This window comes from Rhododendron vialii, chromosome 12a (assembly GCF_030253575.1).
Source record: "Rhododendron vialii isolate Sample 1 chromosome 12a, ASM3025357v1".
Classification (NCBI taxonomy): domain Eukaryota; kingdom Viridiplantae; phylum Streptophyta; class Magnoliopsida; order Ericales; family Ericaceae; genus Rhododendron; species Rhododendron vialii.
The window spans coordinates 24958733-25239221 of NC_080568.1; the positions used below are offsets into that span (position 1 = coordinate 24958733).

The 280489-nt window shown below is 38.3% G+C and overlaps 28 protein-coding genes and 1 non-coding gene across 47 annotated transcripts in view; 11 read left to right on the plus strand and 18 right to left on the minus strand.

Moving 5' to 3' along the window:
• Positions 1 to 9779: 9779 nt before the first annotated feature.
• LOC131311253 (protein FEZ-like) lies at positions 9780 to 12883 on the plus strand. The gene is made up of 3 exons (XM_058338614.1): positions 9780 to 10195; positions 10842 to 11149; positions 12016 to 12883. Exons 1-3 carry the CDS (start codon positions 10012 to 10014, stop codon positions 12721 to 12723), a joined length of 1200 nt encoding a protein of 399 aa, XP_058194597.1. The 5' UTR covers positions 9780 to 10011; the 3' UTR covers positions 12724 to 12883.
• A 356-nt stretch (positions 12884 to 13239) lies between these two features.
• On the minus strand, positions 13240 to 22406 carry LOC131310890 (amino acid transporter AVT1I-like). Its single transcript, XM_058338147.1, has 4 exons — positions 22190 to 22406; positions 15797 to 16103; positions 14195 to 14802; positions 13240 to 13836 (listed from the first exon to the last, which is right to left on the minus strand). Exons 2-4 carry the CDS (start codon positions 15912 to 15914, stop codon positions 13315 to 13317), a joined length of 1248 nt encoding a protein of 415 aa, XP_058194130.1. The 5' UTR covers positions 15915 to 16103; positions 22190 to 22406; the 3' UTR covers positions 13240 to 13314.
• A 7332-nt stretch (positions 22407 to 29738) lies between these two features.
• LOC131311688 (uncharacterized) lies at positions 29739 to 30730 on the minus strand. Its single transcript, XM_058339230.1, has one exon. The coding sequence runs from the start codon at positions 30614 to 30616 to the stop codon at positions 30005 to 30007; it is 612 nt and encodes a 203-aa protein (XP_058195213.1). The 5' UTR covers positions 30617 to 30730; the 3' UTR covers positions 29739 to 30004.
• Positions 30731 to 34038: 3308 nt separating this feature from the next.
• Positions 34039 to 39655, minus strand: LOC131311607 (phosphate transporter PHO1 homolog 3-like). Its single transcript, XM_058339107.1, has 13 exons — positions 38965 to 39655; positions 38264 to 38612; positions 38121 to 38169; positions 37513 to 37584; positions 37239 to 37368; positions 36978 to 37098; positions 36356 to 36614; positions 36134 to 36238; positions 35849 to 35893; positions 35612 to 35761; positions 35054 to 35332; positions 34503 to 34639; positions 34039 to 34371 (listed from the first exon to the last, which is right to left on the minus strand). The coding sequence occupies exons 1-13, from the start codon at positions 39545 to 39547 to the stop codon at positions 34272 to 34274; spliced, it is 2379 nt and encodes a 792-aa protein (XP_058195090.1). The 5' UTR covers positions 39548 to 39655; the 3' UTR covers positions 34039 to 34271.
• A 14760-nt stretch (positions 39656 to 54415) lies between these two features.
• LOC131309937 (ribulose-1,5 bisphosphate carboxylase/oxygenase large subunit N-methyltransferase, chloroplastic) lies at positions 54416 to 59774 on the plus strand. The gene is made up of 6 exons (XM_058336660.1): positions 54416 to 55667; positions 56143 to 56171; positions 57001 to 57212; positions 57543 to 57665; positions 58241 to 58645; positions 59106 to 59774. The coding sequence occupies exons 1-6, from the start codon at positions 55168 to 55170 to the stop codon at positions 59319 to 59321; spliced, it is 1485 nt and encodes a 494-aa protein (XP_058192643.1). The 5' UTR covers positions 54416 to 55167; the 3' UTR covers positions 59322 to 59774.
• Positions 59775 to 60096: 322 nt separating this feature from the next.
• Positions 60097 to 69441, minus strand: LOC131309936 (rhamnogalacturonan I rhamnosyltransferase 1). Of its 2 annotated transcripts, XM_058336659.1 has the most exons (9): positions 69261 to 69441; positions 68786 to 69181; positions 65142 to 65209; positions 64972 to 65060; positions 64725 to 64887; positions 62723 to 63012; positions 62015 to 62219; positions 60851 to 61008; positions 60097 to 60753 (listed from the first exon to the last, which is right to left on the minus strand). In XM_058336659.1, exons 2-9 carry the CDS (start codon positions 69030 to 69032, stop codon positions 60480 to 60482), a joined length of 1494 nt encoding a protein of 497 aa, XP_058192642.1. In that variant the 5' UTR covers positions 69033 to 69181; positions 69261 to 69441; the 3' UTR covers positions 60097 to 60479. The 2 variants fall into 2 exon arrangements, with proteins under 2 accessions (XP_058192642.1, XP_058192641.1); XM_058336658.1 differs by having other exon boundaries at positions 68786 to 69441.
• Positions 69442 to 72491: 3050 nt separating this feature from the next.
• LOC131310850 (serine/threonine-protein kinase VIK-like) lies at positions 72492 to 87348 on the minus strand. The gene is made up of 11 exons (XM_058338089.1): positions 86901 to 87348; positions 81738 to 81812; positions 81151 to 81267; positions 78919 to 79013; positions 76001 to 76121; positions 75812 to 75891; positions 74273 to 74332; positions 73652 to 73773; positions 73473 to 73558; positions 73276 to 73391; positions 72492 to 73098 (listed from the first exon to the last, which is right to left on the minus strand). The coding sequence occupies exons 1-11, from the start codon at positions 87207 to 87209 to the stop codon at positions 72972 to 72974; spliced, it is 1308 nt and encodes a 435-aa protein (XP_058194072.1). The 5' UTR covers positions 87210 to 87348; the 3' UTR covers positions 72492 to 72971.
• A 6619-nt stretch (positions 87349 to 93967) lies between these two features.
• LOC131311184 (vesicle transport v-SNARE 12) lies at positions 93968 to 98707 on the minus strand. 6 transcript variants are annotated; one of them, XM_058338531.1, is made up of 6 exons: positions 98507 to 98707; positions 97746 to 97866; positions 96676 to 96734; positions 96406 to 96588; positions 94534 to 94704; positions 93968 to 94301 (listed from the first exon to the last, which is right to left on the minus strand). In XM_058338531.1, exons 2-6 carry the CDS (start codon positions 97840 to 97842, stop codon positions 94146 to 94148), a joined length of 666 nt encoding a protein of 221 aa, XP_058194514.1. In that variant the 5' UTR covers positions 97843 to 97866; positions 98507 to 98707; the 3' UTR covers positions 93968 to 94145. The 6 variants fall into 6 exon arrangements, with proteins under 6 accessions (XP_058194514.1, XP_058194511.1, XP_058194516.1 ...); XM_058338528.1 differs by having other exon boundaries at positions 96676 to 96737; XM_058338533.1 differs by having other exon boundaries at positions 98131 to 98508.
• A 4455-nt stretch (positions 98708 to 103162) lies between these two features.
• LOC131311535 (uncharacterized) lies at positions 103163 to 105127 on the minus strand. The gene has a single exon (XM_058339030.1). The coding sequence runs from the start codon at positions 104553 to 104555 to the stop codon at positions 103491 to 103493; it is 1065 nt and encodes a 354-aa protein (XP_058195013.1). The 5' UTR covers positions 104556 to 105127; the 3' UTR covers positions 103163 to 103490.
• A 6954-nt stretch (positions 105128 to 112081) lies between these two features.
• On the minus strand, positions 112082 to 113610 carry LOC131310203 (uncharacterized). Its single transcript, XM_058337109.1, has one exon. The coding sequence runs from the start codon at positions 113343 to 113345 to the stop codon at positions 112353 to 112355; it is 993 nt and encodes a 330-aa protein (XP_058193092.1). The 5' UTR covers positions 113346 to 113610; the 3' UTR covers positions 112082 to 112352.
• Positions 113611 to 120325: 6715 nt separating this feature from the next.
• Positions 120326 to 127887, minus strand: LOC131311264 (probable protein S-acyltransferase 22). The gene is made up of 9 exons (XM_058338627.1): positions 127397 to 127887; positions 126531 to 126644; positions 124010 to 124423; positions 123470 to 123538; positions 123300 to 123371; positions 122682 to 122810; positions 122418 to 122498; positions 122152 to 122334; positions 120326 to 121472 (listed from the first exon to the last, which is right to left on the minus strand). Exons 1-9 carry the CDS (start codon positions 127436 to 127438, stop codon positions 120738 to 120740), a joined length of 1839 nt encoding a protein of 612 aa, XP_058194610.1. The 5' UTR covers positions 127439 to 127887; the 3' UTR covers positions 120326 to 120737.
• Positions 127888 to 127982: 95 nt separating this feature from the next.
• LOC131311271 (uncharacterized) lies at positions 127983 to 209248 on the plus strand. 2 transcript variants are annotated; one of them, XM_058338638.1, is made up of 3 exons: positions 127983 to 128005; positions 206414 to 206511; positions 208111 to 209248. In XM_058338638.1, the coding sequence occupies exon 3, from the start codon at positions 208260 to 208262 to the stop codon at positions 209064 to 209066; it is 807 nt and encodes a 268-aa protein (XP_058194621.1). In that variant the 5' UTR covers positions 127983 to 128005; positions 206414 to 206511; positions 208111 to 208259; the 3' UTR covers positions 209067 to 209248. The 2 variants fall into 2 exon arrangements, with proteins under 2 accessions (XP_058194621.1, XP_058194622.1); XM_058338639.1 differs by lacking the exon at positions 127983 to 128005 and having other exon boundaries at positions 206333 to 206516.
• On the plus strand, positions 136431 to 142857 carry LOC131311269 (isopentenyl phosphate kinase). The gene is made up of 12 exons (XM_058338635.1): positions 136431 to 136579; positions 137515 to 137745; positions 137963 to 138060; positions 139170 to 139212; positions 139431 to 139492; positions 139781 to 139837; positions 140198 to 140233; positions 140316 to 140393; positions 141110 to 141176; positions 141407 to 141469; positions 142293 to 142396; positions 142481 to 142857. The coding sequence occupies exons 1-12, from the start codon at positions 136516 to 136518 to the stop codon at positions 142574 to 142576; spliced, it is 999 nt and encodes a 332-aa protein (XP_058194618.1). The 5' UTR covers positions 136431 to 136515; the 3' UTR covers positions 142577 to 142857.
• Positions 143879 to 159357, minus strand: LOC131311273 (eukaryotic translation initiation factor 5A-4-like). Of its 2 annotated transcripts, XM_058338642.1 has the most exons (14): positions 159065 to 159357; positions 158689 to 158819; positions 158424 to 158506; positions 155447 to 155698; positions 155097 to 155160; positions 152664 to 152744; positions 152475 to 152556; positions 151831 to 151935; positions 151416 to 151453; positions 146713 to 146944; positions 145772 to 145894; positions 145593 to 145649; positions 145435 to 145509; positions 143879 to 144284 (listed from the first exon to the last, which is right to left on the minus strand). In XM_058338642.1, exons 1-14 carry the CDS (start codon positions 159167 to 159169, stop codon positions 144183 to 144185), a joined length of 1530 nt encoding a protein of 509 aa, XP_058194625.1. In that variant the 5' UTR covers positions 159170 to 159357; the 3' UTR covers positions 143879 to 144182. The 2 variants fall into 2 exon arrangements, with proteins under 2 accessions (XP_058194625.1, XP_058194624.1); XM_058338641.1 differs by lacking the exons at positions 151416 to 151453; positions 151831 to 151935; positions 152475 to 152556; ... (4 more) ...; positions 158689 to 158819; positions 159065 to 159357 and having other exon boundaries at positions 146713 to 146869; positions 146902 to 146919.
• Positions 160179 to 166876, plus strand: LOC131311268 (protein RETARDED ROOT GROWTH, mitochondrial). 2 transcript variants are annotated; one of them, XM_058338633.1, is made up of 7 exons: positions 160179 to 160722; positions 162105 to 162216; positions 163235 to 163394; positions 164275 to 164423; positions 165081 to 165232; positions 165885 to 165999; positions 166595 to 166876. In XM_058338633.1, the coding sequence occupies exons 1-7, from the start codon at positions 160412 to 160414 to the stop codon at positions 166733 to 166735; spliced, it is 1140 nt and encodes a 379-aa protein (XP_058194616.1). In that variant the 5' UTR covers positions 160179 to 160411; the 3' UTR covers positions 166736 to 166876. The 2 variants fall into 2 exon arrangements, with proteins under 2 accessions (XP_058194616.1, XP_058194617.1); XM_058338634.1 differs by having other exon boundaries at positions 160581 to 160722; positions 162088 to 162216.
• LOC131312180 (small nucleolar RNA snoR100) lies at positions 164865 to 164972 on the minus strand. The gene has a single exon (XR_009195757.1). It is a non-coding gene; the product is annotated as a small nucleolar RNA snoR100 (small nucleolar RNA).
• LOC131311267 (xylan glycosyltransferase MUCI21-like) lies at positions 166996 to 169655 on the minus strand. Its single transcript, XM_058338632.1, has 2 exons — positions 169012 to 169655; positions 166996 to 168495 (listed from the first exon to the last, which is right to left on the minus strand). Exons 1-2 carry the CDS (start codon positions 169139 to 169141, stop codon positions 167270 to 167272), a joined length of 1356 nt encoding a protein of 451 aa, XP_058194615.1. The 5' UTR covers positions 169142 to 169655; the 3' UTR covers positions 166996 to 167269.
• On the minus strand, positions 173420 to 178130 carry LOC131311266 (xylan glycosyltransferase MUCI21-like). Its single transcript, XM_058338631.1, has 3 exons — positions 178065 to 178130; positions 175776 to 175952; positions 173420 to 174822 (listed from the first exon to the last, which is right to left on the minus strand). The coding sequence occupies exons 2-3, from the start codon at positions 175939 to 175941 to the stop codon at positions 173615 to 173617; spliced, it is 1374 nt and encodes a 457-aa protein (XP_058194614.1). The 5' UTR covers positions 175942 to 175952; positions 178065 to 178130; the 3' UTR covers positions 173420 to 173614.
• LOC131311265 (xylan glycosyltransferase MUCI21-like) lies at positions 178283 to 180155 on the plus strand. Of its 2 annotated transcripts, none has more exons than XM_058338629.1 (2): positions 178283 to 178663; positions 178774 to 180155. In XM_058338629.1, the coding sequence occupies exons 1-2, from the start codon at positions 178318 to 178320 to the stop codon at positions 180027 to 180029; spliced, it is 1602 nt and encodes a 533-aa protein (XP_058194612.1). In that variant the 5' UTR covers positions 178283 to 178317; the 3' UTR covers positions 180030 to 180155. The 2 variants fall into 2 exon arrangements, with proteins under 2 accessions (XP_058194612.1, XP_058194613.1); XM_058338630.1 differs by having other exon boundaries at positions 178777 to 180155.
• LOC131311263 (uncharacterized) lies at positions 187914 to 195726 on the plus strand. Of its 2 annotated transcripts, XM_058338625.1 has the most exons (5): positions 187915 to 188156; positions 189558 to 189691; positions 191293 to 191528; positions 191697 to 192420; positions 193075 to 195726. In XM_058338625.1, the coding sequence occupies exons 3-5, from the start codon at positions 191295 to 191297 to the stop codon at positions 195258 to 195260; spliced, it is 3144 nt and encodes a 1047-aa protein (XP_058194608.1). In that variant the 5' UTR covers positions 187915 to 188156; positions 189558 to 189691; positions 191293 to 191294; the 3' UTR covers positions 195261 to 195726. The 2 variants fall into 2 exon arrangements, with proteins under 2 accessions (XP_058194609.1, XP_058194608.1); XM_058338626.1 differs by lacking the exon at positions 189558 to 189691 and having other exon boundaries at positions 187914 to 188156.
• LOC131311270 (uncharacterized) lies at positions 195983 to 201543 on the minus strand. The gene is made up of 5 exons (XM_058338637.1): positions 201223 to 201543; positions 199352 to 199484; positions 197915 to 198039; positions 197623 to 197769; positions 195983 to 196395 (listed from the first exon to the last, which is right to left on the minus strand). Exons 1-5 carry the CDS (start codon positions 201406 to 201408, stop codon positions 196261 to 196263), a joined length of 726 nt encoding a protein of 241 aa, XP_058194620.1. The 5' UTR covers positions 201409 to 201543; the 3' UTR covers positions 195983 to 196260.
• Positions 203658 to 204966, plus strand: LOC131311272 (uncharacterized). The gene has a single exon (XM_058338640.1). The coding sequence runs from the start codon at positions 204107 to 204109 to the stop codon at positions 204890 to 204892; it is 786 nt and encodes a 261-aa protein (XP_058194623.1). The 5' UTR covers positions 203658 to 204106; the 3' UTR covers positions 204893 to 204966.
• Positions 209249 to 209818: 570 nt separating the features above from the next.
• LOC131310723 (heparanase-like protein 2) lies at positions 209819 to 213436 on the minus strand. The gene is made up of 9 exons (XM_058337899.1): positions 213226 to 213436; positions 212780 to 212816; positions 211801 to 211984; positions 211555 to 211709; positions 211214 to 211450; positions 210843 to 211032; positions 210568 to 210693; positions 210381 to 210480; positions 209819 to 210297 (listed from the first exon to the last, which is right to left on the minus strand). Exons 1-9 carry the CDS (start codon positions 213433 to 213435, stop codon positions 209968 to 209970), a joined length of 1569 nt encoding a protein of 522 aa, XP_058193882.1. The 5' UTR covers position 213436; the 3' UTR covers positions 209819 to 209967.
• A 2694-nt stretch (positions 213437 to 216130) lies between these two features.
• LOC131310722 (pentatricopeptide repeat-containing protein At5g66520-like) lies at positions 216131 to 220312 on the plus strand. 2 transcript variants are annotated; one of them, XM_058337898.1, is made up of 2 exons: positions 216131 to 216752; positions 218470 to 220312. In XM_058337898.1, exon 2 carries the CDS (start codon positions 218490 to 218492, stop codon positions 220083 to 220085), a length of 1596 nt encoding a protein of 531 aa, XP_058193881.1. In that variant the 5' UTR covers positions 216131 to 216752; positions 218470 to 218489; the 3' UTR covers positions 220086 to 220312. The 2 variants fall into 2 exon arrangements, with proteins under 2 accessions (XP_058193881.1, XP_058193880.1); XM_058337897.1 differs by lacking the exon at positions 216131 to 216752 and having other exon boundaries at positions 218439 to 220312.
• A 407-nt stretch (positions 220313 to 220719) lies between these two features.
• LOC131310724 (probable leucine-rich repeat receptor-like protein kinase At1g35710) lies at positions 220720 to 226837 on the minus strand. The gene is made up of 11 exons (XM_058337900.1): positions 226622 to 226837; positions 225510 to 225657; positions 225300 to 225371; positions 224180 to 224251; positions 222780 to 222851; positions 222553 to 222696; positions 222389 to 222469; positions 222152 to 222223; positions 221976 to 222047; positions 221174 to 221245; positions 220720 to 221032 (listed from the first exon to the last, which is right to left on the minus strand). Exons 1-11 carry the CDS (start codon positions 226722 to 226724, stop codon positions 220942 to 220944), a joined length of 999 nt encoding a protein of 332 aa, XP_058193883.1. The 5' UTR covers positions 226725 to 226837; the 3' UTR covers positions 220720 to 220941.
• A 2332-nt stretch (positions 226838 to 229169) lies between these two features.
• Positions 229170 to 236149, plus strand: LOC131309938 (probable inactive purple acid phosphatase 2). The gene is made up of 2 exons (XM_058336661.1): positions 229170 to 229918; positions 234475 to 236149. Exons 1-2 carry the CDS (start codon positions 229211 to 229213, stop codon positions 235735 to 235737), a joined length of 1971 nt encoding a protein of 656 aa, XP_058192644.1. The 5' UTR covers positions 229170 to 229210; the 3' UTR covers positions 235738 to 236149.
• Positions 236150 to 245370: 9221 nt separating this feature from the next.
• On the plus strand, positions 245371 to 256991 carry LOC131311600 (probable WRKY transcription factor 57). Of its 5 annotated transcripts, none has more exons than XR_009195511.1 (5): positions 245372 to 246056; positions 248175 to 248318; positions 253055 to 253493; positions 254606 to 254708; positions 256574 to 256991. XR_009195511.1 is itself a non-coding variant. In XM_058339096.1 (4 exons), the coding sequence occupies exons 1-3, from the start codon at positions 245707 to 245709 to the stop codon at positions 253488 to 253490; spliced, it is 930 nt and encodes a 309-aa protein (XP_058195079.1). In that variant the 5' UTR covers positions 245372 to 245706; the 3' UTR covers positions 253491 to 253493; positions 256574 to 256991. The 5 variants fall into 5 exon arrangements, 2 of the variants coding, with proteins under 2 accessions (XP_058195081.1, XP_058195079.1); XR_009195512.1 differs by lacking the exon at positions 256574 to 256991 and adding an exon at positions 254903 to 255031; XR_009195513.1 differs by lacking the exons at positions 254606 to 254708; positions 256574 to 256991 and adding an exon at positions 254104 to 254239 and having other exon boundaries at positions 245371 to 246056; positions 253055 to 254006.
• A 13289-nt stretch (positions 256992 to 270280) lies between these two features.
• Positions 270281 to 272839, minus strand: LOC131311713 (uncharacterized). The gene has a single exon (XM_058339269.1). It carries the CDS (start codon positions 272338 to 272340, stop codon positions 270727 to 270729), a length of 1614 nt encoding a protein of 537 aa, XP_058195252.1. The 5' UTR covers positions 272341 to 272839; the 3' UTR covers positions 270281 to 270726.
• A 2943-nt stretch (positions 272840 to 275782) lies between these two features.
• LOC131311018 (uncharacterized) overlaps positions 275783 to 280489 on the minus strand; it is a 4944-nt gene continuing 237 nt past the window's right edge. The window contains exons 1-3 of one of the 3 annotated variants that reach the window (XM_058338330.1): positions 280447 to 280489; positions 277646 to 277815; positions 275783 to 277293 (exon numbers count right to left, since the gene is read on the minus strand). The exon at positions 280447 to 280489 is cut by the window's right edge and continues 237 nt beyond it. In XM_058338330.1, the coding sequence (XP_058194313.1) occupies positions 276098 to 277293; positions 277646 to 277802 (1353 nt within the window). In that variant the 5' untranslated portion in view covers positions 277803 to 277815; positions 280447 to 280489 and the 3' untranslated portion in view covers positions 275783 to 276097. The other 2 variants (XM_058338331.1, XM_058338329.1) reach the window with 2 other exon arrangements.

The following is a 280489-nucleotide window of genomic DNA, read 5'->3' on the forward strand; positions in this document are numbered from 1 at the left end:
CAAAAAAATTTGAAAATTTATTTTTCTTTTACATTATTTTTTAATTTGAAAATGTGAAATAAGCTGCTTATTTTTTAAGAAGGTTTCTGGAACGGGGCCTTAGACCCATCCAACAAACGGACTTGGGAGTAATGCTTTCTTCAATCAAATAATTTATGTATCTTATTATGGTCGACCGAAAGGAACTGCAGAAACGAGGATAGACGTAAAGCAAACTTCTGTCGAGCTCATAGTAAAGATGTGTAACAACCCGTATTTTTACAATTAATAATATCGTTAATATATATATATATATATATATATATATATTATTCGTAATAATAAAAAAAAATTCCTTCCTTAATAGATATATACAAATATAATTATCTTATCCTATTTATCTTATTTTTATTTTTCTTTACAAATTGCATGCATGCATGCATACAAACTCCTTCTGTTTCTTCCTCTCTTACTCAGTCTCTACTTCCTCCCTGACCATATATTCGTCATTATCTCGTCTATCTCAAAGCCCAGATAGAAATTTCATTAATTCAATTCTATCACCCTCTTCAAAAATTCTCCTATAAATACCCCATCACTCTGACCCTAGGGCATACCACAATACTCCTCACGCCCCACCAGTCCAGAAGAGAGAGAAAAATCGGAGGAAACCAAGCTCCAATCCATGGAGTTTTAGAGAGAGAAAGTAAGAGAGAGAAAAGTGGGTTTGTGTCCAAAAACCAACCGAAACCCCAAATTAACCGTTCCAAACTTTTCCTCCAACTCCAAGCATCCCTAAACACCATCCAATTCGGACCCAAGGTCTCCCGATCGAAGAAACCGAAGTCACCTTCTTCAAAAATTCAAGTTTCGTTTTCGATCCAATTCGATCCAATCGAGGTATTATAATCCATTCCAACCTCCTTTTTATGTTTATTAAGTGTTTTTAAGCCTAACCAAGGTTCCCCGTAGTCCCATGCATCAAAACCGAAGCAAACGAACAAAAAAAAAAAAACAGTTTCAACCTTGCGGCCGCGAGGTGCGGGCCGCAAGAACCAATCGCCGAGTTGTGGCAGAAGGCTCCACTGCAAGGTCAACCGGTCAAACCTTACGATTTGGACAGTTTTGGTTCGAAATCGTTTTGCGACCTTCCGAACATCATTTTTGACATCCGAACTATTTTTTCTAGACTTTTCACATCTCAAAGATCATAACTTGTTAAGATCATATTTTTTTTATTTAATTACCTATTTATTAAATTATTTATTAGTTATCTTTCAAAATTTACAAACAAAAAATCTTTGCGACCTTCCAAACAACGTTTTAACACCCAAACTATTTTTTTCTAGACTCCTTGTATCTCAAAGATGATATCTTGTTAATTTAATATCTTTTTTATTTAATTTACTATTTATTATTATTTTTATAGTATTTCCAATCAAAATTACCTTATGACCTTATAAACCTTATTATTAATGCCCGAATAATTTTATTTAGACTCCTTACATTCCGAAGATGAAACTCTGTTAATCTCAACATATTTTATTTATTAGATTATTTATTATCTATTTATTTTACTTTCAGCAACTTTCGTTAATATCTTTATTTAAAATAATCTCGCGACCCTCCGAATCCAACTTTTGATACTCAACTGGTTGCATAGAGCCTTTAGGACTTTTATTAAGGTTATGTTAATTATTCTAACATTTTTACCTAATTAATGTATTTAATTAATATTTAATCAATCTAATTGCTTAGAAATTAATAATTAAAGAGAGCCTAGAAAAATATTTTTTTAAAATTCTTTTAAAAAGTTCTTACTTATTATCATCATGGCTATACAAGACTAAGGGCAACGGCCCATTCATAAAAGGTTGTGTGATTGTTTTGCTTGTAGTTTGTTTTAATTATTATTCGTTTTAATTGTATATTGCACCGACACTTGATTCGAAATGCTAGATTGGACCCTAGAGATATGGGGTGGTATGCGAATAGAATTCACCTAGACGATGCTAGGTAATGGATGAATTGGAAAGTTTTATTTTTAGATTGCCTGCATGCGTGATTTTAAGATGTGATGAGATTTGTGATGAGATTGAAACTGGCGGGAGTCCAGTGATGAATTGATAGACTGGCGGGAGTCCAGTGATGATTGTGAAGTAATTTGTGAAATGGTATATAAGATAGGCGAACCCTAGTTGTGATTCAGGCATGATAAGCTTTCCCCTTGTTATAGTTATTGGGGTGCACACTTGGTATATAACTTAGGTATATCTGCGACAGCAAAGGGAAGTGATCTCATGAGACCGAGCATGGCTAGCGGTTGGGGAGAAAAGATCACGCGGATGAGATCTTAGATCACACGATAAGTTAATGGATAGTAATGAACTGGCTTATGTGAAAAATATCTGTTTGACTTCTTCAATTCAATATAATCTTGTTACCTGCTAGTTGTATAGTAGGAGGGGTGATTGGGTTGGATTATTCTACTGTGTGATTTATCATTCACGGATGCGTCTGTATCTTGGCAAATCGTTTGCTTTAGCGATCAATTTGCCAGAGGGCGCTGGATTCAATGGAGAGGATTTAAAGATGGCGCAGTTCGACAAGGAAAGAATATCAGGAATGAAGATCGAGTATGCTTCGGATTTGTATCAAGTCTAAAGTCAGCTGTGAAGTTAATGTATTTTGAATCAGTAAATTTATCTTGTGACTGTAATAGCTAAGCTTTATTTTGAAAAATTATATTTATTTAGCTAAGTTTCTTAAGATTATATTTTATATTGCTTCTGGAAAGTCGGGGTGTTACAAGATGAAAAGAACCTGTCGTAAAAATAGTCGATCGACCTAGTGAGAAAGATCCAATCATAATGGCTATCACAATTTGAAAAGTTGGTCAAAGCCATGATTTCGATGGAAGATACTGTGCATGCTAGCTTGTTTATTCGACAAAGGGGATTTAGTCCAAAAGAAAGAAGGGTTTGTAATGGTAGCAACATTCATTGTGTGGGAATGGGGCAAGAAGTCAAAACAATAACAATAGCAGCATCGACAATCATGGCAGCAGTAATAAAATTGCACCGATGAAGTGAACACAGTCAATGCCCAACCCACTCGCAAACTGCAGTCGCACTTAACGCCACGCCTCATGTCGTAGCTAACCCTATGCCAAACCATGGTAAAGGTTCAACATATGCCAACCACCTTAACAATGATGCCACACCTATCAATCCTAGACTGACATCATTATCAACTAAAACCCCTCATACATTTTCTTGAAAAATGCTATTGTTGTTATTAAATTGTCAAGGGAGACATAAGAGGAGTAGGTGATGAAATGCTGGGAATGGTTTGCCCAAGATTATGAAGCTAGACCTAGCTAGAAGACCTGATCTACTTTGAGAAAAGTGTACTAGAGCCATGTGGCTATTACGTGGTTCGGTCCGAACTTGCCAATTAGGGATGAAGAATGGTCGATCAATGAATTCACGACTGAGAAGAGATGATATCCTTTGGATGGGAATCACTCAACTTGAGAGCAATACTAGTCCAGCCCCATATCAAATACCTCATTGGTTATATATGCTAAAGCCACATCATCATGGTACGACAATTGGCACCCTCTTGCTGATAAATTTGGCCCCAAAATCACTGCCATTCACTGGCATTCCTAATGATGCACTAATGTCTTTTGAGATTCGAAACGGGCTCTTCTAGGCCGGCCCCATTTTGTCATCCATTACCTATCCAAACCCACCTCATGTCAAACCCTACCCACATAAGTCCCATTTTAAGTGAAATATCAAAATACCCCCTCTTTAATACTACATGTTAGAATCTTCCGTTTTTCCTCTCTCTCATCTCTTTCTCTCCACCTTCAAATTTTTTTTGAACGCCGAAAAAGATATATTTCATTAAAATGAAATGAAGTACATCGATAAATAGGGCAAGAAAATGTAGCATCACAATGTGAGAGTAACATCCCAACGAGATTGGCATTGGCACCCTACCCCACAACAATCATATGCTATTGAAGCTCGAGGATTGATAAGAAATCAACCCAACCAGATTACAAGAAGAGTATCCAGTGAGGCTTACAAAGCAATAAGTGGAAGTTGAAAAACTTCCCAGTAAGATCAGATCAAGATGTCAAAGCAAGAATCCTTTGAACCCAACCAATTTGAGATAATCAAATTGGTGGAGTTAGCAGATGAATAGATCCTCAGTTTGCAGCCCTTGCATCAGAATGGATTATCCTAATCAAAATGGTAGTGGCATTAGGCTTCTACTAATTCAAACTAACACAAGAGCAGATCAACAGCATCAGCAAAAAATTATGTCAGAAGCAGTAACACATCAGGAAAGTATTAAATAGAATCTTAGCTCAAAACAGCAGCTCAAGTCTTCTTTTAACCCAACCAGTTGGAGATAACAAAACTGGCTCGTCAGTAGATGAAAGAGTCTATAGAATACAGAATACAGAATACAGCCATTGCATCAAAATGGATTATCTTCATATCAGCAGCAACCTCAAATTATAGCAGAGCAGCATCAACATCAAAAATTGGCAATTGGAAGTTTAAAAAGCAGAAACAATTAGGTGGTGCCTCTTAAAATTATGAAGTTTCTGAAGCCCACTGTTTCCTCCAAACAAAAGACTTGTGGATTCCATATGCATAGAAGTCCCCCAGCTGTGTCAATCGCATCAACTTCCAAAAATTCGCAAATGGCATTCCACCATATTGAATTAATGAATTCCTTAGATACAGACCTTTGTTTGGTTTCTTGAAAGAATACCATATCAACCTTCGAATTGGCCATGGAGTCATGGACAGACTGTCCAAAAGATTGACGACCCACCTCCTCCTCATTGTCTCCGCCTCCTCCGCCGTTACCTCCGCCGCCTCGCCGTTACCACCGCTATTGCCGATCTTCTTTGCTCAGATGAGATTGACTTTTCCGGTGTCCCCTCAAAGACCCCGCCGGCCACGTTCTTTTCCGCCTCCTCCGCCATTCCTCCTGCGTCGGCGGCGTCACCAGCAAGTCTGTCGCCATCATCAAGCAACTCCGACACCGCTTCCAAAATCCACGTCTCACCACCACCCTCACGAGCTCCAATACCGCAGTCTAAAATCTTACTACAAGTGTGGCACGTTATTTAAAACCTAAACTTGTTAAAAACCCTTTAATTACCGTTCTCTTTTCTTCTATTGGGTTTTACTAGGTGTGGATCTGTAAATGTATGGAAGTGTAGGGGGCTTTTTGTATGCACAACACTGGAAAATCTTTGACTCCAAGAATTTTGTAAAAAGGCAAAATAAAATTTTTTCAAAAGGGCAAAATAGTAAAAATATTTTTAAAAAGGGGTTGGACAGGATAGTATGACAAAAAAGGGTTGGCACAGAATCCCACCCAAAAAATGAGACCGGCCTAACATTTCCCAGATTCTCGAAACGATCATTGGGCTTTCACTTCTGCCCAAACTCTGGAACTCATTGAAATAAGGAATTCTATTCCTTCACTTTTATCTCCCAAAAATTGGTCATCCAGATAAATGTGTATGTGCTTCTGTTACTACTATTAATTGGTTGTGTTTGTGTGCCTTCCTTTTCCCCTTGCTAGTTGTTTGTGATCTCTCCTCCCATCTTTAGTTTTAGCAGCTCATGACTCTGTAATAGATTTTGCTTGGGAGTACTTTGCATATCCCTTCTCTTGGAATGGATGGACATAATAATTAGTGGGAGAATCATGTGAGGAGCTGCGGAGGGAGTTGGTGGAGCCTTTTGATCTCTATGTCTAGTACTCCCTCATTCCCGAACTGTCTCTAATTTTGCTTGTAGTTGTGTATGAACTTGCCAATCTATTCTCATATATAGTAAGGGGTTGTCACTTTTGGTGTAATCAATTTTTGAAGCCCCGTCACAAAAGTGACCGACACTATTACCCATTACGAACTTTCTTTTACCGTTTCTTGATTCACGCAAAAATTAACTGCCACGGGAAAAGAGGCAAGAATGTAAATTACTCTTCCCACAACTGTCATACCCGTGTTCACAGTCACAATCAACCCCATCATTGTCCATATGTCCCCCCCTCTCTTCCGTTCCACAATCAGGTGTGAAATTATTTTTGCCAATCAAAAAAGAGTATATAAGCAATTCAATTGGTGTGATGCTTATTTAATTGTTGCTTTTTTGTCACAAAAGGCTAATATGGTCTATTACAAACGATCAAACAATAAGCCGGGAAGCTTTTGTGCATATTATTTTTGTTAAAATTCTACTTACACACGTATCTCGTCTACCCGACCTCTAGTAGCTAACTTAATTTGAATATAGACGATATATAGATGTAAAAGGTGGGCTGATTTTCACATAAAAAGAGGTAAGTATGCTTGGGTTTCAAGAGTTTGACCCCATTTTATTTAAACTTTGGTTGCACGTTTGGGTAGCAAAATCCTAGGTCAAAGGGAATAGACAAGAATGGTACCAAACGAGGGACTCTTGTGGAAGTTTTCACCTAATTTGGACTCCCTACGTTTTGCATTTGACCCAGAAAAACTTCCCCATTTAAGAATGGGTACTCTTGCTATCCACTAACTAGACTAGACATTTTGTTTTATTTTTCTTGTATTTTGCTCTAACCTTTTTTTTTGAAATCCAACTCTATCCTTAATCTAAATCTTTTATATTAGTCGTTTTTTTTTATCAATATACATTAATATTAGAGTTTATCTGAAAATAATGAACTAGACTAGCTAGACAAGGTAAGCGTTCCAAAAAACTACTACTATGTATCTTACATTATGAAGGAAATTCAAACAGAATTTATAAGTCAATGCGGTATCTATTACGTATTACTAGAGCAAGCTCATAACTTTCGGGGGCCAAAAGCGAATTTCTTGAATGAGGCTCACTCTACATTTTTCATACAAAGGTTGGTTGACAAAGAGTTTCATAAATAAATAAAAAAACCCATTACAAACGAATTACCATTACAATATTTGAATTGGGCATATTTTATGTAGAGAAGGCTTAAATTAAATATATTTGGGCTTAATATATATAGGGGTCCTAAGAATTTGGAGGCTCCATTTCAGCTTCTTTTTTTAGGCCCAAAGCTTAGGCTCCTTGATTTCTCCCATAAGCCGGCTTTGATTACACACCTTCATGGCCTGAACCAATTTTTGAGACCGGCTGGCCTTTTTCCTTTCCAAACTACCCATTTATAAAGAAAAAATCTGCCAAGAAGGAAGGGGAGAAAAAACTGCCACCTCAAAATTTTTATTCACTTTTTTTATACTTCCACATGCCACATTTAATTACAGATTAATCAAAATTCAAGATTTTTCTATTTTCATCTTTTTAATAACACAATGCATTGCCTATTCATTGAACGCATTGCGTGTGCCTGGATGTCTAAGTATATAATAAGCTAGTTAGCAACTTGGCATAACTGCTCTGCAGAAAGCAAGAAAAAGTGAGGAAACCCATATCTGATTTGCCAGTAACAGCAACAAAATCAAAGTTGAGTGATGGTTTTGGGTTAAAAAAAGAGAGGGTGATTGATGCTTTTATGGAATGACCAAAATGCCATCTCCCACAGCCACTAACCTTGGCGTTGATTGAGTTCAAAAATGGCATCCACCAACTTGGTGAACGGCAATGTGTTAGCTCCATAAACCCCAAGGCCAGGGGTTGGCTCAACGCCAGGAACTTTGGGCTAGTATCTCCTAAGTTATTTGATTCTAAAACCTTCCACGTGTTATCAACTTCTTTGGAGTAGTCCATACGGACTACTCTTTGCAAGTGATCAGCGGTGAGATTGGACCTCCAAAATTAGTCGGTGTGCGCGTAAGCCGGCCTGGACACCTGAGTTAACAAAAATGTTTTAGCTCCATGTCATCGATCATGTGGTAGCTCGAGGGACCAAATCGTGTTTATGATGATGGTTATGGACTGGCGTAAGACATAAGGCTCTTGCAGTGAAGAACCTTTTTTCCCCATAAAAACAAAAAGTGTTCGCAATTTTGCTACGTTTCTAAGTGTTCATTTACCGACACGAAAAGGGCTTCTACTGAAGTTTGGGGGTTGTGTTTTTCTTTGCCAGTGTGAACTTTTTAGAACAGAAAAGGGCCTGTTTATGTGTCTTAATATTACGGAACACGATGTTCTCGATATAGCTCAATGAAAAACACGGATTCATGTAACTGACCTCAATTGATCGGAACTTAAGGCTCGATTTGGTAAAGTTAATGTCCTAACGAAGGCTATTTGCCTTGAGGAAACTCTACCAAACACATCTCTATTAATGAAGTTCTTGTCCTTGCTTAACACCCTTGATTGTTTTAGCCTCAATGCGGACACAATTCTTCATATTCGTAACGGCTAAGTTAGCCGACGCACATCCCTTCTGCCTCTGCAAATTTGCCATCGCAAAAGTGTTCCTTTGTCGTGCTAAACATTGAGACAGTTATCTGCAACCACAAATTTTTTTTTTCAACTCCCAATAATCATGCCCGTGCAATCGCAGAAGGCTTTTGCAGTCGCAAAATTAATATCCGCGACCGTAATTATTTGCGGACGCAAAATGCCTCTTTCTAAGTAGTGACATGGTCGGTATGGGTGCATGAATTGACAGAATTAGCTCTATGCGAAAACATAAAAAGAGAGTCAACTTGTGCATATGGATTAATTTTTTTTCCAACTGAAATATATAGGTTATGGGGCCGAAAGGATTAATTGGGGTTCAGTGTTTTTAATTAACTTAAGTGGCCCCTTAATGGTTACTAATATAATTAAACTGATCACTGGTTCCTTTTATTAGTCAAACAGTTGACACAAATTTAAATTGATCCAATCTGACAAGTCAGTCGAATAGAAGCTCTGGGGAATGGAATAGAAGAATTAAATGGGATTTTCGGATCCTGTGAAACTAAATCTGAAAAATTTAAAAATAAAACTTTACTCTAGTCACTTTGAATACTAGAATTCCGAGCTTATACGTTGAAAGTGGGTTTGGACCCACAATTCCAAGTGCTGGAGTATTTCAATTTTCAAACCAAAAGGCCATATCATTAAAATTGAAGTTTTCCTTGTCCGTTTTTTAATAATCGGATGCCCGGGTTAGCTTCGCGCACATCGACTAATTCCAAGTTTGTGAAGTTAATGACCAGAAAAACCTCCAGTGACACCAATGTTTGAAATATTTAGCATTCGTGAAATTCAAACTTGGGACCTCTTAGGAAGACAAGTCTTTTAGTTGCTTTCTCATATTCACCGGCGGAAACCTTGTTATGTTTTTCTTGTCCTCACTGATTAGCAAATACTAGTAAAAAATAGTGGCAGAGAGTATCATTATGAGAAACATGAAATTAAACAAGCAACCATGATCCCAAGACACACTGCTGATTTTCTTGTTCCTTGAGATTCCTCAAGGGTAGAAAATCCATACCCTTGACTTAATTTAGGGTTTCTCGGTACCAGTTCTTAAACACCTTCCCTAAGCTTCTCCACAGCTACTTCAAAGTCACCAGAAAAGGCGGCTGATCATTCGGTAGAAGTCCCCTTCTCAGGAACCGTAATTGTTTTTCTTGATAGCGCAAGTATCCGGGCCAGTTTACTAGCTCCCCGTTCATTAGCGGGTTCCTTATTAAGTTCTGCATGGATTAGTTCCAAAGAGTTAATAGCACCTTGGGAACCATATATTTGCTCCAAATCGAGTGAACTCCATCGTGAACTTTGTGGGTTTCGTCGTTAGACACAAGTTATGGGTTTAATTTTTTTGAACGGCAAGGATATGACCGCATCAAATCCCTAAACTAAGCTAAGAACAATCATGTGCCAATCTGAGACCCGAACCGGATTTGGCAAGATGCCAATCAAGTTCTGGGTATAATTCTTTAGTAGAGAAATATTAGAGGGGCTTTTTGTGCTTTTATAAGGGGAGAAAAGCCATAAGCTCCTACCTGGTCTAGGCTTCTTGAAAGGAAAGAAAAAAGCGAAAGAGAAAAAACAGAAAAAAAAAGAGGCTATGGAGGAGAGAAGTGAAACAGAGAAGATCATGGATGAACTGATGCTTCCAGGGTTTAGGTTTCATCCGACGGACGAGGAACTGGTTGGTTTTTATCTGAAGAGGAAGGCTCAGCAGAGACCTCTCTCTATCGAACTCATCAAGCAACTTGATATATACAAATATGATCCATGGGATCTCCCAAGTAAGATACTCCCTTGACAGTTTTCATGTTCTTTTTCCATGCATGGCTTCTATTTGGTTTCTAATGATTTTGCTTCGATCTTTCTTCGTCTGCGAGCCTTGTTGTTATTGAGCAAAGCTACCGACACAACTTTGAAACACGACTCCGTACGTAGCCGTTTGATACACATGGGTTATCATGTAGTGTTTGCACACTTTTGGGTGCAAATTGGGTACCACGTGGTGGTACCAGCACCCATCCAAGCCGTCCAAACGTGTTTTGGACAGCCCAGTTCCGAGCGTACTCTCTCTCCTACTCAGCCAAGCATTCTCTCTCCTCTTTCCCCTCTGCTCAGATTTGGACCGTCCAAAACACATTGGACGGCTCGGTCGAAGGGAAGTAAGATACTAATGCATATCCCATTGCATGCCTAGAAAAAATGTTTCAAGAAACATGACCTATAATGGAATGTGTATCAGATTCATTTTTGGTGTAGCTCAAACAACATCAAAGTTAAGCCTACATTGCAATTTGTTTCTTCATCTTTCTACTTAATCTAAGCACAAACTACTCAGAAGAATACTTAGTCTTTCTTGGTGACTAGTTCTAATCTATAAAATCTTTGACCCGTAATGAAGGACTCATCACATTATATCTGATATAGCAGAGTTGGCAACAACCGGCGAGAAAGAATGGTACTTCTATTGTCGAAGGGATCGCAAGTACAGAAACAGTACCAGGCCGAACCGGGTAACCGGAGCCGGGTTTTGGAAAGCCACGGGTACCGACAGACCCATCTACTCTTCTGAAGGTTCGAAGTGCATCGGGTTGAAGAAGTCTCTGGTTTTCTACAAGGGCAGAGCTGCTAAAGGGATCAAAACTGACTGGATGATGCACGAGTTCCGCTTACCTCCGCTCAACGATGAGTTCTCAATGCCACAGAAGAGATATGTGGAGAAAACCATATCTGAAAATGTAATGCATTTTAAATCTTAATACTAGCTTTTGTCCAAAATATAGAAAGTACGGGTGGGCATAGACTTTTTCTTTTACTGCTCACCCCACCGCACTTAATTTGGCCGGTCCGGATTTTAAAAAATTCTTCTAGAAAAGAGTTAAACTCTTTCTCAGAAAAGTTTGTTTAAAATCCGCATTGATTGCCGAGACGGACTGTGAAATCGCAAGAGTGGTGAAAAAGCGGTGGGTGTAGCACCGCTTATGAGAAAAAGTAACTAGAAAACTCTGTCTGCTTTTGGTTTCATTTTGTAATCAATTTCGAGTGAACCTTGAAGAGACTTACGCACTTTTTTTTTTTTATAGTGAAAATACAAGCACTCTCGATATTACTTATTTTTTGTGCAGAAATGTTATATTCGTAGCCATCATTGTGTTGATTTCGAAATTTGAGTGCTGAAAAAATCATTTCAAAAAAGGAGAGAACATCGTTAAAAATTCAAGGTTTTTATAATATCCTGCAAAGTTAATCCAAGAAAAAAAAAGAAAAGCAATCAAACAGGGAAAGCTTCTAGTATAGATTCTAGTTTTATGAGCTAAAATGTGACGCAAGTACACAAAAATCCGTGCACAGATGTGTTTGGAACAATTTGAGGTGTGTGAGTTCCATGTTTACTTTATGAGACCCACTTGTATCGGACGGTTCCAAACACATCTGTGTCCAAATTTGTGCTCCGATGTCTGTATTTGTCGCACTGCTCTTTTGTGAGATGTGGCCCGTGGGCCGCACATAGGTTAGTAAGATTCAAATATTTGATCTGACTGACTATATTCGCGTTGTTATATGAAGGATATTACTAAGATATTGTCATATTTGGACTTTGCAGGACTCATGGGCAATTTGCAGGATCTTCAAGAAAACCAATTCTGCAGCACTACAAAGAGTCATATCTCATTCTTGGGTATCCCCATTAGTCGAAACGGCCACATCTCAAGAGACACTTTTCCAGGCCGAACACCCGAGTTATCAAAAAAGAGAAACGCTTTCCCAAGGCCCTCACTGTAGTTTCACTTCAGAGGATACGTCGGTGACAGTAAACTCTAGTAGCTCAGCCATCCAATTCAACTCTGAAAGTGATCTTCAACAGTCCTGTCTAACTAGTTCCTCTCCTTCATTTCTACTCACTCACCACACGGCTTCTAAACCATCTCCTCAATTCTCCATTTCCAACGAATCCCTTCCCGCAAGCTACCCGTTTTGGTCGATCGACGGTAACTCATCTAGCATGTTGGGAGATTTTTTTGGCAAAGCATCCGAAAACATAGACTTCAGTAGCTGCTTTCCTCTCGCTTTACCGGAAGAAATGCATGCTATTGGCATTCACGGAGATCAAGAGACAGAGTTGATGCTGAAGGATTCAGACGGGCCAAATTTCGATGACCAGTGGGGAATTACGAGATCGACTATTGGCATTCCTTTTAGCTTTCCGAATGCGGGACGGAAGCCAGATTTGGTTTGGGATTCTTCTCCTTGTCCTAGTGATCAAATGTCCACCAGTTATTCTACTAACAAGTGCTACACTAGAAATTTATAAATCAAGCTGGTAAATTGTCTAGCAAGAACCATTGTGGTTGTTTTGCTTCATCGAGGCTTAGGTTTGTTTTTTGCTAGACGATAGAATGTTAGGGATTAGTTGCTCCCGTTGTAACCATCTAGGCTTATTAGGTTTGTGTGTTAACAAAAAGTTTAACTGTCTAGGGCAGGGCCTAGAATTGTTCTGTACATTGACAAACTGGCAAATCCAAGGACTAAGACAAAGAGATTTGAGTTTTTACTATCTTCCTAGACGACAAACTAATATTCTATTATTCTATAGAAATAGAATATCACTTCTTAGTTATTTATTTATTTATTTATTTACATTTGCCTAGTGAATATTTGTCTTGTCTTCATTTGTGCAACCACAGACAGAAAGAATCCCGAGTTCAGACTTCGATGTATCTCGAAGGCGGATTTGCTGTAACCTGGTGCACACCATTAGGTGGGCGTAAATACTGTTTTTAGGAAAGCGACTCAGTAACGCGCCTCAAAGTGATTTTGTGTTCCAGAGTTTTTCGAAGGAGAAACGACGCCATTTTCCGATTCAAGCAGACCGGTTTTTCTAGCACAGTATATATTCAAAATTTCAAACCCTTGTCATATGCTTTACAATTTCTCTGAGAGAAGTATATGTACCCGTTACGGCCACTACAATTCCCATCAAAACAATTGCCACAATAAGCACCAATTCTAGCCCAAATCTTCGGTACCCTTTGTAGATGTTGAGATAACATAGACACGGGAACAAGATCGAGACACTAACGCTTAAAAACGAGCCGATAAACGCCATCACATAGCCGAAAAACGGAACTGCTAACGCCACAACAGCGGTGCTGATTACCAAACCCGTTCTGATGAGGCAGCTGGTGGATCTGCTGTTGCGGAAAGGAGATGTATCTTCGATAGCTGTAGCGATCGGAGAAAGGATGATCGCGTATTTGGTGATGGGGTTTATTAGCGTCGTGTAAATTGCTATTTTCGAACTCATGTTTTGAGTGGGAAGATTGAGTGTGATCTGGGACATTAAGCTCTGTCCAAATATCAAGTAGCCGAGAACCGCCATCAATCCGTAACTGATTGTGCTTATAACAAAGCAAACCAGTAGAACCTGCAATCAGATACAGACATGAAAAAATGCTTAGATTTTGGTGATGTGATCAATTGTGATAAAAGAATGCTCAGAGTTCATTAGAACTTTTTATTAACAAAAGGCAGGGTCCTGAAATGTTTTCCCCATTCAAAATTCTTGACAATAGATATTTTTTTTTTTTTCCGGGCAAAGAAATTTCGTTCAGCGAAATAATTGGAATGGTGATAGCACATTATTCTCGACGTATTTCTAAAAAACAAACTGATGGGTCCGCGTTGGTTTTCCGAAAAATAAGCCCATGAAACCAATAAGCTTAGCAAATTAAGCATATCTGTTTCTATTTTTTCGGAGAAAATTTCGCGAAAGAGTATCATACCTTAGGAAATTGGTTTCTGTCTTTCATTGAATTGCAGAGTGTTGGAAAAACAGCATGCCCACAGTAACAAAAGGTGTACAAGCTTATAGTTGTAGGCAGTCCACTCCAACTCCACAACATTCCTTTCTCATGAAATCCCAAACCATCGACTCCGCCCGCCCAAAAGACCGAGCCGATCAAGACAAAGGAGGCCAAAACCCCACCAGCAGATACATAAGCCATCAATCCCAGACTCCTCAACCACGTTGTGGGCAGAACAACCAAGGCAGTGAGGATAACAAAGCACTGTTTCCCCCCAACCGTCTGGCCACCGATGTGGAAACTAGTTTGTGGAAACAATTTGTGGAGATTGTCCCCTTCTAGTATCAGAAACTCAACCGCGACCAAGAAGAGCTCGAGATACATGAAAGTGGATACCAAGGCTCTTCCCTTCGTCCCGAAGGCCAGTTGACCAATGTCGGGGTAGGTTTTGATGAGAGGGTCTGCGTCCATACATCGGCGTAGAAGTATCCCTGTGTAGCAACAGAGGGTTGCTACCCCAAACAGGATTATTAAGCTGAGCCATCCCCCTTGAGAAAGCGCATATGGAATCGATATTATCCCGATGCCTGTGAAGCAGACTGATCAATGATCAGTTATATGCACGTTTTTATAAATGCACTCCAATCTTTTAGTGCTTCAAATTACTAACACACAAAAAAAATACCGGAAGACTAAATTTAGAACGCACTCATAAGATAGTGGAGTACAAAAATAGCGGTATCTATGATATTTGCGCCTTTTAGATTTCCATTTTCACTAGACCTCCTACATATAAATGGTAGTTTTCATATGTCCTTAAAATTTACTCTAGTGTCAATGCAAAATCTTTTAACTGTCTCCAGCCAAGTGAAACCAACCGTGCTCGAGCCTCTCTTATATTCTTTCCTCAAAATAGTACAAAAGTAAAGGGGAGTCCATGCAAGAGGTGCCCCTTGTCGAATTTCCGAATTCACTGCTGCTAATAACGGTAAAATATTGAGAACATAAATTCAAAAATCTTACTTATGGGCTGCAGATAAGGTCTGCGACAATGTTTTCTTCTTTTTGGGTGAATGAGAGTACGTGCCAATGTTTAAAATCAGAAAGTCTATACACACGGCAGATCTGTGCACAGATTTCGTTGTGGGACCCACCACGGGTTCCACACAAATCATCCGAGCCGTTCTTTAAATGTAAAACATTTTTCAAATGTCTTAGTCAAAAATAAGCTCAATTCGATATCTATAGGTACTCGATTCAATCATATAACTTTTCATTATCCGAAAATCTGAATGAAAAGTTAAATGATTGGATGAAGGAGCTATAGATATCGGATTGAGCTTATTTTTACGAGGACCCTTGAAAAAATGTTTTACATTTAATGAACGGCTCGGATAATTTGTGTGGGACCCGTGGTGGACCCCACAATGAAATCTGTGCACAATCTGTTGTGTGTGTGGCAGGACTCGTTTAAAATAGACACTCTCGCGCATGCATATATATATATATATATATATATAGAGAGAGAGAGAGAGAGAGAGAGAGAGAGAGAGAGAGAGAGAGAGAGAGAGAGAGCTAGACCTGATAAGGCATTGAGTCCATTGAAGCAGGTCGTGAGGAAGGTGGTACCTTTGGGTGGTTGCAGCTGGTTTTGGCTATCAAATTCTACTACTTTCTGTTCAGTACCCTGAGAGTCCATCCTTGGTGTCCACTGTCCACAATGATGGTTGTTCCTTTCCTTATATACAAGTGGTGATCAAATATTATGCATTAAAGGAAAACAAAACAAAAAAGAGAAATAAAACAAAAGGGGAAAAATAAATGCCTGGCCCTTAGAAAGGAGATAGTGATGTTGAGTAGATTGCCATTACACCTTCCACTTCCTGTACTAAAGGAGAGAAGCAACCACAAATTTTTATAAGTAGTAATGTACAACTCTTGAACATTCTTTTTTCTAGCCCTTTTTTTAAGTGTAGAAAATTACAGAAACATGTTAATCAGAAGAATCAACTATTGTGGGCTCTCCGACTGGTACGCTCGAGAGTCGCCACTCGGATTTTTGAAATGGATGATTCGAGAAACTGAGAGCTTGTTTTGGAAAAATGATAGGCTTTTGGTCTAGCAAAAAAGTTGAGATTTTGGGTTCGGGAGCCACGTTACGAATGGGAAAGGTTTTGTTAAAAAAACATCTCGCTCGCCCGATAAACCGATCACTACTTAGCATTTTAAATGGGGGATTTAATATCATTTGAAAAACTTAACTTTGATTAAAATATGTATGGGAAAAGGACATGGGGTTTAACACATTGGCGTGCTTGTGGTGCAAACTGTATAGTATGAATGGATGAGCAATGTATAGAAAGTAAAATAATAGCATTATAGCAGTCTGCCATCATGTGAAACACCGCACGGCGAATTAGATACATCGCACAGTGTAACTAAAACACCTTGTGGTGAACCTGTCTACGCATTTCAGAATCAGTTCGCTTTTTCATGACAAAACAAATCATAGGTCCGCAAAATAGTTTTTTTATATTTTTCGAATCTCTGAAAAATGATTCACGAGACCCTTTTGTTCATCTTATCATGTAAAGTAATATTAAAAAGCTTTTTGAAATGTTAAAAGATTTAATAGAGTCAAAAAGATGACTTTTAACATGAAATTTGATTCTGGAATGTACCCGCACAATCTTTAAACAACATTATTCGAAGTAGAAAAACAAAAAGAAAATAATAATGAACAATACTAAAATAACACACTGTGCAATACAATGCCGTGCAGTGTTCTAAAACACCGCACGATGTAGCATATTTAGTGCAGAAACTGTTTTTGGTTACTTTATGAATGTAAAACTCGTTTGAGACCAAAACCCACTATAAAATGACTAGGAAGGCCTCAGTGAGCTCCCCTTAAGGCCAAAACGTGGTTTAGCCCAAAGAATTTATTTATACCTTTTGATCGAATCTTGGTGTACTTAAAGATGGTGGAATGTAGGTTGAATTGGACTGAAAACTCCTAAAATCAGTTGGGTTTCTGAGTTTAGGGAGATTTGTGTGAGTTTTGTGAAGATTTGATGAGCTTTTGCAGGGAGAACGGAAAAAAAAATTAGTTTGAGATTGATTTTGTAATGGACCAACTTGTGGGTTGATGTAAAGAGAGAAAGAGAGGTCTATGGTGGTGTGAAATGGCTGAAAATGAGTGTATATATAGTGGTTTTTATAAGTAGAGGTCATTTATAGGGGGGAAGTAGATGGCATGTATATGCTTGGAGTACTACACCCAAAGGTATATGCTTGGAGTGCACCCAAAGGCAAAAAACGTGCATGCTGTGCGCGTCTGACGCACATGTGAATCTTTTAAAATGTTGTGCGTTGTATTGAAGTTTCGTGTGGTAGAGTGATTTTTTGAAATTTTTTTGGAATGCCGCGCGGCGTTTCTGAAATGCCGCGCAGCGTTTTTAAAATGTCGCGCGATATTTCGAGACAACACAACACACTGAACTTCGCGGGGGCGCCCCAGACACTCCTAAACTCAGATTTGAGTACGGTTCGAAGCGTTGAAAACTTATTGAGTCCTCTTTCTAACCCAATTGGTTTCACTCAAAGATGTTTTATACATTGAAATGTGTGCCCATTTTACCCTCAATGTGTCATGAAAAAAGTTATTTTTTAACAAAGCAAACGCATATTTCTCTTTTGCAATTGAATCAGGGGTCACCCTACATGTTTAAATGGGATTTTCTTGAGGTTAGTGAAAGAGTAGCAAAAGAGCAACAATCCAAGTCTTGAAGGTATATTTTTCCTTATTTCATCATCGGAGAACTTAAAGATTATTCGGAGGCCCAGATTGGGGTATCTACAGTAGTCCCTCTTTAACGGAACTTAGGTACCATTGCTTGGTATAAGTGACGTTAAAGATTAGACATCTCAATCTATCGCTCCAAAGTCTTTAAATTAAATGCAAGAATGCAATAAATGTGGTCACGCTCAGGGAAATGTCTATGTACCCCATTGTGTAGTTCAATTGGGACAATGCACGTATGATGAGGCAAGCAAATACGCCATGAACACCTCTAGTAAACATGCAGGCAAGTACAGAAGCAATACATGCGGCTAGTTGGTGCAAACAGGGCGATAACACGTGTTGTCATCAAGTAAACCGTTAGTGTAAAGAGCGGGTAACACGTTTGGTCACGAAGTAGACCGTTAGTGTAAAGTGCAAGTAACACGTTTGGTCGTCAAGTAGACCATTAGTGTAAAGTGTGAATTAATTAATTAAGAGTCACACTACTTAGAGCGAAAAGACGACACGCTTACTGAGAGCGGAGAGACGATACGCTACTTAGGGCAGAGGGATGACACACTACTGTCGAGCACAAAAAAATCCTGAAGGACGGATGCTCGTAGCGCTCGATAAGGGAAAAAGTCCCGAAGGGCGAGAGATGGAGTGCCGTAGGATGAGAGACAAAATGCTCGTAGAGCACAATCGAGTCCAAAGGATGAGAGACAGAGTCCCAAAGGACAAGAGACGAGATGCTCGTAGAGCGTGAGCTCGAAGAGAGCAATAGACAATGAAGTCCCGAGAGACGAGATGCTCATAGAGCACGAGTTCGTAAAGTGCGATAAACAACGGAGTCCCAAGAGACGAGATATTTGTAGAGCGATATGCCCGAAGAGTGCGATAGACGACAAAGTCCCGGGGGACAAGATGCTCATGGGGTTGATTGAGAAGCATTATGTCGGTTAGACCGTAACCCGAGAGACTAAGATGCCTTAGGTTGGTCAGACCGTAACCCGAGAAACTAAGAGACCTTAGGTTGGTAAGACCGTAATCCGAGAAACTAAGAGGCTTTTAGGTCGGTTAAACAGTAGCCCAAGAAACTAAAAGGCTTTAAGTTGGTAATACCGTAACCCGAGAAACGATGAAGACTGCAGAGTGTAAAAGAAAATAAAGTTAAATTTTTCGAACAATTTTAAATCCCCCAAAGAAAATGTCTTTCAAGCTTGGCCCTCTTGATTATTTAATATTATTTATTCTTTTTTTTTAAAGTACAAGTAAAGTATTGAATAAAAGTCCCTAACAGAGTCACCACTGTGAGCTCTCCAACCAGTACGCTCGAGAGTCGCCACCCGAATTTTTGAGATGGATGATCTGAGAAACAGAGAGCTTGTTTTGGAAAAATGATAAGACTTTTGGTCTAGCGAAAATGTTGAGATTTTGGATTCGAGAGCCACGTTATGAACGAGGAAGGTTTTGTTGAAAAAGCATCTCGCTCGCCCTGTAAAATCAATCTCTACTTAGAATTTTAAATGGAGGATTAATATCATTTGAAAAACTTAACTTCGATTAAAACATGTACGGGAAAGGGACATGGGGCTTAACACATTGACATGCTTGTAGTGCAAACTGTACAGTATGAAATGGATGAGCAATGTACAGAAAGTAAAATAACAGCATTATAGCAGTCTGCCAATATCATGTGAAATATCGCACGGCGAACCAGATACATTGCACAGTGTAACTAAAACACCGTGTAGTGTACTTGTCTATGCATTCCATAATCAGTTCACTTTTACATGACAAAACAAATCATAGATCCACAAAATAGTTTTTTTTTATATTTTTCGAATCTCTGAAAAATTATTTACTAGACCCTTTTGGTCATCTTATCATGTAAAGCAATGTTAAAAAGCTTTTTGAAATGTTAAAAAATTTAATAAAGTCAAAAAAATGACTTTTAATATGAAACTTGACTCTGGAATGCACCCACACAATCTTTAAAGAACATTATCCAAAGTAGAAAAATAAAAAGAAAATAATAATGAACAGAACTAAAATAACACACGATGCAATACACTACGCCGTGCGATGTTTTAAAACACCGCACAATGCAGCATATTCAATGCAGAAACTGTTTTAGGTTACTTTATGAATGTAAAACTCGTTTGAGACCAAAATCCAGTGTAGAATGACTAGGAAAGGTCTCAGTGAGCTCCCCTCAAGGCCAAAACGTAGTTTAGCCCAATGTTCTGAATACTGTACCTGCCAGGGTACTGATTTTTCTACTGGTACAGTACGTATCGGTATTGGTCAGATCGGGTACTGTTTCGGATTTACCGCAACTACAATATATATAATAATTATATATAATCATAATTCAAAAAAATCCCTCATACTATGCAATTCATCATAAAATACCTATGTATTTGCATCTTGTCCCACATTGCCTAGTTACAAAAACTCTTTTCCATCTTAAATGACTGCACACTAGTGGACTTGTAAATGAGGACCCAAGGAGAGACCTCATGCGCTCGGGAAAATGAGTTTTGGCCGAAGACAATTTGAAAAAATTGATTCGGAAACCAATTAACCGGGTGCACGTCACGGGTTATTCGCGCGCAAGGGAGGTGCAAATCCAGGATTTGAGCCTCGCGCACATACTATGATTAAGCCCACGTTTTGCTAAAATTCTGAAAAACTTTATATTTTATTTTTTTGGGGGTTAAGATAACCCCAAAAAAAAAAAAACTAAAAAGGTTTTTTTTTTAAGACCAGAAAATGATTAAATGACAGTAAAAAAAAAAAAAAAACGGTCTGCAGGTACCGGCCGGTATTTCCCGAGATGACTGGTACCTGACAGTAACGACCGGTATTTGGCCCGGAACGGTATTGGGGGGGTTAGGGTACCGGTTTCTCTCAAATTCGGTACGTTCCGGCCGGTACGGTACGAGATTGATAACATTAGTTTAGGGGAAAATTTTAAAAAAACCCCTGAACTTTCTGACAACTTGCAAAAAAACACCTGAACTTTCGCTATTAACAAAAAAACACCTAAACTTTGCATTCCGTTAGCAATAAAACCCCTGCCGTCCAATTCCGTCAATTTTTAACGGATGGAGCTAACGAAAGGCGTTAACTTTTTATTTTTTTTTACTTTTTACATTCAAAAATTACTTTTAACTCTTTCTTTTTTTTATTGGTAAATAAATATGCCATAAAGTTTTTTTTTTCTTACTATTTATCAAAAATTACTTTAACTCTATTTTTTACTATTTACAAAAATAACTTTAACCACCATCTTTTTTGTTACTTTCAAATTGTACCTTTCCCTCTCTCTCTCTCTCTCTCTCTCTCTCTCTCTCTCTCCCTCTTTTTTTTTTTAGAACTTTAACCCCACTCCACCAATCAACTACCAAAGCTCTAGCTCTAATTTTAGAAATTCGAAATTACTCTTTTTTTTAGCATTCTTGTTTTTTATATTTTTTACTTCCAAAATTACTTTTAACTCTTTATTTTTAGTAGTAAATAAATATGAAATAAAGTTTTTTTCTTACTATTTATCAAAAATTACTTTAACTCTAATCTTTACTATTTATAATAATAACTTTAACCCATTTTTACTATTTATTGCATATTTATTTATGACTAAAAAAAAGAATGAGTTAAAAATAATTTTTGGAAGTAAAAGTACTAAAAAAAAGAAAAGGTTACAAAGAGGAGGTTAAAAGAACTTTTGAATTTCTGAAATTGTGGCTGAGGCTTTGGCGGTTGGTTGTGGGGTTAATTGGTGGTGTGGAGTTGATTCTAATAAGCAAAAAAAAGGAGGGCGGGGGGGGGGGGGGGGGGGGGGGTAAAATTGAAAAATAAAAAATATGGTTAAAGTAATTTTTGATAAATAGTAAGAAAAAAAAAGAACTTTATTGTATATTTATTTACCAATAAAAAAAAGAAAGAGTTAAAAGTAATTTTTGAATTAAAAAGTAAAAATAAATAAAAAGTTAACGCCTTCCGTTAGCTCCATCCATTAAAAATTGACGGAATTGGACGGCAGGGGTTTAATTGCTAACGGAATGCAAAGTTTAGGTGTTTTTTTGTTAATAGTGAAAGTTCAGGTGTTTTTTTGCAAGTTGTCAGAAAGTTCAGGGGCTTTTTTGAAATTTTCCCTTAGTTTAGCCCAAAGAATTAATTTATACCTTTTTATCGAAACTTGAATGTGCTTGAAGATGGTGGAATAAAGGTTGAATTGGACTGAAAACTCCTAAAATCAGTTGGGTTTCTGAGTTTAGGGAGATTTGTGTGAGTTGTTGAAGATTTGATGAGCTTTTGTAGGGAGAACGAGAAAAAAAAAAATCAGTTTGAGACTGATTTTGTAATGGACCAATTTGTGGGTTGATGTAGAGAGAGAAAAAGAGGTCTATGGTTGTGTGAAATCGCTGAAAATGGGTGTATGTATAGTGATTTTTATGAGTAGGGGTCATTTATAAGGGGAAGTAGAGGGCATGTATATGCTTGGAGTGCACCCAAAGGTATATGCTTGGAGTGCACCCAAAGGCAAAAAACGTGCTCTACTGTGTGCGTCTATTGCGCATGGGAATCTTTTAAAATGTTGTGCGCGCGGTGTTTCGAGACAACACAACATATTAAACTTTACCGGGACGCCTCAGACACTCCCGAACTCGGATTTGAGCGCGGTTCGAAGCATTGGAAACTTATTGAGTCATTTTTCTAACCCAATTAATTTCACTCAAAAATATTTTATACATTGAAATGTGTGCCCATTTTACCATCATTGTGTCCTGAAAAAGTTATTTTTGACAAAGCAAACGTATTTTTTTCTTTTGCAATTGAATCGGGAGCCACCCTCTGCGTTTAAAATGGGATTTTCTTGACGTTAGTGAAGGAGTAGCAAAGGAGCAACAATCCAAGCCTTGAAGGTATATTTTTCCTTATTTCATCATTGGAGAACTTAAAGATTATTCGGAAGCCCAGATTAGGGTGTCTACAACTATGTTTCTCAATCAATCTATGTCGCAAAAACTTTAGAAGAGTACTGGTACGGTACATGACACTCAGTCCATGAAAGAAAGTTCAGATTCACAGTGATTGTGAATCTGGACCATTCATTTTCTTTCGTGACTCACAATCACTGTGAATCTAGACCATTCATTTCTTTTCATAGACCGAGTGTCATGTTTGCCAACATTTTTGAAAATTTTAAACCTACACTCTGCACCTCACTTGCTATGTATTATTGATAATATAGAGAATTTTGAACTCAATAATTACATCACCAAACTTCCACAAGAAAACCACTCACGAGCTTTGCTTTGTTACGGTCAAAGGAAAAAAAAAAAGGGCTTTGGTGTGTAACTGAGAGCTAAGCTAAAATTTAAGGTGCGGCAAGCGGCAACTTTAAGCTTGAAAAAATTATGAATTTTACGGGCCCCTCTTTTATATAAAAGTAAAGCCTTTTCTTTTTTTTGACCTTTAAACCTACACTCTGCACCTGATCACTTGCTATGTCTTGTTGATAGAGAATTTTGAACTTATCACCTAACTTCCGCAAGAAAACCACTCACGAGCTTTGCTTTGTTATGGTCAATGATAAGAAAAAAAAAGAAAAGAAAAAGGGTGGCTTTGGTGTGTAATGAGTTCAAAATTCTCTGTATCAACAAGACATAGCAAGTGATCAGTTGCAGAGTGTAGGTTTAAAGGTCAAAAAAAAGAGAAGGTTATGGTGTGTCTGTGAGAGCTAAGCTAAAATTTAAGGTCCGGCAGTTTTAGGTTCAAAAAAATTACTAATTTTTCGAGCCCCTCTTTTTTGGTACCCTACTAGTCCAACAAAAAGGACATCATCTTTAATTTTCACTTTAGGCTTTCGAAAAATAAAGGTCGGCCGTGAAATAGTTCCGCCCAGGAGAGACGTGTGTCTCTCTACCTTCAAAGCAATGCATTTTCCTCTGAGTTCTCTACGATTATAGGGTAATCTAGTGCATGTTCCTGAAGTATCTGCATCAAGGGAAAAATAGTACGTACGTTCCAAAAATAAAAAGCATTTCCACTGGAAAAAGTGTCACCAACAAAAACAAGCCCAAATATCTTTCCCTTCCTACTTCGGATAAAAAGAGTTCCCCTTTTTCTAGTCTTTTCTGTTTGAATTTCTAACCAACAATTCCCCTGAAGAAGCTCAACATGTTTATACGTTTCAGCAACTGTGTTAATTGTATTTTTAGTTTGGTTCTTGACTTTTTGTTGTGTCCGGTTGGTTTCTGACCGACTGTGTTGTAATTTGCTCAATCTTGGGGCCAAGGTGAGAGATTATTGTTGTAAGTCTTGAATGCCAACTTTGTTGGGGTGCTCGTTTAATTTGCTCAATCTATGCAATCCTGCATTCAAAAGTTATTAAATTCTTTTCTGTTGTTTTTTTTAAAAAAAAAAAGCACGGATGGCCCTACGTACAACCAAAAATGAGTGTGCATGTTAACGCCATGATTTTATTTAACATATTTAATTTTAGTATACTTGTTTTCTTTCAGCAATTATTTGAAGACCCAGCCCAAACCATTATAAACATCTATTAGTTCTGGTGGTTCATAATTGAACACCCAACTGCCCAAAGCAAGCTCTCACTCAAAGTAAATGAAAATTAATGAGAAAAAAGCATATGACAAGGATGTAATACATACAGAGTAATACTACATATAACTGTATCAGAGATCAACAGATGAATGATTGTGACATACACTAAGAAATATATATATATATATATATATATATATATATATATGTGTGTGTGTGTGTGTGTGTGTGTGTGTGCGCGCGCGCGCGCGTGTTTTATATCATTGATGTGAGGCTATTATCCAACAGTTGCGAATTACAAAAACTTGTCCAGCAAAAAAATATGTACTTATGGTGACACTGCTCATGCTAGTATATGAGAGTTCATATTTATAAAATTGGCGAGTAGAGCTAGTAGATTTAAAAAGTGATCCATCGATACATTGCTATAATTTCTTGGAGCCGCAGGTGCGTTTCAGTAATTTACTCTGTTATAGATACATGAATATACTTTATAGTAATTTTATCGGTGACTTGGTGAGAAAATTCACATGTATAAATGACACAATGGCAATGACAAGGACAGTTGGAAAAAAACAGTTACTCCCCACTCAACAGCAACATGCATTATGTGAATTGCTGTCCTACATAGCAAGCTAGCTAGATACTTCCCCTTTTAAAGTGAGAGAGATGTAGATGGCAGAAATAGGAGGGGGGGGGAATCCCTCGAGTATTTTTAGTATTTTTAGCACTTCTAGTATCAATTTGTGAAGGGGAAAAGGCCCCTTGAGTAGAGTATCAATTTGACGAAATTTGTGAAGGGGCTCCTGAAATAGTGACAGAGATTAGCCGCCGGTGATTCTTCAATTGCCATCTTATTCATGAGATCATAATATTCTTTTTTGATAACTTCATGAGAGACCATATTCGAAGCCAACTTCTATGATGCAGACTCAATTGGCTTTATTACCTTCCTAATCTTTAGAAATTTCCAAATAATAAAGTGAGTGTGTGTCTGGTTTTTATTTTTTATTTTTTATGTTGCATCGTTACGTAGCGTAGTTGTATACTTGTATTCTTTCATATTTTGGTTCTTTCTGAACCTTGTTATGCTTGTATGAGCCACACATAGCAAGGTGACCTAACAAGCAACAAATTGACATGGCTACCGCGCTGTTCCCAAATTTAAAGGCTATGATACGATGTTCCCAAGTATAAAGCCTCCCATTTCACCATGCACTACATACTCTAACATGTATGGGCGGAGCTAAGGACGTACCCCTGTTTGAATGCGTAAAGAGGAGAATATCAAAATTCATCACACAATGAAACGGCAGAAAATGCACAGTAACAAAAATATATACATAAATTCCAGTTATGGAATTTGGCACCCTTAAATTCCGGTTTGGAAGAGTTAACTCTTGCATGGAAGAATATTTAAACAAATCTCAACCATTCATTGCAACAATTGATGGTCTATACATGGACTATCTCACCCGGTCCACTAGGAGGATACGGATCCTTCTGCTAAATTTTGAGTTTTGATTCGTTTTTGTCAAAAACACAGGCCATTCCGACAGTAGTTCACCTGAATATACAGGTGTCATGTGCGAAAATGGTCTCAACTGTTCTAAAATTGATGGATCAAACCAGATATTGGATGCAGAGTGTGCACTAGAAAACCATTTAAATTAATAGTACATTAAAAAGTGTTCATTGTGCAAAGCAGAATCACCATCACCAACTTTAAATGGATTCTGATTAGATAAAACAAGAAAAAGGACCATATAAAGTATATCCATAACAGCAATAATTGAAAGCAACTTGAGGAAAGAAAAGCCAAGAGGCCATTGCCCGACGACATCAGAGATGCACTTATGTTCTAGGAGAAAAGAGGTAAATAGATCAATGATCAATCCATCCTCAAAGGTGTTAATCTAACTATTCTAACAATACTGACCTTCGTCGATTTAAAAAAAAAACTTGAGGATATCAAGGAATAGACAAAATCGCTTGCACGTGTCTACTATTTGCGGGTCAAATGATGTCTATACATGCTACTACATTGGTTTAATTGGTGGCAAATGGTTATACTTATGGTCATGGCAATCTTATTATCAACTATCAATCTCCTATTTTGGTAGAGTAACTATCGTGTAAAATTTGAACACGTGAATAGGAGTGTCAATATTGATCCAAAAGCTACAATATAAGGGTGTGTACGGTATGCATGTCCTTTAATCACCTTGAATTCCTAACATTTTGTATAAAAATTCATTACGTTTTCTATGAAACTAGTAACATTTGTATAGAGATTATGACATCTTCATCATTAATGGCAAAGAGAAATTAGGATGGAGAGAAGGCAAGGAGGTCATCAATGGAGAATTGACTATAGTCAATCACAGAGCTCAGGAGGAAAAACAACCGTTATTCATGCTCTACGTGTCGTGGATAACCTTCCTGAAGATGCAAGCCATGATTGGTTAAGAAGAATGTTTACGATTATGGGGTGGTGAAAGAGGTGTTCATTATACTCCTACCAGTTAAAAGGAGCAGAGCTAGTGGTAATAAATTAGGCCTTGTTCGTTATGACTGCCATGTTTCTGCTGATATAGCTATTCTCAGACATGGGCTAAAAAGGAGGGAGATAAGACACTATTTGTTATGGTTGCCAGCTTTGGACAGGAAGAAAAATACAAGAGGCAGCAGAGAAACACAACGAATCAAGTAAAGCGTGCCACATCATTTTTTTAATTTTATAATTCAAGTGTCCGAGCCAGCTTACGCACACCTCGACTAATCTTGGGGACCAATCTCACCGCCCACTTACGGGGATCCCAATCGAAGGCAAAGCAAAACTCTATATGGAGTGGCCCCAAAGGAGTTGATAGCGCCTGAAAGGTTTTGAACCTAAGACCTTAGGAGGAAGCAAACCCCAAATTCCTAGGCCTTAACCACTAGGCCAACCCCTTCGGGCCGGTTAATAAGCATGCCACATCATGAAGGGGCTAGTAAAGATGGAGCTAGAAGTTTTGGAGAGCAGAGAGACAACTCTGGTACGAGGGGCAAATCCTATATGCAGGCATTAACTGAAGGTGTCGATTATCCTCAGGAGAATTGATAGGAATCTGCATACTTCAAAATGCCGACAAATATGATGCCTGGCTATACAAAAGTGCAGTAGCCAAACCACACAATAAGCTTACCATGGAGGAACTTAAAGAAGAGTTGGTATTAGAGGGGTTATCAAACATGGACTTCAGAAGTATTGGGGTGGGGAGGCAGCCATCCTTGAATGCGAAGATGGTTAGAGATTGGAGACAAAACGTAACAATAAAGTCAACTTGGATGCAAAGATGGTTTAGCCAAATAAAACCACGGGATGGGGAGGCAGCCAGCCAGCCTCGAGAGGTTCACTTGGATACAGTGTCTGGAACTTGTCCACTTTCAGAAAATTAGTCAATTTGAGGTCAATTGATTAATGTAGATGAAGATACTCTTAAGCTCTATTGTGTCCGACTCCCAAAAGAATTGAAGAATGAATTCAGACGGAAAGTTCAAAGTAAAAATTGAGGAAATCTTAGAAGCAGGGGTACATCCACAATGCCCAATTATCTCCTCCAAAAACTAGTACATGAGCCTAGGCAACCTCTTCATTCATTGCCAATTGGTTTTGAGTTGGATGCTCTAATAGAATTCATAAACGTAAAGCCTAGATTCCTAGGAAACGATCAAATTAATGAGTATATCCTAGATTCCTATGTAGCACGGATACATAGATGGACACGGCTGGAGCCATGGACACAGTTATAGAACATCATAAATTCCATAATTCTACAAAAACGGGGACACGGGCACGGAAGGGGCGACACGGCAATGTTTTTTATATTTGTTAGTTATGCAAACATAAATTGTAATCACTGAATATTTGGATTATGGTTTCCCCAAGAAAGCTTTTGAAAATCATAAACATCACATGGCACCCGCCAACATGTCCTTGGCTATAATTTAATAGCGTGTCCTATACATGTCCCCGCGTGCCTCCATAGTGTCTAACAAGGATAGGGTGACCTCCAGGAGTGTCGTAGGTGCTTCATAGAGTATATCTATCTAGTGAAGGCCGATAAAAGGTGCAAAGGCACTTTAAAACTTTGTCAGGCTTATTATGCTCAAATTCGTGTAGAGAAAAACAAAATTGTATGAGCACCTAATGCGCAGTCAAATCTTTCAAATTCAGGTTTTATATGCCCAAAACATGTTAGAAGGAATGGAGCTGCATAGACAGTTAGGTTCTTCACTTTTTGATAATGCCTATTTTGCACGAGTAATCAATTTTACATGTTATCCTTTTCCTTCAGTCCTAATTTGTTATTTTCTCACCTAAGAGAAATGCTTCAAATAAAAACAGGTAAACCAGTTTCTTCATCAAACCCTTCTATTTGATGATGGCCAAGCATTCCAAACCTTGGGGCCACTGGAGGTTTGCCCAGTCATTAACTTAAGCGCCCCGGAATTAGTGGAGGTGCGGCAAGCTGGCCCGAACATCTGGTTATAAAAAAAATAGCCATTCTATTTTAGGATACACAAGCGTTCTCTCTATACAATTTGCAAAAATCGATAATATTAGTTTACAATGGCCTAAGTAACCCCAAATTCACTCCAAGTGCTTCTCTATAAGGGTGTCACTGTCAATGCAACCTGCCAAATTATGTAATATAGGGAAAACCAAGACAATCGTCGACGAGCAGCAACCTGGATGATAGTTAGAAGGGGTGCAACGTAGAGTGGTAAGAAAACATGCTAAAGCCCAATCTGGGCCACCAACAATAGATCAGTTCAAATAGTAGAAAATGCAAATTGAATGTAAACCACAGTGCCCCATGAGATTGGTAGAACATTTAGTCAATCTCAAGCTGAATTCCAAACAATAACTGGTCATGAAACAAACAGCATACATATGCAAGATATAAAATCCCACATCCCCAAAACAGTGCAATTGGATCTCTAATTACATATTACTCACGCCCCTAGCACCGGAAACAACATCACACCATGAATATTGGCTAAGATTTCTAGAAAATATGTCATTCGTTTGGTGAGGAACGACAATGATTATTGGAAATTGGAGCGGCCAGAAACGAAGCATCAATTTTTCAAAGCAACAGAAAGAAAAGCAACAAATCCAACAAAATCAGCCCATTCTTTCAACAGTTAGTACCCATGTTTGATACAAAACAAGTTGTCATCACAGACAATTTTTCACCAATGTGAACAGGGCAGGCAATTCAAGTATTGATCATATATTCCATACTCTTATTCCAAATTATCACTAGTTAGTAGTTTCCTTTTAATTACCTCAAAGAAAAGAATCCTTCAATTTTGTAGCACCTTCCAAACAAAAAGCTCCCATATCATTGACTAACCCAAATCAACCAAAATCCCCCCAATTAAGAAGCTTCAATTTTCGCCTCCTCCGACCCTGAAGCAGATTCTTTATCCTTCTCTTTCTCCAATTCCCTAACAGCCTCCTCCGACCCTGAAGCAGATTCTTTATCCTTCTCTTTCTCCAATTCCCTAATAGCCTCCTCCTCGGCGGCCTTCTCAGCCCTGAGGATCGGGGCGTAGTAGTCCGAATGGGCCTCCATACACTTCTTGAGAGCTCCGGTGATGTCGGCGCACTTGTCGATGATGTCCTCGCCGTCCTTCTCAGCCTCCTCGATGCACTTCTCCCAAGAGGTGAAGCTGTCCCTGCACCCGCCGCCCTTCATGAACAGGCAAAACCCACATTCACCTTCTTCTTCTTCTTCCCCTCCCCCTTCCTCTTCGTTGACAGTACTACTATCTTGGTCTTTTTCTGTTGATTTTGACGAGTCGTCTATTGGAGGGGGATCTGAGGCGGCTTCTTCTTCTTGTTGTACGACTGGGTTTTGTGCGTCTTCTAGGGTTTTCAATGATTCGGGGTTTTGTTGGTTTTGGGGTAATTGGTTTGGTGAAGAATCCATGGTTGTGGTGGCTCTGTCGCTAGGGTTTGGTGGAGGTGTGGAAAGAAGGTTTCCCATGGTCGGCTATTGTTAAACCCTTTCTCCTTAAACCCCTCCCTCTCTCTCTCTAAAAAAAATACTTTTTTTTTATCTGAATTTTGCTGCTTTCTTTTTTTGGCCATTTTTCCCCTGGACTGGACTGGGTCAATGTCTCAGACTCTCAATGAACTTGGTGAACACGACTCTCAGACAAAAGCTTTAACTCAAGATTTGATAGACAGGGTGTTTAGACAAATAAGTTAAAGTGGCTTATTTTTTATTTTTATTTAAATTTTTTTCGTATCACTTGGCTTATTTTCATTTTTTTGGAAATTATTACATCCTCATGACGAGAGGAATTTAAAAAGTATAAAATTTTGATCGAAATCCAATACTTTTTTAATAAAGACGAAAAAAGTGGCTTATTGATTTTTTTGTCTTCATGTGGCTTTATTTTGCTCATTTTTGGCGGGAAAGCCAGTGGCTTTTTTAAAAGAACAACCCCTGATTCATCACTTAAAATTCCATGTATTAGTTGAATTTTTTTTTTCAATCCATGTATTAATTGACAAGATGATAAGAAGTTAAGGTGGCATTTTCGCTAAGCGAAAATTATGGGATACTATTTGTAATACTTTGTGTCAAGTTATTTCTGCTAAAGGTAAAAAGTTATAGGAAAATTGAATAAATGCAAAAAGTTGTAGTTTAGTTGAAATAAGTTTGCTAAAAAGCAAGAAATTCTATACAAATAATATAGTGGAAACGCCCCTACATAATGAGTTATTAAATTGGGTGGGATAATCATATTTCATCATACTTCATATTGGTGTGACAGATGAAAGAGTGTACATATGGTGTACATTGATGTGTGGGGCCTACTATGGATTCTACACGAATGATACGATCTGTTGACAAATTTTAAAATATTTTTTTGAGTGCCCTTGCAAAAAATCAGCTCAATTTGAATATGTGTAAGTACTTGATCCAATCTTCTAACTTTTCATTGTATAATTTCTGAATGAAAAATTAGAAGATCGGATCAAGTACTTACACATATTCAATTGAGCTGATTTATTACAAGACCACTAGAAAAATTATTTTAAAATTTATTAACGGACCAGATCATTTGTGTGGGACCTATAGTGGGCCCCACACAATGATGTACACCCTTTCATTAGTACAATAGCAGGACTCATAGTTTTATTGGTGGGTCGTTCAATTCATAAATTTGTTGTAGCATTAGTTAGTGAAATTTGGCGTGACATAAGTTTTATTTGTGTGTCGATAGTGAATTTTAGGGTAGCAATATCAAATAAGAGGTGCTAAGAGCATCCGTATCAGACGCTTTGGTGGGTCATTCAATTCATAAATTTGTTGTGGCATTAGTTAGCGAAATTTGGCGTGACATAAGTTTTATTTGTGTGTCGATAGTGAATTTCAGGGTAGCAATATCAAATAAGAGGTGCTAAGAGCATCCGTATCAGACGCTTTAAATTTCAGATCAAATTACACATTAAAAAGCCACTTTATTACTTTAGATAGTTACTTCTAAAATGTCTACTGCATCAGACTCTCAACTCTATCTTAAAGTCTATTAAGTATATTATTTCTCATTTCTTCTAACATAATATTGAAATGTCAATTTTTCTTATATTATTTTACAAATGTCATAGTTTATAGCGGCTATATTTTTTTAACGGCTATATTTTTTCAATAGTTATATTCCAACGGCTCTATTGTGACTACTATACTCATATTTTTCAATTTAAATGTTATTTTTCAGATTTTTCGATTGTTATTTTTCTAACTGGATCTAGTCGAATGCGTCATATTTGTAATGGCTATACTTCAACAGTCATAACAACTATATTTCAATGGTCATATTTTCGTAACGGCTATATTATAACGGCGTAACGGGTATATTACAATGGTCATATTTGAATAAGGAGATTCATTCTGAAACTACTGAGCTTAAGGAATTCCTTAAACGTCGTCATCGCATCAATGATCGGGGATTTATTCTCAACTCCAATCGAACCTTATTGAGCACTTATGAAAACCATAAATTGTCGCATTCAAAAAAATGGAAATCATTAATTGTAAATTTACGACAAGTGAACTTTTAATAAAAGAATGAGCTCCAGCTTAGCCTTGGAAGTTAAGTTGGAACAGAGAAGCTAGAGGGTTTTGTTCTTTGTTGAAATAATATTACAATACTCATTTTTCTTACCGACGCACTGTAGCAAATACTAAATTGACCGAGCCAATGACCGGGCTGATGCCATGCAATTTTTCACTTTTGGCTCGTTAAAACAGCCAAAAGAGCCACGGTGATACAGATGTTCTCTAAGAGCAACTCCAACTAAATTCTTCAAACTTATTTTCTTGCTTAATATGAAGATTAATATGAAATGTACCTCAAACTCACTCTTCACTCTTCAGTCAACTCTATCAAATTTGAAAACTTCGTCTCACTCTTCAAAAAAGAAAGATTGAGGCCAGTTCCACTAATTCTTTTTTTTTTTTTAACTTTTGGAAAAAGTGTACGTTTTGTCTTTATTCAATTTTTTTTTTTTGGCATTTGTTAATTTTGCGAGTCCACGCCGTTAAAAGCCCAAACCGGGATCCCCAAGAGATGGAAACTGGTGGGTGAAGCAGTGGTGACCGGACAGAGATGAAAACAATGGACGGAAACTGACAGTAGAAGAGGAGACGAAAGGGAAGAGACTCGGATCAAGAAAAGGGGATAAAATAGGAGAGAGGAAGAAGGTAGAGGGGGAGGTTGAGAGAAGCGCCCGGGGGAGGAGGAAGAGGCCGTCTTCCCCCCCCCCACCCAAGCGGAAATCGCCGGTGACTTTTGGAGTTCTAGAGAGAGGTCAGAGCGCGAGAGAGAGAGAGAGCCCGTTCTTGTCGGTTTGTGTATCAGAACCTGACCATGAAAATGAAAAGATAGTATGACACTTTCCAGTGCCAGCATTGTCTTAAACTCAAGACATGAAGCATTTGCAGGTAGCAGACTATATAGTGCTGTATATCCTCTTACGTTTCCCGGTGATTCGGTCGTATATCAGCTCATGTCGGATCATATCGGGCCGATACATGGGTAAATAAAGGTATCGGAGGTTCAAAATCCCGTAACATAATAGCCGACATGATACCGGCATCCGTTGACAAAACAGCCGTAGGAATGCATAAAGATAGGGATCCATAATTCCATATAGATCTTGATTCACTATTTCGGGTTCTTTCTCGATAACGGCCTTCATCTAAAACCATGCTATGCTGTGAACTAGGACTTGATAATGCTTTCTCTCCTGTGTTTTCATCATTTATGCTTTGTCAATGCATCCAACTTAATTGTCGTCCTTTTTCCCCATTGTTTTCGACACTAAAAACTTGAAACAGCATCTAACACAAGAAATTTTGGATCCGTGGTGGGCTTAGAACTTCTAAACTGCTGGTATCACGCAATCAGAACATTAGATACATTTCACAGTTCGTAAATGTACATACAAAGTATATTTGGCAAAGTGCACGGCTTGATAGAGTTTACAAAAATGTTATTCGAAATTTTCTACCCCTTCCGTCATTGTTCCAGACTAAGAATTCCGGAGCACTGATCACTCGAGCAAACAAAAAAAAGAATCTGTTAAAAAAAAGTGAGAGTTAATCTGAAGCTTTCAAAATTCTCATTTCATTCATCTTTGCCTCCATCTTCATCATAGTTAAAAGGTAGCGGTACAGTTTTGAACGCACGGTATTTGCCCACATTATTCAGATGTTCATTCTCCAACCTAATCAATCAGCAAAGAAAAATTGTTGGCTTAGATGCAATATAATACAAGATCAATCACGAAATCTAGTACCCAATTCTTGACTGATTGAAATCACAAAATGCAGATCTTTGATTGCATCATGAACCAACCTGAAGAAATTCCAAATTCCACGACGAATGATCTCTAGAACTGCAACAAGTGCGGTTAGAGTTTGTATATGTAAGAATGGAACGCTGAAGTTTAGCACCGTTTGCATCCAAACTAACCTCAGCAACATGTTCAAAACCTGCATTCAGGAAGTCTTTCAGAAGAATAGTTTTTAGACTATGATTTATGGAACTAGTTTCCCGGAAAATCCAAACATTCTTTTTGATGTTGCGATCACACAAAACACATTAAATTTGGGACTCAGTAGCTAAGTACATGGATGAGCCAAGATCACAAAGAGCATAACCGTGGGTAGGGAATAGATACTACAATGGACTCCAAGGCAACCAACCTCTCGTTTGGAAGAATTGAAACACATCGAAATGATACCAGCCTTGGCAGAAAGGTTCCGAAGCTTGATGTCAAGTTTTTGGGAAACATCAAAAAGATGCTGAGGGTTTTTTTATGGCAAAATTGTTTCCGCTGAGCGTTATACAAAATTAATGCCGAATTTGCCACCAAACAATATGATGCAAGACAAAAGCTTACTCACCATGGCAGCAAAGTATACGCTTTTATGTGGGACAAGAAGCTTGTCTCTCAACCATCGGTTCTTTGAATTCTTTTGGAAAAGCCCCCAGTCTACGACAAGGTCCCAGTAGGTACCGAAGATTACTGCAATAACTGAGGCAATCCAAGCTAACAGGTTCCAGCGACTTCCTCTGTTGAGAGTGTAAGCAGTTCTCATACAAACAGCTACTATTGCTGACAAGTATTTCAGCCCATTGAATCCTTGCCTTGGAACTCTCTCTTTGTATAGGCGTCGGAGGCACTGGGAGAAGAAACCAAGTTTAATTAATGGTGTTTGGTATTGTTTTCATTCTCTGAGTAGTGCAGGAAACTTCTTTGGCGAACTATTTTGGGAACATTTCGAATGGATGTTTTCAAAGTCTTCAATAACTGTTATTGCACTTTAGTGTATTTGGTTTCTGAAAACATGATAATAAATACGAATTGTTGTAATCTTTTCATTGTTTTTGTTTCTGAAAGCACAAGAAACCAACACAATACATGTTTGGAAGAACTACAAGCAAGTACTAAGGGGAGTAACCTGGAGGAGGCGAATCCAGTACGGAACTGCAGCAACAATGAAAAAGAAGGCCTTGTAAACATCATTGTCTTGGCAAGTATTAAGTCTTTTCTTGTAGTCTCCCCATCCATAGTAGCAAATGTAAAACTCTAGACTCCTTAATGCTTGCACCTACAACAACAATATGATCAACTTGTATGTCCCGGACAAAACAGGAACTAATTGAAAACTAAGCATAGCAATAAATTCTCAACTCACCTGGCTTGTTAGTTGATCTGCTAGAAAAAAATCAGGAAGTGTCACCTACAAAAGACAAAATGTTATTCGAATTTCATGAACCTTTTGTTACCAGGTAAATAAGAAGTACGCACATGCCTATTGGTATTTATGTTTTTTATTCCCAAATAAATAGAAACCATATTTTTACATGACACTACATGCACGCAATAAATTCTGTGTTCCACGTGTAACCAATGTGATTGCGTCCTATTTTTAATCAAAATGACTTCGCCCCTCATATCTCACCATCATCCAAGTCTTTACCTTGTAGAGTGGGGCGCATAAACAGTGAAACAAACAACCGAGCAAGAAGAATCGACTTGATCGATAAATGATATTCAACGGGCAAAGCAATATGACAAGAAGTAGCTGCAAAGAAAGAAACCATTATAGATTTTAAGCAGTCTTAATTCAGAAATGAGCAGTCTTAATTCAGAAGTGAGCATAAATAAAGAGGCAGGTTGACTTAGATCATGAAGAACTTACCACTAAAAGCCCCAGAGGTACAAGCTCAGTGATTGCTTTGTAATCCTGAGTTTTAGGGTCCATTTCCATGTCAAGGTTCGCGAGACCAGCTGCTGTTGATAGCACTGCAACACAACAGCTTAGGAGGAGAACTTCTCGGTACCCCAATTCAGTTCCCTCCTTGAAACCGAATATAAATGGGTAATTGACTCTGTACCTCCTCCAGAAGTATATATTTGCCGCGTACATAACCATGTGGAGAGTAATGTATCCAAACAAGCTGCAAAAGAAGTAAACTTTTCATGTCAAACAAGTGGTCCTAACTGCTGAGATTACCTAAGAAAGTGAAATTTCAGGGATATTACACACAAGGCAAAGTTACCTTTTAGTATGTCAAACCTTTTCTTTGGCAAACAAATTGCAATTTTCATGTCTAAAATCCCTAATGCTCTTTTCGAACATCAATTCTTGAAATTATTATGTCTTAGAGTAAAAATTGAAGTCTGTCTAAAATTGCTGTGTTATTCGCTTTTAAGTTGTTGAGTCGGGTTGGAGGAAGTGCAGAAATAGATATACTTAAGGTTAAGAGGGAGAAACAAAAGCACAACTTAATGCAAACCTCATTGGGGGAGTTCAAAATTACCTATAAAGGGGCAACATATTTCTCATGTATTGATCCCGACCTGTGTGATTTAGGAGATCGCGTGCACGCATAATCAGAACAAGGGCAAGTAAGAGGGCCACTGTGCAGCCAAACAAGAAACCTGAAATTTTTACAGTCAAGAGATTTAAGATTTGTTAAGACCAACATATTAAGTGATTCAAATGTTATATGATGAAGTAGTTTTGCTTAATAAACCATGTAACTATAAGCATGTTTAAGGTAGTGTGCTAGATATCTTACCCAAAGAAAATGTTACCCTGTGCCTTTCTTTCTTTACTCTAGGCCTTAAGCTGCTCATCCCTTTTCTGCGGTTTGAGTTTGAAAAATGCTTGATGAATGTGGCTTCAACCCTGTCCATAAGCTTTGTAACCTGAAAAAAATGGTCGAATTTAATCATCAAACTTGGCAGTTGTTTTTCTCGTTTAAGTGATAAGCTGTGACATTTTTAGTTATGATAGCTTGTTAAACCACGAAAGTCAAATAACATTTGTGTCTGTGTTATTCGCGCGATTACCCCATCAGAGCTGTCAAGGAAGGATTTCTCCACCATCTTCAAGTAAGCTTTTGATGCTTTTCTCGAAGTAATCTGAAACAATTAAATACAGAAACATTATAAGCAAAATAACCAAAATATTCTGTCTCACTTCGATTTTCAGTTATAACAATGATCGAAAGAAGGTTATTTTCTTAATTTCTCTAGCTCACTCTTTTATGCTTGATCAACAGGTACTTCGCCTTGATCATGTCAACGTACTGATTTGAAAATTCTTTAGATGAAAAGGTTTGAGGAGTTCGTCTTGAATTCAAACCATATACTATGTTTTTATCTCATCTCATCCACCTGATGCTTTTATGTATACCCGGTTCTATATCTGGCGTTCTTTCATACAAGGGGTATTTGGATGCTCGCTCTTCTTATAAGACTTACGGGTACAAAATCGGATCATGTGTTAAATCCTTTGTAGTGAGATCCCTATACAGATCAACATCCATACGTACAACAGGGTTTTAAGCTAAAACACAAATTCACGCGATCTTATGTGATTACCTTCCATTTTCTATATATTCTGTTTTTTCGGTTCCTTATGATTAGAACTCTTAACAGTTGAGAGAGGAATGTACCTTATCATATTTCTTCATGATTTTTGAGAACGCGAGTATATTCAAGAAGCTGTCCAGTCATACACAAACGGATCAAATACCGCTCTATTAAAAAAACTAATCAGACATTTTTTCTTGACTAAACAGCGAATTCTCTCTGTTACCTGAAATTCTTAAGAAGGAGAAGCTTGTGATAAAACTCAACGAAAGCGCGCTTGAGTTGTTCTTCGACTTTCTTGAGATTATCCCTGTTGAACTTAATTTCTTCCTGCCTGGGAATACTGAGGAATCCTTTTATGGTGGAACGAGGAGTCTCAGCGGTGTTGTTCATTTTCACACGGTTGAGTATTTCCAGTGGAGCCGGTCTGATTGCCCTTATGTTATTCGGTATCTCCTGTTTGGCCATCTGAATCAATGTTTTTGATTCTTTTTCACTTTTATCGTCACTTGAGTCATCCGACGGGCCCTGGCTGCTAGGCCCATCTTCATCTATTGCAACCATGGGAGCTTTTCCTGCACATTATGTATGAATAGGAGATCAAAATTCTTGACCCTCTATCTGTGAATACATTTCTGCAAAATCTCATGCCTTTGAGAATCTGGCGTCGGTCATACAGGATGTTTTTGAAAATTCTTGACCCTCCATCTCCGAATACATTTCTGCAAAATCTCATGCCTTGAGAATTTGGCATCGTTCATACACGATGATTTTTAAGAACACATTATGAAGTTTTCCAAAACCTTACTGAAACACGTATGTATGCGCGAGCCACACCCAAAATGCGTCTAGTTTATATTGAACAAAATTATGGAAAATCTTTCCTCATGTTTCGTTCTTTTATACGAAAACATAGTTTACAAGTACCTCTAGCTCCGCGTGGAGTGGAAGCAGACAATGCAGCAGCAGAAGCAGCAACTCCAGAGGCCAGACTCCTCATCTCGGCCTCGCGATCGAAAAACCACCCCTCCTGATCCGGACGCTCCACCTTCACCCTGAAAGCAATCAAGGCATCCATCTGCTTGTCCAGCACAGCCGCTTCCTCCATCACCTCTCCAACTTTAGACTTGTAGAAATCAAGGACCTTGTTGAACTCGTCATCCAGCCTCTTGAAGTAGACCAGCTCGTACTCTCCCCCCTCGTCCGCCGCCATGAGAAACATGGTCTCGAACCTGCCCCCTTGGCTGCTGCTGGAATTCACCAGAATGACTTGGTTTTCGACGTCGGACGCGCGCGGCGGGCTCAGGGGGGTGTAGCTTCTTCTTGTCAGGCCACTGAAAGCCCTGTACAGCGTTTGCCTTCGGCCCAATCTAGGCGGGACTGTTTGTAGTCCGGTTCTCTGCTTGAATCTTTGGATTTCTTTCAAGAGGGTTTTCAGGTAATCGTAGTCCATGTATGCTTCTTTCCATTCCGGCACCATTTGTGATACAAATTCCTTACCAAACTTCATGTTTTTGGTAAGGAGTTCAGTTCAGTGGTCTAATAACAGTTAGGAGACTAATGTGATTGGTGAGGGAATGGTTTAAGGAATTTATAGAAGAGGCACCTGGTATATATGGAGTAGGTTTTTTTATTGCTTGGGTTTGATACAATGATGAGATATATAAATGCAGAAAGGATATCTTAAAAAAAATAACTCAACTCTGACCATTCATGCGGAAGCAAGCTCGGAAGGCTCACAAATGAAATGACCTATATTTAACACACAAGATAGAGAGGGGGGAGGAGGGTTGTTTTTTTTTTTGAATCATTCTACAACCACAAATTCTTACACAAACATTTGTACAAACACAATTACATTTACATTGGAGTCCACACATATTACGCATCTAGTGTACGTGGGACTCACCAAAATGGGTGAGTGTGTAATAAAATGTTTTGGTGTGTGTTTGTGGTTGTATAGTACTAATTGTTTTTTGTTTGGATATTTGGAGTAAAGATGGAGCCAATGGGCGTCTAGTAGGGGCGGCCGCCACCATAAGAATTTTGGAAAATGCAATTATTATATGTTAAAAAAATTATCCCCAATTTATATAGACTCGGCACCGCTAGATTTTTTTTCCTTATTTTTTGCTATATACTAGTCCTAAATCCTCTTCTTTTTTTCAAGAAAGGAGACTCAAAATAGTATTCTAAACTAAATTAATCTTTTTCGTCCCCTGTGTGCAAATGGCAAACATTATTTATTATAATTTTTATTATGTTATTTTATTTTTTCCTAGAGTCAAAGAATATTCATATTGCAGTTGCATCTTCTTATTTTTTAGTATACATTCAGTCATTGTTAGGATAAAATCTTGGCTTCGTCCCTCATGAACAGATGGCGGCCTTGGTAACATAATCTTTCAAAATGAGAGACATGAACAGATGGCGGGCCTTAGTAAAGAGGGACAAAGATAGATGGCGACTTTCAATCTTTGCACTGGCCTTATGCTTTTAATTCTCGCTCTCAGAAATTTTATTAGTTCGAGACGTGATTTATAAACGCTTACGCTCGAGCTTCCGCTCCCGCACGCGGATTATAAGACAGCGGCGGGCGCGGCTTGTTTTTGATTGAGATACTTTTATTACTCCATGACAAAAGTACTTAAGAGATTTGGGGGCAGGTCATTAAAGCGCAGGGTTTGAAATAATCTATTCCATCCAGGCATGTACAATGATGATACAACTAGCAAAGGACCCTTTCCGAGGGAATGAAAGGCGTCATTGTTTGACATTTCCAGGCCATCCCCAGCCAGCCACATCACGAAGGAAAGAAAAAGTAGTCCATTTGGCTTTTTCTCCAATTTGTGTTCTGGGGGGACCTTTTTCTCCTGTGCATGGAGCTCAACCCAATTGACCAATTTGTCTCTCCTAGAAGAAGTAGTTGAGACTTTTTCCCAAATTCGTCCTTTTCTCCCTTTGTATGAGCTCCATCCAATTGACCATTTAGTCGCCTCTTCCACGGGGTTGATCGATACTCCTCGCAAACTCCCAAGTCCCTTCTATCGTTAGACTGAGTGCTAACCTCCCTTGAGGTACGGTTTTTGAGAAATAGTGTACATCACCACGCTCCCAATTTTTTAGTTTATAACGTCCGCCTCCCTAACAAGCGGCGGTTCCACTAAGATTTTTAGGGGGTTCAAGTGACCCCGAGTATGAAAATTTGTATATTTTTGTCTGTAGTGTTCAAATTTGTACAGAAATTTGTGCAGCCACCTCCGTCCCTAGCTAAACATTAGATTGAAGGACAAATTTGGAGATTGTACAGTTTTTTTTAGTGGATTTTACTCCCCATCGTTTTGTATTATTTTGGAGACTTGTAATCATTTGGAGACATTTTTTTATTATTTTAGAAAACGTGGAAATATGGGTCGTCAAACAAAAAAAAAATGACAATTGAAAACACCCCAAAATTACATGGATTTGGAGTTTAGATTCCAAACCGGTATTTAGTGCCGTAAAAAAACTAGCTAAAAGGTTAATATTTGAACTATTAAAAACAAGTGATCTTCCTAGCTATTCTTTACCCTCTCCCGATTTATTTTTTCTTGGATCATTCTATCGATAGTCCACTAGATTGTCAATAAGCCACGAAAAGGACAAAATAACACAGACTCTAATGCACTTTTGACACTTTTTTGATATACTTTCACGAGGGCTTCCGCAACCCCCCCCCCCCCCCCCCCAGGCCCCACACCCCATTTCCCATATTACCCCCTCCCCTCCCTCCGTTTCTCCTGCTCCTCCCTCCTCCCATTTACTTTTTGTTTTCCTCCCTTCTTCTCCTGCTTTCCCCCTCCCCCCACTTACTTTTCTTTTCTCTTTCTTTTTCCCTCTTTATTTTCTTTTTGTTTCTTTTCGGCTGGATTTTTTTTTTCGTTTTTTTTCTCTTTATTTCCTTTTATTTCCTTCCACTTTGAATCTTTTTTTTTATTTTTCAATTATTTTCTTTATTTGTTTCTTTTTCCATTTACCTCCCTTCTTATTTTTTTTGGGTTAACTCAAATTCTATTTTCAATTAAGATTACAATTAGTGTTCGGGAATTAATTACGAAATGTATTTTGCAAACGATATACTAATCCAAAATACAAATGTTATATTTAGGATTATTTTTTTTTAACTATAGTACAATTTAATAAATTTGTTAACCATTATTTAGCATAAATCCTCTTAACTGATTCAGTAGTATATTGCTTCAAATCACGTCTCTACTCCATAGGATTGCAAATGGCTGGTTTCTATTTTTTTTATAACTAAAACGGAAACGTTTTAGAGGCTTCGTAGGGGCTACTGTGCCAATGAGGGCAGTTGAGCCCTCGGGTCCCCCCTACTTTTTAATTTATTTTTTTATTTAATTACTTATACCTTATTTATTTAATTTCTATAAATACACCATTTGTATATTTAAAAATATAATTCAAGAATTAAGTGCTTTAATTTTCAATTTAGTTAAATCAGAGCAAAGATCGTTTTTTTATTATTTTATTTTAAATGGTCATAATGAAATTTTTGGTTTAAGGCCTTTCAACAAATACCCTAAGACTCATTATTTAGTTTCAAAACTCTCTTAGGATGTCCATTAAAAGTCCTTGGAGCCAAAAATTTATTAGGACCATTTAGGATGAAATGATCAGAAAAATAACAACTTTGCATCGGTTCAAACGGATTGAAAATTGAAACACTTATTTTAGTAACTATATTTTTTAGTCTATAAAGGACAAAAAAATAAAAATAAAACAGTCGGATAAACATGATCAATTGAAACACTTTTTTTTTCTCTCAATTACTTTACAAAGCCTAGAATTAGACTTGAACCTATTATTAAAGAGAAAAAAAAATTCAAACTGAAAAGAAAGAAAAGGAAATAAAATGAAAAAAAAACGAAACTGAAAATAAAATGAAAAAAAAAAACGAAACTGAAACTGAAAAGAAAAGGAAAAAAAAGAAGAAGAACCAAATGGTAAAAAAAGAAAGAAAGAAAAGAGAGAGAGGGGGGGGGGGGGGGGTGTGTGTCATGGGGGATTAACAATTTACTACTTTCACACACTTTTATATGATTTTCACACATTTCAATACACTTTTTAAACCTTAATAACAGTCCAATGGGCTGTTTTTAGCGTTTTCCTTTTTTATTTTCCCACAAACCTCAGTCCCATTTCTCTTTTTCCTTTTAATTGCTTTGGGACGTTCTTTTGCTTCTTTTTTGTAGTGTCGATCTGGCTACGTTCAATATTCGTGACCTTTGTCTTGGTGCATTGATGTGAATATTCTTGAATCCCTCCAACAAAATCTTCAACGTGCTCATTGAATAACACACAGTACGCCACTTTTATGGTTGAAGAAAAGTTCCCATTTACACTATAGCTAGGCACTTTATTTATTTTTGAAGATTCTATGCAGGCTAGGAGGCCCATTTGGCCATTTTCCCTACCCCTTCTGAGGACTAGAATTTCCCATTTGCCGAATTTGCTGAATCTAATTATTTGAATTAGTACAAGGAAATGACCCGGTAAGCGTTTGTTACAAATACTTTACGTGGACACAAACAGGGCAAAGAAGGGATTAGGGTCTTGGGAGATTAGCTAATTCGGGTCCGCTCTTATCCGGTGTTTGGTTCCTCCTTTGCACTCGGACTGCTTGGGCACTTACCACAAAGTTTGCACAATGCTTGTTGGGGATTAATAAAAATATATAATATCCCTTCTGAAATTAAAGCACCAGGACCCATTATTCATTAGTGTTTCTTCTTTCTATAACTTTCCCAGCCATCTCATCCTTTTTCTGTAATCAAGACTGAATAGCCTTGGAAATTCCAAACTGATAGAGAGAACAATATTTCCCCAGCCATGAATCCTTCCAGAAGCTAATTCTCATGCCATTTCCAATTCTAAATCCCAGCTTATTCTCAAACAGATTAAGACATAGTAGTAGTAGTGTTCCTTTGTTCCACCATTAGAATGTCTCCCCAAATTACAGAAAATCCCTCTTTCCAAATTCATCTTTGGCAACCAGCAATTTCCACTCTGTTCATATCTATCACACACATGAGTTTCCTCCTCCATACACGGGGACCACATGGTACCTGATTTGCATCCAAAATTTCTCGCTAACCTCCCCTGCGGTTTTTGAGAAATACATTATGCTCCCCATTTTTGAGTTTATAACATCCGCCTCCTCAACCAGGGGCGGCTCGACTAAGATTTTAAGGGGGTTCAAGTGACCCCGAGTATATATTTTTTTGTATAATTATGCCTATATATAGTATGATATTTCTTTTACATTGTCGACACTAAATCGTTCGTCTAAAGCCAGAGTAAATGAAAACTCACTTAAATTTGTGAGCAAGTAGATCATGTAGCTCAACAAAATAATACTACAAGCTTGGCCCGATAAGTTTTCAATCGAAATAAATGTATTTATTTTGTATAGTGCTCAAATATGTATACCAATTTGTAACCGCTGAGTTAAAATCCTGCAGCCGCCTCCGTCCCTAACTAAACATTAGATTGAATGACAAATCGCTTCAAATGGTTTACAAAGCAACAAAAAAATCATCGGCTCTATCTTTGTAATTTTCTTTGAGTTCTTAACCGAAGGCTTTTGCTACGATGAATCACCATGCATGGCATCGCTCCTTCTACTTTCCTTGCACGATATTGCATCATCTCCGACTTACAGCCATGGTCTTCTTTAGCCCTCTTTACATCGATCTCTTTCTTTCTTGTCCGCAATCCCAGAACACCTAACCATTTTTTTTTGAAAGGCCTAACCATAACACTGAACCATTAGTACTTCTCCCACTTGAGGTGAAGGATTTGGACTTTCATTCATCAAGTCTTATCAGAGTATAGTAGGGCATATTACCCATTAACTTCATAGACTTTGTCCACAGCATTGGGTTTTCATGCCCATGAATGCAAGTCTTGTGTAATAAATTTTGAAAATGAAGTGTATCTTGAAAAATTCCAGGGATTTGAATGTAATTTATCATAGAGGGCTGCTTCCCCCACCCCCACCCCCCCACGACACCCCAGCCCCCCGGCCCCACACCCCATTTCCCATATTACCCCCTCCCCTCCCCCCGTTCTCCTGCTGCTCCTCCCTTCTTCTATTTATGTTTTTTTTTCCTCCCTTCTTCTTCTGCTTCCCCCCTCCGCCCATTTACTTTTCTTTTTCTTTTTCCCTCTTTATTTTCTTTTTGTTTCTTTTGGGCTGGATTTTTTTTTTTCGTTTTTTTTCTCTTTATTTCCTTCCACTTTGAATCTTTTTTTTTATTTTTCAATTATTTTCTTTATTTGTTTCTTTTCCCATTTACCTCCCTTCTTATTTTTTTTTGGGTAACTCAAATTCTATTTTCAATTAAAATTACAATTAGTGTTCGGGAACTAATTACAAAATATATTTTGCAAACGACATACTAATCCAAAATACAAATGTTATGTTTAGGATTACTTTTTTTTAATTATAGTACAATTTAATAAATTTGTTAACCATTATTTAGCATAAATTCTCTTAACTGATTCAGTAGTATGTTGCTTCAAATCACGTCTCTACTCCATAGGATTGCAAATGGCTAGTTTCTATTTTTTTTATAACTAAAACAGAAACGTTTTAGGGGCTTCGTATGGACTACTGTACTAATGAGGGCAGTTGAGCCTCCGGGTCCTCCTACTTTTTAATTAATTTTTTTATTTAATTACTTATACCTTATTTATTTAATTTCTATAAATACACCATTTGTATATTTAAAAATATAATTCAAGAATTAAGTGCTTTAATTTTCAATTCAATTAAATCAGAGCAAATATCTTTTTTTATTTTATTTTATTTTAAATGGTCATAATGAATTTTTTGGTTTAAGGCCTTTCAACAAATACCCTAAGACTCATTATTTAGTTTCAAAACTCTCTTAGGGTGTCCATTGAAAGGCTTTGGAGCCAAAAATTTATTAGGACCATTTAGGATGAAATGATCAGAAAAATAACAACTTTGCACCGGTTCAAACGGATTGAAAATTGAAACACTTATTTTAGTAACTATATTTTTTAATCTATAAAGGACAAAAAAATAAAAATAAAACAGTCGGATAAACATGATAATTGAAACACTTTTTTTTTCTCTCAATTACTTTACAAAGCCTAGAATTAGACTTGAACCTATTATTAAAGAGAAAAAAAAATTCAAACTGGAAAGAAAGAAAAGGAAATAAAATGAAAAAAAAACGAAACTGAAAATAAAATGAAAAAAAAAAAACGAAACTGAAACTGAAAAGAAAGGAAAGGGAGAGAGAGAGAGAGGGGGGGGGGGGGGGGGGGGGGGGGGGGGGTAGAATGGGAAAAGGGAGGGTGTGTGTGTGTGTGTGTGTTAAGGGGGGATTAGCAATTTACTTTATCATATATGTATCATTAAATGAAAGCAGGTGAATTACATGTGTTACGATATGGTAATGAAACATGAGTATCACATTGTGATGGCACGTTATACAACATTAATCACATCGTTTGGTGAGTGCACACCATATGCTACCTTCGAAATAACAGTAGTATTATTGATCAGATGTGGTCACCTTCATATTCGTAGTTATTTATTGTGTCTTAGGAGACTAAAATTGTGTTTCAAAATAATAGACTATATTTTAATTAGTACTGTTCGTTGTAACAAATATGTGTACCAATTATCTCTAGTGACAGTATACAATATGTTTTTCCACCTCCGGAGTATTTTTCTCATCATCGTAAATTTGTGCTCTTCATTTGATCCCATACTATCTTTGGATTACGTGAAGTTTTCTTGGAAACAAGAAATTGTTATTATTATTCATTGACCATGATATTTGTGAATTAATGAAATGTCATGGAATGAATTGGTACATGAACGAATAAGCACGGCCTAACAGTCCCCCGAAATATACCAAATAGACAATGGTTGAGGGGGTCATGATGTTCGGTCACTGTTCATGTACCAAGGAAAGCCGAGCACGAGGTCTTGTATGAGAAATCAAGCTAGCCATGTCGTTTTCCACATTAAATTCACTGACTTTGAGCTACTACATATTTTGTGTGTGTATACTCCCACGTAATTAATATGACAAGTTCAAGGCAGCCAAGTTAAAGCATTATGATTTACTTTATTTGGAGATTGCAAAGTTTTTTTCGTGGATTTTACTGCCCATCATTGCATATTGTTTTGGAGACTTGTAAATTGTAATCATTTGGAGGCATTTTTTTATTTTTTAGACAACGTAGAAATACGGGTCGTCACAAAAAAGAATTGACAATTGAAAACACACCAAAATTACATGGATTTGGAGATTCGATTCCGAACCGGTATTAGTACCATAAAAAACTAGCTAACAGGTAAATATTCGAACTATTAGAAAACAAGTGATCTTCCTAGCTATTCTTTACCCCTCCTGACTTCTTTTTTTTCTTCTGATCCTTCCATCGACAGTAGTCCACTAGGTTGTCAATAGGCTAAGAAAAAGACAAAATAACACAGACTCTAATGTATTTTTTACACTTTTTTGATCTTTCTTTTTTGATAAACTTCCACACACTTTTATACGATTTTCACACATTTCAATACACTTTTTAAACCTTAATGACAGTCCAATGGACTGCTTTTAGCGTGTTCCTTTCTTATACTCACAAAACCTCTGCCCCATTTCTCTTTGCCCTTTAAATTGCTTTGGGACGTTCTTTTACTTCATTTTTGTAGTGTCTGGCTGCGTTCAATATTCGTGACCTTTGTCTTGGTGCATTGTACGTTATGAATATTCTTGAATCACTCCAACAAAATCTTCAACGTGCTCATTGAATAACACACAATAACCCACTTTTTATTTTTGAACAGAACAGTAACCCACTTTTAGTTGAAGAAAAGTTCCCATTTACACTATAGCTAGGCACTTTATTTATTTTTGAAGATTCTATGCAGGCTAGGAGGCCCATTTGGCCATTTTCCCCACCCCTTCTGAGGACTAGAATTTCCCATTTGCCGAATTTGCTGAATCTAATTATTTGAATTAGTACAAGGGAATGACCCGGTAAGCGTTTGTTACAAATATTTTATGCGGATACAAACAGAGCAAAGAAGGGGTTAGGGTCTTGGGAGATTAGCTAATTCGGGTCCACTCTTACCCGGTGTTTGGTTCCCCCTTTGCGCACGGACTTCTTGGGGATTAATAGTAATATGTAATACCCCTTCTGAAATTAAAGCACCAGGCAGGACCCATTAGTATTTCTTCTTGCTATAAATTCCCCAGCCATGAATCATCCTTCCAGAAGCTAATTCTCATGCCATTGCCAATTCTAAGCCCCAGCTTATTCTCAAACAGATTAAAACATAGTAGTAGTAGTAGTGTTCCTTTGTTCCACAATTAGAATGTCTCGCGGCCCCAAATTGCCGAAAATCCCTCTTTCCAAATCCATCTTCGGCAACCAGCAATTTCCATTCTGTTCATATCTATCACACATACATACTGTATGAGTTTCCTCCTCCATACAGCGTTCCTCTCAGTTGCAAACCTCCACCACCATTTATAGGCGAAGAATCATTCATTTCATTCCCTAATATTCTCTCTACTCCCAAACCACCTTTCTCCTTTACTGGTATCCTAAAAATGGACATGTGGTTAATTGGCGAGTTAGCCATTACTGATTTTATCAATGCTAGTCTACCCGACTACCCGCAACTTGGAATCTACTTCCCATCCTGTCATCGTGATCCTATCCAATTCCTTAGCAACCTTTATTGGTTCCGGCAGACTGAGAGCACGAGCATATAGCGAAGATTGAGAGCGGGAGTGAAACAAAAGGATTATCTGACTAAGGTCTACCCACAAATAGGAGATCTACATGTGGCTATCATGTGCATTTGGGGCCCAAAGTAATTTCTTGGTCAGCCAAAAAACAAACAACTGTTGTTAAGTTATCCACTGAAGCTGAACACAAATCTTTGGTATGTTGCCGTTGAGGTAGTGTGGCTTCAACAAATTGGTCAGGAACTCTGTTTCTTATTTCGTGTTCATTCCGACCTATGTAGCACGGACATGGGATACGAACACGACACGACACCGACACCTCGACACACAAATTTTCAAAAAATAGGAGACACGATACGTTGGGGACACGTTATATATATAAAATTAAAAATATTCAAATACAATAAAAGTCTAATAATATTATAACAAGATAGCCCTAAATCTGATCACAGAGAGAGAAAGAAAGAATGCATTCAAACAAAGAGAGTGTCTCTAAAGTATACACTTTGATCCATTTTAAAAGTCTTTATAATTGCATTTTTGCCCCTGAAGTGTCCCTAAAGTGTACACTTTGATCCATTTCAAAAGTCTTTATAATTGCAATTTTATCCCCAAAGTATCCATAAAGTATTCTGAAAGTGTCCGTAAAGTGTCGGAAGAGTGTCGAACCATAAATATTGGGAAAAAAAATAGGACTCACCGGGAGAAGTGTCGGACACGTGTCCGGAGAGTGTCGGTGTCCGAGAAGTGTCCGACACTAGTACGCGAGAGAAAGAAAGAGAGAACACATTCAAACAAAGAGAGTGTCCCTAAAGTGTCCCCCAAAGTGTCCCTAAAGTGTACACTTTGATCCATTTTAAAAGTTTTTATAATTGCATTTTTACCTCCGAAGTGTCCCTAAAGTGTACACTTTGATCCATTTTAAAAGTCTTAATTTATAATTGCATTTTTACCTCCAAAGTGTCCGTAAAGTGTCGGACCCCAAATATTGGAAAAAAAAAATAGAACACTCCTGGAGAAGTGTCGGACACGTGTCCGAAGAGTGTCGGTGCCCAATAAATGCCCGACTACGTGATCTCTGATGAAGTATCCGTGCTACATAGATTCCGACCCTATGGTGTGATCATGTTTCTGCTCTAGCCCTTGCCTCTAATCCAATTTTTTTCATGCAAGGACTAACAAACAGATTGCTCTGAAGCATATTCCAATCCTTGGAGCAGATTGCCGACTTACTTACAAAACCATCAAACACCGGCTAGATTCTCAGACCTTAAAGCCAAACTGATCGATGCTTACAGAGGTTCCACCATCAGTTTGTAAAGGGGGTCAAGTGTTGTAGCTGATGTATCAGCTTTAGAAAACAGTCCAACTGCAGCAGAGGTAGTGAACTGAGCAAATCATCCATTAATCGCACAAGTTAGTTAGTGCGGTTGGTAAGTGAGCTCTTAAGCTCGCTGGAGCTAAGTTGGTAGTGGCTTAGTTTGAAGCAGCATTTGGATAGATTACCTTAGAGCTGAGAGATGGGTTTCGAACATGAATCGTAATCGTTTGGAACCCGGCCCCACTCATGTCCCTCACCGCACACACACACCAGGGTTCTGCAACTTTGAACTGAACCAGGTTATGGTCGAGCTGGGCCTGGACTCTGAACGTAAATTGCCATCCCACCCCCCCACGGCCACACCCCCACTTTTTAATTTTTGTTTTTATTTAATTAATTTTATCTTATTTAATTTCTACAATTACACCCTTTCTATATTAAAAAATATAATTCAAGAATTAAGTGTTTTAATTTTCAATTCAGTTGAATCGGGACGAAAATCGTATTTTTTTGATCATTTTATTTTAAATGACCATAATGAATTTTTTGCTCTAAGACCTTTCAATAAACACCTTAAAACTCATTATTTAGTTTCAAGACTCTCTTAGGGTGTTCATTGAAAGGCTTTTTCAAGTTAGGATTTCTTTTATTTCCTGCTTAATAATGAGTGAGTAGTTGTACAGGTAGGGTTGCAGGGTGATTAGCACACCGTGGCTAGGTCGAACATGTCTTGCTCCTATTTTGAAATAAAAATGAAAAAGCAATTTTAGGTTATTAAAGAACATTCGTTAGACGAATCTGGGCATCGTCGGAGCTCATGTGAACGGGAGAACAGGGGTCCAAAACCCATTCTTCGCAGTGCATGAGTAAACGGCGACCATAGGATTTTGCATCTTGCGAGATATCTTTCTCAATCTAAAATTAATTGTTTTTAAGAACTCCAAACAGGGCAGGTTAATCCGAACTGGTTACGAATGCTATGAAACCTACGACTGTACCTTTCTTTTAATTATCTGAAAAGTTCAATTATTTCGTAAGTTTAGTTAATCTCAATCAAAACTACAAGGGGTGGCTACCTAAGAGCCCGATAAATTAGTTAAACCTGAGTTTTTAAGTCAGCACACATCACCGTCTCTGTGGATTCGACTCCGGACTTATCGGATATTGTGCTACGACGGTCTCCGCCCTACGTTTGGGGCAACCCATTAATTTAGGATTAGGAAATCTTCAAGCAATAACAGAAGGTTACGGTGGCTTACGGAAGGTGAATGTGGCTATCGAACGAAGTGACTTCTTACGGTAAGCTTACGGTAGCTTCGAAAGAGAAAAGAAAAGACTTTCTTTTTCTCTCGAAAATAAATATTAACTAAATTACTAAACTTTTTGGATTAAGAGGCTGGTCGGGTGGTGGTTTGGTAGCGGCTTTGGGTTGAGTTTTTTGAAAAACTCAAGAAGAAACTCAATAATACCAAGAACAAAGAACAAACACAAGGTTTCTAGAGAGAAAAGTTGAAGAGATTCAAGGTGTGAATTGAATAGCTTCACAAAAGTTTCTATTTATAGAAAAATGAGGACCTCTCTCCCCACCACATACGCCCCCCCCCCCCCCCCCATATATTTGCTCCATGGTTCAAGTCTAATAAAAATATAGTTACTAAAATATATGTTTCAATTTTCAATCCGTTTGAACAGGTGAAAAGATGTTATTTTTTTGATCATTTCATCCTAAATGATCATAATAAATTTTTGCCTCATGCTTCTATAACTCGATACGGAAAATAAACAAAAGATCCAAACCAAACAAAAACAAACGTACAACTTTTATTAAGAACAAAAATTAAAACAAATTACCTCAGTACGAATAATTGAACAAAATTTGAAAACTAAACAATACTTTAATGATGGCAGCCCCATTCTTCGTCCGTAAACTGTGATTGACGCCCCGTCCTTTTTTTCTTTCTTTTCCACGGCTGGTAGCCTCCTCGGTCGCGTGATCCCAAAAAGAATCACGGCAACCCCCGTTCTTTCTTTTTTTCTGTGGGAATTAATCCCCTTTTTTCCAAGCTGCCGTAGTCAAAACCTTTTTCCAAAAGCTGCTCAGTAGGTTAAGATTAGTTTTATAGGGATTGAAAGTATAAATTACATAGTGGCCCTTGGGCTTTGTCCACTTCGCACTTTGATCGAAAACTTTTGCTAACTTTCATCTTTACCCAAAATCTTGAAAATCGAGCTCGAGCAACCTGTAAACATAAAAACGCAAAATAAATACCAATTAAAAAATAAAAAAAGACTATTAAATATAGATTGGAGGGCCAAAATATGTATATTTTGGCACTTATCAGTTATATTTTATTTTTGTGTTTAAAAATTCATATTAAGTTAAAATACTAAAAATAGCTAGTAAACTTATTCTACTAAAATTATTGGTCTAAAGCATAAGTGGTATACCTTCTTTCTCAGAAGCATCCACTTTAGGATCAAGGACTGCAACATTGCGAGTGAGAGGGAGAGGGAGACGTGGGAGGGATTCGGGGGTTCGCAACACTCAATTTATAGTTCCACCCATCGCTGATTGCTACATTCAGCGATTACCTCAGGCTTATCAGCGTTATATTTTTCACACTGTTGACGTGCTTGGTGATGGTCATTGTGGATTCAGGGCGATAGCTGCACTAATCGGGTATAGTGAAAATGATTGGAGTCGAGTACGAGAGGAGCTTATTGAAGAGATTCAACAAAATTATTATCTATACAGTGTGATCTATACAGTAAATGATTGGGCAAAGCATCTACTAATTTTACTGAATTGGTTCGAGCCTACGGCACCAAAGGATCATTGGATGGAGGCTATGACTTTGGAAGTTGTCATCGCAACAAGGTACAATCTTGTACTGCATACATTTGATGAGAATGTTTATAGTTGTTTTACTCATTTGCCATTGAGGTCCCCTCCAGTTCCAGTCGAATACAATACCGCCGGGAAATTACTATTGCCCGTGTTAACAACAATCACTTCGTGCAAGTTTTCTTACAATTTCATTACCCTGTACCACCCATCCCAATATGGTGGGAGGAGCATGCATCGGACGAAGCTAAAGGACGGACTGCCAGTTATGGAACACGTTTGCAATTATGGAAAGAAGTAATGGGTATAAGCACGCCGGGAGCAACATTTGGAGGAGATATTGATTAAAATTTATGTTTTTATGTATTTTAATGTTTTGACAATATGTACTCAATTATAATAAAATGAAATTTTATTTCAATTTATTATTGTTCATTAAAAGTTATTTTTATTATTCATTGTTAAGACTAATTAATTAACTAATTAAAATAATATAAATTTATTAAGTATAAAGTCAATTTTAATTGAAAATAGAATTTGAGTTAACAAAAAAAAAAGATGAAGGAGGCATATGGGAAAATAAACAAATAAAGAAAATAATTGAAATTTTAAAAAAAAAAGATTCAAAGTGGAAAGAAAGAAAAGGAAATAAAAAGAAAATAAACGGAAAAAAAAAATTCTAACAGAAAGGAAACAAAAGGAAATAAAGAGGAAAAAAAGAGAAAAAAAAATTAAATGGGGGGGGGGGGGGGGGGGGAAAGCAGCCCTCCTGAAGTTGCAAGCATCTAATCCTGATTTTCAAATACATATTATTAAAAAAGAAAAGAAAATCAAACGCGAATCATCATCGTCAAGCCGAACTGATTTCCAGTCCATCCAGTCCCTTCTAGTTTTCAATTTTTCAGGAATTTTATTCTTTGTTCTCCTTGAACTTAAAAAAAAAATTTCAAAAAATTCCCCCTAGCTGATATCAAAAATTTCAAAAAATTTCAATTTTATTCTTTGTTCCAATCAGGTACTTAATGATATCCAATTAAGCTAATTTTTTGCATAGTTGTTCTACTCGATGAGCTCTACAAAATGAACAATTCAGATTATCGGAACGAGACCGGGATGGACCCCAAAATGGGGTGCAGCAGCCCCCTCCAGCCTAAAATAAAATACTAGACTGTGAATAAGGGACGGAATGAATAGTAACTAGACATGACAGGGGCCGTTCCAGATTCCCTTCTGTTTTCAAAAGTTCTTTTTGTGGTCATAAACAGTACAAGAACAGAGGGTCCGTTCCACTTTCCCTTGAAAACTTCTTCTTTTTTAAAAAGATTATTATTGTAATGACCATATTGCCCCTTGGACTTATTCCACTTTCCCAGACACCCTGGCTTTCTCCCCTCCCCTTCTTCCACGCACAGACCAGAGCAGAACCCCCCCTCTCTCTCTCTTCAATCTTCATCAGTTACATAAAGAAGCACAATAAGCATATATATAGATAAAGCTATAATCCTTTCAGTTTTCTAAATCCTCCTTCCTGACCATTTCTTCTCTCTCTCTCTCTCTCAATGGTTAAACAAACACGAAAAAACCATTGGAAAAACAGACTACATTCCGAAGGGAAACGATGACGCCCAGAGCGATTCCATCATCACAGCAACAATGGCGGCGGCTCGTTCAAATCGATCGCCAACCCACGTCTTAAAACCCCAAAATAACCCGCCTGAACCTCACTAACCGGCGCCCGAACCCTGCCGTACTCATTGTTTACCGGCGACTTTTGTAAAGGGGAAAGGGGATGGCTGCGGAGATGAGATGAAGAAGTGTTGTGCCGTACAATGGAAGCCCTAGGGGATAACTGGACAAGAATGGGGCAAGGGCAGTATTGTTATTTCACCTGGAAGGCTGTGGGGTACAGAGACCAAAACGACATCGTTTCGGCTAACTTTTTTGAAAACAAGAAAGGTTCAGATATCTGGAACCAGACTTCCTTTTGAACCAAAAAAAAAGAATTTTAAGAAAAAGGGGAACGACCCTGTACTGTCCCCTCGAGCCGGCCCAGAAACAAAGAGAGAAGAAAAGATTCGAAACCCAATCCTCAAGCACAAGCTATAAATAAACGGCCATTCTCTCTTGGTTGGTTGGTTGGTTTTAGTGATAAGCCAAGAATGGCCACTCTCTTCTCTCTCTCTCCATCTCCTCCATTTTCTTCTTTCCTTTCACCTGTTGTAAAGACCCCATCATTCCAAAAAAGACCCCAAAAAACCCTCCACTGCACTGCAAGACCCCTCTCCGTAACCTCCAATATCCTCTCACCTGAACCCGACCCACTGCCGCCGGCCGTCCAAACCTTCTGGAAATGGGTCTCCGGCGAAGGCCTCATATCCTCCAAAAAGTGTCCGGTGAAGCCGGCTATCGTGCCGGAAGGCCTGGGACTGGTGGCTCAGAGGGACATTGGGAGAAACGAGGTCGTTTTGGAGGTGCCCAAGAAGTTCTGGATAAACCCGGATACGGTATCGGCTTCAGAAGTTGGGAGTGTGTGTGGTGGGTTGAAGCCTTGGATTTCTGTCGCCCTGTTTCTCATCAGAGAGAAGAAATTGAGGGAGGAGTCTATGTGGCGGTATTACCTTGATATTCTTCCCCAGTTCACTGATTCTACTATATATTGGTGGGTTTGGCTTTTCTTGGTTATTGATTTTGTTTTTGTTTTTGTTTTTTTAAGCTTATAAGAGCATCTCCGGCCTTTTTACACAAATTTGAGTAAAAATTTGAGCAAAAGCTTCATTTTGTATGGAGTATACTCCAGTGGACAAAACCACATGCAAGCGCAAATTTGAGTAAAAAGCTTTGTTGTAATGGCATAGTTGTATATTGTGAAGGGCAAAACAAGCCTTGAAAATTTGAGCCTCGATTGATTTGGTGAAAAATGGGGGTGAAACTTAATCTGGTATGAGTTCGAGTCAAGGACTGGAGGGAGTTTTGAGGGGTTTTGCTCAGAATTTGTTTCTGAGTCAGTTAGAAGAGTAAGGACAGGAGATGCTTTTAGTCTCTCACCTTTCTATGGGTTGGTTTCGGGTTCAAGTTGTTTCTTGATGGGTTGAAATTCTGGAGTTGATAAGTGTTGCTTGATGTATCCAGTGCAGGTCAGAAGAGGAGCTCTCTGAAATTCAAGGTTAGTGTACTATTTCCCATACCGGTGCAATTCAAAAGTTGCTTAGTTTTTTGAGTGTTTCGAATTATTCTTATTGATTGAATTCGTAGTAAATCTTATTTGTGTTCGATTCACTAGAACGATTTGGTACCGGAAAAGAATGGAATGGCCTTTCACGTAACTTGGTGAACCTAGATTCCATGTGCGAAATGCATTCTGTCAGTTTTCAATGAACCAAACGTCGGAATGAGTATTCTTCTATTCCATTCCAGCTTCATTCATGTGAAATAAACACAAGCTTAGAATAGGAAGATGATGATAGTTCTTTAGGGTCCTGTCAAATTTTTACACTTGATTGGCATCATGGGGAAAACATTCCTATTTATGGCTTTGCTGCTGATGATGATGAACATTTTGAAGCAAATTCCTGTGGTTGGCCATCAATCTTCTATCCGCAGCGGTGAAGTAAAATGCTTAGTTGCTAACCCTGTTGACCATATCATTGTTGAGACAATGCATCAAAAAAGGGATTTTCTCTCAAATTACCTTGTATTCAAGTATCAATCCTCATAGTTTGATAGATGTGATTGTATGTTTTGATAGCAAGTAATGTTGTAAGCACCAACGGCCAGTGTTTTCGTGCAGTAAAAAAACATCAATAGAACATGTAAATCATTTTCTGAAACAGAATCATAAGAAATAAGTCTTTATCAGAATATTTGCACTGATCCCACTAAAAACTACTAAATGTTGAGAGGAAAACAGTCTGCAGCTTATATCTTTAGCACACCAATGGTCTATCATCCTTGTCATATATTGTTGGAATCTTGATGGAACTTAAGTTTTGCAGGAACTCAGTTATTAAGCACGACAATTGGTGTGAAAGAATATGTGCAGAGTGAATTTGAAAAGGTGGAAGAAGAAGTCATACTTCCTCACAAGAAGCTTTTCCCCTTCCCTATAACATGTGATGATTTTCTGTGGGCATTTGGGATTCTCAGGTCAAGAGCATTTTCTCGCCTTCGTGGACAAAATCTTGTTTTGATCCCTATCGCAGACTTGGTATGTTCTCTCTCATCAAATAATCTCATGCCTGCACTTTCTCTAAATAGGATTTTTGAAGTTATACGAACTTGAAAAAAAAAAAAAATTCCCCAATTTACCGTACGTTCTCAAACCCCTTACTCAAACTTTCAGTTATTATGGAAGTAAAACTGAAAGTATTAGTCTTCATATCTAGACTATTTTTTGTAAGCACAAAAGTATTAGTCTTCATGTCTAGGCCATTTTTTGTATCATATAATGAATTCCAAGCCAGTTCTATTGAATTCTATGTCCCTATGACGTCTTTTCTACCTACTTAACATTTTATACCCTTCACTTTTGGAACAGATAAACCACAACCCCAGCATAACAACAGAGGAATATGCATGGGAAATCAAAGGAGGTGGACTTTTCTCTAGGGACGTTCTATTTTCTTTACGGTCCCCAGTATCAGTGAAGGCTGGTGAGCAGGTGAATTTTACCTGCTTGTGATATATTAATAGTGCCTCAAAACTATGTATGCATCTACATAAATATTTCAAGCACAATCCCCCAACCCAACAAACATAAATACCAGAAGCATATTGAACTTGGATACTAACAGCCCATTTGCATTTTGAGAAAGAGTGAAAAAAGAAAAGGGTGGAGTTTCTCACCACTTTGGTGAAAAATGTTGAGGAAAAATCCACCATTTATCGTTTTTCTCACATCTTTTATTCATACAGATAAATGAAGGATTCCTATATCTCGTCATTTTTCACCAGCCAAATTACTCTTGTAAAAACCAAGATTTTTCGGGAACTGTTAAGAAAGTGTAGAATAAATTGTTTTATGGTGGATAATATTTAAGTTCTATTGTATCCAATAAATTTCTTGATAGGGCTTGCAAAGTACTTAAACTTTTGAGCAATTAGCTGCAGCAAATTTCATCATGAGTACCACCAATCCTGTCGCATTATAGTTTTCTTAATTCAAGTGAATGAGTTAACTGTTATGAACCTATAAAACATAGCTTTATGTGGTAATTTGGACGGATCATTTGACAGGTAATGATACAATACGATCTCGACAAGAGCAATGCTGAGTTGGCTCTGGATTACGGATTCATAGAATCAAGGCCAGAGCGCAATGCATATACCTTAACACTACAAATATCTGAATCAGACGAGTTTTTTGGGGACAAGCTGGACATCGCTGAATCAAATGATCTAGGTGAAACTGCTTACTTTGACATCACTTTAGGCCAGTCTCTTCCACCCAAGATGATTCCATATCTACGGCTGGTAGCACTTAGGGGAACGGATGCTTTTCTCCTAGAATCGATATTCAGAAATGCTGTTTGGGGCCACCTTGAATTGCCCATAAGTCATGCCAATGAAGAGCTCATATGCCAAGTTGTCCGAGCTGCTTGCAGCTCTGCTCTCTCTGGCTATCATACCACCATTGAAGAGGTAACTCATATTTCATTTGCATTACTTTTTCAATATCCTCGTATTTCATTGTAATAATTCCATATGCTACATTCAAATAGATATGCTTTTGGATCTCAAAGTTATGAAAGGAGAATGACAGAATTAGCATGATTACTTCATTATCCTCTTAGCTCCTTAATTTGTTACTTTCCCTTCATAATCCCACACAAATTGTCATCCAAGACGACCTAAATTACACTCAGGTAGATTATTGGAATTTAAATAGGCCAATATGACGACAACTTGAGAGGTGTTTGTCAGCATAGACATCGTGCTGGAAGCAGACTTAGTTGAATTTAGTCACACTGTTAGGCCTTTTTTGATTACTGTAATTGCATGGTATATGGATCTCTCTTCCAGTTTTGGGAGTTATACATGATCCCGACACTAAACTGCTGTAAGCTTGAAATAATCAATCAGGTGGTTTATCTGATTGCAGGATGAGAAATTGATGGAAGGTTGGAATCTTGACCGAAGGCTTCAGATAGCAGTTGGGAATCGAGCAGGAGAGAAGAAGGTGCTGCAACAAATAGATGGAATATTCAAGGAGAGGGAATTAGAACTGAATGAGTTGGAATATTACCAAGAAAGGAGGCTCAAGGATCTTGGCCTAGTTGGGGAGCAAGGTGATATAATATTCTGGGAGCCGAAGTAGGATATCTTTCGACGTTTCAGACCTGTTCCTGGTTAAAAAGGGAGTGATTAAAACTCAGAATGCAACTCTTTAAGGTAGAAAGTGGATCTTTCAAGGCCTGGAGAAAAAGTAACAGCTGATGAACATCCCAATCAGATTATCTCCAAGGTTCAGATGTGGCTCCGGCTTAGTTACATTTTTGGAAAGCGGCAATTTCACTCGTGCTTTGAGCGTAAACTGGGGATGTCCTTTTGCGTTTCAGCGGTAAAGAAACGAAGGACAAGGAACTTATAAGCACGTATGTGACTCAAAGCATTTGGATTTTCCTTTATTTCTGTACCAGCTTTGCATTTTACAAAATCTGTCAGATTGCCATGTTTAGATTCTTGCAAGGGTATCACGGATCAAGATGCCCTCGTGTGATTCAAGCTGTTCATTTTTTGATAATCCAAGCTACAACTGTTAGGGTTCAAATGGGCAAAAGATTTACAAAAAAAATTGAGTTAATCTGACATCAATAGTACATCTACTACACGTATCATCATATTTGACTTGAGAGAAATAGACTATTAGCAGGCGATAATTATGCTGCATGCAGTCTTTCTCTTTCAAAAAGAATACGAACCGAACAGAAAATTCCCTTTATTTTATCAGTATCTGATAAACCTGACTTCACATTTTAACTTACAAAATGTATTGCTCGTGACAACAATATAGAACCGTTTTAGGCTCCATTTTGAATCAGTGTCCCGTTCTGTAATATCAGTTGGTGCAAGAAAGTTGAAAAATCTGAGGATTCATTCAACAATAATGACACATTTTACTATATTTCAATTGAGCTTTCGAAACTAAACAAAATGCTGCAAATTTCTGATACCAATCGACCAGGAGGAAGACAAATAACTATAGACAAAGGAATGAATACATCTCTATGTGCCCAGAAGGGAAACTTTCAAAACCCTTCGTTGCCACATGTTACAAAGCTCATCAACAATTAACACCACCGCACCTCTAGGTAGCACACTTTTTTGGATCTAAACTTTTACTTCCGTGTAAAAGCTCTAGGCACCGGACTTTCTTTATGTCATTTACCGTAAATTCCATTAGGCGGGGAGTATCCTTCATTTCCATTCTTCTAATCAAAGCTTTTACTTCCGTGTAAAGCAAAATCAATGCCTCTCATTGGATTGTGGAAATATTACCAGAACCTAACAAGTCATCGCAACTTGTTCCACCACAAAGACACTCTTGTGGGTTCGAATAGAAATAATCCTCTTCCTTGGGCTTGTCTACCATAACTAAACGACGAGTTGGCTGTCCCATCCTTTTTCCATGTGCAATTCTGACACTAAATGAGAACTCATCCCAATCCAAAGTCCCATTGTGATGCAAATCCACCAATTCTATGAGTTTTCTCCGGTCAAGTTTGATGGTTTTCTTGAACCCCAGATACCTGTGAGAGATCAAATCAGAAAATTCTTTAAGATGTATAGCTTAGCTGTCATCTTCTTAAGAAAATAGATACTCCCTACTTGGGTGTACATAAGTACCTGCGATGACCCTCCACAAGTCTTGCCATGTTCCCATCGTAAGTAGGTATGAAGACATTACTGGCAACTGAAACCATAAAATCAAGGGCTGCCATTTGAGAAGAATGGTTTTGGAACTGTTGGAGTTCTTCTGGTTCCAACAGCATTTCCTTCTTCGCCTGAATATAAAACATCGTGAGTTTATCCTACACCTTACACGACATATAATCCCAAGAAAGAATAACCAATTAAAACCAATAAGTGTACTGTTACAAGAGAGAAGACCATCTTATTATTAGCCTTGTAATGAAAATTTTATTCCTTCTCCCACAAATGGGAGGTAGAAACCAAATTCCCCCCAAAATGTCTTTTCGTCTCAAGTACTATATATCTTACTAAAACAGCACATAATGTATCATAGTTAGAGCCCATGTTTCTGAAAATAAGTTGGCAGCTAGTAGCGCCAACATAGACACACGCCACAACACCAACACCTAAGTTCCAAAAAATAGAGGACACAACATGCTGGTGACACATTCTACAAAATACTTATTATTCAACTAGATGAATACAAAAGGCCCTAATTCTATATTATGTAACACCATATATGCCTTATCTTATTTCTCATCATAACATTCACAGATAAATCGAACAAAAAGTGTTTCATCATATATGCATCTTTATTACTATTAAACCAACAAATGTCCCACAAAAAAGAAACACTTTTCTAATCTTTAACAAGAGTCTACTATATCGTTTAACACCACCGACATGTATTGTGAGTGTCGGAAGCATTTTTTATAGTCCCTGGAGTGCAAAACAAAAACCTTGAGAAAAAATAGGACACATCGGATTTGAGTGTCAGACAAGTGTCCAGAGAGTGTTCCTAGCATGTTGGTGTCTGACAAATGTCCAACACCAAGTATCTGGCCTCCGACGAAGTGTCCATGCTAGACAGGTTGGCAGATTAAGATCCACCAGTATTATTATTCGTTCTTCCAACATCCATGTTATAAGAACGCAGTAGTTTGGAGGGGCATCATCATGAACTGATTAATAATCCTCAGTACAATGACTGTCGGGTTATGGCCCAAAACTGAATGTCCCACAAGCATTCAGCACAGTTACAAAGCTCAGGAGCTCCAATTTGCATGATCAAAAAGGACGAAGGGTGAAGCAACTCACAAATCGTGGAAATGCAGTTCTTAATGCAGCAAGTCTCCTTTGACTGCCATAAATCTCCCCAGATGCAATATATATTTGCATATCTTTATCAAAACCCAATGCTTGCAGAACTAATGTCGCCTCTTCTGGGGTAAGGGGACACAGACCTTGTAATCTCTTCTCTTCAGACACTATCTCTTTCTCTCTCCACCAAGGAAAAGCATACCTGGACCAGCAGTCCCAGAGACAAAACATTTCTATGTTGTCAGGCGTCATTTATAAAGTAATAAGACAAATCCTAGAGAATGAATCTAAGATATGTATATCTTTAAGGCATCATCAAATTCTCAAAGTAGGTAAGATACACGAAAGTTCTGCCCATGCCAACATCTAAAAACTGTTTCATGAATACATAATTAAGTAAAAACGTCACCGCCATCCACCAGAACTAGATATATTTCAACTGAGTAAAAGCTGATGTCTAACAGTAAAAACATTTTCACACACTAGGTATCATTATATGTAGCCTATGATGTGTTACAAGACAGTAAAGGTTTATCCATATAGGTTTGACTGATCACATTTAAATTTGTTTGCCATACAACTGCTTAAAGGAGACACTGCCTATAATAAAGCTACCACAACAGAGGAATTCCAAGAAAGAGGAAAGATAGGAGCATCATCATGAGTCCATGACAAAATGCTTCTGAAGTACAATGCATTTTTTACCTCAAACGTTTCAGCTCCTCTGCTTCCTCCTGAGTGCAGCCATGTGTACAACCTGAGAAAGCCAACATGTCCATCTCGTACCTCAGATGCAATGCTACAAAGGGTCCCTTTGATTGAAGAATCTGTACCAATTTGTATCCCAATGCCTCAATCTCAGGAGTAAATTTTAGTGCCTGGAAATTGACACGACACCTGAGTTTCTGAAGATCGAGAGAAATCCCGTTGTTTGCCAAACGTGTGTCTGTTCTATTGAAGTGCATCACCTTATACTTACTGAAGAGGGGTAGAACCTGCGTAATAAAAGCAAATGCATTGTTATGACAAATACAACAACAAACCAACAAACAATGACACAAAGATTTACGTAGTTCCGCCTAAGTATAAGCTTAAACCTACTCCACGGGCGACGAGCGAGGGAGAATTCACTATGAACGAGTAGGGGTTATGACGAGCCGGCTGTGTATGAAACTCTCAGAGGCACCCAATATTAGGGACCAAACTCTGAAGGAAACCAAAAGGGGGACAAAACCCAAGTGGAATGCAAAGAGAAACTCAAAACCCCAATAATAACTCAAGGAATTTACAACTCCATGATGATACCCAAAGGAAACTCTCCACAATGGTATCCAAAGGAGCCTATTCATAATGGACCTCAAAGGTCTCTATTAGAGTATTAGAAGAAACCATGAAAAAACAAACTGAAGTAACAGGGTTTTAAAAAACTGCCAATACGTAACGGGCTTTCGAGAGGCCGTTTCGGTTACCGTTAACAATAACAGCGGTACGAAAAATCACCTACGTGCCTGCCAATACACCCGTCACGTATTGCGTATCGGACCAATCGGTCCGTATGGCCTATACAAAGTGTTACAGAATCGCTCTAGTACTGTTATGTCAATAATGTCCTGAGAATGTATAAGTAATTGTGTATGCATGTGTAATTGTGTACTGTGGTGCTATTGTTAATTTGTTGTTGATATTCACTCTATCACCTCACTGTAGCAATATATAACGATATATTACTCTTCTTTCTTATTGTATAAATTATCTATTCTAGTACCAATCCTAGTTTGTTGGGGAGTTAGATTCTCATCCCCTATGCAAAATTCAAAATATTCATATTAATAGCCTTGAAACTCAACATTTGATTCAATCTTACTCACAAAACTACTCGTAAAAGTCAAATTCTAGTTTATAATCTCTCAAAGCATTTAATTTCTAAGGTTAGAACATGGGTATATATGGATTTTTTAGCATTTGCTAGCACTTGGAAAAAATTGACAAGTGCGGTGTTTGATTCCCGGTACACATAATTGATACTCCCGATATCCGTCACTCGAGACTGTTACGCCAACTGATACCACCATTTAGAACCCTGAGCCAAACCAACTTAAACGTGTTTGTTCCACGTCCACCCATCCGGACAGACTTAAGCCCCGTCCGCATGGAAAATACAGAGGGTCTGCGCTATTCCTATACTACAGTGTCCGAACAGACGGGACTCCCGTCAAGATGCACATCTGCAAATTCAAGGCAAATTTCCAACTAGCATCAAATCAGGATGCTCTGAAAAGGTGAGGCTAGTTCACTGCAAGTAAAGCTCAAACTGTCTCAAGATTGATCCGAAGTCTACGAAACCAAACTTGAGTATACTGAATACTGGGATGAATTGCTTTGTATGCCTACTCATAAACAAAAGGAGCGAGTACAAATGAGAAATTAGGAGAGGTCGGAGATAAAGGTCACAACTTCAAATATCTAATCTAAACAATTTACATTTTTGCAAACTATCAGAACGTCTGTTTATTTTACTCCGTAGTTTTTTTTCTGCGTATGTGTTTTTTGTTTTCTGAATTGATTATCTATAAGCATTCAGACAAGTATAAGTGAACCAAAGAAACACCTTTTTCAGCCAATAACAATCGCACAAGCCTTAGATATCATGCCAAATGTTTACACAAAAATATGGAATATATAAACAAATGTATATACAGAAACAAACCTTTTGCAAGTAATACTCTTCATTTGACCAGCTTACAGGAGGCATCTGTAGTGGTTGGTATCCATATTTCCTGTTAAACCTTTTTGGCAACCTTCTGACAATCCTAACCTCGTCTCTTAGTGAGTCAATGAAGTGTTTCACATCAAAGATGTCATCAAAATTACTGCATTAAGTACCACAAGTCAATATTTTTGTTCGGGCTAACAGACAAAAATGAAGTCACAACTTTTCAAAACTTCAAAACTACCTAGGATCAGCCCAGAATGACGTCTTATCAAGCTCTGGAACAACCAAAGTCAGATTCAGAAGACGAGCAACTGCCACCATATCGCAAATCTGCAATGCCAGACTAGCTATATAAGAAAATATAAATATAAGCAAGCCAAATCAAGAAAAAAGAAAAATATGAACACCAACCGCAGCACGCATTTGATTCAACCCTCCATTGCAAGAGACTTTTAGAAAACCATTGCTTATGTAGTTCCCTGCAAATAAAAGAAAGTAAGTCCTATTTTGCAAGAAATAAAAGCACCTAAATAGGAAATCATGGATTGCTGGAAAAGGATATCAACTTCATATTTAAGAGCTATCAGCAATGATAGCAAAGGGAACAAGGGAAGAGATCCGCTGCATCTTAACTAGTCATAAAACACAAAAGTTGATTATACGTTTCCATGTGTGGCATGCTCTAATTGAAAACTTTGCATGTGCACAGGGCAGGAAATATGACTAGAGCACCACATTCCACGTAACTTATAAATGTGAAATCTTTAGTTTCAGAACCAGAATAAGAGATTACAGCTCAAACATTTAAGAAGACCCACAAAAATAAGAGGGAAAAGATGCATCAAATGTCACACGGAGGAAGTTTCTGAAATTGCTTTATTCAATAACCAAAATAAGGGTGTGGTTAATGCCACGAACGTTTACGTAATCTGCCGTTTTTACCCTTCAGATCAAACCAACGGTGAGAGACAATTAACCCATTTCTTTCTCCTCCAACATGCTTTCTCCTTTCTGTTACCTTCTCTCACTACAAAACTCTTATAATCTCCACACATCCGACAAACCCCTCCCTCCTGGGCGACGACCTTAAGAGAACAACTATTTCCTCTTGGATTTATCCTTCTAAACCTTGCTCATTGAAGGCCACAGGAAAGAATGGTAAGAAATACTCTGATTTCATATTGAGCTTGTAATTAGGTGGGTATCTGGCTTTTGTTTCCTCAGATGGGAGAGATCCTGGCCTTGATTATACATGAATAAGATTACTTTGACTGTTTCAAGATAATAAATCTAGAAATCATGTGAGGAGAATTAGGTAGGTTTCGTTCCCCTTCAAGAAAAGGATATTCAATTCCTTTATCTCAACTAATGAAGAAATTGAAATCGTTTCAGCAAGAATGAATGATTGATAAGGTTTGGATGCAAATTTATTAACTTATCAAAAAAAAAAAAAAGTTTGGATGCAAATGTGTTCAGTTGAGCTTGACTAAGTAGCCTGTCACCATTGTGAACTGTCACATTTTGAAGTAGATTGGGTTTCAATTGGCGTGCAGGCAAGAGAAGCAGAGAATCATACATGATAATTGATAAATGTGAAGGGTTAAAAATGTCAGAAAGTAATACTATTACCTGTTGTAGCACCAAACAAACTACTCGTGCATTAACACCACCCCAAAATAAAGCCAATCCCTTTCTTGGTGCAAATCTTACTACATCATGTATCAGGCATGTTTTCCAATAAGCTTTTCATTCTGGCATGTTATACAATCAAGGTTTCATGTTTAATTAGTGATAAAATTCACATCTACAACTCATGTTTCACATGTAAAGCCATAAATTGTATACCCGCTAAATGATGGAGTTGAATGTCTGGGTAAGCGTGTCTAAATCCCTTACGTAGTGTCCTGTGTCATCATCATGCTAGACATTAGGAAATCAAGTATTCTACTACTGTGAATTTGGACCTTCCATGGACAGTTTCATGGACCGTTCTTCATGTATCCTAACATTTTTGTTCGACAATACACCCCTTCCTGGGTCCTGACATGTTGCTGAGGTCCCGAGGATAACTTATGTTTTGCCTCTGACATGTTGCTGAGGTCCCAAGGATAACTTATGTTTTGCCTCTGACATGTTGCTGAGGTCCCGAGGATAACTTATGTTTTGCCTCTGCCTTAAGGATAACATAAGTTGTGCCTTAGCCTTGAGCCCCTACCTAAGGAGCAGCCAACCATCATTGCAACTGTTAAGACATCTTATTGTCTCAACGCCACTACCCGTTATGGCTGCCACCTCAAGTATTAGGTCCAAAAGGCACGCCACTATCCACATATCTCCATCCAAGCACATGACAATGTCAGGACCAACACTCCTCTAAATGGGAGCTCTCCACCCCACGCATGGATGACAGGGTTCTCATCATCCAATGGGACTAGAAGTGATTCACCATGACACCACCGACACACTTCTCTCCATCTAATATTGTGTCAGACTCTCAGCTATAACCTCTCTCACATCAGGAGGTCATCTTCCAATTGAGTGCCCATCATACTACGGGGAGGGGTTCACAAATGGCCTACTCGCCCTTCAAAATCTAAGTATGCATATGAAAATTAAGGATATGCTCAGAAAACTTGTATATGGAGCAAAGTGACCAATGCAGTGCCTACATTGCCAATGAAAGCAAGAACTGGTGATGATTTGTGCATGAATACACAGTAAGGAGAAAAAAGAACATAACCAGCCCAACAACTGCAAAAGGGACATGTTGAACATGTAATCTGTAATCGGGAATCTTTGTATTTACAAAGTGCTTCGTGTTTTAGTTTTTGTAGAAGCTTACACTCGAAAGTTGCTGCTTTCAAAACTAGTTCTTACTCTCCTAGAATTTGGCATGGTATCTGTGAGCTAAACTGATGGGCTATGGTAGCCCTGAGGGTGATCCGAGGAAACCAACTAGATAGTGAGGGCTCAGGTTGCCAAAGGCGGAGGAGGGGAGAGCCCAAGGCAAATCCTGGAGAGAGAGTGGCAGTAATCAAGGAGAGACCAAGAGATCCGTATTAAGAGCTAAGGGAAAGGTAGGTGAGATGTGAACAACCACATATGGTAAGACAAGTGCCCTTATATAGGAGAGAAACGTCTCTGAAGGTCGCCTGGTCGAGGGACACATGGCTACCTCCCAATGGCCCCTGGACTGAGGGCCACCGTCAGAGGTCAAAGGGACCAGGCCTATAATGACTACATATCATATGTCAAAGGCGGTTGGAGACTGAAGCCTGCTAACAAGAGCCACGTGGAAGGCCCTTAGTGGTTAGACAGAAGGAAGGTAGCAGCCATATATAATCCCTTCGCTCTATGTTCGATGTGATTACTTATCTTAAGGTACTTTCGTATATCCGTCCGATAATAGTTTTATGGTCAAGTGCGAAAACTAGCAGTGAAGTATCAATTCATATAATCGATCACTAGCACTTTTATAGCCAGAAGTGTCCAAGTCATACAAAACCATGAATAGAATCACCCAAACATTCACAATTTCAAGGTAGTGCATAATCCAAGCACAACAAATAAACCAAAATTTCACCCAGTTTCAAGCCCATAACAACGAAACTGTCATTATCAAATTTGCAACACACATTCAAAGACTTTTTAAAATAGCTATATCAAAAAGTCTTTGAATTATATATCTCCGTCAGATTGTCTAGTGGATCAGCCAATAATAAAAGGAAATTCAGACATCCCACACACACCCATGTGCAAATAACCCTACAATTGCATAAAATGCTTCAAATCGAATAGAAATGGTAGAAATTTCAACCAACCAGGGGTCAAATCTTGCCTTCAAATTGATTATTAGTTCTCCTGTATACGAGTGTTCATTGTTTATTTATTTCTTCCCCGTATGGGTCTATTTCTTGGATTCTTTTCTATTGGGCCTCACATGATTGCTTTAATATTCACCATTGTAATTCCTCGAATGTAATTCTCCTACCGCTTGACATCAACCCAAAAACACCAAAAAAAAAAAAGGTTGAAATTTCAAAGTAGGGACTCACTCGCTACGACAAGAGGCCGCGCCGGTTCACGGATCAAGACGTTCGTGAGGTTCGACACACGACGCGGCTGCTCCCACAGCTCGCCCACGGCCATGAGCTGGACCAAACACGTCCATATCAGAATGCTGGAACAAACCCTGATGAACCACACCTGCAATCGGGTCCTCGGTATAACCTGCGCCGGAGGAACCTTATTATCGCACTTAACCTGCACACAACCACCACCACCCTCGGATCTAATCTCCATTTCTCCCCTCCACACCTCCTCATCGCCGCCGCTTCTTCATTCCACCAAAAAAAACAAGGTCAGCCGCGACTTTTATGACAACAAAGAATTGAAATAAATTCCCTGAAATTATTCTATCGAATTTCTCCGAGAATCCGTGAATGAAAACCCTAGAGAGAGAGAGAGAGAGGGGTGAGATTTCACGGGGGAAAAGAAGAGGAATTTAATTAAAAAGGTTCTTCGCCTCACCAAACACCACCGTCAAATGTGATACAAAACTCGGAAAAGTTAGTATTTTTTCCCGTGATTTGGAAGTGGAAGAAGTAGGGGGAATGGAGAGTGTGTTTGGTTGTGGAGAGAGAGAGAGAGAGAGAGAAGAACCACAGGAGAAGGGCGGTTGTTCCTGTGATTTGGGTCCCTGGTTCCGATTCGATACGGGGTAGTTTTAAGATTACTTTTTTTAATTTTTAGTAGTATTTTTTGAGCGGCAGAGAATTGATTTTTTTTTTTTTAAATTTAAAGTCAAGTGTTTTTGTCGACTAGTGTTTATTGGAGTAATTTAAATTAAAGTCGGGTGTTTCTCTCCACGGGAATAATTTTATTCAACATCCTTTCAAGAGATTGGGAGATACTATCAAGCGAGAGTACTCGACAGCGGTGCCGAGCAGTTGATTATTTAGGCGATAGATGGCTTGGATCTTGATAAAATAATGAACGGTTCAAATCTGTATGCGCTTAGATTCAATCCGAACAGTCCATGCAGAGATGAATGGCCGGATGTAGCTCAGCACCCCCCGCTTGGTACGAGTGCTTGACAGTATTTCCAGCTAAGGTAAATATTACCCTTCTTATGATTTAAGAAAATTATGTAGGTCTCATCACAAACCAACTTATTATTATAAATAAAAAATATTGATGCCGTCGACTCTACACAATTTTCACCGTCATAAGGAAAATTAACGTTCGCCACTCCTTAAAGGTGGGTGAACAAAAATAGGAGTATTCTTTTTTCTGTAGACTAGTGCTGTTTTTAGAATTGATTTGGAATGTTGTTTAATGCGTGGGAGAATTGGGGGAAAGTAGGCATGTGACGTGTCTGACTCTTTTAAGCTAATTTTTAATTACTCCACCTGTGTGTTTCTATACACATGCCTGCAATAATACTACTTGGTATTCTTGAGATTGCCGATCAAAAAGATGCGACGATATTCTTGAGATTGGTTATTTCCTAGGGCAGCTGAACCAACTAAAGCGTTCGAGCTCGAGCTCGATTCGATCTTTGTTTTGTTTAAACTCGTTTTAAAATAAGAAAAATTTTAAAATCAGACTAATGGGCTGACAATAATAAGCGTGTGATTGTGTATTAAAGAGCGTAAAAAAATACACAAAAATATGTATTTTTTTTATCTTCTAGAGTGCTTATCGTCAACCCAATGGGCTAACAATAGCAAAACCGTTAAAATAATAGTAGTTCCTTCGTCTCATTTAGTTTGTTTATTTTTTATGTTTGTGTAATTTTTTAATTGTTTATATTTTTAATTTATAATATTTTTTTATAATTTTGAACACTTTGTATTGTAGAACTATCAAGAACTTTAAAAAAAGGGATCTATGTTGCATATGTTTGGAGATACATATTGAAAGATATTAACGATTAGAAACTAGCACGAATATCAAAAATAGACAAACAACTTTGGGACGGATGGAGGTGGAGTATTGCCAAATTCAATCACTTTAAATTGTTTGTTTATAAATCCAAATCAAGCCCGGGCATATTAGTGTTTGACTCGACAAACTCGTAAACATTAATTTCGTTCTTTAGAACTTAACTTAAATCTGAGAATTTTGTCCTTATTTGAATTTTTTTCGTATTTTATGGTTTTGCTCCAGACTTTTGTCGGCTATTGAGTCGTCTCGACAAGAGAAATCGGAAAAGTAAAATTCCTTTACTTTTACCCAAGTATTTTGAGAAATAACCACTTTTTAGCGCAAAAAGATTTTGACTCGATTCGGCTTGTTTGACTCGATTAGCACCCCTAGTTATTTCCTGTACATATTTTGGTCAAATATCGTAACCCAAGATAGCTTATCCTGCTTTCCGATCACCTCCCAATGCCAAAGCTTCCCTTTGCTTCCCTTTCAAGACAAGTTTAGTCCACCCCTGTTTCCTACAGTCTCATCGAACACAATTAACGGGGCATATATCATTATATACTATCAGTCAATGAACTCTGGTCCCCTTGTTACTCGAAGGAAAAGTTGCAATTTGGTGGCATCTTCTACTCCAAAGAATATACAGAAGCATGGTACCAAGTATTTAAAGAGTTATAGAGATTCAGGATGGAATCAAGGGAGACAAGTGCATTTAAAGAGTTATAGAGATTCAGGATGGAATCAAGGGAGACAAGTGCGTTACGCACGTCATCCTCAAATAGCCCTTTCGGGTTTTCCCATCCGACCAAGTATCTCACCTGTGCAGAGATTCGAGGCAAAAGCAAGAATTAAAAGACCCTACGAATTGTGACTCTCAGGATACTACGCCGAACATTTCCACCACAGTTGAGGTAGCAAATGTGTCTGTTTGCGAGCATGTTCCTGTGCTTGTTGGTTTACAAACTCCGCCTCAATATTCCAATATTGTGAAGTCTCTGACTAGTACAGAAGCTCATCTTGTGCATCAGGGTTCAAGTGTAACAAACCTCAAGTCCAAGCGAACCACGGCTTTTTGGGAAAATAATTCTGAGCATGCCCTCTCCCGAGATATTGTGCCAAACACTTCCACCACAACTCAGAGTTCAAGTGTGATCGAGGAATCTCAAGTCTAAGCGTATCCCGGCCTTTAGAGACAATGATTATGAGGATGAAGGTCATCATATGGCTCGCTCAACCAATCGCATGATGAGATATCTCAGGTCTATACGGACCATGGCCCTTCAGGGATATCATTTTTAAGAATGGAGGTTGTCATATGGCTGGTCCAAGCAAGCATAGGGCTCGTAGGTACAAATCAAAGGTCAAGGAAAGTTTTCAGGTCTTCAATATATATGCAAGGCCTAAGCGCAAACGATCGCATACCATTGAGGATAGTAGATCATTTGCTTCTCCTATTTAACCGGCAATACAAAAAAGCCTTACCCCGCCTCTAGCAGCTATAAGGAATGAAGAGGTTTGATTTCAGCTAATTAAGCTCCACTGGACGTCAATGTAGGACTGCTGCACTCAAGCTTCCTGTACGAATAATAAGGGGAAACTGAAACACATCCTGCCATAAGAATTCACTAGCAACACCAAAGCAGATCAGTAGAAGGCTTACCATGCAGTGAAGTCTCCAGATTATTGTGTGAGCAAAAGATTAAAAGAAAGAAAGAAACTAAACCAAACAATGCGCTCGAGATCAGCTATCAGTGCGATTATTCTAAAGATACTTTCACAACAGTTATTTTAGAACTTACAGAAATAAGCAACAGTAACAGCGCCACAAAATCCTGAAATCCCTCAGAATTTAGTATATTATGGAACCACCAGTTTCAGCTTTTATAAGAGGTAGAACAAAAAAAAAAGACAATCAAAGGCCCTTAAATGATGTTCTCGCTATCTATACTGCAGAGAAAATTGCAGAGAAACAACAAAATAGGGAACAGTCAAAACATTGCTTATCAAGTTCATAAGCAATCACTCCGAATCATTACCACTTACAAGAAAAATGAGGAAATCTAGTTAATTGTAATTCGGACTACAGCCCTTGACAAGGCATCGGAAATATTACAGTAAATCCCAATCGACTATAGATTAGGACGGGCCTGTATAGTAAGAATAAGCCAAAAATACAAGCGTGGCGGCTACACTCTTGCGTACCCACCCAGTTGAATCTATTCACAACCCCACCTGGCCAATCAGAAATGGGGAGATTGGAATCTCAAACTTTCATACCAGTCTTGGGCCATGTTTGGCTTTACTCTGTCATGTGGTAAAGATGTGCCAATGGTGGTCTGATGATATAGATTCTTTAATTTTCTCAAGCCTCTTGAGAATTTCCAAGAAAGAGGGTCTCAGGTTCATGTCTGCAGCCCAGCACTCTTCCGTTAACCTAAAAAGTCAAACACAGAGTAGAAATCAGCATCCCAAAATTCAAGCTCATCTAACTTGTGTCATTAGCAAAAAAACTGTTAGGAGAATGTGATTAATCCTTGATAGGTATCTGCCACCATGCGTAAAGCATGGTGCCAATACTGAAGTCCTGGTAAGAGAATAACAATCAACTTACTCTTTCAATTGAGGAGTGTAACCCTTGGCTCTGAATATAGGCCTGTGTCCTTCTGCCACATATTTGGCTGCTTCATAAGGTTCATAGTGAGACATCGGTGGATCACCTTCAAGCATCTGCACCATTTAAGTCCAGTATAATCTTTATCTTGTTCCATCAGTTCACATCTTCATAACTATAAGAGGAACGAAAATCACCTCATATAGTATCATTGCGAAAGAGAAAACATCAACCTTCTTATCATACTTCCGGTGCTTGAAAACTTCAGGAGCCATATACCGATCTTTTGTTTTAAACCATCAGAAGATCAGAAACTATTGGACACAAGATTTCCTCAAATGTTAAATGTCCAAATTAGTATTATACAAACACTCACAGCTTCCAGTCTCTCCTGTCATTTTGTAAACATCATGAGAATTTTGAACCCTGATGAGCTTGCTTAGACCAAAGTCCCCAACTTTTAAATGGTCTGCGCTGGAGTTGACTAAAAGGACATTCCTGTAAATAATCACCCTATTCAGGCTGCTCATAATGCAAAAAACCACCCAGCTTCGTACAAATTAGCTGGCAGGTTCTGTATATTATATGTGGAAGGCCAGAAATGAAAGCATTTTTGGCAATAAGCACCCCAACCTTGAAGGTGCTATAGAGCAGATTGTTCGGAGAAAAGTAGGAAGTAGCAATGTAAATCGGGATTTGTGTGGGGCCTGGAATATTTCTGTGAAAATTTTGGTTTAATTTGTTGTATAGTGTAAGGCTTGTCTTAGTTTTGGATTTGTTTTGTTTCACTTGTATTCAGGGGTATGCCCCTTTGTTTCCCTTGTAGTCTTGCTCTTTTTGGTAATAAAATCTTCTTTACCAAAAAAAAAAAAAAGAACACCCCAAAACCGAGCTTGAAAGTGAAACAGATATTGTAATCTCCGCATCCCAAATGATCAAGCATGAAAGTAAGCTAAATCTTATATCTCCACACAGGTCTGGCAAAAGATTAACTCACCTTGGCTTTAGGTCTCTGTGTATTACAACATTTGGCTCATTGTGAAGATAAGCCATGCCTCTGGGCAAGATTTGCAAAATTCATATTAGTACTGCATCCAAATTCTATAGAGCTTCAATCGGCAATTCGGAAAAAACTACTAAGAAATGATCGACATATCCCACTCATGTTCCATATAGCAAATATCTCAAAAGAAAAGAACTTTTCTCTCACTGGAAAAATTCAAGAATTCTAGTCCCACTGAAAGTGACTAGGGGGAGTGATCTGGCAAGCTTGTCTGGGTCCACTTTAAATTTTTCAAGCACATAGTAAAACATTTTCAAAGGAAAAAAGGGAGCCCATTCCTAACACGATAAGGCCCCGTTTGATTGCCCAGATCAGAACATATGATTGGACTACAAATTCAAGGGGAATATGTTTCCTGCACTGGTTTGGATCTTTTGCTACCAGGATTAAATACCCTTCTGATATGAAATCCCATAAATGGACGATATAGAATAACTGGGGCAGCGAGGTACTGAAAATTCCCACAGTACTAGTCCAGTGAGATTACTAAACCTAGGGATAATGTAAACTCTCATTACTAGCCCAGTCAAACAAACAGGGCCCAAAGAATTTGATTATTTGATCATGAAAAAGTACGACATTGTTGAATCCAGCTGAAATCTAGATTAACAAGCACTACCAAGGTTTTCTTCTACAAGCACGCCTAAGTTTATTCCTTCTTCTTTTTTTGATAAGTAAATAAATATATTAGAAATAAGGCATTAAGGGAATGCCGCCCGTATACAAGAAGGCCAAAGACAAAAAGGCCCTATACACCACTATGTGAGATAAACAATTCGAACCAACCTAGAAATTGATCAAGGGAAGGATTGCATTCTCCCTTGTCCCAACTATACAAACTATTAACCACAAAACTTTAGATTTTAAATAAAGGCTTTTCTACTCCTTCAAAGCATCTCGCATTTCTCTCACGCCAAACTTTTGATTTTAAATAAAGGCTTCTCACGCCTAAGTTTATTCCTTAAAGTCAAATAGAACCTTCATGTACTAGTTTTTGTATTCACTCTCGACGTTATTTTTTCATCTATTTTGACAATGCTCACACCAGAATTTCGGAAAAGCTTCAACTTATATAAGTTCAATAAAACAGAAGAGCACAAGATATGCTGACATATGACCAAACTTATTCCAAAGCCTAAGTACACATAACACCATCAGTTGAAACTTAGTGGACTGATAAAAGACAAAAGTAGAATGAGCCACATAATGATTCCCAAAGGACTGAATTAATGCAAACCTAGCATTCTAAACTGTGCAGCTACATATTCAAAAACTTATTCGCTTTTTTCCAAAAGAAAAGAATGACTACGTTCATTTTCTGGTTTCCCCAATTTTTCTAATTTCCTTCAGATAACTAGTACAACTCCCTATGTTTCTAATATTCATATTACCGGGCGATGGACCTGATGGTAAAAAAATCTTCCTATAACATACATTTTCTAACAGAAAATTCACAAAAATGCCATTAATTACCTGGCAATGTCTAAAGCAAAGTTGATCGCAGTTGATGGACTAAGAGCACCCTTTTCCTTCAGACACTGGTGAAGGTCACCCTACAACAGATATTAAAGAATGCAATCATTTTGGCATGGGAAAACTACATTTCATGTGGTGAAAAAAAAATACAGCTTTGGAACACAGTAAACAATATCATGCATTTACCCCGCGCAAGTACTCAGTAATTAACATTAGGGGCTTCCTTTCTGTTACAGCTCCTAGGAATTGGACTATATTTGGGTGGCGAAGCTTCACAAGCAAATTCACCTCATGCCTGAAGTCCTGACTGCGCCAGCCCAGAGGTATATAAGTAATTGTTACGTGCTTCGACATCACATAATGTTAGGACAACAGCAATCAATATGATTTATTGTTAAGGGGGAAACGAAATCTAACATATCCAAGTAAAATCATTTTGTAAACTTCCTGGCAGGTATAATCTATTCGAAACAATTTATTCAGCCAAATCTCTTCATATACATGCTTTCCTATCTTCAAATGCATTTATTCCATATATCTTTTCAAACAGATTATGCTCCCAAGATGTCAGGTCTAACATTTTAGCTTTCGCTAAGGTCCCATTTTCTACCAAGTGTAGCAAGTTTCAAGCACCAAAGAAATCATTCTTCAAGCTGGAAGAACTACTTTCAATGATGTCAACCATGAACCCAGATCCTGTAGCTCATGCATTTGTGGAAACATTTTTCGGAAACATAAGGAGTGTGTTCGGTGTCCAAATCTAGTGGATGTTCACTAATTTTTAAAAATCTCCATCTAATGCTCACGAGGTTATATCTACTAAATCGTCACTAGTTTTTGGAAAAGCTTTACGACAACACTAGTACAAAGCATACAGAGAAACAATATTGTTTCAAACCAACCTATACAACGTTCATTGAACATTCATGAGGTTCAAGATTGGCATTTTGCTACTACAGCATACCAATGGTATTTGTTATGTTATTGATTAAAATTAGTATATTTTTCAAGCAAAATAAAGTATATGTTTTACATGTAAAAAGTGTAGAATACTGAATAAAAAAAAAATCATGTAATAGAGAGAGGTAAAGAGAGCTTCATTTTTTTTTTTTTTAAAAAAGCGAGTAAAGGCAATATTATTCATGAGGTTCAATTAAAAAAAGATAGTAAATTTTATTCACGAGGTTCAATTATGGCAGATAGATATATAGAGATACAAAAAAGAAAGAAAAATTGGGTGGCATGGAATTGGGTTCCTCTTTTCGTTGAGAGAGTAAAGGCAGTAAAGAAGAGAGAGAAGTGAGAGGTTTTGTCCGACTCTTTCCCGCATAATGGTGATTTCGATTGAGTTTGCAGTGACATGCTTTGCACTCGTGGTGACACCCCGATTTTTTTAAGACGTTAAAAGAATGCATTTTTCCAAAATGATCTCATTTATTTAGTACTAAAGAATCAAATTTTTAGGTTTAGTTCTTACAACCATAAAAATAAAAAAAAAATCCAGAGTGGAAGTCAAGTTTTGATATCTGAATTTCAATACTCCCTCCTCTTCTCAAGAAAAAAAATCATGTGAATCTAACAAAAATTCAAAAAAAACAAACAAAAACGAAAAAGTTAATTAAGTGAAAAAGAACCAAGCCTTATTAACCTCTGTTTTGTTTGTTTAATCAAAAATGGGATTTCATCTTACCAGCAATTTGGGATCACAGTCATTGTTCTAGGCTTTGTAGTGCTTTTGATTGTGTTGATTATTTATTGTGCAGTGACATGCTTTGCACTTGTGGTGACAAGCCACCTAGTTTTATGTGAGGGTAAAGCTTTGGTCCCTCTAGCAGCGCAGGAGTTGCTAGATTGTATGTGCTGGGTAAAAGGAAAAGGAGGATCGATAATCCTAGCTTTTGATTATGTATGTACGAGTGGATTAGCGAATGAGAGACTACCCCTTTACGGGTGGACAAAATACATATAAAAGATACTTGAAGGTAATATGTATTGAATTTGTACTAGCAATTTTTAAATTATTTTTCTTTCTATTTAACTTTTTTCTTCATTTACAATTTTTTATTTTATTTTTAACTTGGTGCTTTCATTACTAGATGATATATGGATTTGAAATGATAGAGGGATGTTGTACTCTTCCTCTAAACGATGAGAACCAAAAGCAAAGCAATTCATCCCGAGGAAGGGTACAAAATCCCTATCATTTCAAATCCATATATCTCATCTAGTAATGAAAAAATACAATAAAAAGCTGTAAATGAAGAAAAAAGTTAAATAGGAAGAAAAATAATTCAAAAATTGCTATTCCAAATTCAATACATACTACTTTCACATAGCTTTTACATGTATCTTGTCCACCCGTAAAGGGATAGTCTCTCTCATATGCTAATTCACGCGTACATACATAATCAAAAATTAGGATTACCGATCCTCCTTTTCGTTTTACCCAGTACATACAATCTAGCAACTCATGCACTGCTAGAGGGACCAACGCTTTACCTGTCACCACATCACTCACCACAAGTGCAAAACATGTCACTGCACAATGAATAATCAACACAGTCACAAGCACTACAAATCTACAAAGCCTACAACAATGACAGCAACATGATTATGATCCCAAACTGCTGGTAAAGATGAAATCCCATTTTAGATTAAACAAACAAAACAAAGGTTAATAAGGCTTGGTTCTCTTTCATTTAATTAATTTTTTCGTTTTTGTGTATTTTTATTTTTATTTTTTAGATTCACGTGATTTTTTTTTATTATTTATCCGTCTCAACGAGAGGAGGGAGTATTTTTTTTTTTTGATCCGCAGAGGAGGGAGTATTGAAATTGGCACAAATATCAAAACTTGACATTCAATTTGGGACAGAGGGAGTGTTATTTTTTTTTATGGTTGTAAGAACTAAACCTAAGAATTCGATTCTTTAGTATTAAATAAATGAGATCATTTTGGAAAAATGCATTCTTTAACGTCTTCGAAAAATCGTGGTGTTACAAGGAAAAACTGGAATAAGTTCCAGACTTGTAAGCTTAAAAGAACGCAACCAAAACAATTCAAGTCAATGATAAGTAATTCAGACAAAGATAGTTGATTTTACATCACCAATCTATCATCTGAAAGATTTGGTAGAATGCGCTTGACAGCCACAGGTGTTCCACGCCAGCATGCTTTTAAAATCTCACCAAAGGATCCCTGCCAGAATCAGCACCCATCCAGTAAGAATAGACCAGATAAATCAAAATTAAGTACAGTAATAGCTTTAAATCTGAGAGCCAAAGTACAACATACAGTATAGAGTCAAATGACAACTCAGTTAGCCATATAAAGCTTGACAATATCGGTTTGTAAGCTTTCCTAGAGTGATTCTATTCGAACACACTGAATTTTTCTCTAGCCCCAGTTTCTCCCACACCCAATACAGAATTTGTTTTCACCCTAAAATGCCCTCATCTTCAACAAACTTTAAACCTGATTTTTTTGCACACTCATCGCAACCACCAGAATCAACTAACGCTCATCTCTCCACCTCCATAACCACCAACTTTTGTTCGAGCACAAGAATCTTTTGTCAAGTTAATCATTGTACAAATTATTCAAGTTACTCATAGTAAATCCTACGCTATGATTAGGATGAGAACATAATCGAATCTGAAAAGTGTTGTGACCTAATTATTCATAATCCAATCAGGTAAGTCATGCAATTTAGTCAATCCAGAGTTCGAATTTCCAAACAAATAATCGTTCAGGATTACAAAGTAGGTGGTGACAACGTGACGTAAGAGTGGCAAATCCAATCAAAAGCTTAACTTCCCATGTGACTCTACAATCAACTGCAAATAGCTTATCCAGTGTCCTCGGCCTTGTCATCTTCAACCTGTATAGATTCTGGTGCGGCTATGGTGGAGATGGTGCAGAGACGGCTGAGGTGATGGCTTATCGCGGTAGCCAATGAGTTTGTGTTGAACAAAATTAGGAGCATAGCTTGTTGATGATGAGGCTTTTCAGACTTGTATTACTCCCTCCATTCCTAAATGATAGTCCACCATGTTTTTATGTGCAATTTTCGAACCAAAAATATAAGGTACTTTTGTGCATAATTTTTAAAATTTCTTGACACCAAATTAGAGGTCTCATTGAGATCTCTAATTTGGTGTCAAGAAATTTTTAAAATTATGCACGAAAGTACCTTATATTTTGGTTCAAAAAATTGCACGTAAAAACATGGTGGACAACCATTTAAGAACAGAGGAGTAATTTTTAAATGAGCGTGCAGAGTAAAATAGGGGCTAGAGAGAAGTCTTTCGGGTACAAATAGAATCAGTCCCTTTCTTACCATAAAAAAATGCTGTAACATAGAAAGTAAATACAACTTCAGGGGTACTCTGGTCGCTTCAAGTTGAAGGGCATAGCATGTCACCAACAAGGGAAACCCCAACATGTATAAAGCATGAAGTTATTTCACAAGTGCATGACCATATATCTCACATTGACCATTAACATACCACAGCATTCCATCCCTGAAGTTTGGGACAAACTAGGTTGATGTTTAGATTTTCACTACAACAAAGCTTTAAAAGATTGTTAGCTCATGTGGAAAATTTGACCGTGTATAAGCCTCTATATCTACTGAAATATTGGAGTACAAGGTTTACCATAGGAAAGACGACAAACATCCAGTAACCAGTTTAGGATATCATATCTAGTCCATATTGGGACCTGAAAAATTGAAATACCAATTCTGATGTCTAGAATGACAAAACTCCACCATCAAAACTTATACCACATTATCATGCAAGTGAACTTTTGAAGTCAGAGTTTGACAGCATAACTAACCAGTTTAGGGTATCATATCCAGTCATATATTCACAAGTGGACTCCAAAAAACTAGATATCTACATGAAGTCTATATTGGGACCTGAAAAATTAAAATACCAATTCCGATGTCTAGAATGACAAAACTCCAACATCAAAATTTATACGACATTATCATGCAAGTGAACTTTTGAAGTCAGAGTTCGACAGCATAACAACTTCTACCTGTAACTTTATTACTGCTAGCGATGAGAACCTAACCTAGATTTGCTTATAAGTATTATATTGAGAAGCACCCCATAGGTTTGCTTATAGGATATCCTTATTAAGGATTAAACACCACTGATCCCGAAAAATGGTGGCAACATGGATCCTTGCCAAATTGCCATCCTAAATCAAATACACTTCCTGGTACAGTGGACCCTTAACCCAGGCTTATACTCCCAGGCCAGCTACCAGGAAAAAAGTTCAATTCAACCAGTGTATTGACAACAATTGGGCAAACAAAAAAAAATACCTTTCCGATAATATTCGAAGTTGAGAAGTCCAGCTCAGAAGGATCAATCTCCCAATCACACTTATTGGGTAGAGGAGGTGGAACAGGCTTCGGTTCAAAATGGCTGCCATTTTGGCCCTGCAGCATAATCTAGAACATGAGGGAGCACCCAAAACAAATGTTGCAAAATCAAGAAGGCACGTCAGCTTATTCATGAAGAAATCCAGTACTACGTGGTTGTTGTATTAGTATATCATCAAAGCCAGAAAAAATGGAGACCCCATCTAACAAATGCATTTTCATGTTCCAGCTACCATCTAACAAATGCATTTTCATGTTCCAGCTACATGAATAATTCAAGCTGTCACAGAATTTAGAGTATAAATGATTCTGTATGAATATAGTCTCATAAACAGATGAAGGATAAACAAATTCTGGAGATGCATTGTATATTTGCAATTTGTGAAAAGAGAAAAAAAAATTCTAGAAACACAACTAAGCATGATAATAAAAAAATTTAAAAATGCTGCAAAGGTTAACATTTTCAAAAGTAAAATTAAGATGCACAATTGAACATTAAATAAAACAATGGAGAGCATTGAACTTACATAGGACAGACCACCATATGACTTTAACAACTCAATCATGGCATGCTTTTTAGCTCCTTCCGCGTCAGCTAGAGGCTGTCATGAGCGATATGAAGTTCAGAAAGCAAAATTGCCAGTTTAATTCTGGCTATTATAGCTACACGAAGACTTTGAAAGGAATCTGAACAGGATTGCCACTACTAAAAACTAGGTAGATTTTAAAGTTTTGTCAAAGAATATGAAAGCCTCTATTTGCCATCTTAAAAAGATCAAAAACTACATGAATACCATATAAACCAAAATTTTGCAACTCGATCTCTGCAAAAAGCAAGTGTGGCTCAATAACGGACACAACAGCCAGTTCTCAAACCATGATATCACATGTTTCAGAGAGAAAGCAGTCATGTTTGCTTTTGACAGTCATCACATACCTGGTCTAGATTTTCTCAATGGCGAGACAAGGTTAAAAAGAATACTGTTACAGCCGTCTCATATACACACCATCAAGATGAAGGTATTGTTTTCTATGTCGAAGTCATGAATCGCCTCTTTGCACAGTTTTCTTCTCCCAATCAACCTATTATGTGTTCCTTGTTATATATTTTCATGTGAAAGGAGAATGTTGGTAGTAGATCCACACTCCCTATCAACCCTTAAACCAACCAAAATGGTGAAGGCTCTTTCCGAAAAAGGAGGATGGGATTCCCGGCTGTCATCTATCCCGATGATAGAAATCACTCTTTCGCAGGTAATAGCCATTACGACCAACCAAGATCAGATATAGCTGGTTTTCCGCGAAATTTATTTCAGTAGAGCATATGTATGTGAACACGAGTCTTGATTCAGCCTAATACGGAGAGGGCTATTATCCCAGGTTAGTCTGCTAAGTCTGCTTGCCAAATATTTTTTCTCACACAAAGCTTGAATCCAGACTGATTCTGTAGACCAGCACGTATGTCAACCTCAGAATGCCAGTTAAAATTTCCCTCAGTCTAGAGGGGACACAACACTTCATATAAAATACCACCCACAAACCTGTCAGACCTGAGGGAAATTTCAGAAACTTAAGAGAGCCAATGGGCATGCCCCTGTCTGCCCCAATGACCTATTACGGCACTTACGGAAAACCTTGCCTTTTTTCAGAAACTTCAGATCAGATACAACATTTCTGCAGTAAAAACAATGGATGAATATGGCACTTACGGAAAACCTCGCCTTTTTCTTCCCTTGCACACGATTTGCATAATTGCCATTCGATTCGTAGCCCGGTAATGACCCGCCCCAGCTGACCTGCTTAACCCTTAGCCTAACCACGTGGCTCAAAAGGTTAACCTCAAGTTAATAGTAGCTGGAGGGTCTTGCCATATATATCACATGACTTTCCCATAAGTCTCCGATGTGGGACTTTACACTAAACAAGGTGAGAAACCAACAAGTATAGCTTTGCAAGTGGCTACAGGAAACCTGCTCTATACTATGTTGGTCAAGAGTTCTGGTAATCAGTAATTTTATGGAGCTTTCACAAAACTCTATGAAGCATGTAGACAAATACGGCAGCATAAGGCTACTTGGAAAACACACAAAAAACAAAACAAAACAAACAAAAAGACACCAGGCTACATTGTGAAAACTGAAAAACTATACTCTTGCAAAATGGTGAAAAAGAAACTTGGTAATTAATGCAAAACATCAATCGTTAGGCCATACAATTTTTTTTCCAATAGGTCATGTATAAATTAATTGCAATCCAAATGGTGTTGTATTAAAGCCTCCAATCTGATTCTTCATTAATCCCAGAGCTGGATGTGCAGTTTCACGTACCGAACTTCTCCTCGACTATTGCCGTACCCCAGAAGTACCGCAACATATATCAAGCCGTACGCAACACAAAGATGAAACTAAGTTGACAAGACTTCCTTATTCTATGCTTAGCAAGATTGTACAATAACAATTTTTGGTCTAAAGGTTCTTTAGTATAATGGCATCAAACTCTGATTTGTACCTTAAGTTTGGTGTCAAACTATTATTTGATGTTGGATTCCGAATTGCCCAAGTTATGTGTAGACAGTGTAGTACATAGTTATAGATGTACCCCAACTGTACCCATACCCTGCATTTTTTAGGTTTTGACCTATCAACGTACCCGTATCGTACCCGTACCCGCACTCCTACCTGTACACGTGCTTCTTAGATCGTACATGTCCCAAAGTTGAAAGCTTCACTTATGAAGCACTTAGACCAGTGCCTTATAAGTAAATACATACCATTAAGATGGACCAAGCTTTCAACTCGTGTCTACAGTAGAAATTGATTGACGGGAGTTTTTCATCGAAGGATTGAAAACATTCAATATCATGCCGTAGTGACGCAATTTGTCAGTGGTTATCATTCGCCAAGAGATGGAGTTGGTCACAGACTGATGCAACTTCAATAGAAACCAGTGCCCTGTCAAGCACGCCAACCTTTTCAGATATGCAAATGGCACTGCAAGGAGAATCGTAATCACTGCACAAATAGCCATGTATACGGCTTATATAAGCAATGGATGCTTTGATTCTGACATACTGGCTAGGATGGAAAGTTTTATATATAACAAAACTTCAACATTCATAACATCCAAACTTTTACCGCTAGAGGTGGGTTTGCTACCATGGAAAGAGGGATACTTTTCTTCCGCATTGTTGGAAATTTCTAGATCTCTATTCTATCCTATGAAGAAAACACCGTTAAAACCGTAGATGCCAGATCCATTGATCATACCACTAGGCCTGATGTCTTGCTTGAAGATGGTGAAACCTACTTGGGTCCCTCGCTCTACTCCTCAAGTGCATGTATACAGTTCTATGTAGCACAAATACAGACACAGACATGGTGGGGACACAGATGCGGATAGGGAACACATTCATTCCCAAAATAAAATGTGGACATGAACATGGTAGGGGACATGGTAATTTTTTTAGTTATGCAAACCTACATTGAAACCACTATATATTTAGCCTAAGACTCATATCGATACATATGTGTGTGTGTGTGTAGATATGTCATATATTATACTTTTGGTGCAATATTGTTAAAGTTACAAATATTTTATCTTGAAAAACTTTTAAAATTTATAAAAATACCCTATCATGTCCCCATGTGTGTTCCCGACATATCCCATAATAAAAAATTAGTACAGTTAAATGGCCATGCCATGTTGCGTGTCCCATATGTTTCCCTGTGTGTCACCGGAGTGTCCGACATGGATAGCGGAGATTCTTGAGTTCTGATGGCACTCAAGAAGTAGATAGAGACACCCAAGTAGGTTTTGCCATCTTCGAGCAAGACATCAATCTAAGAAGCATTAATTTGGCCCCTAAATAGATAACCATGGGTGGTGTTAACAATAACTCGTATCTGAAATTGTACAAATCTCCCTCTTTCCAGTGCAACAGATCCACCTTTAGCAATAAAGTTAACATGATATGGATATTAAGGTTCTGCTATGGCAAGACTCAAGAGAAACAATAAATGGGCTCCCATCTTGTATAACAATTTCCATGGCAACCATTATATCGCAGTAGAAACACCCGCCAACAATACGGGTCTCATATGTGGTTATTCATGTATTGGTTGCAATTCCTCCCGCGGTGCTGTTTGCAAATGCAAATAAAATGTTGTATTAGACCGGACACTAGTTGCTACAGAGGTGGTATGTGTCCATGACCATCTCCATCTCTTGGTGAATGAGAGTAATTGATAACTACCTCCGAGTTTCTTCATTACTGCATCGTATTAGAGGTTTTCAAATTCTTCTATGAGAGAATCTTGTTTCATCTAATTTTCCATTGGAGATGATAGAGCCAAATCCTGATCCAAGATTATAAACATTGGCAGCTACTTATCATATCGGTGGATACATCATGGGATTTTTGGGCGTTCGATGCCGTAATTTACCTGTGTATCGGCCATTATGATCTGATATTAGCCAATAGATTCTCGTATCATAGCTACTGATATGTATCCTCATACCGCAATTTAGAAGCCTAGTCTGGTCCATCTTGGCAGTACCCATTCCAATCAGAAAGCACTGATCAGAGTACTGCATCTTCAAAAAGCTTTCAACTTCTGGCTATATACAAGAGTCATGTAAGTCAATTCTACTATTCTTGTCAAAGCTTGTCTCTAACCACAGGTCGTAGTTCATATTTAGCCTTGGAAAATCTAGTGCGGAGCTGCACAATTGCATGATCCTTCAAAATCAGCACAACTATAGGCCGTCTAGTAAGATAACCAGATTCTTCCTCTACCAACACCTACTACAAAGGCTTTCACGGCTTCTTAGGCATATAACTTTTGTTTATTGAACCACACTACATCCTTAAACAGCAAACAGTTGTTAATTCAGTAGCGGAATTCACAGACAACATAACAACAGCAAAAGAAAGAACTATTTCAGAAAAAGCCATTGCAACAAATCTCCTGAGCAGAAGAAAGACAAGTAGATAAAGATGTAAACGCAAGGAATTAAGAAACAAATTTGAGACTGAATCTGTCCTTGGCAGGGACAAAGGGGTTGTACTATGAGGATGGCGGAAATGAATAAAGAGCTACTTCACCTAACATTAATAATAGATAGCTACCTAAACCAACAATGTCCACATGGTTATTAGTACCTTGGTCATAAGAAAGAAAGACAGATCCTCCTCCATGGCCTTATTGCTAATAGAGAGCTAATTGGGATTTGCCTAATGTTATGTTTTGCATTCTTGTGTATTGTTTGGAGAGACTTCATTGCCGCTCGTAGATGCTATTGAATTTGAACCCCAAGGGTTTGACTGAGTGGTATGAGACAGCAGCTAAAGGGCTTGCCCCCCAGAGATCGCGATGTCGAATCTCACAAAGGCCAAAGTTCCAAACCTTGGGCCACTAGAGGTTTGCCAGGGAATCACTTCAGGCCCCGGGATTAATCGAGTTGCGCGTGAGCTGGCCCGGAGACCCGGTTATCAAAAAAAATGGTACAGGTGCTATTGTGTTTAGAACCAATACGGGACGGATACGACACCCTCGTACCAGTATGGTGGTTACAACAGATCTTTCGTGTTCTAAAACAACAGCACATACGCACATATACACATATCCACAGGGAGAACCAATGAAGTCCTAATTTCCAAAAGGCATGAATGTATATATAGCACTACTAACCGTGTTCTTCCAGCGATCTTGGGCGTTGACATCAGCTCCGTGCTGGATCAAACACTTGGCGACATCGATCCAGCCGTGGAGCGAGGCCACGTGGAGCGGGGTCCGGTTGTCGTAGTCCCTGGCGTGGACAAGCGACGGATCCTCCTCCAGGAGCTTCCGCACCGCCACGGCGTCGTTCTGGTGGGCGTGCCAGAGTATCAGCGACGTCTTGCTCACCCTTGCCTTCTCCTTCTTCTTCTCCTTCCCCGGCAACGAATCGCCGCCACCGGCCGAGTGCCCCGAGCTCCCTTCCGCTTCGCTGCCACTCATGCCTCCGTACTAATTGATACACTCGCGTGTGTGCGTGTATAATTACCGAGTAGTATAGTAGTCTTAGTAGACTAGTAGTATGTGTGAATTGGTGACCTACACTACACTGGCATAAAGGTGGGTGGTGAAAGGGACAAACAAACAGGGCGTTAATCTGATTTTACATTTCGTGGCGTTTCCGGGAGGCAATAAATTTTTATTTTGGGTAATTAGAGGCAATAAATTTTGAAAAAGAATTTGTCGCAATGAAGTTGTTAGGTAGCAATTGCCTAGGTGAGTTGATATGTGGAATTACCCTCTTGTCTTCCTTCAAAGTTATTAGGTATTTTCGGTAGTGAATAAGATTCTGAGAAATGTTAGGTTGTTCCGGAATAAGTTGTTGAGAAATGTAAGTTGTTTCCGTTAGTGAGTAAGTTGTAGATGGGTACGTGAGTGAAAAAGTTGTCGATAAAGAAATTGTTGTTGACAAGTTGTTAGTGTGAACAAGCTAAAATGCCAACAAAAAAAAATTTGAACAGCAAAAAAAATTTATTAATCTTGAAATTGTAACTAATAGGAACAAGAAAATAGCATCTTGCTCAAAGAGCAATCTTCTGCTCAATCTGAGACCCAAACTTACTATTGGCAAGAAACCAATCAAAATACCCATTGGGACAAAATCCACCTAAAATGGCGTAAAATTTTGGTACATTTTTTCACAAAAAATGAGTGGAAAGTGGAAACTCCACCAACAGAACCAGATTCTCCCATCTCTCGAGCTTTTTTTTATTTCTTATATTATCCAAAGTTCCAAATAACAACGGGTTCGGCTCCCCTCCAGTCTTCCACTGTCCAGTATGGACCAGTGTGTGGCTGGGATGCATTCTGCCAAATCCAAGGCTCCACGTTATTTCTGCTCTCAGATGGACAAATAGCTTGGTAATGGAGTTAACGGAAACAGAACGGAAAAACATAAACGGTCCGGTAAAAAATATGGTTAAAAAATCAAGTAGTCAAATTTTTAATCCGTTTGAACCGGTGCGAAAATTTTATTTTTTTAATTATTTTATCCTAAATAATCATAATGAATTTTTTGCTCTAAAACTTTTAATGAGTACCCTAAGAGAGTCCTAGAACAAAATAAGAATCATGTACTCTCATATAAGAGCCCTAGAGACAAAAGTTTAGTATGACCATTTAGGATAAAAAAAAATCAAAAAAATAAGATCTTTGTACAAAAGGCTCCACGTTATTTCTGCTTTCAAATGGAAACTTAAACGGTCATTTCTCTTACGGTAAAAAATATGGTTAAAAATATGGACAAAGATTTTATTTTTTTGATTTTTTTTATCCTAAATGGTCATACTAAATTTTTGTCTCTAGGACTCTTATATGAGAGTACATAATTCTTATTTTGTTTTAGGACTCTCTTAGAGTACTCATTAAAAGTTTTAGAGCCAAAAATTCATTATGACTATTTATGATAAAATAATTAAAAAAATAAAATTTTCGCACCGGTTCAAACGGATTAAAAATTTGACTACTTGATTTTTTAACCATATTTTTTACCGGACCGTTTATGTTTTTCCGTTCTGTTTCCGTTAACTCCATTACCAAGCTATTTGTCCATCTGAGAGCAGAAATAACGTGGAGCCTTGGATTTGGCAGAATGCATCCCAGCCACACACTGGCCCATACTGGACAGTGGAAGACTGGAGGGGAGCCGAACCCAATAACAACCGTTTTTTCTATTTGTAATATATAGATGTGTATCGGTAGCGTAGCGGTGATAAAATTTTGGGTACAGAGAGGGTATTGCCACGTGGTGCCCGACACCTCATCTAAACTGTCTATATTAATATTTTGTGTATGGTAGCGTGTAATTTCAGACATCGGTTTTATATTCTGCGTTGCAAGCATTCCATATTAATATGTATAAGTGTGTATGTACTCAGGAAGTTCAAAACACTCAACGAAAATAAAAATGTATAATAAAAAATAGATAACCAAAAGTTGACACGTCAGCTTTTGATTATTCATTTAAGAGGTTGATAAGCTTAACAATGTTAAAGTTCACAATGGTCACTTCTAGTCTATAATCAAAATAAGGGGTCCACTATAATTTCACACAATCTCTCTCTCCCCATCTGTTTTCTGTCATTCACTTCCCTCCATTACGTTTTTTTTTTGGCAAAAATATATCAAACATATAGTGTTCTTCCTAGTGTTATCTATCAAAACAACGCCGAAACTTTTTTTCTTCTTCCTATTCTTGTAGCCTATATCACAAATCCACCACTTTCTTAATCTTTCAAAAAAAACCAGTTGTGTTCTTGAATTTGGAAAAGAATGCAAGGTTCTTCCTTTTTCTTTTTTCTTTTTGCAAGGTTCTTCGTTTACCCAACCATAAAAAGTCATTTTTTTTGCTAAAAAGTGATTATTTTCTTAAAATACTTGGGTAAAAGTATAAAAAAAATATTTTTCCGATTCCTCTCGTCGAGACGAATCAATAACCCATAAAAATTTGGCACAAAACTAACATATGCGAAAAAAATTCAAATAAAGACAATTTTCAAATTTAAGTTAAGTTCATAAGAACGCAGCCTAAAACAGAAACAGGAAAGAAAAGTGAAATACCTTAATCTAGCAACGATAGGTTAAATTGTAGATGATCGAGAAATATGAGCTTCACTTTTGGAAAGAAAGAAAGAGAAACAATTTGTGGTTGAAGTGAAGAAAATATAGAGCATGTGAAGAAGAGAAGAAGAAAATGCTAGTTGAAATACGCGTGTATATAAATTTTGGAACCAGTTAACTTATGTGGTGTGAGGTTCACAAATTTTGATTATTGAAAAAATTTTGCTAATTTTGGTTATCCAAAGCCTATAATTTGATTATTTCTAACGATGTTGCTAAGTTTGATTATACCATTATAAGCCATTTTTATCAATATTGTTAACTTTAACAACAATTGACTTTTGATTATACCGCTGTGGATGGCCTAAGATATAATTATAGTAGTGATTATGAAAATTTACAATTATAATATTTCAGAAAATTAATTATCAATTACCTCCTAAAAATAACAGAAATAAAAAAAAAATGTATGGTATGGCCCATACTGGTTATACCGGGAAATACCAGCTAGTATAATATGGCCGGAACGAATCAATATTTTAACCAAAATGAAATTAGAGAGATAAGATAACAATTTCATAAAAAAAAAAACTAGAGCGTAACGGTCGATGCGGAATGTAATCACAAAGCAAGTTGTTTGGTGGACATATTGTGAACAATCCCAAACAAATTAGGAAACTAGTTTTTTTTAAGTGTAATTTTCAAACTATTTGGATTAAGAGAAATATTGAGTCCGTTTCCATCCATCGCACGGACGGCTTCTTTCTAAGGATAATGTTGTAGTTGGATCTTAGATTTATAAATGAACAAATGAATAAGTAAAGAAAAACGCACAACTTGAATTTGTCGTAAAAAATTCGCAATTCATGATACACAATATATGCTAGTATGAGAGGAAATATAAACTTCATATGAACGCTCTACAATTTATTTGGTCACGAGCTTAGACCAAATGTGGACTTGTGTGAGTGTGATTCCAAAAAAATTACTACCGTTATCCAAATTGGTAACTTTCCACCAAGTGCTAACGTGGACATGGAAAATAATAATAGCACAAGACAAGATTATGGCAATTTCCACAAGCATTATTAAGTCAAAACCCATTGCATTATTAAGACAAGACTTCTTTTCTTTTTATCTTTTGTCCAAATAAAGACTTGTAAGTCAAGTGGTGGGCCGAATAATATTTACATATATACATATATATATATATATATATATATATAATACTAATATAAATGAAGACCTTCAGGTCTCCCAATAGTCTCTTATTCAAATGGACTGTTTGGTTTGATAGTATGGTAGAACGTTATGAATGAATTCTTACATAACCTTGCTCAAGATTACAAGCGTGTCATTATGAGCAATATGAAGGAAATTGATTTTCGTGCTCCACTTTTTACTGATAGCGTTCCACTTTTAACGTGAAGTTCATGAACAAAATGGAACGTTATCAGTAAAAAGTAGAGCGCGGATATCAATTTTCCAATATGAATTCTCAAGACTGCTAATTTTGTCACTCCTTTTTTTGTTAATGTAACTCCTCTGCAAATGTATTTTTTGTGCAAAAATATATTTGCAGGAGAATGACGTTTAAAAAAAAAAGTGGCAAAATCATTTCTCATTCTAAATTAGTGAATAATGATGGTGGTGTTATCTACAAGAATATTAGGAGTAGAATAGTATTTGCAAGTACAAGTTACAATCAATAAGGAGTCAGAGTCAGAAATTTTGGTTTAGGGTGAAAATGTTTCTTGAAATTATGTACGACATTTTTTGTAATAATAATTTAAATTTATCGTTTACGAGAGTACAAATATGAAACGTTACATGCACATCGAGAGATTTTAACTTGATCTAAAACAACTCTTGATGACTTCTTCTATATCAAGAACGATACATGAAACGATCATTTGTTATGCAAAAGATTAAGATGTCTTTTTCATTTATCGAAGTGACGATGTAAAGTACTCCGTATCAATTATGAATTGATTCTCGTTCAACTAAAACAATTTCTTCACAATCTACGTAGAAGAATTTGCATGTGTATTTTGATGAAATGCTTGGGGCAATTTTATACCTTCAATACTAATCTTAGGGCACTTTTACTGGGTCAAATTTATTTATTTATTTATGATATGAAGCTATAAATCATGATCTCTAACCATAATATGGAAAGCTAGGGTGGGGTCAATACAATGTGTACATCCGCCCTTGCTATCAACAAGTTTGTTGAGTTTTATTAATCAATTATGTCGGCTCGTATGCAATATGCATGCACAAGTTTTGCTAATGTCGATTCTCACAATAACACCACGAGCTTCATAAGTCCTATCCTCCATGGAACCATGAGCTTGATTATGAAAAAGACCCGAGTTTATAGTGCTTGTTTTGTTTTTGGAATAGGGAAGTTCCGGAAGTGGGGGAGTTGTTATGCGGCACTGTGCTATGCGGCATCCGGTTCGTCCGTTCGGCAATCTAATTGTTCAGATTTCATCTTGGCAAATGAACGACTCAGATTGCTCGAATGATGAGGATGAGATTTGGACCATTGGATTGCCGAACGGACGACTCGGATACCGCACAGCACCATCCCCAGTTCTTTCCGACTAAGTGGAACCACCCCCAGTTCTTTCGGACTAAGTGGAACCACGACTAAATGTACGAGTCTCACGTAAATGTGTGGTATTAAAGGGTGGTTGTGCCCAAGAGGCACTAAATAATTACTCTATAAGAAAATACGACTAGCTATTTAAATATTTACACTGAAAATTCTTCAAAAAACTTAAGCCATTCGGCTGGTCAACTCTCCAAAACAAGCATTTATTCCACTCAAGAAGAACAAAAATCGTAAGCGGTCATCCTCGCTTGGCTTTGAAAACCAGAGAAGTTAAATGCTTTTACATCTCAAATTGGAATTATAGACAGACAAATACTCCCATACAAACAAAATACTCCACAAAGTGATTGTTAAGGTGGTAATAAAATTGAAACTTAGGCCCCGTTTGATAACAATATTAGCACTTGAGACATGGGACTACTAATACTGTGTTTGGTAACCCAAAATGAGTTGAAATTATTAGTCTTTAGGACTAGCAAGATGGGTATTTAGGGGATATTGAGAAGGGCCTTTCCCACTTAGTATTAACAATCCAATCTCCTCCTTGCCAATGCAAAAATACGAAAATAGTCTTCACCAATCCCATCTCCATACCAATCCTATCCCATGTGAAGGGCAAAAACGAAAATGTATACTATCTATCAAATCCTATCCCATGTAAAACAAACATGATATTAATAATCCCATCATCTAATCTCATCTCAAACAAACATACTCATCACCAATCTCATCTCCTTACCGATCCTTTTTCATTACCAATCTCAATCATAATCTCATTTCCTTACGAATCCCAACCATCTATCACTGTTATCAAATGAGGCCTTATGAAGTGAATAAAAGCTTCTAGCACTCCTAAACCTTTTGGTACAAATTCTGAGTCACAAGAATCTCTGTGCAAGCCACTGAGACAAGACCGTCTATGTACCACATTTCCAAAATATATTTCATTATGCGAGAGTCAAGACTCATAGTACATTGGATACGCAAATGGATTGACAGCTAAGTGCCCTATACTCCTTGCATCATGTCAGCTAAGTGCCCTATGCTCCTTGCATCATGTGAGGGATCAAACCCCGCCAGTCCCATCACTTTTTTGCTAGATTAGGAGTAGTAGAATAGGATTTGGCTTGTCCCGGACAAAAAAAAAAAAATATTGTACACCGGATACAACCTACTCCAAGTTTACAAAGAGTTCCCTGAGGATGAGGTAAGCTATAGGGTTACACCATTGCAAATACTTATCAAATAGCAAATGCATACAAAACGAGTTCTTGGGCAGGGTTGCAAATATCCCCTAGTATTGCGTGCACCAAATGTAGCTACACTAAGTTATATGCAAGCTGGACCTGGCCCCCTCTGTTGAGTTGCAAATTAGTGCTAAGAATCCGGCTATAACCTTAGCTTAGAAAAACTTGGAGTGGCTCCAAATTTGGTTGATTTCTTAGTATTTCCTAAAGTCAATCTTGCTAAATGAACTGTCCAAGCACTAACCTCACCGGAAGTGTAAAACCACTCGATACAGTTATCACAAAGTCGAACAATACAATTGATATTACAGTAATGGTGGAACAAAATACACCAGATCCAGAGTGAAAACACAGGTATCATACTTTACGTAGTTAGTCGAGACTCGAGAACAATATTTTACATTGCAAGAACAAAGAAAACAATGGGGGCAATCCCAATTCATTCTATAACACTTAATGATGAGAAAGCTTGAAGTATAGGATAAGGATAATGGCAAGGACAAGAGCGGCAATTACGGAACCAACGATCAATTTGTTCCTGCTCATCCTTCTAGACATGGCGGTTAAGATCTTTTTACTTTTATCAATGGCATCATCTACCCCATGAAGCTGCAAATGGAAGAAAATCATCCATTGAGAGATGCCCATTATGGTTCCGACAATTATGAACAAGTTTGGTTCTCCGAAGAGGAAAGGATTAGGAAAAGACTCATTTAGGTGCATGCATATTGTGTCTAAGTGAGGATCACAGATTAATTCGAACTAAGCAGAATGCCGAAGCAATTAGCTAGGGGGGAGCGTGTACGTGGGGAATGGAACAAACATCGAGCTAATGACATACCTTCCTATGGGAATGTAGAAGAGTGTCTCGTTGATGATGCAAATCTTGAAGGATCGAGACACCAAGCTCTTCTGTCTCCAGCATAGTTCTTCTACTCTCCATGATCCTATCGCTCGATTGATTTAGTCTCTCGGTTGACATTGCCAGTCTTTGTCGCTGATCCACAGAAACCTGTACATTGCATATCAGTTAATAAAAGTTTCACCACCAAATGTATTGACAATGCAAACACAATTGTATTTGGACACTGTATGATGAGATGAGCCATGCACCCACAAATGAATGCTTATTTTTTCACATGATAACAAAAGCAATCTCTCAAATATGCAGCATCACCACACCCACAAGCAGACCAAAATTTAATTCCAAACCACTAAAGAGAAATCTTGCATGGCAGTCATAAAAAAGAGGAATGCTATTCAAGTGGAAGTAACAAACAAGGAAAATCAACATTACTTGTGACCTGGATGAGTTCTTCAAGCCATCATTCGATCAATACACATTCAGTTGATCATATATTGCAAAAGAGTACCTAACATGGGTCCGAATTAAGATTTTTATGTATACCAAAATAAGAGTATTGGACATGTGTCCGGCACATGTCGGGCATAGGGATGGCATTCGGGGCATTCGGGGCGGAAATTGGGTTTTCCGTCCCCGATCCCCGAACCCGAAGTTCGGCCCATATCCGCCCCGATCCCCGAACGGGGAGGGAAGAATGAAACCATTTCCGAGCCATTCGGTTTTCGGGTAATCCCCGAACCGAACGGATACCCGATCAGTATTCTAATCCAAACAAAAAAAAAATTTAAGTCAAAATCGATGAATATCACTCAATTTTTGATCGAACCATTTACGAAAAATCAAATGGTAAATTGCAGACCTTCATAGCAGGCATATTGAAGTACAAAAACAGATCTGAATATAAACCAAAAACCACTAACGATCTGATTGAATATACAGGAGTAATAAACTAGTAACAAATCTGATTGAATAAAACAACTAACGATCAGTAATCAAGGGAAAAATAATCAAATAAACCGATTCATCTTCGAAACGGTTGTTCTTCACTTCAAAACGACATCGCAAAGATCGACGACTTGGGGATTGAGAAGAGAGCCGGAGATGAGAGAGAGCCGGAGATGAGAGAGAGCACCTCGTCGCCGGAGATGAGAGAGATAGATGTCGAACGGAGAAGAGGCGGGGGTTGCTGTTTCGCCGAAGATGAGAGAGTGAGAGACTTACGGCTCAGAGAGAGAGAGAGAGAGAGAGAGAGAGAGGTCAGGAGGATCAAAAAATCGCCGCCTCTCCTTCAGGACCCTTACTGAGAAATGAGAAATGAAGTTGAGACTGGAAAACCCTAAACATATGTGTATATATATAGGCAGGGGTAATTTTGTAATTTACTATTTCGGTTCAGTTTGGTTCGGTTCGGTTCGGTTCGGTTCGGGTATCGGTTCGGGTATCAGCTGAACCAGAACCGAACCGAAACCCGTTCGGTTATTCTGTGTGCCAACCATACCCGTATCAACGGGGAAAATTTCGGTTATGATTCGGGGAAAATTTCGGTTATCGGTTCGGGTACCCATCGGTTCGGTTCAAATTGCCATCCCTAGTCGGGCAACATGTCACCTTCCTTGAAGTGTCGGTGCTTCTTAGGTCTTGGCTCACCAATAAAGAGTTTTCTTTAGTATTCGGCTATTTGACTGATCCACTACTATTATCGACTTGTTGCATCTTCAAAAAATACCTTTCATAGTCTCTTTTACATCTCCACAGTGTAATGTTTGTCTTTCAGTAAATATCCCCTTGACTTGCAGATCTAATCAATGTTGTAACAAAAAGCTGATGTAAAGTACAATAAAGACGTACCGCTTGTCCATCTGCCATTCCAGACTCCAACAACTCTTCACGGGAAACCTGATTACCCGATGAGAGTTTCTTAACTTCTCTTTTTAACTTGTTCAAATCAGCCTTGTATTCCCTTAGCTTAGCAAGCAGGACAGCTTTCACACTTGGCTGCAAACTTCTTGCCTCGAGATCCATTTTACGTATCTATTGAAACAAGTGAGAAGATCAGTACAAACTAAAATTATGAGATTCTTCTTGGAAACAAACGAACAAGACAAAGCACATGAATACCAAAACATCAGCATCATCCAGTCCAGCCTTCACTTCTGAAATCTTTTGCATCTTCTCCTCTGCTAATCCAAATAACATAAAGTAGATCACAGTTCCTTGATCATTTACAAAGATAATGTCTATGCCTTTCGACATCATAAACATGCACACAAAAACTAAAACCAGCACTAGCTGTTTCAGAAAAAGCAAGATCTGGTTAAACAAATATTTCCAAACCATACTTGCAAAGAATCTGACAGAACTTGAAATCCCAAAACAATTTTACTTGAGCAAATGAGATGTATTGTATAAATGGCAAAACTTGTCTAAACCCCTATCAACATGTCCAATTCACTGTCATACTTCGATCAGTGAAATGTTTTGCTAGGACCCTGGATGAAAGTGCCATATCAATAGAAGATAGGTTAATTTTTCCTCAAAACGCAATATGCTTCTGATCACATTACCTAACAAAAGAACTAAAATCTAATGTCAAGCCTACATCTTTAGGGTGGTTACAACCATATAAGGTGATCAGACTTCGAAGCAGACTGTAAATTTACATTCTTGAAACAGTTATACAGAGAAATAACACACCAAACTTGACACAATTAAACCTGTCTTTTAACAGGAAAAGCAACGTAATTTGCACTATGATAATGCACTAGGCAAAGTCAAAATATTGGGATATATAAACGAGTTTGAGACCTCTATCATGATTAATACGAAATGACTATTCAATAGATGTGATTTTTCATGTCAAGATTGTGAAATACAAGCTAAGAAGCACAGATACAGATTCGGGATGAGAAACGACATGATACAAACACACAGAGTACCCGTGCTTCATAGCCTAAACCTCTTGTATTTCTCGCGAGTTTGAATACTAACAACTCCATTTGATGTCGACATCTACGCAAACAGAACCTAAACAGGTAATACAAATGGTAATTCAACTAACATATAGTGATCGGAAAAAAGCATAACAGAACAAAGATTTAACCGAAAAATAAGCATGTGTAGAACCATAGTACATAGAAGCACAATTCTCCAAAACATTATAAAGATGTACTACTTTTTTTTTTTTTTACCTCCATCAAGAAGAAGACCAGATGAACTACATTTTCTGGATAAATTCGCAGAGAGCTCGCAGTACTGACGCTCGTATCCTTCAAAAACCTCACTCATCTCTCCTTCAAATCTCCCAACAACCTTGTCAGCAAAATGAAAGCCCCAAATCAAACGGTCAATTCCAATTCTACGATGAGAGAGTCTTCAAACACGACTACACGCAAAACATACCTATGTGGCCGTGTTTCATTGGCAACTGGCAACGGGATTAGATAGATTGCTAGTTTTCAACTACCAACGAGACACTCACACATAGGCATGTTGTGAGTACTAATTGGAATCTAAAAAGTAAAAACCCTAGTTCTGCATCTGTGCTAACCAAAACTCATTCAATCTGAGATCCACCTATGCGGCAGTGTTTCATCGGCAACCGGATGGATCGCTAGTTTTCAACTACCGATGATGGGACACTCGCACCTGGGCATGCTGTGCGACATGTTGGTGAATGGGGTTGTGGTCCAGACCCCTTCTAAGATCCACCAAAAATCGGCCGAAATCAAGATATTTTTTTTTAAACACCACGAATACTATTGGAATCTAAAAACCCTAGTTCTGCATCTGTGCTAACCAAATCGCATTAAATCTGTGATTCGCCAACAGCTAAATGATCCAACGATACGGACATGTGTTCCTATGTGTTTACGTGCGTGTATGAGAGAGAGAGAGAGAGAGAGAGAGAGAGAGAGAGAGAGAGATGAATTCACAAGGAGCATAAGATTACCAGGAAGCAAGAATTGTGAGAACAGAATACTTATCAAATCGATCGGACAGTAATTGTGGAAGAGTGTACGCACGCTACTGTGTGTTGTTGACGAACTTAACTGCCGTGTCGACGAGAACCGGACAATACCAAAACAAGCGGCCGTGTCGAGCGATACATTAGATTCCTTTTTTCTGTCCGGTTTTGCTAGAGTTGAGAGATCCGATAGAGCTTGAGGATCTGACGGCTCAATCTCATTTCGGTAGTCAACGATTGAGACCTGTTTATTTTTAAAATGGGATTAAAGTTGTTGAATACACGATCTGATGGCTCAAATCGTGCATAGCATAGAGGTATGCAGCAGCACTATCTCCCATTCTCCCCTAAATGGTGCTATTGATACAGTGCGTACAAACAATTTTTTGGGCCCATTTTGAGTCTCAAAAAAATGATCGGAGTCGTTCATTTTGTTTAAAATATTTTGCTTATAGTCCCTACAAAAAATAAGTTTGATCCGGTATCGGTAAGAATATTTACGAAACATCCAAAGCCTGAATTCTGGAGTAAAGTTTGGATGTTTCGTAAATACTCTTACCGATACCGGATTAAACTTATTTTTTGTAGGGACCATAAGCAAAGTATTTTAAACAAAATAAGCGACTCCGATCATTTTTTTAAGACCCAAAATGGACCCAAAAAGATATTTGTACCCACTGATACAGATTTTGTCTTTACCAGTAGCCTTTCTGTTCTCCCCCGCTAGCTTGTTCAATCAGTCCAACCCAATCTATTCTTTAGCAACTAGCGGTCTTACCCATTCAATGAACGGGGAAAGAAAAACATAAGTGAGAATCTTTTTTTTTTGTCATGTGCATCAATAGGTTATGGCTTTTGAAATTTACTCTCTTTTCTCGCCAAAAAATTAGAAAAATTCTACAAGAATAAAAAAAATAAAGATATAAAAAATAAGATAGTTTCATGGAAAATAAAGTTTATATGTGTCATGTTACTGATCGAACTTAATTTCCTTTTCAAACAAAATGAATTATATATTTTAGATAAAAATGTTTAATGATGAATAAGAAAATGAAAAATTGAGGAAATCCCATATAGGAGAGAGTTTCCTTTTTCTTTTAGGTCACTACACATTCTCATAGTATATATTATAGATAGATAAGGACATATTCCATCACAACACCAACCACACCCGCTTACGTGACAAATATAATAGGTTCAATTGAATTGAGTTTGTAAACCCGTTTAGCAAAAATGATGGACCTTAAAATATCACTTAAAATCAAGTCCGCCCGAGCTCATATAAAACACCAAAAATAATATGTATTATTCTCTCCGTCCTTAAATATTTAAGTGTCAAATTTAGACCTATAAAAAGATGCATTTTTCGTTAAAAAATTATTTTTTTCACAAATCCATAGATAACAATAAATTCTTTTAAATTGTGAAAAAATTAGTGGAATTTTTATATGGAAAAAATACATTTTTTAAGGCTTAGGTTTGCGTGCCAGATATTTCAAGCGGTTGACTCCTGCACTGGTTTTGACAGTGCCCGAACGTGGAGTTGGCTACTCTGTGTATTGCGATGCGTTATTTGTACAATGAGAAATTCAAAGTCTTTTCTGATCATAAAAGCTTGAAATCTCTTTTTTTAAAAAGAACTTAACTTGCGATAACGTCGATGGATGAAACACTTGGCGTTGGAGGATTACGATTTTGACTTACAATATCACTCGGGGAAAGCGAACGTAGTAACAAATGCGTTGAGTAGAAAACCAACACAACTTGCGAGTCTAGCTATCCATGAGTGGAAGATGATGAATGATATGGGCTTCGAGAAAGTTCGGGAAGAGGTTACGTTATGCAACTTGACTGTTCAATTGACTTTATCGACTCGAGTAATTTAGGGTCAACAATATGATGGGGAAGCGGAGAAATTTCGTACCAACTTCCTTAATGAAAATGCTCAAGAGGAGTAGATAATTCATGCCGATCAAAGTTTACGTTATAAAGAAAAGTTGTTTGTACCCATAAGAAAGATTTATGTATATGTACCACAATTAGCCCCAAGGTTTAGTTTGGTTGGATAGAGGGTTTGCTCCCCACACGATTAATCAGTCGAGGTCAGACCGTAAGACAAAAATTTCTTGCGAATTCCTTAGTCCTAGCATGGATGACCTGCATTTAATCGGCTCGGAAAAAAGATGAGCTGAGGCTCGCTTAAACTAGCCTGGATACCCCGTAATTGTTAAAAGGTATGGTCTCTATTGAATTTCTACTATTTTCAGTATAACATTACATCATCAACGACAAGGCACCAAAAATATGCAGCTATGTTCTGTCCTGGTCCTATTCAGGTATATCATTCTTACCAGTCGGAAAGGATCATTCAACCTAATCCAACGGTTTTAATCACATAACAATAACCAGTGTGGGGTTTGACCGGATTGTGCTTGTTTAAAAGTACGGTGTTTTATTTATATATTGAAAAATAAATAAATTTTCGTGTTTAACTTTGACACTCTACTTTGTATGTTGATCATGTGAGATTACAAAACAAAAGGTGAAGTGCTACCGGCTAAAATTGGAGTGTCAAAATCACATCCCTATTCTTTTACATATGAAACAAGGGTCATCTGGAGGCAATTGTGGGTGGGGAGTTGCAGTAGGAGGTTTCTACTAGGCGGGCGTGGTGGTCCGAGGTCGTTGGGTGAAGGAGGGGGCGAATATGAGAGCTTGAAAACAACTGAACACGACATTTATTGATCCTAAGGATCAATTTTCCAGTGCCGGGTGAGTATTACGTGGTGCCCGCTCAGCGTATTCTGGCTATCCATTTCGGTTTTTGACAGCTCGGAATTGGAGAGAGAAAAAGGATAGAGAGAAGAGAGAGAGTGGTCGGGTGAGAGGAAAGAGAGGGTTTCAATCTGGGTCATCCAACATACTTTTGGACGGCTCGGATGGGCTGCTCGGGCGCGGCGTAGGCACAGCCACATGGTACCCACCCGGTACCCAAAAATTGTTTCGAGAAGTTTGACAACAGTTCACTTTGAAACGAAAACAGCTATGGTTGTCTGTGAACAAAACGAAAACGGCTACGGTTGGGGTTTTGTAACCATTTCCCCCTCTGTTTTCTATTTTTTTTGTTTTTCCAAATCTCTAAAAGTAAGAAAGGAAAGTATGTTTGGTTGCTATTTCCAGATTTTTTTCGTTCCTATTCTCCTTTCTCGGAAAAGGGGAGACGAGCATCTCTCTCGTAAAATATGACACGGATAGAAAACGAGAAGCATAACTCTATCTAATTTTACGACTCATATCTAGTTACATTCCGCTCAAATTTGATCTTTCGTACGGGCCTGAATGAATGTGCATTCGAAATTGAAATCCAATTTTAACATAGCTTCCTTCCCAGGTATGCATGTTTCCAAAACATCTTTCATGCACATTCATTCCAGGAAGTCTATTGCATTCAGCGTCGAAAAAATACAGTAACAGGGATCTTTTCTTCCCTTTTAGAGAACAATCACTCAATTCCTCTCCCCTTTCTGTTATCTCCACAAAACCAAAAAGTTGCACTGGTCAGAGTATTGTGTTAGTGATCTTTCGGGCAGAAATTAGTCCTTGTGTTTTCCTGCGATTCTTATTACATGTTATCTGGGCACCTCCGCCAGTTTAAACTCAGGATTCCAAAGCTTCCTTACGCAATCACTTGTTTCATTTCCTAAAACGGATTGAAAATGGGAAGCATATGGTAACCAACTAGAGCCTAGAGGCATTTTACCCATATGGTAAAAGACTAAAGAGTCGCCTCCGCAAACCATAATTAGAACATTATACACCTAAATGAAAGCACAAAATGCATGCTAATTCTGATCGACAAAAATGAAATGCATGCATAATCCCATTCAAAACCTCTGGTTTGTTGAACAAGCCCTAAACTCCGTGATGGTGCAACAGTTGATTTCTTGGACAGTAGATATCGAGTTTTGTGGAACCTTTGCGTGAAGCAAAAGGCCCGATTCACGCAGAAGACTTTCTGGTTGTCGTCGGTAGTTTTTGTTTTGTGACTATTATCAATAGCAGCTTATTTCAATATTTTTCGTCTTATTTTAACTATGATTAGTAGCCTACGATTTAGTGGTTTAGCATTAGAGTATCATTAGTTGTATTTTGTGTTTGTTGTGAACTAGGGATATGTCTGTGTCAGTTTTTTCTTCCTTATTCCCTTCCCATTCAGCATCCCTTAGCAGATGGAAAATTCATATGATGGCATATCTTTAACCTTTTTCGTGATAAGTGACAACATCTCTCATCTTGTTCCGCTAGAAATAAGAGTCTTGCAAATTGGTAAATGAAGCAGGTCATAAACTGAATCAATCATGAAGAGGTCTATAAATTGGTGCAGTTGAAGTCACAAAATAAAGAATTTACACAAGAGCAAGACCTACGGACTCCAAATATCGAGAAAAGAAACTAGCACTGCTACAATGATGGATACATCTCAAAAATGGTAGACAGCAATGATAAGACATAAAAGGAGTAACAGTTTACGCTTCTCTTTGGGGTAAAACTGTTAAAGGAATATTTCCGAATCACAAAATTATATTCACAGATTTTCTGAAATTTTGAAGCAATTAAATCACACAGTTCATTCTGGAGCAGTGGAGCCAAACTGTGTATACAATTTTATTGAATGCTATCATAAGATGTACAGCTGATGAAACAACATGGATACAATGACTTCAAGAAATTTTGTATCAACTATAATTGACAACAACAACAACAAAACATGACTTTTCACAGAAGGAATATAAATTATTCAATAATCTTGGAGTTACCAGCTTTCAGATGTCATGGCCCGCAGCTCCTGTGTTATTGACCATCGAAGGTGAACTTTTAAGACCAAGATTCTTGGCATCCTCATTGCAACATACCAGCATCCACCTTTTATCATTTATCAGAAAAAACTTGCAAAATCCTAGAGAAGGTATCACTCGGTTTCCAAAGATCCAGAGGAAATGGTCATGGCTTCTAAAACCGGTTGGCTCTCTCCATTTAAAGCTTCCATATTGTAAGATGATCTACAACTAAAGTAAAATACCGCGCTCATCATCGAATCGATAAGCACTACAAACGAATACATAAGCACCAAAAGGGGTGCTTCCCATATCCTTGAAGTCCCATCTCCATAGCTCAGAGTCTTCACTCGATGCTCAAATAATCCTTCTATGAATGCCATACCAATTGTTGACCCAAGAAATATCATAAGACCAACCTGAGTCTGGCCCCTAATCAGGACACTAGCTCTGAACAAAGCCTGCGGGCCTGAAACATCTTCCAATACAGAGATTACAATGGCGATGTTACAAATTATGATGGCATTTGCGAAAATGATTGAGAATGCAAGTCCCACTATCATTGCGGGATAAACAATTAAATCAGAAGCAACCCCCATTATCGAAAACAAGCTGCTCACAGCCACAAGGAGAACAAGAAACAGCGTGAGGCAACCAGAAATCACCCCACAAACCCACAAGTACGTCAAAACGACGCGTCTCCAAATTTTAGTGCCAATTACATAAAACTTGGACGCGTCGAACGTTTTTCTCGAATAAGTACAGTCCACAGAGTAGACAACCGCGGCTTTTGACAACAGAGACAACGTGATGAAGAAAGGATAGCACATTGCAGACGAAACGACCATCTCTGCAAACTTTTGGCACGACTGTTTGATAAACGACCAGAGAGGGAGTCCACTGGACTCGACCACTAACAACAGCCTTATGGTCAGCCTCTTGACAATGGACTGATCCACCAACACATTTGATAAAACAAGGGCCGATACAGGACAAATAAGCAATGCAGCTATGCACGTGAATCCCATCAAATTGTACCGAAGAATTCGAACGGTTTCCCTCAAAATCTCGAGGGCACTGGTTGAATAAAACTGATGATCATATCTAACACCATGGTCCAATGATTCCAATTCGAAGGTTTCGAGATCTGGGTCATCATGCCTCGCCTTTCTAGGACTAATTCCGTCAGAAAGCTCCATTTTTTTTCTTTGAAATCAAACAAATCTCGAGAAACTACTCAAAAATCAACGAACAAAGACAAAACCAACCCCTCATTAACATACGCAGAAAATTCGCAAAGACGAACCAAAGCCCCAATTTGTTTTCATTGCACCGACCCACAATTTACAAGCAATCAACTAACAACATACCCAAAGAATTTCCAAAGATATAAAGCAAAGCCCAGTTCATCTTACCTCACAAGCAATCAATGCAGAATTTAAAATGCCCTCAATCGGATCTGAACCCACAATTCACTCGTGGGTATAGTTTATATTTATATACGGAGATCTGCATTTAGGCTGGAGCGAGAAGCACGGGGCGAGGGTAGAGGAAATAGCGTGAGAGGGAAAAGGCGCTGAGGCAAGCACTCACGTCGGTGATGTGGGAAAGGGAGAGAATTGGGCGATAGAAATGTGAAGAAAGTGAAAGGGAAGGGAATGTATAGTGTGGGAGGGGAAGGCGTTTGTTGCGATTTTGGTTGGGATGAAAAGGATTGTCGTGGAATATGGACTTTTGGCGCTGGTCATCGGAATCTATTAGGCGAAAGAAAAACGTACATGAGTATTTAATTTTTTTCTTATGATTTGATTGGTAAGAAAGTTGTGAGATCCACCCCACAAAAATTTTAGTGGGATTAGGTTTTAAATAAAAAATATCTTGCAAAGAATATTAGAATTCGACAATTTGTAGATATATTATCTTGCAAAGAATTAGAAATTTTTTGAGGATTAGGTTTCATAGGCACGGGTGGGCAACTCGTCGTGTCATTGCTCGTGCCATGTCATTTCGAATATTGTATCTTTGCCAAAATACTTGTTAATATGAGCATATTTACTATATCAGTACTAACCCAACCTGCTTTAAACCGTCCTGTTTTGAGTTTGACACTATATTTTTTTTACTATATATATACACAATTGGACATGTAGCAATATTGTGGAGAACAACTTGTCAATTGGTACTTTGTTCTTAATCTAAGCAACATTTGGGGGCTTTGTTCTTTGTCTTTTAACTTGCACTATTGCCGAACTTGTTTTCAATATGCTTTGCAGCATTTGTAAGAGCTTTAGGCTCGTGTCTAGATCATAAACATTAGTCTCTATTAAGTTTTTATGCGTTTTATTTGCTACAAGGGTTGTTTGTCCTTATCTTTATATTTTTGGTTGAAATTCATTGCAAGTGTCTCTTGACTTTCATGAATGGACTCATTTCCTTGCTCAAAAGAAAAAAATGCCATAAATATGTATAAACACACATGGAAACATATATACAGTCCGTCTCCCGTAAGGACCACCTCATTTTAATAAAATGCGGACCTCCCTTTTCCGATTGAATTTCGATGATCCGAGCCGCTCAATGTGTTCAGAACGTGATTTTAAGGTTACCCGCAAGAAATCAGCAAAAAAAAATGACCAGGAAGGGCTTCATCCGAGCAATTTTTATTTGTTTTTTATCGAACGGTTCAAACAAAAACTACTCAGATGAAGCCCTTCCGGGTTATTTTTTTTGATGATTCTCACGGGTACCCTTAAAATCACGTTCTGAACACATTGAGCGGCTCAGATCATCGAAATTTGAACGGGAAATGGGAGAAATGAGGAGGTCCGCATTTTAATTAAAACGAGAACCCCCTCATTTGAGACTGACTGAACATATATATATATATATATATATATCTTCAGGTAAGGACCTTAAAATGAGGACCTTATAAGCGGACCTCCCAATTTCTCGCCTTTCCCGATCGGATTTCAATGATCCGAGCCGCTCTATGTGTTCAGAACATGATTTTAAAGAGAAATTGGCAAAAAAAATGACCGGGAATGGCTTGATTTGAGCAGTTTTTATTTGAACCGTTCGATAAAAAAAAAACTGCTCGAATGAAGCCCTTTCCGGTCTTCTTTTTTTGCTGATTCCTCGCGAGAACCATCAAAATCACGTTTTGAACACATTAAGCGGCTCGGATCATCGAAATTCGATCGGGAAAGGGAGGTCCGCATATGAGTCCCCTTCTTATAAGGACAATAAAATGCGGACCTCCTTTTCCCAATTGAATTTCGATGATCCGAGCTGCTCAATGTGTTCAAAACGTAATTTTAAGGATACCCGCGAGGTATCAGCAAAAAAAAAAGACCGGAAAGGGCTTCATCCGAGCAGTTTTTGTTTGTTTTTTTATCAAACGGTTCAAATAAAAACTGCTCAAATCAAGCCCTTCCCAATCATTTTTTTTGCCGATTTCTCGCGGGTACCCTAAAATCACGTTCTGAACACATTGAGCGGCTCGAATCACCAAAATCTGAGCGGGAAAGGCGAGAAATGGGGAGGTCCACATTTAAGGTCCTCATTTTAAGGTACTTACCTGAAGATTTCTATATATATATAGTCATATATATATATATATGGGGCGGTTCCGGAGACACCAAAAAAAACACCTAAAAAAATACCTCATAGTTACCAATCAAATTTTGATGATCCGAGCCGCTCAATGTGATCAGAACGTGATTTAAGGGTACCTCGTGAGAAATCAGCAAAAAAAATGACCAGGAATGGCTTGATCCGAACAGTTTTTTATTGAACGGTTCAAATAAAAACTGCTCAAATCAAACTTTTCCCGGTCTTTTTTTTTGCTAATTTCTTGCAGGCACCCTTAAAATCACATTCTGCACACATTGAACGGTTCGGATCATAAAAATTTGAACAGGAACTATGAGATTTAGATTTGGGGTGTTTTTTTAGATATTTTTTTAGGTGTCTCTTGAACCGTCCCAATATATATATATATATATATATATATATATATATATATATATATTCACACAGAAAGACATGAAGAGAGTAGTATTTTAAAATAATATGAAGATGATTTTGGCACTCCGAAATTTGATAACTGCACTCCAGCACTTGTATTTTATTGTTCATGCTATGTGTATCTTGAACACTAAAAGTCTAAAGGACGAATACTAGAGTGTGATTACCACAAAAAGGAGTGTCAAAATCAATTACTAGTAATAATATTAATCATTCAAACCTATTTCTACATTTTTTTGACAAAATAAATGCAGTACTCGAGCACATAAAAAATTCTTGCGGGTATAATTCAGGTTGTTCGCTGGTAATAATTTTGAAGGACATGAGTTGAAATAGATAGCATTATTGGGGTGTCAGAAAAAAATTGAAGACGTTGACAACTTAATTTAATCATACCATATCCTATAGCGGGATAGAGCTCTCTAATTTAAAGTAAAGTACGAGACGTTGACAACCTAATTTAACTAGTTATTGAAATTGTAATTTAGGGACCATAATAATAATATAAAGTGGGAAAGATACTCACCACCTTCCTCATTATCAAGTCAACCACTACCACCTAGAGGATCCAAAAAAAAAACAAACAAAAAACGCTGCCACCCATGTATCTTAAGGCTGCAAACTAGAGCCGAGCTCCAGCTTGAGTTTTGTCGAGCTTGAGCTCGGCTCGTTTACTAAACGAACTAAAAATTTGAGCTCGAGTCTTAACAAGCCAAGCTTAGCCATTTACTAAACGAGCTTCTTTGATCGAGCTGAGCCTCTCTTAACAAGCCGAGCTCTACTTAGCTCGTTTAATCGTTTACTAAACGAGCCGAAAATTCGAACTCGAGGTTAACTTGTTTATTAAACGAGCTGAGCTCACGAGCTGCTCGGTTCATTAGAGTAGTGATTTTTCTGCTACATATCAAAGAAACTCAATAAAACACCCAAAAAAGGAGTAATGGAGCTGTCAACCATACTAAAACTCAGAATCCTTCCGGGGAAGAAACAAAGAAAGAGTCCAAAGTTTGTTACCACCAAAACTTATCAGGTTAGGTGGCCACTGCAAGAGCATCTCCAACTGCCTCCGCAGTTATTCCGTTTTGACATTTTGCCGAGCCAACCTCAGAACTATATTGGAATTAAACTTCATGCTCTCCTTCTGGTTGACGATAAAATTGAGGAAATTAGAAGTAAAATAGGTTTGTGTGCATAGTTTTTTCTTCTTCCCTTTCGTGCTTAAAATTTTGAAGTCATCGTCTTGGTCGGATGGGAGAATTGGGTAAACCCCAATTTTCCTAATGCTTAGACTGTTGCTGGGGCATTCCTATATTTTGTGGTTTCAGCCTAGGAATTACTCCTACTGGAGAGCTCTAAGCCTCTAAGGGTGTCTACGGAAATGCTCTAAGGCTTGGTTTCACCAAAGGGATGCAACCCTGGGCTAATAAGGTGTGAAATTAGGCGTAGAATTGGCAACATCTTGGGTTTATCAACCTCGTTCATAACCCCAATATTGTGTTTGGAAATCCCAGGATTTTTCCTTAAAAATGGACTATGAAGTATGAAACCCCCCGGTTACGTTTGTTTGGTAACGGAGGGATGAGATCATAATAGTTTTTTCATTTTTTCTTCGCTTTGACCCATAATTTTAATGAGTTCATCAAACACTTCAACGAGGTTAACTCCACAAGAGGGAAGATTCAGCAACAACAAAACAACAAATATGGAAGACAAACATCATCCACAACATTTTCCAACTGACCGTCGAAACAACAGAAACCCGAAAGTGCAGAAACAAAAAAAACATACTCATGCAAAAGCAGAAAACGGATCTTAGACAAATGCCAAAAAACACGAAACAACATTCATATTCAGAAACTTGTACCAATAGCAAAAACATGTCCATAACCTTACATTATCCTGTACAACTTAAAACATGGAGAAATATTAGGCTAATCCAAAATGAGCAAGAGTGCCAATTAATATAGTTCTATAACCATAACATAACTACCGTTAAAATAATATATGTAGCTAAAAATTGGAGAACAAAAGATATAGTAGCCCCGAGGATGAACCAAACAAGATCAAGGCCACATCTTGATCATCAATCACATTTTGTGTGTGGAAGAGTCAGATTAAATTACACTTCCTTCGACAGTTGGTAACAATGGGACACGACTTTCATCCACAGGAATCGACCTTGAAAAGTCAAGTCTGTAAGCCAACGATCTATGGCCTCATCCCATTACCCAAGTTTCTTGAATAGAGCACGAGGATAACCATATAGTTGTTGGTCACAAGCTGCCCAAGTATCATAGATTCATAATTACCGGTGATACAGCCAACAAACACGGCAAAATACTATTTCTTTCCTGTTAGTTCTATTATACAATAACTTATTATATGCTGTTAAACACCAACACAAGTACATCACATAGGTCCTAATATAAAATAAGCATGAAAGTAGTGACTCTTGCTTCCCCACAAGTCCTTGCATAACTGGGCAACTATAGACATTCCAATGTTAAACAACATTTGGCACCATTAGAGTGAATTCTTATACATTATATAGAAAACATTGATTCAATCAAATTCCCTTGTTTTATGGTCATACATTCACATTTGTAATAGTTATAGAGAATAACATGTCAGTCCTATCTGATACTTTGTGAAGCATGTCCATCTCATATCTTTAATTTATGCATCTTTTAAATTTGTATGTAAATTTTGCACTGTGCATGAAAATATATAGTGCATTTTTTTTTATCTCCTATTTAGTGCGTTTAGATTTACGTGCGTTAGCTGTCAAAAGTCCTGAAAATTTGAAACTTCAATTAGTCTATGACCACACCCAAATACAAACCCACTCACATGATTTGTTGCCCCCACATACACTGGGTGTGTGGGATCCACAAATTATGTGAGTTAGTGTGTATTTGGGTGTAGTTGTAGCATGGTTGTTAAAACTTTGCGCTAGTTTTAATTCACTCGATCAAAATGGCCACCGGCAAAAGCAAAGACAAGAGCACTACAAAACCCACCCTGTGGAAGTACACAGGAACGAATTAACCAAGTGTACTTCCATAGGGTGGGTTTTGTAGTGCTCTTGACTTTGCTTTTGCCGGCGGCCATTTCGATCAAAAGAATTAACCAAGTGTGAGAAGAAAACTAGCGCAAATTTTTAACAACCATGCTACAACCACACCCAAATACACACTAACTCACATGATTTGTGGATCCCACACACACTTACACACCCAGTGGGGGGCACAAATCATGTGAATGAGTGTGTATTTGGGTGTGGTCATAGACTAACAGGAATTTTAAATTTTCAGGACTTTTGACACGTAAATCTAAATGCACTATATAGGAGATAAAAAAAAATGCACCGTATATTTTCATGCATGGTGCAAATTTACATCCAAATTTAAAACAAGCATAAATTAAAGATATGAGATGGACATGCTTCTTAAATCCTCACAAAGTATCAGATAGGACTGACATGTTATTCTCTATAACTATTACAAGCGTGAATGTATAACCATAAAACATGGGAATTTGATTGAATCAATGTTTTCTATTTTGCTAAAATCTTACATTCTACCAAATTACTAATACTATAATTATTCGTAGTAGATACTTGTCTAAAAACCTAACTTGCAGCCCTTCAAACATACCCTCCTAAAAGCAAGCACATCCACTCTTGTTCTGCTCAAAATGGCTAAATACCAAGTTTATGCACTCGGGGTTGTCCACAATCAGAGATGCAGCCCTCAACCTCTGGTTTCTCTGAAGTGGCAATGCCGTCAGTGCATCAATCACTTGCTTTCTTGCGTTAAGATAAGTCTTGAGCTTACCCCGTCTCATGAGAATTTATCTCCCATCCTAGTTTTAGTGTTCTCAAATAAAGTCCCAAATGCATATCATCGATATCAGTCGGCTCTTTTGATATTCCCTTGCTTGTCCTCTTCTCACTTCCAAAAAATTGTAGAAAAAAGACGAGCAGAGCTGAAGATGATGTACAATGAGAGGGTCTAAGTTTTTCTGCTAAGTGGGATTTCAGAGTTTTCTATCAAAATTTCGACCCCGACATAAAGAAATTGATATCCCAGATCGTTCCAATCCAATTTCTTCTCAGGTAATGAGTCATGGACTAATATTGGACCCAAACAAAATGCAAGCAGGGATGTAATTTGCACTGGTCTGCAGCAGAGTCCAAAAATAGACACTGTTCATGATTTATATTATGTCTCAGCAGAAAATAGAACTACCCAACCAAGTGAAGAGGCTGAGAGAAATTCATGAATTATTTGACCTTGTCTTTGACAAGAACTAGCATCATATGTTATACACATGCGTTCACTATGTACTAGATGATGTGGTACCACAGCTCATACATGTGATGGTTACATCACCGTGCTATTTGGAAATACAAATTGGTAGCATAACAATGAGACATCACCAGTTCTTTTATGAGCAGCACCTCTACTTAATTGCTTCCACAATATTGAACAGGCTCATCAATAATCCGACATAGAACAATAAACTCAACACAACACAACACAATCATCAGTCCTCTAGAGGTAAAGGAGAATTAATAAACCAAAGTACTAAAAGCACTTTGAAGCTTTAAGTAGGATTTTCACCTGTTCCCCACAGTCATCGTGCGTTGTTTCTTATAAGAAAAGACTAACAAACTCCATTACAAGCAACGAAACAGTTATCCATCAAACCACAAGTAATATTGAGTCAAAAGAAAAGCCACTAATGACAGACAAACCAAAGTACTAAAAGCACCGTCATGCTTTAAGAAACCTGAAATTTTTACAAAGACATTGTTCTTACAAGCTACTGTTCCCCACAGCCATCATACGTTGTTTCTTATATTTTAACAAAAGACTTACAAACTCCATTACAGACCAAGAGACAGCAACCCATCAAAGCGACAAGTTATGATTTGGTCACAAGGCAAGCCACTAACCTCAAACTCATCAAGCTTGGGGGGCAACAAAGACGACCTGAGGGACCTTTGCATCATCAAAAGGCAAGCTAACATACTCACGTGCGAACTCCTCAGCAATCTCCCAGGCCAATTCCCCATGTAAAGCCTTGCAATACATGTACAAAACAGCATGTGAGGCCACGCTGTAAAGCATAAGCACAGTCACAAAGCTCGAACCCGCCACCGTCTGCGAAACGAAAGACAAGCAGCTCCACACATCACCGAAATCACTAGCCCCAGAGCCAAAAACCCACACGAAGAACCCGATCACGGTCCCAAAAAGCAACCACAAGGACAGGAACACGAGTTTCATCCCCCTCATCAGGTGAGCGCTCCGCCGCAGCGGCTCCAACCCCCACTTGGATTCCACAACCACAACCACGGAGGCCAAAGCCCAGTTCACCTTGAGGTGAACCAGCACCAAAACGAGGAGGATCAAAACGACACTGGAGAGCGCGAGGAAGTAGGGATTCGAAGCGTAATCGATCTCCTCAAACCCTAGGAGGGTTTGGAGGGCCTTGGTAACGAGGAAGGGGAAAGCCCCGAACGCGGAGATTACGAGGGCGAGGAGGGTGTGGTAGGCCGCGGAGGTCGCGAGGAGGGGGAGGAAGGAGGAGAGGAGGGTTCTGGCGGCGGAGAGGAGCTTGACGGGTCGGCCGTAGAAACCGTGGTAGGTGCTGTAGGTGATGGTGACCGCGGCGGAGAGGGAGAGGAGGAGATATAGGAGGAGGAGGGGGAGGGCTAGGGTTTGGTTGAGAGGGCGGGACTGGGAGTGGCGGAGGAGGGTTTGGTGGGGCTGGTGGGGGGAGTGGGGGGAGAGAGAGAGGGTGGATTGGAGGGTGGGGAAGATGATGAGAGAGAAGGAGAGGGGGAGGAGGAAGAGGACGGAGAGGGCGAGGAAGTGGCGGGAGTGGGCGTTGATGATGCGCTTGGTTTCGGAGAGGACGCCGCAGAGGTTGAGGGCGCGGCCGATGGTCGCCATGAGGAAGCAGGGCTGATTGATTTCTAGAGAGAGAGAGAGGGAGATATGGGTATTGGAGTGTCGTGCAGAATTGGGAAGGGATTGGTTTCAGTTTTCAAGGTGTGGCGTCAGGCGAAAAATTTTTCAGTGCTGGGTGAGGGTGCCTGAGCAGTTTATTCGGACCGTTCAAAACTATAAAATGTGTTAAACGGTTTAAATTAAAACCTTCTCTCTCTTCTTTTCTTTCACCCCACTATTCTTTTCAAATTTGAGCCGTCTAAAATAGAAATAGACAGTCTAAATATGCCAAACGACCACCATATAATACCTACTGGACACTGAAAAATTTCTCACGTCAGGCACGTGCAAAGGAGGAAGGGACAAGCTCTCAGGGAAACGGGAGGGGCCTGTTGTGGACTCGCCTCCCCCCAGTCTCTCTTTCAGTTTTGCGTTTCGTGGACTCATATAGGGTCCGAGTTGATGATAAAAACCGTTCATCTAATCTAAAAAATGACAGTTCATTGGATTTGTATTGATATCCGATCGAAACATATGAACTTGCAACCAATGGGGTTCCTATCCAGTGTGTCCAACAGTATTTTCAACAAATAAATGTTTTACGATTAGGTAACAACACAAATTCGATGAACGTGATTTTTGGTATGGTCGTTCGTCTCGACTTGATCTACATGATGAACGATCCCGATTGTTGATGTTGGCCCTACATGGGCCTACAAAATGTAAACTGGAGTGAAGAAGCATCCATTAGTACGGGCTTGTGATGCAAAACGTGTAGAGACGAATTTTGATAATTTGATTACTGTAAATTAAAGTCCCAATAAATTGTTGGGCTCCTTGTTGATAAGGACATACTATAGGATTTAACAAGCAATTAGTCCATCTAAAGTATTTATGGCGGCTCCAGTCATCATAATCACACGGCGTTTTCAAAAACATTTCAGAGACGAAGAAACCTAATCGCCGTCGTCATCGTCGAACCTTTCACGGTCGTCATCGTCGATCCTTTCATCGTCACTACCATCATCGTTATTGTAGTCATTCTTTTCACCATCGTTGTCATCATCTTCGCTGATTTTCGACCATTTCAACAGGTAACTTAACTTTTGTATTCGTCGCTATCGTCAGTGTCACTAGCGTCATTCCGATCGTCATCACTTTCCTAGGGTTTTAGCGTCATTTTCGTAGGGTTTTAGCTTCATTTACTGGTTTTGTCACTTTCTTTATGTTACAGTCAGAAAATATGTTAAATATTGTGTAATGGAGTCTTCACATGTGTTGAAATTGTGATATTAATATCTCCTATTTTATCTATTTATTTAGTTTGTGAAATACCAATACTATTTATCTGAGATGTTATTATCTCTTGCTTCATTTTTGCGAATACACTACATTTCTGGCAGATAGAGTTATCTCTTAGTTTATTTTGTTAGGGTTTTAGCGTGCACTTAGTCTTATATATTGTGATATTATTATCTCTTGCTTTATCCACGTTCGAATGTGTGTACATTGTAGGATTTTAGCGTGCACTTAGTCTTTTATTAAGTTTTCGATGAGATAACTTTATCTCTTTATTAAGTTTGTGAGATACCAACACTATTTATCTAAGATACTGTTATCTCTTGCTTCATTTTTGCCAATACACTATATTTCTGGCAGAGAGGGTTAGCTCTTAGTTTATTTGGTTTATTTGGGAATTGAATTGGCTGAGATAGAGTTATCTTTTAGTTTATTTTGTTAGGGTTTTAGTGTGCACTTAGTCTTTTACATTGTGATATTACTATCTCTTGTTTTATCCACATTTGCATGTGTATACATTGTACTACCAATAAATATTTTCGATGAGATAACATTATCTCTTTATTAAGTTTGTGAGATACCAACACTATTTATCTGAGATAATGTTATATTTTGCTTCATTTTTGCCAATACTCTATATTTTTTGCAAATAAAGTTATTTCTTAGTTTATTTGAGAATTGAATTGGCTAAGATACTGTTTTCTCATCTGTTTTAACAAGAAGAAGATTTAAAATAATACAAAACCTTGAAAACCCCCTCGAAAGCCCCAAAAGATTCAAAATGTTAGTCCACAAGAAAGACTACAAAGAAACCGCAACAACAACAACAAAAAGAAGTTATAAAAACAAGGAGTGAAACAACAAAGAAAAGGAAAAACAAAGAGCAACAACTGGAAGAGGAAGAGATAGAAGTTAAACCAAATAGGAGAACAAAAAAACAGAAAAAGCAAGAAGAAGAAGAAGAAAAAGAAGAAAATGAGGAGGAAGATGACATAAAAGAGGTGAAGAAAGAGGAGGTTAAACCAAAACGTTTGCAATATAGGTAATTTCTTGGTGTGTCATTATACAATAACCTGAAAGTGTTATTTTTCTGAGATACTGTTATCTCTTTCATTTTTGTTGATGTACTGCTATTATCTTGTATCTTTTATTGTGGGTCGAATCTTTATAGCATTGTAAGCCTTCTACATGATGTAAAGTTCAATGAAATACAATCCGATCAAATTCAAAAATCACCTTTTGCGAACACGTTGTTTACAATTACTGAAGGCAGTATTGATGAGCAAATGGTGAAGAAATATGATCTCATCCTTGTCAAGTTGATAGACATAAGAGAGGACACGCAAAGTTTTTGCTTGCAGTGAAAGATATTGCTCTAACTGATCTTGAGCTTGGTGTCATTTTTGGAATCACATCTGGACCGGTGCAGATCCACATCACAACCCATGGGAGAAGGCCAGACACAGAATTTGCCAATCGAGTCTTTGCTGGGGCAAGCACCATGCACCTTCCAACAATGAGGGTGACAATTGAAAATATTTTGAAACCTCCTGTCAAGAAGAAGCAGAAGAAGAAGCAAAAACAAGTATCAGAGATAGAAGCTGCAAAAGATTTGGCACATCTTCTGACATTGTACACCATTGGAACACTGTTTTTCCCAACAAGAAGTCCAAACCTGAATTGGCCCTACCTGAAGCTTGTTGAAGATTTGGAAAATAGTGCAAATTACAATTGGTCAATGTTCATCACCAATTATCTTGTTAACGAACTCAACTCCAAGAATTCAACGATTGTTGGTGGTTGAACCACTACACTCCTGGTAAAAATCTTCTACTATTTCTTGTAGTAAAATATCAACAACATCTGACATCTATTTTCATTGAAAATAGTACTGACTCTGTGAACATACTCACATTATGGAACCAACTCAACAAACTTTTCCAAGGTTTATGAAATGGAAAATGAATGAGCTTGCTACTAAACTCTTAGAGGCTCCACTGAGCAGCCTTCCAGAGGGAATGGTAAGCATCATTACCTATTGGATTTTGTTATGTATTATGGTCAAAACTAGATAACGGTATCTCATAAAAAATAGTATATCTACCAGAATAAATCAAGAGATAATGCTATCTCAAACAATAAACTCTATATAAACACAAAAAAGAAAGAGATACCAGTATCTCAGTCAAATACAGTTCGCAAATAAAATGAGATATAACTCTATCTTAGTTGAAACATTATATCTCATGAATCTATAATCTGAATTTAACTCTTCTAATTCATTGTTCCCTTATACTCTTAAAGGTCAAACAGGCAGAATTGGAGCTAACTGAACAGGAGAGAAGGTTGTTTGCAGCTCTAGTCTTGCATGAACAAAAAGGTAAACACAAAGAACCCGAAGCCAAAGAATAAAACCTTACGGACCAAGAACCTGAAACCCAAGAAGAAAACCCTCAAGAAGAGAACCAGGATGTTAGGAATTTGATTTTAGAGCTTGAATAACGAATTAAGGTGCTTGAAAAAGAGAACAATTTCATGAAAGTTGAAATTGAAGATATGGACAAGAAGATCCAAGAAAGGGATTTGTTGATTGTTGAGTTACGCCAGAATGTAAAATCCCTTCCAAATGAGCTTTCAGGTTATAGAAAACAAAGTGCAAATTATACAGATATTGAAAAAGAAACTTGTAGTCTGCATGTTGATGTGAAGATGTTAAAGGAAGACATAATCGAAAATCAAGTTGAAATAGGTGGGCTGTATGTTGAGAAGGACATAGCGGAAGAAAAAATTGAAGAGGTGACAGAAAAGTTGCATGACATTGCAGCACATTGTGTTTCCCAACATTACAAAGATCAGAAGATAATTGAAAAGTTGGAGAAACAAAAAAACAACTTGACTGAATAAAAACAAAGAAAGAATGTGCACCATCATGAATCTTCAATTCATGATGAAGAGGCGACCGAGGAAGAAATAGACCAAACGATCAAGTTCACAATCTCAAGCATTAAAGCAGAACCACAGCAAACAGCGAAGAAAAGATTGAGGAAAGGTCATACTATGGACGCATCGTCGTTGACAAAGAGAGTGAATAAGAGGGAAAATAGGAAAGAGAAGAACATGGAGGATTTTCAAGTCTATGGGAGGAAGAAAAGCAAAGAAAAACAAGCAGAGAAAGCAGCTCCAGAACTATAATATATGGGTGTTGAAACAACAAAGCTGGCACATCTCGTCTCAGAAAATGACAAGATCTTCTTAAATCACATATTTGAGTGTGAGAAAGACATCGGGTTAGTATAATGCACCAATTTGCTTACTCAAATAGATATTATTTGTCTGAAATACTGTTATCTCTTGATTCATATTCATTGCTGATGTACTGCTGTTGTCTTGTAACTTTGCAGAACAAATGAGATCGTGATCGCAATACAGAATCGCGATCGTGATCCAGAACTGAGTTGTGATCGCGGGAAGAGAGAGAACTGAGCTGTGATTGCGGGAAGAAAGACAAACAGAGAGAGAGACGCACCAGAAACGAGCTCGAGCTCGTGATCGTGCTGATTGAGATCCAGAAATGGTGCCCTATCCAGTAATGGCACATTGGGTTGAAAAGCAGCAGGGAACAAAATTTAAAAATAACACATTATATATACATGCCAGTCAGGGCATTTTGATTTAGAAACGGACACTAGACCTAATAAATGTTACAGTAGTGGACCTTCACCACTATTACACATTGGGCTGGACTAAACACCCAAAACCACATTCAAAACGGACCCTAACCCAATTTACCATAAATTGTTTTGACCAGAAAGAAAATGCAAGTTATATTGATACAAATTAGATACAAAATTGCGCGGCCGAAAAACAACAAAAATAACAAAACAAGAACCAAAAAAAGAAAAAAGAAGAACAAAAAACAAAAAGGAAAAGTCGGTCAGCTCCGATGTTGAACCTAACACTCCGCTTGTGGAGGTAGGTGGAGGATTGGCACTGGATCTGGTCCCACCATTGGATCTGCACAGGGTCTGCATCTTGACGTCTTCATCATCGGTGCTGGAGAGCCTAAGAACACCGTATAGATCTAGGTCTCCGAGTCCAAATATAATGGGGAGAGTGGGAGAACTACTCTCCCAAAAAAAAAAGTCTCAACCATCTCACAACTATGAAGGAAGGAGAGGAGGAGGAGAAGGGAAGAAGATGGAAGGGTAAGAGATGGGGGAGCCGCCTAGGGGGAGGGGAATAAGAAGGGGGATGGCGGCAGGAGAAAAGGAAAAAAAGAGGAAGAGAGCTTTCCTTCTATTCCTAGAGAGAGAAGCTCTCCAAACCTCCTCCCGTGCTGACAGTCCCAGTAAATTTGATGGCAAAAGAATTTACATTCTGTGTTTGAACTTTGAACCAATTCAATAATCTTACCTAACAAAAAATTGTTTTGATAATTCATTAATAGAAAATGGGAGGGATCAGAATTTTACTTATAATCCGTTTGATTAACGAGATAATAGTAGAAAATGCAAAAAAAAAAAGGAAAATTTTTTTTTGTGTGTGTTTGCTTAGCAAGAATATCCTAGAAAGTGAACTTTATTGTACAACCCTCTAAAACATGAGAACTTCTTTACTTTTTCTCACAAAAATGTGCAGGAAAATTTTATTTTCTCTAGAAAATTAACAACAATTACTCTAACTTCATTCGTTATCCTTTTCACTCCACCTTTTCTCATTTATACTCTAGTACTACTATTTTCTTGCAAAACTTTCATTCTAATCAAACGGATGTGAGAAAAAAATAATCTTTTTCTTTTCTTTCACTTCACTTTCTATCATTTTCACTTTCCATTTAATTTTTCTCACTAATCAAACGGACCCTTAGTTTTGGAGTGTGATTTCTGATTGAATATGTCGTTAGCATTAGCAATTACATATATATATTCGTGTTCGTTCCAAACATAGGAATCTTGAAGATATGGCATGCATGAGTTCCCATCCTCTCCATATTCTTCCTGCCATCCAAACTGAACATATAGCAAGCCAGACATAAGCTCAGATCCATTACACCTTCATCCGGGATCGGGCATTATCAACTCAATTTGGAGTCACCCTTGGCAAAGTTACTAATTTCCCATTGTTGGTTCCATAAATATAAAAAAATGCGCGACCGAAAGCTATTTACCTCGTGAATGAATGAATAATGTGTTCATCTTTCACAAATTGCCTTGGGATTGGTTTGACGAGTCACGGAGAATTTGGGTTGCACAATGGTGGGATTCCCGCGCCTGGGAAACCAAATTCGACCTTTGAAAGATGACAGTTAGGCTGTTAAAAATGCTACTGATTCTCTTTCATTGTAGTTTTTGCGGATGGAGTGCGTCCTGGGAAGCAATGATCCCATAGAGACCGCGCGCCAATGGCTGATAAGGATGCAAAGCAAGAAAGGTCCATGGCAATGGACACATCCAGAACGACTGCAAATGCCAGGCAGCCAAGTTGTCCCAACGATAATTCAATTTTGCGACTATTTTCATCCACGTTATGCAATGGACAACTACGAAGATGTCGCTTTTGCATTTCAGATAAAAAAATTCTAAGCTCGATTAACTTTCCTAATCCAAAGATATAAGCAGAATTGTAGGCGAACAAGAAAAAAGAGAGTACAAAAATTTGCAAGAAGAAAAATGGAAACACCAAGATCAAAACGCTGCGAAAACCTGTTACTTTCTCCGCTAAAAGTGGGTTGTTACAATTTTACACTACAGAAGAAATGTCACCACGAAATACATCAATACAGAGAGAACACAATGGCAACAGTCTACTGGATTTCTGTACGTCAATCAATACAGGAGAACACAATGGCAACAGTCTACTGGATTTCTGTACGTCAATTCAGAAACAGAAAAGAAGACAATTAAAACTCTTTTATGGATTTTTTTCGGCTAACTTCACAGCACTCTCCGAGCAGAACCTTGCTTCCAAGATCACAGAACCAGTAGCCAATTCAATCAGGCTGTTAACCCCTTCAGCCAACGAATAAGAAAGAAGTACTAGAATGCCTACCCCCCACGAAATCCATTCAATCCAAACAACAAGAGTAACCTCAATTGTTCAAAGATTTCTACTGTTAACGTGGCTAGAGGAAGTCGACGCGTTCAATCTACCCACCCTCTCATCCCTTTCAGACCCCAAGAGAAGATTACTCCAATTCGTAGTAGACCTCTGCACATTCCTCGAAGGAACCCTGTCACTATCTTCCCCACCAGACGCTTCATACCCATCGCTCGCCGACCTTGACAGAGGAGTCCCCATCCGAGCTGCCACCACCGCCCCAGCAGAGGGTCCCATGAGGCGCCCAACCTCTGTGGGGCCCAACGTTACGCGGAACGGGTGGAGACGGTCAGGTGAGTCTGTACTGCTTTCAGGAGACGAAGCAGTTGTTCGAAAAGCGCTCCGGGCTTCGAGCTGGAGTGGGGCCAAACTCGTCAAAGAGCTATCATTCCCATCAGAATCTTTTGTTAGGGGTTCAAGGGGGGGAAGTTCTGCCGGGAGACGAATTCGTTTACTGTTCCGCCTTCGATTGTTGTTGTCAGGTTTTGGGACAATATGGCGGCCACCGCTGCTGTCTAGGTTGAGCTGTGTACCACGCCTTACAACAGGCTGCAGGATTTTGGATTTTTTTCTTGCCTCAGAAGCAGCTTTTGAAACATCTTCGGCATTTAGACGCGCAAGTGCCCACGGACTGATTTTTACTGTTGCAGGGTTCTTTTTCTTGATTGGCTCATCACCTGCCATCTTTTTGCCTAGTGAACTGACGGATGCAGAATCGGGTGGAACCACATCAAACTGAAACCAAAACAGATATTGCTGCCATATCAGTAGCTGAAGGTTTCATGTTGTGCATATTAGGTCACGGATGTACAAGGTCGGTATCTACCAAAAGTGCCACAGTGCATTTCACTGAAAAGTGAGATGTCTTTGCCCATGCTTTGGAAGAATAACAGTGGAGTTCTTCTGAAGTTAGCGAAAGGATTGCAAATTTAAAGGAAGCACAAAAATGATCCGTGCCATTAGATCCTCTATGGTCATTTTGGTCACAGAGCAATTGGCGTAAGCAACTTCCACATAAAAACTACCATCTCTATGGTAATCTCAATACACCCTCCACTCAGAATGCATGGTTCATTATGCATAATGTAGATGCAAAATTGTAGAATGGAGATACATCCCTACCTTTAATGACTGCAACAAACTTATACAATTTTTTATTCAAACCGGAGATACTGGCTAACACATAGAGTTCTCCAGGAACAAACACAATACTACTAGCAACTGGTTAAGGTGGTGCTTGAATCAAGGAATTATGGATGAAAGGGAGATCAAAAAGTTTTTGCTTCATCATATATCATATCTTTCCTTTACTTTGGCCTTACAGTTTTGGACAACCAATTCTGTATGATATCTATGACTCAACAAGTTAAAATGAGGTTCTCAGCACACAACAGAATGCCTCATTCAGTCATACCTGATCTTCAAGAAACAGACGTGGAGGGGTACACCATGTGCCTCGGTGGAAAGTATTGAAGGAACTTGCACTGCTTAGCCCAGTGAGGGAGCTGGCATGTGACAGCTGGGGACTTTGCTGACCACCAACTTCTTGTTGCTCCTGCTCCCTCAAGGCTATGATGTAATCATATGTGCTAATACCCTGCAACACAAGCATTCAAGAAAATAGGTTAGCTGATATTAGTATTTTCCTTTTTAATTAAGGTACAAGATATATTTGGTTACCTTCTTTATGAGAAGAATGTGAAAGAAGAAAAGCTGAGCCAGTGGTAGGGTGGCGATAACAGCCAGAATGGTGCACACTGCCTGCCACATGTAAAGCTACACTTCGTTACTCACAAATAGTAGCACCGGATAAGATTGAATTCTCACTTTTACTTTTGCCATGCAAAATTAACAAAAGTTGGCCAAATATGACCAGCACGAGTACAGCCATGAAATTTTAAGAAATCTGAAACATCTCAAAGGAGAAGGATACGAAATACTCACCACCACAATAACAAATGGTGCCAGAGTAAAACTGCTTCCCAACTTGGAGGTAATGTCCACAGAGAACCTCTTCTGCTCAAGAAAACAGCACACCAGTACAAGGATTCCAGCTGACCATTGAAAAATTAGCTGCAATCTCAAGTCCAAGGAGCACAAACCATGTATATACCTGTCAATAACTCATTAGAGTGAAAAATGTCTTGAAAATGAAATGCTTACTCCAAGGTTATATCAGGTTCTGGCAATCTCTTCTTGGTGTCAGAAGAGATTTTTTGACACGAAGGATAGGTGAAGATTTTTTGGGACCTACTGATGAGCCTACCATGAAAGCAAACATGGATAATGGCAATGACACAATTTTGAATGTATCAGCATCATCAGCATGAGATTTTGCGAGTTACCTAAAAACCCATGTTATTCTTATGCACATTACAATGTGGGAAGAATAAAGACCCTAAAACATCACGTAACACGGTGCTCCAAAGTCCAAACTAAGAGAGTCAAGGGTCTTTTTGGATCCAGAAAGGCACGTAAGCTGGCCAACAGAGGAGAACGATATGTGGAAGGTTGTTGGAGCACTATGAGATTGCCAATGAAAGGATGGAGACCTATGCTTACCAAGACAAGGGCAGAAACCATGAGGATGAAAAACTTCCGGTAGTTCCTTTTGCCTATACAATTGTTGAGCCACTATAAAAACAGAGAAGAAAGACGCATGAGAGTTTTCAGAATCGAGCAGAATAAAATAAACACTAGGGAAAAGCATACTCAACAAAAGACATAACTACCCTGCAATGATGATCGAAACGGTCTACACATTTGTCACAAACTCTACAATGCTTGCTGTACTTAAAAACCTGCAAGATAATAGTGTGCAATCAGAACATGTTAAGCCGGATTGGTTGCACCTACACTAGAGGTAGCGATAGCTTTTGGATATGTGATATTTGATTATGGTGTCTCAGAAGCTCTGTTAGTGTATTTGCCAAAATATGCTTTGGTTTTATAGCTAAAAACAACTTTTCAAGCTTCTTAAAAGCTCTTTCTGAGGAGCATCAATCCGGATACTTTTGGATTCTGATTTCAGAATCAATTTATGAAAAATCTAAAGCTTAGGCTAATATCACCTGAGACTAAATATTGGAAGACATTCCTAAATGAAACCCATCAAATGACACACTTAGCTTCATAATGGTACTCGTGGAAAATGACACAGAAGAACTATCAGGCAGGAACTTAGCTCTCCTCAGGTTATAACAATGTAAGTACTTGCAAGTCGCACCGTACAATTCAAAGCATCTAACCACCACACAGTTAAATTTACACACCTCTACTTCACACAAACTACAGTAGAACATGCCGTCTTCACTCAGATGTTGATCAGAAGATTCTTCTTGTGGACTTGAGCAGTTGCACTTAAAAGCACAAGGAATGAAAGCCAACAAAGGTATAACACTAGATGAGGGGCGAGATGACACATTTATCTTCTCAATTTCAACAGTACAACCCTCTGTTTTTGCATCCATCTCCTTTGTGTTCTCATCCAAAAGTTTCCCTCCAATTGTTGCAGCAGCATGTGCAGCCTGTATGGATGAATTTGATTTCCCACCTAGTTTTGATTCGTCTTGCTGGGAAAGCTTTTTCCTGTCTGGTATTTTAAGATACTTTTTGGACTTGAAAACTCCTGGATCTGCAGGGTCAGCTGCTGCACACCATATATATAAGCCGAAGACGCACAAAATCTGCAAATATAAATATGCTTTCGTTTCATAAATGGAAAACAATGAATTCAAGATAGAAGACAATTCAGTGATGCAACATAGACGAATACTATAAGTCAGCATTCAGAAATCCTAGTTGATTCGTACAATTGCTTTCTATTTTCTCTCATTTGGTGTGGCATGAAAGGAGGACTAAGGTATTAAGCCTGTTTGTACAAGCATCCAGATATTGATCGCATCGAGAAAGAAAACTCAGGGTGTATGTTACAAATGTGGAAAAGATAAGACTAGAGAACTAATATATATACTTTCAGCGTGAGAAACTTAATGTTAACTGAAACAATAAAAATAGAGATTGCATTCCAACTGATTTGCCAGTTGGCAAATATATAGCTCAGGAATACTGCTAACCGTTTATTACAATTAATTAAAAGCACTTTCACGAATATCTCTACAACTGCTGTTTCAGGAATATCTCTATGACTGATGTTAAACACTATTAGTTGGCAGAAAATTTGCAATATACATAAGAATGTTATGCACCTTGCGCATCTGCTACTGTAGAAACAGTAGACAGCACAACAAATTCAATGGATTACAATCTAAATTCTAAAACTTCGAATATCAGGAAATTTATACTCAAAAAGACTTGTCACCACTCTGTGGATATTTAGTCCATGATGGACAATCATGCTCATCTTTCAACAGAACCCGACACAAATTATCCTTGCCAGATCACTTTCTGCTAGAGTTGTGATAACATGGTCAGCTAAACTGTGAATACTATGAACAAACTGCTAGTTGTTAGCAAGTTGATGTGACAACAATCATTGGTCTTTTATGGATTAATAATGGCAACTAGGACGGCCAAAAAGATGGTTCATTTGTAGCTATTTTTTTGGCAATCTACTATGGGAAAAGGGAAACTTCGTCCCTCCAGTTTGTTTTACGTTCTACTCTAGTTTGTTTTACGTTCCAAATTGGTAAAATCGTTAACACCGTTAATAAAACTAACAGGAAAAAATATGATTAAAAAATTAAGTGCTCCAATTTTCAATCCGGTTGAACCGGTGCGAAGATCTTATTTTTTTGATCATTTTATCCTAGATGCTCGTAATGAATTTTTGGCTCTAAAGCCTTTCAATGAGCACCCGAAGACTCCTTATTTAGTTTCAGAGTTCTCTTCGGGTACTTATTGAAAGACCTTAGAGACAAAAATCCATTATGACCATTTAAGATAAAATGATCAGAAAAATAAGATCTTCGCACCGGTTCAACCAGATTGAAAATTGGAGCACTTAATTTTTTAATCATATTTTTTCCGTTAGTTTCATTAACGGTGTTAACGATTTTACTAATTTGGAACGTAAAACAAACTACAGAGACGAAATTGAGACAATTGAAACTAGAGGGACGAAATTGAAACAACCGTAAAACTAAAGGGACGACTACGAAAATTTGCCCTTTTTTTAATGACTGGATTCTCTCCCCAAATAGTCTCTTGTGATCATGATGTGGTTTTCACTAAATTGGTAGCTTCCAATTTGGCACAATAGATGGCTTTAACCAAAATTTGGTAACAACCATTTTCTCAGCTGCTGAAGCTGCTCTAAACTTGAAGAACTGAAATTTACTCTGTCAATAAATTTTCACAAAACACTATTTGGTTAGTGATTAAACCGAAAATCCGCAGCAATATATTATTTAACTTGAAAACAAAGAGTAGGAGGCAACAGTCTAGGACCTCTAGGTCTCCAAGAAGAAATAAAATTTATGCATTTGTCAAATCAGGAGACCCTCAAGTTGAAATCCGAAGTGTGTGAAATTGATGGATAATAATCTTGTAACAAAAAGCTAAAAGACCAGCAACCATTAACAGGTTCGCAATATCGTGGAAAGAATATCTGAATGAAATTATCCAAAGGAAAGAGGGAAGAAAAAAAAAAGGAATAGTAATATAAAGGAACCCATTTGTAGAAAGAGATCATAGGGTTTAGTATCCAGCTCAAAATTCAGAAACCAACAAGCAGAGAAAACACAGTTCTAAACACTTCCCCAGTACAAATGTGACAACCATGTAGAACCAAATACTATAAACGCACGTATAAATGATGTGAAATGTGCTTACAAGGGGGGTGTAGAGCCCTATTGCAATATACTGGAACAATTGTTTCCCAACAAAAGGAGCAAAGAATACATAGAAAGCAAACCCCAATGCCAGAAATACAGCAACAGCTACCACCTGCACACACACAGAGGAATACCCGAATCAGGGGTTTGAACAATATGGAAGCAATGTGTGTGTGTGACCATCTCCAGCCTTGACCATTTTAAGACCCAAATTCAAAATTTGGGCAAAAACCTCAAAAACCCATCTCCAATGCTTTACCTAAACCCTTCCCCATTTGGGGTTTTACCCATTTCTTTGCCCAAATCTGGAACAACCTAATTTTTTTTGAACTGGTGACAACCCAAATCCCTCCCCATTTTTCCAACGGCTAGTTAGAGAGAGAGAGAGGGAGATGGGACCTAGCCGGAGCTGTTGTGCTTCGTCGGAGCCGGCCGACTGTTGCCGGAGTGAGCTGCCGACTCTTGCTGATGTTTCTTCGCTGGAGTTGCCGGAGCTTTGTTCGTCAGAGCTTTGTGTTACCGGAGCTTTGTGTCGCCGGAGCTTTGATCTCTCTCTCTCTCTCTCTCTCTCTCTCTCTCTCTCTCTCTCCAACCCAAATCAGATTTGTTCCCCTCTCTTATTTACATTAATGCCATTGAATACTTTAAAAAATAATATATCTGGGTAAAAATTGGGTATTCGCATTCGAGATGCTGCTACCGAAATTGGGTTTTTACCCAAAATTTTACACAAATTTGGGGAAAACAAAGGGCAAAGGCTGGAGATGCTCCCACTGTTATGTGGCTTTAGTGTAGTGTGTAGTGTGTGTGTGTGTGTGTGTGAGAGAGAGAGAGAGAGAGAGAGAGACTGAGAGAGAGAGAGACCTGTAGGGGGTGGTAAGGGAGCTGCCATCCATGCTTCCTCATTTTCTGCTACAGATTTGAAACTGAAAAGGGAATGCCTTGGGTCACTGTTGAAATCTTGATTTGATATATTTTGTCCAACTTTCCCTCATTTTCAGGCAAACCCTTTCGTATTGCCGAGTTGCAGTAGGGTAGAAGCAAGCAGAACATAGAAGTACTCTATTACCCATTTTCCATGGTCTTGTCACTTAGCAAACCATCAAAAAATGAATACTATAGCCTAAAGAAATGGCTGGTAGTGTGGGTTGTGGGGAAGGAGGAATGGACAATGCTAAGGGAGATTTTGTCTGTTTCACTCAATCATAGCCCAACCAGGTCATGGAGAGAGAGAGAGGTAGGTTTTGGGGTTGAAATGGAATGGGTTTTTCTTGTTTCTTGTAAATCATTTTTACTGTTTTTACTGGGCAAGAAAGATTTGCAATGGCATTTTTTCAATGAGAGAGAGAGAGTGGGTTTTTCTTGTTTCTTGTAAATCATTTTTACTGTTTTTACTGGGCAAGAAAGATTTGCAATGGCATTTTTTCAATGAGAGAGAGAGAGAGAGAGAGAGAGAGAGAGAGAGAGGAGGGGGTCTGGTAGAACTTGTCTGTCTTACTTTTTTCAGGTCTATAATTATCCATCAATCTTCTTTTTTGTTCAAAAGAAAAATCCACCTGCTTTTTGAAAAACCAAATTCTATATAGTAGGAACTTTACTTGCTTTTCAATCTTCTCTTGGTTCCAGCATAGTAGCATAAAGACCATTTTTCCCAGGGGCAGATTGCCAGATCATGTGTCACGGGTCAGTGCACAACCTCCTTTCAACCTTTATGACACATTTTCTACCCTTTTGTCCTCTCTCTCTCTCCCTCAAAATTACCTCGTTATGTCCCGACTCTCTCTCTTCGCCGCACATGATTTGGTAGATTCCACCATAAAGTGTGTGATGAATGAAGAGTTGGAACATAACTTGACAATGCCCCCTCGGGCATCAAATAATCACTTCTGCCCCCTCTCTTTCTCTCTTTTAAACCTCTATTTTATGCACCTCACCGACACTTATTGGGTACTCCCGGTGAACCATAATCTTTTGATTAATAATCAAGGATTTATTATGTGATCAGCATAGCAACGACACATGGTTCTCCGGAAATACCCATTAATCATAATCAAGAATCTATAACTCAGCATATGTGATCCGCCGTTAAAATCACCACCAAACACACCCAATACAACGTAAAAATCATCACCAAACACACTCTTTGTTTTGATCAAATTGTTTTTTATTTTATCTTATTTTTGAACTTTATACTTCTAGTTTGGTTCCAATGTAGTTCTTTCATCATTAACTTTTGTTAATATTTCAATGGAAAGCAGAAATATTAAATTAAAGGTACAACAGAGGAACACATGAAAATATAAATCTTAGATTTATTTACTCTTTTTGTTGGACTGAAGAATGGTAAAATCTAAAACACAACCAAAAGTTGCCATGTGCGAGTCACATGTGGTGTTTCTAATTTCGTTCGAAATTCCGACGGAAGACGACAGCAACATTAAATTGAAACAAAAATGTTACGTGTACATTTTAATCTGAAGAAAATCAAAATTTCTAAAACTACCCAGGCCAATAAATACAATTTGCCATTTTCGAAATATTCTAGATAGGGATTGAAGACATTTTCATGGTGTTATATAGCTTTCAATAACTTCTTTTGCAGGAAGGAATCCAACAATATTGTAGAGATCAGTCTGGACCAAAGTGACAGCCCCAACAATTGGCAGCATCTCCCCTTTCAAGCACTTGTATCTATCACAAACCTGATGATTTGCTTTTCACCTGTTATAAGGACTCTTTGGAAGCATTGCAGACCTCTCAATAATACAACCTTTGTTCCTCAATACAAACCCAGGAGCAGTGGCGGACCCAGGAATTTGACACAGCGGGGGCACCAATTTTTTTTTATAACCGTAATATACAAGTTACAGTTAATCACATTTACTCCAAAATAATTTTAGCATTCATGATAAATTAACAATTTTAAAGTATATATGTATTTTAATAATTAGCTACTTGGGCAAACTTGCTCACCTTGACTAAAAGCATTAAAACAACATTATCACATGTTCATCATCTATTTTTTTTATTACTAACTCTATTATTACAGTTTTGGGGACAAAAATTATACAAATGCAATGTGGGTTAGACTTGAACCCACGAATAGTATAAAAAATAAGGTACGCACTACTATTTTCTACTACTTTTTGAAAAAAAAAACCCACATATTTTCTTCTGCCTTTTGGGAAAAAAGCAAAAAAATACACACAAAGCTCCACAAAACTGCATAGCTGGAAAAAGGCAAAAAAAAACTGCAAGTGTGCATGGGGTAAGTCTCGAACCCAGCACCTCTTGGTTAAAACCAACAGAGAATTACTTACATACATTCACCATAAATTATATATATATATATATATATATATATATATATATATACATACACAAAACAGCCAAATAAATAAATAAATTTAAAAGGCGTGGGGCACATGACCCCACGTGCCCTATGGTGGGTCTGCCCATGCCCAGGAGTTGCCCGCGGATGTCCAATCTTTGAGAGTAGTTTTCAAGATTTAGGGTTTGTTTTTCCACATAGTGAGTACCTTACAGTAAGTGAGGGCCGTGATTGAAATGACCGCGATAGCTCCTCCGAAAGTTTGGGTTACACAGTCGGATCCATTTAATAGCTTAGCTGAAGGACTCTTCCTCCGTTTAAAACAAAAAACCTTTGTTCCTCAATTTGTTCAATTTTGCTTGACCTTATTAAATGCATGTGGGAGTAGTTAATGCCTACAAAATAGGGTGAAACATGATCTACTTGCCATGGCATGTGGCTAGTATCCCATGGGCCAATTATTGGTATTCCTGGGGTACCACATGTTGTTGCTATGTAAACTTTTCGCAAATAAAAGATCGTCATCACATAATATAGGTCATTCCTTGTCTTCTAACACCTAACAAAAAAATGAGTTATAATGTTCCTACCGAATAATTTACCGTTATGTAAATGTTTAGAGTACCACGTGGGTAATGCCGCGCGATGCTCTGGAAAGGGTGAATAATTACTCTATTCTATGCCTATGTTACAGACATTCAATAGTTTAATTAGGCCTATTACCGAGGAGAGGATATTTTTATGAATGTTCTTTTCTTGCATATTTATTCGCGAGTTGCATACTATATTTTATTAATTTTAAATTGTAGGAGAATTACATTCATGTATTTCATGAGGATTATAATAACGTTACACTAAATTAATCCTACTATATAACAACCCTACTTCAAATATAAATAAATGAATCCTGCTACACACAGGCAATCTGTGCACAGATTTTGTTGTGGAGCCTGCCAAAGATCCCACACAAATAATCCGAACCGTTCATTAAATATAAAACATTTTTCGAGGGTCCTTGTGAAAATTCAATTCAATCCAATAAATATAAATGCTCGATCCAATCGTCTAACTATTCATTATTCTGAAATCTGAATGAAAAGTTAGACGATTGGATCGAGCGTCTATAGATATCGGATTGAGCTGATTTTTTGCGAAGACCCTTCAAGTTTTTTTTTTTTTACATTTAATGAACAGCTCAGACCATTTGTGTGGAACCCGTGGTGGGTCCCAAAATAAAATTTGTGCGCAATCTGTGTGCAAATAGTCTATGTGGACAGACTTTCTGTAAATAAATAAACCAACTGGTAGCCCCCAATACGCATAATAAAGAAAACTAACAAAAGAGAACTCTATAAAAGAGTGGTCAACTAGACTAGTCCTTGTTAGTTTATTTTTCACGCATTTTGATAATACAAGTTTTATTCATCTATCCGTAACTAGATATTCCCATATCCTGTATTTAGATATAAAATGGTTTAAACTAATCAAATGTAACTGCAATTACCTATTCCTATTAACTTTTGTTATATACACAAAATATCATTTAGTACAGGGAATCCTCTTTTAAGAAAAATGATTTTGGCACTCCACTTTTTAATAATGGCACTCTAAAATTTATCTTTCAGTGTGCCAAGTTATGTACAGTTTCTACACCAAAAGACAAATTTTTAAATGCCATTATAAAAAAAGTGAAGTGTCGAAATCATTTGCCCTCTTTTGATTGTTTAAAATGAGTTTCGATAGGTCCACAAAGAAGCCATAAAAGCCAATGGAACAGGTGAAAATTAACATCTTTACCAACCCCCATCCACCTTTTTATCGGTTTCTTCAATTGGAATTGTGTGAATTTGGTCAAAACACAATCAAAAAAATGTCTTTGATGAATACATTTCAAGTCTTAGTCCATCACTTCCAAATTATGACCTATTGCAACCCAATATACATAATATTTTACTCGCTAAATATAACGTGAGCAATATATGAGTCATATAAACGTGTCTTTGGCCCAATGGCATTCCAGTATGCATGTTATCGGTGTTAAGTACAATAGTTGCATCAGCTATCGAAGCCGTTAAGCCAAGTGAAGTTAGTTCAAGAGCCAGAACTCAGCCCCAGCTCCACAGCTCCATTCAGCCCCTTTCCACTCAATTAATCCCACTCAATTAGTTAGTTGAGGTCGTGCAGAATTAGTTAGGTTGTTAGTCAAAAAGATTCTTTTCTCTAGTTGTATATAAGTGTAGATCTGATGTAATTCATTTTGTACTGAGAATTGAAGAAATAAAACACAAGTTTAGCTTCTCTCTCTAAATTTTGTCAATCGGATGGCCCTAATGTCATGACCAAGTTGTAGGAGTCAATACCGCATTCCGCTAAGCCTTCTTAAAAAATAAGTATTCATATGCATTTTCATAAATTACAAGAACTCATCGATATATACTGAATTGTTGAAAAAAATTTAAAGTTTTCTTGCAAAAGTTGTATTTATTTTATGTCCTCGTTTTTTGTGGACCGGACAAACATTATGGAACCAAGGGAGGAATTTTTTTGCAATATGTATTTTATTTGATAAATCTCGATGAGATCTTTTGAATGGTGCGAAAAAAGTCAGAAAATATTTTTGTAAATATACTATTTTTAAATTTAAAAATTGTAAATAAATACTACTTATTTTTTAAGAAGACTTAGCAGATCGCCGAAATCTAGCCCAAGCATGATGCACCCCCCTTCTTTCCATAGTCTCTACCTTGAACTACAAAACTGAGCAATACGTTCTCTCGGGGTCTTTTGCATGATATTGTGGTTAGGGCTGTAAATGAACTGAGCCATTCGCGAATTGTTCGAGGCTCGGTTCGGTAAGAGCTCGTTCGAGTTCGATTCGTCTGCTAAATGAACTGAACCTGAACCTCAATTCTAGGCTCATTCCGTAAATGAGCCGAACCTGAGCCTAACGGTATTCGACTCGGTTAGGTTCGCGAACCTATACTTAAATTTAATTAATAATTCAATAGGGGTCTATTTGTAAATGTAAAAAATTTTAAGGTTGTATATATAATTCAATACTTATTTTTCTCCCAAATTCTATACTATCAACAAGAGAGTTTGGGTTCGCTTGAGTTTAATGAGCTGAGCCGAATGAAACCTGAGTCTTGACGAGCTCAATTTGAGCTTAGATTCGGCTCGGCTCGATTAATTTGAGTTTAATGAGCCAAACTCGAGTCAGACTAGTATCTTAACGAACCCAACCGAGCTGAATCCAAGCCTTGAAAAATTTTAACGAGCCGAACTCGAGCCAAGTTGTTCAAGCTCAAGCCGAACTCATACCTTAACGAACCCGAGCCGAACTTAACAGGGTTCGGCTCGATTCAGTTCGTTTACAGCCCTAATTGTGGTGCATCTAATTATAGTACAAGCATTTTACCAAATTATATGCTCTTTATTTCTATCTATTTTCTGCAGCTTCTAGATCTGTTGCATTACTTATTTTGATAGGAACTGAAATTCATTTGTTACAAAAATAAAAAATAAATTTTAAGGAATCCTAAGCTGAGGTAGGCAAAGTGTCAAATGCATCGTTCCACTCATACAAGAGATTATCATACCGTGGAAAGGTAAAGAGGAATCATAAGAGGGGAGACAAGGGTATCAGATCTGTGAAATTAAAATTGGTCTAATTGATCATGAGAGCAAACAAAATGATGGGATTGAACCCATTTATCAAAAAAAAAAAAAAAACACATTTCTTTGACCTCTATCCCAAATACAAAACACATCATCAGAATAGTCGAGATGCACCGTGCACGTAAACTGGTTCGAACAATCGTAGAAAGAAAGCAGTAGAGGGGTGGGTTCCTCCCCACCCCCTCCATCACACCCCCTTCCCCGCCGCCCCCTCCTTTTTTCTCCCTCTCCCATCATCTTCCTTTCTCTTCTCCTCTCAATCCCTCATCTCCATACTTCTCCTCTCTTCCTGTTTTCTCTCTAAGCCCATGGTTGTGAGATGGTTGAGACTCTTTCATTAGGGAGTTGAGACCTCCCACTCTCTCCATCATTTTTGGACTACTAGGGTTCTAGATCTAGTTTCTTGGAACCAGTTCAGCGTCTGTAGCGGCTTCAGCCTTCAGTCTACGACGGGAATGAGCTCAAGTTGGTGCGGCGGGTCCATCCAGGAGAGTCTGCTCTGTATTCATACCTGGCCACTCCAACCCCCTTCACAAGTGTGATTGACGGGTCCAACTCCGGCGTATTGGCTCCAGACGGCTTTTCTCTTTTGTTTTGTTTGTTTGTTTGTTGTATTTTCGAACCGATGAAGTTTCGGTCCTTTGTATTTTGATTTTATATATAAATCGAATTTATTTCTGGTTAAAAAAAAAAAAAAAACTAGCCCAAACACCTAATTGTCAACTCAAGAAAAGAAAAAAAAAAGTATTTTGTTTTTGTTTTTTTATCTGAAAACACACATTGTATTGACATGTACAAAATGATTTACCAACAAGAAAAGGAAAGGCACCTAACGTAAATGACAAATCATCCGATAGTGTCTATCATAACTTCCATACCAAGAAATGCCTTTGAAATAAAAACCCAAAGATTTAACTCGTGACCCTACTTTCCTTTCTCCTCTTAATTTCCCTTAAATAGCTGTTGTACATGATTGAACTCGTGACCTTATAATATGTAGGTGGCATCATGTAGAAGGCACTACTACAATTTATGGGATCAATTCCCCTTCATTCTCTCCTCTTCATACGTACCCTTCCGTATATACTCTCATTATGGCTCGCACTCTCGAGCCGACATCGAGAATCGGACTATTCATCTCATAAAACTCACAGTTAGTGAAAAACAACTAACGACTTGTCAACAAAATCTTCTTTAACATATTCCCTACCGGAAAAACCCGTAAAACCGCTTAGAGGATGGTTCGTATCATGGGCTGAGTTGAGAATCTTCTTTTACTGTGCCTGAATCGCTCTCCACTTCAATGCGTTGGATGTTTAGGTCGGTCCAAAACCATTTTCAGCCCACCACGAATGGCCCATAGTTCCCCCATGACAGAGCTGGAGCCCTCCCTCGAATGAGCCCACCAGCCGCATGTGATATTTTAAACATTGCAGAAGATGCTCTTACAGCATCTCCGTTATAATAAGCAAATGAGTGTGAATAAGCAAATTTAGCAATACTAAATTTCACAACAAAACTTAACAACTTTTACCAATAACCAACTCGATAATCAAACTCAAAACTCAAAAACTTAAAAACACTCCACATTGGAATCGTTCATTGAGACGAATAAATTAGTGTGGTCGGGGTTCGTGATTGAAACTCGTTTGCTATTGGACAAATGTGCATTGTGCATTGTGGTTTTTTTTTTGTTAGGGATGCAAAAATAAACAATATGGAGGTAGAGGTTGTTAAGTTTGATTATAAACTAAATGAATAATCAAATGCGGGAAGTGCTACAATACACACCCCTTATTTTGGTGTGTATCATATGCACCCTCATTGAAATACACTAAAATGTTATGATTCCCAAATTATTATGAATGTATTACTCAAAAGTTACGAATAATATGATGAAAAGTTACGAATTTTTAGTATAAAAGTTACGATACGAAATAAAATGTTATGAATGATCGGTCCTACAAGTAATTTTTTTATGAGGTGGCACAATATGAACCATACAATAGGTGCATATGGTACACACCTAAAAAAAATATGTATTGAAGACTTTCCCATCAAAATACTGACTTGACACATTTTAGTTATTAGTTTTGGTTATTACATTGGATGCTCCTATAACATTGCATGTGGCAAAGTACAGTTTTGGAACTAACTTTTATAAACATTGCAGAAGATGCTTTTTGTGTTATACTATAGTGCAATTTTGTTCACCTATCTAGAAGATAAACGAACAATAGCCCCCATTCCACTTTTGGTCATTAAAAAATAAGTATTTATTTGTAATTTTCAAGCTTAAAAATAGTAGGCCTACTAAAATAAAAAAAATATGCAATACAGATATTATTTGATATATTTCGATGAGATCTATCTAACTCTGCAAAAAAAAATTAAAAATTATTTTTTTAAGTCCATTATTTTTAAACTTGAAAATAGGTCCTTATTTGAGAAAGCGGAACGGGGTTCTTGGTGTGTGTGTGTATATATATATATCTACTCAACACCGTATTTAACTATAGTGAAAGGAAAAGAAAACAAAGAAGGGAAGAAGCATATTAATTCAGGAACGCATTTTTAAAACATGACAATAGAAATAATTATGTTCGGAATCATTGGATCGTCTAAACTCACATGCATTGTACGGCTCAGAATGTTATTGTTTCCGGAATTATGTTCCTAGATTGATCACCGATGCAATAATTTTTAATTTTATTTTTTGATCACGATGGCAGTTATTCTATGTAGGTCGCTTCCAACTTTCAAGTTTGGCCGTCCGACAAACTTTTGAGGGGGAATCTACAGCGTTTGAACCTTTTGGGGTATTCCTCTATTTAGAAAAAACTTGAGGACTATCAATGTAATTTACTATTAACATTTCAGTTGAGAAGATCCACTCAACTGAAAAATTGAGGACTATCAGTGTAATTTACTATTAATTCCCTCCTCCGGCTCCGGCGAAGCAGCCGAGAACCAAATGGAGGACGAGAATCAAAGGCAGTTTCAACCAACTAAACCAATCCGTTGCATAGTAAAACTAGGTTGGTTTTTCTTGTACCCATTTTATTACATCTCAGTATGCATTTATCTGTGGCTTTTATTTGCACTCATTCTACTTGAATTACTACTAGTAACTTCTAGGGTTTAGAGAACCTGGGTTTTTGTAAACAGGGCGAACCCAGTGCACGAAGCTCCCATATTGCGGGGTTTGGAGAAGGGTTGATGTACGCAACCTTATCCCTGCAAGCAAAAAGTCTCTTTCCGCGACTCGAACCATGACCTCCAAGTCACAATGGAACAACTTTACCGTTGCGTCAGGCCTGCCCTTCTAACCTGGGTTTTTGTAGAAATGGAAAAAAAAAACATGTTTTTTGTCGTGTTGTTTTGGTTTCGGATGTTAACTCCATGGTATAGTTTGAAATCTGAAGTAATCATCTATGGCTGTTCACGAGGTCCGTCCAACAAACAGAATTCATCTGATTGTATACTGACATTTTGTCATATGTATATCTCTTAATAATTTTGCTTTTATGAAGATGGATAAACCTTTAATTGCTTCTAACAACTACCAGATGCAGAGCTTTATTCCATATATATATGAAGCTTTGCTCCGGTTTTAATTGGGGCCCATGCTAGTAAACGATGGGATTGGTCCCCCAGATTAGTCGAGGTGCGCGTAAACTGGCCCGGATTCATAAAAAAATAACTACTTGATGCAAACTCTACAGTTCCTAGTGTTTTTAGTGTTGTTAATCCCCTTACTTCACTGTCTGTTTCTGGAGTTGATCTATCCAATGGCAGTTCATACTCTTTAACAAGTTAATCTGATTTAGAATATATCTCAAAATAACGACGCTTCTCATAACTTTACATATGCTTGAATATGATCTTTTATCCATTTTTGTGTGCATATGTATGGTTTGTATTTGTCTTATAGTTCCTAATCATGAAACTTGTATTTTTTTGAATGCTTCAGGAGGTGCTGCAATTACTTGGAAAAATGACTTCGAGAGGATAAGTGAAAACCTTGAGATTGTGTCTCGACAACTGAGGCAAGCAATGATGGTTTCAACGACTTCTAGCGGAAAGGTTCTTGGAATGGATTGGAGCAAGCGACCTGGATTCGAAGAAACTTCTTGTGTTGTTGATGATTTCAGTTTTCAGCCAGATTTGCACTCTAGCCATTTCATAGTGGTCCACGGAGCAGGTTGGCATTGTTGTCAAAATTGCAAGGATTGGAGATGCTAATTTTTGGAATTGATTTAGTTTTGCTTTTGCTTGAGTTATGTACGAGACATAACTCAGTGGACAAGTAAAAATCATTTGGCGGGTTTCAGCTGTTAAGTGCTGATTGAATAGCCATTTTCGTAAAATATAATTCGTTTCGGAAGAATTCATGTTACATCTATCCTTGTTGGCTTCAGGATCTTTCGGGCACTTTCAGGCTAGCAAGTCTGGAGTTCATAAAGGAGGACTGAACCAACCTCTTGTCAAAGCTGGTTTTGTTGCTACACGTATTTCTGTAAGATTTACTGTCTTCCGCAACTTCCTGGAATTTTGCTGTGCTCTCATTTTCCTGATTTATTGAACCTCATGCAGTTGTATGTTTTTGTTTTATGCATGTTTGCCGTTGAGTTTCATCATGGTTTGCTTCTAATGAACTAGAATTGCTGCATTTTAGTTTAAACAAAACACCTAAATGCATACACCTATTCCACGAAACATCTTCAATTCATAAAAGAGTGAGATCTTTTTCTAGGGTCAATAAACTCAGTGAGTTAGGGTAACTGTACTGCATGTATGGTGGATGTAATTATTGCCTGTATCCACGTTCCGATACCAGGAACTTATAAGTTTTGATTATGTCAAATGCTGGATGTGGATATTTGTATCCGACATAATGAATACGTTTACGTGGAATGTCTCAAGAAAATATAAGATGTCAAGCAAATACAGTTGTCAGTGGTTTAATTTAATTGACAAGAATCTATAATCTTAAAATGGGGAGATAAATAAGCATTTAATAATATGGAGGTCAAAATACAATTTTGAGATTATGATGGAAGTGCAATTATATTTCTTTAGTGGAATGAATTATAGTTTATGGAGTAATGAGATAGAATCCAAGTTGGATTAGGTTTTACTAATTCCACTAGAAGTCCAATCCTAATCTAGCGTTTCTAGAGAGAGAGAGAGAGAGCAGGATCAATAAACTAGACACAACATACTAGAGTTTCTAGAGGAAAGAGATGTTTCCGCAAAAGGGACTTGATATTACTAGAGCAAATGATTACAATGGGAAGGGGAGAGATGTGTACACCTCTTAAATTTTTGACAGAAGTAGAGTTTACAAAGATAGGTGAGGTCACAGATAATATAACAGTTTTATACGCGGGTGGTAACTTATAATTCCTCGCATACGATGTTGGATGGATGTCGACCACATATGCTGGCCTAATCACCCATACGTCAGTTCCTTTCCTTTCCGGTGTCCCTAATATAACCCAGTTCTTGGTGGTCACCACTTCCTCAGTTTGTTTCTTCTTCCTGCCTTAGAGCATCAGTTGTTACTGACCATAAATCACAAGAAAATTACACAATTCTCAGGATTTTTTCTTTCAATTGTTTCAGGTTACGTCCCTCAATCTGGAAATTGTTAGAGCGCTAGCTAGAGGTACAAATCTGATCCTAAAATGCAAATTTGGTTTGCCTTTTGTTTCTTGACATTATTTGCGTCTTTAGCAATTAAATTTTCTGGATGGCATTTCAGTTCTCAGTCTGCATTGTGTTCCATTAAGTGCCTGATTTATCTGCTTTACCACACCTATAGCTCTGAATTTAGTATCTAACTGGAAAGATTCACTCTGATCGATGCTTGGGTTCCTCTTGCAGAAGGTGTTCCATCGATCGGAATGTCTCCATTTGCATGTGGATGGTTGACATGTGAAAAAAATGTCAGTAGGCATTTGGGAAGACCGTATTTGTTTAATCACTTGAAAAGATTGTGATATATTATTGTTCTGCTCTTTCCCATTTTGTTCCCTTTCAGAAGGGCTGTCCCACAGACATCATGGCTGAATGAAGGCCCCCCCGTACTCACATGGTAGTTTGCACCCAACGGGAGTGGATTCAGCCATTCTGTCTTTGGACATAGGATTATCCCTACAATTGCCTCATACTGGTATGTACCTTCTAAATTCTAATATACCTGAAATTTGAAATCGTGATTTGGGTGGTTGCAGATTGCCTCAGCTGATGTATCCATGGTGGCTAAGGCCATTGATTCTGGTTTTGTACCTGTAAGTTTCTTTCAAATACGACCTTTGCAGCTTTTGGAGGTTATAATTTTTTGCTTATTACGTAGTTTGGTTGCTGACACTGTGAAGGGTCCTGGTCTTATGTGGTCCTACGAGCTGGAAATGAAAATTTTGGTCCTCTTTCTGTAGTACATCAATAAACTACTGTTGAATTTTGATAGGATTTCTCTATCTCATGTTCTTGGAAATGCCAGATTGATAAAAGGAAACATAAGTCTTTTTTGTTGTATACTATTCTTTCACTATTTAACCTCATGCTTTATGATCTCCTTCCACATTCAAGTACCATAACATGAGAAGGTTGAAGTGTGGGTGGTAATTTTTTTTTAATATTTGTTTTAGGTTCTGCATGGAGATGCAGTCCTAGATACTTCCCAGGTTTGATCTAAGTATACTCAGAAGTTGAGTTATGTTATTTCAGTTATTGACATTCCTATTTAACTAACTACTACAATGTCAGGGTTGCACTATATTGAGTGGAGATGTAATCATACGTCATCTTGCAGAGCTATTAAAGCCAGAATTCGTCGTCTTTCTTGTATCCATAATGCATTCCAAAGTTTTTTATTTCTTCCTGAGTTTTTAGATCAATTACATGGAGATGTGGGCTTAATAAATTTACTTTTCACCGATCACAAAAAAAAGTGATATTCACTTTAGCTTATGTCACACACACACACACAAAATTAGAACAAGAAAATCTATTCATACTCTGAAGACTTCTTAGAATAGATGTCTGGGTGGCATTCACAAGTTTTGTCGAGCGAATGCTAATCTTCCTGTGCATTCATATTAACCTTTAAGCTGCAGGAGTAGCATGCCCAAAGAATTGAGTGCAATTTTGTTCACCCTCCTTAAAAGAGGGTGAACGTTACCCTTCTTCCCATTGGTTGAAATGGTGTGGATCCCACCACAAAGTGATGTTATGCTTATCATGCAATACACTTTTTAGTAAGCATGACATCACTTTATGGTGAGATTCACACCATTTCAACTAATAGGGAGGAGGATAATGGTCACCCTCTTAAGTGGAAGGTGAACAAAACTCAACTCCAAAGAATTGTTCACTGTGACACTGACTCTATATTTTCTGAATCTTCGACCCTTCTTAAATGGATGCTCCAAGATGTTGATGGCTTTCCAAGTAATTCTTAATGCAGTCTCACATCTCCATAGTTAAGATCTTTTAATAGACTAGCACTGTCATCATCCAGCATGTGACACAGCCTTTCCGTAACATAACATGGCTTGAAGACGGATGTTTTGGGGGTATATGACCGTCCACCAACGGAACCAAATGCAGTACTTCTTAGGGAGATTGGTGAGCACCTTATTAAACTCCAGATCATTTAGGCTCAATTTGGATCTTGAATTTGTCAATGGATTTGCGAAAGGGAAAAAATGGAAACGGATTCTACTTCATCATTTTTTCTTATTTGATAAAATAGAACCCTTTAACTTCTCTTTTCCATTCACAAATCCAAGATGTCAATCCTAATGTTGGTGTGAGGATTGAATTTGTCAGTTATGACTGATACTTCATAATTATAGAAGTGCGTGAGGACGGGAAATGGTCTGTAGTGAAACCAACATTCGAAAACTTGAACAAGCGAGGTCAGTTTCAATCACCTTAAAGTTATCTTGGCATTCTTTGTGTTGCCTTTTTTCTCTGGATGAGGTACTCGTTTTGAAATGGGAAATTAGTTCATTGTACATTTTGTTGGATTGCCATCCATTGATATTTTCTTATGACTTGCTTTTATTCCAAGTCTTTAATAGCAGGTGACTGTTCCACTTTCTATGAGTGATGCTCAAACAGTTAAATTCGATGCATAAAAGAAAGGTTTGACACAATCTCCTTGAGAGATGCAATATGCCAATAACCACTCGAGGCCTAATTTCTAAATATGCTGAATATACTTGCCGTTACTTACATATGCATGCCATTTAGGTGTTTTGTGAGACATTGCCCAAGATGCTTCCTGAACCGCTTCTTGTCCGATTAACATGATTTTTCGTTTTTGATGGCATGAAAAAAAAATACAAGAATGGGCAATAGTAGCCCATGGTAGAGCCGGTTTAAAAAAATAAATAGCCCATGGTAGAAATGTTCTATCTACTTCTACTCTTACTTGGTATTGACCATTATACTCGAGCAAACAAAAAAAAGGAACTATTGTTGATAATGTCCCACTTGTTGTCAGTTGCTAATTCACATTTAACTACCAGCCTACCGCGATCATTTTGTATGAAAAATTTGACAACTCATCATTTTTCAGATATTGTCTCTTTGAAACTTTATTCTCTTACTTACATCAAATTTGGAATTTAAAAGTTGGCGGGAGTACATAGTTCAGTAGTTGGCGGGAGTACGTTCCGAGTAGAAAAAGGAACACAGATACATTCTCATTGATAAATTGTAATACTTCATATACAGTTGAGTTCACTGTAGCAGCCCATGATACTACGGGAGGGATGGTGACCAAAATATCAGAAGCTGCAATGATTGCAAAACTAGGAATCGATGTATACATTGTCCAGGTTATTACTCACAACCATCTCGCGTTATAATATTTTCTCTGCACAGTAGAGCTCATGCGAGCTAGGATTATTGGTTGGATACAGGTAGCCACAAGTCACTCGTTAAGGGCCCTGAGCGGGGAACTGAAAGACAACATTCCAGAAGACTGGCTAGGAACTGTTATTCGGTTTCAGAGATAGAAGAAATGGCTGCTAGAACCTTCTCATGGAATCCAATCTTTGATAAGGATTGTGAAGGCAAAGAGATACTTTAACTGTTTTTTAGGCTCAACTGGGAGTACTTTGGTCAGGATTATTTGAATTACAGGGACTGACGTACATTACTATTTGCCAGGGTTTGTGTTCCTTTCTAAGTTCGTATTACACAAGAATGGCATGTTAGTGTTAACATTTCTCAAGTCGTCAAGATTTAAGTTGCGGATCACTATCATAATGCAAAATTTTGGGTCTGTCTTGTTTTATTGGCATGGTTTCTGATTTGATTCCTAAGCTAAACGACAATGATCGGCCATGAGTCTTTTGTACCGTTGGTTCGTTTGTTTTGTCTGGGCTGTTTGTTTCTTTGTTGTCGGGTCGTCTATCTGTCTATGTTTGGTTGTGCTACCTCCTTCGTATCAATGAAGTTTCTCATTTCTCTAACAAAAAAAGAAGATTTGAGTTCTAGTAGGCCTAGATGGTCATCATACTCACTCATTAAGATGTCAGGCCACAGAGAAAAACAACATCCAAACAATCATTTTGCAATCACACACTTTTCCCTGATTGTATGAATGCCCGCACACCCATGTAAGTGTGTTGTACATTTATTTGTGCAAAGCGTTCGTGATTTCACAATTTTTCTACCTAAGGTTTGTCGTGGTCTCGTGAAAGACAGGTATTTCCCTCAAAATAGTTATTTCATCTGATTAAAAGTACACTTGCCTAAAATGTTCCACGCTACATCCGCGCGATGCATAGCTTGCTACCTATCAAAAACATGATATAATGATATTCCACAGCTCCCACTGTTTACAGCCCCAAATCCATCTTATGTATGGTAGTAGTAGTACAAAAGGGCCTTCACGCAATGCCCAGATATTTTAGAACATCCATTGGGGATTGCTCGATGAAACAATCGGCAAAGAAAAACAAGAGAAAACACAGCTGCAAAGTTGCATTTTTCTAGTCAACACAACTTACTAATAACCCGTGGAGCAAAATATACGAGATAAGAGGAAAACGTCCCCTTACAAAATAAGGGAACCACCAAAGTACTTGGTCGCAAAATATACGAGATAAGAGGAAAACGTCCCCTTACAAAATAAGGGAACCACCAAAGTACTTGGTCGATCTCCACAAGACGGTAACCACTAGAGTACTCGGGTGGTCCCCTTTGTGCAAGATTTAATCCGTTAATAGAACATGAAATATAAATTCTAGTAGCTTCACGAAAATCAAATCAAGGGGTAGTTTACATGAACGAAATTTCATCTGACAGGAATATAACTGAGAACAGCAATTTCACAACAATTGAAGACGCATAAAAGTGTATTACAGTCTCGCTGGCAAATTCATTCCCCAACAAATCCAAGCAGTGACCAAACAGAGAATATGTAGTTGTAAACCCTAATAAGAAGAAATTATTCTTAGACAGGAGGCCATGCCATTTCAACAAGCCAATACTCGAAAGCAAGTTGAAATGGGGGACCCTCAAACCACAAGAAGATTCAAGACCTCCTATAGCTGCTATTATGTCTATTGCACTTTGAAATCGAGTACCCTGAACTTTCTCCAAAACTTTAGAAAGTTACTTGGGGCCAATATCCTTGAGGGCATTGATCTGCTCCTCTCCCATGGCAGACATCACGGACACAACAAGGTCTTTTCCTTCGGCAAATCCATCCTTGATCTGTAGCGTCCCAACAATGATTATTAGCATTAAAAAACCCTTATACTTGATCACAAACACAAGTATAACCAAGTAACTCTTGTTGAAGAAGATGGAATCAAGTTCACGAGCAGAAAAAATTAATACCAATGCTAAAGAAAGATGGTTTGATACAGACGTCGCGTGCAACAGTATATCAAAAGTACCCAGCTAATAAACTTGGCAAGTACTCAACTGATAAGCATCTTTGAACATTTGAAGGCCACATCATAAAATACTAAGAATTCAGCCCTTGCAAATTAAATTTCTCCTCAGGCTTCTGGCAAGTTTCCAAATACAACTGTCTGGCATCATGACCACAAAATTGCACCGACACCACATGGTTCACTGGCTTGGCGGCTCCAAATTCTTAGGTACACATAAAAGCCCTATCTCATTTGCAGATCCAATCTTTTGACACCCTGACATGATTAGGAGTCTGCTTGTTGCAAAATGGTGGAAGGTGAAACAAAGGTGGCTTATTTATTCATTTCTTTCCTGGGTAACTTTTTAGTATATAAAACACCCAAGAATAAACTAAAATGGAACTATACAGATTGTGTCTCTCAAAAATCAAGGATGTAGGTCTCTTTATTCTTTTCTGAAATCAGGGGCAGCTAAGAGATTCAACGAGCTGGCATATAGTTACACTCTGTGCAACCAAAATCCCACACACATACTTCAACCAAATTATTGTCTTTGTAAGATTTCCTTCTAATTTCGAAATACCCAGGTACTGGCAAAACAAACAATTTAGGCCATTCTACAGTGTCAATTTCCAACACTAAACAAGCTTGACATAAATTGGACCAGTCAAGGCAATGTAAATTAGCAAAACTAATTTCAAAATACAAGCGATGAGGAATCCATTATGTTCCTTCTATTCATTGTTTAACAAGTTGAGAAGCCTAAAAGGCTAACACAGTACCAAAGACAATCTGGAAGATGAAAAGGCATTAAGTAACTCATCAATGTACAGGAAATGTTAGTCAGAGAGACTCAGAATTCAACAATCTCATCAGAAACTATACAAATGCAGCATCAAACAAAAATACATGACATGGCACATGTACCCACAAAATAGAGTAAAAGAGTAAGCATCCAACATGAAAGTTAAACAATATCTGCTAACCTGAGTAAGCAGATTGTCATCGGTTGGAAGCCTGAGGTCATCCTTAGTATTACCATTTTCAGTTAACAGGCTAACCTAAAAAATGTAGAAGAGCTTAAAAAGAATATTCTTCACCAGAAAGACCAATGCAATCAAACAAGAGAAAGTAGCATATATACAAATCCATCCTCAGAGATATCAATCAGCTGGTAGTCCACACGGTTGACATGAGGAACCTGCAGATGAAAGAAGGCAAATCTTAAAAAGGTCAGAAAGTTAAGTTACAGAGTGAAAAGGGCGGTAAAACAACACGATAGCATAGAAACTCTCAGCGGAGGATGGGGGAAGAAGCATATACATCACAATTGTGGGAGGAGGGAACAATATCTTCAAGCTTTTTTCCATTGAAAATGTCAATTCCAACAAAGTGACATTTGGCATGACCATGCTTGCCAGTTTTGGAAGTTGAGACCTCCACCACCTGCCACCAGGTTAGATATATTAGCATAACATAGTACATCATACCCCCTCGAAAGGAGACTTCTAAACATAAGAACCAGTTATGTGGGTAGGTACTGCTTATCTGATAAGCACGTAATAAATGAATATATGCTTTGGTATCTATATAATTTGAAAGTCGACAAGATCAAAATCTGTCAAGTTGTCTTATAAAAGGGATTTTTGAAGCCATGAAAATTATGGCTCCAAAATCATCAGAATAATGCATTCCTAATGTACCAGTTACTCATCTTCCAACACAACATTCAATCTCTAAGTAGTAACAGAATAATTAATTCCTAAAAAATACAAATTATACTACCAACGGCAACGGATCAATTGGACTACAGAATGAGACCAAGTAAAATCGAAGAAAACACAATAAAGGCAGCAAAACATCAATCTTGTTTTTAAAAACAGGATTTGCAGACAAGAAGACGAACAAAGCAACTTCGTAGAGTTCACATCATACTGACTTGAACCAACACAAACAGAAGGCAAATTGCAAAACGTGAATTGCATGGGGGGCAGTAACCTAAAGTTTATTCCAAAAAAAAAAAAAGTCCACAGGCGTATGTGATAAAAGCACATGGATCATCAAAACAGAAATCGAAGGTCTGTTTCCTTCTATTTTAACAACTCAGTTGTCCAGGCCAGCTTACGCGCCCTCGACTAATCGAATTTCTGTCTGCTACAACCAAATTAGAGTTCAATTAGGGAAAAAAACAAGACAGGAAAATACGTGTGTGAAACAATAATCAAAGCAAAAGGCGCGTAGATCGTCAGATCTGAAAGATTAACCTTGCAGGGCCTGTTTTTGATGACGATGTAACCGTTCTTGCGGATGGTTCCGGCCTGCTGAGGATAAGTCTTGGAAGCTCCGGCGTCGGCCTTCGACTCGAAGTGGTGCTCCTCGTCCGACATGCCTGCTTGCCTAGAGAGAGGGAGAGAGAGAGAAGTTCGTTCGAAGAGAGAGAGAGAGAGAGAGAGAGAAGTGTAACACGAGTTCAAGCTTTGATAAATGTGGATTCCAGTAGCGTAAGTAAAAGGAAAGAATTCTAGTGTGGGGTTGGGAGTTTGGGATTAGGGTTTCCTTACTCTGAAAGACGTGTTGCCTTTGGTTTAATATTAGCCGTCCGATTAACAGGCTATATTCTTCTCTCTAAATTGCGTCAAAACGACGCAGAATCGGGGCTGCTAGTTTTTTTTTGTTTTTTTTTTTTCCCTGGCTGGGTGCTGGTACCATTTGGCTGACTTGCAGTCTTTTTAAAATCCTGAGATCCATTCGAAATGTTGGGTGAGAAATGAATTTTCAAAAAAAGTGAATTGAGGTTAAGTGAAAAAAAAATGAAATGTTGCGTTAGAAATGGATTCTCAAGAAAGAAAAGTGAATTGAGGTAAAGTGAAAAAAAAAGAAAGTTATTTTTTCGTGTTTCTCTGGAAAGTGGAAGCGGTGGGTCTTACAACTTTCTTGCTAACTACATAAAATTACTGAAAAAATTAAGAGGAACTTAAATAGGAGTCCTATCCTGCATTGATACTTATGGCATGCTTGGATGGAGTAAAAAAGGGAGGGGAAAAATAAGAGGGATATATGGGAGGGGCCCACCTTTTTTTCCCCGTTTGGCATCCCATAAAATTCCATGATAATTTCTTACCCCCTCGTCATTTCCCCATGTTCTGCGGTTTCTCCTATATTATATTTAGGCTCCTTTTGAGATGTCCAAAAATAATCTAGCTATGGAGGGGTATTTTGCGGACAAAAATTCCCCTCGTTATCCCCTTTTTTCATTCACTATTCAACCAATTTCTACTCTCTATTTTACCCAAAATCATACTTTCCATTCAAACCTATCCTAAGACTCCTTATTTGGAGCACTTAATTTTTTAACTATGTTTTTTTAATATATAAACGGTGTAAAGATGTTGAAAAATTAAATGTTTCAAATTTCAATCCGTTTGAACCGGTGCAAAGATCTTAGTTTTCTAATAATTTTATCTTAAATGGTCATAATTAAATTTTGATTCTAGGGCTCTCGTTGAATAGCCCTAAGAAAGTCGTAGAAACAAATATCTCTTAGGGCTAATCAACGAGAGCCCTATAATCAAAATTTAATTATGATCATTTAGGATAAAAATGATCAAAAAACTAAGATCTTCGCATCAATTCAAACGGATTGAAATTTGAAACACTTAATTTTTTAATGAAAAATTCTAAAATCAGCCCAGTGGGCTGACAATAATGAGTGTGTAAATATGTATTAAATGGTATAAAAAGTACACAGAAATACGTGTTTTTCTTGTCTTATAGTGTGTTTATCGTCAGCTCATTGGGCTGACAATAGCAAGACCGTTTTTTAATATATAAACTGTCTAAAGAGGTTGAAAAATTAAGTGTTCTAAATTTCAATCCGTTTGAACCGGTGCGAATATCTTAGTTTTCTAATCATTTTATCCTACATGGTCATAATTAAATTTTGACTGTAGGGCTCTCGTTGAATAGTCCTAAGAAAGCCGTATAATCAAATATCTCTTAGGGCTAATTAATGAGAGCCCTATAGTCAAATTTTAATTATGATCATTCAGGATAAAATGATCAGAAAATTAAGATCTTCGCACTGGTTCAAACGGATTGAAATTTGGAACACTTAATTTTTTTTAAAAAACAAAATTTTATTAAAAAAATTAATAATAATACTAAATTGTTAATTTGTTAGTAGAAATAAATATTAAGACTTAAATTGTGAAAGAATAATTAAGGAACTATACAAGGGCAAAAAGGTCATTTGACAGCTTTTTATATCATTCACTCTTCTTTATACCCCCTACTAATTCTCCATCCAAACTAAGTATTATTTAACCCCTCTTTTAATACATCATCCAAACAATCTACTATTTAATCCCTCTACATAAATATCACATCAATGTGGGTCATCCCTTATTAACTAATACCCCATACTATCTTATCCCTCTTGTTAACTAATACCTTCAATTTTTTCCCAACATCCAAACGGGCCCTTAAGTCCTAATCCTTGTAGGTTTGAAACCTTATATTTTTATCCTTTAAATAATACCCCGTTTAGCCTTTAATAATTTTTTACATTTTAATGACTAAATTAAATAAGGGAAATTAAATAAGAGATATTGATTTTGACAAAGTCAATATCCCTTATTTAATTTAGTCTGTGCAGCGGCAATCATGATAAAATCATTTGGAATCACAACATAATCATCTGGAGTGTAAAACTAACATAAAAAGTTAGTTTAAGGTCCTAAAATTCTTTACTATATAAGTGAAGAAATGTAAATTTAACATAAAAAATTAGTTTAAGCTCATAAAATTCTTTACTATATAAGTAAAGAAATTCAAGATGTAAAACTAACTTAAAAAATTAGTTTAAGGTTCTAAAATTCTTTACTATATAGGAGTAGAAATTCGGGATATAAAACTATCATAAAAAGTTAGTTTTACATCCCAAATTTCTTTACCTGTATAGTAAAGAATTTTAGGACCTTAAACTAACTTTTTATGTTAGTTTTACATCCCAAATGGTTTTGTCATGATTCCGGATGATTTCGCCATAATTTCTGTATTTGTCATGATTAAGGGTGTTTTAGGTATTATTTAAATTTCAGAATATCGACTTAAGTGTTCAAACCTAGTAGGATGGACATCTAAATAAGTTTACAAAACAGGATGGCTATTTAATTTCTTCAAAAATTAATTTTTCCATCATTTCTTATCCTTTTGTGCAACTGAACAGGAATTTAGTGTCAAGCTTTTTACGAGAATTTTTTTTATGTGATACAAAATAAATTTTATAACGCTTTCTTTTGATCAACTTTGATTTTTTGCTTGAATGAGAAACTTAACTAGATTTACAAATGAATAAATGAATGACCTAAATTGTGAAGCCGGAACCAGTCTAAATTTGTACCACCACATTAGAAACCGAGGCAGGGCATAGAAAACCCATGAGAGATCATTAATTTTTGATAAATTTTATTGGCATCTCATGATGTTTGGCTTAACGACAAATACCCTTCAAGCCCCCAGCATGAAAAATGACTATAAACCCCCAACAACTATTCGATCAAACACATGATAGAATTAGCCAAAAGTATCTCTTATATAAACAAATTTTAAGGCTGCCCGATATCCCTTTTCTTCTACCTCTAGTCCTCTGACTTTGGTGGCCTCAAGTCCTCGAGCCATTGTGAAAAAACAACCAAAGGACGAATCACATCATTTACTTCATGGACATGAATCTTTTTTTTTTTTTCCCTTTTTTTCTGGTGGGCTTTTATTTTGGTATGGCCTACCATTTTCAATCTTCACTTTCTAACATCTATGATTCTACTCTCAAGAAGCATGCCAACTTTGACTAGTTTCATGCCAGTATTCTTATTCATCGTAGTATCGTACTAGTATCATTCACTAATTACTTAGTAATTTTTGGAAACGGCAAAAAGAAAATTTCATTAATCTTTGAAAGAGATACAACTAATTACGTAGTATTGTACAAAAGTCTGTATAAACAGATTTTTCAAATAACTCGTATTAATAGTACCAACATAATTACAAAAACAGTGATTTGTATTATTGCATTCTTTTGTTTTAAATAAATACTGTAGTAAGGTAAGGGGAAAAAAATGTAGCAACGTTTAAATTGAGTAAGGGAAATCACCAAGGAAAGAGAAAACAAAGCTGAATTCTACAGCAATAAGTTTGAATGTTGTCACTCCACAGTTCAGCTCGGAAACAGCATTATCCCCATTGTTGAACTACTAGTACTCCAAATAACTCAGCTGGTCATACCACCAAAAAGGGAATTTACAAAACTTGTTGAAGCAAAGCCTTGCAAGGCCGGAGGCGCAACAAAAAGCTTGACAATACGAGCTACTGAATTGCCAACAGTTACAAGGTGATGTGGGTCATCATCTAACCGGTTAACAGCCTACAACATTGCTAATAACGTATTCGAAGATCTTGGCAGCAAATCATCCCTTCATTTCTAAAGTCTCTCATGATTATAGTAAGTTAATAACAGTACAACATTTCCTCAGGTAAGTGATTCCGTTTAAATTCTTCCAGCGAAGCCATCAACCGAGTAGAATCTCTCCACACTTGGCAGGGTGGGTTAGGCATGCGCCATGCGGAGCTAGCGATAAACTTGGCTTGACACAATTTAGATGATACAAAATGAATTATCAAGTATCCATAGTGGAGAGATTTCGAAGGTTAGAGCTTTGAAATCCTTTCAAATTGTGGCTTTTGACGTGCAATTGACCCAACAATGAAGTGAAAATTTCTCCCGGTTGGAAAATCTGAGAGGTTAATACCTATGTTAACAGGAGGCTGACCAAGAATCCATCCAGTATTTCCGAAGTAAGCAATTGATAGGGCTTCGAAATATATCCAATCCATACCTTCTTTCAAATCACATATCTTGTGCAATATCGTTTCTCTTGGAATTTCCAACAGAAGCTGATCCAATGCAGATGTCATCCACGTCATGTATGAATATTTGAGGGGGATCTTCTCTGCAACAGATAAGGTGTCCAGTTTATCTCAACAAGTTTCTGTTTTTAAGTGGAAGAATGCTGGCATTCGACTTGAGCTAGAAAAACAAACTGTGTGTTCTCTATGAATGTACCTAACTTTTAGTTTATTTTTTGTAGTTCAAACGTTCCTTTGCAAAATTACAGATATCAATTGGACTGAAAAAATATGTGACCCAAATGAAAAAATTTATGGAGTGACCAATGTGGGTACACATGTCACGGAGGTATCAATCATCAAGTACTGCAACAAATATGTATAAGCAAGAGAATGATGATGGTATGTAGAAAACTTTTCACAATTAAGAAATGCATAATTGTTCACTGTAAAATAACATGAGCTGAGCGGAGATTTACTAACGTTTCATTTCCTTCCCGGTATGCATAGCTGGATGCAACAACCAAAAGTTGGCCCCCATGATTATATGACAAGGATGTCACACTGTTGGAGTATCTTGGTAACTGAAGCCAACAGAATGTTAGTCTAAGTAAGAAAAATAGAACAACATGCAATTATTTGAAAAAATAGCAAAAAAGAGGGGTCACAGATTAGGGTAAATAAAGTGAAGTGCATTTTCCTTGGACGAAAAAAAGGTGTATTACTTATGCAGATAAGCAAGATTCTCATCAGGCATTGCATCTTTATACCAATCATTTACATAACACTAAACTAAATAAGAGGTCGAGCAATAACCAAAACCAGCAAGAAAAATGTGCAAACTAATGTACTACCAAATATGTAACTAAACCACAAATGAACCTGTGGTTTTCTTGCCATACTTTAGTTTGAAACAAGCAAGAGTTATTAATAAGTTTCTGTAACACCATCCACTGGCACAGGAAAGTCAATTCAGTTGTATCATTTATGATGCGCTAATTTCACAGTTTGGACCTTAGGATTCTTTACTTGAACACCATGGCTGATTACACTTGCAGATTGAGTTACGAACTACATGTGATAACAGCATGTGCAAAATCCCGTTACACAGGGATGAAAGTACCTCAAGTAGTCTCCTCTTGCTGTGGGCATCCCATGTGGTGACATACCCCTTGTGGTTGCCAGTGACAAAAGCACCAGAGATGCTAAAAAACATTCACAAAAAAAAAAAAAAAGGACAAGTCAAAACCTATGCAAGATCCTATATATTTCTCATATCTATTCTGTTTCTCTGTGCTGACAGAAGACGTACAACGGATTAAATGCAATGTCATTCACTGGTACGACGTTATGCCTTCCATCTTTTGATTTTGGGTGACACCAAAAAACGTATCTGCAAAATTGATCAGAAACTATGAGTGATATGCTGCGTTACAGTAAGTTATCAGGAAAATTGATACGGGAAAAAATATTGGAAATTTAAATCCTAGCGCTGAAAAGCTTCCATTATATTAAGATTATGAACTCTTAACTCCTAAGACCAATCTATGTCATAGTGATCACTGATTCCAACCAAACCACAGTTATCCAATCATGTTGAGTCAGATACGATTAGCCAAATACTGCCAAAACTATGCTTGGCAGGATTGAAAAAGTGTATGTCTTGGAGCGTATAATAGGTACTTGTTCGAACTACTGTAGACGAAACTCCAGTCGCTATCATAGTTTTCTCTTTTTGTAATTATTGGAAACAAATGAAGCTAATGCAATCTATTAAGCTTCAAACCAATGCGCTCAAATGGGCTATTCAACAACAATAACATAGCAACATATTGGAAAATGAAACCTAGCACATAGCAGCATATGAAATTTGGTTACAAGAAGACTTCAGAGTTGCAAAGATAAAAACATATATAAATAAAAGACACTAACTATTGCAAGATTTTGATATCCGAAGTCTAGCTCAGAGTCTTCTTGTTAGAAGCAGCAAGCAGCTCCAACTTATTTCAATTACATCTTTGGGTGTCAAACGGCTGGGTTTGGGGGAGTTTGGGCGGGTTGTAAATCGGTTGGGTTTTAATTGGTAGTAATGGAGTAACCTATTTCTTAGTTGCACGAAATGGGAGAGGGGACTGGGGCGGGAGAGTGGAGGATCGTAGAAGCTCCTCATTTGAAAGCGTTTGGGGAGCGTATGATTCCATGAAAATATTAACGAACTCATTTAGTCTTACGTAGTGTCCAAGCTCGGAAAAACCTCCCAATTACAGAATTTCAATCACAGAAGCTCCTCATTTAGGCGATACCTACAGCTAAGATTGGAGCCAATGCAAATACTTTTCCCCAAGTACTACCCCTATAAGTAAATCTTATGTTTATACTAAGTACTTGAGTAAATGTTTTCCTAGTATATTGTCGATATGAAGTAAATGTTTTTCTAGTACCTTATTGTTACTCTATGTTTTCTCTTGCTTGACAACACTTCTCTTATTTAGGGATTAATATGCCTGACAGGTTCTATCCTAGTTGGGAAGGTGCTTCTTTCTTGATGAGAGCGAGGTTCCAAGGAAGATTTGAATTTGGAGCGTGGCAATTTCTGGAGTGGATTCGTCTGCTACTCATTTATAGTCCAATTAGCTAGATAATCATTACCCATACCTAACTCGGCTCATTTATCTAGAGTGAAACAACCCGCCTATTGGTCCAATCACATATCCACAATTACAATTCCATATCACATCTATGTTCGTAAATGAAAAAAAGGTGGTGTGGCGTTAGTTATTTCGGTGGAGTAAGCAAATTTTGGGGCTTTTGCAATTATGGTTTGGCAATAGTGGATTTGGGTGGGGCTGTAGTAAATAAGGTGTGCTAATAGTGTATATTGTGTGGTGGTAGCAGTTTGTGTGGTTAATGAATAACTTTTAATGGGTAGTATAGTTTGACCCACCCATAAAGGACTCACTTAATATGAGTCAAATGGGATTAGGACCTAAGAACATGTATGGGTATTGGTACGTCAATACGGTGAACCTAAAAAAATGTAGGGTACAGGTATGGCTGAGGTACGGCTATGACAAATGTAAATTATAATCTAAAAATAAATGTGTCACACGTAATACTTGCACTTCAAATAAAAGAAATAGCTAAATGACTTGGGAGATTAAGAATCAACATCAGATAATAGTTTAACGCCAAACTCAAAGGTAAAATCAAAGTATAATGCCCCTATAGTAAAGAACTTATGGACCAAAATCTTTATTTACAATCATATGCTAAGCATAGAAAAAGGATGTCTTATCAGCATAACTTCATCTCCATGTTGGGTACGCTTTATATATATTAGGGTACTTCTGGGATATTGCAAAAGTGATTTTTCATTATGTGTTTCTATATGTAAAATGTATTTAGGTGTACCATATGAAAGTACTTTACAAGTACGAGGACGATAGAGTTTTAGAAGTATCCATGATTCATAGGTTAGGACTCATTGTCAACCGTCTCATAAGTGGATTGGGTTTGAATTAATTTAGAGTGGGCGGGGTTTGGGTCAACATTTCCACCCCTAGTTACATCACCATACACAGAATATTATTGGGCTCTATTGTAAAGGACTTTCAGATTTTACTCTACCACAGTTTATCGTTTAACCAAATCAAAAGAAAGCAATTTGAAATTTGTTAGCAATAATGAGCAAAGAACATATTCGAAGCTCTGCCAACAGATCTACATAACAAAAATCATAACTGACCCTGTGTTGCAGGAATTAAGATACTCCACTGCTATCCGTCCATCAATTGATCCAGCCACAAATCCTGTATGAACAGATACGCTACCTTAAAGAATGAGGGATGATAAATACAAGGTAATAAAGAATTAAAAGTTGGAACTGCAACTACCCAAACCCTATGGCAATAACTGTTGCTTGAAAGTAGCAAAAGATCTTTTGCATGGCATATATACAAGTTAAAACTACTCTGACACAATTACTAATCAAATGGTAGTATATGCAGAAGAGATGGCGATGTTGCCACATAAGACCATTGCAAAGCAATATGACAACCAATAGTGTGAACACGACATACACATTTGTCATAATACCTTCAGAATTAAGTATTGTCCGGACACATCGTATTTGAAATCCAGGAAACAATTCCTTTGCATAAACTGTTTTGGTTAAGTTACGCAAGTCATATATGTTCACTGATGACCCAACAGCAACCATCAAATTACACCCAGAGACTGACATAGATTCCACCTCTGCAAATGGAGTTTTTAAACATTCAAGAGGGTTTGTTGAACGTGTATCCCAAGACTTTATCTTTCTATCCCAACCAGCAGTTATAAGTTGACCTACACCAGTGAAAGAAGAAGAAGAAGAATAAGAATAACATAGATGATAAATATAAGGCCAACTTACAATATGCTCCCAAACTCACACACTCTATAACTTTACCCCCTTAAACTGTTAAACGCTGCAATGTCCCCACTAAACACAACTTTTAAAGTCCGACAGTTTAGTGGCTGTATTGTACATTGCCCTAAGTATAAAAATAACACCAAGAAATCAGTAACACTTATCTCAGAAAGATGAAGGCATTATAAGAGTAGAAAACTTAAATACTGGTGAGTGGTGAGCATAATGAGATTTGTTTTGTGGAATACACTGGAATGCGGATAAGTTGCTTCCGTTTATACATACTCGAAGGGACAATTCATGGTTGCTTTTACAGGTAATTTAGAGAGCCTAGAACTTGTGAGCCTGCATTGGGGGATTGCTACCAGATAATGATTGATAATTGGAAATAAAACCTTGAAAACATCAGAGTATACGGACTAAGAAGTCGTTGTTCCACATACATGTACTAAAAGTTTTCTGCAGTGTTGTTTCAGAGACATTTGTGAGAAAGACCTAGGTGTCTTGACCAGTACACTTATTTTGAGTAATCGCACTAGCAGGCAATGTTCAACATGCTTAAAGGGTATGTCTAAACTCTAATGACTCTAATGATTTAAATATGATGAAAACTAGATTTCAGAAATGATAGTATGCAAGAACAAGGGGTGGCACAACAAATACTCGTGTGGTAGTCATGCATGCGACTGTCAACAAATTTTGCCTAATGTAGCAGTTACCCCACTGACCACAAAACAAGAAAGACCTTTATTTAGAAATTAACATACTTCTCCAAGAAAAACTTAAATGAACTTAGCAACTTAATCTCGGTGTTATTCTTAAGTCTTGCCAATGTCCAATAAGTGAGATCAGAAAATGGTTTGGTTGTGCTTGGGATAGTAGAATATGTGAACGATCCATAGATCAGTCTCAAAGAGCATACTAGACAGAATATTTGATACAGAGGCGGAGAATCATTGTCAACTGGTGTTGTATGTGTAATAGGGATGCGGAGACGGTTGATCGCCTCCTCATTCATTGCTCGGTGGCATGCGAGCTTTGGGCTTTTGTGTTTTCTTGGTTCAGGTTGAAATGGGCTAATGTTATGGAACTTCTAATTGCATGGAAAGGTGCTAGGGTGGGAAAAAGAAGGAACCGTGTCTGGGCCATGATTCTTCTTTGTTTGATGTGGATAAAATGGCGGGAAAGGAACATGAGATGTTTTGAAGGGGTGGAGAAGTTCTTGCTTGCAATAATTTTTTTTTGGTTAATAGCTTGTATAGTTGGGACAAGGGGAATGTAACCCTACTCTTGACCAATTCATCGATTAATTTGATCTTTTCCATTCTCTTGGTTGTGTATAAGGCCTTTTTTTTGTTTGTGGCCTTCTTTTGTAAATGGGCGGCATTCCCATAATGCCTTGTTTCTAATATATTTCTTTACTTATAATTTTTTTTTTTGCAAGAATCTAGGCAGGGAGGTATGCTTATCAACAATTATGATGAGGATCATGGTTGGATTGCTCAGTCTATAACCATTTCTCAACTGTGGCATGAAAAAAAAAGACTAAAAAACTGCGCAAGTCAATAAATATCTAGCAGAATTGCAGTAGAATTGAGGTAACGGGGTACACAATCACATTGCATCAAGTCCCATTAAACCCACCCGACCGTAATCCTATTGGAAGTTGGAACCTTCTACTCTGATCTCTATACCTAATTCTAGATAATGAATGAGGAATAAGTCGGCTTAAGTGTCTTTTGTAACCAAATCTTAACAGTCAATCTCAAAACGCCACCTGCCTGGTGAAGTTAGGAAACAATATCCTTCACAAGAATATTAACAGAAGTGTGCTCTAAAGATTTTGCCCTACAACTTTTGCATCAACCTCCTTTCAAACAACAAGCAAGCATTTAAAAGCCAAAGCAATAAACCACACAATGTACTCTCAAGAAAATTAATATGAAAATGTGCACAAGCATAACAAGAAACCATGTTGAAGCTTAAATAAACCTGCATACAAGCAAATGCTTTACTTGGATTAAGTGAATGAAGTCCAACTATGCATATTCTCATTTAGTACTAAAGGATCTATAGCAAGTTGGCGTTCATCTAAACATTAGTATTTGCTTGTCAAGGGTACTTTCTTGAACACTAGCTCATCGTATCAAAATTAAATATCCATAGTTTTTGCAATATATCCATCAATCTTTGTAGTTCCAACATCCCAGACGATAATTTCCATAACATGTTCAATATTACAGAAAAAAATTCTACCCAAAATGTTAGCAATTCTTCAGGACATACCCTGTCCAAATATCCAGGTTTTAAGTCAAGGATATGTCCTTTCTAATACATTAGACTTTAAGCAAGGGGTGAATAGTGAAGACAAGTGCAACGTAGAACGCTTTTGAGCTGCAGATGTGCCCTGGATAGACTCACTAAGGATGATAGTGGTAATACATGCTTAAAATAGTAGTTCTGGATTAAGAGAATAAATTGAGAACAACAAATGAAAAACTTCCAGTGTTACCTATTCATGCGTGGTGGTTAGCATACACAATGCAGGTTAAAGCTACAAATGTTGTGAGTTGTGACACAAACCAGCACGGCCCTGCTAACTGACACGTGCACAATGAAGGGATCAATAAATGTAGAAGCTAGGCAGTACCAATAGCTTACGTGTTTCAGCAGAATATTCAACACAGCTCACCAAATCATCATGATTTCCAAATGTATCATGAGTGCCGGAGTCCAGATCGTATCTACATCACCAAAATTGGAACTTTAACAGTCTTATTAACAGCAACATGTAGCATCATCCAATGTATGAAGAAGCGTAATACAACATATTTGTCCAGTTAAAAAGAAGAGGTCAAACCAATAGGGTCGAAAGATCATGCCCTCTCCAGTTTCAACCGTTCAAATGTTTATATAACCAACAAACCTTCTAATGCAACAATCAGAACAGGCGGTAAAAGCAACCGACTCGTTCTGGAAACAGCAGTCAAGAAGTGCAGCTTCGGAGGGAACCTCTACTCTGAGCATAAAGCTATCCACATCATAAAGTCGCAGACTCTGCACAGATGAACCACCACGCATATAATATATAAATAAAAACTAGATGTTTGGCTCAATAACGGCATGTCGGAGCGGGGAGTTGAGCTCGAATGATTATAAATTTGTTCTCGCTGATTGGTGTTCACCCTTTAAATATTAGAACAGACGTGAAATCGTGATTACGTACACACACACACACACACACACTATATATATATATGTATATCTACAGGTAGATGCGAGAATTTGGAGAGAATACTGACGGAGTCCCAGGAAGAGATGAGGAGATTGTTGGATTCCGGAGCGAATCTGATCCGAGAGATAGCGTCTCGAATCGGCTTTTCGAACTTCAAACAAGTTCCCTTCATTTCCTGGATTTGAACCCCTAAACTGGGGAACCCTTTGAGCAGTGAATTGAACCGGGGAAACCCTAATTGAAATGAAACTGATCTTGCCTCTTCCCAAGTCCACAGCTTTTCGTCAGGCGAGCAAGCTCAGCTGAAGATGGAGTGGAGTGGAGTGGCTTTGCGCCTTCCCTTCCTCTGTGGACTGAGAGACTTGGGAAAGTGAGTCGCGAACTACTGTAGTACACTACCATGTGCAATTACAGGAGTACTATTTTGACTTGAAAACTTCCCGCTCAGCAGCAAGATTCAGGGGGGAGCGTCTAATCTAAATAGGCACCCACTTTATCACTTTGTGCACCCATGCAATCTTTAATGACGCTTTTGCCCCTTGACAAAGTAACTATAGAAGTAGTAGTATTACACAAGACCAATAGCCAAAATTCGAAAAAAACGAATTTCCTCAAAGAGATTGGGAATAAATTAAAATAAACAATAGAAAACTGAGAACTAATTTTTTTCTTATTTAATTTGCTTATTATAAGTTTTTTTTTCTTTTCTTTTCTTGTGTAAAATCAAAGAAACGGAAATACTTTGCCATTCATTTTCCTCTCTTATTTTTCAAATTGGAATGTAGGAAGTGCGCAAAAGCTTCTTTTTTTTTTTTTTTTTTTACAGTAATCATTTTTTTCTCCTTATTAAATTGCAATTTTAGGAGAGATTTTTCAGGTCCTTTGGCTAATGGTTATCTTAATTTATTTTTTCAATTCAAACTTTTACATCACATCGTTCTGCGTCTTTAAGCACTGTCTTAGGCAACTTCAAGATGAACTTTTTCAACTATGGGATATAGTATTTAATATTTTCTCAAATTTTCTTGCTAATACGAAGATGTAACAATTTAATCCGAATCTAATAAAACTTAAAAACAAATGACAAAAAACACTATAAAAAATAGAATTTTTTTTCAAAATGGCACGTGAACTTTCACTCAAATGAAATACTAGCAAAGTATAGGTGTTTACGGACATTTGGGTAGAAGTTCAGATATCATTTTGAAAATTTTCCAAAATTAGGGCAAAGAGAGCCTCTCTATTTTCTCCCATCTCCTCCTCCTCCTCCTCCTCCTCCTCCTCCCTCCCACAACGTCCAAACACAGCCTTACACCCCTCTCCTTCTCTGTAGAACCTACGAAATACAACAGTTACCTGTAAACTCCGTCGCAGAGAGAGAGAGAGAGAGAGAGAGAGAGAGCAATTCCAGTGAATGGGGAGATGGAGAGCTTTCCTCACCCTCTCAAACATCGCCAGATTCCACAAACTCTCGTCTAACCCTAACAATAACTCCTCCCCTCGTCACCTCAATCCTCTCGCTCTCTGGCTCGCTCCCAACTCCGCCAGAACCCAATGCTTTTCTAGTTCCAGGGGATTTTCCGCTGCGGCCCCATCTCCGTCCCCCTTCTACACTGATGAAGAAGAACTAGATTATCGCGGGGCCTATGATTTCGGTGACAACCATCACGAAGAAGATGCGGAGGCCGGAAAGATCCCTATCAAATCTTATTTTCTTTGCACCAGGTTTCCCTTCCGTTATCCCCCTATCATTCTGCATCTCTCACATGTGTACTTGTTGTATTAGCCTATATGTCTGCGTATTTTTTTCTTTTGTGTGTGCAGTGTTCTAAAAGTCGGCCTAGGCGGCCACGTACCGCTTGTATTTTTAGGGTCTAGGCATTTTAATAGGTGTCAAACGGGTCGTGCCGTGGTGTATTTAGCTTCACGCCAACGGTTGCTTCGCGCTGTGTCGTGCGACCCCCTTTACGTAATGGTGCCTTGCCGTTTTCTAATCGTGTTGTGCCGTGCCCATGTTGCCCGATCTCCAACCGAGTTTTTTTGACATGTTTTGTTGTCAAGGTTGTCAAATCGAGAATCGGATTGACCATTTTCCGAATCATGAATCGAATCGCAAATCGTAAAGATTTAGTCCAAATTTCAAAACTACATTAGAAATAGAAACTGAAACTATGCAGTTTACATGATAAAGATACGTCGTAAACCTAAAAAATTTAAGCTTAAATCAATATTAAAGTTTGTTTGCTATTATTAATTGATGATCACATGTTTTTTTTTTTTTGAACAACAATGAAAGCTTAGTCTTAATAGTATATGATCTATATTCTTGAATTTCTATAAGAAAATTTAAGGCAAAACCGCAAAAGTGGTTTCATATTAGTCAAATGCAACAATTGTGATAAACCTCGATTCACTTATAGATACGTTTTGGTGTGAATTGTGAATGGAATCGCAAATCTTACTATTCACCATCAATTTTATATAAACCTTGATTCACCAATTGATTCATATCGTTTTTGCGTGAATTCTTTATTGAATCGCGAATCAAATCGTGAATCGTGCTATTCTGACAACTAATCTTTGATTGGTTAGCCCACAAGTATCATCTCTAGTAGCATCCCTGTCTATGAGTACACAGTTTTTAACACTACTTTGGGACTTGGCAAATTTCTTGCAACCTTCTCCAAATGGAATATTGGAATCACGAGAGTTGTATTGTTATAAATTTTGCATTTTCAAATGGAGCAGACACGTCAACTGAATTCGTTTACATGCAACCTCTTAGTGTGCTTAGAAATTCTGCATAGTGAAATTCTGCCCTGGGTTGTCTAGCCCTCCAATCCATCCTTCCTCTTAATTCTTTCTGCTAATCGGTGCCAGGTGGTACACGTGCTCACAAGCCCATGAGCCATGAGGTAAGCCATGTTGGCTTGAATGTTAATTTTTTCGTCAGTTTTGTTTCCATTTGTGATGGCACTGATTTGTAGGTGTACATGCTTGCTGGTTGAGTTGGGATTTTATATTTCGTTGATGTCTTGTTAGTTTAATTAATCTTCATTTTTGTTATTCTTTTCATTTTTGCTTTCTCAGATTCATGGTTTTCGCAGTATTAATTTGAAGAGCATGCACGCTGAGAATTCAAGAAATGTTATTCTTCCTACCTCTCGCTCATCAAATTATATTGCCCTCAGATTCTGCAATTTCCCTTCAGATGCTACTGTAAGAATAGTCAACATACAGTTTTACGTCCATTAATATTGTTCTTACCTTTGATTTGCTCTTTCAAGTTATTTTAACTGATTATCCTCATGTTTTACCATGTCTTTTTTCTGTGCGGATGGTTTGTATTTGCTGCGATGTGATCTACGCACTTTCATTGAGGTTGAGTCATTGTAGTTTATATTGGCAACTCAACTAGTTAGTCGTGCTTTGAGCAATCAAAGAAACATAGGATGTACTAACTACAAACGATAACGCCAACCCTCCCCGAAGGAGGGAGATGGTAGAGATACGTTGTTTTGTGTTCTTCTACACTTGCACCTGTTGTAGCATGAAGTAGGGATGTGATCCTATGTCAATTTCTCATGCATAGCTCTGACTTTAGAGTGATGCTTGTATTCTCAAACTGACCTATTAAGTTGGATTCCTGCTTGTTATGAATATCTTGATTTTAACATTATTTGGATAGTTGTCGACACTAGTTTGGAGGTACAAGTGTTGGCTTATCTATTTGACTACAAAAAGTCAACACTCTGGGTGGCATGGACACAAAATTGAAGCTGGCTAATACTATTTTGATTCTAAGAGTACCCATGAGAGAGAGAGATCCATCATCTCCACGAACTTCTAGATGCCTAGATTTATTCTTCATTGGAGAGTGTCTTGCTTAGATAATTTTTTTTATACTGATTTTAGGTTGCAAAAACCAATGTATTTGGGACCATTTCAATGAGGTACAGATCCCTATTGTAGTCTATCGTGATTTTCTTTGTCAGATTTTCACTCATATGGTTTGGTAGTATGTCATATTTTGGGCCATACTAGTCTTTAGTACTTGTTTATGGCAGTGGACGAAGTTTGACATATGTGCAATATGTTAGTGCCCATTGGCAACATTTTATGTGGGTGCTGATCTGAGTTGTTGGTGGACTATATAGGAGGATCTTGCAATATCATTGTGTTGAGTGCAACTATATCTTTTTAATTTGTCTTGCTTCCACGGATTCTTGGACTTCAGGGCATTAGAGTTGAAGAGAACGGGAGCTGCTGCCGGTATATGGTTGTTTTCCAGTATGGGTCTGCTGTCTTGTTTAATGTTGAGGATCCTGAAGTTGAATCTTATTTGGGTATTGTGAGAAGACATGCTTCTGGATTACTTCCAGAGATGAGGAAGGATGGTAAGTTTCTTTCCAAATTTTTTTGTTTCCTCGGGTGTGGTGGAAATGATTGTATATTGAACACTTCTCAATCATTATGTTTGATTGGAAAGGTTTTGAACCTTGTCCTCCTTGCTGCTGGTGGGTGTTCTGAAAAATTTATTGATACCATCATACTTGTGTAAGGACTACAGGTAATGTGAATAACATTTTGGAAAGACGTTATTCTCATGGAGTTGAAAGGTTGCAACTTGTAAATTTTGCCTAATGAACTGCAATATAATTCTGAATACCTTCGCTGAACCTCCAGTTTGGATCTGGCCTGAGCTCCGTCTTTGTACCCAGCCCTAGAAGGCAAGGAACCACCGTTAGCGCCTAACCGGCCAGTAACGACCGGGAAGTCACTTTGATGGTTAAGTAAGTACTTCATCAAGAAAGATGAAGTACAGAGCTCTTAGGTGGGTAGAAACGGCGTACCTCTTAGGGTTAGGGTACTTTACCTTATATAGGACCTCTTGACTTAACCTCCAAGTTTCCTTGTTCTGGGCATGTGCCCTAACCGCTTGATGCAACGTCACGGATGACGTGTCGGACCAGAGCGGTTATGCTGACATGGCCGAACAGCCTGTCCGCAATATTTGTGGATCTTCTGTCTGCGGTTTGGGTTGGTCTGAACCTGACCCAGATCAACTAGGTTCGGGCCACTTGTTCGGGTCATGTGTGCAGGCAGTGAGCAGTCCAACAAAAAGAAAATTTTATTGAAAGAATGCTGATATCCCATTCCTTGGCCTACATTCCCTGTGTAAGTGTCGGACGCTTACTTTCCCTCTTTGATAGGTTTGACTGGTAGGTTTAAGTTGATTTGTGCAAATTTCTGTGTTGCTTTCCTCTTCCCCCCCAGATTATGCAGTAAAAGAGAAGCCATTGTTGGGTGAGGATATGCAGGGAGGACCTGATTATATTGTTCTGAAAAATCTGGACGCCGATAGTATCCGCATAATTGGAAGTGTGCTCGGGCAGAGTATCGCTCTGGATTATTTTGTATCACAGGTAGTTTCTTTTGTAAGTTTCATAATGTCTACCTTTACTTCTATGACCTATTAAGTTAGAAAATGGCACAGGGTTCCCTTTATGCTTTACAGTGGATGCTGAATTCCTTTTGGGCGTGAACTGATTGGTTTTATGGTGTTGGTGTCCTGAACAGTGGTTGCAAGAAAGAGCTTGTTATGACAAATCTAATTCGTAGGAAACTAAATTCGAATTTGCTGTTATGCATATATGTGTCACTAGAACAGTGGATGCGAGAAAGAGCTCACAACAACAACAATAACAATAACAGAACTCATCTAGTCCTCAATCATTGGGGGTACGGGCGGGGGAGGATTAGAGATAGACCTAACCTTCGGCAATATATGCACAAAGTGGCTGCTCTCAGAAAACCATTGAAGCAGTGGCCCCCCTATACCTCCAAGAACCAAGGAGTAAAAGGGACGTCTTGCTGCGGAACCGTTCTCCCAAATCAAAGCCAAAAGGCATTAGCTAGGGCAGGCCTAGGGACCAAAATCAATTTGTGTGCATATTACCATGCTTCATTCATTCATAGTCCAGAGCATAAGAAAGCACAAATTCAAATTTGCTGTTATGCATAGATGGTACATAGTTTTTTAGGAAACTAAAGGTGTTGCACAAAATTTCTCTGTCTCATAGGTTGATGGTATTGTCGAAGAATTTACAGATATAAACCGTGGAATGGAAAAAACTGGTACTTTTACAATGCAGAGGAAGAAGCTTTTTCAGCTTGTGGGAAAGGCAAATTCAAGTCTGGCTGATGTGATTCTCAAAGTTGGTCTTTTCGACAGGTAGAATCACTTTAGATTGAAATGCTGGGTGCATATGCAATATCAACTATGCCCTCTGAGCTTCTAACTCTTTGCCCATGATAGAGTATGCAATGATTTTGTGGTTCTCATTTCATGTGCATAATTTTATAATTTCAGTGGATCTAGATTTGATATTATAGGCTTTCCTTGCTCTTTAGGTTAGAAAGTTATACTCGAAACTTCCTTGTAATAAAATTTCAAAAAGGATTCTCTTCTTGATGGTGTAAACCTTAATTAATTGGAGTGAAATAATCTTCTTTGAACCCTTGGGTCAAGCCACTTGGGAATAAATCTTTTTGGTATAATAATTGTGGTTGGTAGTTTACTATGACTGGAGTGGTGACTAGCCCTCATGGGAAGGGGATGTGGTAAGGCACTTGGCCTGTGAGGGAGGAGTTTATGGTATCTATTAGCTTCCCAAAGGGTTGGTGGTTCGGAACCCGTAAGTGTTGCGGTGATGTTATAATCGTGTCTTGTGACACAACAAAAATTACAAGTAGCAGCCTCCTAAACATTCAAGCCTGCATAGAAACTTTGAAGTTTTCTTATTTGCTTCTCTTTGTTTCTCTCAATAATTGAGAAAAAAGACATGTAGCAGTATCTGAAACATTTTTGTTTTTCCCTTATTCAGGTCAGAAATTGCTTGGAGAGATGCGAAGTATGCTCAAATATTTGAGTATCTTCGAGATGAGTATGAGGTCACGCAACGATTTGGCAACCTTGATTTTAAATTAAAATTTGTGGAGGTATATTTTGACCTTTTTCCTATGTTCTTGGTATGGATGTTCAGAGTTTGTTGGCTGTAGTTGGATTTTGAAGTTTTATCCTCTTTATTGTTATGACGATAGTGTTTAGTTGAAACTTGAAAGGCACATCGGAGGCATCCAGGGATTTTTTTTTTGTCCGGCAATATTTGCAAATTAATTTTTTTAGCTACTTTTTAAAGAACGGTTTTGACAAATTGAAGAAATAAATCTTGAAAAAATCGGTGGTATTGACACGTGGTATCGTAATGTAACAACAAACCACCATGTATGCGGACAGAACATTACAAAACTTAAGATAAATATTTGTTCTCATATTTTCATTATTGGTAAATTTTTTGAGTACATGACAAAATTGTTAAAGAATATTATCAATATGTTTTTGGCGCTGGGGCTCCCAACGGCCCTTAATACCTCCACCCATCGGGCAACAACCAATAACTTTGTAGCTATCTTGGTTCTTATCTGTAACTATTATAATGGATTGTTACAGGCCTGCTACGTAATTTCTTTTCCTTATTACATCTTTGTGAATGAATGTTCAAGTTCACGATATACGACTTTTCCTTTTTGGCAGCACAACATTCACTTCCTTCAAGAAGCCCTACAAAACAGAAAGTCGGATCTCCTGGAATGGTGCATCATATTCTTATTGAGTATAGAGAATGTTATCTCTGTGTATGAGATTATTCACGAATCACCTGTGGTTTCAACGTGATCAGAAGGTACACAATTTTCTTTTTGACATTCAATTGAAATTACTGTATCAATCTCCAGCCATACAGTTCGAGCAAAGCAATATCTAGTTTTGTATTCAGTCACCTTGGTATAATGGCAATAGTTCTCCCTTATTTGATTCTTTTGCCAGCACCTGCTAACACACTTTCATAAGAATCTTACTAAATGCCTATGTAGTGCCTCTTTGGTTGTGCAAATCTTCTCATTCTAGGGTCTTTGCATTTGCAAAAACTAAACTTAGTTTATGACTTCATTACTCTTTGTAAGTATTAAGGTGTTTGATAGTAGAAAGTATAAATAAATATTGAGCTGAGTAGGGTAGTAGATTGAAAAACTAGGAGATTTTACTTATTTAAATAATGAAACATAAAAATTTACATGCTTATTGTGGGCAAATTTAGAAAACTTGAATCTTTTTTCTCTCCAATTCAAATCTTTACTTGAGTACTCAATCCCCCCTCTTTCCTTTTGAACTGCCTTCTCTTCACAGAGCAAATGGCCGCAATAACAAATTCTAACCCTCTCTCTCCATGAATGATTTTGCCTTCACAAAGGCCTTCTTCAAATGTTTTCTTAACCTAACCAAATCAAATCTCACATTTTGTTTCTTCAAATATGGCTCCACTGTTTCACTAGACCAACCCTTCTTTTCCAAAAAAGCCTCCGGGTCCTTTATCATCATATCTTCCTTCTCATATTTCTCCACCAAGCTACTCTCTCCCACTCCAATTTTGTACTCCATGTACTCCAACCGCATCTCCCTTGCTAAAATCCCAAAACACACTTCCGACAGCAATTGCGTTCCAATTGGTACCACTTGCATAAACACCGAGCCTGGCCTGAGAAATAAGAAGTGAGTGAGCGCTGCACCGTGGACCCCTATCATTGCATGGCTTGAACTCATTAATTCATACGCTCTGCGCATGGATGTGGCATACTTCGGCTCGAATTCGATGACATCAAAACCCAACTCTTCCGCAACCTTTTTCACCTCCACCTGATTCAATATCAACCGCCCGATTGCACCCTTCCGCCCTGCTAACACAAGCTGCGGTCGGGATTTTAGTGGGGTAGAAATGGAGTTTTGGTTTTGACCGTAGGTTTTCTGTAGTAGTGCATGGAAAGGTAGGATTGTTTTCAAGTTTGGTAATGGTTTTGGGTTTTTGGCCATTAGATCAAGTGATATAAGCCCTATTGTGGCTGAAGGAAAACAATGGGTGGTCGTCTGATTATCGAGATTTATAATTGGGTGCTTAGTGAAGCTTTGGAGCAAATCTGCGTACTTCCACATCCACCAATCGTGTGCATTTGATATCACAAGGACATAGTCTCTAGTGTAGAAGACCGAATTGATGGTGATGAAGAGTGGAATGAATTCATCGTAGAAGTCGGTAAAGAAATCGCCATCATACCCCGCTACACTGAATGCTAGGGCTGAGGCAGTGTGTTGGACCATGCATGGTGAGTTTGATGGGCCTGAGATTAGATTGATTTCTTTGATGTTGGACATTCTGTAACGATCCCATTTTCGAGGGTAAGGCTGGATTTTTTCCACCTGAGGTGTTGAGTTGATGGGGCCCGTGACATAGAAGGTGGACACATTTGGGTCGAGCAAAGTTGGGCCGTTGATTGAACAGATATCATAACTAAGATGAGATCGGTTGCAGATGATTGGGCTGGCCAAAGTTGGGCCTGCATTTGCCCCGGCCTGCGGGCCCAATGAGATCGGAAGTATTGTTCCTGCTACCATTATTATAGTAAGTACTTTTCATATGTACAAAAGTGAGAATCCTAGAGCGTCAATTATAGGGCTACTATCTAAACTCTAAAGCAGTGAAAGCATGGGTGCGGGTTGAAACCTAAACCTAATGAAACAAGCGCAAGCATCCTTGGTGCGGATTTTAATGCCTAGGTGTACACCAAAGAAATTTTTAACTCTTTTCATTTTTTTTATATATTTTTTTTATGGTCAACTCTGAAAATAGTTAAAGAAATAGTGTAAGCTCATTCAACATCTTGTGACCAATCTCTTCCTCAAAAGTAAAAATACTATTAGCAATCGAAGTTTCAAATTTGAATTTTAGGTGGTTGCAAAATCACCCAGACTGGGTGGAGGGGTTTATAAAGGAAGAAAGAAATGACAGGAAATAAATTTAGCCTTTAAACTTCATCTTTGGTTTCCCCCCCTTATATTCTTCTCCTTCATAGGTCCATCCAAAATTTCAAACAAAATACTGAAAACTTGAAAGCACATACCTTGATCCCTCCTTGTAGAATAAATAGCTGCTAGTAGTTTGAAGATCTGTGAGACCTTGATCTGAGATACTAAGAACAGTACTAGGAGCGCGACATACAATATCAGTGTGGTTGAACTGCGTTTCTTCATTGTTGTCTACAATACAAGGAAGACTCTCAGTCTTCGTGATCATGAGGTTTCTTCCTAGAAGTTCCATCCAGTCTAAGGAATAAGAAGGAAATATCACAATGATTAAGTTTTTTCCTTTTTTTGCTCACTGAAAAAAGGGATGCTATGGACTAGAATATCAAATGACGTCGGCCTTTTTTTAGAGTATGAAGAATGACATATCTGATCTTGATAATGATATCGGAACATCGTAACTAGTAAGATATAGCATACAGTGGTTGATAATATTGTTGGGATTGATAATATTCTTGGAGTACTTTGGTTTGACCCCATAAGTGGGTCCGCAGGCTACTGACTATTCAATGCATGTTGCTGTAGTATGCTCTGTTACTATTTATCCCAGTTATGTAGAAATTTGTATATCTAGATGGATCGACAGAGAGAGGATTCCGTTAAATAACATCTTGAGATGATAATGCTTGACCTGTAGTTGATGATAGTAGTTTTGTGACCTTTTCAATTTCTGTTAAAGCTGAACTTTGAAGACCCTACCAAATGGTTGGCTTCGGTAACTACCAAAAGGTTGGCTTCGGTAACTACCAAAAGATTTCAGTTTACACTTGCCGAATTTAAACATTCCTGTCAAATAACTAGCCTTGATAGCATGGTTACCAGGTTACTTCATGGAGTATCATGCTTTCGTGACTTTTTTAACAGAAAGGTTAGCAATTGTTTTATCGATGAAACTCTTTTGAATTGACATGAAGCTTTGAAGCTAAATTTCTCAAGGATTTCCCAGGAATGGAGGGGTAGTTTTTATATCCATGACCTGGCCCTTACTTTTCGCATTGAAAAGATGTGGTCAGAGATAGATCTCACTGAAGTATAGGTAGCCTGTCAAGAACTCACTGTCGGATGAATCTCTTGCTCGAGTCCTATAGGCATTTCAGTTTCATAGGAAACAAACTGGTCAAAATACAAACGAAAATAGATATGCACGCTATAATCAGAATAGTGAAGAACAAGTTCATGTAGCAAACCCTGACTGACAGAACTCACTATCGGATGAATCTCTTGCTTGAGTCCTATAGGCATTTCAGTTTCATAGGAAGACAGACTAGTCAAAATATAAACGTAAATAGGTATGCACGCTATAATCAGAATAGTGAAGAACAGTTCATGTAGCAAACCCAGACTGACAAAGGCAAGGTTTGGGCGTATATCTATGCAAGTATAGGGTTTATCTTTACACACACACACACTCCCACACCCACCAAGCTTCCGATTCTTCAGTGGTTCGTATAGAGCAAAAATAAAAATTGTCTAAAAAAATGCTTTATGAAAACATAGAATACCGTGACTAAATCTTCCGTAATTGTTCAGTGAAGGAATGTGTTGTCAAGCATCCTTAGATTCAAAGCATCATTAGGAATGAAGAAAAAAGAGTGAGTGCTAACTGAGAACAGAGAAAGAACCTTAGATACCCACTTCCTTCCCTTTCCCCTACAATCTGCGGTAGAGCGCATCCGATCCAAACATTGAAAGTCTGTTCTCCCTGTAGAAAATTTCGGAGTGGAAATGTTTTATGGTTTGAGATCTTAAGAAAACTATAGGGACACCTAACCACTCCTCGACTATTTCCATTTCGATTGAAGCTTAATTTCGCAAACCACCTCATTGAATGTTTTGAATTAGTAATTACAAGTGTTCTTCCATGATTAAATGTCCAATATTCTTAACTGTAACTGTCTCATTAAATGGTTGAATTTATTTTCACTTTTTTGTTCTTAAATTTGAAATAGAAGTATGTGTTAAATGTTTTTTGTTTAGGATATTTTTAAAAAAAAGGAGTTTTATCTGGGAAAAAAAACTATTCCAAAAGGAATTTATGAAGATAATAGGAGTATTAGCAAATGATGTAGCTTATGGTTAATTATTTTGAAGCACATGTTGGAATGGTGCATAGATGGAGTGGGTGAGAAGCCACATATAGCCAGTGCATAGAAATGGAGTGGGCATGAAGAGAAGTTTCGTTTGCGTATTTGATGACGCCTATTCACTGAAAGTTCATTGCTATATTTCGTAACCGAAAAACGCAAGGATGCTTCTTCATTGTAACCGAAAAACGCAAGGATGCTTCTTCATTTTAGCTTTCTTGAATGTAGTTGCTTATCGTAAGCGATTATATCAACAAAGCGACTATGAGTTTCGGGTTACCTCTCGAGTTGATGTGTTAACGGAGGGAACAAGAACAAGGTGTTGTATGTTTGTTGAGCGCTTGCTTACCCGACTCCACGAATCCAGTGTCAACTTTTCGGTGGTAGCATATACTACAATTACTAGCAATATGCTTATACCCACAATGTTAGAGAGAGAGAGAGAGAGAGAGAGAGAGAGAGAGAGAGAGAGAGAGAGAGAGAGAGAGAGTCGTTTTATATTCCTTGATTGTCTTTTATGGCTTCAACGTAGAAGCTTTTAAATGTCACAAAAAAACCTTTTGCGTTTAGTTTTAGGAGTAAATGAGCCAAATGCGTTTCTGAGGATAATAATAACTCATTGAATGAGACTATATAGGTGGTGAGGAGGATAATAACTCATTGAATGGGAGTAAGAATTATAAGACATGAATGTCACCGTTCTTGTAAACATTTTTCTCTACTTCGTTTTGTGTGTTTTGCTAGTCTTTTCTTAAATTTTACATTAGATTCATGTCATATTTTTTGGATTAATCATCGATCCGTCTGGATGAGGAGTCTAAAAAGTAAAAAATGATGACCAAAAGCAAAAAAAAAAGTTCACTAAAGACGAAAAACTACCAAACAGCTCCCTTTTTTTTATTTGTTCTAAAGTGTTGTCTTATAGTAAGAAACTTTTTTCAATATTGGTCCAAATTTTTATACTTTTATGATTTCTCTCACCGAGACAAATGATTAATCCTAAAAATTATGACGAAAAGCTAGACAAAAGGTTGAGAAAAACAAAAAATACTGAAAAAGTTTTAAGACGAACGTTTACAAGAATGCATCGCAAGTGTAGTTGAACAAGTGCCCTAGGGCACTCATTAGCATTTGCCTACGAAAAAATATCATCACTGTTTTTAGTTTCAAAAATTCTGGAAGATATATGGTCTCGTTCCATAAATCTAAATTAGTAGTACTTATTTTTTAAGAATGCAATTTCAAGCTTAAAAATCATGTGTTTACGCAAATATTTTTTCTAACAGTGAGACTACAATTCTTGATCAGGAATTGCCGACCGAATTCCCGACGCCGCGCCGGGCCCATTCCGGCCATCAGACGGCTGATCGGAGCCAACCAAAAATTCTAAAAAAAAAACCGAGTGTGTCCACGAGAGAATCAACGGCATCCGATGTGTGTAGGTGGCCGATCCAAACACTCCATTTTTTTGTCTACAATCGTCCGGTGGCCGGAATGGGCCCGGCGCGGCGTCGGGAATCCCCAGTCGGGATTCTCAGACTTTTTGTTTTTCGAGCAATATGAATCGTGTTTGATAGATCTCATTGAGATATTTAAACGGTACAAAGAAAAATCGAAAAAGTTCTCTCTCTCTCTCTCACTCTCATTGAGATCTTTTAAGAAGGTTTCTAGAACGAGATCCACAATAGTAAGTGTAGCTGAACAAGCTCTCTCTCTCTCTCATTCATTCATTTTGGAAGATAGCTTTTAAGGTTAGTTGGGTTTCTTCCTTATGTGTTCAAGCATGTGTCTTGGAGTACTTTACGAGTTCAGTCATTTGGGGCTTCACAGGATATTGTGAAAAGCACAAAGGAAAAACTACAATTTGACACTTTGTACTTTTTTTTTTTTGAGGGAAGGCAAAAGGGTAATTTCACCTACTAAACTTAACTAGGCAATTGCTGACTAGGAGAGGTACCCTTTAAACACACACACACAAATCCAAACTCCCGATGTGGGAGCCAGCCCATCTGACTCAGACCCAAGAGCTTCGCCGCGAAACGCAGCACAACGACAGCGGGCCCAAGAGGCCTACACCAGAGGTCGGATCCCTCACAACGGGTGGGCACGACTTAATTTTTTTGTGGGAGGGCAAGAGGGGCATTTTGTACTCTTGAAGAACTCTGTGATAACTGAAATCATGTTGGGTGGGTATTACAACATGTGACAAATTACAAATACACTTTTTTACAAATTACTAATCCTTGATTAATTATTCAAGTCACTGCAAATTACTACTAATCTTGTATACATACAGAGTCCACGGGCGTATCTTCGAGCAAACAAAATCATCTCAATTATATTACTCTTACTAATATGATAATAAAGTACAACTAAAACAACCAAATAAAATACAACAAAATCAAAACAAAATACGAAGAAAAGCCGCACCTTGCCATGATAGGCTGCGGATTATATGTCCAGATATTATTCTCCACACACTAATCAACAGACTGTTTTTTTTTTTTTTTTCCTTTTTGATAAGTAAAAGAATTTTATTAATCTCCGAATCCGAGGATTAACTCTGTTTGAGCATGGCTATTTTAGCCTTTTCATATGCTGTCTTCAAATATCCCCTCAACCTAGCCAAATCCAGGTTCATATTTTGTTGCTTCAAATACACCCTCATAATTTTATCATACCGGTTCCCCTTATCCATGGAGCTTGGATCCTTCACAATCACATCATCTTTCCCATACCTGTCCACCAAGCTGCTCTCCTCCACGCCTATCTTGTACTCCATGTACTCCAGCCCCATGTCCTTCGCCACCCTCCCGAAGCACAGCTCCGCCACCTCCTCCAACCCTATCCCCACCACCTGCACCAGCACCGAACCCGGCCGGAGGAACAGGCTGTTCGTGAGAGCCGCGCCGTGGACCCCTAGCATCGCGTGACTCGAACTCACCAGCTCGCACGCGACCCTCATGGTGGTCGTGTGCTGCGACTCGAATTCCACGACTTCGAAGCCCTCCTCTTCCGCCGCTCTCTTCAGCTCTCCTTGGTTCAAGATCACCCGTCCGACCCCACCGCTGCGACCCATTATCAAAAGCCGAGGCCGCTTGGGTTTCAAGGTGGCGGGCACGGGACGACGAGGGTGGCGGCGGCGGCCGCAATACGTTTCGTGCACTAGCGAGTGGAAGTGGGCGGCGGTTTTCGAATTGGGTATCAGCTTCGGGTCGATGGTCATGATCCCGTGGGAGATCAGGCCCACCGTGACGGAAGGGAAACAGTGGGTCCTAGTATCGTTATCGAGGCTTACCACCGGGTGTTTGCTGAGACGGCGAAGCAAATCCGCGTACCTGCGGCGGAACCAGTCCGGGTAATCTGCGATCACGAAAACGAAGCGGTCCGGATTGTCGGGGGAGATGGAGTTGAGGGTGATGAAGAGCGGGATGAAGGCGTCGATGAAGGCGTGGAAGAAATTCCAGGTGAAACCCCCCACACTGAATACAAGGGCGGGGGCATTGTGCTGGACCATGCATGGTGGGCCTGATGGGCCTGATGTTAGAGTGACGGTTTTGACCGGCTCTACTTTGAAAGTTTGGTTCTTTTGAGGGTACGGCCGGACTTTTTCCACAACGGGCCTCGTTGGGCCCATCGTGTAGAAGGTGGCCGTTTTGGGATCCAAGACAGTCGGGCCGTTGATCGAGCACGTATCGTAATTCCCATGGGATCGGTCACAGCTGATGATTGGGGAGTACCCACGTGATGTCAAGAGTAGTGGTCCTGCACCACTGAAACTGGTGTTTATAAGGCAGTGATAGAACAAAATAAGTCATGTAGTAGGGTCCGTTCCACCAACTAGAATAAGTACTTATTTTTTGAATTAAAAATGATAACGTATTGTGAGAGAATGATTTATCTCATTAAACGAAAAATAAGTATTTATAAAATAAGAACATTAGTGGAATGATACCTGATTCTACATTTTAAAGACAACTTTTCGGCAATTTTCAAAAGTGGACCTACGATAGGTCCTCGCTTCAATGATGAGAATCACATTGTTTACTGCTCGTCCGGAACATTAAATAAAATCATGCTAAAAGTCATGTCAATTGTATATATATTATATACTTATTCCGTCCCTTTTTTAGAGTTCAAAATTTTATTTTTAGACTGTCCCTTAACAAAATATCCATTTTGTAAAGTTAGCGGGTAAAAATTGGTATATTTTTTATTTTGCTCCTAAAAGTAGATTCCATTTTGAAAAGTTAGTAAGTAAAAGTGTACTGATGATGTCTCCATAGAGGATAAATAGAGAAAGTTGAGATAAAAATTGATGTGAAATGTGTAATGATGATGTTGGAGTTACGAAGCAGGACACTTAAAAAGAGACGGAGAGAGCATGTGTTTTTGTGTGTATTAATACTTGACATGACCGTAATGCATTTATCCTTCAAATATGGGTTATGACTTACCTGACACTAGATCAAAACACAATAAACCCATTTTAAAAGATAAACGCATTTCAATCAGGTATTGATCTGTATCCGATTAACAGAATTTTTGACAAGGTTGATTTTCCCGACGATTTCTGCAAAATGAACAATCTCAATCGTTCAATTGGACCTGCAATAGACCGAGCAGTCCCTAGTGGGAAGCCCCTCCCCTACTAATGATAAAGCAAACAAGCACATAAGCTGATCATGAACCAAATGGTTAATGTCAAACATCCAAACCTTGGTCGCTTGTGGTTGAAATCTCTGCAAATATCTTGGAGATGGAGGAGAGCTTGATCTGAGATAACAAGAACAGTGAAAAGAGAAGTGCAAGCACAATCACTGCGCTTGAATTGCACTTCTTCATGCTTTCCACCAACACCAACCTTCCTTGTGCGGGTGCCATCAGATCAGATGCTGCAAAAGTAAGGGCTCAATATAATTCAGAAACCTAAAATGCCAATATCTACATACAGTATGGGGCTTAGACCATCCACAATGGAATAATCAAAAGTTGCTACATCATCTTTTGGTTATCTATTTAAGAGGTTGCTAAGGTTAGCAATATAGATGTTCACAATGGCATAATCAAAACTTGTCACATCACCCTTTCAACTTATAAAAATCTAAAAATTGTCATCATATAAAACAATTTTTTTAAAATAGTTTTCAAACTAATAAAAACAGGTTATTAGAAATAGAAAATAATTTTTTGAAAACATTTATTTTGAAAAAAAAAACACTTTTGGGAAAAAGTTGTAAAAAAAAGTTTTGGAAAAAAATACATTTTTTTTTAAAATAACAGTTTTTGAAAAAAAAGACAGTTTAAAAAAAATTAATAAAAAACAATTTTACTGTTTTTGCAAAAAAAAAAGACAAACGAGACTTCCAAAAGGTTGCTAGTTTTGATTATCCAATGGTCAAAATTTGATGAGTTGCTAAAAAGTTGTTAATTTTGATTATGCCACTGTGAACACTTTTTTGAGAAAACATTGTTAACTTTAGCAACTCTCGACAATTTTGGTTATTCTATTTTGGATGCTCTAATGAATAGTATTTGCTCAAGTTTAGGGACTGAAACTCAAGTCCTCCACCCCCTGCGTCTGCCACTGCCAATCTGGTGGGAGCTGCCGCGCATCCCCGACCAAACTTGGAGGACCACTCGTAATACTGTAAACATATAGGAGTAATGATTTTGGGACAAGACTTTACTTTGATGATCACCGGTTGTTTGGCCCTCATGATCAGCATGTAATCTTCATGCGGTTGTTGGACTAAACTACATGGACCTGGAGACCCTGCCAAGCAGGGGTGCTTGGCAGGGATGCCGAGAACATCTCGGTCGTCTAAAAGTGTTTTGGACGGTCCAAATGTAAAGGTATCGAACGGATTTTAAAAAAAAAAAAGGAAAAAGATGTTTCGATCCGGACCGTTGATTTGGAGATGAACGGCCGGATTGGCTGCTCGGCACCCGCTTGGCAGGGGTGCCGCTCGGCACCGTCTCGTTTTCGTACGAAGGCTAGAGTAAAGAAAAAGTGCACCTCACTTGCTCTTTGAAGAGAGGACCAATATTGAAGACAAAAATGAACTAATAGTTTCTTTCGTTATTTCAAGAAAAGAAGACATCCATCAGTCTCCCTTCCAAGTTCATCATTACTAACATCAAATAGCGCATTTAAACCCTTCTCGATTTTGTTTAAACTACCCTTGTGGTTTAAACTCATCCACATTAGTGGTTTGCTTTAGTCCTAAACAAAATCGAGAAGGGTACGTAGTTTAAATCCCAAGGGTTATTTGTGATGATAAAGCACTACCTTTTTCCTCGAAAAATAAAGGGGATAATTCAACTACAAGGGTAAAGATGGAAATTGCCAATACTTTGTTCCAGCGAAGCATTAAACGTCGCCAATTTACCTTGAAAACTGATTAGCCCTATTGAGAAGATAATTCATAGCTTGTCGTGGGCCTAGTTAGGGTAAGTTCACGCTATTGACTACACGGTATTTTCGGTATTTAGTTCAAAAATATCCAACTACAACTCATTTTCCTTAACTAAATATAAACTACTACTCAAGACCGGTGTGACGGTCGTCTTGGACAGTGGCTAGTTGCTGCTAGCAGTGGTTGAGGTGGCGGTTGTTATGCTTTCGGGTTGGCGGCGGTGACTGGTTTGCTTGTTTAGTTTAGGGTTAGGTTTTGGCTCTTTGGATTGAGCTTTGCCCTTTAGGTGTCTTTGGGCTTTGCCCTTTTGGGGTTTTAAGCTTGGCCCACTAACTATTTTCATCCATTCTTTGGTTGGATTTCCCTCTCTTTTTTTCCTACTCGATATACCCTTTGTCGAGAAATTTTGTTGCCTATTAAAAGAAATAAACTACTACACGGTATTTTTAGTAGAAATAAGCGGTAATTTGGCATCAGTCTGAAAGTTGATAGATAGAATTAATATATATAGCACGAACTCACTCTTCACGTGGACTAAAAAATGAAGGAAAATGGGAAACCAAAAAAAAAAAGGATCAGAAGAAGTACCTAACTTGGGAGTCTTCTTGACGAAATTGAAGAAAAACGGGCAGAGGAAATTGGAGGTGGAGGAGATGTTTTAGAAATTCTGTATTATGAGTATTATTAAGTACCCAAGTTTAGTTTATATGCGTAAGTTACTAGTAATTAGCATATTCCTAATTAAACTCTTAACCGATAAGTACATGCGAAACGTTTAGATTAGGCCAGGGTATTAATTACAACAAGATTAAGTAATTAAAGCTCGAATCAAAGAAAGTTGATGTTGGTCGGTACGGCCGGGGTGGCTGCACTACAGGATTTCCGAATCCGATCGATACTACCAACAAATCCTCGATCCATGACTCGAGAGCCCTTGCAAAACAAAGCCCGTTCATCGCCTGCACACGACTTAGCAGCTCAGGAATGCAAATACGATTCTCTACCAACTATGCTCCGAGCATCCTGCGCGCAAATCATGAAGAAGAAAAACGTCTCCACGATACTGGTTGTGTGCCTGCTGCTGCTCTTGTTTTTTTACCTTCTCAATGTCGTGGTGCTTTTCTACCTCCTCAACATTGCCCGCGTAATATCTAGATCGTACGCCACACGTTCGACGACCACTCGAGGTGATCTTCAATTTTTCAATACTAATTAATCTGTGTTTATGAATGCCAATAGTAAGGAATCATGTGGTGAGCTATTTTTTTTTTTAAATTTCTATTTCTTATGTTTGTAGAAGATTTATACACACAAACATACATCCAAGAAAAGCCATGGAATCAGGTCTGGGAGAGCCCGGAGCCCACTTGGTCAATCACATGTGACACTGCTCATTTCGAGTACGATCTGTGTTATCTCAACCGTCCAACCGTGATTGACCCAACGACTTCAACCGTATCTGCAGTGGACCCCACGAACTCAACCCCTCCGACGGTGATAAAGACACGCCCGTATCCTCGTAAAGGGCAACCGGAAGCCATGCAACGCACCCGAGAACTGACGCTCACCACGTCCCCGCTCAACGCTTCATGCGCCGTCACCCACAACAGCCCGGCCCTGATATTCAGCGCGGGCGGGTTCGCGGGGAACGTCTTTCACGACTTCAACGAGGGATGGGTCCCGCTCTTTGTCACGGTGGACGAGCACTTCGTCGACCGCGACATCATCCTTGCGGTCGTCGACTGCAACGATTGGTGGCTGGTCAAGTACGCCGAGCTCTTCTCGCACTTCACGCGCCACCCCATCGTGAACCTCGACAAGGAAACCGCCGCGCATTGCTTCCCGTCGGCGATCGTGGGGCTGAAAACGCACGGCGTCATGATCGTGGACCCCACGCTACAGCGCGGGCCCCGCCCCAAGACCATGCTCGATTTCCGGGCCCTCCTGGCAAACGCATACGATCCAAGCCTAGCCCTTCCCAGCCAAGTGCTACCAACCTTCTCGTCGGACGCCCGACCCAAACTCGCCTTCCTGAACCGGATGGACACCCGGAAACTAATCAACGAAGCGGACGTCCGGCAGGCCGCGGAGGAGGTCGGCTTCGACGTGGCGGTTTTCGGAGTCACATCGGAGACGCTGATGCGCGACCTGTTCAGGCTGGTCGACAGCAGTCACGCGATGGTCGCGGTCCACGGAGCAGGTTGCACCCACGAGCTGTTTCTGCGACCCGGATCCGTTTTCGTGCAAATCGTCCCGATCAACTGCGGGTGGCTGGCGGATATGTGCTACGGGAAGCTGGCGATTCGGCTGGGGTTGGAGTACATAGTTTACGAGGCAGGGATTCACGAGAGCACGTTGGAAACGGATGATTTCGCGGTGAGGCAAGCGATGGAGCCGCACGACCCGGCGTCGAGTTTGATGGGTAACCTGACCAACTGGAACAGGTACATGAGCCAGCATGTGAAGGTTGATGTGGTCAGGTTCAAGAGGTATTTGAAGAGAGCTTATGAGAAGGCTAAGCTATTTGCTCAGAAACAGAATTCCCAAAGTTAATTTAGTCCAGGGACTCCACAAAAGTTAAGGAAAAAATATATTTATAATACCTGAAAAAAAAGAAAAATAAAAAATAGTCCTGGAGATAATTAATTGGGAGATGAATTTTTGGGTACAAAGTGTATTCTAGGGGATTTAAAAGTTATATAATGTGAGAAAAATCCCTTTAATGTTTGTTAGGTTTGATTTGGTTTGTCTTTTGTAATCTAATTTGTTAGTATGTTGCCATCATAAAAACATGTTACATCGTCGGTGGTTTTGCAAATAATAAGGTTGTGTTTAGAAAACAATGTCTAAATGACATTTGTATAAGTTTTCTTAGCTGTCAACATTCCCCTAAATTTTCATTTTTTTTAAGAGATTAAATTCCTTCCACCGGAGGCTGAAACTATGAGTTTTCCACCATCATTTTGGGTCCCATAGTGTGTTAATTGCCGATCTGAACCGTTCATTTGGTAGGGCCCGCGGAGTAATATTCTCATTCAAAAAATTAGCTTCATCGGACATCGATAGGTGTATCAAAATTTAAATTTTGGCTTATAAAACAGATGGTCACAAACAATTTAACTTGACAGGATTAGACCATTTATTTTATAAATTAAAATTCAACTTTTGATTGATCTATCGATGTCCAATCAAGTTGTTTTTTTACGTAAGTATACTACACTATGGGCTCTATAAGATGAATGGTTTTGGATTATAACAATAAACACATGGTAGGATCCACAATGGGTGGCGTTTCCACCGCCGACGGAAAGAATTTAATAACTTTTTTTTAATTATGCAATTCTTAGTTGAATGTACCATCAAAAATCCCATCCATGTTTTGGTCTTTCTTGCGTTGAACTACAACTTTGGTTCTTTTTTTGAAACGTAAGGGTCTTCAATGTGACATCACATTCTCATCCGTCCTTAAGATTGCTATCGTCCAAATAAAGCCTAAACAGACAGTCTCGGGCACACCGTGCTTTGTCGATTTCCAAAGAGGTAAAAGACGAACATTTGCTATTTTTCCTTTACTCAAAACCATTCGTCGTCCCGTTGCGCTCGGTCGACATTCGCATTTCGAGTTACAGTAGTACCAGTACTTCCGTAACGCGATATTGTCGAAACAAAGAGGCAAAATGCACAAAAAAGTTTCACTCATTTTCCATGACAATGACTAAATATGGATGTCTTGGGGCCACATTCCGTCTAGCCTACGTTCATTAGGGCAAAAGTTTGATAGAAGAAGAAATATCTCAGAATCATTAAACCTAATTGACCCTCAACCGATCCCATTTGTTGCAAATCTTTATGTTAGGTAGGAGTACTATCGAGTTGATAAAGACAGGTGCCTTTGTCCAGCATAACCCATAAAGGACAAATACGTATTGCTTTTCTCATTCCGGTTTGGTCAAATACTATGGATTTACATGCTCATATACCACAACTAGTTCCATAACCTGCTTATCCAAAACCATTAAACTAAGGCTCCGTTCTGCTAAAATTCTTATTTTTGAAGTACTTATTTCTCGCTTCAGGAATTAGGTCATTCTCTCACAACACATAACCTTTAATTCAAAAAATAAGTATTTTTTTAATTAGTGGAATACACCCTTAATATATTTAACTTTTCATTCGTTTTAATAACAATAAACAACTACAATAACAATTAAAAAAGACTGGTTTTTCCTTACTTTTGTGACTGGACTTTTTATTAGCCGTGATCTTGATCTGTTTACATTTCTGGGTTATCTTGATTAAGGAATTTGGGTAAAAGTAAAAGAAAAGAAAAAAGAAGATTACATTTTTGAATTCATGCCCACAGACAAAAAATGAGTAGATATTTCTGGTACAATCAATTATGTAAAGTGCAAGCTAATCTCAACACGGATGAGGATCCTTTTTTTTTTTGTTGCAGATAGGGAATAGTCCGCGTAGTATCCGAGCGTGCTTTCGAGCCATCCAAACACGTTTTGGACGGTTAGGATTTTAGAGAGAGAGAACGAGGAGAAAGAGTGATCGGCTGAAGAAAAGAGAAAGTGTTCGGATCTGGGCTATCCAAAACACATTTAGATGGCTTGGATGCGCGCTAAGTACTGCCACATGGTATCCGATTTGCACCAAAAAAACCTTCTCGACTGACGTCCAGTGCCACAAGCTTTGAGCCTATGTGGGCTCATTTTGGGCTCACAGCTCACAAGGGTGATTTGGACTTATGTTAGTAATTGACCTGACATTACTATAGGAACAAAGAATGCACATTTATAAGCAAAGAAAGAATAGGTGGACAAATATAATAGTTTGAAACTTCGATATTTCTAATTTTAACTTTTCAGAAAAATGTATTTTGTTCTTATAAATAGAAAAATTCTAAAATCAGCCCAATGAGCTGACAATACTAAATATGTGAATGTGTATTAATGGGTGTAAAAGGTACACAAAAATATATGTTTTTATTGTCTTCTAGTGTGCTTATCTTTAGCCTAGTGAGCTGACAATAGCAAGACCGATAAATATCCATGTTCAATAAATTTGGTTTTGTGCTTGATAATTTTCTTGATAGGATCTACAAAAGAAATAGTCCAAATTATCTTTATAGCCCAGATTGAAAACTAGATGGGACTAAAAATGAAGAAAACTAAAGGAGAGAACAAATTAAGATCCTCTCACGTGATTCCTTACGTGAAGCAACATATATGGAACCCTTTGTGATCTTATTTAACAATCGAGGAACCGTTCATTTATAGTTCACGATGTATAACTAACGTGCAAAAAATTAGGTTGCTCAGACATCAATATTTGATTGAACAAACCATATTTGTCTCAAATAAATATGATCTGACTTATTCTTTACCGATTTCTGATCAATTTGATTTTTGCATGAGTAATATACATGCATATTGTATGCTACAAAATAAATCGTTCTAATGGTCGAATAAGAGTGTGGCGAATGTCTTTTGATGTCACTTGAGGTATTGTAGAGCCCTATATTAACCATGAAACCAACCCAGATCCAACCCATGACCGTTGATGTGGCGGGATGGGCCCACATTAACAGTTGAAAAAAAAAAAAAACAAAAAACTCAAATTTGGTTCTCTCTCCTCCCTCTTCACCAACTCCCATGGACGCCCCCCACTTTCCCTCAGACCCCCTCCACTCGCCCACCCATAACCCACTGGTCCCACTCCCATCCACCATCGTCGTCGTTGATTCCACCCAAACGATCTCCTGCAAAAGAAAAACAAATTTCATAAAAGTTGCAGAAAATTTGAGTTTGGAACACCCACCAAACAATTTCAGAAATATAAATTGCATGATCTGGGGAGGAGACTCGAATTGGGAGGCCGGAATTTGAGTTTGGATGGAATTGGCGGCGGCGATGGCTGGTGGGAGTGGAGGCGCGGCGGCAGTAGTAGAGGTAGAAGGAGAGGACGGGGTGGACCGACACAGGTGATGGGCAGCGAGGACGTTGTGGTGGGCGGAGGCCCAGAGGGTTGGTCGCCGGAGGTGAATCCGGTGGTGGTGGTGGGAGTTGCTAGTGGTGATGGGTGTTGACCTCTCCTCCTCCCTCCCTCCCTCTCTCCATGAACCAGAGATGGGGGTTGGGAGGAATTGATTTTTCATTTTTTTTTTATTTTGGGTTTTCGGTGGGAGACACCGGCAGTGGTGGGAGTTGCCGGTGGTGGTGGCCCTGGTGGGTCGACCTTCTTTTATCTCTGGTGTCAGGGAAGTCTCTCTGCAAAACAGAACCAGATCGGCGGAAGAAAAAAATTCAGTTTTTTTTTTTTTAAAAGTTTGGGCTGTTGCTGACATGGCATGAGATCCACCCGCCACGTCAGCGTCATGGGTTGGGTCGTGGGTGGGATTCCTGGTCTCTTGACTTTTCGTTTGATTAAGCACCAAATGGATGCAGAATTGATGATTGGCAGAGGATGCCACGTGTAAATCTTGCACCCATCCACCCACACACATATATGTATATATGTACTTTTTTAAAAAATCATACGCTACTCTGGAGCCACGATTTTAGATGCAAATTTGCAGTGCTTGTGGGCCTCCCATTACATGCGAGTCTATGCAAGCCAGAGTTGTGAAATTCGTTTCGTACCAGTTGATACCGGCCGGTACGTACCGTACCAATACTTAAATGAAACACAAAGACTCAAGATCTGTTCCGGTTGAAATACCGCCCTATTCTGGCCAATACTGGATGTACCGAACGATACCGGTCTGTTTCGGTTATTTTCCAGTGTTTTGGACGGTACAAAATTACCTTTTTTTTTTTTATGACATAAGTTGTCGGCTCTAAACTAATTAAAAGAAACTTATGGGTTCATATATGATTTTTTTCAATTAAGATCACGATAGAATCCAGATCTGTTTCATAATTTTGTTTTGAGCCTTTTTGAATATTTTTTTGCTGTCATTTGTTTCACGGAAATGGTTTTGCAACCTGATAGATATATATTTAAATATTTATAAAATATTAATTGCGGTAAATCCAGAACGGTACCGAGATACAATCCGGTACCGGTACTGGTATGTACCATTCCAGTAGTAAAAACGGTACACTGGTCAGTACGGGATTGACAACTTTGATGCAAGCATTCAAATGTTTTTTATTTATTTTGTTGACCCTGTTGCCCTTTGCTCAAAATTGATTGTTACTAACATTCTTTTATTATTTTATAAACCCGTTTTTTATTAGAAAATTACTATTATAAACCTGTTTTTAAAAAAAATGAATGTAAAGTTTGCACATTTTATTTTACCTCACATATTAGCCCCATTTAATTGGGACTTTGGGTTGGTGTTGTGCAGCGTGTTGCGCACCTCTGAGCTATCGGATCGTGCATCCGACTGCTTGGATCTCATCTCGACAACCAACGATCGAGAGGTGTTCATTGCCGAGATGAGATTCGAGCCATCGGATGCACGATTCGACGGCTCGGAGATGCGTAGCACAGTACTGTGCACACTACTGCACAACACCATCCCCAATTCATTTAATTGGGAGTCCAAAAATTTAAGTTAAGAAATTGTTACATTCCCTCCAACTTATAACAAGCAAAGCACAACAACATTTTTCTTTCTAAAAAGGAAAAGGACAATAACACTTGTGATTCTTGTAAAACGAAGAACAAAAAAGAAGAAGCTAAAACCAAGTTCATACATACTTTATCAATAAGGATATGATGATGTCCATGTATAGGGACAGATTCAGAAATTTGTATTAACGGGTTACACAAATTAATAAATTTAATTAATACATTTATAATTCTTTAATTAATACATTTTTTTGGTAAAATAACAAATTAATGAGTATATTTGTAATTTCATCTTAAATTAGCAAAAAAAAATTGGATTAATTTGCACAAAAATTAGTGTAAAAAAATAGTACTCGAACAAATAGATCAAACAAATATTCTCATAATGAAAATCTAGAGTAATTTTATTTAAACACTACCACAAATTTATTGGGTATAATTGAAGTATTTTAACCTGCCCATATATATGACGGTTAGGGGGTAGTATTTTAAGATGAAACCTAGGGGTAATTTCCTCTTTTTATTCTAAATTGAATGAAAAATGCGATAATTTTTTGAAAGGCATCTACGAATGATTCATGGATCGTTTCTAACTTTCTATTAGCTTTGGGAATGGATCTTGTATAATGAGTTATGCAATTGACAATCAAATACTTAAAAAGGAAATAACAAAAAATGCAAAATGTAAAAAACATTCTCCCAAGCACCCCCAAAAGAGGAACCAGGGGTATTATAGTGCACCTTCCGCACTACGACTGATTTGGCTGTCAATCTCGGCAATGGATGACTCAAATTTTAATCGAAACAATTGACAGCTCCAAATTATAATTGCTCAGATTAAATCCTCCGAGCTGTTCGTGCCGAGATGGACGGCCCCCTCCGCCACCGCTTCACTAGTGTCCTTGGACTTCTTTTTCTGTAAAAAGTCTAGGAACACATCTCATCTCAGCCACAACTTCAAACACAATTGACTCCGAAGCTGTTCAATGTACGAGGTCTCACATGCATCGAATGACGTGTTATTGCTATTGTTAGCTCACTTAATTGACGATAAGTATACTAGAAGAAAATAAAAACACGTATTTCTAATTACTTTTTACACTCTTTAATACACTTTCACACATTTACTATTGTCAATCTATTGGGTTGATTTTAGAATTTTCTTGTATTTAAAGCTGTGCTGATAATATTTTATAGGGGGAATTACCGGTCAGTGGTTCCTGGGGCAAATAAGTACCAAGTCATGGAGTAGTTTTTCTGAAATTCCTCTAGATATGAAATGGAGAAAACAAATTCATAATACATGAAAAGGGCCACATAAAAAGACTAATATACTCCCTTGGTATCATTCTGATTTTCCAGCAAAAAAGCACACCCACGCACACATATAGATACATACATATACAGAGGATAGAGAGAGAAATCCTAATTTTGATATCCTTAAATTGATGACTTAAATCTCAAATTTCGACACTAGAATGGGATTTGGGAAAGTAAGGGAGGTGTGTGGTGGTAGGTATCGGTGGTGGAGGAGGGTCGAGAGATGGAGGTGAGGTGGATGTGGTGACTGGACAGGCTGGCCGAGAGGGAGGCCGGTTATGGTAGTAGGAGATGGTGGTGGCCAGCGGCGGTTATGGTGGTGAACCGAAGGTGGGGATGGCTATGGCTACCTTTCTCTCTCTCTCTCTCTGTGCCGGACAGGAGGGATGGGGGGAATGGTGGGTGTGTGTATGAGTATATGTGTGTATATAATAAAGGGGTGGGAGGGAAATTGGTGGAATTAATGGGCATTAGTTAGTGAGAAAGAGAAAGAAAGGTGGGTTTGGTCGTGGGATGGTGGTGGTGTTGAAGGGGTTGAGATCCTGAGAAGGGGGATTTGTGTTTTGTTCTTACACCGTATAGAGGACAAAGGAGCCAATGAAATGTCGTACAGGGGAAGGGGTATTTTTGTCCGTGTAAGTTTGAAATTCCATGTCTTGGTAATTATTTGTTTCATTGCCATTACTTTATACAGTAATTTCGAAAAAGTAGTCCATGACTTAGAATTTATTTGCCCCTTGTTTCACTGAACTGTAATTCCCCCTATTTTATTATACATTCGCTTAAGTAAGTAAATTTGTAGACAGTACTCGCAGCAGCATACAGACTTTCTCTGTGAGAAACAGAGAATCAACCAATTACAGCCAAACACAAGTACCAATTCTGTTCCTGTAAATTTCTCCAACACAGAGGGTATTCCAAACGGTATTGCTAGGCTTTAGGAAACCCAATCCTAGCCATGGTATAGAACTGGGGTCCACCTTTTGTCTTATGCATAGTTAGCCAATTAAAACACTACTTAAAATGGCAAATTCCCAACGAATTAGTACTACTATACTAGTACTAATCAATCCTAACCCATTTGGGATTTAATAATAGTAACAAGATTAGTCAAGTTTGCGGTTTTGGCGATGTGGAAATGGAAAACAAGCATTCATAAGTTCTAATTTTTGGAAGTTAAACGTTCCAAATCTTGGATCATATGAGGTTTTGCTCGATCATAATCGAGATGCGAGCAAACTGGTTTGGACGTCGTCCGTTTATGAAGAAAAAAATAATGCATGTTTGCCTATTGGTTATGTGTGGTAGGTTCAAAAAATATGTCTACTGAGGATCTGGTATATCTATAATTACCATATGTACATGTAGGTGTGCAGTTTTAAATAGAATATTTAATGTTCATTAACATCTATACCAAAAGCAAGGGGGGGGGGGGGGGGGGGGGGGGGGGGAAAATAAAAATACCAATTTCTTTTTATTTCCTCAGAGATTATTTAATGGGACAGGGAAATCATAGAGAGAGAAGTATAAGGAAAATGCAGAGAATAAAAAGGGACCTGATGTTGACAAATTTCATGTCACTGTTCTTAGAAGGTCGTTTGTTTGTGTGAAAGATTTCTTATCTGGGATCTCGCTCTCTCTCTCTCTCTCTCTCTCTCTAACGACTCTCTCTCTCTCTCTCTCCATAACCTTTCTCTCTTTCAGAGACTGGCCCAGCAGATCGAAATCTCCATCTTTTTTTCCAATTGATGACGATCTAAGCAGCTCCAAATGGTATTACCACAGCACCTACTGGTGTCTTCTTTGCATTTATTTAATTTTCTTCTTCTTCTTGGTTTTTTTTTTTTTTCTTTTGTTGCCTTTTTTTTTTTGGTTTTCTGGAGTGCCCGTCTGTGACTCTGAATTTCCATTATTCTTAGTTTTTGGATGTTGGTCTGAGGTGAATTCTATATACAATTGCTGGTTATTTAGATTTACAAGCTTTTGATTGCTGGGGTTTTGTGGGTTTTCTATATTGACCATTTTGGTAATTGGGTTTTAGTTTTAGTTTTTTTTCCTGGTTTCTGTTTGTGGGTTTGTCTAATTATTGGTTTAGATGTGTTGTAATTATTGTTTTGTGCATTTCACACATTATATCCAGTGAGACACTTTATTGTAATCTATTTCTTAGGTTTTATGGTTGTCGGATTGAACAGGTATTTTGGATTTTATGGGCAATCATAATTTTGTGGATCTGGTATAATACCTTGTCTCCACTTAGAGTCTCATTTACTGGCTGTATATATAAGAAAAAGTTAACTACTTTCCTAATTGGTGATAGGGTTCCTCAGAAGTCTATTTCATAAGGTTTTTAATTGTCCTGGATGCTATAGCTAGAGTAGATAAATACACCAAATGCTTATCATGTATTACCGTTCTTAGCTGTGGCGGTAGTAGCATTTCTTATTTTTCTTCCTATATCTGGTGATGAGTTGATTTTGTGCATGATCATTTCTCTGGCTGAGTTGCAAGTGATTGGTTTTCTTATTGGGATAATAAAGAGTAATATCTTGGTCGCTCAATTGGTTGTTAAACATCTTATTGTTCGCTTAGTGGCAATCAGTGTTTGAAGTTCAGTTTATCCTATGGTTTTGATCAAAGGTGGACATTCACCTGTATGTGCCGTTCTGGATGGTGGATTTTTCTTGAAGTTTGACTATTCTGTTTAAACATTGGATGTACTTGGTATTTGGAAAAGATGCTCCTCTAAGGTGAGGGAGAAGCATTGCTTCCCTCCTATAAGTGAATTGGACCGGGTACAATTAAGCTGCATATATGGGTGAAACAGTTTTAAGCTTTACATTTCAAGTTTCTCTCTTCGCTCAGTTGTGTGGTAACTCTGTTGGTCCCGCATTAAATTAAGCTATATTTAAGCAGCTGATGGTCATTGAAGTGCAGTAGGAGGTTGTGATATGATCTTGTGCTAAAACTGTGCTCGTATACTTATTTTATAAGTTGAATTACCTTTACCTGGTAAATTTGAATTTCCTAATGGCAAGTATTACTGAAAGGCAGAAATGACTCTCCCTTTTGTTCATGTATTGACTCATATACTATTGATTATGTTTGTGAATTCAGCATTCTTTGTAGTCTCAGTATTCCTCTGGACATATGTTTTATGTGATTCATCTGCAGGTACTACTCAGGTGAGAGAGAGTAAAGAAGTGGTTATTTATGGTTTGAGGCCTCAAGTAATGTTTTTAGCATCACTAATCCGGCTCGGCTGAGTGCTGGGCGACCATGTTCTTGGATAGCCTGAAATTCTTTCGGTATACATATTTCTTTTCTGCTTTGGTTTCATGCTGCGCATCTATTAAGAAAGGCAGAATCCACACTTTTATCATTTTTAAATGCCCGAGTCTATATCTGTTGTGTAAGTTTCATGTTTTTTGGAGATCCTTTTAAAATGGCATCATTTCATTTTCTCTTGAATAGCAACTAAATGGCACCATCCATATCCTTTATATTGGTGGTATTGAGGAAATGAGAGCTAACTTCTGCTCATGAAATTAAAGAATGAGGCTAGACCACAAGAGAAAATATTTCACTTGTAATTTGGTGTAAATTTTTTTGTGTGTCCTCTCAGTCCCATCACGTGTAGATAAGTAGACCTTTGCATATCACTTGAGAAAGTGATGGGAAAAAAGTAGGAATTTTGCCTGTGGGAAGTTCAATTCTAAATTTCGTTTTAAAACAAAGGGGATTTAAATGAAGTTATTAATACTAAGCGTCACCTACTGGTTGATTCTATATTACTTATGTTTCTCTATATTATTTCCTTAGCTGTTTCTTGAACTGCTATGCACGATATTGGATCTTGGATTGAGAGAGGGGAGCTGTAAAGAAGAAAGATAGGAAAATAAAATGAAGTCTAGGGATATCTTTTTTCTTTTTTGTTGTTAGCTAAGCAAAAATGAATAGAAAATTGTAGACTGAAATTTTTGTTTGTAAAAATGATTTTTTGACTATAGCAATATATATATTCTCTCTGATGAGGAACCCTTCCGAGGCAGGGCCGCTTTGTAATCTCATTTTCCTTAGCTTTTTCGTAAGCAATTGTATGAATGAGGTACCAAAGGGTGCAGCCCGTCTGCACTAGTAGGTAAGCTTATGAAATCTAAACGCCATACGACAAAATGCATACTGTAGAGCCTTTACAAACTCCAATTGTTGGTTCAAGGCAAGGACGGTTACACCATCCTTGAGAACCAAGAATAAGAAAATTTGAAAATTCTGTTCTTAAGATCAATGGTTGGTGCCCCTTTCCCTTGGCAAGTCCATGATCCAAACATGGCATAAGGGGACTTCAAGACATGATTATCTAACACTTCCTTAGATTTTATACGTGTAATGATTTTTCCTTAGAAAGTTCATTCTTGTTAAAACTTGCTCCTTGGAGATCATTTCCAGTTCCAGCATGTCCATTAAGTTTAAAGTTCCATATCGCCACATTTATCACGCTATTATTTTAGTTTCTAGCCTGTGGAAGCAACCTTGGGTTGTGTTTTTCTTTTTGGTGTTGATCAATAAACAACAAGCTTGTAGATCCAACAAAAAAAAATCAACAAGAAGCTGGAGCATTATCTTGATCAATCTATCAGAGATCTTGATCTTTGCCATATTTGTATAGGCTACTGTCATAAATTGCTGATTTCCACATATTTGTTGCATTCGCTTCTTTGACGTTCTACAGTTCAATAAGACATATGATTTCTGTAATGAGATCATGTACAATATACATGGATGCTGCTAATGTTTTCTGGATGTGTGTGTTTTTTTTTGTTGCGCCTCTTCATATTAAGAACTACAGTACATAGTTCTGCCAAGATTAATTCTAAATGACTAATGTTGTTTTCTCTTCTATTGCCAGGAATGGGAACAAAGGTGCACTGTAGAAGCTACTTGCCGGGCTTTTACTCCATGAGGGATCTTAATGAGGACTCTAGTAGTAGTAACTGGCCCATGTTCTATGCTGACCGTGCCTTAGCAAATGGACAATATTGCAATGGCTTCTTTCCTAGCACCGTCACAAACTCATATTCAGGGTATGAGAAGTATGCATTAAAGCAGACAATGCTAGAGCACGAAGCAATATTCAAACAGCAGGTAATTCTTGTCTATTGTGTGCTGGATCTCATTTTTTATGCGACCAACTGATTTGCCAACTTTGCATAGTTTATCTTACATTTCATGGTTAAGGGGCTACATTTGAGTGATCTGGACTCTTTTTTTTTTGGCACTTGTTGATTATTTGTATTGCTTATTGTCACCAAGGTGTTCGAACTCCACCGCCTTTACAAAATACAGAGAGACATGATGGATGAAATCAGAAGAAAGGAACTTTGTGACCGTCTCATACCCATTGAGACATCTTCTTCATCAAGTCGGTTGGTATCTGACATGCAATCAGAAGATGCTCAGAGACGGCAAAAAAAACCCTTCGCCTTGAGTTTTACAGAAGGGAACGACATCCCAACTGGCAGAGTTCCATTCGAGAATGGGAGTAGTTCGAAGGATTGTGAGATATTGGAGTCTAGACCCTCAAAGGTTAGGAAACAGTTATTTGATCTTCAACTCCCAGCTGATGAGTACATTGACTTTGAGGAAGGGAACCAGTACACTCCATGTTCAAATAATAAGATTGCTTCCGGGAGCAGTGTAAAGTTTAATATGAGTGGTGGTGCAAAGATAAATTGCAATGGAGATGCCTCAAGATCTAGTTCTTGTTTGAAGAGCTCTATTGGGTTGGCTGATTTGAACGAACCGATTCAGGTTGAAGAAGTGACTCTTCCCACAGCTGTTGATTTTATTGGCTGTGTTCCAGGCCCTGGAGAGATTAAAGGCCTAGATTTGGCTGCTAAAAGGAAGCCACAGTTTCTTTTAGGTTTGCCCAAGGAAAATTTACTGAATAGTGGAAGCAGTAATGGGAGTTCGGTTAATCCCCATGTTGAGGGTAAAGGACATGGGCGAGACTGGTTATCCTATTGTTATGAAGCAGGTAAGGATTTCTATTGAACTTGTTAAATATTTACTATATTGGTCTTCTCTTCTAAGACGTAATTTCTACCATTATTTTACAAGAAGTAGATAATTTAGATTACAAAGACCAAATTTGAGAAAGTTTTGACTATCCTAAGATTTAGAGCAGCTGTCAGGATTTGACTTTCTTCGACCTATGCGAGTGTGTAAGATCTTCTAATCCAAAAATTCGCCAAGAGATGGGTCAGATAAACCCATTTTCTGATGAAAGCTTCAAATAGGTCTTAAGCTTGTTCCAAGGATTTATCCACCGTCAAACAATATGTGGTTGCTTTCCCTCTATGATCTGCGCTATTAACAAGGGGCTCAAAAGCCACTACTTCATCTGGCTTTTGCAGAAGTCTGACCATCACTGAAGGAAACACCCCGCTCCAATTTGTGAGGCATTCATATTTGTTGTCACTGCATAATGTGCTAGTTACCTTCGGGGTTTTAAGATTTTAAATTTTGTCGAACTAAGAAAAAGCTCATTTTCTTTATTATCAAAATTGAGAACGTAGTCGTAGCTTCTATGGCCTTGAGCTTTCTTTTTATTATTTATTTTTGGATTAGAGCCAGTGTTCACTGCAAAGATTAGAGCTGACGATGTTTTGCAAAATGCTTTCTTGTACAGGACACCAGCAAAGCCATCTCAATTCTTTTACTCATGATCTCCAACCGGAAAAATCTTCTAACTCTTCCCGGCTGAAACATACTTTGCTTAATAAAGCTCACCTGGCTGTAGGTTTTCTTCCATCGGATCATGTCAGGGGAGATCAGTGGAGAGAGCGAACGGTTCATGGTTTAGAAATCTCTGAAAAAAGTCGAGATCTCTTTAATTTTAACCCTCTGGATTCAGCTATGGCCTCCCATACACCTGATCCACATCCGTTTCTTCACTCCTCTGCTTTGGACAGTGGTTGGTCTCACTCCATCTCAACACGGGGAAAGTGCAATAGTAGTAGCTTGACACAGAAATTGACATCAGTCCAAACTCATCCACCTTTAAATTCGTTGGGGTCCTTGAGTAAAAATTTTCTGCCATCTGCTCAGAACCGTGAGATATTCGGGGACAAGTGGCATAGTCACACTAGTTCTGGGTCAAGGCCTGGTTTTGGAAGTGGGCTACCTGACTGTAACGGGTTTTACCATGGATCTGCATCCGGATCTAAGGATTTAGCAACTCATTCCCCTTCGGTTGGATTTGATTATTTGAACTGCAATAAGGATGTCAAAGAAGCCTCTGAACGCTCGATTAATTACAGTACCAGAAGCTACTTAATGGGCTCAAATGGTACAGATTTGTCGGTAAAAGATATGAACTTGAACGCTGTCCTTCCAAAATCCTCATCCAGTGGTCTTGAGATTATAGATGAAGAAAGGAAATATGAGGGCCATTTGAAAGTTTTGCCTTGGCTTAAATCTAAGCCCACTTGTAAGATTGACGGCACAATTACAGGGAGGGATTCAAATTCCTCAGAAATAAGCTTCTTACGAGTTGCTTCTAACCACTTGTCATGCAAAAGTGAGATCGTGAAAGGAAACAACCACCTTCTTACCCCGAAGATAACGTTAGCTTCATGTGATGACCATGATGTTGGGGCCCAGAGGAATGAGGGGGGTGACTACTTGGCAAAGAGAAAGATCCCCGGGTTTCCCTTTTTTGACAACCGTTGTACTCCTAAGAATGATTCTTCTTCTCTTGTCTCCACCTCTGCATCTCTCCGATGCACTGAACACAAAGAAGACGACGTTAGAAAAGGTGGCAAAATTGGAGTGATTGATATAAACTTGGCTTGTGAGCCAGAGTGTGACACATTCATTGCCGCAGACGTACTGGTTGTAGAGAAGGAAGAGGATATTAAAGAAGTTGCCAATTTCAGAGCTCACTTTGATTTGAACTCTAGTTTGGGCGAGGATGAAGTTACGTTAGTGCCCTCGGTTGCCAGCATGGGTGTCAATGTGAAGATTGCGGTGGAGATAGATCTTGAAGCCCCTGCTTTTCCGGAGACTGAGGAAGAAGGGACGCCGCCTGCTGAAGAACAGCAGTGTGAGCTTCCTTTAAATTTGCCACAGCACAAAGCTGAGTTGTTTGAGGATGAAGTTTCCATAATGGCAGCTGAGGCAATAGTTGCCATTTCGTCATGCATGCGTACATATTGTATGGAGAAGACCACTTGTCACCCATCTGAAGGTCCTAGAGCAGATTCCCTCCTATGGTTCGTAGAGGTAGTTTCCTCTTTTACGGATGAATCGAAGGGTTACGAAGATGGTGGAGATAATGAGACATCTTCTTGTGATGAGATCGATTACTTCGAAGCCTTGACATTGAATCTAACTGAGGTGAAGGAAGAAGAGTACATGCCTAAACCTCTGGTTCTTGAAAACCAAAACTTGGAAGAAACAGGAACCGATATATTACCAAGTCGCGTCCGGAAGGGCCAGGCAAGGAGAGGGAGGCCGCGGAGGGACTTTCAGAGGGACATTCTTCCCGGACTTGCTTCTTTGTCGAGGCACGAGGTGACCGAGGATCTTCAGAGGTTTGGAGGGTTGATGAAAGCGACTGGTCATGTTTGGAATTCAGGATTGACAAGGAGAAATGGGGGTGCGAGGGGAAGAAGGCGGTCTGTGGCGGTGGTGGACCATGAACCGGCGGTAGCGTCAACAAGCGCTATTTGCATCCCACTGATGCAGCAGCTTAATAGCATTGAAGTTGGATTGGAAGATAGAAGCCTAACCGGGTGGGGAAAGACACCCAGGCGGCCCCGCCGCCAAAGATGCCCTGCGGGTAATCTTCCTCCGTCTATCGCTTCAACCTAATCACGTCTAGTGTGGGGTGACTGAGGTATCGTAACGTTCAAGCATTTTTTCGTGCTTTTCCTGGATGAAGCTGCAATCAAATGCAAATTCGCTAGTCTTCTCTTCGCAAAAGGAATACCATGAATCCCTTTTTCCTTTCCGCAAGAACCAAGAGATCAGGCCGATCAAAAAACCAAACCAAGAGATTGGATCTAATCGTAAGAAGAATGCTTGGTATAAATAACTCGCGTCTTGACTTAGAAGGCTTTGATTTTATAAAAGGAGAGAACTTCATGGGAGGAAGTTAGGAAGTGGTAGGGAGGTGTACTTTATGGGTTTGGGGAGTGTGAGTTTGTTGTTAGTTATGGGGGCTGCCTTTGTACATGTTTTTTCTTGGCTCATTATTTGGACCACCTTGATTTTCTGTCTCTGGGTTACCCAAACTATAATTTAATTTTTCACTAATAATATTAATAAGTTTGCATGATTTCTTCAGCGATATATACACGACATTCCTTCGATGTGCATGACCCGCTTGTTTTATTGTTCTTCGAATATGCTTTTATGATTTACATTTACCATCTCGAAAGGCACACCGCATAATCTTAGAACATTAGAGATGTGTATGTGAAACCTTTCGTATCAAAGGGTTGTAGTGTGTCGCATCAAATGATAAACATGATGTTACTCTCTATAACGAGCTTAATTGCTTGTGCATGTGAATGAATATACGATTTTCGAAGTTGCAGCTAAAGGTTACCAAGATTTATAATACCGCACCATAGCAAAGATCTCAGCAGTCACACAACAAACAAGTCGAACTAAATCTGTCACCAGGGTCAGGTGGGTTAAAAAAACCAAAGTCAACAACAGAAGAGTTGTAGCTCTGCTGCTATGGTTTTTGATCCTGTACTCGAGCACGAAGACGACTGTCCGTAAAACTTGACAGCATGTAGCCTCCTTTTCCGAACCCTCAGAGACGAGAGTTTCCATTAAACCTCGGTAGTAATTACATGGACATTCAATCTTCGAGCATGGCCTTAGCCGCATCAATCAATACTGGTCTAAGATCCTTTGAAGCTCGACCAAGAACGGTGTAACCTTCCTTGTCTTCTACATCTACATCCGCTCCATGTCTTATCAGCAGGAGAGCTACCTGTCAACCAATCAGATTCGGAATTGATTCAGAAACATTTCCTGTAACAATCAATTTTTCCATACTAATCAGCAACGAAATATTTCAAGTGTTCTTTCTACTCATGATCATCACCAACGTAAAAAGGACTTTCGTTTTACAGCTGCGTGCACACACAACCTTTCGAACTGCTGCTGAATCCATGGGAAGACGAGACTACCTAGCGAAAACACACAAGCAAGCGTGCGCGCGTGCACAGAGAGAGAGAGAGAGAGAGAGAGAGAGAGAGAGAGATGAATGAATACATACATACTCCATGCTCCTAAATATTACAGGCTGGATACAACAACGAAGACATGAACAAATACACACTCTTTGCTCCTAAACATAACAGGCTGGATACCAACATGTTTGAACTTTGAAGTCCCCTAAGGCCCCGTTCCAACTAACCTTTCTTTTTAAAAAGTTCTTTTTCTTCAATTTTCAAATTCAAATATAATGAAAATGAAAAATATTTTTTTGATTTTTCTTGCACCGTATAAAAGATCTCAATGAAATCTATCAAACAAGATCCATATTGGTAGAAAAATTATTTGCATAAACATATGATTTTTGGACTTGAAATTACCTTCTCTTTTCCAAAACCTTCTTTTTGTTAAGTTGGAACACCCCCTAAGTAATTTACATTACGGATTTGAGATGAAAGGTATCAAAATCACTCCGTTCATAATTTCACTCAGTAAGTACCTTCGTAACCTTATGATACATGAAAATTAGTGCTCAAAACAACAGAAAAGCTCCATAATAACGAAAGGGACCATAACGCCACTGATATATGGCTGTTACCATTGCTACCACCATCAACACTATACAACCACAACTGACAAAAGTCGAGCGCCAAACATTATCCTCCACGATTCAGAATATGGTGGCAGATTGGTTACTGTTAGTATATTAGCAGATTGGTTACTGAATTTCTCCCCAAAGGTATCATGATGCAGGAACTCAGAAAGCTCTTCCTACTCTTTTATTTGGATACAACAGAAAGATGACTCCTAAAAGCAAGATGGACATGTTTGGTAATGCAATTCAATTTCACTTGCCTTACTGTTCTATTCAAATAGAAAAGTAAGATAAGTCGTAGTAACAAAATAGATTGGGCATAACAAGGTTAATGTATTCACAGGGACAATAAAAACCCATTAAATTTTCCAGGGATCAACCTTTTACGAATTTATTCAAAATTACCTCTTTGTTTTCACATATCACTGCATTCATTAGGGGAGTTTGACCTGCTCTATCAGTAGCATCAATCTCTGCTCCTTCCTCAATTAAAAGTTCACACAACTCCGAGTTTCCTGTGCTAGCAGCACGATGCAAAGGGCTGCATCCAACCTAAAGAATGAACATCAATCAATGATCGAGGGAAGAGAAAATCCAAGAACAAAGCTTCAGCAACACAAAGCAAGAGCATCAAAAGTCGAGAGAGAGAGAGAGAGAGAGAGAGGGGAAAAAGAGGCTGAAGTCTCAAGTTACAAGCCTTGTCTTTCAGATCAATCTTTGCACCATGAGAAAGCAGAATTTCAGCTATTTTCAACCAACCCTTGCTAGCAGCATAATGAAGAGCAGTTCGACCCCCATCATTCTTCAAATTAACGTCAGCCCCTGTGATTTAGCAATTTAACTTCAGTCTAGCTGTAGAAATTGCTGTTTTCGAGAGAAGATGATATCAGTTCTAAATAAAAGTAATTGAGCAACATCCTAAATCGCTTCTTTGGACAAGAGAAAAGAAGGAACTCCTAAACATCTCTTAACTACAAATGAGCTATTTTCCTAATATGTCCCAAGCAAACTCGCAGAAGAGTTGCTGGGAGGTTCACCACATCGAGGTCAAAGACAATAGGTTGGTGTCACTTCCGAAAAGTATCACCTATTAAAAGTAACGCATTCATAAAGATTGGGCATATGGGTTTTTTCCCAATGAATAGGACCTCTCAAAACACTTCCTCTGATCTAAAAAGGGGTTTTAAAACAAATACATGTGCTAGCTGTATCACTACATCTTAAGATATGAAATGTCATACCCATTAAGGAGGTAGCAAATCGTAAAATTATCATCGGCCACAGGGCAACAATTCAGATTCTAGTGATGTGGACTAGCAAGCAACCCATCATTCGCATTTGTAAATTTTTCCTATAACTTACACAACCATCCACCGGATTGGGAAATATTTTTGTTTGTTCCAATGGCATTGATTCAACTGACAAGCGGGGAACTATTTTCTAGACCATCAAAAGCTAAGTTCAAAGGCTCAGGATCACTCGCCCAGGCTATCAAAAAACTCCTTGAGGATTTTGAGTTTGTGCCATACTATACAAAAGCCTACACTAGTCCATAAGGTCTTCGTAAAAGGTGGGCCTTCTAGCAGTTGAACACATTTTGTATGTCGTGTATGCTTTTAGGAATAGCATGGCCTATAAATCTTTGTGCCCTTACCATCTCTCTCTGCCTATCAATCTTTACTCAAAGGGAGAGAACCTGTTTAATAGATGTATAAATAAAGTATGAGAGAAAGAAGTCACCAAAGTCATCAATGACAAAGTATGAGACTGGGTGTTTACTTTTACGAAATTGATGTACGAGCTTTAATTACATACTTAAAATAACACAAACGTTTTCAGGCTTTGAGGAACTTCTGTAACTATTACTTAGCATTTAAATCATTCTCTCCCTCTTTTGGAATTTCAATATAATTTTACGTATTTATTGAGCTTAAAATTAAAATCACAACCCCTTCTGCCTCAAGGCCTTGACCTTGAGGTGTACACCTCACCTTGTGAGGAAAAAAACGCCTCGCATTACACCTTTTTTTTTTTTTTATAGGCCTCACATAATCACATTACACCTTGGCCTTTAAAAACAATACAAGCTTAATAGTAACTCTCTTGACACTTGACCGATCTACAAAATACACACCTCGGCTGAGCAAAATCTCCACAATTTCTACATTCCCAATGCTAGCCGCAGAATGAAGTGGTACCCACCCCTCCTCATCCGGACTGTTTATACCACTCACCGATGGATCTGCAGCAGACAGTATCTTCACCACCTAAATCCATTCACAAATGCAAATTTAAAAAAATGAATCAAGTTCAAATTCGAAGATTGAAAACTACAATTGCACGTTCGAATGACAATGCCGCGCAAGTCTTATAATGGCCAGTAAGAAGTTCAAAAAACAACTGAAAATGTCTAAAACATCTGTTAGTGAAACAATGATCACCCATTTACTCGATCAAACAAATGTCCAATAAGGAAACAAAGATAAACCCTCCAAACCCTAAGGCTCCGTTGGATAGATGTGGTTTCTTAGTAAAAGGAATTTTAACTTCTTTTCTTCAATGAGAATAACATAAACTTAGGCTGCATAGTTGGTATATGGATTGCGACATTGTTAGGGAGCTCTATCATGATAGATTTGAAATGAGTTTCCAAAGGAGAAATTTGAAGTTTTTCATGTTAAGATTGTTACGATTGTAATTATACAAATATCCCAATAAAATAAGTCCCTTCAGTCTCTAATTCCTATTTAACACATCTTTGACGTGCTGCACTTGCACAATAACTAAACCGCTCATGTAGTTGATGAATGAAACCCTAAGGGCTTGTTCATTTGGGGGTCTCAAAACCCCTGCACACAGTCTCCAATAAATTCTCTCTATTTCTCTCCACTCATTACTTTTAAAAATCTCCCTCAAAACCCAAACCAAACAGGCTCTAAATCTCTTCATTTGCAATTCACATCTATCCAAGAACCCAAGGCCCCATTCACTCTCACGAAAAGGAAAAAATTACGAGAATGATAAATTTTCCTGCATTTTTAATGTGTCCTGTTAGAAGGGAAATTATACAACCTCCATCTCCAACTTTACCTGGCTTTATACTAGTTCCTACAGAATTAAACTCGTACTTTTATATTAGCTCTTGAATTTCTTATCAAATAAACACACACAAAAAACTTGTTCATATTTTCTTTACTCCACTCTCCTTAGGGCTAATAAATGAACCAATTACTCAAGTTCGTTTGTTAAAAGCTCGTTCAAGGTGGGTTTGTTATATAAGCAAACCGAACTTAACAATTTCTTTCGAAGCTTTCAAACCAAGCTTGAAAAAGTTGCTACACGTGCTCATTCAATTTATGATATATACAAAATTCAAACTACTCGAAATTGGCTCATATTCATCTCCATTATAGCTCCTTTGAGATCGGCTCGTCTATAAACAAGTGTTCATATTTTGAAACTCGTTAAATTTTCAAACCTGCCTTTGAAAACATTGGACTTTTATCTACGTGTAAAACTTAGGGAACTAGTTTGAGTTTCAAGATAGCAGACTCAAACAACAGATGAAGTTGGTTTTCAGAGGCAAAAGTGCAAGCCGAGGCGGCAGGCATGCCGAGGTCCTCCAAGACTGGAACGTAGGGCATCTCCACCCCGTGTACTTGCTTCGCGGTACTCTTGGTCCCAACTAACTATTCTCGCCAAAAACGAGAGACAAAACTTCACGGATCAGACAACAAGTCGTTGATTTGAAAGACGGAGAAAGCAAAGAAAATACTGAAGTGTGGAAGAGATTGATTATCACAATGGTGCATTCCAGGTAGGGCAAAACTAAACAGGAAAAAAAAAAAAAAAACTATCGAGTGCTGGAGGGCCTGAACAACTACTGCTTGGCTCGGCTCGTTTATCACTCCTAATTCTACTGTAACATCGTCGAAAATAATTTTCATACACTAATTTCTTGACAAATGAACGGAGTCTAAGAGTAGTTTTTTTTAATTTATTTACCGCTGAGCGGGATGAAGAGGCGGCGACGTGGAGGAGGGAGCGGCGGTCTTCGTTCCTGAGAGAGAGGGATTTGAGAAGCTGTTGGTGTGAGAGAGCTTCGAATATCGAAGAGTCGCCATTCTCGGCCGCTTTGAACAGATCTTCGTCCTTCACTACTTCTTGTTCTCCTTCGATTTCCATGTCCATTTGAGAGACTACCGTGGTCGCTTGCTTGCTTGCAGTCGCAGGATCGATCTGGAACTTTTTCTGAGGGTTTTCAGGCTTTGGCTTTGGAAATTTGCAGTGAAAGGGGTGAACTAGGGCGGCATTCTGGCCAGTGAAAGGGGCCTTTTGGTCATTTAGGCCCGTTCTGCTAAGCAAAATAAATATTTTATATTTCATCCGTTTTCAAAATGAGTTATCTTTTTTGAGAAAACGTGTTAAAAAATATACAATATGAATTTTGTAGAATAGATTTTAATGAGTTCTATTAAACGTAATTTTTAAAATCACATAAAAGTTCATAAATCGAAAAATATAAATATTTTAAAATGGCACGGAGTTTAAAAAAGATCACTCATTTTAGAATGGATGAAGTATTTTTTAAGTGAGAGAATGATCTGTCTCGTAAAATAAAAAATAAGTATTTAAAAATTACAAACCTTAACAGAACGGGGCCTTGGTTATTTGTTTAATAGACTGTTTAATTTAGAAATTATCTTGTCTTGTTTTTATTTTTTTATTTTATGTCAAATCTTTTCTTCTTTTTTTCAATCCGCCAGCAGTCTAAAAAGTGATAAATATGACCCAAATACCGAAAGAAAATCACTATTTTGTTTTAATTATTGTGTTGAATAGACTTTTGGTCACAAAATTTCACTAAAAAAAATCATAGATCTATTGGAAAATGTAAATTGTTAGCTATTTCGCTTTCAATACCGCAAATAAACTGGTTTACCTTGTCTAGTTTACCCAAAAGGGCCGCCTTAAGCCATCTAGTTCACTCAAAATCTGAGTAATAATCCGTGCCATAAGAAATATTTCAATGGACAAACTTAAATATAAGAATATATGTGGGTAAATGTTTCATCGAAAGCATACATGTATATGGAACTGAACTGAACTTACTCAAATGCATAGAAAATTTGAGGGAGTAGAAGTGGAGTACTGCAGTTTCAAATCGCCGAGAACTTGACGACATCAGATGGCACATAAACAGGGCGTTTCCCAAAGGGGTGACCTGAGAACACAGTACATTTTTAGCCACAATCTTGAGTACAAGCTTGCGTATCTAGGAGGCTAAACCGACACAGTGTTCTCAGTGTCACTCCTCTGGGGCACGCTGCTGTCACGACTCCTCCTCCTCCTCCTCCTCCACAGTGTTGACGGCCGGAAGAAAGATGAATCAGTTACCAATGACTGCTTTGGGTGTTTTTATAATGGTGGAATTACTAATCATTCATTGGAGTCACTATGTTGACATTCTGTCTACAAGAACAGAGAGATGTTGTCATCTCTTGTAAGGGAATATACTACTCCTACTTCACATTCAATTTTCTTCTTTTTTCACCTTTGATAAATGAGAGTATTATTGGCAGTGAGTACAGTTGTACGTCTGTACAGATATGAACAAGGGAAATGTTGAAATTGGAAATTTCCGATTCTCACCCGCAACGAATAAACGTGCACACAAGAAGAGAACACGTTATTACGTAGTTTCCCAACAGAAATTACAACCAAGCGACGTTGGAAGGGAAATGTTGAAGGCCCACTCCATTTTTTGGGCGTGAAAGGTATACGCGCCTCTTAAAATTCGTAATATTTGGACAAGATTCATAACATCAATCCTAAATTTATACAGCTTCATCACATTTGCACATAATTAAGTTCATGACATCAGGAACACCGGCTATGAATTTTGTCTTTGATGTCACGGTATTTTTAGGCAAATGTTAAGGAATAATATTCAAATAGTATGAATTGTTATGTGTGTCTTAGAAGTTCTACGTGGGCACGTTTGATCCCCGGACTAGGGAGGGGGATTGGGATTATAACGGTGCACATGGGGACCCATATATTCTATTTTTATTTATAGTCCGGTGTTTGTCGCCCACGATATTAAGAGAGGGATTGGATAATTTCGGACTATTATCTTTATCCTACTCTAATCAAACACAGTACAACTAATCTCAGTATCGATATAATCCAATTGATTATTCTGTGGACTTCACTTATCCCCTAATCCCTATCTTGAATTTTCCTACTAATCCCAATATTCATCTAATTTAATTTATTATGAATTTGAAGAGATTCAGGTGCATTGTGAGATTGTGGCACTGCTTGGGAATTAAACAAGGCTAAAGAGAGCCAAAAGAAAGTTGGAGACGTGCCAAACCCAATCAAAACGGGGTACTAGCAGCTGAGGGCAAAAAACAAGCTAGGGGTAAGCGAACTACTCCTATCACGAAGGAAAATGTCAAAAAAATGGAATTGGGAGATGCTGCCAAGCGGGCTGGGGTGCTTAGCAGTGGTGCCAAGCGATCAATCCGGCCATTCATCTCGGGAATCAATCTTGAATCTTGACCGAGCAATAAACGTCGGTTTAGATTTGTATGCACTCAGATTCAATCCGAGCTGTTCGTGCCGAGATGAACGATCGGATGCTGCTCGACATCCTGCTTGGCAAGGGGTGCTTGGCGTTGTCCCCGGGTCATCTCCATTCTCCAACCAGGGCATACATATTCATGAGGATAAGTCAAACACCTATTTCTTGCATTTGTCAACAACGTGCCAGCCAAAAACAACTCAGCTCTGAACCCTTTCCTACAATCCCTCGCATCCTCCCAATTTTCTTCATAAACCCTCCTCCCTTTCACAATTCCCATTCTGTTGGATCCAAACAACTATGGACCCAAACCACAACACGACGCATTCTGGGAGTCACCAGCAGCCACCGCCCTCCTCTTGCGGCCCCAAGGCGGACAAGGCCAAGTTGGCTGGCAAGGGAGCCGACCTCCTCCGCACTGCCTCTAGTTTCGGCAAGGGGAAGAGCCTTGGAAAGTACCTTGGCAAGGCCGAGAATTATCTTCGCAAATACCAGAACACCCATTCCACTAACACGCCCCATGGTGGCCCAGGCCCAGGCCCAGCCAACAGCACCGTCCCCCTTGGCTATCCACCCACCGAGGCCGCACATGGCTACCCTCCCACAGATCATGCTCCCCATGGCCACCCGGCCACCACCGTCGTCCCCCCTGCTGGTGGGCCCAACAGTGATTCGCCTAACACCGTCCCCCTTGGCTACCCTCCCATTGCCTATCCAAACACCGTTGCAGCTAGCGCTAACCCATATCCAGGTGGAAATGGGTATGCCCATGGGGACCCAGGCCCAGCAAACACCATCCCCCTTGGCTATCCAACCACCTCAGCCCCGCATGGCTACCCTCCCACAGATGCTCCCCACGGCCACCTGACCACCACTGCCGTCCCCCCTGCTGGTGGGCCTAACGGTGATTCAGCTAACACTGTCGTCCCCCTTGGCTACCCTCCCATTGCCTACCCAAACACCGTTGCAGCTAGCGCTAACCCGTATGCAGGTGGAAATGGGTATGTAGGTGGTGGTCACGGGAATTCTGGGAGTGGGTTGGGTGACTACTTGAAGAAGGCGAGTGGATTCTTGAAGAAGCATTGATGAGAAAGTTGGGGGACACTCATATTTCGTCATAAACATATGTATCTGATTCAGTACTCGTTCAAATTTTTTTTGTTGCACTTTCCACTTATGTGTAACAACGTTTATTAGCCAATGCAACTCTATTCCAAGGTGTGAAAAGCATATATAAAAAGATCATTCTTTTTCTTTTTATTTATTTATTTCTATGGAAGAGTATGTTTGTTTTGGGATTTATTGTACTTGTCCAACAAAAGTGCTAATACCTCGTTTATGTGGGATAAGCTATGATCAACTCCTGAATAAATGGAAAAATGGTGTCTTTTCTTAATTATGTTTGCTACTTTGCTCAGTATTCTAAAAGTCGGCCGCCTACTCCAACTAGTCTCCGCCTAGGCGCTAGGCTATGGTCTAATGCTTAGATTAGGCAGCTGAATAGTCGGCACCTAATCCCCGCCTAGGCGATAGGTGCCCCTCATCTGCCCAACTAATGTCTAGCCATTTTTAGAACATTGCGTTTGAAAATAAAGTAAAATTCTCTGGAAAAATTGTGTGTTTTGTATTTTACCCGATGAACTTATATAAGTAGTAAATAAAATATAGTCATATGGTTTTCTTATGGTTGGGGATAAGGTCATGCTCAAACTTACTCCCCAAATTTGGAAGAAAATCAATAGCAAGAAGGTGCATCGCGGGTTGATTGCACGCTATGATGGTCCCTTTGAAGTTATAAAGCGAGTGGGGAATGTTGCTTATCGTTTGAAATTGCCAGACAGGTTAAAGATTCATCCCACATTTTTTCACGTCAGTTTTCTAAAGCCATTCCATCCGGACTTGGTAAACGTGGGAAGAAAACAGGCTCAATGGGCTCCTCCTGTGATTCGGATGTAGTTTGACAAGGAGGTGAAAAGAATTCTGGATCATAAAACGGAAGGACAGAGCAAGAAAAATAGGAGAACCTCCTATTTAGTGAAGTGGAAAAGTAAGCCAGACTTGAGTTGGCTCAGGTAAAACGGTTATTGAAGGTTATTCTTTTTTTTGAGTAACTCTAATTCTCTTCTAATCCTACCCGAATCAAACAAAATTGGATAGCCTGGTGGGCAGCATGTGTGTTGACCCATCTAGGCTGTCTAATTTTGGCAATGGACGATTCAGATTTTATCTCGGCAATAAAGTGATGAACGGCTGAGATGAAATCTGAGCCTTCCGTTGAAATGAACGGTCTGGATGGGATCAACACATATTCTGTCTCTTACGAGACAACAGGCTCCCCAATTATTTAAATGTAAATCACCTTTAAATATTAGAGTACTTAACTAATCTCCAAATATATAAATAAAAAATTGCGTGTAAAATCGGGAGGTAAATTGGGCCACGTAATTTTGGTTGGAGCTGGTGGTTGCCAATGCAGAATTTAGCGGAACCCCACCCTTCAAGACCTCCAGCAAAACGACGTCACCTTATGACCTAACTAATTAACTATTTTCCGGGTAGTGTCCCAGGCCGGGAAAATCCCCTCACCGTTTTCTGGGAGAGAGAGAGAGAGAGAGAGAGAGAGACGAAGGGCATTCTTCCTCTTTTGCTCTCTTCCTCCTCAATCGTTCTCTTCAAGTTATACAGTCAATTCTGCGTTATAAATCGTAAGGTTTCCTCTCGATTTTCTCTCTCATTTAGTTTCACTCGCATGTATGTACCGTTGTTTTAAATATCGTATCCTATCGGCTGTTACGTAAAGGTTTTGAGCCCTCTGATAACGTTATGCCATGGTGTATCAGGGAAAGGGAAAAATTGCATGCGTTTCAGCCTCTTCCCGTCATGTAATCGGTTCGTTTCCGATTAAGTTCACGACCGATACCCCACACTCACGGGTTATTCAGGCAATTTCATTTTTTTTCAAAAATGATTTTTTTGTAAAAAGAATTACGACCGCTATAACCGATTCTCATTACGTATCGTGCGATATTCCCAATATTGCTGATGTGACCATTACCTTTACATGTTCCAATATCGCCTTGGTATATGTATGTACTATAATGTTTATGATATGCGTGCTTCTGATTATTTGGACTAACAATTTCTCATGTATATTCATGTGGGGCATCATTTGTGTTCATATAGTTTCTCATGTACATAGGATATTTGAGGTTGATGTGAGACCAAGGCGACCGTAGATAGGAGAAGCGTGTAGTAAAATTGATTTTGTGGCCTTTGTTTGGAATTCGGATACTACCCATAATTTGGTGCATCCACTTCCAGTATGTATGCTTTGTTTGGATATTGGACTTGTGGAAAGGAAACAGAACAACGGAAAAGGGATAAGAGGAGGAAGAATAAGTTTCTTTGTCTTCGGTTGTACTTGGAAAATCACGAAAAAATAGACGTATAGGTGTTTGTAAAAAAGTCATCAACTTCGTTTCTTTATGAGTAAAACTTAGTATGAGTTTGCATAGGTTTTTTCCTTTCTTTCCTTTCTCGAGTGTGATTTTGAATCAAGGATTCGCAGAGGTATTGGTTGAGGGAAAAGTAAAGCCTATCGAACAAGATTGGAAACAAGATTAGTGCTTGCATGTATGTGGTTATAAACTCCAGGTATAGGTATATGAGCATGACTATATGAATGAGATAGCTTCCAGATGAATTCCAAACCCATCAATATGGTATAGAAGATATTAAACATTAGGCGTATGATGACATAGCTTCCCGATGAATTCGAACCCATTAAAATGGTACAGCTGATAATGCAGTAAGTATTATGTGAGTGATTACATTTTGCTACGCTTCCTTCTATCCTTGTAATTATGATATATATTCAGTAGCATTCATCCATGTTTGATTCCTCTATCATGTGTGTACCCTACACTGACGATCATGTCTACAGCTTTCCCTCTTTTTTGGTATAAAAAAGGCAACGGAACAAATTTGAAACCGCAAATAAATGTTTTGTTTTACATAACTGCAACGACTTGTTTGCCGGTTCTCATCCTGTGACCACATTTTTGGGAATTCCCCTGATGCATGTATGACCCTTTTATAGACAGTTCATGAAAGTGAGGGCCGTGAGTCGTGATTGATAGAAAATTAAGCACTTCCAAGCAAAGCTCCCTCGTTCCAAGGGAGCTTTGTTATCTGGCTCCAAACTTGGGAGTATGAGCCAAATACTACCCTGGCTGTTCTCAATCATTGTTCAACTACAAGAATTATATGTTTGTTGACTTCCTTATTTTATGCCTTCCATGCAGGGGATGAATCGAGGTGTAATGAGCCATTCATAGTTAATCCAGAATTAGACATCTTTTGAGGCCTAAGTTCATCACCAGGAGTTTTGTTTGTCTGGCTATATAACAAGAGTATTACTGCACCATTGGTTATCAAACTTCTACTGTTTACCATGTGGAGTTCCTTCTCGAATGCTATTGTAACCTCCAGGCGGAAGAAAAATATCGTTGAGCCAAGTCGAGCTAGTTCAGATTTCTCGGATGATGACACCTCTTCAAATGCCATCGCAGAGGAAGGTCTGGAATGCCCAATATGCTGGGAATCATTTAACATTGTTGAGAATGTGCCTTATGTCCTGTGGTGCGGCCACACCCTCTGCAAAAATTGCGTCTTGGGAATCAATTGTGCTGTCTTGAAATTCTCGAATCAACAAGTCCAGATTCCGTTCCTCATTTCTTGCCCATGGTGCCACTTGTTAACGCTGCGTCTGGTTTACCAAGGAAATCTAAGATTTCCTCGCAAGAATTTCTTCCTGCTTTGGATGATTGAGAGCCTAAATGGTGACAGGATGAAATCTCCTTTGTCTGTGAGGGGGAACTTTCAATCAGTTTGGTCGCCGAGTAGCCCCTCAGCTATTGGAAACCAAGCAACCAACAGTAACTTCAGAAGGGCCTCGCATACCCATCGTTTAGGCCGCTTGGAGTCGGACAATAATAATGGTAGCCGAACCAATCATAGCCTTAATGTCGAGAGGTCCCATCTCTCCCTTCATAAATCCCTCGATTTCTTCATCCATCTCACGACGAAGTTCCCACTGGCTATTATACTGTTTCTGATATTTTTTGTTGTGTTCCCTGCCAGTGCTACCATTTTGATCCTTTACCTGCTAATTACAGTTCTTTTTGCACTCCCCTCTTTTCTGGTACTCTACTTCGCTTACCCTATTTTGGAGTGGCTTATAAGAGAAATCACCTCTTGAAATAATCGCCTTCGTTCTAACAAACAAGAGAAAGTGTGTAGCCTGTACATGACTTGACTTTGCTGTTGTTATGGTGACAATGTATTTGCTGGACATATTCCACTGTAAAATGCTACTATCTCATTTGAAATTGTGTTAGCTTGTTCTTAATTCAGTTCTTTGATGTCGAGAACTTTTACGGATTTGTAGTAGCTTTTTAGTTGATGTTTCTTCCTTCCTGAATTTTTCTGTTGGTCACTACTTTACAAGTTTTATAAGCACAGTGTTTTTCGAATGTGATTAAAATGGCTGGTTACTAATTTTCACAGTATCCCTTCTGGTTCTTGATGTTTGGTAAGGCGCAACACATTACTAGTTTTCTGTTGCTTCCATTTCACAGTATCCCTTCTGGTTCTTGATGTTTGGTAAGGCGCAACACATTACTAGTTTTCTGTTGCTTCCATTTTTAGACTAGCAAGACTTTGGTTCTTGGTGTATGGTAAGGCACATTTTCTGTTGCTTCCATTTTTAGACTAGCAAGACTAAGGTTCTTGGTGGTTGGTAAGGCGCAATACGTTACTAGTTTTCTGTTGCTTCCATTTTTAGACTAGCAAGACTACGGTTCTTGGTGTTTGGTAAGGCGCAATACATTACTAGTTTTCTGTTGCTTCCATTTTTAGACTAGCAAGACTATGGTTCTTGGTGTTTGGTAAGGCGGTTACTAGTTTTCGGCTGATTCCATTTTTAGACTAGCAAGACTACAAAACAAAAAATTTGACCCTACAAAAGCTTAAGTCGTTCTATACCATTTGGCTATGAAAACAGTCAAAATGTGTGTGAAGAAGTTAGGAAACGGAGATAAAGAAATTGATCCCAGAACTGACGACATTTAACCAAAAGAGAAACCTAATACTACTAGTTCCTAAGCACAGGCCGGTGCGTTGAATCCTCTGATAGTAGCAAAGACAATTGAGTCGGGTGCGACATTGATGGGCTTGGCAGCATCGACGAGCTTTGGGTTCATAGCCGGGATGTCATTTGACTCTGTGAGCACCAGAGGGATACCATTTAGCAGCAACACATCACTTTGAATATTCCCATCTTTTGGAGTCAAGTGGTACTCCTCCCTTGGTTCTTGTTGGCTTTCATCTGCTGACTTCTGTTCCTCAGGATACAAGTTCAGGTCGTTGACCACCGAAACATCAAAGGCTGTGGAGTTCGACATGTTGATCATAAGCAGAGTAACACCCGGCTGAGATGAAACATAGTCAAATGATTCAAACCGTTGAAGCCATACGTTGATATCGGGAAGAAGAGGTTAGATTAGTTGCTTACCTTTGTCTTCGAGCAATGAGAATATACGCGTAGGTAAGGAGAACTGTTCTGAGTAGTCTGAAGCACGGTCGTTCCCATCAAGCGATGCCATAGAAGGGCACTATAAGAAACAAAATCCAAACAATTGAAAATTTTAGATTAAAGGAAAAATTTTAGTGTAAATTATTTCATGTATGAATATACTGACCCATAATAATCAGGATTAGGGATGAATGTTGTAGTATTAAGGAGACCATAATTTCCTCCAATTAAGGCTTGTCTGCAGAAAACCTTGTGGTTGAAGGTTGATGTCATGCCCAGTTGATCCAGGTACCTGTTTCACTCAAAAGTACAGTATTTTCATGTTTGATACAATCCAAGCAATTGCAAAACTTGCACACGCGTTCGTGCTTTGGCTCTGAAGATTTTTCATGTTAGTAAAATTATTTCGCTTCTAAGTGCGGAGATAGAGAAGGTACAAACCAGAAGCCATTGGCGAAGGTATGCGATACGTCTTTTCCACCGCTGTTATAAGCTCCGCCTGCTTCTCCGACCCATGCTCCGGTCCAAGGCCCGAAGCTCTTAATTGTGGTAGAAATGTCTCTGTATGTCTGAGCTATCTGGTCTAGAAAATATGGGTCTTGGACCTTGTTGATAAGGTTGGCATCAACACCTGCATACATGACCATAAGAAGTTAGTTTGCAAACCTTAAATGATTGCCGAAACAGAAGGGAATTCTGAACGAAAACGAAAAAGAGCAGATAAACAGAATCTATGCGAAATGATGGTACGTTATCCTGGTCGAGAATCTGTGTAAATTTCGCTCTTATTTGTACTCCTATATAGTATGTACCTGCACCAAGGTTGTAGATATGGTGGGTTAACCCATCAACAACTCCTGGCCCTGTAGCCTCAAGGAATTCATTAAACCATTTCTCATCATAAAACCCAGCTGGACCCAAGACCTTTGGCTGTGTTGATGGATCTGGGTACAATTCTTTCACTAGTTCCTTGAGGGCGATTACGTCTTTTCCGTACTGCCGAGCCTCCACTCTTGCTGAAACGTACCCTTCTCCACACAGCTCATTTCCTGGGCAATCACAAGCATTATTCACATAGAGCCAAACAACATTAGCACACGTGACCGAAATATTACTTCAAATATCGGTCACAAGATCGAACTTTTTTACGTACCCATTTCATACGAGTCGATCTTGTATCCCTTTGAGACCGTGTAGGCCATGAGATCACGGGTGTTTTGCGGAGCCCAGTCGCCGATCCAGTGAGACTCGTTATCCTTGGGCTTCTTCCTCCCCAACAGAGCATTCACCGAGAACGTTACCATGGCTCTGCATTAGATTAGTTGTCAAATTTTACGAATGCACTATATATGTTTCTTGTGAGTGAGATAGAAAGTATGATTTATAGTACTGTACGTACCCGGTTTCATTGAACAAGTTGTTGAGGTCGTCCCATCTGTTCATGGAGAGGCAACCAGGGCTGAATCCAAACATGCCATCTTTTCTCAGCTTAAAACGAGGGCATTTCTTGACTAGATTTCCGACCTTGTACACGACCTGATCTTGCAGTGAACCTCCGACCCTGATCCGAAGGGGACTGAACGCTGCATATATATATATATTTTTTTTATTCCAATGTGTTCAAGTTTTTTATTTTTTTGATCCGCAATGTGATCAAGTTGATAAGACGAAATTTACAATTTTTACATCTTATATCTTATTATTTTATAGGAAAACAAATGTATTATGTATGCCACAGGTTATATTCTATTTTTTTCCTAAGAAAATTAGAAAAACAGAGAAATTTCCAGAGATTAGTTGTTCTGTTTCTTATTACATGGGGACAAAGATGTGATCAAGAGATGAGAATTATCATCAACCACGCATAGCGCAAAAAAAAAAAAAAAAAAAAAAAATTATCAACCACTGAATTAGGATAGAAGTGATGCAAAGGGAACTAAACTAGCTAATATCAAGTTATCAACTATTCCTCCATATAGGTAAACAAAGGGAATTAAATATCTAGTTTTTAAAAACTTTAAAATATCTAGCTCTAGAAGCTCTAGAATATCTTTGTGAAATATAGTATCTTGAGTTTTTAGTGAGAAGTTTTTTTAGTGAGAATTAGTCACATGTGTAATTGTGTATGTAATTCTAGAATTACCTTAAATTTTATTTTATATGAAAATATTTTTGTACTAGAGCCTTCTATGGAGTGTATATGGAGTATGTTGTACCAAGCCAAAAAAAAGTTACTCCTACTCTTTCAACAAACGTAAATTAAGATAACAAACGTAAATTAAGATACGCGATACATATTCCACACAATTGAAAACACAGCTGGTCTCCACATAGAGGAAGAATCAAAGCACGAATTTGAGATAAATTTATGGACTCACCTTTGATAGCTTTTGATAAAATCTTGTTTTTCAAATCCTGCAACAATAATATATAACTCCATAAGAAAACTTTGGTACCAAAAAATAGAAGAATATACAGACGAAATACTTTATTTTTTGTTTGAATAGCACAAACGAAAGATTAACTCTCTAAAATTTTGATCTGGTATTTTTCCCCGTCTCTTTTATTTTTTTGTAAATTTTTGTTTTGCTTTTCGTCTTATTTTTGTCATAATTTTCGTCACAATGACCGAAGTTTGAAAAAATACCAAAAATATTTTTGATCGATCCTTTGTTGGCTTTAGTTCTAAGTTTTTACTTTTTAGTTCTCTCATCAAAATTAATGATTAATTCAAAAAATATAACGTGACCAGAACTAAAATCCAAAAAAAAAACAAACAAAGACGCAAAAAACAAAAATTTAAGAACAGGGCATAAATATGTACCAGATTGAGAATCCCAGCATTTCCCCATGGGCACTGATTGTAGTCACACTTATTGCTTGGCCACCAGTCCAAAGTTGCACAGACGAAATTATCGTCTGTTTTGGCAATGGAAGTCACTCCTTCAACTTTCACTCCCACGTCTTCCGATAGAAACAGAGGAATCCATGACAGAAGAACACACAACACTGCAACAACTTTCAACAACTCCATTGCTGCCCTCACACACTCCGGGGAAGACGAAAGGCAAACAAACTTGAAGAAATTAAGAAGAGAATAAGAGTTTATTTGAGCGGTGTCTATTCCAGCCTTTTTTATAACCGGATGTCCGTATCAGTTTGAGTTCTGTTTGACTATCTATTTCAGCTGGATAAAACACAAGCTATTTGTGATAAGATAAGAAACGTAGTAGTTGCATACAGCTAAATGTCTGCCTATGTTATGTCCCACAACTACGTAGGATTATTATTCCTACTCATGCATTGATGCTTGTGTGTCGATGATCTGCTGAGTAGTCCGAGAAGTTTTCGGGTGCTGGGCGGGTACCACACACGTGATATTCTGTCAGCAATTCCAGCCATCCAAATATATTTTGGACGGTTCAGATTTTAGAGAGAGAAAAGAGGAGAGAGAGTGGTCGGATGAGGAGTGAGAGATGGAATAAATTTGGACCATCCAAAACACGTTTGGACGGCTGGAATCGCCAACGGGTACCGCCACGTGATACTCATCCAGTACCCAAAAATTTCTCCAAATTTATCGGGCTGAGTAGTCCTGATCAGAATTGCTATCCTATTTAGTCTTGGATTTAAGATAAGCACCATCACTAAATAAAGGAGGCTGTTAATAAAATGCCGCTCCATCTTACCTCTTAGATTTTTTGGTACATATCTTACCTCTTGTCGTGTTCCAGATCAACACAACTTGAAAGTAACAAAAAATAATTGGGGAAAATTTTAAAATTTTATTCTTCTGGTGAAAATTCTAACGGATTAACCTCTCTGGTTTTTTTTTTTTGACATAACGGATTAACCTTAAGTTAGTACTAATTTCAGTTACGTACAGAGATATTAGGAAAGTTTGTCAGATGATCTACTTTTTTAGTATCTTTTTAAGAATTGCTTTTTGATGGTGAAAAAATGTGGATGGATGCTCCGAGTAAGATCCAAAGGCTAGTCTAAGGACCCATGGTGTTTCCGGTCAAGAACTCTCCAAGGATCAAATTAGTAAAGGTTAGGGGTAAAAACAATCCAAGCTGAGCTTCAGGATGTTCGAGCTCTACTCTAGCTTGGATTGAGTCCGAATATTCGTGCTCGATTGGCATTTGAGAACTCGATCTTGGTTGAGTATCAAACGAGCCTCTATAAATGAGTCGATCCTAGACATTCGAGATGAGCTTACCTCCATGAGGCGATCGAGCTATGGTTAACTCAAGCCCAACTTGTTACTAAACGAGCCAAAAAATTTGTTTGAGCTCGGCATGTGACAACCCAAATTTTTACCAAGCCGTATAAATACATAAAGAGATTAGAAAATCACAACTGATGGACCCTAAGAAGCCCAAATATATGGGAAAATGTCATGAAATAAAATACTCCCTCCGTCCCATAATATTTGTCCAGTCCGCGAAACAAGGACTACAAAATAATGCATTTCTTTCGAGAAAAAATTTAAATTTTTTTCATAAGTTAAAAGAACTCGTCGAGATCTAGTAAATTGTTGAATTTTTTTTCAACTTTTCTCACAAAAATAGTATTATTTTTACGTCTCCGTTTTGCGGACCGGACAAATATTATGGGACGGGTGGAGTAACTCTTCGCCAGAGTCTAAACATATGCGCCAAAGTCGCATAACAACTAATTATTATCCCATACGGTCAATAACTTTCTTAGGGCCCAAGTGCGCTTGTACATAGACAAATTAAATGCATGACATCAACGTTATTATTATATTCAACGAATAATATTGGATGATTTTCAAATAAACTTGTACTATAATAAATAAAATTCAATAATCAAACACGAATTCAATAAGAAACACGGTATCAAAAGGACGAAAGGAGTACATGACGGGGTTAATGAAGAAAATACTGTGGAAATTTGAAAATTAGTGTATAGTTATTGTGTCTTAAGTCGTTGACATAGCTATCGGTCTCCGGCCAAAACTAATTCTTATGAGGACATACGTTGATCTAAAATATGAACTAATTTGATTATTGTTACAAGTTCACAGTGGGCCCAAAATTGGACCAAACTAGAGGATTAAACACTCTTATCAGAACTTTGGTCACTAAAAGCTACTCGACAATTGATTTGGCACCCCTTTTTTTTTTTTTTTTTTGTAACCACACTCAAATTTTGGCTTTTAGTATTCAAAAAATACACATGACAAGAACACAAATATTAGAGTGTAGTTATTATCATAAAATGGAGTGTCAAAATTATCGTTCAAACTCCGTTTTTCAGGTTCTATTGTATCACCGCGCCCGCAAAATACAATACACATCATATGTTTTAGCTGTACTCGTGCTTACCCAACAAACAATTGGAGCATGAAATCTATATTATAAAACAGAGCAGACTTTTGTCTACTCATACAAACATGAGCACCCATCTAGCCGTTGGATCGCAAATTCAATAGGTTACGATCGTTAGATTGAAAAACCGATTACGATCATTGTATTTTCTCCATCGTGCTTCCTCTCTCCACCGTGTTTCCTGTCTTCCTCCAAAGTTACTCTCCCGCTCTCTCCCTCCCTCCCTCTCCCCTTCGAGTCCGGCTCCTCTCCAATTCTCCAAAAATTGGAGAATCCTTGAATCTTATTAATAATGCGACACGTGGAGACTATTACATCCAATGCTCAAGAATAAAGGACTCCCCTTGATACAAAAGCACCTAATAACTTTCCTCCTCTTCTTCCATCTACCACCACAATAACCGACCACTGCCAAATTGCCAATCTCGCCTCTTTCTTCCCTCAGCCATCGCCATTAATGCTGCCTCTAACCCCTCTTTAATCCATAGCCACGTCTGTCCCGTTCCCATCTAATTCTTCGACCTCCACAGACCTAGACTAATATCAAAAACCCAAACCCACCATTAGACCTATCAAATTTGCTATGAACATATCTTAAAATTCTGAGATACAGGTGGAGAGGTTTATTGTCTTCTTCATCTCCTTCCCCTTCTCTGCCTCGTTTCCTCTCCAAAACCTAACTCATCCCTAATCCAACTCTAATTTGCTAAGTGATTGAGTTCACCGGCGGTAGAAGAATCCGGCAACAAATATCTAGTTTGAGACTGTCTGATGGGCCGCTTTGGAAAGGAGAGAGGAGAGATGTAATTATATGTGCTCAATCCTTTGGCTTTTTAATGAGGTGGTCCTCTCTCTCTCCCACTCCTCTCTGCTGTTCCCACACCACCACCCAACCCAGCGACCACCCTCCAGCCGTTGTCAACGCCATTTCCGAAAACCCCAGCGACCACAAGGACGCTGCCCACGATTTAAACACTGCCCACGATTTAAACAGGTAAATCATTCATTCTCGCCCTAATAATCTTCCTTATTTTTTGACCTTACTTTGATCCTAATAAAAATTTGTTTACCCTCTTTACTGCATTTAATAAAAATCTGTTTACCCTCTTTGCTTTCCAACTGTAATTGAAAAATTTGGCTTAAAAAACATAATGCTTCAGTGGCTTCCACGTGTTCGATGGAATGCTTCAATTATGTTCTTATTCTTCTCTCAATTGCTTTCCAAGTATTTGATAAAATCTCCAACTGTAATTGGAAAATTTGGCTTAAAAAACATAATGCTTCAGTGGCTTCCACGTGTTCGATGGAATGCTTCAATTAGGATCCCAGTATAGTTTAACAGAAGGGATTGAGTTTAACATAACTGGCCGTATCTTTATAAGACTGTAATTGTCTGGAATGCCAGGAAGATAAATATAGTTAACGATTTTCCTCACTAGATAAGATGTTGTCATTACTTTTCTACAAAATTGACCATTAGATTGTGAGAGACACTCGACTGCCCCTGGCAGATGGGAAAAGTGTAAAATCCCTTTGTTAATTTTGGTTCTAGCTTGAGAGAGAGAAATGAAGAAACCACAAATGATGAAACTTAATTCTGACCTCCCCTTCTTCTTCTTTTTTATCTTCATAATACAATAGCAGAAAGTACCATAAAAATAAAGCACCAACTACCATAAAAATAAAGCACCAGCCATCAAGGAGCAGAAAGTGAGAACAATCTTGGGTAAGAAGATAAAGTGAGAACAATCTAAAATTGTGTCATGTGAACTGAAACTTAGCAACACAAAAAAATTCACATTGATATTTTTTTGAAATATTCTGGAAGCCCAAGTCGAGCCCAAGAAATAAGCTCAAATATAAATGATATTTTTGGAGGAGTCTTAATATCGAGCTTCTAGATACTAGAAGTTCTTTGTCAAAATATCTAAATTTGTTAGAGCACATGTATAAATCTAGAATTTTCTGTGTAGAAATGTTTTGTAAGAAATATTTTCAGACTAGAATCATCCATATGGTAGTATAAATATTAAATAGAGGTGAGTTTAGTCATTTTTGTACCAAGTCAAAAACATTTGAATTCTATTGTAATACAAGTACCCCTCCCTCCATCATTGTCTTAAACATTTTTTCATCTTCCAAATACTAAAAACCTCCTCTTCTTCCAACACAATAAAAGTACCCCTCCCTCCATCGGTCTTAAACATTTCTTCATCTTCCAAATAGTAAAAACTAGCGTTTAACCCGTTCTATGCACTGGCAAAACTAACCCGTTCTAGCGTTGTGCCCGTTCGATACACGGGACAATTAATAAAAGTAGGTTTGAATGGGCACAATGCTATAACGTGTTAGTTTTACCCATGTATAGAACGGGTTAAACGCTAGTCTATATTATAAAACAGAGTGGTTTTTTTAAAAAATGTCTAGGCATACAAACAAAGAAGCATCTATAGCTGTTCGATCGTATTTTCTGATAAGGTTATAGCCGTCGGATTGAATGAATATTTCCTATTATATACACCTACATCTCTTCCTTTTTCAATTGATTTCTCTAAACTTGATTTCCTTACATTCAATTCAATATTTGCTTTTAAGTTGATTCGGAGCCGTGCCATGCGCTAGTTTTATACTACTATTTTCCAATGGGCTTGGATGTTCTATGCATGCGCCATTTTTCCTTCATTCTTCACCAAATTAACTTGTGATTCCAGGCCGTAAATGAAGTCCGCAAATGTCCACGTTAAAAAATAGCAGCAAGAGATGCCTGCAACTGTTAGAGATGTGTAAGAACATGGAGCACTTGAAGCAATCTCATGCACAGGCCATCACATGTGGGCTCGGAGACAACAGCTTTGCCCTGAGCAGGCTGTTGGCTTTCTGCTCCAACCCACTCCACGGCAGCCCATCCTACGGATGGAAAGTCTTCCAACGCATTCAGCACCCCACAATCTGCATCTGCAACACAATGATCAAAGCTTTCTTGCTGAACGGGGAACCGATAAAGATCATACACATGTACACTCGCTTGCTGAGGGACGGTATGGTCCCTGATAACTACACGCTCCCTTATGTCCTCAAAGCCTGTGCTAACATGGGAAGTGGCCTTCTAGGGGAGTTGATTCACGGGCATTGTTTGAAACTAGGTTTCATGGCGGATACTTTCGTGGGTAATTGTTTGATTGCTATGTACTCGGCTATTGGTGATATGAACGCGGCGAGGGTCGTGTTTGATGGGGCGCCCTGGCGCGGCATTGTGTCGTGGACTGTCTTGATTTCCGGGTACGCCAAAGCAGGCGATGTTGGGTCAGCTAGACTGATGTTTGATGAAGCGCCTGTAAAGGATAGAGGAGTGTGGGGCTCTATGATATCTGGGTATGTGCAAAATAGTTGTTTTAAGGAGGGGTTACATATGTTCCGGTTAATGCAGTTGGCCGGCGTTGAGCCGGATGAGGCCGTATTCGCAAGCGTACTCTGTGCTTGTGCTAATTTAGGTGCTCTAGAGACGGGGATATGGGTTCACGGATACTTGGATCGCTTCGAATTCCCTCGGAGTGTTAAGTTGGGCACTGCTTTTATAGACATGTATGCCAAATGTGGGCGTTTGGATTTAGCTGAGGAGGTGTTTGGGGAAATGCCGGAAAGAGACACCGTTTGTTGGAATGCTATGATTTCAGGGTGGGCAATGCACGGAAATGGAGATCGTGCTCTGCAGATGTTTTCGGAGATGGAGAAGGGTGGAATCAGACCCGACGATATTACATTCATCGCCATTTTCACTGCTTGTGGTTATTCTGGTATGGCTTATGAAGGTCTAAGGGTGTTTAGCAGTATGTGTAATGTGTACAATATTGAGCCCAAAACTGAACACTATGGATGTATGATTAACTTTCTTGGTCGAACTGGGCTCATCGAAGAAGCTAAGGAAATAATTGGAAAAATGCCAAATAGAAGCTGCCCCTATGAAGCAGCAGTAGTTTGGAGGTCACTGATGAGTGCTTCTTGTAGTCACGGAGATGTACATTTGGCCGAGGTTGCAGCTGAAAAACTCCTGGAGTTGGAATGCCATAGCGGGGCGTACGTCTTGCTCTCAAATCTATATTCAACTTCTGGTAAACATGATAATGCGAGAAAAATAAGGAAGATGATGAAGACCAGAGGGATTGACAAGACACCTGGGTGTAGCTCGATTGAGATTAATGGGAATGGTAAAGAGTTTATTGCCGGGGAGAAAACACACCCACAAATGGGAGATGTACATGGAGTTTTGGAGTCGATGAACAAGCATTTGGATGGTTCGGGGTGCCATCTGAATCTTGTTTCGACTTGATGTGTTAAGTGTTCAAAAGAGAGAGTTGAAATGTTCCTCCACCAGCTTACCTGAATGTACTCCTTCCTCCGTCCTGACCACAACGACAACGTTTCAGTGTCTCAGACCATATGCTACCGAAACATTTGAAAAAACATCTCACAGTTTTGCCAGTGCATTTGTTGTCACTTGTATCAATAAGCTGGTAGCATTTTCTGCTATTAAGAAATTCTATTGGTTTCGACGAAGAGTTGTCGGTCATTTGGTTCGCATAACTCACCCCGTGTGTGAATATATGTACATACCAATGCGTTGCGTGCGTGCGTTGCGTTGAGATGTAAACCATATAATTCTACATCATTTCAATTTCTCTCAATACAGAAACAATCGTAGGCAAGTTAACCATTTAAGTAATCTTTGATTTGAAATTTTTTTTGAGGAAGTACCTACCAAACAACCGACACACAATAAAAGCTGACACTGCCAGCATATTGCCCGCAGATAAACTTGAAAGTGACTGCGAACAAGTCAATGTAAATACCAATTCAACAGAGCCAATACAAACTTTGGTATGCAAGTCTCATATGTATCAAGTCCACATGCACTCAATGGGAAACTCCCTTTCCATCCAACGTAAATTATAAGGCTGGGTAAGTTGCTTTAATTGGTTTTTCTATAACGGAATCATGGAAAACATTCTAACAAAATGGAAAAACCCGAACATTATTCTTGGGACTCAATATATACAGTTGAACAACTCCTTAGGCGCCTAAGAACTTATATTGTATCAGCTAGGTAAACTCCAGTGAAGGGGTCTTTGTTCAGAAAGGAAAACGAAAACAGTATTACTATAGTAAAGAATACATTGATGCTTTGACTAGAACAGAAATTCAGTATCAGAAACTTCAAGGACTTTGTGGAAACCAATTGGGTTCACACCTGGGCGGAAAGCGTTTCCTTCAATATACCTGTGCAAAATTTCATCTATTAGTACATTTTTTACATACCAATGGATACACGTTAGTTGCCTGCCTGTTGTGAGTGAAGACCAAAACTCACAAGCCAAACCGGGGGGGGGGGGGGGGGGCGGGCGGTTAGAAAGACTTTACATTTCTTTGATGAAAGGGTGCTTATAGAAAGCATCAGGAATTCGCCCAGTTAATTGATTGTGATCCAAGTATCTGCAGGGAAGGGGAAAAAAACAAAGCTTGAGAAACGTTGAAGGAATCTGGAAGATAAACTAACACGAGCATGAACAAACGAAGCCAGGGACTTTTTTCAAAGTTTGTCATATTTTTCAAGACCTTATGCCAATTTTCCAATCAAAGAAAGGAAGAACGGGGAAGAGGAGGTATGAATTATGATGAGAGCTGCTAAATTCATGAATTAAGGACGTATGAATTAAGATACGTTCAGAATAAGAAACATAAAACATTGGTCAGAGATGTCTATGCACAATACAAACTTAGCACAATGCATGAAACAACTTAAAGAAAAAGTGAATCAACTTAACTTTTGTGTCACTAAAACATGCTAAAATAGATTTTCCGAAAAAGAAGCTGTAACCGTTGAACTGATGGGGAACCTATACTACTACGATGCTACAGGGAAAATGATAGTGATGAAAATCTGAAGCACTTATTTTATAGGGCATAATCAAGTTTACTTCCTTACTGTTTAGCCCTTGTTTACGTGCGATCAGAGTGATAGGAAATGTGTTTTAGGGTGTTTGTCGAATAACACCAGCCACTTTAACTATTGGTTGAAGCAACCAAACTGCCGCCTCAATGTATATTGTTTATTGTTTATTGAGGGATGAAAGTCTCGGGAAGCATATGGGGAAAGTTAAAATTTCTAAAAATAACAGCACCACATCCGTAGAATGGACAAATAAGTTGAGAATAAACATACAAATAGGTTAATCTGGGGATATGAGCAGGTCCAAATGGCACAATTCCAGTCATTTTGTTGTAGGATAGATGCCTGTAACCAACGGCAATCAATTAATGCTTAAGATAGTGGCAACCAACCGAAATCCAGAATTATAACAAGAAGCTCAACACAATTAACTTAAATGAAATCCTTACAGGATTTCCAAATTTGTCAAGTTTGCTAGCTGTGTTGGGATTCCACCAGTAAGGTAGTTATTATTCAGATAACTGCAAGTTAGAATAGAAAAATTGTCAACTTTTACAACTTCAACTGCACGATAATGTTCTTGTAGTTCAAATGCACCAAACAGTATTCACTTTTTTTTTATCCTCAAACAGTATACACTTGTGCAAAAATAATCATCACAGGCTCACTGCCTGGTATACACTTACAGGTTGCGAAGAGATGGAAAGCATCCCTCAATACGTATCAGTTCCCTTATAGTTCCCACCAAATGATTGTTACCAACGTCCCTAGATAGCAAGACGTTATACTGTAGTTTCAATGAGATATAAATGGGTAAGTAAGCAACTAATACACTGACTGTGTCACGTACAAGTGTCGTAGATTTTGTAGAGTGCCCAATTCTGGAGGAATCCGCCCAGTAAAACGATTTTCATGTAGATAGAGATAACGTAGCTCAGGAAGATTAGCTAGCTCTGTGGGGATTTCACCTTTGAAATTATTAAAACTCAGGTACCTGCAGAATTTTCAGATCATCATTGGATCAAGAATTATAGCAAAAAGGAGCTAATAACCCCCAAAAATGAGAAAAACACTCACAGATGTGTTAGACTCTTTAGTTCACCAATCTCGAGAGGAATCACATCTTGCAGTTTGTTCCACCTCAAATTACTGGAAAGGAACGTGAAAAGAAAAATAAGTACACAACAAAAAACTAGAAAGTAAACACATCCATCGATCGAGCAAAAGTTCTCAAAATTAGAGTCATTTTTTTTCTTCTTTCAGGGGTTGGAACTGGGTAGAATGAGAAAATCTAACATCCAGTTGAAAAGTCATATAGGAATTGCTCAACCTTTGGATTGGCTAAACAAACCTCTATCAACATGTTGTTCTCTAGTATCCCAGATAAAAGCATCATTTAAAGTTTAGACAAGCCAGTGCCTGAATTTAGTATTATTCACAAAGGATATATACTAGAGAACCAAACATGAAAGTTAGATCTTTGAATTAACTTTACATATTTGAGGTTTTATCCATTCAACAGGCCTTGAGCAGCTTCTGAATATCAGCCGCTTGTACGAAATGTAATGGGATTCTCAACCTCTGAAACTGAATATTCATAGAGACTAGAGGGACATCTGGAACTCCTCTAGAAGGATTCATCAAGTTGATTTGGCAGCGAGAGGGTCATTTATAGACTGTGGGGCCACCAAATTTGAACTGGGAGAATGGCTGCGCTAGTTGCAAGGGTTTGAGGAGTCAGAGGTCCTGACAGATGGGCAGTTAAGGCTGTTGGGATATCCTTCGTTGCAAAGAGAGCAGCGATAGACTCCCTCTTATGGTTGGCTTGGAGCCTCATGAAGTCCACCCTATGTGACATAAAAAAAGGTCCAAGTATTAAGAGTACGAGATAGACATTTAGTAAGCTCAGAAGTCAGAAGGGGAGAACATCCCTTGCTGGTGTTCTCCTACTGTGTGCTTTGTTCTTCCACCCTTCTTCCCCCATTCTTCAGCACTCTTGGAATATTGCACCTCTCAAATAGACCCTCCTTATGACAACAAAGAGCACTAAAATAGTCAAGCAACTCAAGCCTCCTCTTCAAACACCAAACTAGCAAAAACTAGTAAACGCAGGTCTAGATGTCATTACTTTACTCTCCTAGCACAGCATTGCAATCTTCTTTGGCCTATGTAGTACGTACTAACAACATTGCAGTATGAGAACTCAAAAACATAACAAAACTGAAACAAAATGGTAAAAAAATAGTCGGAAAAATAATGTTGCAACATCATCGCTTCGTCAAGTGTACCAACTTTCATATGAAGGCTTGTCCTTTGCATCTAGTTAGTGTGTTGCACATTACTGATGTTGACTCCATCAAAATGAACTAACACGTATCAATAACAGTAAATAGTAATCAATAAATATAATTCTTTATGCAGTACATAAAATGGTGGAAACCCCCAATATTAATCTACCACGAAGGAGAGAACCATACAGCACTTTAAGGCGCTTCAAACGCCCGATTTGAGGAGGAATAGGTCCAGTCAACTTGTTGTTGTGGAGATCCCTGCCACATGGAAAAGGTAAATTCCAATTACAGACATGACAAGAAAAAACAATTAGAGGTCTAAAACCAAATACGACTCATAAGTTGTTAAGGAGTTCAATCCATTGGATCATATCTAGGAAGCATGGATACTCGGATAGCGATACAGGATATGGATACAGCGATTTGTGACCGTCTCAAACAATAAGATATCAATATGGCTATGAGACGCTGAATTAAAAAGTACTTGAAAATAAGTTTTTAGAATTGTGGTACATATTATCACAAGAAAGGTGAGAAACCGCTAGCATTTTCTGATGCATCCAGTATACAAGTTTCCTTGGTTACTAGTTAACCGTTCAAACCCAATTTTATAGAACACTTGGATTTTACGAATCAGGATATCCGAAAAAACTATCAAAGATGATACTATGTTCATCTCACTGTATCTTTCCGCTCCAAAAAGTGAATAAAATGTTAGCAACAATCTATATTTTGCTTTATTCCTAACAACTTTACTCTAATACTACGCAACAAGTACCACAATTTAAATTTCATAAAAGTTCAGATATGTTACCTAGAGTATTTGGAAAGTATGTGACACTTACAAATGAAAAACAATCTATAGTACCGCGGATACTTTTGCAGTATGTGTCTGAGAGTATCGTAGGAGTATTGGGAACCAATACACAAATGATTGTCATCTAGAAGTATCTGTGCTTCATAGGTTCACATCCTTGCATGTCTATGACACATGAAAACCATTCTAACCTAATACTATCACAACTGACGTGAACATAGAATTCATTTACTATACGTGAAAATCATATAAGGAGAAAATTCCATAATACATCTTTTAAAACAACTGGATCTGGTCATAAACAATTCTCCTGGGTGTGGCACTCCTGAAAGATTCATGTAAACCGATTGAGCATCCAACTTTAAGACCAACAAGATTGAGGAATTAAAGAAAATGTAGAATATAATGCTACATGCGTGACAACTTCTAAAATCAATTTAAATAACGAGCAACACATGGTATGAAGACAAAGAGGGAGAAGTATCTGACAGCCTAGTAAGATCCAACAAATTGGTCACAGCAACAGGGAAAGGCCCCACGATTGACACTGCATAAACTTCCCTGCAAAAAGATAAAATGAGGTCAATTCATATATACGAAGCCTTAACAATTTTTGGGGAGTGTTGACACAGAATTAGGTTATTTGTCCGGAAACATAAAAAATCTAAAAGCATCAAAGAGAATGGAGGTAAAACTCACAATTCTGTAACTACTCTGTAATCGCCCTGAGTTGAACATGTGACTCCAGACCAAGGTGGTAAATCACCATCTCCACAAGGGTCATCTCCAACCCATGAATAGACCACCCTCCATCCCAAAGAAGCCTTAATTTCATTCAACGCTTTGACTACAATCGCAATGGAAACTATCAGTTTAGATTCCAATTACATAAACAAAAGGAACTTTAACTTCGTAGATATATGTTTGTCTATCATCCATATCCAGCAATAAAGATCATATTAAATGGACCATAAGCAAGCTGCAACGAAAAACTTACAAAAAAACATGCTAAGATTCAGGGCTGGAATTACATTAGCACCTTGGGTTTGAAAGAACTTCACATGTATCCCATGCAAATTCAAACATGTATATTGCAGGTTCAGAATCCTTTTCATGGCACGCAACAATGTTATTTCCAACTTAAAGTTCCTGTTATAGCGGTTGTTATTGTGCACATAGCCACATACCTACGTATTCTCTATACTAAAAACCATTCACACAGCCTTTCATTTGGGACTAGTGTAGTCAAATTTACTAATCAGTGGATCAAGAAGTTACTTCCTATGCAATAATCAGTGTTTCTTTCACAGAATTTTGTATTTCTACTGGAACAATTAGAGTTAAGTTCGCTGAAACAACCTTGAAATGGAATCATAGGTTAACTGACAACGTGACACAACTTATTCAAACAATTAATAGGAAGAGGTGAAGGAACATGTGAGGAGAAACAACTTGGCACCACGCAAAATCAAGTTGTTGTCCAGACTCAGCCAGTACCCAAAGAGCCGTTTGTCAATGATTCGTGAATTATGTGGAAATGTAGGAACTCTAATTGGTTAAGAAACAACAAGAAAACAAGGAACTGATCAAAAAAGGTCATTAGCTTGTTCCCAACTAGTACAGACACTTCAAAAACTCAGCAACGCTGCAACAAATTAGTATACCCTCGAAGCCAAAAAAAAATATCCCATCAACTATCAAGTAGTAAGAGATCGAAAGTGCAGTTAAGAAAATGCGGAAATCGGACGCAATGTGCTACTAATAAAGAACAGGGTATTGTGTTTGAATGGATTGGATTGGAAGTAGTTTACCATCTCTTTTGAGGGTTTTGCAGCGAACGACAACGACGTTAAGGAACAGCGGGAGGAGAAGGAAAACAGCGAACGCAGTGGAGGGACGATGATTCTTCGCCATTTCCAGCTGATGATTCAGATCTGAATAGCGAATAGGCTCAATCTTTCAGCAACAGTACGTGGGCTGCTCGTCGGTGACCGCAGTTGCCTTGATTGAGGGAAGACTCCAATGAATGATTGATCCTTAAAAAGAACTGGACGGTCTTGCCCGGGTTCCCGGTTGTGTTCGGGTCGAGCTCTGCTATGGGTACACCGTATAACACTTGTACACCACCTTGTGTGTCGGAGTCGTGAGACTATTTTGAGGTCCCGTAAAATTAATATGAACCGTTTAATTTGTTCAGAAAATGTTTCAAAGGGTCTTTGCAAAAATCAGTTCAGTCGGATATATCAGTAAATATTTGATTCATACATTCCTTTTTTGTCTTAATCGTACGGACCGACAAAATAATGTATCGATCGAGCACTTACCGACATCCAACGAAACTAATTTTTTACCGACATCCTTCAAAAAATATTTTGAATAAATTGAAAGATTCGGAATATTTATGTGTAACCTCAAAATGTATCCCACACAAGATGGTGTACAATTGTTGTACACAAAGTGTTATACCCATAGCAATTTTGTTTCGGATCCTCTTCGGATTCGTTTTAAATAATCTGGACCGTTAATAACTTAATACTACATTTGTTCTCGTCGGGAACATTAAGGACATGAAATTTTATTTTAATCCTTTTACACTATAGCCCTATAAATACTAACTATTTTTTTTTATCAGTAATACTACTACTTGTTCTTGAATTTTTTTCACTACAAAATTTTGTAAACTTTTGTCACTCTCTTAAACCTTTTTAGTACACTTTTGCATGCCTATAAATACTACTGCTATTGAATTTTTAGGTAAGATGTGGTTGAAAATTGAAGAATAATACTACCATCTGCTCCATTTTGATAGGGATCAAAAAATAAAGTACCTCCATTCATAAACTTTTGAAATTTTTCGGCGAAATTTTAAAACTAATCGAGATCTTTAATTTGGTGTGAAGAAACTCAATAAAATACGAACAAAAGTGCTTTATTTTTTGATTCAAAAATTGCACATCTTTCCGTAAGGAGACTGTATCGTTTTGAAACGGAGAGAGTAAATGACATAAACGTAAAATCCAAAAGAAAGGGGTCAATATGTTTATAAATTGTTAAAGATATAAAATGATTTAAAAAAATCAAATTTGTAGAGTCTACCGGAGTTCACACCTAATAATTCACTCTTTATCGCTTTTCAAATTTGTAGAACCGTAGCAAAGTGTAGTTTTGAAGTTATTTGTTGTAAACACTTTTGGAGATGCTCTGAATTGGAAAAATCCTATAGTGCAAGGCCCTACAAGGCGGATCCAGGGATGCTGTAGGGTACCCCACAGAGCTAGCCTTCCATCTCAATAATGGACGGCTCGGATTTTCATCTAAACAATGGACGGATAGGATTTGTAAAAACTCGGATTATATCCAACCATTAATTGTCAAGATCGATGCCCGTGTGAGCTCCACAGGGTACGTTGCATGGCCTTGCACTACAAGATTTCCCAATCCCTGCAAGATACCCTGTAAGGTGCACACGGGCTATCGATCTTAACAATGAATGATTGAGATATAATTTTTAATGTAAATCACTGATTGATAAAAACAACGATTGTGTGCCACCTTACATATGCAATATATGGAGTGCACCACAGCACCCTGAATCCCGATGCTCTAGTGCATAATGTCACCCCATGTGCACACAGACAGTAAGCTACAAAATGGACAAAAAAGAACCCATAACCGGCGGATCAAAAAAAACAACAAACGTATGACTGACGTTTTGGAGCAAATTGCGTTAACGTCACCTCATGTGCCACATAGCAGGGGGTAGGACTTATTCCATGATACTATCACGGCCTTCGTCATCTTTGATTTTTCCCCGCTTGCGTTGGGTCTTAAAATATTTGCGAACGATTTTTAATAAATTTTTTATATTTACCTATCTTAACTCGTTACTCTTAAAAAAGATTCTTAAAATCCAAATCGAACGAAGTATTTCTCAAAACAAGTGAAACAAAAATGTCTTTGAAATCAGTTTGGAAGGAATATACTTCATTTATCCTTAAAAAAAGAAGGAACCCCATCTAATCTAATCAAAGGTATAAAGTCCCCCTCACAAGCAAGCAAGCACTAAAATCATTGCTTACACTTCCATTCTCATTGGCCCCGCCTAAAAATTTAGTACTACCATCCCTCAATTTTTACAGAGTTTTTCGTAAAACTAAGTTTACGGTGCTCAATCTTGTGCGTCTAAAAACATTTTGAACGATTCGGATTTTAAATTCTTTTTTAGAAGAATTTTACCTAAAGTTAGAATTATTAATTGTCAAGACTGACCGTCGAGATCGTGCGCCTCCGTAAATAATTTATTTGCCGAGCCCAGCACAGCCAACCAACCAATAAAACTCCTTGAACAACCCCTCGCCCTCCTCCTCCACCTTCAAAAAACCCACCTTAGATATTATTCTATGTTCCTAATACTACCACCAAAAATGCTCCCTTTTTTCCTCTCTCTCCTCTTCTGTCTCCTCTCTCTCGCCTCCCCAGCCTCCATCTCCGTAACCCCTCAAACCCTCTCCAAATCAAACGACCCCATCACAATCCGCTGGTCCCAAATCACCTCCCCGTCGACCCTCGACTGGCTCGGCATATACTCCCCACCCAACTCCTCCCACGACGACTTCATCGGCTACCTTTTCCTCTCCGCCTCGCCCACCTGGCGATCCGGGTCGGGCTCCCTCACCATCCCCTTGACGAACCTCCGATCCGACTACCAGTTCCGGATCTTCCGATGGTCCGATTCCGAAATCAACCCGAAGCGCCAGGACCACGACCACAACCCCCTGCCCGGGACCAAGCACCTCCTGGCGGCGTCCGGGTCGATCGGGTTCGAGCCGGGTCACGGGCCGGAGCAGGTGCACCTGGCGTACACGGGTTCGGGCGGTGAGATGAGGGTCATGTTTGTGACCCGGGATGGGGAGGAGAGTTTTGTGAGGTATGGGGAGAGAGAAGGTGGGTTGTCCGATTGGAGGAGCGTAGGTACTGTGGTTGGGAGGTATGAGAGAGAGGACATGTGTGATGCGCCGGCGAATGAGAGCGTTGGGTGGAGAGATCCTGGGTTTATTCATGATGGGGTGATGACTGGCTTGAAGAAAGGGAAGAGGTATTATTATCAGGTATTATTCTTGTGAAAACTATGTATCCAACCCAATACCAATTAGCAAGAGAGGCGATGTTTCTACAAACAATTTTGGGCAACAAGTTATGGCATTTTAGCTTGTTGTTCACACTGAGTAACAAGTTTTGCGTCCCAGCTATAACTTATTGGTTAGTGAAGACAAGTTACATTTTTCAACAACTCTTTCTCACCAAACTTACTACCTCCGTCCACTTGGTAATTTTTGAAATTTATGTCAATTTTTTATTACTAATATCTTTCAATTTATAATGTTTTTAATGTTTTTGCGAACTTACTATAATAGAATTAATTGAGATTTATCAACAAAGACCTATATTGCATATTTTTTGAAATCCATATTGAAATAAATAAGTAATAAAAAATGGCGATGGCCAACAAATGCCCACTAAGGGAGTAAAATTTTTCAACAACTTATTGGTTAGTGGAAACATTAGTGGAAACAACTTGACGTTTCTTAACAATTTATTGGTTAGTGGAAATAACTTGACATTTTTCAAGAACAATTGATTCTTGAGTTATTGCCTACCAGAAACACCCCTAAGTGATCTCCCATTCTAATACCCAAGCAATATGGGGCAATTACTCTAAAATCCCCTCACTTGCAGCCGCATTTAGGTTTATCATGTGTGGTGTGGGCTTGATTTAATTTTTGTTATAAAATTTGGGATGGAATGGACCCGCTCTGTTATCATGTGAAAACTTTATATCCAACTAAAAACTAATTGGCACTGGGCGGAGAGGTCACATTCCATATCCAAGCAATGTGGGACAATTATTAATCTGGTCAATTGGTTTGTGAATTATGGCCATACTTGAGTTTGAATTTTGTTCTGTGCTGTTGGAGTAGTATATGACTAATAGGGCTGAAGGGGCCGAGCATTTGGTTCTTCGAGTTTAACTTGAAAACTTAATGAGCTTCGAAATGTGTTCCAGATTAGCTTGTTTTTTAGCTTGTTTTTTTTTTTATCTCGAACGAGCCTTAATTGAGCCAAACATGACCCAATCTCGAGTGGCTTGAATTTTTCATACATCGTAAGCCAAATGAGCCGCCAAGTAGTAACTTGTTCAAGGTTGGTTTGAAAAATTGATGAGCTCAAAAAAATGTCCAAGCTTAATTTAGAGTGTTGCTACAGGGACCGATTGGGGGGACCGAATTCGGACCGACGGCCGCCGGCGGGCCGTCTCCGGCCACCGGACGGCCGATCCGAGCCGTCCAAAAATTTTAAAAAAAAAAACCGAGGGGCCCTACGCGGGAATCAACGTCATCCGAGGTGTGTAGGGTGCTTGATCGGAGCACCCCTTTTCGTGTGTATATGTATATTATACATATACACACGAAAAGGGGTGCTCCGATCAAGCACCCTACACACCTCGGATGACGTTGATTCCCGCGTAGGGCCCCTCGGTTTTTTTTTTTAAAATTTTTGGACGGCTCGGATCGGCCGTCCGGTGGCCGGAGACGGCCCGCCGGCGGCCGTCGGTCCGAATTCGGTCCCCCCACAATCGGTCCCTGTAGCATTTTTGCTTAATTTATGTAACAAACTGGGGTTGGTTTGAAAGATTGATGAGCTCAAAAAATGTCCAAGCTTAATTTGTGATGTAACAAATTGGTCTTGAATGAGCTTTTAACGAAGAAGCACGAACTCAAACTCAAGTAGGTTGGTTCATTTATAATTCCCAACTATGTCAACCATGTGAGGCACAAAACAACTAAGATCAAGCTCAATACATAAAAATCCAAGAAACAGTCTTTGAGTCTTATATGGGGAAGAAATAAACTAACACCCAAAAACTCCTAATAAACAATAATCACTTCTTAGCTTCACCTCTTGACCTCTCAGTAGAGAGGGTACAAGAGTGGGCAAGTAGGCTAGCCCTAGTTGGTTTATTGGTATGTGAATTATGTACATATGTAGGTTTGAATTGTTCAGTGCTGTTGAAGCATATGGATCATTGGTTTCCGTATTAGATATGATGATACCATGGAACCACTCTTTCTTTGTTTTGCAAAAGAAAAGACATCTGGGTTGGTGATCTCTTTCTGTAAATGTTGCTTAGCTGATTTTCCTTATTGATCTTTTGTTGAGTGTGGTAAGTTCAGTTAATTGTTGCTGTCTTTATTCTTTGAGCACCATTAGAAGTTTATCAAATCAAATTAGTAAGTTGGGAAGCTTTTTTTGTCCTTGTACTGATCAAAACAGTTTGCTACAGGTCCCCCCCTCCCCAATGTAGAATCTATGTTTTTAAAAAAGGACAAAAATAGAGAACGGAGGGAGTAGTTTATTGGCCTGGTCTTTTCATGCGGTGCAGTGAAATTTTTGTTTTGATTAATGATGTCAGTGTTTTTCTTCAATATAGTTTAACTAGTAATTGTAGAAATTCACTCCTAGTAAACATTATTTCCGCTTTCTTGCATCCTAATTTCACTGATTCTTGTACACTCCTAATCACATTGTATGTTGATTAAACATGTGATTCTACTGTTTCTCTTTTTAAAGTTGGCGGCCATAATTCCTTTTAATAGCTTTCTCTAATATTTTCTGGTTCAGTTACATGATCTGATTTATTAGGTTGTGTAGTTGCAGAAGATATAGGTGTTAATTCTTAAAAAATAGGTACTTATTTGCAATTTTCAAGCTTAAAAATAATGGGCTTATGAAAATAAATTTTCAATCTTTTTTGCATCATTTAAAGATCTCATTGAGATCTTTCAAACAAGATCCATATTGCATATTTTTAGATTGCAGTAAGCCCATTATTTTTAAGCTTGAAAATTGCAAATAAGTACTTATTTGAAAAGAAGTACTTTTTGAGTTCTTGGAACGGGCCCTAACTCTCTTTTTCATTCTAGTTTTTGGCTTTTGCAGCAGATCATTGCAGCTTTAATTCGGTTGTCATTGTATGCCTTAACAGGGAGTTACAAAATCCTTTTCAGGGTTGTGTTAAGTTTTAATGTTGGAGGTGTTACATGCTTACTGGTTTATGCTGATCAAAATAAGTAAATATGCATAACTACTGGTTATGGAGTTATGTTTTCATCTACATTCTATTGCTTTCTTTTAGTTAGTTAGAATCTACCAATTGTCTCGGTACTTGAAAACAGTGCAAGGACGCGTCTTTTGCTGGATTTGACTATTCATAAAGGGTTACTGTCTTCAGGGCCTGTAGTTCTATTTTTTAAATGTTCACTATTTGGGGATCCTGCTCTTTGGCACTCTACAAATAGTTTAATCTCTACAGAGCTATGTGTTGGCACATAAATTTCAACCAAAGATTAATGAATATTTTGGGCTTGCGAACTAAAAGGCATATAAAGAGCCTAAATGCATGTTGACCCAGCCAATCAAAGAACACATGTTGACCCAGCGAGCCTGCGAATCAAAGAACACATGTTGGCCCAACGAGCCCGTGAATACATGTTGGCCCGACGAGCCCGCGAATCAACAAACACGTGTTGGCCCGACAAGCCTAACGAATATATGAGCCTGCGGAAGAAGTAGCAGGCCGACAAATCAAATATTCGGTTGAACCATGTAGACCCGCATTTCACAGGGCCTACAAACCAAATATGGGTTCACGTAGTCTCAAATTGGTACTTAGAGTCCAAGAAAATACTTCTGTGCAAGCAGAAGAATATTATAAGATAGATGTCATCTGACGCAACCAATATTCAAAATTTGAAGAGGCTGAGAAGATATGATATCATCTATTCTCTGGCAACAACTATTCAAATTCAAATGAATTATTTGGCGGCCAAGCATCTGATGATGAATGAAGTTCCTATAAATATGAGGTCCGTTATCAAAGGAAGGGGACCTCAATCTCAGATCAGACCTAACATCTCTCATCTATCTCTCATCGACCCCAAGATCTCAATCCTCAGATCTCATATTTCATCTCTCAACTCTTCACCATCACACCTCTTTTCCCTCAACGTAGAAAATATACGGAGAGAGAGAAGATATACCCCATTCACGCAAAACCACTACGATCTACAACCATCAAAGCAACCTACTCGCTCACTACCACCTGCAATCTTCAACAAATTTCGAAGACCAGTAAGAGTAAGCATATCAAGCGATAGGTAAAGGGTTCCAATCCCTATAAATGTATCCAGTATTCTCTGTTTTGATGTAAACAAGGGTTTTAAAACCCCAATCATCAATAAAGTTAAATTATTCCAGTCTATTTCCTGTTCTTTATTCTTTATTAATCGGAGGTTTTATTTTTTAAGTATGTAATTAACGATTTGAAATCCAAATCGGAAATAGGAGCCTGCATATAAAAAAAATCAACACTGTTCGCTTGAACAGTGGATATTTGAGATATGGATTTCGAAGCGTGGATAAATTCTACTGTTCAAAATTTATGTCTACACTATGCTTTGAGAGAGCAGAAAGCACGATGCTTTTGTTTGCCTACACTAAATTCTCAGACACAAACCAAATCGATTGTGCCAGTTACCTAATAGTTAGTAACTAGTTCTTATATTCGCTATCTGGATCACACCTCATTGAAGTTTCTTTAGTGTAGGTCGGAAGTGATTCAGGCGGTTGGAGCACCACTTACAGCTTTGTCTCAAAAAATGACGACTCTGATGAGACAATAGCTTTCTTATTTGGAGACATGGGAACCGCTACACCCTACTCGACCTTCCTTCGTACACAAGATGAAAGCATATCTACTCTGAAGTGGATCAGCCGTGACATTGAAGCCCTCGGTGACAAACCAGCCTTTATTTCACACATTGGAGATATCAGCTATGCAAGAGGATACTCATGGTTGTGGGACAACTTTTTCGCTCAGATTGAACCTCTCTCCTCCAAAGTCCCTTACCACGTCTGCATTGGTAATCACGAATATGATTGGCCTCTGCAGCCTTGGAAGCCAGACTGGTCCTACGCTGTGTACGGAAAAGATGGCGGTGGTGAATGTGGTGTGCCCTACAGTCTCAAATTCAATATGCCTGGAAACTCTTCCGAACTCACCCGGACTCGTGCCCCACCCACTCGGAACCTTTACTACTCATTTGATTTGGGTTCAGTGCATTTCGTCTATATATCAACAGAAACAAATTTTTTGCCCGGCAGCAACCAATATGATTTTATAAAGCATGATTTGGAGTCGGTTGATAGAAAAAAGACCCCCTTTGTGGTGGTCCAAGGGCACAGGCCAATGTACACGACGAGCCATGAAAACAGAGATGCCCCCTTTAGGGAAAGATTGCTGAAACACTTGGAACCTTTGTTTGTGAAGAATAAGGTCACACTCGCATTGTGGGGCCATGTCCATAGGTACGAGAGGTTTTGTCCTCTGAATAATTTCACTTGTGGGAGTATGGGTTTGAATGGAGAGAAATGGGAAGCGTTTCCAGTTCATGTAGTGATTGGGATGGCAGGTCAAGACTGGCAACCCATATGGGAACCCAGAGCAGACCACCCGGATGACCCGATTTTCCCACAGGCAAGCCGGTCTTTATACCGAGGGGGTGAGTTTGGGTACACTAGGCTTGTTGCCAATAAGGAGAAACTCACTTTTTCTTATGTGGGGAATCACGATGGGGAGGTACATGATACGGTGGAGATTTTGGCATCGGGACAAGTTCTCAATGGCAATGATGGTGGTTCTACGGCTGGGCATAACATGGTGCAATCTTCGTTTTCATGGTATGTGAAGGGAGCAAGTGTTCTTGTGCTTGGGGCTTTCGTGGGGTATGTTATTGGGTACATCTCGCATGCCAGGAGAGATGGTGTTTCTGGGAAGAGCTGGACTCCTGTGAAGAGTGAGGAAATATGAGCCCCTGGTTTTGCTCACAGCATGTAGAATTTTATTGCACCAAAACCATATAATACATCAATGGGTAAGGCCATCCCTTTCCGAAAAAGAGGACAACCACTCCGGAGGCCTAATCTATAATAGTACTTCAATGGGTAGGTTAGTATATGCTTGGAATGTCTACGGTCATCTGCGCATAAGCCGCTAGGTCTGTTCTGTGAAAAATGCACTCACTATGTCTGGAAACTTTCGAAATTGAGCGGCTGCAAAGGTGGGAGTACTTCGCTACTTTGTAATCGTAACTTACTGTAAGGCTGTGAACTCACAAAGTATCTGTAAATATGCTTGTTTTTGCAGAATAAGTGAACGTATAGTCATAGTGCTGAAGAATGTATTTGTCTGAGATATATATATCATCATTTGCATTTTGTCAGCCATATTCCCCATTCTGCAGCATGAATCTTGTATTCCAATGGGTCACTTTTAAGCAAATTCAATTTGTATCAGAATTTCACAAGTTAGCTTACGTTTGTTATTGGTACTCTAGTTTTACAGGATCCTCCCAAATCTGTGCCTAAATGGCAGATTGTGAACCTGCTCACAATCTCCTGTGATCTAAGCCTTTGGTACTTCACCTCCTTGACTTTTGGAAATTATCAGTTCACCCCGCGTGATCTTTTAGTAAAGTGCTACAGTTAGATTTTCCTTCCGAACTAGCGAGAGGTGTAGTACAGGTGCTTCTTGTGAGAGTTGGAATGATGAAAGAAACTAAATATAGTCAACTGTCTATTACTCCTACTTAAGAAGGCAACACTACGAGTAATCATTTAGTGGCCTGGGCAACGTTATGTGGGATTTCAACACATTTTTTCCACTATATATTTTTATAGAATCTATACATTTAGTACTGAGCCTTGTAATATATAGTTGGTAAGGATGTTGAGGCACACGTGACAGTGACCAAAGGCCACCAAATAACTTTTCCAACTCCCCTTCTTCAACTTCCCCGGAGTAACCATAGAAACTCTAAACCCTGACCAAGGAAGGGCAACTGATGTGGTGCTGAACCAGCAGTCAACCCTGACATGGCAATGAGCTGGATCCGACGTGGCAATGACGTGGCGAAAAGCAGGTTGTTCTCTTCCTCTAGGCGCGCGTGAACAACACGAGTGCATATAAGATCGCATCCGCGCCCGTACGTGCGCTGCCTTGAACTTGCATGTCGCCTAGTCAGACCTCCGTTCGAGGTTGGGTTTCCAACTCTGCGATCGGCTGGCCGTGACAATTCGATCGCAATCGCGGCCCTGTGTTCAAAAGTTGTTTTCGACGACTTTTGATTTCCAATGAAACAGAACAGTGGCTTCGAACGTGTTCTAATTTCCAGTGAGCTCACTCACAACCCGAAGCTTTGTAGCCAAATTTCACAATTTTGACCCTACAAATTTTTTAAAATTGTTCCAACTTGTTTCAAATGCATAAAAACTCCAAGTATTCTCTTTTTTTCAAGAGTTGATCATAGTAGTACGAATCATGCTAGCATATTAAGCCTTTGAGGCCAATTGTATAGCAAATATTTATCGGTGTACAACTACTTTATAATCAACCTTTTAGTTTAGTCAAGTTTGAAAAGCTCTACTTTATAACTACAATAATATTGTCCATGTGAGCAATCATTGGGGGTATGAGCGGAGGAGGATTAGAAACTGACCTAACCTTTGGTAATATGCACAAAGTTGCTGCTCTCAAAATACCACCGAAACAGTGGACCCCTTACCATGTTTTGCAGCTATACCACTGAAAAACTCTACTTTATAACTAGACTACTTTATAATCAAGGAGTGAGAAAACATTAAATTTATTAGGAATAAGTAATATAGAAGAGAGAATCAAGGAGCGAGAGCTTTCAAACTTGCAAATTAAGGTAGCTCAAGTAATTGGGTAGTTGTTCCAAGTTATCTTGCTTTTAGGTTTGACTCTTCTAAGCCCCATTAAAACAACTAAACAGTACTTCTTCGCTCTTCTTGCCTCTCCCCTTTAAAAAAAGAAAGAAAAGGCTTTCTTCTTCTTCTTTTTTGATAAAAATACATTTGTTTAGTATTATTAATAATATAATATTGATCCACCAATAATACACGGTGTCGTATTATATTTTGTGGGAGTGTCTAAAAGTTATTTTATTTTATTTTATATATATATAGGAGTTGAATATTATTGTTTTCGCGAATTAACACCAATAATAATTTCTTAGTATTTGACTTTTATTTAGTAGGTGGACTCCAATCAATCATCATAACACCTACTCCTAATTAGATTATTTTAACTCCTTCAGCACAACCATGGAGTTTCTTGGATACTTTCCCCACATTAAAATAAATGGATGCCTCATGCATGAATTGGAATGAGATCTTTGACTGAATTTTTTCCCCAACTTTTAATGTCCCATGATATCCTTACAAGATTTACCACTTGAAATCCAATATAATGGACCTCAGCTACTTGGCCATAATGATGCCATGAGTGGAGGGGATGGTGGGATTTTGGAAGGGGATAGCCCATGGTTTCTCTTACTTGCATATGGTACAATCCTAGAACATGTTTTATGTGAGAGGGAGATTATTTTTATGTGTGAAGTTATTAGTTTAATTAATTGGAACTAGCTCAGTTGGCCAGAACTCTTGAATCTCATTAGGAGTTTAGGAGTTCGAGTCTCTCCACTTGCCTGTGGGTGTTCTTTTCTTAGAGGACTTTTCATTTCTTTCTTTGTTTCTACCCTATATAATGGGCTTATTTATTGTATTGGTTGATTTGTTGGACTTGGTTATCTCTTGAACTCTCACAATTGATGTAGTATCCTGAGTTTATATTTTGTACTTTATATGTGATGTAAAATGATCTTTTCTATCGATTTGACAAAAAAAAAAAGGGTATTAATTTGGCTAAGTAGATTAACTTTCTTTTTTGAAAGGCAATTTTTTTTTATTAATCTCTGAAATTGTTACAAAGATTAATAAGACAAAAAGTGATGACATCATCTTGTATGGTTATGGAGTTAGAATGTTGAAATTGTAAAGTGGTTTTAGTTTTGAGGTGTGTTGCATCCAACTCTCTCTTGGAGGAGGGCATTGTAAGTTGTACTATATTTTTTCTTCTAGCTTGAACAAGTAAGTATTGTAAACTTACTGTGTTCGAGCCCACTCGATGTATCCCTTCGAGTTGTTATAAAAGTTTTGTTTGCCGAGAAAAAAGTTTAGTGTTGTAACATATCATCTTGTATGGTTGCTATGAAAATTAGGTAACTTAGGTTACCGCTCAGCTTGTAGTAGAAACGTAAGTGACAAAAATGCATTCTTTTGCCAATAACAACTTAAAAATCGTTCAGTGATCTATGTTTTTTTAATTTTTATTACAAGTTTTAAAAAAAGCACTTTTTCATTAACATTAATACAAACATTGAACAATCCTGAATTCAATGTACTGGAATTTTTTTTTTTTTCAAACGGAATAGTATGTACAGAATATTTGGTTTTACTTTCATATGTGATTGTCTACTTACTTTTGCACTTTTAGTGGCCGAGAGTAGGCTTTTTCTTGCTTTTGTTTTGCGCTGGCTGTCTCCCTATAAGATTTGTATTTCCTGTACTTCATCCTTATTAGTACTAATGAATTTCTTACTCTTTAAAAAAAATGTTCTGGACATTTCAAAGGTGCATGTGTTGCCTTTTTGAGTTGAGGGGTGTCATTTAAAATCACTCAAAATAAAGGGGCTGTAAATATAGTTTTCCCTAAGAGTAAGGCTAATTAAGTACGTTTCGCTAAGGGCTTTTTCTTATTTTGTTCTTATTCAAAAAAAAACCGCGTTTGTTAGTTTTGTGCCTAATTTCTGTAGATTATAATTGGAAAAGCCCAAAAAAATAATAAGAAAAATTCCAAAAATCTTAGCGGAAGTATCCTAACTAGGATGGATTAGGGGGATCCGGGGTGCTGAAGTGCACCCCCGTGTGTAGGGCAGCACACAGCCGTCGATTTCATCAATCAACGGTTCAGATCAAAAATCAATTATGACCGGTAAATCGATCATAATTAAAAATCATATCTCAACCATTCATTGTCAAGATTGATGGTCCGTGTGCGCCCTATAAGGTGCATTGCAGGGCATTGCACTACATGATTTCTCAATCCGGATTAGGGAACAACGTGACCCATCAGGCTTCATAATAATAGAGATTATTGATAGCAACGTCATTGCTAATTACTACTACGTCAAGGCAGCAACCGTATTAGAGTTGTGATTAGCCAGAAACGTGAGGACTTAGCGCGCCCACGTCGAGACAACAACTATGGGTGGAGATTGTTCAGAAAATTTTAAGATAGTATCGATCAAGAGGCTGAAGATTACGTACAAAGAGCATTTGCCAGCCATTCAATTCTAACCTGATCTGGCTTCTCTGCAATTGGACCCGATCTCTCTGTAACTGAACTACAAAGAAGCCTTTGTAGTTTGATCTTGGTCGTTAATCAATCGATCTTGACAATTAATGGTTTAAATTATAAAAAAATGTTGTTTCCGGAAAGAACATTAAAAGTACTTTCGGACGGTTGAAATCACACAGAGTTCAATCACAGACCGTTGAGAAGCCTAATTCGGTCCCCCCCCCCCCCCCCCCCCCCTCCCCACGTGGATACTTAATGTGCATAAAATTAGGCCGCATTTGGACTAAATTATTTATTGTTTTATTTTTATTTGTGTGAAGCTTTGTTAGTTTTGCGTTAACTTTTCTGGGATTGAGCATTACTTTTGATGAGAAACAAAATTTTTTGAACAAAACGGGTTAAAAAAAGTCTACTAAAGACTAAAATGAATTAAAACAAACATAATTTTTAATATCTTTTCCTAATTATTCACCTAGTTTATCTTGGAGAATCTTATTCTCATACGAAAGCCAATCAATTACTATTGAAAACATCACTTTAATTTGTAGAAGTCTCTTTCCATTTCACGATCAAGGTGCAACAGATTGATCGAACACCAAACAATACTCATAACGGCAGGAGCCGTGGTGGGGATATTTAATCCATTCATTTTGTAGGCCTCAATATCCAAGATATTCATGCAAACAATGACGTTAGATCAGATTTCTGTAAGTGTCTGAATTCTGATTGAAATCAATTCATACTTCCACATATTTTCGATCGATCAATTTCACTTTTTCAACCAACAATTTGCGTACATGTCAAGATTTACAAAATATAAGGCTAAAATCATCAAAATAAATTATGGGACCGCATCGGTTGGTGTGTTCGAAATGGTGTGCGTGTTCTAAATTTTCGTTACTCATCTTTTTGCTTTGGTAAAATTGTCGAATCAAAATAATCAAGTTTTATAGGTCCAGGATCCTTACTTAATTTGGAGAAATTTTACACGTGGTGTCCCGTTGGCAATCCGTACTGTCCAAGCATGTTTTGGACGGTCCGAATTTTAGAGAGAGAAAAAGAGAAGGGAGAGGGACTAAATCTGGATCATCAAAAACACGTTCGGACGGTTCGAATCGCCGACGGATACCGCCACGTGTTGCCGCTCGGCAGTCGGCACCCAAAAACTTCTCCATACTTTCGTTTCGTTAAGTTATCAACATCAATAGCCCCATAGGTGGGCCGAAGCCAATATTGATTGTCTCGACAACAACTTATGGAATAATTAATTAGGACTTTCGACTCACACATATACTAATCACGATAATAATTCACCAAATTAACAAATCCTAATTCCACCACTTACAATTAAGTGTAGATAGACACGATTATCGTCGGCGAGTCGTAGCTCTTTTTTCTTTTTTTTAAATATATATAACTCGAGTGTTTGGTCAATTTACACACACATTAATTAATCCTGCGACTCAATTTCATTGCTTGTTTGCGGAGAGAGCCCAATTAAAATCGGATAAAACTTCCGTATAAACTAGCCTCACACGAGTTGATAACATGTACGAGGTTTCGATTCGAGACTTTAGCAGAGAGAAAACCCCCGAGTCTAGTCGGCCAACCCTTTAGGTTTCGAGTCATAGCACATTGGAAATAAAGCATCCCTTTTTCCGTGTTACTTTCCCATCTAAATTCTGTTATTTTCTTATTTAAATTCCCTCGTCCACTATTATCCAGACAACAGGAGTAGTTGTTCCGCTATTCTTACTATAATTATCTGAAAATGAAAAATAAAATAGACCAGTTTTCAAAAATGAAAAAAAAAATTAAAAAAAGATAGTAGTAATTGCTCTCAAGGTAAATTCAAGTGGTCTGCATAGATTTGCCTCTAAAACTTCTAAGATAGAAAATTAGAAATCCAATTTCACCAGAGGGATCTTCTTTCTTTCTTTTCTCTCGGCAAAAAGAATTTGTTAATCTTTAAACCAGGAAAAAATGAAGATTAAACGGGCCAAGAGCATATTGGCAAAACGCCACCCGAGATCCAAGAAATCAGGGAGCAGGTAATCGGATGTGAATATAAATCTCGGAACGCACTTGTCTTGAAAAAAAAAAGAAAAAGGTTGTGCTACATTTGTAAGTTACTCCCTTTACACCTAAGTTATAATCAACACAATTTTTTTCTGTAATTAATATATTCTCTGAGCTTTTTTCCGGTGAGTAAAAAAGAATTACTCGTACTTTAGTAAAAGGGCAAAAAAAAAAATACGATTGCGATGGTTGAACGAAAAAGGGCACACAAAGGCCGACGGTACGTCTGCGTGACACTGAAGTCTTGACTCTTGACCTTTGAAAGGAGTTTTGAGACGCAAAAGATTGCCTCCAATATTTTATTACATGTGTGCGTACCACCATATAAAATAAGGGGAGCCAGCTCCTCTCCGGTCCATAAAAAATAGGATTATTAGGATCCTGCAGTGCAGGATTGCACTATAAGGTGTAGTACAGTGCGGCATCTCGGCCGTCCGTTCCTACTATCGATGGCTAAGACTAGACCGTCCAATTGGACTGTTTGTGATTTCTCTTTGAGTTCACTATGATCTAAATCGTTCATATTTTAGAGTTTGTCGAGAATATTAGTTACTTAAATAAATACGGTTGATCGGATATTGTTTGAATATAATTTCGAATGCAATTTATTTTAAGACGTAACAATAGTACGACATCAAATCGGAACGACTTAACCCATTTATCTGCAAGACAAATGCATTATGAAATTATATCAATCGGTATTCAATCAATGAGATTTTTGACGTGAGTGATGTTATCAACGAGCTCTATATCTTGAGCAGTTCTGAATCATAAAAATGGGCATGGGAAGGGTTTACAAATGGGTTAATTGAACGGTCTAGTCCATTTTATTGTACCGAAGAGGATCCTCCTCCATAAAATAATGGTCTTTATTCTACACGAAGGGAGGATATGGACCATTACAATATTCAATATTGTTAACAGTTTTATAAAGAGTGATTCTATTTTTAATTACTTTAATTAGACATTGTAATCCAATCAGTTTGGGAAACAATTAAGAAAAAACCTGTGATTCCAGCTAGCACGATTTAATTAGATGGTCATCAATAGTTCCAAATCTCTTTCACTTCCTTGTCGGTTAATTAATTAACCTAATATTATAGGAAAATGATATTGGCATTTCAAAAATTAATGGGGCACTTCAAAAAACAAAATAAAGTGGCTTTGGAATTATTCTAATTTTGGAGTGTTTGGATCAATTTTTAGAATGCCTCCACTATTTAAACTTTTTCTCAACAACTTTTGCTAAAAATTTAGAGGTGTCAAATTTTTTTTTTTAAAAACTTTATGTGACAATTTGACATCTTCAAATGTCTTCCTCTCCAACCTCAACTTCAATCACGTCAAATTTTCTTGAAAGTTTCGTTCTCAAATGAGTAATGCTGTGTTTGAATGAGTTTTTGAGAATTTTTTAGTTTGATTTTTGAGATAATAAGTGGATAGATAAATAGGGTAATGATTGGAGATAGTAGTAATGAGTGAAGAGAGATAGAGAGAGAAAAAAAAATAATGATTGGAGAGTGAAGAGAGAAATGAGAGTAATAATTGAAAGTAAGAATAATGAGTATTTTTTGAGTTGATTTTTTTTTTTCAAGTTTCCATCCAAATAAAACATAAGTTTTGTTGAAGCAAAAATAAATGTAATATTATTTCAAAATTGACCTCAATTTGAGAGCTAGCTACCAAATCCACATAGAATTTGACTTCATTTCTAGAGTAATGCCACGTACAGTACCCTATCGACCACTTCCCGATCACTCCGCTCTCATATATGTGTTGGCCTAACAAATTTAATTATAAGATGAGCTCCACACATATGTGAAAAAAAGGTGGTCAAGAGAGTGGTCGATAAGAGTTTACCCAGACTTAATTATTACTTCTAAAGGCAGGATTAGAGGGACCTTCAGTTGCTTTTTTTGATCGCTCGAGATGCCACAGGCTATTTGTCAAAGCCCCATAATTAGGATCTTTCTTTGTAGAGCATATTTTTGCGTTGAATCTATTATTACTAGCAATGAACTAGTAGTGGTTCTTCGTCTGGGTTAATTAATTACTTGAAAATAAAAAACGACAAGACGAAAAAGTCTACCTTTCCTCTCACTCCTACGTAAATGACTTCTCTCTATTTCTTAATTTCCTACTACTAGTAGTAATATATCTGTCCCATTTTATTTGTTCTGCGTTTCATTTTCAAATGTCTCAAAATTATTTGTACTCTTTGAAATGTCCAAAAACAAAACATGCCAATTTTTGCAATTAACCTCTGTAAGTGATTAAAAGTAATTTTATGAGTAAACAATAAAGGATACTACTAAAAATCTAATTATATTTTCTAGGAAAAGTTTGGACTTCGGGTTGGTACTGTGCAGTGTGGTACACAGCACCTTTGAGCCATCGGATTGTGGATCCGACGGCTCGGATCTCATCTCCGCAACCAACGATCGAGAGTCGTTCAATGTCGAGATGAGATCCGAGCCGTCGGATGCACGATCCGACTGCTCGGAGGTGCGCAGCATGGTGCTGCACACACCACTACACAGCACCATCCCCATTTGGAAAAGTTTGTACATTAGTGAAAATTTATGTCTATACACATAATTCTATAGAATGTTTACGTCTATATATATGATTTCACGAGAACAATATTTGAATATAATTGAGATACGCCTAAGATGACTGTTGAACATCTCCGTTATAAAAAATAGAGAATATCTTCTTTACATAAATTTCCGTGAAAATGGGTTTACGGAGGTGAATCTCACCCGTCCAAAGCATTTTGGACGGTCCAAGTTTTAAAAAAAAAAAAAACTTTTTAGAAAAAGTAAAATTATTAAAATTCGAACCATTCAGAACACTTTTATATGATTGCGATTAGTTGTTGTTGTACACAACTTGTTCACCACTCTGTCGTGAATAAATTTCTCCCGCCAAAATAATAGCTGGATTACATATCAAATTGTACTTATTATTTTTAGTCAACATAAGTTTCCATACACACATTTGTTAACAAACAAACGAAGGAGGAGAGATGGCCCACGTTACCCAGTGGAAAGTAGCTTTTCCATGCCCCTCACTCACTAGAATGCATGCGCGTGCGAACAGTCACTCCAACCACATGTGCTCATATCTCTCTCTCTCTCTCTCTCTCTCTCTCCTCCCGTACTGTTTCCAAAGTTGACGGCGACATTTTTGTATCTTATCTTTTTCCTTCCCAAATCTCTCTCTCTCTCTCCCCTCTGTTTCCTCTGTGCTCTGTACTATTGCTGAGACGAACCCCTCAACCAACCAAAAAAAAGCACGCTTCAACAAACCCTACATACTCCCCCCCCCCCCACTGAAAACCCTAACACACACACTCTCTGTCTCTCTCTACTTTCTCCCTCCGCGTTACATCCTTCATTATTCTCTTCTCCGATTCACACTACACAAGCAGATATCTAGCTATAAGCATATTATATATAGATTGTCTTAAGTACTGCAATGGACGATGATAAGCACCGAGTCGATCCGGGAATTACCGAGTCGAACTGGACGACGACGTTCGGCCAGCTCGATTCGGACAGCGCATTCTTCTTCGGGAACGACAGGGAGAGCAGCGTGCTCGCCGAATTCGGATGGAATTTCGGTCCTCCTCGTGCCCCGAGCGGTAGTACTGGAGAGACCTCCAGTAATTACGCCGAGATTAATCCGATCGGCGGCGCGGAGGAGACGCCGGGGGCGGCGGCGGCGGCCACGGCCGCGATTCCTTCCGTGTCTTCCAGCTCGACGGAGGATCTGCCGGAGAAGTCGACGGCGTCCGGTAGCAGCGACAAAGCGCAGCAGGAGACATCGTGAGTAGTAGTGGCGTGCGTGTGCTTTTTGGCGTTGTCGTTGCCGTGTTGCGTAAACACTACTCCATGTTTGTCCCGTGGCTAGTTTCGTAATAAAACGGGAATTTCGTGGGCCAATTCCCTGGGCTCTAATTTCCAAATATCTCGCCCCAAAATTCCCGTTTAATTTCGCGCTTAACAGTGGTTCCGTACTCTATTTTTTCTCTCTTTTTTTTTGTCCAGCGAATTCTGCAGGATTTCGGTTGCGATATTTATGGAGCCGTTATTGCGGCTGGAATGGCGTCCTACTACAACTTTTTCCCTAAATTTTTGTTGAAGAAAAGAAAACAGAAAAAAAAAAAAAAAACCATAAAATGATGGTGCATTGCATTTGTTACACGGGAAGAAAAGTGAGAGAATAGGAAAAAGTGGGAACATTTTGGGAAATCTCGCTTTTTCGTGCCTGAACGGGAGGATGCTGCTAAGAACCCACTATAAAGTGATTGCAGAGCGGCCGATCCCTGATCCCTCAAGTTCTAGATGCATTACTGCTTTCTATCTCGGCATCTGAAAATTACTACTAAGTTGATTTTGAGTGCAAAAGCATATATATATATATATATATATTTTCTCAGGTGTTCTCCTTTTAATATTTTCAGGAATACATTGTGCACTAGTTTCATTACCACTGCAGTAATGATTAATAGTAGCAGAGAAAATTATGCGATCTGATTTCATTTGGTGGATCACTTAAAGCTGTTTGGTGATATATACGGAGTCATATATAGGGGTAGGTTTCTTCTTTCATTTGACGGTCCTTTGGACTGAAACATAGTACTCAGGAGGAGTATCTCTTTTATTTTGCAAGTATCAATTAATCTGGTTCAGATATTGGTGAAAACCTATCCACCGCATTTCACCCTTCCCCATTTGTGGGAAAAAGTGGAAAAGGAACAACAAGAGGTAAAAATGTTTTCCAGGTGGGTGATCTGGCTGTGTGATCAATGTGATATTGTGTGCTTTGCTAGGAGTGATGTTGATGCATGGGGTGAAAACCCTAAAGTTCTAGTTTAATTTATTACTAGTCCTCCCCGTTACTAAATTTTTATGACTCCTCTCTCTCTCTCTCTCTCTCTCTCTCTGGAAAATGGGGGCATTTGAAAAATGCTACTGCTTATTGTTGTTTGAAAAAAGCAACGTTTTCCAGGTTTGGCACATAGCAAAGCTCATACTTTCATGGAATTGGAATGAGAATGCGAGAACCATGCAGGGTTTTGCTGTGCTCACGCCAAGTTAAACTCTCTCTCTCTCTCTCTCTCTCACCAGAGCCCCGAGGTGTCAGTAGAGTTGTGGTAGTAAATTCACTCGTGACGATGACATTGGCCTTGTGCAATTTGCAGTCTGTACGTACGTACTTCTGTTGGGATTTCTGTGTGGTTGTGGTGTTACTTTTTCTTTCTTTTTTATCATTGGATCAAATTAAACATTGGGTTCACTCCTCAAAAAAATTTTTTTTGGGGAATATAACTTATCCTTTTGGTTCTTTTCTCCAGTTTCCAGCAAAGACATATATGGAAATCTTACATTCTACTCTATTGAGGTGTAACCAAGGTTTCGAAGGCATTACGTAGCGTACCACCCGATACGTGTCGGTATTTGCACCTTCTGATACCAATATTACACCATGAATATATACTAGGGAGATAAAAAAACCGATTGCATATTGGTCGGCTCCTGTTACGTACGTGCATGTTGGTTTGTTTTCAGTATACGATCGTTACAGTCAATACTCAATGGCTACGGCTAATTAGGCACGGTAAAAGTTTTTTAATAAAAAATAATTTTCAAAAATTCATGATCGTAACTATCGATTCTCGCTGTACATTGTTGATAATACAACTATGTAAAACCTTAGGTGTAATCGTGGATTTTTTTTTCCTTATTGTTTCCTTTGTCATGTTTTCATTTATTCTCCTTTTCCTTTTTATTTGTAATTACTTTTGAGTAAATTGAGTGATAGTACAAATCAACTTGTATTCATAACTTTTGACATTTTCTCCCAGTTATTCAAAAAGAGGGGGAAAAAAACCTTCTTGTGTCTCACATTGATGATGATGGGTAAAATTGGCGTACTTGTAGGAGCAAAGTTAAAAAGAAGGGGCAAAAGCGGATCCGACAGCCGCGTTTTGCATTCATGACTAAGAGCGAAGTTGATCATCTTGAAGATGGCTATCGATGGCGCAAATATGGCCAGAAAGCAGTTAAAAACAGTCCATTTCCCAGGTTTGTGTTCTTTTTCTTTTTTCTTTTTTTTTTTTTGGCAAAAGAAACTTTTATAAATCTCGAAAGGTTACATCGAGGGGGAATATCGAAAGCACACGACGCTTACGAGATCAGACAAAGAAGAAAAAAGGGAGAAACTAATTCCACTTAAGAAGATCAAGTTTCAAACAAAAGGATGAACATTAAACAAAAAACAAAAAACAAGATCAAGTTACATACAACGAATTTTTCATTTCTACTTCCACCCAAAACTGCTCATTTTAAACTGATCATTTCATTAGGCAAAATAAGAAAAACCTTCCAATATTAAGTGTTTTGTGAGGAAGAAACTGAAAAAATCAATAACAGTAAACATAAGCACAAAGCGAAATTTGTTAAGGCGCGTAATGAAGAAAGCAAGGGAAGGATACTCTATAAATCTTTTGTTGCCGATCAAAAAAAATGTAGAAAGCATGGGATACTCTATTGGAGAAGTGGAGTACAAATTCAAGAAAAATTCATTGTAATAAGCAGAATTCCAATGGAGTGGAGTACTGTGCAAACTGGCACAAGGATAAAAGCGAGTAATTTTCCTTTAGTCCAATAACGCAGAGGAGGACGAAAGTATTACGGGTGTAATACACAGATGAAGTTGAGAAAAATAAATAAATAAATAAATAAAAGGTATGCAATCACGTGTTTTACATGAGGAAGGGTCAAATACTAAGAATACCCTTATTTTATTTTTACCCTTATTTACCTTTTATTTTATTTTTAATTTCTTCCATTTTTTAAAATGCAAGTTCGAAGTTTGTCAAAATTCGATTAGGGAAAGATCGGTTTCTATTTTTTTTTTTTTCCAAAATCAAACGAAACCAAGCCTTAACTCCCAATCGATTGGCGTTGACTACATGAATTCATTTTCTTCATTGAACTCTATAGATGGTTTATCTTTTGTTATATTCAAGGGCCCTAAATCTTTTCCAACCATTGTAGCTAAAGTCAATTTTTGGCTATCCCTTAGTACTACATTAATACTATAAACCATATCACACCTTCAAACTACCATATCTACAAAACAAATATAGACATGTTTAAATTCACCTTGATCTATTGTCTTTTATATGATCTTCGATCGGCATTATCACTACCCACTATATTGAATAGCAGTAGCGAATTACATATCAGTATCAGGTAGGGGTGTCAAATGGAAGGGTTTGGGTCAAATTGGGTAAGTTATTAGTGGGTTGGGTCGTTAATGGGTTATTGATCTATTTAGACCCAGTTAGTTATGATCTCAATTACCCATACCCAACCCAACTAATTTATTTGAAATCAATCCTAACCCGCCCATTAACTCAATTACATATATATATTAAAATTTAAAATGACTAAAATACCCATATACAGTAAAATGACCATATTACCCCTATACATTTAAATAACCAAATTACCCTTGTATATTAAAATTACCGTAATAACCTTATCTAAAATGACCAAATTACCCCTATATACTAAAATGGCCAAATTATTCCTGTATACAAAAATTACTTAACTGAATGAAAATTCTGTTGAAATTTTAAAATTACTTAACCGAATGAAAATTCTGCTGAAATTTTACTATCCAGTAAAAAATAATTTGAATGAATTGACTATTGACTAGATCAAAAAAAAAAAAAAGAATTGATTATTGCCAACTCCAAAAGTTTTGCTTCAAAAACCAAAAAAAAAAAAAAAAAACTTTTCAAAAACAAACTAAGCTGAGCAGCTCGTGGCTCAGCTCGGCTCATCTCGACTCTTTAGTAACCGAGCCGAGCTTGAGCATGAGTTTTTGACTCGTCTACTAAACAAGTTGAGATCAACACTCCAAAGCTCGGCTCAGCTCACGAAAGTTCGGCTCATTTGTATAGGTTCGGCTCGTTTGATCGAGCTCGAGCTTGAGTTGTAGGCTCGTTTAATAAAAGAGCCGAGCTCGAACACTACGAAACGCGACTTAACTCGTTCATACCCCAACTCAGACATAATGTCAAACACCTTGTAGGCATTATCTCTGCGTACTGATAATAAAATGAACACATACATAACGAAATGTCAATTACAAACTATACAATAAACACAAAAATCAGCTATGAAATCATCCAAGAAAGTCTCATCACAACCTCTATACTCCAACAACAAAGATAGAATTACTGCTGGCTTTTGATTTCGAGTGTCTAAGTAGTCTTGGTTGTCAGAGTAATTTGAGAAGGTGTAGTTGTTGCCAGATATGGCTTGAACCCACACGGCGGTGACAAATCCCAGCCATTTTGCGGCAGCAATAAGATAATCTGTTGAATTGTGCCAAATAATCTTTGTAATGGTATTTTTTCCTCTGAATTAGATGTTCGGAATGGACAAACAATATTGGTTCGTCCCATGTTATTCAAAAGAAGATATACAAAGGATGCCTGCATTTCAGGGCCTTGAATACCCTTCAAAGCCTGACTTGGATGCATAATCCAGCCATTTGTTGAGGTAATTCGCAACGGCGACGAGCTCGAATTCTATGTCAGAGTCGCCTCCACTGATTCCCCCGTCGATGGCTATGACGAGTGGATTTGATTGTGACGACCTCAGTGGAGGAAGAATGAGATCGAGGGGCTAATTTCAATTTGAATTATGTTTTTTCTATTTTTCTTTGATGGGTCAGGTTCATGACTTCTTGAGTCATTTAAGTTTACCCCATTAAGACCCAATTACTAAATGGGTTAGATTGGTTGGACCCATTATGACCCGACTAATAAATGGGTTGGGTTGGGTCTATTTTTTAGTAGATGAATTTTGGTTGATTAATGGGTTTTGGTTTAATTTGCCACCCATAGTATCAGGCAATAGTTGTTGTGCGCTCTCTCTCTCTAGAATTCAGAAGGACGGGCTCCTCTAGGGTTTTTTCTGTTTGGGGGAGGCGCCGCCCCTTCTCCCCCCGAGCTCCCCTCCTCCATATCTATCTACCACTCTATCTCTCCCTCTCCGCCTTCTCCTCCTCCTCTCCTTCCGCTTTGTTTTAACCCTATTTTTTCTATTATTCACAAAACTAAACGGCATGATAGCTAGATGGCAGCGGCGACAGTCTAAGGTGGTGGTGCTGGTCTTCCTGGGCTCTGGTTCTCTAGTTGGAGGCAGTGTTTTGCTAGAGCTTGTGTCTGCCTATGGGTGGACTTCTCCAAATTCGTCTTTTGGGTGCTAATTTGGAATTTTCTCCTCCTGTTCTCGCATCAGGGATTTGGTTCCGTCTGGTATGACTCCATTCCCTCGTCTTTTCCATCTCAGATATGTTTTTTTGGACCTCCTTTCCCTAGCTGTTTTGCTCCCATTTTCTTGACCGTCAGTCGGCCTGTTTGTTCTTGGGCAGAAGTGCTGTTGGGTCCTCTGCCTTTCGCTTAATGGCTAGGGTTCTTTCGGGTTCAGATGGAGCGGTTGTCATTGGGCTGCCCGGTACGCGCCTAACGGCAAGATGTAGCTTCCGCGATAGTTTGGGTTTGCTCTGGTTTCAGTTTTCTTCACCGTGGGTGGCCTATGGTGGCTTGGTGGATGTCGATGGTGAAGTTTGGAGGTGGTGGTTGCTCTGTCAATGGCGGGAGGAGGCAACTCTTTGTTTAGGTTTAGGGTTTTCTTTAGGATTGGGTTTTCATTGTTGTATTTTGGGCTTTTAGGCCCTTTAGATTTTTTTTTTTGCCGTTTATTGTATATCTGGGCTCTTTAGGCTCTGAGGTGTTGTATTAGGTTTGTCCCTTTGCATTGGTTCCAACTTTTGGTTGGAAACCTTTCCTCTTCTCCCCTAATAAACTACTATTTTGCCGTTCAAAAAAGGAAAATGATACACAGCCGGAGTTGGGTGCAGCAATTGTGAAATTTTAACCATTATTTTTTGTGCCAGATAGGGGTGTGCACGGGTCGGGTTCGGCCCCGACCCCGACTGGTCGATTATCGATTTTTTGGAACCCGAACCGAAGGAGGGGGGATAGCCGTCCGCGTAATCGGTTTTTTTGGTCAGGTCGGGTTCGACCAAAACCGACACGATCAAAACCGAAGTAAAACTATATGAATTCGTTGCCTTTTAGTCGGGTTTGGTCGGGTCGGGTCGGGTCTGGTAAGAAAAAACAGCACCCCCAAACCGAAAACTGATTTTTTTGAAAAAATGTACCCATGTCCGACCGAACCACATGTTCGGCCCCGCCCGAAACCCTTCGGGTCGGGTCGGGTCGGGGCTCGGGTTTTTTGCACACCCCTAGTGCCAGAGCACTTGAAGTGACCATAGCAATCTAATATCGGCATAGCGCCTATGAACCGGCCAAAAAATCGGATACAAAACGATAAGTATCAGGCATTGGCCGGAACTGGTGTGGAACTTTGGACAACCAATATACCGGAGTGCAACGGTATTGGAGTGCCGAAAAATCGTTAAGTTGCAGCCGATACGCTACATGGCTGCCGATATTTAAGTCCATGATCTCTACCATTCTGTGATTGAAATGAAATTCATATACCTGTTATATTTTTCTGATTCATCTTCTCCAGACCAATTGGATCCTGATATTCTATATGTTTTGACAAGACTATTAAAAATTCATGAAAAACGAAAACAATGTCAAGTATGAAAAATCCATTCCGAACCCATCCTTGCACTGAAGAAGCCATGACTTGAAATGAAGAAAAAAACAAGACATATTCATCCATCACCATTGATCATTTTCTTAGCTAGCCATGTGATGTTTCAGGAGCTACTACCGCTGTACAAACAGCAAATGCACGGTGAAGAAGAGGGTCGAACGCTCTTCCGAAGATCCCACCATAGTAATCACCACATACGAAGGCCAGCATTGTCACCACACCGTTGGATTCCCCAGAGGAGGAGGAGGTGGTGTTGGACTGATCACTGCTCACGAAGCTGCCGCCTTTGCAAGCCAGTTTGCAGCTCCTCCTCCTCCTCTGTCTCCTCCACCTTCGGCCTTCCAGTTTTACTATCCGCGAGTCCCGTATCCTCAACAAACTAGTCCTAGTAGCATGCCGCAGTTGCACCCACATCCTGCTCATGAAGCGAGAGGCTCGTCTCGTTCGTTTCAAGAGGAGCCAGCTGATAGCAATCCTGATCAGATGCCCATGGATGATGGACTTCTTGGTGACATTGTGCATCCAGGAATGCGCAACCGGTGACAAGTATGCACAACTACTTAACTTTTGACTTTTTATTCATATCACGGTATATGCATATATTTGACGTTTATTGCGGAACAAAAAAAATGCGAAAACACAATAGCAGAAGTTATAATCAAGCGAACAACCAAAGAAAGCACGGCGAAAATACGTACATAATTCGTCAAAATTGTCTTCATCTACTTCTCACAATATTAGTACGTACGGCTCTATGAGAATCGGAAAAAATGACCCGAAGATGAACTCATTTCTTTTTGCTCTCTTCTAGATTGGAAAATGAGGAACAGGTTACAAATAGGTAGATATTTACTGCTAGGGTTTGAAATATCCTTGGTAATCCCATTGGAAATTGGACGTAATTGTGGTATTGAGTTCACTACATTTGGACTTTACAAATACAGCATATATAGTTTTCTTGATAAGAGCTATTTAATGGAAGGATTATTTATTTGTAGAAACTAATTTATGGTTAATTTCTTGTACATTTATTGAGATCGATAAAACTTATATTTCGCTGTAAAAAAATAATTACAACGCTGTCTTTTATATGCCGAAAAGTTAAATATCATTTGAGTTCAAATTGGAATGAATCCCAATTTTTCTATGTATAAAGAGTGATTGTCTTTTTGTAATTGAATAAGTTTGGTGTCAATAATGTGCTTTTGGGTAAAACTTGCGATAAAACTTGTGAAGTAAATTTTACAAGTATTGACGCAACCAAACACAACTTATAATCTTTGTATCATTTTTCAGACATTAATAAATTTCTTTTTTCGAGAAAATAAAAATAAAAACAAAAATAAAACTTATAATTTCTAATGCCAAAGTTTTATAAATCCTATGCCACACACAATTTGTTCTAGGTTCATTGCTGATCAAATAAAAAAAAAAATTTGTTCGAGGTTTAGGATCGACCTATCGAATTTCATATGCGAGATTACAATATTGTATGTCTGTCGAAGCAAAAAATTCATTGTAGAAGCTAATAAGTACATATAGAACACTGCAATTTTGTTTGGGAAAATTGTATATGCAACAACAACAAAATACTACGAAACCATAAGTAATTACTACTTTCTTATCGAGTTCTGTTTTTTTTGTATTCCATACCACAGCTTATTGCCTCAAGAATCAAGATGCCCGTGTGTTAATATCTTCTCATGTGATGCAAAACGAGACTCACCACGACCCTCTTGACGATTCCAAGAGATTTATTTTGTAAGTCTAGATGTGTCCATCATTCATCCCAAAAAAGTCAGGTTAATCGAACATTGGGAAGAGCTAGCTTGATCACATTAGATTGTCTGCGCGTCAATTTCTATTATATATGTCAATTATGCTTCGTTTAGATGGATACTAATGCCTAATCAATTTATTTTTTTTCCCAAACATGATTGATCGATATATTGAAGCCTATGAAATAAACGGCTTAGGTTGTTTGGTGGGACAGAGTGAATCTCGTTTTGCGTCACAACGGATTGTCTAACCGTCCATCTCCAGTGTGTCGGGTTGCTCGATAAATACGAGTCTATGCAGAACAGTATGTGTGTCTGTAGACGACTAAACATTATATTGAAATTATGGCTTCACTAATTAGGTGACCCTTAAGTTATAGGGTATATAGAGCTTTGGTAGCTAGCTAGGCCATTGCCTTGGATCTGTTGTTTTCACGTCGAGTAGTTCTTATTGGTTGGGAACTTATAACATCCACTGGTACCCCATGCAGTCCCAATGCTACGCTCCTATACTACTTTAGCCCGTCACTTGCTTTCTAGCTAGCTAGGTAACTATTTGAATGACTTTTATAGTTAAAGGGATTGGGTCCTAAATAGTATTTTGTTTACTTTTTTTGTGGGAATGTGAAATGAATGGAGCTAGGTGGGCCCCAAATTACGTAATTTGCGTACGCGTACGCGTGAGTGTGAAAGCCTATTTGAATCACATGTTAAACTATTAAAATTTGTGAGAGAGATGACTGAGAAACGAGAGCGCAGTTGAAGAATTAAAAGCGGAAAACGTACGACATTTTAAAGAATTATGTGACTAAAAGTGATGATGTAAATTACTTCTGAGTATCTATTCTATTAACCCTTTGCGGTTTTTTAGAGTTGTTAAAACTATCTAGAGTGGATAAGTCACAAGGGTCAAGTTGTCAAGAATCTTATACACAAGTTTGCACTTTATTGCTAAATAAATGTACTTCTCAAAACTCATTCATGAGTCACTTTTCCCCTGATTGCTCCCTACCACATCTTTTTTGTGTAGCTTGGAGTCCTCAAATACACAACCACTTTATCGGTTGACACTGAATTTTTCATATGCTTTTTTTCTTCTTGATAACCGGACCAGTTTTTTCACCACTTAATTAATTCCGAAACTCTAAAGTTAACTATTATACTGTATATGTCACTACTATGTTTAGAACTGGTTTTCGTTAGTAAAATCGGGCCAGTTCAATATATTGTCATGCATACATCCTCACGTATCTTTTCTCCATTTGAAATTGATCCTCCTTAATTAAAAGCAACTTCTCACCACAGTTGAAGACATTAAAATTGATTATTTCATAGGGGATAGAGTTGATATGGAGTAGCATATTTCTAAATGCACTTTTTGCACACTCACTACAAAGTTTCCTATGCTTTACAATTAATTAACATAGCATGCGGACCGGATATATAATAAACCACACATAGGTCCCTATAAAATATGTTCTACTACTTCTGTCCCAAAATAAATGTCCGGTCTGCAAAACGAGGACTTACAAATGATGCGTTTTCTACAAGAAAAAATTCAAAGTTGTTTCATAAATTAAAAAGAACTCATGGGTATCAAATAAATTGTTGAAAAAGGTTTGAATTTTTCTTGAAAATTTTGTATCGTTTTTAAGTCCTTGTTTTGCGGACCGGACATTTATTTTGAGACGGAGGAAGTAATTAAATGGGTCACCGTTGGTGAACAAGAGGATTCGTCTACCTGAATATTTGTTCTACCATGCACGTACCAATCTTAGGCTATAAAACCATCTGTTTTTTGGATACCTCGTTTAGAGTTAGTACTGAATCTTCTTGTGCAATGCGCAGGCGATGATGAAGAATGTATTGGAGTACTAGTATTTGAAGAAGAGATATTTGTATTACGAAGCATGGAGGATTAGAACAATTAGTATTAACTTCACAGCCACATGACTAGAGTCGGGCTAATCGAGTCTTTTTCACCCTGTGGGCTGTGGCTAACCAACCAGTCTTCGTAACTAGCTAGGAGTTCCATGTATTGACAATCGTGGTTGTGGGCGCTGTTAATTTTTGTAGTATTTTGGAAACATTTATTTGATTGAACTGCTAAATGATGTCATTCTTATTAGTATGAGATGAAATGCCTATTATCGTATTGACTTGATCTGTTTTCGTGCTAGGTTTGAAGCTTTAAAATCTTGGCAATTACTAATTTATTTGCGAAGAAAGTGGAGTAAAAAACATCCATTTTGGGAACTATGGTTGACATTTTTCTCTGTTCTGACATATGATAAATAAAAAGTGAGTTATATATATTCTATTAATTACTGCTCTATAGTTTGAGTTTCCTTAATATGTTTTGTAAGTATTTCTAGGAGTTTTTCTGCATGTCTATTTTTTTTATAGGCAAAAGTAATAATTTATTAAGTGTATAGGGGAGTGGAATCCAACAAAAAGTTGAACAAGTACAACCAAATGGGACAAGCCCAACCTCATAGGGATAAAGTCCAGAACATCCAAGGGCCTAGAAGTCTAGATAAAATAAATACAAGAACAAAACTCCAAATGGGCCAAAAAAACCCAGATCAAAACAATTAAGCCCAATTCAAAGAAAAACCTAAACCTAAATCACTAATCTGAGCACATCCAGTCACTGCCACCCAACGCCGCCCACCGCATCAGACAGCAACCACCAACCAACAGATCCCTAGCAGCACGCTCCACCACGCCACCACCAGTAAACCCCATGGAAACAGACAGATCCGTGACCCCCACACACTGCCGCGGAAGCATCACAACCGTTTTTTTTTTGCTTGGCAAACGGAACTTTTTATTAAACTCGAAGGTGTACATCGATGAGAAAACCAAAAGTACAAAGATCTATCCAACCAAAGTTAAACACCCTCAAAAACTCGCACTACACCTTCACTTTTCGGATCCCATCCAAATAACCTTTAAAATTCTCCACCGTGTAAATCTTAATGTCAAACTTAACTTTCATCCACATGGCTACTCTAGTTTTGACTAACTCTGCCACTTTCGAAGCCTGGGTTGTTACTCCTTTGAAGATATAATCATTGCTTGTTAACCAGATGGACCAAAGAGTTGCAAAAAAACAGACTTCCCAGATATCTTTCTCCAAGTTATGAAACCTATTCCCAAACCACTAAAGCGTTAACTCTGCTATTGAGGATGGGCATGCCCACTGGAGGTTCCACCATTCTAGAATTCCTAACCAAACTACCCATGCAAATCGACAGTGAAGGAGAAGGTGTTAAGGAGTTTCTACATGAACAACACATAAGGGGCATACTGCCAAGTGAATCTCAGAAATTACAATCCCATCAACAAGTATTGACCAAGTTGCAGCTCTATCTTGAATGGCCATCCATGAAAAAATTTCCACTTTAGGGGGGCTCAAGTTCCTCCATAACGAACCCAGAAGAGTGTTTTGAGACTGTGTAAGGGATTCCCACTTCCTATATACTGATTTCACCGAGAAGGTTTTATCTGCTGTCCATATCCACTGAAGCGAGTCTGATTTTGAGGGATCCAATGTCACTCGTTCAGTCTTTGTTTTAAGTCTTTGTACTGCTGATTCTCCCGAACACGAAGCGTTCCTCTAAACTGCAAATTTCAATCTCCACTACACCTTCCTTCACAAATATTGCTGAGAACCACATCTTGTTGAATGGATCGGCAATATAGCCTTGGAAATTCCTCTCTAAGTGTAGTAGAACCTAGCTAGCTATGTTCCCAAAATAGAGTATCTTGACCCAAGTTTACCTACACCTTGAAGCCCTTCCGGAGAGAAAATCCAAGGGCCGAATCAATATTTTCCATTGAGCAAATATCCCTCCATACATTAGAAATCGAACCCGAGCCATGTATATATGGAAGCCAACTCCTCCGGTCCAAATTATATTTCCCATGAATAACTTTTACCCACAAAGAGTTTTTATCACTACCAAATCTCCACCACCACTTAGCAAGAAGAGCCAAGTTTTGTTGTATCAATCTCTTTATCCCTAAGCCTACATTTTCCTTCTTCATAGTAATCTTCTCCCAATTGACCATGTGCATTTTCTTTTTGTCCGGTGTATCGCCCCAAAAAAATTGTCTTTGTCATTTCTCCAGTGACTTTGCAACTGCTATTGGCATTTTGAATAGAGACATGAAGTAAATCGGCATAGTGCTAGAATTATGGTTGATAAGCGTAAGCCTGCCCCCGATAGAGATGGTTCTCGATCTCCAAATGCTTAACCTCTTTTGAGTTCGTTCAAGAACGGGCTCCCACGTTTTGACCCTCCTTGGATTAGCACCTAATGGAAGTCCAAGGTATTTAATGGGCAGAGACTCCACTCTACATCCCATCACAAGTGCAAGCACTTCAATATCCTCTTGTTGAACATTTATACCACATATGGAGCTCTTAGAGTATTTGATCTTAAGGCCGGACATTAATTGAAAGCACCTGAGAATTCGTTTAATTTTCCCCATTTCCTCCGGATCATTGTTGCAAAAAAGAATTGTATCATCGGCGAACTGCAGGTGAGAAATAGTCACTCCATTGTTCCCCAACTTAATGCATTTAATGATATTTTTTGCACGAGCTCTTTCCAACATGATGTTGAGTGCTTCAGCTACAATGTTGAACAAAAAAGGTGACAAGGGGTCCCCCTGTCTCAACCCTTTCTGGGTTTGGAACTCCCTCGTAGCTAATCCATTAATCAAGACAGACATAGAAACTGTGGAACAATGTTCCTTAATCCACCCACACCACTGCTCCCCAAAGCCTACCTTCTTAAGCATATCCAAAAGAAATTCCCAATTTACACAGTCATACGCTTTCTCAAAATTTAATTTAAGAATTAATTCTCCTTGAGCAGAATTTTTCCGGCAGTGAATAGCCTCATTGGCAATCAAAATCCCATCCAATATTGTTTACCCCCAACAAAAGCAGCTTGGGCTTCACCAATGACTTTTCCGACCACGCCATCCATCAACACCACCGCAAGCCCACCCAAGCCGTTAGGCACACCTTGGAGAACCCAACAGAAAACCGAAAAGGAAAGCAAGACAGACAGCTTGACGAACGAGAAATAAGGGAAACAAAAGGTAACCAGCAATCAGATGCACACAAACCAGCAACTAGGGGGTCGAAAAAAAGAGAGTGAGAAAGAGAGAGACAAGAAGAAATCAGAGATCCTTACCGATGCCGCCCTCGTCGCCAACCGAAAGCCCTTGAAAATGACCGTCGAGTAGCTGTCAATTTGGTACCCACAAACGATCAAAAGGAAAGCGGATGTCTATTACGTTGTGTAAAGTTTCCTCCTATCCATTTTAAAGGAAAGCAGGGGGCTGCTGTAAGCAAGCACAATAATGTGCAGTTGTGCCTCATCTCACTGTCCATCTCGGCAATTAATGGTCTAAATTTTTGAAAAATTCTTCCAGGGAAGAGTTTAATTTTTTTTATAGAAAAATAAAGTTTTATTAAGAAAATTGACTAAGGAAGAGTTTGAGTTATTTTAAAATGCAGACTGTTAGAAAAGTATTTGGACAGTAAAATTGCACTTAGCAACCCCCCACTTCCTATTTTAAAAGCATGCCTAATGGTTTTTCGTAGGGCTGTCCAAGAAAAATTAAGAACCGTGAAACCGGTCCTGACCGATTCAATCCGTGTCTTTTGGTTTTTGTCTGTGGATTAATGGTCCAAACACGGATTCGAAAATAAAAAAACCGTGAGATATTGGATTAGGATTGGATTTTTATTTCAAAACCGTGGAGTAACCAAACCTGATCGTGAGATATTTAAAAAAATAAAATAAGTATAATTGTGTATGTGTAATATTTATAAATAATTATAACTTTACTAATTGTTATGAATTTTTTTAACAATTTTACATTAATGTGACAATATATATTAAACTTAAGGGATAATAAGTGTAATGTTATGAAATGTCATAACTAAGGCCATCCACAGTGGTATAATAAAAAATGGATAACCAAAAGTTGACACATCAGCTTTTGATTATTCACTTAAGAGGTTGCTAAGCTTAACAATGTTGAGGTTCACAATGGTCACTTCTAATCCATAATCAAAATAAGGGGTCCACTACAATTTCACACAATCTCTCTCTTCCCCTCTGTTTTCCGTTATCACTTCCCTCCATTACATTTTTTTTTGGGAAAAAATATATCAAACATGTGGTGTTCTTCCTAGTGTTATCTATCAAAACAACACCAAAACTTTTTTTTTTCTTCCTATTCATGTAGCCTATATCACAAATCCACCACTCTCTTAATCTTTTAAAAAAATCAGATGTATTCTTGAATTTGGAAAAAAATGCAAGATTCTTCCTTCTTTTTTTTTGCAAAGTTCTTCATTTACTCAACCATAAGTGAAGGAACCAAAAAAGAATAACTACTTTTTAGTCGAAAAAATCATTTTTTTTTGTTGCTAAAAAGTGATTATTTCTCAAAATAATTGGGTAAAAATAAAAAAAAAAATTACTTTTCCGATTCCTTTTGTCAAGACGAATCAATAACCCATAAAAATTTGATGCAAAACTAACAAATGCGAAAAAAATTCAAATAAAGACAATTTTCAGATTTAAGTTAAATTCATAAGAATGCAGCCTAAAATAGAAACGGAAAAGAAGAGTGAAATACCTTAATCCAACAACGATGGGTTAAATTGTAAATGATCGAGAAATATGAGTTTCAGTTTTAGAGGGAAAAAAAGAGAAACGTTTGTGGTTGAAGTGAGAAAATATAAAACAGGTGAAGAAGAGAAGAAGAAGAAAATACTAATTGAAATACGCGTGTATATAATTTTGGAACCAGTTAACTTATATGGTGTGGGGTTCACAAATTTTGATTATTAAAAAATGTTGCTAGTTTTGGTTATCCAAAGCCCAAAATTTGATTATTTCTAAGGATGTTGTTAAGTTTGATTATACCATTGTGAGTCATTTTTTTGCACCAATATTGTTAACTTTAACAACAATTGGCTTTTGATTATACCACTGTGGATGGCCTAATAAGTGTTTGCACTTTGTATTTTTAGTTGGCACTAACATTATTTTATTTTTATGGAAGGAAATCTATGAATAAAATTGGAACCGAACTGTGACTTACGGTTCAAATTGGAACCAAACCGCGAGACTTTTGGATTATGATTGAATTGTATTATCTAAAAACCATGAGATACGGATTAAAATTGGATTCATGGAAATCCGATCCAATCCGGACCATGAACAGCCTAATTTTTCGTGTGTGTTATGTTTTCTTCAAAATATGAATACAAGTATACAACTATGATCGTTCATACTCTTTCCACTCATACTAGTTTTTGTCGGCTCCCATCCCAATTGTTACACCGTGATCCAAATAGTTCATCTCGTAGCTCTTGCAGGGACCAATATTTCCTTTTTTTTTAACAAAAAATTAACTTAACCGTACAACATCAGTAGTTATTAGATACTACACGACAAATCAAATTTTGTTTTACAAAAATAAAATGGTACTAGTAAATAGTCGTAGGTACTCGATCCATTTTGAAAGGTGTAGGGGCAAGTGAGGGTGGTTGAGGAGCACCAAATAAAATTACTCCAAGGCGCATGCTTTTAGATACAGTGTACCAGTTGCGTGTTTATCGATGTTGCTTCCGTCAGTCTCGTGAATCAGCCAGCCAGCCGACATATCTCTCTCTCTCTCTCTCTCTCTCTCTCTCTCTCTCTCATCTTTCTGAACTTTTTGGAACTTTTCCACAAGTGGAATGGAAGATACCAAATGCTATGACCACTTTACCAGAGACCTCCACGGAATCCATCCCATACAGACGGGTCTACATCCTCTTATCGTGTTCCATCACTCTATCTCTTACCCTAAACTCACTTTTTTGGGGTCACGTACGTTTTAATTGTAGAATTTGAGCAAAAAAAACGGACGCGGGGGCTCTGCTGCCCAGGGGTGGGCAGCAGCCCCTGCCCACACTCACACACACTCACACACGGCACCGTTTCGTTAAAGCAAAAAAAAAAACTCTTCCGCTTGCAATCCTAAGGAGCAGAAACGTGATTATGAGAGCCTTAGAGTTAAAATTTAATTATGTCTCTTTAGAATAATATGATCAGAATAATAAGATCTTCACGTCAATTCAAACGGATTGAAAATTGGAGCACTTAATTTTTTAATCATATTTTTTAATATATAAACTGTCTAAAAAATTAAGTGTGCCACTTTTTAATTCGTTTGAACAAGTACGAATATCTTATTATTCTAATCATATTATTTTAAAGAGATATAATTAATTTTTGTCTCTAGGACTCTCATAATTAAGTATCTGCTCTTTATTTAGAATCCTGTAGATCAGAAACGTGATTATGAGAGTCCTGTAAACAAAAGTTAATTATATCTCTTTAAAATAATATGATTAGAATAATAAGATATTCGTACTTGTTCAAACGAATTAAAAAGTGGCACACTTAATTTTTTAGACCGTTTATATATTAAAAAATATGATTAAAAAATTAAGTGCTCCAATTTTCAATCCGTTTGAATTGACGTGAAGATCTTATTATTCTGATCATATTATTCTAAAGAGACATAATTAAATTTTAACTCTAAGGCTCTCATAATCACGTTTCTGCTCCTTAGGATTGCAAGCGGAAGAGTTTTTTTTTTTTCTTTAACGAAACGGTGCCGTGTGTGAGTGTGAAACGGTGCCGTGTGTGAGTGTGTGTGAGTGTGGGCAGGGGCTGCTGCCCACCCCTGGGCAGCAGAGCCCCCGCGTCCAAAAAAAACATGTTTGTAAAAATCAAGTTTTATCATATTTATTGATAGACCCATATGAATAATTCGGTAAATTAATAAACAATTTAAGTTGAAATATATTAATTTGTAATTCAGCTTACGAACAAAATATAATTTATCATGTCCTTAATAATTGATGGCCATTTTGGATCATATTTTTCTTGTAGGATTTTAGAATCATGTTTATAGATCTACCACATATACAGTGTGCCCATAAAATGAGGGGTCAGCTCACCTTTATGTCATTATCCACCAATAACTGATTTTTTCGGTTCCATAGGGGGCACGGATTGGTACGTAAACCAAATTGTACATCCCATTTTTTTCCGCTGAGAACAGAATATGTTGAAAAAATTAGCTTGATCGATCATTGGTAATTTACATGAGCAATTTGTATAAACTCAACAATTCGCATAATTTTTAACATAAACTTTGCATTTTGTGTACAATTTGTTCTCGAATTTATGGATGATAGTTCAAGCTTAATTTTTTTACCCACGTTGTTCTCGATAGGACGTGCAGAAGGAATAGTTCAAATTATCATTGTGGGCCCACAATGGAACACAAAAAGTTGAAGTTTGGAGGGGTTTGGTGGATAATGGTATGAAGGTGAGCTGAATCCTGAATTGAGAGTTTTAAGAGGGATGAAGAGGAGTTGATTTATGTAAGATCGGATTTTCAACAAATCTGACCATTAAAAATACTTTAATTTGGATGATTGTGGTTATACGAACTGTCATTTGTAGTCTAAAAGTGGACTGCAGACAAGTCAGATTCATTTATACATGGCACATGAATGTTGTTTAAGGTGTTAAATAATATGCCTTCCGTTTGTTATTGTTATTGTTATTATAAGACGTGCATTTTCTCACGCCAAAATGTATATTTTTGTGAACATTTTTTTTTGTTTCACCCATTAAAATATTTAATTGAGCTATTTTGGTGTCTCCACTGAGTTCTGTCGAAGGCATTAGTAATGTGTTATCTAAAAACCTAAGTCTTTCCAAACTACCGCCTCGATCTATTGTTACTTTTGGTCTATCATTAACCAAATTGTGTAAAAAATGAGCTGATCAGGACACTTGATTAAACCTATTTTGCGAAAATAAATAGGAGTATGTTCCAATAAGCTATTGATTGGTATCTGAAAAAATACAAATTTTTTGATATAATTGATTATCTCTATGAGTGCTACGATATAAACGATTTCGATAACTTTATTGGGCCCAAAAATGTACTGCCGGTACGGTATAGTCCCCTTAAGTGGATCCGCCGATAAGCCCAAAATCGAGGCTAAACACCCCATTAGCTAGCTGATGGTTAGCATTTCCATCGTATAGATGAATTAATTAATTCTATCTTCATGGGTTAATTTTGGTTAGCATTTCCATGTTATAGATGAATTAATTAATTCTATCTTCATGGGTTAATTTTGATAACCTAAGCAGCACACCTTCTGTAGTATTGGAGAAATTTTTGAGAGCCGGTAGAGTACCATACACGTGGTATCTCGTCGGCGATCCGGACCTCGCGTTCATCCGTGTTTTGATCAGTCCGGATTTTAGAGAGAGAGAGAGTGATGGGATGAGAGGAGAGAGGAGGAATAAATCTAGGCCGTCCAAAACATGTTTGAACGGTCTGAATTGCCGATGGATCCTGACACGTAGTACCCACTTGACACCTAAAAACTTCTCATGAGACCTTTGGTATTGGTATATATATGGACATTATTTGTAGTTTTGTACCATGCAATAGTTGCATTCGAATGCGACATGCAGCTGTGTTTCCAAATTGATTGTTCCAAGATCAACTCGACCACGGGTAACAGTGGCAAAGGTACCGATAGGATACTGATGGCTGCAGTCCTACGTAAACTATTCGAACCGCTCCATAATTTGCAGGGCCGACTTAGAAGAGAGACAATAGAAACATGCATTTGGGGCCCCAAAAAATGCTAAAAAATGAGGGACCCAAAATTCTCTCTCTCTCTCTCTATAAAATTACAATTTTTTTCCTATCCACACCCTCTAAAATCCGCACCGTCTGCACCTTCTCTTTTCCGATCAAATTTCGACGATCTGAGCCTCTCAATGTGATTAGAACGTGATTTTAAAGATACCCGCGAGAAATCAGCAAAAAAAATAAAAGACCAAAAAGAGCTTCGTCCAAATAGTTTTTATTGAACGATTCAGTAAAAAACTGCTCAAATCAAGCCCTTCCCAGTCTTTTTTTTTTGGACGATTTCTTGCGGATACCCTTCAAATCACAATTTGAACACATTAAGCGGCTCGAATCGTCGCAATTCGATCGGGAAAGAGAGGTGCAGATTTTATTTAAAATCAGAGATGCCTGATAGGAAAATTGGTGTATAAAATTATGTATGTATGGCCAAAAAAAAATTTGCACTAAGCCTGCTCTACACAAAATAGACCAAATTGAACTTTAGAAGCCACAAAATAGGGCTAACGGTGGAATTACTAATTAGAAACACTGATTATCAACTCTCATAGGCCATACACTGAGAAATGCTAGAGGCCAATAAAATAAAATAAAAAACGCTGGACGTTTGAGACTCGAAGGGAAGGGATACAACGACCGACGACTGTGGATAAAAAATACTTGCATATGACATACCTTGAGGCTCCTCTTTTACCATTTCCAACTCTCCACCTTTTGTATGAAAAATATAGAGAGGCCTCGTTCAAGAGGTTCTTTTCCGGCCTTCAAAACTTATGAGTCGGCCTGGATAATTTGAAATAATTTTTTTAGTAGTTTCCTAAAAAGTTGTCTCAATCAGAAGACTGCAAATGCTTCTTGAATTCTTAATGAAAAATTAGATTTAGCACTTTCAGTTATTCGATTGAGCTGATTTTTTATAAAAATTACTCAAAAAATCATTTTAAAATTAGAGAATTATTCGGATTATTGTGTGGGACCATTCAGCCCTTGGCATCGTTGCCCATGGTAGAATTTTTATTCCTACATATATCTAATCTCATCAAGCGTTTACATCAGGCAGCTAAACAGACTCCCCTGTGGCTAAAGACCAATTGATTCCTTTTGCTTTTTTTGGTTGAAAAGTCTTTAAAGTTTAAAAGCTAAACTATACTACAAAAGTACGTTTGTGTTAAGTAAATTGAATTTTTTTTTATTATAATTCAGGTGTTTATGCTAGATTACGCACCCTTCAATTAGTCATGGGGATCAATTCCATCGCCCATTTGCGGGGACATCAATTAAAATCGGAGGAGAGCTCCTTATGGACTGGCACAGAAGAGTTGATAGCACCCGAGAGATAGTATTAAGTAGAATGATGAATTAATGAGAAGTCTTACATGAGGAGAAGTGTCAATTCTCTATTAGGTAAGTTTTTCTAGGACAATTTGAGGAAAAAAAATGATGAACTGGACAAAGTAAAAGTGGTTAACAAAAGGTAAGTATAACTCAATAAGGACTTACACATAAATGATTAGTTCAATTATTTCATCATTTGCCATATTTTCTTTAATTTCTTAGGTTTCGTATCCAATAAAATAAGAAAATTAAAAATTTATTACATAATAGTTTCACACTGCACGTTCCCTTCAATTTCATGACTCTCCTTTTTCTGAAAAAAAAATTCGATTATTGGCATGATTGATGTTATTTATGATACTTATAGTGTGTGTTTTTTAAATCAAAATTATTTACGACGGACGTATTACTCCCCTCTTTTAAAAATCAATTATTTGCGACAAACATACTACGTTTTTTATTTGGTCGAAAGCAACTTTTAGCTTCCAGTACCCCTCTCTCTAGCAGTTTAAGCTTTTCGATAAGTTAGTAGTCAACAATCTAATGAGGAGAGTCTCTGGCTATACGTGAGGGGCCGTGTTGAGAATTTAAATAATAAAATTACCACTCTCTAACAACTTAAGTTTTTAGATGAGTTGGTGGCAACAATCTAATACTATTCCACTCCCAAGCGATTGAGACTATATTTCCTTAATATATTCCCCTTTCCGTGTAGCCGCGTTTGAGGTCTGTCACGTGAAGCTTCTTTTTAGATCTATCACCGTGAAGCCTCTTTGCTAGTCTGTCATCGATTAGTGTGGATTTTGTTTTTTTGTTTTTTTTAAATATGAGGTGAAATAGGCCTTGCTCTGATACCATGTGAAATTATTTATTATGTTTAAAATTCAATGCAATTAATGTCCTCTCGTATTTTGCACGCACATTACGAATTTCCTGCTAGTATGATAATATAGATAGATGCACATAGCCGCCGCATGGGTTCACCTGCTAATTCCATTCAGAGCAAAATAGTCCGACATGTAGTTATTTTTGCTAGAAAATTCTCTCTCTCTCTCTCTCTTCATGTGGGTATATAGCAAGATGGGTTGTCATGCTCCAAGTTTGGTGACACTCCCTGTTAAAAAAAAAAAATTGTAATCTTTTAAGATATTTACTGACTATGATTCCTCATAATTTTCCAACTAACCCTGTCCTATCTTTAATTTTGCAAGTCACTCAACCCCCCTCCCTAATTATTCTCTGTACCAGTGGAGCCACTAATAAAAACAGAAACTTACCGACCCAGGAGTTTGGCCAAATGGGTACGTATGAGGAAGCAATTAAAGGACTTGTTTCTTATGAAAGTCGCAAGTTCGAATTTCACGAAAGTCGAACATTTCAAATCTTGACGCTCTAGAGGTTTGCCTGATTGTTAATTACTTAGAGCTCCAGAATTAGTCGAAGTGCGCATAAGCTGGCCCGGACATCGCGGTATAAAAAGAAATAGTAAAAAAATTTGAAACTTTTACTGATCAAGTAGTTGAGACTGCTTTGCAAGTCCTTCTGGATGTTGGTAGCCAGAATGACACCCACCCAATTTTATGGCCTAAAGAAATCTTCTTCAAATAGGGCCCTAGAAAACCTATGTCAATAGTCTCTAGGTACGTGGAAAAATAAGTTCACTACTATGAGTCTATGAGGTAGAATTTTAAAAAGGAAAAAACAAAAGCATGTTTTTTGAAGTAGTTTTTGTTCTCCGGCCTAAGGGTGCATTTTTTTTAACTTAATTTTCTTTTTCATTTGGTGTGTTTTATTCGTCTTTTTTGAATTTTTATTAGATTCGTGTGATATTTTTTGGATTAATCATCTGTCTCAACGAAGGAGCCTAAAAAGTACAAAATTATGACAAAAAAAGAAAAGAAAGTTCACTAAAGACGAAAAAAATATCAAAAAGCTGTTTTATTTGTCTCAAGTGCTATCTTATTTGAAATCTTTCACATCGATCCATACTCTTATACTTTTCCCATTTGTCTCTGATGAGACAAATAATTAATCTCAAAAATTACGATGAAAAACTAAACAAAAAGTAAAAAAAAATATCAAAATAAGTTCGATTTTTAAGTTAAAAAGAATGCACCCTAAAAAGTGAGTAAACACTTTGTGTGGAGCCCACTCTGAGTCTCACTTCGATAATAAGAATTATCATTTTGTTTGGAATTTTTAGTCCGCAAATTTTTTTTATTTTAAAAAATGAATAATTTGATCTAACACTTATGATACTTCAGTTAAGCTGATTTTTATTATTGGGAACGATAAAATTTCAAATTCAATAAAATGAAAAGTTTTCAGCATCAACCTGAAATCTAGGCCGAGTAATTATTCAATGCGCCTGGGGCACGGTCACGTGGTGCCCCGGGCTCTTTATCTACCGCACATTATGATGAGGTCCATACATTCTCTCTTCGGCCACACAACAATGTCCGGTGGAGAAAAACTCCGAGGCACTAACAGAATAATTTTCCGGCGTGGGCCTTGCGTAAGGTGAGTAGTGCTGGCCGGCTGTTCAGGGGTGTGTGAATAAAATAGCGCTCGCTTTGCCCGAGGATGTGTTTGGAAGTAGAAGAAACTTCAAGAGAGAAGACTTCCTCGTTGCCTAATGTCTATCCAACATTTTTCTAATATATACTATAGCATACATATAGTTCTTAATAAAAAAGATTCGAATGTGAAAGCACATAGGTGTATATAAAATGCTTGGCAAGTAGTTTCAACAAACCAATCATCTGGTATCCGGTCTTGTTCGGTTTAGGTTTCGAGGGAGGTTTTTTAGAATAATGAGAGTGGAGATAAATAGATTAAAGAAAATTTATCGGAGACCGTGTCCTGAGGTTTGGAGAGCCCTTTTCGTTTTGGGGTCTCAAAATACATTGGGTATGGTCTCCAATTAATAAATTTTCTTTATCTATTATTTCTCTCCGTTCATTACTCTGAAAAACCTCCCAGAAAATCCAAACCAAACCAGCCGGATACCGGATGATTGGTTTATTGAAACTGGCAAGCATTATATCCCAGGATGACTCTTCTTCCAGCTCCCACTAAAGCCGGCGTGACACTTAAAGAAAAAGCACAATCACTGTGACTGTGCTTGAATTTGGTGGATTTGACATAACTTCCAAACTAATGGAAAGACTCAAAGCTCATCATGAAACGTCAATTCTTTTTTTGTATTTTTCTGGTAATGCAGCTGTAATACTACATGTAACGTCACATACCTTGGACCAATCTCTACAACCTCTCTTACAGTCGTTTTACACATTTACGCTTTGGGGTGAGATGGCCCCAACAGTTATTGTTAAAGAGAATCGAATATGAGACGTTAGAATTGAGCAAACATCTAAGTTCTAGGCCGACAAAAAGGTCAATTGTTACATGCAGTTGTATAGACTTCTAAAATCAAACATCACTGGAAGATGGAAAAATTGAAGACCAATATTCCCATCTAAATTCACTATACGAACTAAGGTCAAAAAGCTACATAGATTTTATATAAATGATGATGATGATACCAACGATTCAAAACAAAAATAGAGCTTTTCTTGAAACATACAAAAATAGGGATGAAAAGGGAAGCATTCGAATTTCAGCAGCAACTGCTGAACTAGAACAAAACACCTTGTCTGTACACTCCTCGGCTGCGTTTGGATCTTGAATTTGTATCCATCGATTGAACTCATAGCGGTAAAAAGAAATGAATTTTTTTTAAGGTACTCACTCACACATGTAAAATTTTCATATCGTTAAAGCCTCGACATCTTTTCTCTCCGTGAATCCTTCCACGAATTCGTAGTAATCGAAAACACAGGCTACGGGAAAACATACCTCTGATTCAAGCAAGGCTTGCTTGCACCTACCTACCATGGCATGAACTGGGAGAGCTCATTTGCTTCTTCCTCGTCCAAAGAAACAGGAAGATTGAGATCAATCAAATCAGGAGGTTCAGAAAACTCCTGTCTGGTTACTACTGGTAGTACTATCTGATTGCTCTTCTCCTCAGAAGCTCCAAGAAAATGAGACCTCTTGTGACCCCCTAATGCTTGGCCCGACTTGAAAACCTTGTGGCAGACTGGGCACTCATGTCCTCTGCTTTTCTTTGGCTTCGACTTCGATTTCTTCTCATTCAAGGAAAAATCTTGCTGCTTCTTGCTACCAGACTCGTGTTTCTTCCTCCTTGAATTGAACTCCACGAAATCTGAACCATTTCCAGTACTCTGACCATACCCTTTTCCCTTGGCCAAACCCTTCTTCGATTCGATACCCGTAAATTTTCCTTTGTTAAGGCCTCTCACCAATCCAGATCCGTTTTCCACTTTCTGCTTCTTGAAACTGCCATTTCTTGAAAACCCATCGGCAGAAACATCTGAATCCACCTTATTAGCCTCGTTCATGGAGTAGCCAGAATCAGAATTCTCAAACTGAACTGCCTTTGACTCCCAAGTTCCACCAGATTTCAAGTTCCTTTTTCTCTCAGCACTGTTTTTGACAGAATCCAGGGCTGATTGCTTTCTTCTGATTTTCATTTCAATATTAGGGGATGGCCTGGTCTCTAAAACAGCAGAATTGTTATCAGAAGACTCTCCAGCTAAGTCAAAGCCAACCCATTTCCCATAATCCCTAGACAGCATCATCAAGCACATGGCAACCTCTTCTTGTTCGTGATCAATCTCGGATACAGCAGATGAACAAGAAGATCTGACAGAAATCCTCTTGTACCTCATGCTTGCCGCCCTCTTGGGCCGCCGCCGCTGCCTCGGACCCACCGGCTCGGCCTCCGTATCCGATTGGCTATCGAAACCTATCTTCTGATTCTTCTCGCTGGTAGTACTCCAGGAATGATCGTCTCTCAAAACCCTATCTTTCTCCGAGTGACAAGCCATGTGGCCGCAGAGAGCTTTCAGCGACTGGAACCCTTTTCCACATTGTTTGCAAATCTGATCCTTCTGTTGCTGTAAAGGCAGTTTTGAACCACCGACCCCAACCCCTGCCCTCCATGTTTTCTTGGGATTTTCCCTGAGCCCATACCCAGATTGCCCTCCGATTTCACACACTGATGAATCCTTGCAATTTCCTCCATTCATCTTCAAGAAAGAAGACAGCTTTCTCACATGGGGCTCAAATTTCTCGCCTGTTCCAGCTGAATTCTTGATCACATCACAGCTCTTGTTGCACACAAACCTCAACTCCTCCTCCATTGATTCACTTGATCGATCACTGGAAAACCAGGCAACCCCAATACAGGAAACTAGATCAGTAAAATTGGCTTCTGGCTCAAATTCTCTAACAATGCTGGCATTCTTTTCCAACCAGATGTGAATAAACCGAGGAATTCGAAACGAACCCAGATCAAGAAAATGAAAGAACAAAAAAAAAAAACCTTGATAGCTCAAATCTGGGAACTGGATGAACACAGATCGCTGAGTTAATTTTCTTGGTTGGATTGAAGTGTTTGAGATGTGACAGTTTCGCATAAGTATAAGATCAGACGTCCCACATCAAAAGGAGAGACCCTTTGAATTCCATTGCCATGCCCTACTACTAATCCCTCTCTTTGTGCCTCCCGTGAATGTTCAAAATTTGAAGAGTTGAAAACAATAAAAATCAAACCTTTTCAAGAGATGGGTCGGTAATGATGACCATCAACAGGCCCAAACCGTGACTTTTTCTCTCTCTACACTTTTTATCTCTCTCTCTCTCTCAAATACATCTTGTTGGTGTGATGGAGCGGAAGGAGAATTCTGTGCATGGAACCAGGGATTGGAGGAAGAGACGAAAAACAGAACAAGAGAAGAGGAGGGGTAGCATAGCAGGGGCACGTGTGTTCTTTGAGAGTGAATTCCGCTATATTCCAATCGTACGGCCAGGATTTGGGGGGATTGTTTGAGGATCACAATGAAGCTAAGATTGAGTTGTGCAGTACATGAAATGCACTGGAAACTTTAGCAGTTTCCAAACTTATGTTTGCTTTCCTTTGTCTTGTTCGCACTTTAAAGTCGTGCCATGGACATTCATTCAAGAAGAAATATGCCAAAGAACCGTAGGGTTTTAGTGAGCATTTTAGCCGTCTATTTCAACAGTTAAAGGTTTGAATTTAAAACAAATTCTTTCAGAAAAAAAGTTTTTTTTTTTTTAATAATCTAAACAGTTGAAAACACATTTGGACAGCTTAAATTGCTCACTACAACCCTCTAATGACTTTGCTCAATATGCTCCTCGGATCCAAACAATCATACGCCATTTGGTGTAGCCTAGATCCACAGCAGATTGCGTGGAATTTATTTTTTGGGCCTAATAAGAGCCGTTTCAATTTGTTCAAACTACTATTTCAAAATGTCCTAAAAGAAAATAAGTGTATTTGGTTATCAGTAAGAGCATAATCAATTATTGAATTTTTGTTCCTGCAAAGGTTTTTAACTGATATTCGGATGAAGTCATTGCCATCTGTGAATTATACCCCTCGGTTGTACTTATATTTGTCCTCCAGAATGGCTTCTATTGCTTCTGTCTGCCTTTTTTTTTATAACTCAGGGTGAGTTTTGTTTACATGCACTTCAATTAACTTTGGAGGAATCAATTCGGCCGTGCACTAATGGTGGCCCAATTAAAGACTCCGCAAAACCTTGAATAAACTATCCCATAAGAATTGAGAGCAACCAGAAAGTTTCGAACCAGCGGCCGAGGAACGAAAAGACACGACCAACTCTCACATTTTGAGTCGGCTACCAGGCAAGGACTTTTCTTGCCATGGCAACCAAACACTGCCGTTTGGTATGTCAAACCATTTATGCGGATATACTTTTTTGGTCTTCTGTTGAATGTTTTTCTTTTTTGTGATGCTCATTTTCCAATTCCATGTGGAAACCAAACAAAGTCCTCCCATCCCCCCTCTCCATTTGTCCAGAAAAATGAAGCTGACACAATTTCGATGCTCCTTATAGTCACCAGTGTGATTCGGATCTCCATTATGTGTGTTGGTTGGTTCAGTGTAAACCAATGATAATTTAAGTAACAAATATGCTACTCACACAACAATCCAAATCACCCCTTACTCTTAAACGGACTGGGGGGCGCTGCTGTACCTTGAAGGGACAGCAGCGTGTTGTCCCGGCCGAGGGGGCTCCGCTCCGGTCTCGCTCCAACGATCGGAAACGTTCACTTTGTAGAGCTCCTCGAGTTGAACTAATATGTAAAAAGTCAGCTCGATCAGATATCATTAAGTGCCTCATTGAAACCTTTTCGTCTTGAAAAGAATAGATCCGAAACACTAAATCACATCTAATAAAACCCATTATTGGAAAGTTATATGTGTTCCGATCAGGCACTTAAAGATATCCGATCAAACTGATTTTTTGCATACCTTTCAACTCGACGAGCTCTACGAAGTGAACGTTTCCGATCGTTGGAGTGAGACCGGAGCGGGGCCCTCTCGGCCGGGACAGCACGCTGCTGTCCCTTGAAGGGACAGCAGCCCCCCAGGTCCCTCCTAACCTGTCCCTACCATGAGGTTCACCCAAATCATTCCATACCTCTGTAGCGGTGCATTTTCGACTGTTGAATCGCATAACAATTTTAATTAAAAAAATACTAAACAATTCTCACACAATCTAAAAACCCGAAATACATGGGTGGGTACAAGAGATTTTCGGTATAGAGGATTTAAGGGGCCGTACCCAATGCTAAATTTGATTTATCTTTAGCTGAGACAAATGCATCCATTTTGCAAAGCATTAAGGCTCCATTTGTTTGGACGTAATATATTTTCCTGTAAAATGTTTTACCTATTTTTCGGTGTTTGGTTGTATCAAAAATGAGGAAAATATTTTACATGTAAAACATTTTCATCAATTTGATGAAAATGACTTATCCTTAAATTTTCCGTAAGTTATTTTCCGAAATGAACTCGCTGCCTTCTATTGCAATTCTCACTGATCAGTTTCCTCAATCGTCAGTCCTGACCCACGTTCAATTCTAATAATCTCATATCTCTCCACCGTTTGAGCCCCCCTCCCCCCGTTCTCTCTCTTTACACTATTTTGTTGATTTCTGAAAATATTTTCAAGTGTCAACCAAATACCAAAAAATAAATGTTTTGAAGTTTGTTTTCTGAAAAAATATTTTACATATATTTTACATCAAAACAAACGGAGCCTAAGCTTTTTATTTTACTCAAAATGCATTGACGAGTCATAATAGTTGGGGGTATACCTAAGACAGTAACAATGACCCCAACCTTATATGACTGTCTGTATTAGATAAGCAAGATTGTACTTAGCAAAAAAAAGAAAAAGATGAGCAAGATTGAACATGGAAGTGAACTGTAAATTCCCCCAGATTGGCATTTTTAACATGGGAAACTCACCAGAACATGAAAAGTTTTAATGAACTTCAATGAGATTCTAGTTTGGTAGTAGCAACAATAGAAGCAAGCATCTCCAACCCACTCATCAAATTGGAGTACTATTTTTCAAGTTTTTGATGAGCAATGTTGAAAAAATATGCTCTTGACCCGCCCACCAAAAGAGAGCACCAAATTTGATGAACCTTCCTCTCTCAAATTTTTTTTTTTTTATTTGTTAAATCTAATTTACCCTATCCTAGGGGATTTGAGGAGGAGGATGGGTGTTTCATGAATCGAACTCTGCCCATGAGCATAAGAGTAACTGCACTCCACTCCACCTGCAACCTTTCTCTCTCATCAAATATGGAGATTAAACATCACTCATCAAATTGTGAGTCCCTTCTATTAACTAAAATTAATACTAGCAACTTATTCTTAATCACCAAAGTTATATTTGGACAAAAAATTAGAAAAAGTGGGTTCGAGATCAAAACAGTGACCAAACTCCCAGCTTTTCCATGCCAATAATAATAAATAAATAAAAAAAGAAAAGAAAAAAAAGGTAGAACACAGTCAAACAGAACAAGCTCATAACATCCAGGAGGGAATTCTTGACTTTCTGATGTTCTTATATCAACAACACAAACTTATATACGACAAAAGGTTAGCATTGCAGGTAATGGAAAGACTCCATAGGACGTAAACCCCAACTTAAAAAACCCTCAAATTTGGAAAAATGGTTTTGCACAGAATAACTAGAGGCTTTTATGGTTGAGCAGAAAATGAACTTCTCGAAACTTGGATTTCGTCCCTCATTACCGCGGCACATTCCAAATAGATGCTGCAAAATGCGGGAGAGAGATCATCCCGTTGAGACACTAGCTAATGCCTTAATCATCACACAGCTTGCTATTCTGAGTGCAAGAACCGAATATCTCTTCAATCATCTTCCCAGTAGACAGAAGATCAAAGCCTTTTAACGGACTCATCGGGTGCCAGGCTTCCCACACTTTAGCATAACATGGTTCAAGAAAATGACTAGGGCTTAACCTATCAGCCGAGCCATTTTGAGCACAATTATCCAAATTTGTACCCACATGGTGGAAAATACTTCTCCCCACATCATATTCAGTGGTACAGCAATTTTCCTCGCTATTTCCACCATCACAATCGCCGCCATCGTCGTCGTCATCATCATCATCATGGGATACATCTTCGTAGTCTATGCTAAAGTCTTCTTGTTTAACCCCCGGTGGACCTGCATCAATTCCCTGCTCCTCATCATCATCACTGTCGATATCCAGAAAGTTAGATCTGTTCTGAACTGCTCTCCTACGGAGCATAAATACGTTAAAATAATATCCGATGATTTCCATTTTTGTTCGACATGGGAAGACCTCAGAGAGGTGCTCCCAAAAATTTCTACCATATGAAACAGGATTGGAGTACACAACTTCATCAAAGACACATTGTTCTTCTTCAGACCATTTTTTCGATACCTCCTCTCCCATATCACCAAACCCTAACTGCCTAAATTTCTCATGCCCAAGGGTTTCTCTTAGCCTTTCCCTTGCTTCTTGGACATGCTGTCGCACGCATCTTATGGAACCCTTGTCAGCGCACAGACAGTCCTTTCTACCATCTCCAGCCTTAATTCCACTTTGAGCAGACAATTCTTGATCAGGCATCCAAAGGATGCATTCACCCATCAGTTCGTGACCTGAACTCAAATAACATTTGTCCACTGATAGTGGGTCCCACTCAGAAACATCAGCTTGATGATTTTGTCCGATAGGAACCTGTTTTCTAGGAGAGCCATCCCACAATGATGAATATTTAGGCTCAATCTGAACAATTGGTTTGGCTGGAAAGTACAAATCAAGGTATCTTGAAGGAAGAGAGGAGCAAACAGTGGTGCCAGAGGAAGCATCTTCCTTGCTAGTACTACAGCTGGTGACCCATGACAAGGGAGCACTGGTTTCAAACCTTTTGTCAGAAAGATATGAGACCATGTTTCTGCCGTCCTCCTTGAATCCATCATGCGAATCACGCGATTTATACTTATAAAACAAGCCCCCACCTTCACCTACTCATATCAATATCAAAGTAAATATCACTGGTGAAATATGGTAATCAGGAAGGATATATGATTTAGTCGAGTTTGTAACACGCCATAAATCACTATGCCACAGGTCAAAAGTGAGATAGCCAAAACTAAAATGCTCATTACTCTTCTTCACAAGAATGCTTCCGAATCCTAAACGTCATGTGAAACCAAATCTTTTGAAACCATCCGACAAGGTTACATTTGTTTTGTTTTAATCTTAGTAGCAATGGACTTTTGCTAATTAAAGAGTGTAGCACAAATTAGTGCACGGCTTTAAGCCCCTAGAACAGTTGTGCAGCTTATCTCAACTTCAGAAAAGACTGACTCTTACCTGGAATATCAACCTTTTGAGTAGGTTCATAACAAGGATAAATTTCGTCCAATGAGGTCAGCTTGTTGCCATAATCGACTTGTTTTGGATGCTTAAGGGGAAACTCCTGAAACTCTTCCTCATCAAAAGGTCTTTTCAATCCCATTTGGACCTGCATTAGACAACTAAGGGTTCAAAAAAACCTGATGAACAATGAAAAGAATTCACACGTATTAGTGCAGAAAAATGGCTTCCAAAAGAAATCAATACTTTGGTGTTTTACAATCACACAGTTTTTATTCCACCAGTTGTTCCTAGACATGAAAAAGGGTTAAGACTGCAACAACCAATACCAAGACGCAACAACCAATACCTAAACGCAAAGCGCAACTCCCCACATGTCAAAGAATGTAGGATGTACCGAATCAAAGTTATCACCAAAGTAGCAACTATAGTTTGAGTTGTGTCATCATGTACCATATATTGTGTCACAAAAACAGATTGAAGTACTAGCACAATATTGGGACTAATGAAAAGCTGAAAATACGCACCCTTAGGGAAATTAAAAGTGGCAACTTTCATAAGAATTCGAAAAAAGATCCAAATAAGCTCCTGAACAGTAACACCTGCAAACATTTAATATGGGGATCTTTTTATTGTTTCCAATATCGGTGTCGACAACTCGACGTATCAGGAATATTTCCATGGGGAAAAAAGAAAGCCAATAAGTCATGATAAAAAAAACAATCCCCAAGTATAAAATTCTATTTCAAATCATTTTCTTGTGTTGAGATGTACTACGTTTTTAAGCTTAAAAAAAACTTTTCTAAATTATGATTAAGCAAACAGTTGACAATTACAAAATTGGCAATGCTTCAACATCAACAAACCTTTTTTCGGGAGAAAGTAGTTATCAATGTGGCTTTGCTCTTGTAATAATGTTTCCTCCCATGTGGAACTCCAAGAAAGGAACTATTGGTTCTAATACTAACATAATTACCTTTGCATCCAAACCCGGACCTCACAAGTTTCCTTGGGCCAACACCCAGTGAATTCGAGGATGCTGTATATTGCGATTTCATTCACAAATTAGCATTACACCTCAGCAACTCAATACTACAAGTACACTCAAACTCCAACGCGACGTCATCCATCATATACCTAAAGTTTAAGCCATACCTAGATACCTCTCCATTGGACCACTAAAATACATTCTCGACTACAGGACCAATATGGTTTAGAAGCTAGAACAGGTAGGTAGGCAGAGTTTATATCTCCCAGTAAAGCCTCCTCCCTATTTTCTTTTTGTATGTTCCTTTTGCAGCACTACGACACAGAGGTATGGTCCTCATCCCCCTCACATCCAAGCAACCTAACCCAAATCGACCAAAAAAAAAAAAAGGAAAGGCCACAACCACCAAATAAGTGATTGAATCAGTATCCCGATTCAGGCCTCTATCAGCTACCATATCTGGCGCCCAGCTTATGATCCAAAAAGAACATAGCAACAACCCACTTATTGGTACTAGTCATTCGGAAAGAAGAAAAACCCATTCAGGAACCGCAACCTATTAAAACTGTGACCAACTTGAGCCATTCACCCATGGACCAATCCTTAACAATTCAAATACTAACTGTACTAGTATTAAAGAGGAAATTACAATGCAAAAAAGCTAATTAGGGTAGTACAATAAAGTTATTTAACGTAATATGCAGAAGAAATTATTCGAATGTGAGCATTTTATGTCTGGAGCCTGACACCAACGTACACTAGGCATTCAAGGGTGGAAAGAATCAGATCCACCCATTTGGGTAGTTGCCACACATACTGCCAAACAAATAAAAGTCTAGAACAATTATGGCAGGAGCAATTCATGTTTTCAAATAACTGAAAATAAGAAGTCCCAAAAAGATTCCATCACGGGGCATCATGTACACAAGGCTTTCCCTAAATTATTGCAACATATTGCCACAATTGCCACAATCAAAGGCAGCTAAACATGCTTTAAATGATATAAACAAAAATACCGCAGCACTCTGCTTTGACAGTAAGTGAGATATCATATCATACATACAAGTAAATAGGGCTATTATGGATGACAACAGTACTTTTATGTTCACATATATCAGCAGACACTTCTAATGGAAATGTCTACTTCCAAACATCTCTTCTCATATGTATTTGGTAGCTCACTTAATCATCGAAGTTTAATATCGAAGCAGCCCGTAAAATGGAAATTATGGCCAAGCATGTGCCCGGAGGTGCAATGCAACGTAATTCAAGCAATTCACACGTGAGAATTCATATGCACGTACATGTATTTGCATGTCTGTTTATGTTGTAAGTGCTAGCATTTACTAACCACACTAGAGCAGCAATGTTTGTTTCCTTTTCCCCAATGTATTTCTCCTTTACAGATTCTAATAAATTACAATATTTCCCTTCATTTAAAAAATAAAGAAACTTTGACAATAAAAACAAAAATACAAATATTAAAATATACACGAAAATTTACGTAATTAAATACGTATATAGACGAGAAAAAAATATAATTTTAGATAGAATCTGGGATTCCCAAACCAATTGGGTTAATAGAAGAACAAAGCCTAGCCCTAAAGAAACGAACAAAATTTATCATCAAAATAAACAGGAAGGATAATTAACGACGACACTCACCAAACCCCTCAAGAAATTTACAGATCCACGCAAGCCCAAAAAAGAAATCGAACACCTTGAAACCCTATGCACAAAAGGGATGAAAATAATCTACAAAATCAGGACCAGCCAATAGAGAGAAACGAACCTATATACAACAACGAAGCAATTGAAACAGATGATTGAGAAATCGACGGGCTAGATGCTTT

What these genes read in the sequence shown, in the direction of transcription:
- LOC131311253 (XM_058338614.1), top strand. Translation starts at nt 10,012, where the DNA reads ATGGAGGAGAGAAGTGAAACAGAGAAGATCATGGATGAACTGATGCTT. An exon ending in TGATCCATGGGATCTCCCAA is followed by an intron (nt 10,196 to 10,841) that starts GTAAGATACTCC and finishes CTGATATAGCAG; the next exon opens with AGTTGGCAACAACCGGCGAG. An exon ending in AGAAAACCATATCTGAAAAT is followed by an intron (nt 11,150 to 12,015) that starts GTAATGCATTTT and finishes TGGACTTTGCAG; the next exon opens with GACTCATGGGCAATTTGCAG.
- LOC131310890 (XM_058338147.1), bottom strand. Translation starts at nt 15,914, where the DNA reads ATGGACTCTCAGGGTACTGAACAGAAAGTAGTAGAATTTGATAGCCAA. An exon ending in TGGACTCAATGCCTTATCAG is followed by an intron (nt 14,803 to 15,796) that starts GTCTAGCTCTCT and finishes TCTGCTTCACAG; the next exon opens with GCATCGGGATAATATCGATT. An exon ending in ACAGAAACCAATTTCCTAAG is followed by an intron (nt 13,837 to 14,194) that starts GTATGATACTCT and finishes ATCTGATTGCAG; the next exon opens with GTTCTACTGGTTTGCTTTGT.
- LOC131311688 (XM_058339230.1), bottom strand. Translation starts at nt 30,616, where the DNA reads ATGGGAAACCTTCTTTCCACACCTCCACCAAACCCTAGCGACAGAGCC.
- LOC131311607 (XM_058339107.1), bottom strand. Translation starts at nt 39,547, where the DNA reads ATGAAGTTTGGTAAGGAATTTGTATCACAAATGGTGCCGGAATGGAAA. An exon ending in CAGGGTAACATTTTCTTTGG is followed by an intron (nt 37,099 to 37,238) that starts GTAAGATATCTA and finishes TAAAAATTTCAG; the next exon opens with GTTTCTTGTTTGGCTGCACA. An exon ending in ACTGGATTCGCCTCCTCCAG is followed by an intron (nt 35,333 to 35,611) that starts GTTACTCCCCTT and finishes TTCTTCTCCCAG; the next exon opens with TGCCTCCGACGCCTATACAA.
- LOC131309937 (XM_058336660.1), top strand. Translation starts at nt 55,168, where the DNA reads ATGGCCACTCTCTTCTCTCTCTCTCCATCTCCTCCATTTTCTTCTTTC. An exon ending in GGAGCTCTCTGAAATTCAAG is followed by an intron (nt 56,172 to 57,000) that starts GTTAGTGTACTA and finishes TAAGTTTTGCAG; the next exon opens with GAACTCAGTTATTAAGCACG. An exon ending in CAGTGAAGGCTGGTGAGCAG is followed by an intron (nt 57,666 to 58,240) that starts GTGAATTTTACC and finishes ATCATTTGACAG; the next exon opens with GTAATGATACAATACGATCT.
- LOC131309936 (XM_058336659.1), bottom strand. Translation starts at nt 69,032, where the DNA reads ATGGAGATTAGATCCGAGGGTGGTGGTGGTTGTGTGCAGGTTAAGTGC. An exon ending in TGAATCAAATGCGTGCTGCG is followed by an intron (nt 65,061 to 65,141) that starts GTTGGTGTTCAT and finishes CTGGCATTGCAG; the next exon opens with ATTTGCGATATGGTGGCAGT. An exon ending in TCATTCTGGGCTGATCCTAG is followed by an intron (nt 64,888 to 64,971) that starts GTAGTTTTGAAG and finishes TACTTAATGCAG; the next exon opens with TAATTTTGATGACATCTTTG.
- LOC131310850 (XM_058338089.1), bottom strand. Translation starts at nt 87,209, where the DNA reads ATGAGTGGCAGCGAAGCGGAAGGGAGCTCGGGGCACTCGGCCGGTGGC. An exon ending in TTTGCTTTAGACATTGCCAG is followed by an intron (nt 74,333 to 75,811) that starts GTAATTAATGGC and finishes AATCTTGCCCAG; the next exon opens with AGGCATGGCTTATCTTCACA. An exon ending in CACAGAGACCTAAAGCCAAG is followed by an intron (nt 73,774 to 74,272) that starts GTGAGTTAATCT and finishes GATTATTTACAG; the next exon opens with GAATGTCCTTTTAGTCAACT.
- LOC131311184 (XM_058338528.1), bottom strand. Translation starts at nt 97,842, where the DNA reads ATGAGTGAGGTTTTTGAAGGATACGAGCGTCAGTACTGCGAGCTCTCT. An exon ending in TGGTCTTCTTCTTGATGGAG is followed by an intron (nt 96,738 to 97,745) that starts GTAAAAAAAAAA and finishes TATTTGGATTAG; the next exon opens with CAGAGGAGAAGATGCAAAAG. An exon ending in TTCTACATTCCCATAGGAAG is followed by an intron (nt 94,302 to 94,533) that starts GTATGTCATTAG and finishes TTCCATTTGCAG; the next exon opens with CTTCATGGGGTAGATGATGC.
- LOC131311535 (XM_058339030.1), bottom strand. Translation starts at nt 104,555, where the DNA reads ATGGAGCTTTCTGACGGAATTAGTCCTAGAAAGGCGAGGCATGATGAC.
- LOC131310203 (XM_058337109.1), bottom strand. Translation starts at nt 113,345, where the DNA reads ATGGCGACCATCGGCCGCGCCCTCAACCTCTGCGGCGTCCTCTCCGAA.
- LOC131311264 (XM_058338627.1), bottom strand. Translation starts at nt 127,438, where the DNA reads ATGAGGAAGCATGGATGGCAGCTCCCTTACCACCCCCTACAG. An exon ending in TCCCTTACCACCCCCTACAG is followed by an intron (nt 126,645 to 127,396) that starts GTCTCTCTCTCT and finishes GTGTGTGTGCAG; the next exon opens with GTGGTAGCTGTTGCTGTATT. An exon ending in GTTTCGATCATCATTGCAGG is followed by an intron (nt 123,372 to 123,469) that starts GTAGTTATGTCT and finishes CTGTTTTTATAG; the next exon opens with TGGCTCAACAATTGTATAGG.
- LOC131311269 (XM_058338635.1), top strand. Translation starts at nt 136,516, where the DNA reads ATGGAGGACGAGAATCAAAGGCAGTTTCAACCAACTAAACCAATCCGT. An exon ending in CAGTCCTAGATACTTCCCAG is followed by an intron (nt 140,234 to 140,315) that starts GTTTGATCTAAG and finishes CTACAATGTCAG; the next exon opens with GGTTGCACTATATTGAGTGG. An exon ending in AGTACTTCTTAGGGAGATTG is followed by an intron (nt 141,177 to 141,406) that starts GTGAGCACCTTA and finishes TCATAATTATAG; the next exon opens with AAGTGCGTGAGGACGGGAAA.
- LOC131311273 (XM_058338642.1), bottom strand. Translation starts at nt 159,169, where the DNA reads ATGAAGGGAACTTGTTTGAAGTTCGAAAAGCCGATTCGAGACGCTATC. An exon ending in GGGAAGGAAATGAAACGTTA is followed by an intron (nt 151,454 to 151,830) that starts GTAAATCTCCGC and finishes TCTGTTGCAGAG; the next exon opens with AAGATCCCCCTCAAATATTC. An exon ending in TCATACATGACGTGGATGAC is followed by an intron (nt 146,945 to 151,415) that starts ATCTGCATTGGA and finishes TACTTACGCTAC; the next exon opens with TGGAATCCACATTTATCAAA.
- LOC131311268 (XM_058338633.1), top strand. Translation starts at nt 160,412, where the DNA reads ATGGGGAGATGGAGAGCTTTCCTCACCCTCTCAAACATCGCCAGATTC. An exon ending in TCTTATTTTCTTTGCACCAG is followed by an intron (nt 160,723 to 162,104) that starts GTTTCCCTTCCG and finishes TGGTTTTCGCAG; the next exon opens with TATTAATTTGAAGAGCATGC. An exon ending in TGGATTATTTTGTATCACAG is followed by an intron (nt 164,424 to 165,080) that starts GTAGTTTCTTTT and finishes TCTGTCTCATAG; the next exon opens with GTTGATGGTATTGTCGAAGA.
- LOC131311267 (XM_058338632.1), bottom strand. Translation starts at nt 169,141, where the DNA reads ATGAAGAAACGCAGTTCAACCACACTGATATTGTATGTCGCGCTCCTA. An exon ending in TTCTACAAGGAGGGATCAAG is followed by an intron (nt 168,496 to 169,011) that starts GTATGTGCTTTC and finishes TAATGGTAGCAG; the next exon opens with GAACAATACTTCCGATCTCA.
- LOC131311266 (XM_058338631.1), bottom strand. Translation starts at nt 175,941, where the DNA reads ATGGCACCCGCACAAGGAAGGTTGGTGTTGGTGGAAAGCATGAAGAAG. An exon ending in TTCAACCACAAGCGACCAAG is followed by an intron (nt 174,823 to 175,775) that starts GTTTGGATGTTT and finishes TCAGTGGTGCAG; the next exon opens with GACCACTACTCTTGACATCA.
- LOC131311265 (XM_058338629.1), top strand. Translation starts at nt 178,318, where the DNA reads ATGTTGGTCGGTACGGCCGGGGTGGCTGCACTACAGGATTTCCGAATC. An exon ending in ACGTTCGACGACCACTCGAG is followed by an intron (nt 178,664 to 178,773) that starts GTGATCTTCAAT and finishes TTATGTTTGTAG; the next exon opens with AAGATTTATACACACAAACA.
- LOC131311263 (XM_058338626.1), top strand. Translation starts at nt 191,295, where the DNA reads ATGGGAACAAAGGTGCACTGTAGAAGCTACTTGCCGGGCTTTTACTCC. An exon ending in AAGCAATATTCAAACAGCAG is followed by an intron (nt 191,529 to 191,696) that starts GTAATTCTTGTC and finishes ATTGTCACCAAG; the next exon opens with GTGTTCGAACTCCACCGCCT. An exon ending in ATCCTATTGTTATGAAGCAG is followed by an intron (nt 192,421 to 193,074) that starts GTAAGGATTTCT and finishes TTTCTTGTACAG; the next exon opens with GACACCAGCAAAGCCATCTC.
- LOC131311270 (XM_058338637.1), bottom strand. Translation starts at nt 201,408, where the DNA reads ATGGACATGGAAATCGAAGGAGAACAAGAAGTAGTGAAGGACGAAGAT. An exon ending in CCTCTTCATCCCGCTCAGCG is followed by an intron (nt 199,485 to 201,222) that starts GTAAATAAATTA and finishes GAATGGATTTAG; the next exon opens with GTGGTGAAGATACTGTCTGC. An exon ending in GGAGATTTTGCTCAGCCGAG is followed by an intron (nt 198,040 to 199,351) that starts GTGTGTATTTTG and finishes GCTAAATCACAG; the next exon opens with GGGCTGACGTTAATTTGAAG.
- LOC131311272 (XM_058338640.1), top strand. Translation starts at nt 204,107, where the DNA reads ATGGACCCAAACCACAACACGACGCATTCTGGGAGTCACCAGCAGCCA.
- LOC131311271 (XM_058338638.1), top strand. Translation starts at nt 208,260, where the DNA reads ATGTGGAGTTCCTTCTCGAATGCTATTGTAACCTCCAGGCGGAAGAAA.
- LOC131310723 (XM_058337899.1), bottom strand. Translation starts at nt 213,435, where the DNA reads ATGGAGTTGTTGAAAGTTGTTGCAGTGTTGTGTGTTCTTCTGTCATGG. An exon ending in ATGCTGGGATTCTCAATCTG is followed by an intron (nt 212,817 to 213,225) that starts GTACATATTTAT and finishes TTATTGTTGCAG; the next exon opens with GATTTGAAAAACAAGATTTT. An exon ending in AACTTGTTCAATGAAACCGG is followed by an intron (nt 211,710 to 211,800) that starts GTACGTACAGTA and finishes AATCTAATGCAG; the next exon opens with AGCCATGGTAACGTTCTCGG.
- LOC131310722 (XM_058337898.1), top strand. Translation starts at nt 218,490, where the DNA reads ATGTCCACGTTAAAAAATAGCAGCAAGAGATGCCTGCAACTGTTAGAG.
- LOC131310724 (XM_058337900.1), bottom strand. Translation starts at nt 226,724, where the DNA reads ATGGCGAAGAATCATCGTCCCTCCACTGCGTTCGCTGTTTTCCTTCTC. An exon ending in TACAGAGTAGTTACAGAATT is followed by an intron (nt 225,372 to 225,509) that starts GTGAGTTTTACC and finishes ATCTTTTTGCAG; the next exon opens with GGAAGTTTATGCAGTGTCAA. An exon ending in CACCCTTTCATCAAAGAAAT is followed by an intron (nt 221,033 to 221,173) that starts GTAAAGTCTTTC and finishes AATTTTGCACAG; the next exon opens with GTATATTGAAGGAAACGCTT.
- LOC131309938 (XM_058336661.1), top strand. Translation starts at nt 229,211, where the DNA reads ATGTTCCTAATACTACCACCAAAAATGCTCCCTTTTTTCCTCTCTCTC. An exon ending in GGAAGAGGTATTATTATCAG is followed by an intron (nt 229,919 to 234,474) that starts GTATTATTCTTG and finishes TCTTTAGTGTAG; the next exon opens with GTCGGAAGTGATTCAGGCGG.
- LOC131311600 (XM_058339098.1), top strand. Translation starts at nt 245,707, where the DNA reads ATGGACGATGATAAGCACCGAGTCGATCCGGGAATTACCGAGTCGAAC. An exon ending in AAAGCGCAGCAGGAGACATC is followed by an intron (nt 246,057 to 248,174) that starts GTGAGTAGTAGT and finishes GCGTACTTGTAG; the next exon opens with GAGCAAAGTTAAAAAGAAGG. An exon ending in AAAAACAGTCCATTTCCCAG is followed by an intron (nt 248,319 to 253,054) that starts GTTTGTGTTCTT and finishes GTGATGTTTCAG; the next exon opens with GAGCTACTACCGCTGTACAA.
- LOC131311713 (XM_058339269.1), bottom strand. Translation starts at nt 272,340, where the DNA reads ATGCGAAACTGTCACATCTCAAACACTTCAATCCAACCAAGAAAATTA.